Here is a 270380-nt window from a genome sequence, read left to right on the forward strand (position 1 = left end):
ATAGAAAACTGCATCCAAACGTGTAGGAATGACAGAGATGTGGTTAGGAACCAAATCCCTGGGAAGTCTAAGCACCCATGGGAGGGACATCATAAACATAGAGAATCAAAAGGAGCAGACCCTACACTACATACCCCTAGCACTGGAGATCCACACTGTGAAGACAAGTCCCTATAACAACTAACTTTGAAAACCAGCTGGGTTTAATTTTAGGAGCTTTACAAATCAGGGGGCTTAATCCTAGGAGAGCTGGAGGGCAACAGGAAACTGAGTCTCTGCCCTTAAAAAGTCAGTATAATAAATAAATTGGCTCATGACACAGCACAGAAGCAGCAGTTTGAAAAATACCAGGCATATACACACACACAAAAAAATATGGACTGATGTTAGAACATGCCCTAGAAGGTAGGGACCTTCAAGAGACCTTTACAGGCATAAAAGTGTTGGCAGATGCCATTTCTCTTTCTCTTCACTGGCCTAGCTAGCCAGATTCTTCAAGGAACCAGTTCTGGTGCTCTCCATTTACCTTGCTAAAACCACATGCCTTGGCCAGGTGTTCCCCTGTGGAACAAAGGGTAACTGTATAAAAAATCAAGACCCATCTATATGCTGCTGACAGAGACTCACTTTAGACCTAAAGACACTTAGAGACTGAAAGTGAAGAGATGGAAAAGGATATTCTATGCAAATTAAAGTGTGTATGTGTGTGTGGGGGGGAAGCCAAGTTAATACTTACATCAGACAAAATAGACTTTAAAACAAAGACTGTAGGAAAAGATAAAGAAAAGCATTACATAATAATAAAGGGATCAAAACTCCCAACAAAGTGTATTTAGAGGGAATACATCTCAATATAATAAAGGCCACATATGAAAAACCTACAGCTAGCATTATACTACGTGGTATAATGCTGAGAGCTTTTCCTTTAAAATCAGGAATAAGATAAGGATGTCCACTCTCACCACTTTCATTCAACATAGTACTGGAAGCCCTACCTGCAGCAATCAGACAAGAGAAAGAAAAAAAAGTCAATCAGGGCACCTGGGTGGCTCAGTCAGTTGAGCAGCTGACTCTTGGTTTTGGCTCAGGTCATGATCTCAGAGTCCTAGTATCTAGCCCCACATAGGCTCCAGCTCAGTGGGGAGTCTGTTTCAGGATTCTCTTTCTCTCTCTGCTCTTCCCCTTGCTTGCTGTCTCTCAAATAAATAAATAAATAAATAAATAAATAAATAAATCTTTTTAAAAAACAGAATAAAAGTCATCCAAGTTGGTAAAAATAAGAAAAACTCATAATTTGCAGGTAACATGATACTACATACAGAAAACTCTAAAGACTCAGTATGTCTATGGAATGAATATTGGAGCTAATACATGTATTCAGTAAAGTAGCAGCATACAAAAATAATGTACAGAAATCTATTGCATTTCCATACAAGAATAATGAAATAGCAGGAGGGAAAATTAACAATCCTACTTATAATTGCATCAAAAAGAATAAAATTCCTAGGAATAAATTTAACCAAGGAGGTGAAAGACCTGTATTCTGAAAACTGTAAGACACTAATGAAAGTAACTGAAAACATAAATGGAAGAATAATCATAGATTGGAAGAATAATGTTAAAATGTCCATGTTAAAGCAATCTAAAAATCTAACATCATCAACATGAAAATACCAATACCATTTTTCGCAGTAGCAGAACAAATAATCCTTAGATTTGTATGGAACCACAGAAGTCCTACGGTAACCAAAGAAATCTTGAGAAAGAAGAACAAAGCTGGAGGTATCACAATCCCAGATTTCAAGATATATTACAAAGATCTACTAAAAGATATAGTGTGGTACTGGCACAAAAATAAACACATAGATAAATCCAAGAAGATAGGGGCACAGAAATAAATCCAAGATTATATGATTAATCTACAACAAAGGAGGCAAGAATATTCTTTTTTTTAAAGATTTTATTTATTTATTCATGAGAGACACAGAGAGACAGGCAGGGAAGGGACTAGATCCTAGGACCCTGGGATCATGACCTGAGTCAAAGGCAGATACTCAACTACCAAGCTACCCCAGGAGGCAAGAGTATTCAATGTGCAATAGAGAGTCTCTTCAACAAATGGTGTTGGGAAAACCAGACAGCTATATGGAAGAGAATGAAACCAGATCACTTTCTTATACTGTGAAGAAAAATAAACTCAAAATGGATTAAAGACCTAAATGACCTGAAACCATAAAACTCCTAGGGGAAAACATAGGTAGTAATCTCTTGGATGTTGTTCTTTGCAACATATCTATGGATATATATCCTCAGTAAGGGAAACAAAAGCAAAAATAAACTTTTGGGGCTATACCAAAATAAAAAGCTATGTACTACAAAGAAAACTATGAAGAGAACACAAAGACATCCTACTTAATGGGAGAAAATGTTTTTGTAAATCACGTTTGACATGGAGTTAATATCCACCTCAACACCAATAAAATAATCCAATTAAAATTGGGGTAGAGGACCTGATTAGGTGCTTTTCCAAAGATGACATGCAGGAGGCCAACAGACATATCAAAAGATGTTCAACATCACTTATCAGGGAAATACAAATAAAAACCACAGTGAGATATCATTTCACACCAAACAGCTAGTATCAAAAAGACAATAACAAGTGTAGACTATAATGTAGAGAAAAGAGAATACTTGTACAATGTTGGTGTGAATGTAAATTGGCACAGCTACTATAGAAAACAATATGGAAGTTCCTCAAGAAATTAAAAATAGAAATATCATGTGATGCAGTAATCCCAGTGCTGGGCATTTGTCCAAGGGAAAAAAACCACAAAAATTTGAAAAGATACATGTACCCCTATGTTTGAGCATTATTTACAACAGCCAAAATATACAAAGAACCCCAGTGTCCCTCGCTAATGAATGGATAAAGATGTGGGTGTACACACAACACACACACACACACACACAGGAATATTACTCAGCCATATAAAATGAGATCTTGCCATTTGTGACAACATAGATAGGTCTAGAGACTATTATGCTACGTGAAAGAAGTCAGACAAAGGCAAATACCATATGATTCAACTTATACGTGGCATCTTAAAAACAAACAAACAAAACAAACACCAGACTCACAAATACAGAGAAGAAACATAGTTCCCAGAAGGGAGGTGGGTGGAGAAATGGGCAAAATAGACAAAGGGGATTAAGAGGCACAAATTTCCAGTTATAAAATAAATAAGTCATAGCAATGAAAAGTAGAGCTTAGAGAATATAGCCAATAATATTGTAATAATGTTGTATGGTGAAACAGTGACTACACTTATCATGGTAAGCACTGTTTAATATATGGAATTGTTGAATATGTTATACTCCTGAAATTTAAATAATATGTTAAATATACTTCAATAAAAATAAGAGAAAATAATTGTATAAATTTCCTGGTATAAATCTGGATATATATATATTTGGGTTTCCCATGTGTATGTATGTATATATCCTATATATTTGCATATACACATATGCAATACATATGTATATTTTAGATATGTATAATCTATATAAATCCTATAGTAATGTGATGTATGTTTTCAAGTATATCTATATACATATACATTTATATATATTCTATATAGTTGTTTTTATAACCATATTCTATAGTTATATCTTATATATGTGCACATATATATACACAAATATATGTGTATGTGTTTGTGTTTGCATGATTAATTCTCCAGAGCCAATACCTTTCCAATCTATTCTATTTACTTAATTTATAGGCTATTGGATCCACTCTGTAGAATCCCCTTTTTGTGATACCAATCTTTCCTGATTTTAGAAGTCAAAGAAAACTGTTTTCCTCCTATGACAAGTTCTCTCTCAAACTTATAACATTAATATATACACCAACCTCCTAATATTTTCCTCCTCTGCCTGGTGCTGATGATTATATTGGTTTGTATTTATCTGTATGGTGAAGTTATGTATCTTTCCCAAATATTGTAGCCTAGAGATAGGAAAAAACAAAAAAAAAAAAACCTTCTTTTCAGCTATCTGTGCCATGTAATAAACCATATTAAAATTTAATGGCATCAAATAAGGCTTATTTTTATTATTTATATTTCTATTGGTTGGGAATTTAGACAGAGCTACCCTCAAGGTTCTTCTCATTTGATTTTGATGGTTTTGATTGAGTGAAAACATCTAACATGGCTTTTATGTGGCTGCACTCAGTCTGTGGACGGCCTAAATGAAAGGGCTCAGAAAGCCTCTCCCATGTGTCTGAGGGTTTGGTCTGGACAACTGGGGCACCTCATTTCTCTTGCATCTGGTCTCTTTCCAGGTGTTTTTCCATCCATCAGAACTGTCTATTTCTTCTCCATAGGGAGAATTTGGATCTTTCTTTTTATATAGCATGGTTCCTGATTTTATTAGCTAGGCTTTCAAGATGAAAAAGCAAAAACTGTTGGGCCTTTTTAATGTTTAGGGCCAGAATTGAATGGCATCATTTCTTTTACATTTTATTGGTATAAGTATGTCAAAGGGCAAGTAGAAATTCAAGGTGAGGAAAATACTACAGGGCATGAATACTGGGAGGTGCAGTTCCTGTGGACTATAAATGCAACATACCACTAAATACTTAATGGCATAATACGTGTTGAGTCATGCTTTTAGACAAAGAAAACTTACATAAGGATATGTGAACTAAAATTGGAAAGGGGTAATAACAGAAAACCTGTCATTTAGTGGAAATTACCCCAACACACCTTAATGAGTTATATTGAGGGTAATATTAATCAGTACAGAGCCCTTTAGAATTACAGAATATTATAGAAAAAATAATATGGCTAGTTTACAGAAACCTAGAACTCTTCATCTCAAGTGGTCTAAGACCCACTTATGGAAAAGGTCAAGTTTTTCCTAAATGTAGTCTATATTACTTTAATCCTGCAAAAATCTTCTTTATACATACTTTAAGAAAGTATGGAGAAAATCAATGGTGAAATAAATGTATAAACAATGTGTACTGTATTTATCTCACATTAGTATATTTTAAAAAGGTAGTTATATCAATGAAGGGAACTCATTAACATGTGCTTAACCCAACAGTCCCAAGACATTTTTTTCTCCCAAAAATCAAAATTACAACCTAAAGAAAATTCTTGAGGAAATGCTAGAATAGTTTCTATACTAAAATCAACCTGAGAAATTAATTTTCACCAAGAGCTCTAGGGTTCATACAAACTCTAAAATTTCAAGAATTACATTTTTCCTTGTTACTAGCTGGAGATTTTTTGTGACATGCATTAATGTAATTCTTCCCATTTTGTGCTTTGCCTTTTCCTCTTACTCCTATGAAAATTCTCATTTTTATTTTAATTTTCCTGAGGAGATACCTAAGTAGATAAGGATAGATAACTGCAAATTATCCTTCTTTGATGTTCAAAAAATGGGCCCAATTTCTTGCTGTGCTCACCTGTTCCTCTGTACCCCACAGTGTTTCCTCAACAGGGAATTTCCTCTTGGGTCCTGCAATTGGCTATGCTCAGGAGCCAGAATGAATGTGGAGTACTAATAGGAATATTTTACACTAAAATGTGCCAAAAAGATATTGTCAGACTGCAGGCCAGATCTCAGGATATCCTCTCCTGCTGCCAGTGTTTGTTTCCCAGTGATGACTTCATGAGAGCAGAAGCAGCCAGTGAGGCAGGGCAAAAGGAGGGATCTTAGACCTAGTGCCAGCTTGCTATACTCCTTCACTGTTGGTTTCTCCTAGTGCAAAATGCTTATTTTTGCTCCTCCTTTTCTCTGTTTTCTTCCAGAGCATGTGTGGTAGCTGTAGCCAAAAGAAACTTCCTATCTTAATAAGGGAGAAGCTATAGAGAAACCCCAATAACCTGACCACACTCATCCTATTTAATATAAAGTACTAATCATATATCTCCCTCAATGGTATAGGTACCATAGAAAGTTAAGAGACACATTTTCCTACTGCCAGTTATTTTTCAATCCTATTGTCATCATAATTATCAACATTATTGTTGTTACCATAGCAACCAGCTAGGTATCTACAATGTTATAAAAATCTATGATAATATATGTATACATGTACATGTATATATGTATATACATATGTATCTATTGTGTAGCATAGATTTTTGAAACACAGGTTCATATACATAGACACATATAAAATTCTCAAAGTGTATTTAGAATAGCATATTGATTTATACCACAATATTTTAAGAAAAAGATATGTCTGAGTCAGTGTCCATTTTCTTTTTTAAATTATCTCATTGATGGTTTTGATTTCAATATGATACCTGCCTGCTCAAGTTCACATGCATTTATAAATTTAGCCAGTGTTAAATCATAATTCATAATGTCTGTGCTGAAAGAAAAATGTCTGAAAATACACAGCACTAGGCAGAAAACAAATTCAGAGACAAGAAAGAGCACCATGCACTGTACTGATTAGTAAAATCTCATGGGGACCTAAATAGACATTCAAGTCTGAAAGGATATAAAGAGGAAAAGAGAATGAGGCAACTGTCCCATGTCATGGTAACAATTTGATCAAGGGTACAGAAAATGATCTAATAAGATAGAGTTAGAAAACAATGAGTAAGGGATGCCTCAGTGGCTAAGTGGTTAAGTGCCTGCCTTCGGCACAGGACATGATCCTGGAGTCCCAGGATTGAGCCCCATGTTGGGCTCCCTGCATATAGCCTGCTTCTTCCTCAGCCTATGTCTCTGTCTCTTATGAATAAATACTAAAATCTTTTAAAAAAAGAAAACAATGAGTAAACATCGATCTAGCTAAAGCAGAGTAACCACAAAATAAAACAATGGAAAATGTAGGTCATATTAGATGTGGCAGTGCTGAATTTAAAAGGTAGTGAGGAATAAAAGGTAGTGAGGGTATAAAAGGTGGTAGTGAAGGTAGTGAGAAATAAAAGTTTTTGAGAGATAAATGAGGATTTGTCTCATGGAGAGGAAATACAGAAAACTGGTCTAATAATGCATAGGCTATAAAGAGATTTATGATTTATCAATACTGATAAATTTTCTGGTTGCCTGAGCACAAAGAATTCTAGGACTGGTCAGCCAGTAAAAATAGCAGGAACTGAGAATAGACTAGACACATGAGAATAGGAAACTAAGGTCTATGCCCACCCAGACTATGGAGATGGCATTTGTAGGGTACCGCAAGTTCAGAATGTGATGACATCGCAGATGAACTTCCTAGTCCTATTTCTTGGTTTTAGAAACATAAGTGGGCCAAGTTCTACATGTTCTGCATGTGGGGCCATTTAAAGATGAAATTGCAGGGAGCCAGAGAAGACAAGAGCCAGCTAAAAGAGGTCAGGATTGACAGAAGTATTGTGAATTAATATCACTATGACATAGCCAACAGAAGAATGGAGGAAGATTCATTTAAAGACACAAAGACTTTTATATATACCTGTAATGCAGAGGCTCCCTATGTGGATAGCATTAATAATAGCAGCTAAAATACATTAAGGTATTGCTGTTCCCAGACACTAAGTATTTTAATTCTCATAGAAAATTCCTTTCACCAGCAACATAACTATGATGGCCTAGAGAAGTTAGGTCGCCAAATGTCACAAAGTTAAGAAAGATAGAGTCAGAACAAATCATGTTGTGTCTGACCCCAAAGTCATTCTAAACAGGATACCAGATAGCCTCCCACAGTTTTGAATCTATAAGAATGTGGGGGAAATATGAGGAGTCTCTACGTAGATATGCTGACACTGAGGTGACTGCAAATCACTCAAGTAGTTAATTAGTAACAAAATTAGACGGAGGTCATGACTGCAAATGGGAAGTTAGAAATTTTATAAATAAGAGATTTTCATTGAAACCATGAGAATGATTTCAATCTCTAGTGGAAAGAATATACAGAGAAAGGACAAAGGGTCAAAAAAGAGAACACTGGCTCTATTTATATATAACTACTTAGAAGATAAGTGTAGAAATCATAAATAAGCCAAATATTTTTAAACGTACTCTTCTGTGAGAAAAACAGCAAACTTTTGTGTCATGAAATAAAGAGCATTTTGTGTATAGATTGATCTAGTGATATGAAGAGTAAAACATTTTATAATTAATATCCTGGCCAAAGGATTACATAACATAGGATGAGTATTGCATTAGGGTCAGGCTTCTGTGGTTTGAAAGTTTTCTTGCAAAATGAATGGAATATGTGTTTTTGTGTGTGTTTTTGTGGGTTTGTCTTAAATACCTATCTTCTGAAATATTTAGAAGCAAGTTTCTTTGTCCCCACAATATGATGGTTGTGGTGGTGGTCAGTGTGACTAACATTTACTAAACATATACAGTCTGCCAGAGTTCTAAATATTTTTTAAGTAATGCTCATTATGCTAATAAAAGATATATATTTTGGTCTTCATCCCAGCTCCTGGCCACTGCTCCTACAGTAGTTGTAATTTCCTAAGTGATAAAGCTAAAGGACTATCTCTTGTTATATTTGGATTTTATCCCAGGCTCCTAAACCAGCTCCAGAGAAAGAAGGAAAAGGAGCATCATTTGTTATTCAGAACAGGTGATTTCAATCACACCTCAGTTTATGTTAAATTAGAGGATTTTTTTTTTTTTTTTGGAAAGCCTCTGAGGATTGGGTAAAGGAAAGGGGCAACTGCTTGCTAAGGAAATCAGCCATGTGATTAGAGGGTTAGAATTTTTAGCTCCATTCTCTGACCTCCAGGAAGGGGAAAGGACTGGAGATTGAGTTTATTATCAATCATGTCTAAGTGGTGAAGCCTTCAATAAAAAACAAAACAAAACAAAACAAAACAAAAAAACCTTACCGAAGAGTTTAGAGAGTTTCCAGATTGGGAAACACTTAGTGTTGCTAAGAGAGTGGTGCCCCTGGAAAGGGCATAGAATCTCTGGCCCCTTCCTCATACTTTGTTCTGTGCATCTTTTCCATTTGAATCATATTTTTTGCAATCTCTAGGAAGTTAGTAATTTTCCAGAGTACTGTGAGCCCTTCTAGCAAATTATTGAACCCATGGAAGGGGGCGTGGGAACCCCCATATCATAGACAATACCACCTGAGACTCGAGATTGGCATCTAAGTCAGGACAGGTAGTCTTGTGTGACTAAACCATTAGCTAGTGGGGTTTGCATTAACTCTACATAGACAGTGTTAGGACTGAATTGTATTGTAGGACACTTAGTTGGTGTCCACTAGTTTGGAAAATTGCTGGTTGTGTAAAACCCACACATTTGGTGTCAAAGCGTTGTTGTGAGTAGAAAAAGAAAACTTTACTTTTATCATTTATTCATTTAATCTTCACAACTGTATAAGGGAGAAACAGTTACCACTTTCTAATTTTTTTTTTTTTTAAAGATTTGGGAGAGAGTGCAAGCATTCATGAGCAGGGAAAGGGATAAAGGGAGAGGGAGAAGCAGACTCCCCATTGAGCAGGGAGCCCCATATGGGGCTCAGTCCCAGGACTTGGGATCATGACCTCAGCAGAAGGCAGACACTTAACCGACTGAGCCACTCAGGCACCCCAGAGTTACCTTCCTTTTTAAGCTGAGGAAACAAAGGCATGAAGAGGTTAATTTTCCCAAAGTGTGTAACTAGTAAGAGGATTCCTTATTAGGCAGTCTGACTCAGCATTCTTCCATACTGGCTCTCTTACTGAATCAAGAAGATCATTCTCTCACTGGGAGGATGGTGTCCACAATAAGGTGTAAGCTTTCTTTACTCATGGTATTTACTTGCTTGAAATCATCATGAGAACCAGGAAAATAGTATTAAAACACTAATTCCAAAAGGCTGAGATGAGTACCTAGTAAAACCATGTTCTAAATAGAAAAATAATAGAAAATATTAGGAAGAAAATGTAGGAAATTTTTCCCTTCTTCCCCTCTAGGTTTTTATGAGACTCTCAGGCAGCCAGGTAACTGAAGCTTATATACCATCCTGAGCTAAGGAGAAGGAGATTCAGGTCTGGCGTCTCAAAAGGGAGCAAAGACTATTCTCAGGAAGCTAAGAAGAGCAGGTATTTGGTAAACCAAATGTTTACCATACCATGCAGATACATATTTTTGATATAAAAAGCTACTTTTGGTAATACCTCTTTTCCTGGCGCAGGTACCTTTACTAAATCCTTTTAGGCAGTGAAGCCCCCTTCACTCTTCCTCAGGCTTCTGGGCCCCAATTGTTTTCATCTGGAAATAACCCACATACCGAGGTGGCACATTCTGGGGTGGTGTATTCTGCTGTCAGAAACTAAACATACTGTGGAAAAAGAAATTCTATATATATGAAAACCTTTTAGATGTGGAGGCCATGAATCACAAGCAGGAACACGTAATGAGGATCCAGTATTACTATTCCAGACTAGGCTCCTGTAGGAAACCTCCTCCTCCACCTGCCCAATCACTGTTCTCCTGCCTCGATTTTTCATCGTGCAGTCTTTCCTACTCCAGCTGTCCATCCCTTCATCCACAAGGTGTCTTTCCTATGGCAAATGGACTCATACATCTCTTCTTTAAAAACTTGCCCTAAATAACGTTTTACAATTGCTCTACCATGAAAATTACACTTTCAAAAGCTGACCCCAGTTGTTCTTTTTCCTTTCCCTCTCATTTTCTATGTACATGAAGATTATACAAAGGGCTGCTATATGAATACAACTAAGACCTTGCCTTTAAAATTCGATGTCTATATCAAAAAGGCCTTTTTACTGCCTCTTAAGCTCCTACTTATCTTTCAGGACATAATACAAATTTATTGTAAACCTTAACGTAACAATACCCCTACCCCTTCTAGTTAGTCTCTTATGCTCCTAACACACTGTGTACCTAATTTCCTCATACAGTCCCTCCCACGGTATTACGTATGTGTGTGTGTGTGTGTGTGTGTGTGTTACCACCATCAGATTGTGAGTTCAAAGGAAACAGCTCTTTTTTTATTCTCCTTTGGAGTCTAAAGAAATAAGCAGAGTGCTTATAACAGAGTGGATTTTCAAGGAAAGAAAGCTTATTTATTAGAATCACTGGAACATCAATGAAATACATGAACCTCCACGGAACAAAGATTCATTTTTTAAGTTACTCTAAAGCCACTTGTGTAGTTAAACCATACTTACATATCATGTGGAGAGACCTTGGTTAGGAGAGAGGGATGACTGTGCTTTAATTTCAGCTACACAACTTTTGTTAACCTAACCAAATGGACCTTAATATTTACTTAATTTTGGGACATCTGGGTGGCTCAATGGTTGAGCTTCTGCCTTCAGCTCAGGGCATAATCCCAGAGTCCCAGGATCAAGTCCCACATTGGGTTCTTGCCTGCTTCTCCTCCCTCTGCCTGTGTCTCTGCTTCTCTGTCTATGTCTCTCATGAGTAAATAAATAAAATCTTAAAACAAATATTTACTTAATTTTGTCTATACTCAATTCCTAATATGTGAAATAGAAATAACATTCTGTGTTCTCAACTCATAGAACTATCATAAGGATGGAGTAGAATAATATAGTTGAAAGCACTTTAGTAACTATAGTGCCACACCCAGATAAACATGCAGATATATATTTTATTATTATCTAGCAAGGATCAGCTTGCAGAGGACTAAGTTGAAAGACTGATATATGGAGTGTGTGAAATCAGGTTCTGACCTGGGGAAGAGGTTTCTCTGGACTGAATAGTCAGAAAGAATGAAGAAATACTGGGGCATTGGGGTCTAGAGTAGGCCATGCAGTAGGAGAAAAGAGTAACAGTCATCTTAAAAAATAATTTCGCTGAAGGTTCAACTGAAACTTGTGTCCTCATCAAAGGTGAGTTTTTCTTACATTACATTTTGGAAGAGAAATAATTCTGCTTCTAAGGATTTAGGAAAAATAGTCTTCCAATAGGAGTTTTGTGTTCCTGATTCAGTGTGGAAAATCAAATCACTTCCCTTCTGTGTTAGACTTATAAATTTAGGGTATTTTTTTCAGTGTTCTCTATTTTAAAACTAATACGTACAGGAAATTATTTTGAAAAGTTCAGTTAAAAATGCCTTTTAGACACAATGTTATAAAATCTGAAGTTGTATAGCAAAGGTAGGCTGCAATTAGAATGAAATTTACTTTCCAAAGAAGTAATTTTTATTTTAGAAAGACATAAAAGTTTTAAACATTTTAAACATAGTTTGAATCATTTCATTAAAGAATAAATTGGCTTATCTAAAATTGTGTTCTATGGATTCCCCTCATGATATTATCTTAATGTTGCCAGAATTTATTTAATTAATTTGTAAATTATAGTGAGACCTGTGGCCCCAAATTCTAATTAAACTGCAGACTATTTTTGCATTAGTATTTCTAAAAGAGCTTCTCAATGACTCTAGGGAAAAACAATATATGAGATGCTGCCATCATGAAGGTAATACAATTTGCTTATCATAATTTCTTCTATATTTGAGTTAATTTTAATCACCAGTGTGATTGCATTTTGTATGCATGTATGACTCACTCTTGTAATATCAAGTGTAATTCCACCTCAGACCTGCTAGAATATGTTTCTTCATTGATTTTACACATGAGAGTTCTTTATAAAAGAACCATCTGGGCTCTGAATGTAAGGAATTATAATTCCCACCAGACTTTTAATTTATTGGAAATCTCTCAGGGCTGAGGAAGTTTGGGTAAGAAATGACCAGCGTGGTCTTAAAAGCCTATCTATGTCTTGGCTAACTGACAAGAAAGGGAGAATTGCTTCTGAATATTGGGATACTATATATATAATTTTGCTTGTGTCAAAAGTACAATTTTTTTGGCTTGTCCATTTCATTTGTCTCCTATCCCCTCACCTATCCGATGCAAGACACACTTTCCATAAAATGCTTTATATTCATTGTACTTTTTGTAGCTCATGAGATTCTTTTAATTATGAACCATTGGGATACCTGGCTGGCTCAGTGGTTGAGCATTTGCCTTCGGCTCGGGGCATGACCTGGGGTCCTGGGATCAAATCCACATCCGGCTCCCCACAGGGAGCCTGCTTTTCCCTCTGCCTATGCATCTGCCTCTCTGTCCCTCATGAATGAATGAATGAATAAATGAATAAATAAATAAAATCCTTAAAAATAATTATGAACCACTTTAAAACTTTTATCCATACAGAAGCTTAAAAATTCTCCATATATTTCTTTAAACAATAAAAACAAAAAACATGATTGTAACTACTTGCTACTTTTCATAATCTTAGACATTTGATATTTCCCCTGTAATTTACTAAAGAGGTGTTCTACTTTCCTGAGGCACAATTTTAATCATTTTATGTAGGTTATTAGTAAAGCTATTAGTAATGGATATTCATCATGTTTGAAAATATTTGGATGTTATTTGAATCCCCTCCAAATACTCAGTTCTTAACTCTGGATTGTACTTTTTCAGCATTCATATATGCTGCTTCACTTAATCAAGCAAAAATCCATTAAGCATTCAATGTTTAATCTTTATTAATCTTTATTACTTTAGATTTGTATTATAATTCCAGTTAAGTTACTATCAAAACCCTAAATAAGGGCAGCCCTGGTGGCTCAGGGGTTTAGTGCCACTTTCAGCCCGGGCATGATCCTGGAGTCCTGGGATCGAGTCCCACGACAGGCTCCCTGCATGGAGCCTGCTCTTCCCTCTGCCTGTGTCTCTGCCTCTCTCTCTCTGTGTCTCTCATGAATAAATAAATAAAATCTTAAAAAAAAAAAACAACCTAAATAAGACTTTTTTTCATCTCTTTTTCCTCCCTTATTCGACTAACATTAAAACAAAACAAAACAAAACAAAAAACAGTTTCTAGGAGTTTCAATCTCATGTGATGAGGTTCAAAACAAGTCTTCCCAAAATGTGCCACTTCGGCATGTGGACTATTTTGATTATCTTGAAGGTAATCAAGAGCCAGCAGATTCAAGAAAAAGATTTACCATTGAATAAATTAACTAAAATAACTTAGATAGATAGGGGGCCTAGCCCAGAAAAAGAGCTATTACCAACAGATAATTTTTATCAGAATGACCTATCTGTATGGCAGGACAAACATCTAATTACTAAACATCTGTTCTTATCACCCTGTGAATTACCCTTTGCCCCTTTGAAGCCTCAGGCCCCTATCCTATTCCCTAGGTCAGGATGACATATAAGCTTCAATTGCCCAGCTTGCCCTTGAATCTCTTTGCTTTGTGGGGGCCTTATAATATGCAGTTAAATTAGTTTTTCTCTCATTAATCTGTCTTATGTCTATGTGATTTTTAGACCAGCCAAGGAACCTAGAAGAGTAAAGAAATTTCCTCTTCTATAGATGTATTATTTCCAGTAAAATTAGTTCTTTAATTAAACATTGTAGAGTGATTTATATATACCACTTAGTAAGATTTTTTATGCCTTTATATTTACAAATATATAAAATGTTTGCCAGATTGTGTGTTCTAATTTTAGACTTAGATCATAATGCTTACATTAATACCAGATCAATCTATTTTCCTACTTATACTGAATACTTTTCTGCAGTATTATCTTGATCACTTTCTGTGTCCACAGAAAGTCTTTGACTAATAATTTCTTCAGAAGAAACCTTTTGGAATAAGGGTTGCAGAGTTTTGAAAGGAGTTTCTTTTTTATAAAGATTTTATTTATTTATTCATGAGAGACACACACACACACAGAGAGAGAGAGAGAGAGAGGCAGAGACACAGGCAGAGGGAGAAGCAGGCTCCATGCAGGGAGCCTGATGTGGGACTCAATCCTGGGTCTCCAGGATCAGGCCCTGGGGCTGAAGGCGGCATTAAACTGCTGAGCCACCAGGGCTGTCCTGAAAGAGATTCTTAAGAAGCATGGGACTTAGTGTGTGATGAGAATTAGCTATCCTTGTATTATTTAGATGAGGACAATAAACTAGTCTGGACACAGAGTCAATATAAAATCACGATAGATAAAATATATAAAACTCACAAAACAAAAGGAAATGGAATTCAGTTTAGATAAGGCATAAAAATCATTTAGGTTTGCTCTAGTAAAAGTAGTTTTTCTGTTATTGGAAAACAATGTTAAAACCTGATGCTACTCTGCTCGGCTCTAGTAAACACTAAAAACAATCTGATATGCATCTGTAGAGCTCAGAATCTGACATTTCATATCCTTCTCCACTAAATGGAATTTATTTCTTAGTAAATGGCTGATTACATATCCAAAGCCTGGGAAAATAGACCAACTCGTTGTTGTCAGAAAATAAGATTATTTAAAACAATATTTGATGGTATTGCTCAAAGAAGTACAAATATTCAAACTCAAATGAGCTTCCATTGATCATGTTGTATAAATATGAATATCCAAAAGTGAGTCACAATTACAGTTATTCGGAGCAAATTAACTATTAAAAATCCATGAGCCATAGCAGAAAAACATACTTTTAGGTATTTCATAAAAGTAGTTGTAGTAGAAAAGATGAATAACATAGGAAGCATCTTTTATACTAGTTTTAACATATAAAAAAGTATTTACAAATATGGGAATCCTTTACTGTTTCTTCTATTATTTTCAAAATAACTTAGAGGTATATTCACCAAGGTTATTAACAGTGGCCACTCTACAGGATATAAAATCAATGCCCAGAAATCAGTGGTATTTCTATACACTAACAATGAGACTGAAGAAAGAGAAATTAAGGAGTCAATCCCATTCACAATTGCACCCAAAAGTGTAAGATACCTAGGAATAAACCTAGACAAAGAGGTAAAGGATCTATACCCTAAAAACTACAGAACACTTCTGAAAGCAATGGAGGAAGACACAAAAACATGGGAAAATATACCATGCTCATGGATTGGAAGAATTCATATTGTGAAAATGTCAGTGCTACCCAGGGCAGTTTGCACATTCAATGCAATCCCTATCAAAATACCATGGACTTTCTTCAGACAGTTGGAACAAATCATCTTAAGATTTGTGTGGAATCAGAAAAGACCCCGAATAGCCAGGGGAATATTTAAAAAGAAAACCAGAGCCGGGGCATCACAAAGCCAGATTTCAGGTTGTACTACAAAGCTGTGATCATCAAAACAGTGTGGTATTAGTTAACCTCCATGGTTAACTAATATTCAACAAAGCAGAAAACATTATCCACTGGAAAAAAAGACAGTCTGTTCAATAAATGGTGCTAGGAAAATTGGACAGCCACGTGCAGAAGAATGAAACTAGACCATTCTCTTGCACTAGACACAAAGAGAAACTCAAAATGGATAGAAGGTCTAAATGTGAGACAAGAATCCATCAAAATCCTAGAGGAGAACACAGGCAACACCCTTTTTGAACTTGGCCACAGCAACATCTTGCATGATACAACTAGGAAGGCAAGAGAAACAAAGCAAAAATGAATTATTAGGACTTAATCAAGATAAAAAGCTCCTGCACAGCAAAGGAAGCAGTCAACAAAATTAAAAGACAACCTACAGAATGGGAGAAGATATTTTCAAATGACATATCAGATAAAGGGCTAGTATCCAAGATCTACAAAGAACTTATTAAACTCAACAGCAAAGAAACAATCATTCCAATCATGAAACGGGCAAAAGATGTGAACAGAAATCTCACAGAGGAAGACATAGATATGGCCAACAAGCACATGAGAAAATGTTCCACATCACTTGCCATCAGGGAAATACAAATCAAAACCACAATGAGATACCACCTCACACCAGAGAGAATGGTGAAAATTAACAAGACAGGAAACAACAAATGTTGGAGAGGATGTGGAGAAAGGGGAACCCTCTTGCATTGTTGGTGGGAATGTGAACTGGTACAGCTACTCTGGAAAACTGTGTGGAGGTTCCTCAAAGAGTTAAAAATAGAATTGCCTATGACCCAACAATTGCACTGCTGGGGATTTACCCCAAAGATACAGATGCAGTGAAAGACAGAGACACATGCACCCCAATGTTTATAGCAGCAATGTCCCCAGTAGCCAAACTGTGGAAGGAGCCTCGGTGTCCATCGAAAGATGAATGGATAAAGAAGATGTGGTCTACATTTAAAATCGAATATTACTCAGCCATTAGAAATGACGAATACCCAGCATTTGCTTTGATATGGGTGGAACTGGAGGGTATTATGCTGAGTGAAGTAAGTCAATCGGAGAAGGACAAACATTATATGGTCTCATTCATATGGGGAATATAAAAAATAGTGAAAAGGAATAAAGGGGAAAGGAGAGAAAATGAGTGGGAAATATCAGTGAGGGTGAGAGAACATGAGAGACTCCTAACTCTGGGAAACAAACAAGGTGTAGTGGAAGGGGAGGTGGGTGGGAGTTGGGGTGACTGGGTGACAGGCACTGAGGGGGGCTCTTGACGGGATGAGCACTGGGTGTTATGCTATATGTTGGCAAATTGAACTCCAATAAAAAAATAAATAAAAAATTAAAAACAAAAACAAAACAGTGGCCAGTCTAACAATCCCCATAACCCAATGGTTTAGCAAAATAAAAACTTAACACTATAACAACATTTTTCTAAATGTGTCTCTGGGGCAAGGGAAATAAAAGTAAATACTATTGGGAATACATCAAAATAAAAAAAAGCTTCTGCACAGTGAAAGAATCAACAAAATTAAAAGGCAACCTACTGAATGGGAGAAGATAACTGCAAATATCATGCCTTAAAAAGGGTTAGTATCCAAGATATATAAAGAACTTATACAACTCTACCCCTAAAAAACAATCCAATTTAAGAATGAGACATGAACAGAAATTTCTGCAAAGAAGACATACAAATGACCAACAGACGCACAAAAAGATGTTCAACATCACTTCTCAGGGAAATGCAAATCAAAACTATAATCAGATATCACCTCACACCTGTCAGAATGTCTAAAATAAGAAACACAAGAGACAATAAGTGAGGATGTAGAGAAAAAGGAATGCTAGTGCACTGTTGGTGGGAAAGCAAACTGGTGCATCCACTGTGGAAAACAGTACAGAGGTTCCTCAAAAAATTAAAAATAGAACTACTCTACCATCCAGTAATCACACTACTGGATATTGATCCTTACAATACAAAAGTGCTAAGTCACGCTCCCTCATGTTTATTGCAACATTATTTTCAATAGCCAAATTATAGAAGCAGCCCAAGTGTCCATCAATAAATGAAAACATAATTATTTGAGAGAGAGAGAGAGAGAGAGAGAGAATGCAAGTAGGGGGAAGGGGCAAAAGGAGAGGGAATGAGAACCTCACACAGACTCCCCACTGAGCAGGGAGCCCAATGTAGGGTTTGATCTCAAGACCCTGAGATCATGGCCTGAGCCAAAACCAAGAGTTGGACACTCAACTATCTAAGCCACTCAGGCACCCCCTTAGGGAATTGAATCTTAAGTATAGGGAATCCTTGATTCCCTTCCCCACTTTTTATGTTTTAAAGACAGGCAAAAAAATTTACTTGAAATGGAAACCCCTGGAAGTCTTTCATTTTTCCAAGTTTCCCTAACACTGTCCACTTTTCTAATTTTCTGTGTGTGTTTGCCTTGTATTAGTGAAACACTTTCCAGATGTATCATAGTTCTTCTCAATCATTCAGTTATAAGCATATGAACTTTTGAAGCACCTGGGATAACATTTCAACATTGGAAAAAGAGTGATGTATTCATGGCATAATAGACTTAACAAACATCTGCCATTTTTTGTTTTTGCCAAACCTAAGCACACTTACTAAGGACAAGGAAATAGACCCCTTAACATTTTAGAACATAAACTTTAAAATGTTTATAAAAATTGAGGAACAGGTTATTTTAGGACATACCAGATTAGCTTACTGATTCTTACTTCCTGAATTAAAATATTTATTTAGGAAAAAAAATTGACCAAATATAGGAAAACCAGTGACATAAATATATCTTGAAAATAACTAGGGGCACTTGGGTCACTCAGTCATTAAGCATCTGCCTTTAGCCCAGGTCATGATCCTACAGTCCTTGGATGGAGCCCATGTCTTAGGCTCCCTGCTCAGTGGGAAGTCTGTTTCTCCCTCTTCCTCTCCCCTCTCCAAGCTCATGCTCTCTCTCACTCTGATATTTCTCAAATGAATAATATCTTTTTTTTTTTTTTTTTTTTTTTTTTTAAGAAAGAGAACTAAAGGGATGCCTAGTGGCTCAGTGGTTGAGCATCTGTGTTTGGCTCAGGACATGATCCTAGGGTTTCGGGATCAATCCAGTATTGGGCTTCCTATGGGGAGCCTGTTTCTCCCTCTGCCTATGTCTCTGCCTGCCTCTCATGAACAAATAAATAAAATCTTTAAAAAAGAGAGAGAGAGAGAGAGAGAGAGAACTGAAAGTGATAAAGAAATCAGGCTTCTTAACCATTCATAGATCTCCAGATGTTTACTTTGGTGAGCAAATAAACTTTCAAACAAATTCACCTATGGCATGCACCTATATAGGTGAGACAAAAGTAAATTTCTTGAAGCATTCTGGCTACTGTCTATGGTATTTCTCTGTAGGAGAATGGATGGACTGCCAGAATAGAATGTGGGAAGACACAGGAAGGATGGTAGGAACAGGCACTTTTTGTCTGCATTTAGCAGAAAATTCTGATTTAATTCACTAGCATAGTAGACTATCATGACTGTGTGAAGAGAAGAGTTTTCACTATTCTTTATAAACCAGAAGTCCTTAGGGAATCAGAAAACTTTCCTACTGTAACTTCAAAAGCAAAATATGAAAAAAATTACATTAGACCTTATTAAATAATCTCCACAATTGTGCTCTAATAACAAATATGGGAATAGGTATATACGCATTCACACATACTTGGTGCTTAAATGTCTTGTCCTTGAAACAGTATTATAAACATTGAAGAGATTTTAAAGAATTATTTTTTTTTTTTAGTTTGAAATATCCTTTCCCAAGTGCAACCACTGGTCTGATACAGTATTGCAGATACTAGTATACTTTCTAATAAATTAATAGAGGCCCAAGTTAGGGAAATTTGAAGAAATTAATGATAACTTTTCAATTGGCACCAGTGAGGTCTTAATCAAGCTGATTATAGGGTTGAATAAGAAAAAACACATAGCATCAATCATTTATATTATTCCATAAAACTGGAAATTAAGTTACAGAATTACCATTAGATTTCCTAATGTTTTAGCAACTGATGTTTATGAACAATCATTTTTCACCCAGAGGAGAAAAATAAATAAGTTTAGGGTTGTAATATGAACAATAGGGTAAGGAAAAGGATTAATTCAAAAACTTAGGCATTCTGTTGTATGAAATTCTACTTAGTGAAAAAACAAATATGGAAAATTAATCTCTTGATTGTAGAATCAGATTGTTTTAAATCAATTTAAAATAGTCTGCTTCCAAAGTTCACTTACATTTGACTATAAATTGCTGATATCTTTCCCTTTTTATTGAGTTGTTTCAAAATATAAGGCCATAGTTCTTTTATGCTTGGTAATATAGGAGTATACCTTAACATTCCCACATTTTTATTTATCCCACTAAATTACAATGTCACTTTTGGTGTTAGTAGTGCTAGGCCATTAGTTCATCTGAATTTAGAATGAGGTGAAATATTGTTATGACCAATAGTGACAGATACTCTGATAGAGCCTAAAAACAGCAGATTAATAAAGGACTTATTTGCCCGTCTCAGGAAACAAAGCCAATTCAGAGCATCTATTTATATGTGCTCTTGGGAGTGAAGGAGCATGTAATTTGTCCTTTAAGGCTTATGTCTTTCATTTATGTAAGAAATATAATAGGGCTAAAATATCACCAATAGTTTGTCATAAAAATGGTAGTTAAGGTTGGGGTAACTATAGTGTGCATATATGCTCAACAAACAAAGACAGAAATGATCAACATAATTTAAAAATAAGCATTTAAGTTTAGAAAATGGTCTCATTATCCATGTAGCATTTTACTCTCTTGTTTTCAGTAAAAAAAAAAAAAAAAAAATATGATGACCTGTAAACTTCTTTCTCTTGCACCTACACTAGTTGGTGGGAGAAAAGAAAACTTCATTGTCATTTGGCCTTTACTCATCCTAACAGAGATGCCTTTACCATGGGAGTCCAAAAATATCTCTCAACTTTTGTCAAATACGTATTTGGAATAGAAAAAAAAATCCAGCTATTCCCAGAAATAGGTGTTGGACATTGTTGCTCCTCTCCATAGGATGTTAAGTGGCATTGAGAGCAGTCTCAGGAGGAACAGCAAAATAAAAAGACTTTTTTGCCAATCTGTGATTGTTCCCAATGGCCTCAGAAGGAAAGTCTGTGCAGAATATTATATGAGGCCCCTATACTTTGCTATGTTATACCTTGTGTGATTTTTGTCCTATTTGGCTATAGTTTGCAGCAGAATCTCTGGCATCATCACTACTGCAAGCCATCAGAGCATTGATTGTGCTTCTGCAAAAGATGATCAATTACATACAGGCCACATCAGCAACCCCGCTTAAGTTTTGTTTTAATTCTGGTATAGTTGACATACAGTGTTATTTTAGTTTCAGGTGTATAATATAGTGATTCAGCAATCCTATACTTTCTTCAGTGCTCATTATGATAAGTGTACTCTTGATCCCCATCACCTATGTCACCCATACCCACACTCACCTCCCTTCTGGTAACACCATCAGTTTGTTCTCTGTAGTTAACAGTCTGTATCTTGGTTTGTCTCTCTTTTTTATGGTTCTTGAAGTCTATGATCCCATTGATCATAAGAGGCAGGATTCTTGATTCATGTAAAATAAAAAGAGAAAGCTAGGAGAAGAAAAATGCTATCAAATTATGAAATGCAATCAATTTTAAGACATGATTTCAGATAACTAAAATGAGAACAAGCTTTAAGTTGCTAAAATATAAGAAGTTGTTCCTCTCATCCTTAATTGTTTAGCTGTATAGATGATATCACAGAATCAAACTGGCTAAAGGGAAAACAGTGTGGTAAAAGTAAATAGCTTCTCTTTTTAAGATATCCTCTATACAATGCAAGCAGAACTCACCAAAATAAGAAATTGTGAAACCACTCAAAAGACAAAACCTCTCTATCCCCTAACTACTTTATTTACTTAACATGTCACCCATTATCAGTGATAATGGCACTTTATCAAGATTCTAAGGTGATCCTTGTGCACTTTAAGATTTGGGATGTGCTAGATAGAACACACAATACACTGTCCCCAAAAGGTTAGGTTAGTAAGAGGTATGAAGATCCAAAAACAACTAGGTTGTGAAAGAATGCTGATTGGCTGTTTTGTGTATTTACATATCGGTATTTAATGATTACAAGATATTGTCTCTCAAAGAATATTTCAAGTTTCACAAAATGCTCATTTGGAGGGAGGTGAATTGTGGGAGAGGGCTTTATTTTACAAATTTTACAGTGAAGTGTTTTATTCAAATACCTATAAAAACCATAAATTCTGGAAAAAATTATGTACATATACATATCCATATAATTAATTATTCATTGTATTTTCTTTTTAAAAATTATTATTGATTTTTTTTAAGAATTTATTTATTTATTCATGAGAGACACACACACACACACAGAGAGGCAGACAGGTTCCATGCAGGGAGCCTGATGTGGGACTTGATCCTGAGACACAGGATCACTCCTTGGACCAAAGGCAGGCGCTCAACCACTGAGACACTCAGGCGTCCTTAAAATTATTATTTAAATTCAAGTTAGTTAACATATAGTGTAGTATTGGTTTCAGGATTAGAATTTAGTGATTCAGCACTTACATAAAACACCCAGTGCTCATCCCAACAGGTTCCCTCCTTAATGCCCATCACCCATTTAACCCATCCTCCCAACCCAACTCCCCTCCAGCAAGCTTCAATTTATTCTCTGTAGTTAAAAGTCTCTTATGGTTTGCCTCTCCCTCTTTTTTCGTCTTATTTTTCTCTCCCTTCCCCTATGTTCATCTGTCTTGTTTCTTAAATTCCATAAATGAGTGAAGTCATATATTTATCTCTGTCTTGTTTCACCTAGCCTAATACACTCTAGTCCCATCTACTTTGTTGCAAATGGCAAGATTTCATTTTTTTTATCCCTGAGTAATATTCCATTGTATATATACACCACATCTTCTTTATCCATTCATCAGTTGATGGACACTTATTTGGGCTCTTCCCATAAGTTGGCTATTGTTGATAAAACTGCTATAAACATTGGGATGCATGAGCTCCTTCGAATCAGCATTTTTATATCCTCTGGGTAAATATCTAGTAGTGCAATTTTTGGGCTATAGAGTAGTTCTATTTTAACTTTTTGAGGAACTGCCATACTGTTTTCCACAGTGGCTGCATCAGCTTGCATTCCTACCATCAGGATTTCTCCACATCCTCACCAACATCTGCTGTTTCCTGAGTTGTTAATTTTAGCCATTCTGGCAGATGTGAGGTGATATCTCATTGTGCTTTTGATTTGCATTTCCCTGATATGAGTGATGTTGAGCATCTTTTCATGTGTCTGTTATCCACCTGGATATCTTCTTTGGAAAAATGTCTTTCATGTCTTCCACCTATTTCTTAACTGGATTGTTTTCCGGTAGTGAGTTTGATAAGTTCTTTATAGATTTTCAATACTAACTTTTTATCTGATGTGTCATTTGCAAATATCTTCTCCCATTCCATTGGCTGCCTTTTAATTTTGTTAATTGTTTCTTCCACTGTGCAGATGCTTTTCCATCTTCATGAGGTCTCAATAGATCATTTTTGCTTTTCTTTCCTCTGCTTCAGGAGATGTGCCTAGTAAGAAGTTACTACAGCTGATGTCAAAGAGGTTGCTGCCTGCATTCTCCTCTAGGATTTTGATGGTTTCTTGTTTGAGCTTTAGGTCTCTCATCCATTTTGATTTTATTTTTGTGCATGGTGTAAGAAAGTGGTCCAGTTGCGTTCTTCTTCATGTAGTTGTCCAGTTTTCCCAACACCATTTGTTGAATAGGCTGCCTTTTTTTCCACTGAATATTCTTTCCTGCCTATTTGAAGATTCTTTGGCCACACAGTCGTGGGTCCATTTCTGGGTTCTCTATTCTGTTCCATTGATCTGTGTGTATATTTTTGTGCTAGTACCACACTGTCTTGATGATTATAGTTTTCTAATACAGTTTGAAGTCCAGAATTGAGAGGCCTCCCACTTTGCTTTTCTTTTACATTATTTTGGCTATCTAGGATCTTTTCTAGTTCCATACAAATTGTAGAATTGGTTCCAGCTCTGGGAAAAATGCTGGTGTTCTTTTGATAGGGTTTGCTTTGAATATATAGATTATTTTGAGTAGTATAGACATTTTACCAATATTTGTTCTTCCAATCTAAGAGCATGGAATGTTTTTCCATTTGTGTCCTCTTCGATTTTTTTCATAAGTGTTCTATACTTTTCAGAGTACAGATTTTTTACCTCATTGGTTAGATTGAATCCTAGATATCTTATGGTTTTTGGTGTAATTGTAAGTGGGACTGATTCCTTGATTTCTCTTTCTGCTGCTTCATTATTGGTGTATAGAAATCCAAGAGATTTCTGTACATTGATTTTATATCATGAGACTTTGCTGAATTCAAGTATCAGTTCTAGCAGTTCTGTTAGTCTTTCAGGTTTTCTACAGAGTATCATGTCATCCGAGAGGAGTGAAAGTATGACTTCTACCTTGCTGATTTGGATACTTTTTATTTCTTTTTGTTGCCTGATTGCTGAGCTAGGACTTCCAGTACTATATAGAACAGCAGTGATGAAAGCCAACATCACTAACTATTGTGTTCCTGACCTTTGGGAAAAGGCTCACCATTTTTACCCATTGAGGATATTAGCTGTGAATCTTTCATATATGGCCTTTATGATGTTATGTTCCTTCTAGCCCTACTTTCTTGAAGGTTTTTATCAAGAAAGGATGCTGTATTTTGTTACATGATTTTGCTCCATCTATTGAGAGGATCATATAGCTCTTACCCCCTTTTTTTATTATTAAAGTGGTGTAAAATAGTTGATTTGCAGATATTGAACCACCCTGTGGAAAAAACAAAAAAATATTTTATTTGAGACAGAGAGAGAAAAAGAGAGCAAGAGCCAGGAAGGAGCAGGAGAGGGACATGATGACTTCATGCTCAGCACAGAACCCAACAAGGGGCTTAGTCCTACAACCCATGAGATCATGACTTGAGCTGCAACCAACAACCATATGGTTAACCAACTAAGTCACCCAGGCACCCCATGTGAATAATCCTTTTAATGTACTATCAGATTCAATTAGCTGGTATCTTTTCTTTTTTTTTTTAAGATTTTATTTATTTATTCATGAGAGACACAGAGAGAGAGGCAGAGACACAAGCAGAGGGAGAAGCAGACACCCTGCCAGGAGCCCGATGTGGTACTTGGTCCGAGGACTCCAGGATCGTGCCCTGAGCCAAAGGCAGATGCTCAACTGCTAAGCCACCCAGGCATCCTCAATTAGCTGATATCTTGTTGAGAATTTTTACATCCATGTACATCAGAGGTATTGGTCTGTAATTATTTTTAGTGGGGTTTTTGTCTGGTTTCAGAATCAAGGTAATGCTGGCCTCATAGAATGAGTTTGGAAATTTTCTTTCCATTTCCATTTTTTTTTTGGAAAAAAAATACTTACTTCAGTAGAGTAAGTATTAATTCTTGAAATGTTTGGTAGGATTCCCCTGGGAAGCCATCCAGCTCTGGACTATTGTTTCTTGGGAGATTTTTGGTTACTGTGGACTATGGTTTTTGGGGAGATTTTTGGTTACTGATTTAATATCCTTGCTGGGTTTGGGTCTGTTCAAATTTCCTATTTCTTTTGTTTCAGTTTTGTAGTTTATATATTTCTAGGAATTTATCTATTTCTACCAGATTGCCCAGTTTGTTGGCATATAATTGCTAATAATATTCTCTTATAATTGTTTATATTTCTGAGGTGTTAGTTGTGATCTCTCTTCTTTAATTCATGATTTTATTTACTTGGGTCCTTTTTCTTCTCTTTTTGATAAGTCTGGCTAGGGGTTTATAGATTTTTTAAATCTTGAGGGAGGGCAGCCCGGGTGGCTCAGTAGTTTAGCACCGCCTTCAGCCCAGGGCATGATCCTGGAGACCTGGGATCAAGTCCCACGTTGGGCTCCATGCATGGAGCCTGCTTCTCCCTCTGCCTGTGTCTCGGTCTCTCTCTCTCTCTCTCTCTCTCATAAATAAATAAAATCTTAAAAAAAAAATCCTTTGAGGAAATCAACTCCTGGTTTCCTTAGTCTGTTCTACTCTTTTTTTTTTTTTTTAATTTCTGTATCATTGGTTTCTGATCCAATTTTTATTATTCTCCTTATTCTGCTAGTTTTGGGTTTTATTTGCTGTTCTTTTTCCAGCTCCTTTAGGTGTAAGGTTAGTTTCTGTATTTCAGACTTTTCTTACTTGAAGTAGGCCTGTATTACTATATACTTCCCTCTTATGATGACCTTTGCTGCATCCCAATGGTTTTGGTCTGTTGCATTTTCATTTGCTTCCCTGTATTTTTTTAATTTCTTTTTAAATTTCCTGGTTAACCCACTCATTATTCATTTGGATGTTCTTTAACATCTACATATTTGTAGTCTTTCCAAATTTTGTCTTGTGGTTGACTTCAAATTTCATAGTGTTGTCTGAAAATATGTGTGGTATAATATCAGTCTTTTTGTACTGTTTGAGACCTGATTTGTGACCCAGTATGTTATCTATTCTGGAGAACATCCCATGTGCACTCAAAAGGAATATATATTCTTCTGCTTTGGGATTAAATGCTCTGAATATGTATGTTAAGTCCATCTGGTCCAGTATGTCATTCAAAGCCATTGTTTATTGATCTTCTGTTTAGATGATCTTTCCGTTGCTGTGAGGTATTTAATTCCCCTATTATCAATGAGTTTCCTTAAATTTGTTATTAATTGATTTATGTTTGGCTGTTCTCAAGTTAAATAAATATCCACAATTGCTAGATCTTCTTGCTGGATAGACCCCTTTACTGGTATATAGTGGCCTTCTTCATCTCTATTATAGTCTTTGATTTAAAATCTAGTTTGTCTGATATAAGGATGGCTACTCCAGTTTTCTTTTGAGGTCTATTAGCATGAGAGATGGTTTTCCACCCCTCACTTGCAATCTGGAGGTGTCTTTGGGTCTAAAATGAGTCTCTTGTAAGCAACAGATTAATGGACTTTTTTTTAAATCTGATACCCTATGTCATTTGATTGGACCATTGAATTCAATTAAATTCAAAATAATTATTGATAGGTATGAATTTAGTGCCATTGTATGACCTATAAAGTCACTGTTTCAGTAGAATGACACTGTTCCTTTCTACTCTTTGTGGCTTTTGATCTCTTTCCCATTCAGAGAGTCTCCTGTAGTATTTCTTGCGAGGCTTTTTTAGTGCTCACAAACTCCTTTAGTTTTTGTTTATTTGGAAACTCTATCTCTCCTTCTAGTTTGAGTGACAGTCTTGCTGGATAAAGTATTCTGGACTGCATATTTTTCCCATTTAGCACATTGAATATATCATGCTATTTTTTCTTGCCTGCCATGTTTCTATGGACAGATCTGCTGCTAACCTTGTCTGTCTACCCTTGCAGATTAAGTACCTTTTGTCCTTCACTTTCAGAATTCTCTCTATATTTTACAAGTTTCACTATGATATGTCATGGTGTTGACCTATTTTTATTAATTTTGAGGTGAGTTCTCTATGCCTTGAACTTGAATGCCTTTTTCTTTCCCCAAGTTAGAGAAGTTTTCAGCTATAATTTGCTCAAATAATCTTTCTGCCACTTTTTCCCACTTTTCTTTTCTGACACTTCTATGATATGAATATTATTGTGCTTTTGTGCAATTGCTGAGTTCCCTAAATCTATACTAGTGATCTGATAGTTTTCATTCCCTCTTCTTTTCATCTTCATTATTTTCCATCATTTTATCTTCTATATCACCTATTCAATCTTCTGCTTCTTCCATCTTTGTGATTACAATCAGTTGGTTTTGCATCTCAGTTATACCTTTTTTTTTTTTTTTTAACTGACTAGTTTTTAGGTCTTTTATCTCTATAGCCATGGTTTCTCTGGTGTCTTCTACACTTCTTTCAAGCCCAGCTAGTATTATTGTGACTGTTGTTCTAAATTCCTGTTCAAATATATTGCTTATATGTTTTGATCAAATCCCTGGCTGTGATTTCTTCCTGATCTTTCTTTTGGGGAGAATTCCTCCATCTTATCATTATGTCTAAGTTTCTGTCTTTTGCCTGTTATGAAAACTTGTTATGTTTCCTGCTCCTGAGAGCAATACTATATTAAGAAGGGGTCCTGCAGTATTCAGGGCCTGGTACTTCAGTAAGTGTTTTCGGTGTATGTTATATATACTCTGCTGTTGTGTTTTGGCTTCTCTTTTCCATAGGTCAGTCCTCTACAGAGTTTCTCCTTGCTTGCAGTGAGGAGTTTTAGGACTTTTAACTAGAGATGCTCTGATTTGTTTGTTAAGGTAAGCCTGGGAGAGGGAGAGAGAGAAGAAGAGAGAGAGAGCGCAAAGAAAGCAAAGGAAAGAAAGGAAAGAAAGGAAGGAAGGAAAAAGAAAGAAAAAGAAGAAAGAAGATTGTTCTGATCCAAGAAAAAAGGAAAAAAGGAAACAGACAAAAAACTGTAAGTCTGATTCCCAAGAATATGAAAGAAGGATAAAAAGAAAAATTCACCTGATCAAAAAAAGACACAAATGAACAAAAAACTATAAGCCTGATATGAAAAAAAAAAAAGTAAAAAGAAAAGAAATATACATAAAAAAGAAAAAAGCAAAAAACAAACCTATTTCCACCAGAACTGAAGCTGATACTTTGAAGCACTCTATAATCAATAGACTTGGGATATGCAGGGGCCTTCTTTTAGTCTTCTAATGGAGAGGGCCCACCTCACTGGCTCATGGTAAGTCCTGCCCCTGTAAAGATGCTCATGCTTGACACAGTGGGGTGAGGTTTGGTGCAAGTGACTCTAACCTTCACTGGAGGAACTGAGTTTCTCTCTGAAGTCCAACTGCGCTGGTGAGTGGGGGTGAAAGGTGGGGAAGTGGAAGATGGTGACACCCTAACCTCTTGTCCTAGGAGAGGGGGAACTCATGGGCAGTATTGTTCAGGAAGCCCTCACAGAAAAGTGAACAATCTTCTCCCCTGTATCCCAGGCTTTTGTTGGATCCTGCCCTTAAGCTGTTTTCACCTGGCCATCAGCACACCTGGAGCCACAGTTCCCTTGTGTTTTACCTCTGGCTGGTGGCTAGGATTCAAAACTCCAAATCCTTAAAGAGCCTGGCATGATACAGACCAGCTTCCCTTCCCTGGAGGAGAGTCTCACTGCTCACCCAGCACTGTTGTGTCCCTGAAAAGCAGTCACAGGGTGTGTGAATTGTGGCTGGAGTCTATTGTGGTGCACAGTGAAAAGCTGTGGCCAGATTATGTCTTCTGTGTGCACTCCTCAGTCCCTTGCTGTTGAACCACTCAAGGGCTCCCAGCAGGCCTTCTGTCCTCAGAGAGGCCAAATACACTCTTCCTTTTTTTTAAGATTGATTTATTTATTCATGAGAGACAGAGAGAGAAGGAGAGGCAGAGACATAGGCAGAGGGAGAAGCAGTCTCCTCATTGGGAGCCTGATGCGGGACTCGATCCCAGATCCCAGGATCACCACCTGAGCCAAAGGCAGGCGCCCAACTGCTGAGCCACCCAGGCATCCCCACTCTTCCTAATATACTCCAGGAAGGGGAGGGATCTCTCCCAGTGATCTGGGATCTCTCTAGAGATCCAGGGGATCCCCTCACCATGGCATGTTGTGTGAACTCTATGCACTATTCTCTCTCCTGACTTTAATATGTGAAAAGGGTTCCCTCCCCTTGAGGGCACCATGGGTTTTCTCTCCCAATTCATGGCTCTGAACCTTGTGTCTGCCACACTTTCTCCCTTAAATTGTGCAGATTGTTTTCTTAACCCTCCAATCAATTTCCTAGTTGTTCAAAATGACTTGATGTTGATCCGTTTTTGAGGGATGAGGCAAACTCAGGGTCCCCTCTATTACTCCACCATTTTAACTCTTCCTCTATTCACTGTATTTTCACTTATAATTTAGACTTCCTAAAGAAAAGATATGATTTTTGCTTGTTCTGTTTTCTGAAGTGAAAGTGTATACTATTTTATGTCCTCTGTAAGAGTATTTTGAAGTACAGAGATACACACATTGCATTTTGATCTGATTAAATGTCTCAGATTATTTAAAATTTCCCCAATCTCTTACTTTTCCCTCACTTCTTAATTTTATGTCCTCTGTAAGAGTATTTTGAAGTACAGAGATACACACATTGCATTTTGATCTGATTAAATGTCTCAGATTATTTAAAATTTCCCCAATCTCTTACTTTTCCCTCACTTCTTAACCATCTCTCTTACAATAGTGGAAATAAACAGTTATAATAAAATTGAGAAATCTGCCTATGTACAGTAATTACTTTTTAAAAGCCGGCCTATGACATATTTGCAAGAGGGAAAAAATTTCAAAACTAACCAAAAACTGTGCTTTCTAAATGGATCATATCTATTATAAATCAATAGTACATGATTTAACTTTAATTCCAAAAATGACTAAAATATTCTATTTGTCACTAATATATAAAACTTAGATGCTGATAAAAAGAAAAACACTTCAAGCAACAATACTGCAGTGTGCCCCCTCTCCCCACACAATGGACCCCACAGATATTCCATTTATGTTCAGGTGGGTAACACAGCCTCCAGATACTGCAGTGTTCTCATCTGTTCTCATCCACCACATTAGTGCAAATGATACTTACCTTAGGTTTCTGTTGAGGACCTGCTTGGCAATGCTACTCCCTGAAATAATGGCAAGTTCCCTTATCCTTTTCTCCATGCACATCAGTTTTGTGTTATTCAGGCCAATTAGATTATATAACATGCATGCAAAATCTAGCTATGTTCTATTTCCACTAGAGGAGAAACATGATTTGTGTGTGTAATCAATGAAGTGACACATGTAAATCATCTGGAGTAGCACTGAGCATCTGATTTGTACTCAATAAGTATTCATTATAATTTATCCTTATAAATTTTTCCAAATGAGAAAAGGATAGAGTGTTTTTTTGTCACAGAGGACCCAGAGTAATTCCCTTCTACTTCTCATCCTCCAGCTCTAAGGAGTTGGGACTTAAAATTTACATATGAGGGGTGGGGATATCTGTGTGCTTAGGCATTTTTAATCCACATTCAGTTATGTGATATGACATAAGTCCTCTCTGCATTCCTCCAAATGCATTTAAGGTAAATAAATATGCCCTGGCTACAAAAGAAAAATGGGAATTTGGATTTTTTTTTCAGATAACAAGTCCTTTGTATCATTTATTTCTATTTTTTAAGATTTAGATTACCACAGTTTACTTTTGTGAAGATAAAATATGTTCAGTTTCTCCCAGGATAGACACAAAAAGGAACCAAAAACACTGAATGCCCCAGTTTCACAAGAAATGCTTATCATTGGAGGCTTTCAGATAGCTAACAGGGGCCAGTTACATTCAAATTCTGTGCATGACTCAAACGTGTGGACAAAAGGAGACAAAAGTCAACAGTTCACATGAGTGGGACTCGACACCTGATGAGGCAAACAAATAAGGGGTGACTTTAACCCAGCTGTCCAGGATAAAATGAGAAAAGGGTTATCAAACCCTTAGGAGCTGTGATAAAATGCTCTATCTGTGCATTTTGAAAATAAAGCCAGTTATAAATCATTCTTATAATTCTTTTGAACAGCTTCAAAATGGAATCACTATGATTCGGTTTTATGTAAATGAGAAATGACACATCAGAGCCTAGGACATAAGTTCTTCAGAGAATATTCCTAACATTTTCAAGTTTCTATATTCTTTATATGTTTAGTCATCTCTCTTGCCCCATCCTGCTTTCAGAAGGAGAAGAAAGGATAGCTGTTTTGGGAACTTTTTGCCAAATGAAATATTAGTTATTTATACCATTTTTTATCCCAGAGGAAACAAGTGATCTGATCTCAACTGATCTAAAACATGTTCATTGGAGGCAGAGAGATGTATCATTTCTCCTTAGCCTATTGTTCAAAAAGAACAAGTATATTGCTTGCATCCAAATCAAAAATGAGAAAATATCTTGAAAGCTTCTGATAGCTCTGTCCACTAATTACTGCAATAAACATACAAAAATCCTACCTACAGTAAGAATCATAACTAGTATTTACTGCATGTTTACAATGCCCTAGTTATTATAAAAAATATTTTTTTAAGTTGAAGTAATAGCCCTACCATGATGTTTACAAAAAGGTAGTACTGTTATCTTCATTTTCAGATGAGGGAACTGGTTTATATAAAAAATATTAGATTGATTACTATAGATTCCATTTATCAAACTACTGTGACTTATAGTCTCATACTCTAATGATATTCACTTGTGAGAGTCACTATCCCAGGGGGCAGTTTAGAAATAGTGGAATGCTTTTGCTTTTGTTTTTAATGTAATGTTGGGTAGGGTGCTATTGTGTTTAGCAGACAAAAAAAAAAAAAAAAAAAAAAAAAATCTTGTAATACACTGAACAGTTGTAATCAGGAAAAAGAAATGTTCCATTTGAGTATATACGTACGAATATGAAAAAAAAAACCCACTATATATGATTTGAGTATAGAACCAAACTATTGAGAATGATTTTCACATGAAATAAACTTTTCTGTTATATAATTACACGGTCTTTTTGAAACTTCACCAAGAGTTGTTCATTTTATCATACCAAAACTACCATGCTTAAAAAAATCGTGGTTGGAATTGTGTCTAATTTACATCAATTTGGGAAAAATTCATATCTGAAAAATATTCCATCTTCGAAATGGTTTAAAAAAATTCTACTTATGGTTTCTTAGTTTTCTCCTTATATCATCTGTATCTTACATATCAGTTTCTCATATCTAATGTTCTTGATGCTTTTATATTTAAAATTTTGATTATAATCATTTATTGGTAGATGGAAAGAAAACTGATTTTTATTTTTATGTCATATACTGCAATCTTACCAGACTTGCTATTTCTTGAAGCTTTTTAATAAATTCTTTGGTATTTTCTATATAAATACCCATGTTTTCTATAAATTAAGCTAGTTTTATTTCTTCCTTTCAAAACAATATTTAAATTTTTTATTTTAAAAATTTATTTTAGGGCAGCCCCGGTGGCGCAGCGGTTTAGCGCCACCTGCAGCCCGGGGTGTGATCCTCGAGATCCCGGATCGAGTCCCGCGTCGAGCTCCGTGTGTGGAGCCTGTTTCTTCCTCTGCCTGTGTCTCTGCCTCTCTCTCTCTCTCTCTCTCTCTCTCATAAGTAAAATCTTAAAAAAACAAAATAAATAAAAATTTATTTTAAATGTTTATTTTAAATTTATTAAATATTTAAATTCATCCTTTCAAACCAATATTTTTATTTGCCCTATTGACACTTGCTAAATCTCCCCTAAATCCCTGAATAGAACTTGGGAGTTGACATCCTTGCTTCATTTTTTGGGTGAAAACATTCAATTCTACACAAGTATGATATTAGCTGTTGTTTTTTTGGTAAATACTTTAAATCACATTGAAGTTTCCCTTTATTCTTGTTTATGAAAGTTTTTATCATGCATAGATGTTAATTTTGTAAAATACTTTTTTTTTCTGTATCTATTAGGCTTTTTTTTTTTCTGGTCTGTGATATGGTAAATTAATTTACTGATTGGCACATGTTGTGCTAATTTTACATTCTAAATACCCCTTGGTCATGATGTATTACCCTTTTTAAATATTGTTGAATTCAAGTTACTAATACTTAGTTGAGGGTTTTTACAACTGTGTTCATGAGGAAGGATATAGTTTTTTGGTTTTCTCTGTTGATAATAGTTTTATCTCGTTTGGGTTGCCTTGTAATATAAATTGCAAAATATTCTTCCCTGTTTCTTTTCAGTAAGTGTGCATATTGAAATGGTTTTATTCCGTTCTTGCACATTCAGCAGAATTTGTCTACAAAGCCTTCTGGGTCTGAATATTTCTTTGTGGGGAAGTGTATAACTACAAATTCTGTTCTGGAAAAGATGTACTATTTAAGCCATCTATTTGAATAACCATTTTGGTGTCTCTCAGAATTTTTTCTATTCTATATATTATTAAATTTGTTACGTATTTTTTTAAATAACTCATTTTCATTTATTTAAAGATTTATTTGAGAGAGAGAGAGAGAACATGAGCAAGTAAGAGGAGGGGTAGGGGGAGAAAGCAAATCTCAAGTAGACTCTCCACTGATTGGGGAGCCCAATGCAGGGCTCCATTTCACAACCCTGAGATCATGATCTGAGCCAAAACCAAGAGTTGGATGCTCAACCAAATGAACCACCCACACCCCTCATTTTCCTTTTAATAAGTGTCTGGAATATATAGATAGATATAGATACATAGATATAGATGACTATTTCTGAAATTGGCAATTTATAATTTCCCTTGGTTTTCTTGATCACTATAGCTAGTGGTTTATAGATTTTGATTTTTTCAAATATCTAGGTTTTGCTGTATTTTTAATTTGTGCTATTATTGTTATTTCTTGTTGCTTTGGACTTAATTTCCTCTCCTTTACCTAGATTTAAAGTTTTAATTTTAGGTAATTGATTTACAACCTTTTTTTTTCTTCAAAAATATGAGTAATATGAATAATTCCAGTTACACTATGGTAGTATAAGTTCAGAAGAGCCCACATCTTCCACCAATTACATCTAAAAGTTCTGAACTTAAATCTTTAGAACTTAGATAAGTTATAAGATTAAAGATAAGGATCAACAACATAGGTATGAACAGCCCATTTACCATCTTAGTGCTATGGTAACATTGGTTTCCTCCTTCCTATCACCCATAGAGTAAAAATACAATTCTATTCTTCCACACATTTTGTAGAACAATGGAAGTACTAATTGTTAACCTCACATTTCATAGGACTAATTAAGAAGAATCAGGAAGATTCCATGATTTGTTTCTCAGTTCTTTTCCCTAAATGAAAAATATAGTTAAGCCTAAAATGCTGAAAATTCCATCTTTCCTGTCTTTATAAAATATTCCAATACAACAATTCTCTTTTCCTGAAGAGCTTATAAAACCAGGAACTTACATGAAGTCATACACCAAGTAACAGAACTAAAACCATCAGGCTGGTCTAACCTTTCATAGTCCTTGAACAATAATAACATAAAGGAGAACATGTGAAGTTTATTATCTATAAATAACCATTGTTAATTATAATGCATATTTATAAGGCAAATGATTATTTGATTCAGAAACTGATCTAGAAAGGTCATTAATTAGAATTTTTGTGATATTTGAAAAATGATTTAAATAATAGCCCATGAACAATTGAAAAATAATTTGAAGTGATCAAGAAATTTCCAGTCAATTAATTTATCCTAATGTTAAATCAGAATCATAACAAGAATATCAGATTCAACCTGGAGTATTAGTTGACTTAGAGGAGAGAAGGAGGAAATATTTTCTCATACAAGTTCATCAAGGACTCTGATGTTCATCCGTAAAGGACATCTTAAAGGTATAATCTCCTTTCATTGGATTATTATAGAGTATCTTTTTAAATGATTTATTTATTTTAGAGAGAGAGAGAGAGAGAGAGAGCAGGGGGAGAGGGAGAGAATCTCAAGAAGACACCCTACTGCATGAGCCAAATGGGAGCTCAATCTCACAGTCCTGAGACCATGCCCTGAGCCAAAAACAAGAGTCAGACACTTAACCAACTGAGCCACCCAGGAGCCTCTAAAGAAGGTATCTTAGAAACCAGAATTACAGAGCCTGATTTTTTTCTATGATTATTTTCTATAGCTGGCATAGGAATAGCTGGGAGTCCAAGCTCCCCCCAGCCTAAGTAGTACTGAGTGACTTTGATATAGAAAGAGAAAATATTGCTCAATAAAAATGGTGAGGATGGGACACCTGGGTGGTTCAGCACTTGAGCACCTGCCTTCCATCTAGGGCGTGATCCTGGAGTCCCAGTATTAAGTCCCACATCGGGCTCCCTGCATGGACCCTCATAGAGACTGCTTCTCTCTCTGCAATGTCTCTGCCTCTCTCTGTCTCTCATGAATAAATAAAATCTTTTTTAAAAAATGGTGAGGATATTATATCAAAATATGTTAATATATGAAGGTCAATCAGAAGGTCCTTATATACTAGATGAAGTATAGAGGAAATTCCACTATTAAAGTTATCTACAGTTCATATGTCTACATTTTAATGTGTTATCTACCTAACATTATATATTTTTCTATAATTTTTTTTATAGTTTAATGAAAACATTCCTTAGTTTATATATAATGAGTTACTGATTTGTGTTTGTTCCCTGGCTTTCAAAAGACATATACTTGGGATGAGCAAAATTTTTAAAGCATGCTCCACATCACTTGAGGGCCATCCTTTTTTTCCTGAGCACAAATTAAATTTTGTTTAAAAACACTAACTGACTTGTCTTGAATAGTTATATATAGAAACTAAAGTTATTCCTGTAATAACTACCTTATTCTCCATCTCAGAACTTTATTTTAGGAAAGAACAATGCATCATTGTTTTATTTGTTAGTGAACATTAAATAGGATAAATAAAACCAGTAAGCATATTAGTAAACACAGTAACTGGGAAATGATTATTTACTGTAGTAAAAAAGCATGACTCTTCAAATAAATGACAGATTTGAAGTACAGTGGATGTAAGCATTTTTGTGCATCCAGTAAAATGTAATTTGGGAATTTGTTTCCTCAGTGATAATAAATCCTTATTTCCTTTGTGAAATAATGATATGTGCTGTTTGCTTGACATTGCATCCAACTTAATTTGACTTAGCAGAAACTCCAAAAATTTATTCGTTCATATTTGTAAACTTCATCTAAGCAATAAACCAGCCCATATGGCATCCCTAAAGAACCTTGAAGTGACAGCAAGTCTATAAACAGATTAAGTTTACATTGTATTTATTTACAGTTTTAGCTTTTGCAAAAAAAATATTTTTATAGAACATTCTTTTATCATACTTAGCAAATGAAAGATGAATTTGAAATGCTAGCACTTACATACAGCTTATTCTATGAAATGTAGTCCTATTTCATAAAGGTGGTGAAATAAGTGAAATCACAAATTACACCTATACAAGTTAACATTTACTCTCCAAATTACAGTTTCATCTAAGCATATTTTCTTTTCTTTTTTGCATATTTTTATTGAAGTTCAATTTGCCAACATATAGCATAACACCCAGGGCTCCTCCCATCAGGTGCCCCCCTCAGTGCCCGTCACCCAGTCACCCCAACCCCCCCGCCCACCTCCCTTTACACTACCCCTTGTTCGTTTCCCAGAGTTAGGAGTCTCTCATGTTCTGTCTCCCTCACTGATATTTCCCACCGATTTTCTCTCCTTTCCCCTTTATTCTCTTTCACTATTATTTATATTCCCCGTATGAATGCGACCATATAATGCTTGTCCTTCTCTGATTGACTTGCTTCACTCAGCATAATACCCTCCAGTTTCATCCACATTGAACCAAATGGTGGGTATTTGTCATTTCTGATGACTGGGTAATATTCCATTGTATATATAGACCACAGCTTCTTTTTCCATATTTCTGTGGACACCGAGGCTCCTTCCATGGTTTGGCTATTGAGGACATTGCTGCTATAAACATCGGGGTGCAGGTGTCCTGCCCTTTCACTGCATCTGTATCTTTCGATTGAATCCCCAGTAGTGCAATTGCTCAGTCATAGGGTAGCTCTATTTTTAACTCTTTGAGGAACCTCCACACAGTTTTCCAGAGTGGCTGCACCAGTTCACATTCCCAACAAGAGTGCAGGAGGTTTCCCCTTTCTCCACATCCTCTCCAAAATTTGTTGTTTCCTGTCTTGTTAATTTTCACCATTCTCTCTGGTGTGAGGTGGTATCTCATTGTGGTTTTGGTTTGTATTTCCCTGATGGCAAGTGATGCAGAGCATTTTCTCATGTGCTTGTTGGCCATGTCTATGTCTTCCTCTGTGAAATTTCTGTTCAAGTCTTTTGCCCATTTCATGATAGGATTGGTTCTTTGCTGTTGAGTTTAATAAGTTCTTTGTAGATCTTGGATACTAGCCCTTTATCTAATATGTCATTTGCAAATATCTTCTCCCATCCTGTAGGTTGTCTTTTAATTTTGTTGACTGTATCTTTTGCTGTGCAGGAGCTTTTTATCTTGATTAAGTCCCAATAATTCATTTTTGCTTTGTTTCCCTTGCCTTCATAGATGTATCTTGCAAGACGTTGCTGTGGCCAAGTTCAAAAAGGGTGTTGCCTGTGTTCTCCTCTAGGATTTTGATGGAATCTTGTCTCACTTTTAGACATTTCATCCGTTTTGAGTTTATCTTTGTGTCTGGTGTGAGAGAAAGGTCTAGTTTCATTCTTCTGCACATGGCTGTCCAATTTTCCCAGCACCATTTATTGAAGAGACTGTCCTTTATCCAATGGATAGTCTTTCCTGCTTTGTCAAATATTAGTCGGCCATAGAATTGAGGGCCCATTTCTGGATTCTCTATTCTGTTCCATTGATCTATGTGTCTGTTTTTGTGCCAGTACCACACTGTTTTGATGATCACAGCTTTGTAGTACAACCTGAAATCTGGCATTGTGATGCCCCAGCACTGGTTTTCTTTTTAAATATTCCCCTGGCTATTCGGGATCTTTTCTGATTCCACACAAATCTTAAGATGATTTGTTCCAACTGTCTGAAGAAAGTCCATGGTATTTTGATAGGGATTGCATTGAATGTGTAAACTGCCCTGGGTAGCACTGACATTTTCACAATATGAATTCTTCCAATCCAGAATCATGAAATATTTTTCCATGTTTTTGTGTCTTCCTCCATTTCTTTCAGAAGTGTTTTGTAGTTTTTAGGGTATAAATCCTTTACTTCTTTAGTTAGGTTCATTCCTAGGTATCTTATGCTTTTGGATGCAATTGTAAATGGGATTGACTCCTTAATTTCTCTTTCTTCAGTCTCATTGTTAGTGTATAGACATGCCACTGTTTTCTGGGCATTGATTTGTATCCTGCCACACTGCCAAATTGCTGTATGAGTTCTAGCAATCTGGGGTGGAGTCTTTTGGGTTTTCTATGTATAGTATCATGTCATCTATGAAGAGGGAGAGTTTGACTTCTTCTTTGCCAATTTGAATGCCTTTTATTTCTTTTTGTTGTCTGATTGCTGAGGCTAGGACTTCTAGTAGTACTAAGTTGAATGGCAGTGGTGAGAATGGCCATCCCTGTTGTGTTCCTGATCTTAGAGGAAAGGCTCCCAATGTTTCCCCATTGAGAATGATATTTGCTGTGGGCTTCTCATAGATGGCTTTTAAGATTCTGAGGAATGTTCCCTCTATCCCTACACTCTGAAGAGTTTTGATTAGGAATCGATGCTGTATTTTGTCCAATGCTTTCTCTGCATCTATTGAGAGGATCATATGGTTCTTGTTTTTTCTGTTGATATGATCTGTTGAACCAGCCTTGCATCCCAGGCATAAATCTCACTTGGTCATGGTGAATAATCTTCTTAATATACTGTTGGATCCTATTGGCTAGTATCTTGTTGAGAATTTTTGCATCCATGTTCATCAGGGATATTGGTCTATAATTCTCCTTTTTGGTGGGTTCTTTGGTTTTGGAATTAAGGTGATGCTGGCCTCATAGAACGAGTTTGGAAGTATTCCATCTCTTTCTATCTTTCCAAACAGCTTTAGTAGAATAGGTACAGTTTCTTCTTTAAACATTTGATAGAATTCCCCAGGGAAGCCATCTGGCCCTGGACTTTTTGTGTTTTGGGAGGCTTTGGGTTACTGCTTCAATTTCCTCCCTGGATTTTGGCCTGTTCAAGTTTTCTGTTTCTCCCAGTTCTAGTTTTGGTAGTTTGTGGTTTTCCAGACATGTGTCCATTTCTTCTAGATTGTCTAATTTATTGTTGTATAGCTGTTCATAATATGTTTTTAAAATCGTTTGTATTTCCTTGGTATTGGTTGTGATCTCTCCTTTTTCATTGGTGATTTTATTAACTAGATTCTTTCTCTTTTGTTTTTATTAAGGCTGACTAATGGTTTATCTATCTTATTAATTCTTTCAAAGAACCAACTCCTGGTTTTGTGGATCTGTTCTATAGTTCTTTTGTCTCTATTCCATTGAGTTCTGCTCAAATCTTTTTTTGTTGTTGTTTAATTGTATTTGTTTATTCATGAGAGGCAGAGCGAGAAGGAGAGAGAAAAAGAGGCAGAGACACAGGCAGAGGAGGAAGTAGGCTCCATGCAGGGAGCCTGACATGGGACTCAATCCCGGGTCTCCAGGATTAGGACCTGGGCTGAAGGCAGCGCTAAACCGCTGAGCCTCCCTTGCTGCCCTGCTCAAATCTTTATTAACTCTCTTCTTCTTCGGGGGTTTGGGTTTTATTTGCTGTTCTTTCTCCAGTTCCTTTAGGTGTGAGGTTAGCTTGTGTATTTTAGTTTTTTCCAATTTTTTGAGGGATGCTTGTATTGCGATGTATTTCCCTCTCCAGACTACTTTTGCTGTATCCCAAAGATTTGTAACGGTTTTATCTTCATTCTCATTAGTTTCCATGAAACTTTTTCATTCTTCTCTAATTTCCTGGTTGACCCTTTCATCTTTTAGCAGGATGGTCTTAACTTCCACGTGTTTAAATTTCTTCCAAATTTCTTCTTGTGATTGAGTTCAAGTTTCAAAGCATTGTGGTCTGAAAATATGCAGGGGAGAATTCCAATCTTTTGGTATCAGTTAAGACCTGATTTGTGACCCAGTGTGTGGTCTATTCTGGAGAAGGTTCCATGTGTACTTGAGAAGAATATGTATTCAGTTGCATTTGGATGTAAAGTTCTGTAAATATCTGTGAAATCTATCTGGTCCAGTGTATCATTTAAAGCTCTTGTTTCTTTGGAGATGTTGTGCTTAGAAAATCTGTCATTTGCAGAAAATGTTGTGTTGAAATCTCCCAGTATTAGTGTATTATTATTGAAGTACCGTTTTACTTTGGTTATTAATTGATTGATATACTTGGCAGCTCCCACATTAGGGGCATAAATATTCATGATTGTGAGGTCCTGTGGTTGGATAGATCCTTTAAGTATGATATCGTGTCCCTCTTCATCTCTTACTACAGTCTTTGGGATAAACTTTAATTTATCTGATATGAGGATGGCTACCCCTGCTTTCTTTTGAGGACCATTTCCATGGTAAATGGTTCTCCAACCTTTCATTTTCAGGCTGGAGGTGTCCTTAGGTCTAAAATGAGTCTCTTGTAGACAGCAAATAGATGGGTCTTGCTTTTTTAACCAGTCTGAAACCCTGCACCTTTTGATGGGATCACTAAGTCCATTCACATTCAGAGTTACTATTGAAAGATATGAATTTAGTGCCATCATAATACCTATTCAGGTATTTTCTTATTTATCTAATCAACATAACTATCATTTACTTTTAATTTTACAGAGATTTAATTTGTTTGAAAACTAATCATAAATTTGATTTATAGCCTACTTTTATGTAACTATATATATGTATCAATCATCCAAATCATATATAGATGGCAAAATAGATACTACTTTTCATTTTTGTTGTGAACATTCAAACTCAAATATTACTGATTTGCAGCAGGTGCAGCTAACATGCAGAGTTCAATTTCCATTCCACATTTGTCTTATGATTCTGAATCTTTTTTTCTTTCATTCTCAGTCTCCCATCTACGCCAAATACACATTCTTGTTCATCAGTCTTTCTACTTGTCTGACCATTTCTCCCTTCCATATCTAGTGCACCAAAGCTCACCTTCCTCATGCCTGCACAGATATCCTTCCTTCTCTCAACAAAGGATTCCACCATCTATTTCATGGAGAACAACAATACTAAGAACATCCATTCATCATACCAGAAGTCATCTGCACTACCGCTATGTCCTTTTGCAGTGTTAGAGAAACCTATATCTACTTCTGCTCAAGGTTGATTTTTCAACATCTGTGTCTTTAAAATGACCTCTCATTTTTCTTTGGAGCAATCTGGGAGTGCTATTCTTTCTTCTATTTCTTTTTCCGTCTGTTCTTCATTCTTTCCCATATATAAGGTGATGAGGAAACCAAGAAAAATGAAAACAAAAAAAGACCTACCATAGTTTATATTTCTCTTTGGTGTAAAATCTGAGTTTTGAGAGAAATATCACCAATTGTTCCACTTCTCCATCTTCCATTTACTCTTTAGGTGGTTATAGTTAAGTACTACGCCAATGATTCCTTAATGGCCAAAGGTTGCTTCGTCACCCTATTTTATTCAACTTTTCTGCAGCATTTGACATTTCATCAATCCCTTCCTTTTAAACTATTCTCTGTAGCTTCTAGTTCACCTCTTTTTATGACAACTGGTGCTTCCAGAATTCTGTCTTGAATTTCTTCAATATTCACATTACATATTCTTTCTAAATTATTTCTTCCATTTTTAAAAAAATTTTTTTTCCATTTATTTATGATAGTCACAGAGAGAGAGAGAGACCGCTGCGCCACCCAGGGATCCCCTCTTTCTTCCATTTGTATGACAACAGCTACCGATTATAGACTAACTTGATGACAGAATTAACTAAAATTAATGATTCCTCTAACTTACTATAGAATTGTTAATAGGATAACATGTGCAGCTGGGTTCTGTTTCTCAGCTGTGTGTAAAGCACTGCCAATATCACGTGAGCTTATATAGTGTGTCTTTGACTTTTAAGTAGGTTTCATCCCCTCACACTCTCATCTTAGAATGGCCTTTCCTCAACCTCTGACTCTCTTCTACCTCCATACACCTGGAAAATGCCTACTAGTCTTTTAAGACTCAGCTAGGAGACAACTTTTCAATAAAAACTTTCTCCCACCCCAGAATTCTTATCTATGTATCTAACTTGGTCCCTAACACATACTTGTCTTATTCTAGATAATAAGCCTTTCAAAGCTGAAGGCCACATATTAGTATTTCATCATCAATGTGTAGCATAGAACCTAGTAAACAGTAAAAATTAAATATTTGTTATGTGAATAAATGTCTTCCTACAATTTTTTTTCTGACATCATAGTGTGGACTCTCCAACAGAAACTGGGTAAAAGTATTTACATGGTTAATTTCCTCTATCAAGTCCTTTTCTTCCAGTCTCCTAACCCATGTAAAATAATAGCAAGAATTTTATCAATTCACAATACAGAAAAGAGTTCAAGAATTTGATATTTTTCAAATTGCATTTTCAAAATAATGCTAAGGTTAATCGATGTGAATGTACTTTCCACATGTTAAAAATGTAGTAAAGGACTGAAATGTCTCAAATGCTACAATTTCTCTTTTCATAAGATAATTAGAATCAGAGGTAGAACTAGGGAGCGGTTTCTTCATCACCGCTTAACACAATTCACAACCATGGTTACACACCTCTAAACCTGCCTTCTTTTCAGACTTTTGCAGGAGTTTATGGCAGAGAACAAGTAAAAATCAGTAAAAAGAATAAATTCAGCAATTCCGTATAAAGGAGACTGACAAAGGGAGTTAAAGATCTTCCTGATTTTTCCAACTTCTGATACATTGCTCATTGAGCCAATTTACATAATGAATTTTTCTTTCCTTTTTGAGAATATCGAAGATATCACCTCAACTACATATTTGTAATCATTTGCAATGATTTTTAAAATCAGTTGTGTATAATTAATTATCAAGGGAATCTTCATTCTATTTACTGCTAAATTTATTTTTTCATTTCGTGTATAAAAATATAAAGGTTGCAGTGTACATGAAAATGATCAATGATCCATTTTTGAAGAGATGACATAATTTAGTTATGATGATATAAGTTTGATATCCAACAGACACTGGGAGCTATTTGGGCTTTGTTACCAGAAATGGGTTTACATGGATGGGTAAACTTATATTTGCCTCTTCACTACTCAGGAACTCTAGTTCTTAGATGATTTATCTAGTTGCCTATTCTAACTCCAGTTGGGTGAGAATACTCTAGGTGGATCAGAAAAAGTGAACTGCAACCACAAAATCCAGAAGTTTTTTGTTCTTGTGGTTCATTTCCTAAGTGACTGTGCTGGATATTGCTGCCCTGGAAGCATAAATCTTATTTATAACAAGAACTTCATGTATCTTGTGACCTTTCTCTACTCTGTGCTGTATAGCCCCTTAGAATTTGAAGGCACTGTTTTATCTTTTGGCTTATGCCTAAAATTACTTTTATATTCACTTATTATTCTTATTTGTTACTATTGTTCAAGTGACAAGTAGAATCAGAGGTCATGAAAACTTTAAACTTTCTTGTATTAACATTCAAATTACAGCATATATTTTAAATACAAAATGAATATCTCTTAACTTTAAGAGAGCAATGACCAAAACTATGTGTCATTATTTGGTACTTTTTTGATTTGATGAATACTTGGCAATCCCAATAATCTTGCTAATTTTATGTACTATGCTCGGGGTAACCTAATAAGAATACTACCTATTTTTTGTGTGAATAATAGATTTATATTTTAACTACACAGAATTAATATTTGTTGACCCTGAAGGAAAAATTTTGGTTCTTCCATTAATTTGATTGCTTTAGATGCAAATAGTAGGTTATTGTATTCAAGTGCCTAACACAAAAGTCAAGTTTCAATTCATGTAAATATATATACCATGTAAAGCTTCAGACAAGATGCTATCTGGTTGCTTAGTGGTATTATCAAAAACCTGGTTTGTCTCTCTCTATTCTCTTCTCCCTTAGTGGTATTATCAAAAACCTGGTTTGTCTCTCTCTATTCTCTTCTCCCTTAATTTTGGCTTATCCTACTGGTGGTTTCCCTTTGAAAGCAAAGATAATGATCAGAAATCCCAAGGAATGTATGTTTCTTGATTCATAATAAGTAAGAACAATAATGATAGTCTGTTCCCCAGCATTTCCAGCTATATAACAGGAAAAGACTGAATGAGGAGTCTTATGTCCACAACTGGAACAATAGCTCCTGGGATAAGATGAGCTAATTGGTTTACTCTTCTATTGCTCTATTCCTAAATCAATAACTGGACAAAACATACAGTAGAAGATCTTAAACTTTGTCATTCAAAACACAGTATCAGGGATCCCTGGGTGGCGCAGCGGTTTGGCGCCTGCCTTTGGCCCAGGGCGCGATCCTGGAGACCTGGGATCGAATCCCACATCAGGCTCCTGGTGCATGGAGTCTGCTTCTCCCTCTCTCTCTCTGTGACTATCATAAATAAATAAAAATTAAAAAAAAATTAAAAAAAAACACAGTATCATTAGCTCTATCAAGGTCTCATGGCTGATAATAAAGCTAAAGCAATCAGATTAGATTACTGATTACCAAGAGAAAATATGTATAGAGTGATGCTAGCCTTTTTTGTCCTTGAATATGATTTAACTTCAAATAGAAATGATTTGTTATTTCTCATGACTTTTTAAATGAGTTCTATCCAAATAGAACATGTCAATCCTAAAACAACTTCTCTTCATCCTCATTCTGTTATTCATCAGAGGGCATAATTGCTATGTAGTCTGACAGGATTTCACTTAAGAAAGTAGAGGATATTTGAGAAATGATCTGCTTTCCTCTTAATTGTAGATATGTTTATATTGCAAATCACACAGAAATAACTGAAATTTAGCAATTAATGCTAATTTTGAGTTACAAATTTCTTGCTGATAGGTGGTAAACAGACATCAATCTGGAGGGAGTTTTTTACATCTAACTTGGAAATTTACCTTCTATTTGGAGCAGCATGGCAACTTAATGATATCTTTATGCCTGAAATTTTATTAAAAATGCAAACAAAGTATATATGAAATTAAAGGAATTACTGAGATATCTGTACACTTATTTCTTGAGAATGACAGTCTACTACATGTCTGCATAGCAACTTCTATTTCTCCAAATAATTATAGCATGAACAGAAAAAAAATTTCTCAACTCCTGTTATCTCCTGAGAATAAAAAATTGAAGACTTCATATTAAAAATAAGTCATAAAACTGAGCCTAATCAAGCACTGAGAACATTTCATAAACATCAGCTGAATTTATGTAAATGTGGGATTGGTCTAGCCTTTGTTTAATAATATTTTATGCATGAAGTGATGTTTTATGATTATAAACTTTAAAATATATAGGGATAGTAAAATACCAAAAATATAAAGAATAATTTTAAGTGCCTTAAATTCTGCTACAGAGGTACAATCTTTTAAATAAAGTATTCTCTCTTCTTCTCCATTTCTTCTCTGTCTCTAGCCAGATGAATAAAGTAAATATAATAAATATGAAAGTCTATTAAATCTGAATGTGTGAGCAAACAAGTTGTCTTATAGGAAAGGATATTGTAGCTGCACTTGAATTTTTTTTAGCTTCAGAACTTCACCAGTCAAAAAAAAAGAAATCTAAAAGGCTTCCAAAACTTTTTCTGGAAGCATTTTTATATGGTCCTATAGCAGCTACAGCAACTGGATCAAGGACTGTTTCCTTTCACCTCTGTATTCATTCTGCCCATTCAGGCTATTGGCCTTGAACTTTAGCTTGGTTATTTAAAGCCATAGTTTGTTCAATAAATATTTAAGTACCTACCCTGTGTTAAACACTGTTCTAAATTTGGGCAAACAATGATGAATAAAATGCACATAGTCTATACTCTTGCAGTCAGCAGTAGAGACACACTGAACTAACTGGTATAAATGAGCAGTCAGGGAGCAAGGTATATAATTCATGGCAGGAACAAGCCTTTCTGGGGTTCACAAGTTTTCCCTGAGAAGGATATTGTGTGACATTAAATAAAAGATTGTGTGTCTATAGTGTGTAAGTAGGTGGAAAGGGGATTTGTATCATATAATTTAGATAATGCAATAATGTATGCAAATACCTTGAGATTAGAAAAAACACCAAAGATAAAGAAAATGGGCCATGAAGTGGCTAGAATATATCCTAAAAGGAGATAGGTAAGAAGCAAACCTAATTTATCCCATTGGACAATATCATATGGACAGTATTTTGGATCTTTAATGAGAAAATAAAGAGCTTCAGACAGAATAATGAAATAAAATTATTTTTTAAAAGTAATTTTATCAGAGATTATCTTGAAAGAGAAAGAACAACTCTCTGGGGTTCATATAGGCTAGGAGATGGTACAATAGTCAAGGTATATAATGCTACTAGTAGGGCTTAGGATGACAGAGGAAATGAGAAAAAAAATCAATGAACTAGAGCTATTTAGACAAGGGAATTAATGTTTGGTAACTGATTGAACATGGAACTAAGATACAAAACTAGGGTCAAATACCAATTCCATTTACACTAGGAGCCAGTCATTTGTGGAGCTATTTTTTTGAGATAGGAAACACTAGAGGAAGAAAAATAATTGGGGGGGGGTGTATAGGGATTTTTTTTTTAAATTTTTAGACATATAATTTGTCCAGGCAAAGGTATGATGTAGGAAAGTAAATGTAAATGTAGGAAAGTAAAGTAAAAGTGATGTAGGAAAGTAAAACTCAAGAGAAAACTCTTCAATGGAGATGTAAATGTGATAACTACCAATATATGAATAGCATTTGAATTCAGAGGAAGAGGTGAGCCTACCCTGGGAGATGGAAAGCAGGCCTCAAATAGAACATCCAAGACTACAACACTTCATTGTTAAGGTCATATGAAAGAGATGCTAAGGAAGCCAAAAAATTTGAAAGAAAACAAGGAGAATTTAATGTCATGCATACAAAGGGAAAGGCTCTTAGGATGGAAATAAATGTTAGAATGTAGAAGACTGTTATCTGTATGCCAGTGACTTTCTAAGCAGAAATAATAATGAAATCAAAGTTTAATTTTTAAAAATAAAGTTATCTCAGAGATTAATATGAAATATAAAGTCAAATTACAGCAGAGAAAAATGAAAGAAATACCATATTCTCAGTACCTAATTGAAGAAAAATATAAATTTAGACTTCAAAGTGATTCAATTCTACCACTTTTCAGAACCTATCTGCTCAGGTCTGAATGTTTACATCCTCCCAAAATTATTGTGCTGAAATCCTAATGCCTACTATGATGATATTTAGGAGGTGGGACCTTTAGCTGCTGATTAAGTCATGAGAAGACAAAGAAAGCTCCTTTGAACCTCCTGCTATGTCAGGACAGAAAAGAAGTCTTGTGGCATCAAGTAAGTCCCTCACTGACCATGTGGGTACCCTGAGCTCTAGAACTGTGAGAAAGGTTTCTGTTTTTTTTTTTTAAGATTTTATTTATTTATTCATGAGAGACACAGAAAGAGAGAGGCAGAGACACAGGCAGAGGAAGAAGCAGGCTCCATGCAGGGAGCCTGACGTGGGACTCGATCCCGGGTCTCCAGGATCACACCCTGGACTAAAGGCAATGCTAACCGCTGAACTATGTGGGCTGCCCAGGTTTCTGTTCTTTTTAAACTATCCAGACTCTAGGATTTTGTAATCAGACTGAATGGATTAAGGCACTATCCTAAAGAAATACTCAGTTCAGTGCAAGTGATAAAGTAAAGGGCCCTAAATTTGGGGAGAGCAGAGATAAGATAGTGCTCCTATGTTAGGACATCCCCCTACAATTTAAATTGAGCCAATTTACATAATGAATTTTTCTTTCCTTTTTGAGAATATCGAAGATATCACCTCAACTACATATTTGTAATCATTTGCAATGATTTTTCTATGCAGAGGATGAAAATGCATGCATGTCTCTCATGAACCTGTTAGCCAAGAGTGGAAAGCTAGTGTAAGGTAATCTATAGGTCCCTAGAATAGTGCAGTACCCCAGCAAAAAGAAATGCAGGTGAGCCCCCAGGGCCACCAGAATATCAGGGAGCTAGTCCTAGAACCTTGCTTAACAGGGGTCGGGGGGTAAACTGCTGCAACTCTGTTTAGGTCTGAGAGGCCAATGAATGCCACAATTCATGCTCCTTCTCCACTTTGATAACACAGATGAGAGCAAGGTCCATGTACCACAGCCAGCCTGCTTCTCAGTGGGCTCTAGGTCCCTAGCCCATAAAATTAGCCCCAAATAAACAGGGGCATAGAAAAAAAAAAAGAAGGAGAACTACTAAAATACAAAGGATCCAGCCATAGAACTCTGCCAGATGGTGTATGGGGGAGCTGTTAGAACTCTCTCCAGGTCAGAGGGCCTGATGAGCACCCCAGTTTGTGTTTCCCTTCCAATTTGATAGCACAGTCAAGAACAGTGTCTAGACACCCAACCAGGCCACTTCTTCAATGATCCCTGAGCCCCTAGCCCAAACCAGACCTAACCATCCCACAATGCTGGCCCAAGAATAGCACACACTGGGATATGCCTGCTTAGGGCTTGCTATAGTCCCAAACAACTTGCCAAGGTGACACAGGTACAAAATACCCCAGACCTGCACCATTTTGGCTGTAGATGACTCATCAAGGAGCATCCTGGGACACTACAACTTGTACCTACTTCAGCTTCAGCTGTCCTGCAAGGGCACCCTCAAGGTAGAAAGCCCTAGGACCACCATGGCCCATGCCCATTCCAGCTTCAGATGTCCTGCCAGGAAGTCCTTTGCACAGAGAGCCCAAAAATTGGCCTACTCTTTACCCACATTAGCTCTGATTATCCCACTAGGGTGGTCACTGCAGAGTGTCCCAGGACCTCAATGCCACACCAGCCACAGCATCAGTCAGCTCACCAAAGTCACCAGGCACAGATATCTATACAGGAAACAACCACCCACAAGATCATTCTTAGATTAGAAGTAGATGTCCTTCCTAATTCACAAAAACAGAAAGTAAAGCAAAATGAGGAGACAGAGGAAAATGCCCTGCCCTAAATCAAAAAATAAGACAAACCTCCGAGGGAAAAAAAGAACACCTAAATGAAACAGATTAAGCAATTGCTTTATACAGAAATCAAAATAGTGGTCATAACGATGCTCACCAGACTAGAGAGAAAAATGAATGAATTCAGTGAGAACTTCAACAAAGAGATATAAACTATAAAATAGAATTAGAGTTTGAGAATACAGCAACTGAAATGAAAAATACACTAGCAGGAGTCAAAAGTAGATTCGATGAATAAATTCCTTAGAAATGTACAAACTACCAAACCGAAATAGGAATAAATAGGAAACTTGAACAGACCCATAACCAGCAAAGAAACTGAATCTGTAATAAAAAATCTCCCAACAAACAAAAGTCCAGGGCCAGATGGCTTCCCAAGGGAATTCTACCAAACATTTAAAGAAGACTTCATACCTATTCTTCTCAAACTGTTCCAAAAAATAGAAATAGAAAGAAAACTTCCAAACTCACTCTATGAGGTCAACTTTACCTTGATTCCAAAAACAAAGACCCCACCAACAAAGGAAATTACAGACTAATATCTTTAATGAACATGGATGCAAAAATTCTCAACAAGTTGCAAATCAATTTCAACAGCACATTAAAAAATCATTCACCAAAATCAAGTTGGATTCACTCCTTGCCTGCAAGTGAGATTCAACATCCGCAAATCAGTGTGATACACCACGTTAATAAAGGAAAGAAAAAGAACTATATGATTCTCTCAATAGTTGCTGAAAACGCATTTGGCAAATATAGCATCCTTTCTTGATTAAAAAAAAAATCCTTAAGAAAGTAGGAATAGAAGGAACATACCTCAACGTTATTAAGGCCATATAAGAAATACTCATCCTCCATGGGGAAAAAAATGAGAGCTTTTTCCCTAAGGCCATGAACAATATAGGAGTGTCCACTCTCACAATTATTATTTCACAAAGTACTAGAAGTCCTAGCCAGACCAATCAGACAACTGGACCATGTACTTACACCATACACAAGAAAACTAAAAGAGGATTAAAAACCTAAATATCAGACAAGAAAACATCAAAATCCTAAGGGAGAGCACAGACAGCAACCTCTTTGACATTGGCTGTAGGAACTTCTCACTAGACAGGCCTCAGGAGGTAAGGGAAACAAAAGCAAAAATGAACTACTGGGACTTGTTCTAGGTAAAAGGCTTCTGCAAAATGAAAGAAACAATCAACAAAACTAAAAGGCAGCCTAAATGGGAAAAGATATTAACAAATGACATATCTGATAAAAGGTTAATATCCAAAATCTTTAAAGAACTTAAACTAAAAAAAAAATAATGATGCAGTTAAGAAATAGGCAGAAGACATGAACAGACATTTTTCCCAAAGAAGATATCCAGATCACTAAACAGACATATGAAAAGATGCTCAAAATCACTTATCAGGGAAATATAAATCAAAACTATAATGAGATAACACTTCACACCTGTGAGAATGGCTAAAATCAACACCACAGGAAACAGCAGATGTTGGCAAGGATATGGAGAAAGGAGAGCCCTCTTATACTGATGGTGGGAATGTAAATTGGTGCAGCCACTCTGGAAAACAGTATGGAGATTCTTTAAAAAGTTAAAAATAGAACTGCCATACAACTCAGCAATTGCACTACTAGGTATTTACCCAAAGGATATAAGAATACTTACTTGAAGGAGAAATGCACCTTGATGTTTATAGCAACATTATCAACAATAGCCAAATTATGGAAAGAGCCCAAATGTCCATCAGCTGGACATTCATCAATGGATAAAGAGGAGGTATGTATATACACATGCACGTGCACACACACACAAACACACATGAATATTACTTGGCATTCAAAAAGAATGAAATCTTGTCATCTGCAATGATGTGATGGAGCTAGAGTATATTATCTTAAGCAAATTCAATGAGTCAGAGAAAGATAAATACCATAGGACTTCATATGTGGAATGTAAGAAACAAAACAAATGAACATGGTGAAGGAAAAAAAAAAGAGGGAGACAAGCTATAAGAGACCCTTAGCTATAGAGAACAAACTGAGGGTTGCTGGAGGAGAGGGGGGCAGGGGATGGGTTAAATGGGTGATGGATATTAAGCAGGGCACTTCTGTGATGAGCATTTGATGTTATATGTAAATGATGAATTACTAAATTCTATTCCTGAAAACAGTATTACAGTATATGTTAACTAAATAGAATTTATTTTTATTTATTTTTTTTTACTAAATAGAATTTAATGAAAAATAACTTGAAACAAAAAAATAACACTGCTAAATTTTATTTTTGTGTATGGTGTAAGACAGTAGTCCAGTTTCATTCTTTTGCACATTGTTGTCCATTTTTCCAAACTTTTTTGAAGAGACTATCATTTTCCTATTGGATATTTTTTCCAGCTTTGTCCATGATTAACTGATCATATAAGTGTGGATTCATTTCTAGGTTTTCTGTTCTGTTCCACTGATCTGTATGTCTGTTTTTGTTCCAGTTCATACTGTCTTGATGACTACAGCTTTGTAACATAGCTTGAAGTCCAGAACTGTGATGCCACCAGCTTTGCTTTTCTTTTTCAAGTGCTTTGGCTATTAAGGTCTTGTTTTGGTTCCATACAAATTTTAGGATTGTTTGTTATAGCTCTATAAAAAACGATGGTGATATTTTGATAGGGATTGCATTAATGTATAGATTGCTTTGGATAGTGTAGACTTTTAGCAAAATTTGTTGTCCCAATCCAGGAACTATTTCTTCTGAGTTCAGTTTTCATAGTTTACATGCTTATAGGAATTTATCCGTTTCTTCTAGGTTGTCTAGTTTGCTGGCATACAGTTTCTCATAACAATCTAATTGTTTGCATTTCTGTGATGTTGGCTGTTATTTATCCTCTCTCATTTGTGGTGTTATTGTTTGAGGCTTTTCTTTTCTTTTTGATAAAATGGATAAACCTCTAACCAGACTTATTTTTTCAAAAAACTATCTCTTGGTTTCATTGGTGTGTTCTATTATAATTTTAGTTTCTATATCTTTTATTTCTGCTATAATCTTAATCATTTCCTTCCTTTTTTTCTGGCTTTAGGCTTAGTTTGTTCTAGCTCCTTTATATATAAGGTTAGGTTATTGGAGATTTTTCTTACTTTTTGCAGTAGGCCTATTTGGCTATATAATTCTCTCTTAGAACTGCTTTGCTATATCCCAAAGTTTTTGGACCATTGTATTTTCTATTTTTTTTTTTTTATTAGAGAGAGAAGCAGAAGGAGAGGGAGATACAGAAGATTAAGCAGGCTCCATGCCCTGTGTGGAGTCCTATGTGGGGCTTGATCTAAGGATCCTAAGATCATGACCTGAGCCAAAATCAAGAGTCAATGCTTAACCTACTAAGTCACCCAAGTACCCCTGAAAATGAACACTTTGATCCTGCCCTTTTTATTTTTTTTTAAGATTTTATGTATTTATTCATGAGAGACACAGAGAGAGAGGGAGAAGCAGGCTTCCCACAGGAGCCTGATGCGGGACTCAATCCGGGATCAGGACCTGAGCCAAAGGCAGATGCTCAACTGCCATCAGATGCCATCCAGGTGCCCTAGATCCTGCCCTTTTTAAAGAGAAAAGCTTTAAAACATCAATAGAAGGAAACATCGTTTAGAAGAACTTGATGGGTACCCAATGGTTGAGAAAGCAAATACTACAGTAGGTCAGGGTAAGGTGAGCACTGGTCTGGAACTGGTAATGATTTTAAGCTGGAGTTTAAACTGAAACAGTTCACTTCTGGTTTAAAGAAAGAAAAATACGGAAGGTTCATAGAGATAATATGACCCAAAGTGGCCCAAGTAAAGAATAATGACTGCAACGAATATTTTGGTAAGTTGAGAAGTTGGCTACTATACTGAAAACATCAGGTTGAGTAAGAACTTGTAATTCCTCAGATGTTATCTCAAAGTTTTTTGAATATTTTCCTGTAAGAAATGGGAAATCAGTTTAGATTTTTGAAGAGAGGTGACCTATACTGAAAACATCAGGTTGAGTAAGAACTTGTAATTCCTCAGATGTTATCTCAAAGTTTTTGAATATTTTCCTGTAAGAAATGGGAAATCAGTTTAGATTTTTGAAGAGAGGTGACCTAAAGGCATATGAATAAAGTAAAATTTAAGGAAGATTAGCCTGTGCTATCTAGAGACCTAGAGCACACAATGACAGATAATTACAACTCTAAGCATAGTATGTGCCACTGATGTCACTATACTTTGCATCCACATCTGAAAGCATTGCTATGCTCCCTGAAAAATGTTGCGACCATTCCTATGGAAGATAGGTATTTATCCTGGATTTTTAAATGATAGAATTAGGGAGGGTTGCATGTAGTGTCAAAAAGAGTACATAGATTAAATAGTTATTTTCAACCTATTATTTTGCCACATTTGATTTAAAAAAAAGAAAAACTGGAGTCATACATGGAAAACTTACCTGACCCAGAACACTGGAGTATTTGTAGCCATCATACTCTACATTTGGCTACTCTTAAGATCTGTGAAATCCCACTGTAACTTTTTTCTCTTATATAATCAGGAGATAAAATTCTTCAGCATATTTCTTTGCTGTAAACTTCATGGCATATTGTCTTAATTCTCAGGTTCACAAGTGATACCTGGGCTGCAGCATAATCTATGCCTCACTCAGCAATGTAACTTTTATGGCAGGCCTTGCTGTAAAAATATATATACCCTGAATTGTAACAAAAATACATTTTGTTTGTTGGTCAAAATTTGGCAAAAGCTATAAAAAGTTTGGTCTATACAATGGCACTTAAATCATACTGGCTATGTCCTTATAAGATGAATATATATGTATATGTATGCATATATAAAGAAATACGCATGTATTATTCCACCATTTTATCCCTAGAAATAGAGGACATTTATCCAGAATATCTTCAGTACAACAAAAGAAAGGAATGACACTCAGAAGTAAAGAAACAATGGGTCACATCGTACAAACAGAAATTTGAGAGGATTTTCTTAAATTCATGTGGGATATTATGATTTACAAAGCATTTTTTAAAAGACGTGATTTATAGAAAGAAGTAACTTACTTTAAAGTACATGGACTTTCAAGTCAGATGGATTTCAGTTTGAATCTTAGCTAATAAAAGAGAACCAAGTGACAAATATTCTGGGACCAGTTAATAACCAGTTGCAGTCTCATCTGCATCAGTTACAAAATAAGGTAAATCATAACTACCTGTCAGAATTATGGTGAAGACTATAAATATATAAAACCTTTAGCTTATAGTTCTGACAATGTCACTCAGCCAAGACAGAGTGAGAGGTAAGCCTTAAGCATTGTAACTCATTGGGAAAATTCCAGCTAATGCTTTCATGCTTGGACCTTGGAGACCACCTCAGGCACTGCCTGAGTATCAAATAATCCAATAAATATTATGGTCAGAAGAAACTTTACTATATACATGGATGGTGGAGGACATTTAGCTAGATGCTCAAAGATAAGGGAAAATTTACTAAATTAGTTGAATCATTTTATCTGCCGAGTTTACCTTTTTCTTACTCCTTAAGAAGGAAATTCAAATATCACAGGACACAAACAGGATCTTAAGAATTATGCAAGTTCAGAAAAATGCTGGCTAATTTCTGTATTCCAACTGAATTTCAATTGAAGTATAATTAGAGATCTCTTTATAAAAGCAAAGTATTTTTACATTTAATGCATCCTCTACATAACCTTTTAAAATTACTGGGACATTAGGCAGGGCAGGAAAATGTCAACTACTTCAGCTTAACTCTCCAGTTATGATGTTATTTTTTTAGTCATAAACAGAAAAGTAGAAATGGAAGAAAATTAGATTTTTACAAGTTTAGTAGCTATTGTCTCATACAACAACAAAAAAAATGATTTCATAGGTGGTGAGCTTTTTGAGTTATTATTGGTTTGACATAAATTTCAAAGTCAAAACTATGGAATGAGGAAAATCCTGCTTCTTCAAAACCTTTAACTTATTTTAAATAACGTTTAATATTTTAATTTTGTGGCGCCAACGTTACGATTGAAGGGATGTTATTAAGTCAGTAGTTGATTTGTATACTCGTATATGTGTGCTTAGTAATTACAATAGAATATGTGTAGGTTAACTTAATTTGGAAGATACACTTTGTTTTGCCATCTTCTGTATGCTAATTTTCTTCTCAGTGTCACAAGAAATGCTGTGATCCAATGTCAAGTCAGAAAACATCGATTTAAAAGTACCCAGATGTTTATCTGAAAATAAAAACTCTTTAGTACAAGACAGAGTTCTAAATTGGATTTCACTGGTTTATGACTGTGACTTTGGGTAAAACTATTCTAAATCTTTGTAAAAAAAAAACAAAAAACCATGCAGTTTTGAGAAATAATTGACATGCCTCATTGTGTAAGCTTAAGGCATACAGCATGATGGTCTGATTTATATACACTATAAGATGATTACCATAATATGTTCAGTTAACAATCCTATAGATACAATAAAAATAGAAAAAAAATTCTTTGTGGTAACTCCTAGAATCAACTCTCTTAATTTTCCTATGGCCCTATTGCAGTGTTAGTTACAGTCACATTGTACATTAAATCCCTAGTACTCATTTATCTTAACTGGAAGTCTGTACATTCTGACCACCTTCCCTCAGTCCCCCCTACTCTATCCTCTACTTCTGATAACAAGTCTAATCTCTTTTTATGAGGTGTTTCTTTTTTGTTGTTGTTGTTAAGATACCATATACAAGTGAGAATCATACAATGTCTGTTTTATTTCATTTAGCATAATGCTTTCAAGTTCATTCATGTTATCACAAATTGTAAGATTTCCTCATTTTTAAAGGTCAAATAATATCCTGTTGAATATGTATGACCACAACTTCTTTATCCGTTTATCTGCAGATGGGTAGTTAAGTTGTTTCCATGTTTTGGTTATTATAAATAATGATGCTATGAATATGGGAATGCAAATATCAAGTTCATGGGGTTTTTTTGTTTAGGTTCAGGTAGTTTAATGAATTGTATTTATCAGATAAAAATATCAACATTTGATGGGAAAACAAATGCAGCTCCAGTCCTTGTTTCAACCTTGTCTCAGCCCAAAGGGGACTATCCACCAGGGGAGAGAATTGCTGGCCAGTCCTGTGATTGGGGCAAGTGTGAATGGGCAACAGGGCTGTCTCACTCCTTGAACTTCCACTCTTGGCAGCACATGGGGCAAAGCTGCTACATCTGCTGTACAGAGTCACTTGAGAATATAGTGCATGTAATAGCAGTGGGAACACTGACTCCATACCAGGGAGTGGGGCAGTCATTGCAGGCCACCTGGCATTCCTGGAAGCAGCCATTAAAGGTCATCTCAAAGATGTTGCAGTTCTCCTTGTCCACCCAGAGCCAAGTGGCCACAACCTTCCAACAATTAATCTTTACCTTCAAAGGTGGTGGAGCCTCCCTAACCATGCTGCCTTGTCTACCTTCTGTTTTAGTGTTATCACTTCTTAAATATATCCCCAGAAGTAGAATTGTTAGATCATATGTGAGTTCTATGTTTAATTTTTTCTTTGAGAATCTTCCATAGTGTTCTCCATTATGGGTATACCAATTTACATTCACATCCACAGTGTATAAAGGTTTCCTTAGCATTTGTTATCTTTCGTCTTTTTGGCGGCCATTCTAACAGGTATAAGGTAATACTTCATTGTGATTTTAACTTACATTTCCCTAATGACTAGTGATATTGAACGTTGGATTTTCCTATATCTTTGGAGAAATGTCAGTTTAGGTCCTTCGCTCATTTGTTAGCTGTGTTTTGTTTTGCTACTGAGTTGTATGCATTCTTTGTGTTTTGTATATATCATTTGCAAATATATTTTCCCATTCCAACAAAGTTTTTACTTTGTTGATGGTCTCTCTTATTGTACAGGAGCTTTTTAGTTGATGAGTTGATGTAGTCTCATTTTTTATTTTGTTGCTTGTTTTAGAGGTCATATCCAAGAAATTATTACCAAGACCCTGTCACAGAGATGTATTTCTAGATTTTCTTCTCCGAGTTTCAGGTCTCACATTTAAGAGTTAAGTCTAAGTCAAATTTTCAGTTAATTTTTATGACTGGTGTAACATGAGTTTAAGTTCTCTTTTTTACATGTGAAATCCAGTTATCCCAGCACCTTTTATTGAAAAGATTGTCTTTTCTCTATTGAATATTTTTGGTTCCTTTGTCAAATATTAGTTGAACTTACATGCTTAGGCTTATTTTCTCGGCTCTTTATTCTGTTTCATTGGTCTATTGGTCTCTTTTCCCACTAGTAATATATAGCTTTGATGACTACAGCATATAGTGTAGCTTAAAATCAGGAAGTGCATGATGCTGAGTCTTGTTTTGTTCCTTCTCAGGATTTCTTGGCAATTTGGGGTCTCTGTGGTTCCATGTAAATGTTAAGAATGTTTTTTCCCCCTTTAAAAAGTGCCATTAGAATCTTGATAGGGGGCACCTGGGTAGTTCAGTTAGTTAAATGTCTACCTTCAGCTCAGGTCATGATCCTAGGGTTTTGAGCTCTGCATGGGGCTCACTGCTCTGAGGAGAGCCCACTTCTCTGTCTCCAGCTCCCTCTGCTTGTGCATTCTCTCTCTCTCTCTCTCTCTCTCAAATAAAATCTTTGGAGATTGCATTGATCTATAGATGACTTTTAACAGTATTGATATTTTATATTAATTCACCCAATCCATGAACATGGGATGCCTTTCCATTTATCTGTGTCTTTTTCCATTTCTTTCACCCTTGTCTTATAGTTTTTAGAGACATTTCACTTCCTTTAATATCTAAGTATTTTATTATTTTTGATGATATTGTAAATGAGTTTAGAAAATTCATTGTGTATATAACTGCTATTGATTTTTATATATTAATTTTATATCCTTAATTCATTGGTTAGAACAGATTTTTTTCTGAGTGTTTAGAATTTTCTAATTAAAATTATGTTATCAGCAAGTATACTTTCTTTGATTTCTTCTTTTCCAATTCTGATGCCATTTCTTTTTCTTGCATGGTAGTACTAGAAGTCCTAGCTAGTGCAATGTTGAATAGGAGTGGTAAGGGTGGGCACCCTTGTTTTGCTCCTGATCTTACAGGAAAAGTTTTCAGTGTTTCACCATCAAGTATGATGTTAGCTGTGAGTTTGTCTTATATGACCTTTATTATGTTGATATATTTCCTTTTATGCCTAAATTGTTAAGAGTTTTTATCATAAAAAAGTTTTTATCATGAATACCTGTTGAATTTTGTCAAGTGCTTTTGCTGTATTAAGATAACCATAATTATTTTCTTTCATTCTATTATTGTGACAGATCACATTGATTTGCATATGGTGAACCATCCTTGCAGTGCAGTGATGAATCCCATTTGATCATGTTGGATAATCCTATAATATGCTGTTGAATTTGTTTTGCAAGTATTTTATTGAGAATTTTTGTATCTCTATTCATCAGGGATGTGAGTCTGGTTTCTGGTTTTGATATCAGGATAATGCTGGTTTTATACAATGACTTTGGAAGTATTCCCTCCTCTCTGATTTTTCTTGGAAGAGCTTGAGAAAGATTGATGTTAATTTTTATTGAAATATTTGATAACAGGCAGCCCGGTGGCTTAGCAGTTTAGTGCCGTCTTCAGCCCAGGACCTGATCCTGGAGACCTGGGATCGAGCCCCATGTCAGGCTCCCTGAATGGAGCCTGCTTCTCCCTCTGCCTGTGTCTCTGCCTCTCATGAATAAATAAATAAAATATTTAAAAATATATATTTCATAAGATTCAACAGTGAAGCCATTTGGTCCTGGATTTTTCTTCATTGTAAGGTTTTTAGCTGGTTCAATCTCCTTATAAGTAATTGGCCTGTTCAAGTTGTATCTAATCATCACTTTTGTCATCTGAATATGTGAATGATGTAATAATTATATCAAGATAAAAATATGACTTGCTTACATTTCCAGCTACAATAAGTTTATCCAATATATCTCATTCTATGCTACTTATATAAAGAATATGATTTTTTTGAGCAAATTTTCCTGTATCGAAGTATTCAAAACAGTTCTATACATTTACTATGCACTACACTCCAAGATTTTTGATGCTTTATACTTTGTAAATATGATATTTAGATTAAGGCATATTTACTATTTATTTTTATGAGTACTTTACCATCATATGTTAAGGGTCAATAATATGCCTTTACTAAAAAAAAAAATATGCTTACTTTTATTACTTTCAATATACATTTTTCTTGACCTATAAGAAGAGACAACTGATTACCCTATAAAGAGATAAATTTAGTATACTTAAGAATTCTTTCCCTTGTCAAATTTTTTATTTAACTATTAATGGTTTCCCAAGTATATTAAAACCCTTTATTAAACAAATTCACAGAATACCAAATCATTCATATTATAAAAATAAGAATATCAGGACCTATAATATTCACTTCTGGATATTTTCCCTAACTTCTCTATTTATATCAAGTATAACATGACTTGTACAAATAAAACAAAGTCATATTTTAATATTTTACATAATTAAAATAAAATCTGAAAAAAATAAAATAAAATCTGACTCATTTTACAATGCTTCCCAAAATATGTAGTCTATAATAAGATTATAATTTTGTAACCATTTCTGTAGAATGATTAACTGTATTGTAGAGATTGAGATTGGAGTTACAGATAAGCATATGCTCTTCTCTGCCTTCAAATAATCCTTTTAATTCAGAATATTTTCTGGATCCAAAACAAAATTTAAATTTCTCAGTTTATTAAATGATTAAAATCATGCTGCACATGTTTTTATTCATTTTTATTAAAATAAGATTTTAACTTGAGACAGAGATAAGAACAGAGATAGTGAGTAAGAGCAGGGAAGAGAGGGAGAAGCAGGCTCCCTGCTGAGCAGGAAGCCCCACATGGGGCTCAATCTCAGGACCCTAGATCATGATCCCAGCTGAAGGCAGACACTTAACCAATTGAGCCACCCAGGCACCCTTTTTTCCTTCATATTTAAACCACAGAAATTTTTATTCAATACTTGTTTTCCCTGGATTTTTTGTACCCTTTTAAAATTTATTTTTAATAAGAGAATATGCCTTCTCCAGTTCTTAACAATGTTAGAATCCTGAGATTTTTCTCATGTTAATCAAACTGGTGGTCTTACATATCCATCTGCCATCCTGGAACTTGTTTGGTTTATTTCACAAACGAGATCTACTATTTCTGGAGTACCATGGCATCATACTTTTCAGAGTGTTTTAATGGCTAGAATACATATTCTAGTTATTTTTTTCCAGATAATGTTCAAAAGAGTTTTTTAAACATTTGGTTAGTAGTTTCACTGGATAGAGCATCCTAGAGTTAAAGTCTCTGCTACATTGTTTTCCAACATCCAATGCTACCTTCATGGAACCTGGATACTAAAGAAGTATTTTCCATTAAATGGTCTCCCAGTCCCTGTAATGGGATCCTGTGCCTTGGGGTCCTCTCCCTCAGAAACCATGAAATCTTCATCTTCATTCTTGAATATAGAAATCTTATTACAATATTTCCAAATGTGAATCCTTTATAATCTTCTTTTTCTATTCTTTCTAAAATTCCTATTACATGGATCCTCTACTTTTTCCCCCATGTATTTTCCATTTCTTTTAGTTTTATCATTAACATGTTTTTACATTCCATATGCTCTTACTTTCCCAATCCTTCCTTTTTTCCCCCAAAGCATTTTCTTCTCACTTATGGAGTCATTCATTGTTCACTCAAATGTCTCTAAGGATTCTAACTAGATATTTTTATGTTTTTCTTCCTTCACATTATCATTTTCCTCAGTTGTTAGTTTTTATTTATTATTCTAGACCTTTCTTTTGGGGCTACTTGCCTTTCTCCAAAGTCTAGTGATCTTTGGTAGTCAATACATATTAATGAATAAAAGCCTATACTGGTAAATACAGACGTTGGACATTTTCTCTGAAAATGCATTAACTCTCTTCACTCCCAAAAGTTCTTGTTCCTAAATTGGGTGGCTGACTACAAGCACTGTATGATAATCTGGCAGACTTCGCGTTAGAATAAGCAGGCTGTGGAGTGGTTAGGAACTGGACACTTACCTTATGCAATTACTTCAACATCTTTAGCTGAAATTTTTTACTTCTATTTTTAGTATTCAAATAATAAATGCTGTCATATCCTCTTCCAGAGGAAAATTCTTTTTAAAAAAATATTTTATTTATTTATTCATGAGAGACATACAGAGAGAGGCAGAGACATAGAGAGAGAGAAGCAGGCTCCTCACAAAGAGCTTGATGTGGGACTCAATCTCAGGATCACAACCTGAGCCAAAGACAGACTCTCAACCACTGAGCCACCCAGATACCTTGAGGAAAATTTTTATACTAAGAAAATATAGCTGGGCCCACAATCTAGGCATATTTTATAAAATTTCTAAGTTTGAGTACAAACCAAGAGTATCCAAGAGTCTTATGAGAAAAAAGTGTTGGAAATATGTTTGTGATAATGCATAAATATTAAAGACCATGGACACATTGGATTTTGAATCCTCTCTACTCCACATGGATGGATGAATTATAAGGGATCACAGGCTCCGTAGTGTTCCAGATATAATTTCTTTGTAACAAACTGCCTCAAAGATTAGTGTCAGAGAAAACCATTTATCATACTCAGGGATTCTGCTGGACAGGAATTTGGACAAGGCACAACAGAGATGGTTCTCTCTATCCCACTGTGTCTGAGGCCTCAGATAAAAGATGCAAAGCCTCATGCCTAGAATTATCCAAAGACTCATTCCCTCATGTATGTATTGGTTTACTCTGACTGATGGTCAATAATCTCAGTTAAAAGAAAATAAAAACAAAACATGTGGAGAGTTAAGATTTTATTTAGTCATGAGAGATACAAAGAGAAAGGCAGAGACATAGGCAGAAGGAGAAGTAGGTTCCCTGTGGGAAGCCTGACGGGACTCGATCCCAGGACCACAACCTGAGCCAAAGGCAGATGCTCAACCACTAAGCCATCCAGGCATTCCTCCACATGATTTTTTAAATGGACTATAACAGCTGGAGTCCAAGGACAAGAAAGCAAAGAGCAGGCCGACTCCTATCGAGTGAGGGAAAGGTGGAGCTAGGTAGGGAGAGATAGGTAGGGGGCTATGTAATCAGGCTCACAGAGATCCCCAGAATGCCGAAGTGTAATTAAACCTGAGATAAGGGAGCAAGCCAGACCACCCTGCCCTAGGTGTAGGTGGGGAGAGTGTCTTTTTATGACAGTCATCTGTGACCAACAAAGAATAACCAGACCCCTTTAATAACATTAAAGATGTTATCACCAGTCCTTATTCAAATCAAGACGGCACAAGAATCTCAAGGCCATAAGTTTCCTAGTCCTCAATAAAAGACTGCCACTACAAGTCCTCAGGGGTAACCCCTCTCACTTCTGAGAGCTTTTTCTATATCTTTGCTTAAAAAACTTCTATCACTTTACTCCCCTTGTCCGTGAGATTCATTCTTCAACTCTGTGAGACAAGAGCTAAGCTCTCCTGATCACTATAACCTTTTATGACCCAACTTCAGGAATCACATAGTATCATTTCTGCCACATTCCATTGATTTAAGCCAGACGCAAAAATAAATTCCACTTCTTGGTTGGGAATGACAAAGTTCTGGCCTTGGAATATTGCTGTGATAATTTTTGCTAACATAACCTTCCACTGTCTACCATCTGTCCCAACAATCTCCATCCTTCCAACGTACAGAATATACTCACCCCTCCTCCACTTACTCTTGGCTATGCTGATTACTCTGAAATATAGTGGAACCTGGTAGGGAGTGTTTCTCTGTTTGCTGTTACCAGCTGAAAGATTTTAAGGTTGAAGGTGAGAATTCTTTGTAGCCTCATCCACTCATGTCAGGCAGTTAATGTCTTTTGATGGGGCCTCAGTTTCTCTCTGCATGGGCCATTTTGAACTTCCTCACAACTTGCTGACTGAACTGTATAGGAGTGTGTGTGCATGTATGCATGTGTAGAGGATAGGGAAGAAGTGAGGAAAGGCAGTCTAGTGGGGAGATCCTATCCCATTTTATGATCTAGCCTTATGAATTCATGTCATTTTAGTGCACTTCAGTTGTTGAAACAGTTAAAAATCCTGTCCACATTTAAGGGGGAGAGAAATAGATTTCATCTACCTCACGAGATCTGTAGATCTAAAAGAGCATTCAACCATCTTTGGAAAATAAAATCTGTCACACTTGGTCTATTCTACTTGACTCTACTTCCCTCTATGTTAAGGGGCAGTGAGAGAGTGGGCAGCAAGAAAGTATTCATTAGTAATAGAACCACTCTTGCAAAAATTCTCTTTGTATTATTCAATTATTCTGTGTTTTGCACACTCTAAAATCAGTCATCACATCTCTAGAATCTCCAGGCTTTGGAATGTGTAAGGATACCCATCTGTTTGTGTGAGTAGTGCCTATATCTCTGTGTGCAACTGTGCACATGTGCATGTCTGAGTGAGAGTGCACATATCTCTATGTGTTAACGGGTTCCTTCTGCCATTTTTTTGTTTAATCTGTCTTTTCTTGCCCTGAGCAGTAAGCAGTAAGCCTGAGGTCCAGGAAATGATCACTAGGGGATGAATATGGTTCTGTTTGTATTCAGACCAAAGTCTAATTCAAATAGAAGCTGACACTAAATCAACAAGAAAAGCAGACCTGGGACATTTCCCTCTGTGGAAGAATGCTGACTCATTTCCTCATCACATTAGAGAATGTATTAAATGAATGTTCTTATGGTGACAAAGGAGATAAAACTATATGCTAATGGGTCTTTTTGGACTCTGTTTTCTGTGATTCAGCATCATTTCATGGCTAAAACAGCAGGGACAAAAAACTTAAATATGTATATTTTTTAAACTATAAGGCCAGTGAATATAGTATTGTTTTTCCTGCTAGATCTTAAATAATCATGAAAATATAGTATAATTTGTATAATTGGGGAGAAGGAAATATTTTTTAAAAGATAATATGAATGTACCACTATCCTACACCCTAGTGAGAGAAAAATACTTAATCGGATTGATCTGGTGATTTGTATTATTATGCCAAGATAATATTAAAACTTTTTTTCCATATAGATTTTCATACTATATAAAACATGTATAAAGTAGTGGAATTTGATAGATCTATATGAAGACTCTAATGCAGCTGCCAAAATATCATGAAACTCATATTAAGCAATTAGAAAAGATATTTAATCTAATTCAAAGAATCAACATTAAGCAACCTCCATGTTGGGCACAGTCCAAAGATATTACCTTGCAAATAGGGAAAAACATACAAATAAGTGAAAAATAATCGTCTGCTTGTAACCTTCATGTACTCAACCTTAAGTGAGGCAATTAAGTATTTGGGAAGGACATACTCTGTCCTTTAGAGATTTTATATTTTGAAAATTAGTTTAAAAAAAAGTAAAATAAAAAAATGTGTAAAAATAGTAAGCAAAGAAAAAGAGCCCAAACACTAAATTTTATGAACTAGAAACAAAATTATATTTCTAAAGCAAAGAGAGAGAGAGAGACCAATGTAAGGTGAGGTGTTTGAAAATAAGGGAATTTTAAACGAAGCCTTAGAGAGAAAGTAGGTCTTCCATGGTTGGAGAGGAGGAAAAGTAAAGAGAACAGAGCCTGAGCACAATCATGGAGATGGAGTAAGAATGACATCTTCAATAGGCAGTGAAGAAAGATCCTTGATGTGAATTGCTATTATTTATGAGCAGCCTACTAAGCGATGGCAAACTATGGAAACCAGAGGCCTTAGGGCTCTAGAGTACATTCCTTCCTCTGCCACCCCCACAGTGTGCTCCACTGTGGTGATATAATTAATTCACAATGCCAAAGCCTGTGCATGTTGGTATTAAACTATAAGCCTTGTTATGAAAGGCATTGTTAAGTGCTAAAACAGTAGCTTTCTATTCAGTACTATCTCAACATAGTGTGGATAATTTAGCTGCAGTAGTGACAGGTTTACCACAAGCAACCAGTTACTACAAATGCAATTTTAACACCAGCTATTCCCTGAAGGGACCTGCCCTGATGCTTGAAATAGGAGAGACAGGTTGGCTTTGCTCAGGGCATTTCCTGACACAGTGGGTGGTATTTCCTTTGAAAGTTGGCTAAGACATTTAGCCTGATGCAATAAATATCTGTCCAAAACTCCACATCATTGAGGGTGGTGGAAGATCACAGAGGTTGGATGAGGACAAACTGGGTTCAAATATCGGTTTCATTATATAGAGCATATGCCTTAGGCAAGTCATATAGGGTCTCTGGGCCCCAGTTCCCAAAGATAATAAAACTTGTCCTTTTTACCTTATGAGTTTATTGTGAAGATTGAATAACCTGTAAGGGCAGGAACTCTGTAAACACAGAGTACTATACCAACTTTAATTATACTTATTTTCCTATGGAATAAATGAGAACCAAATTTCCTTCCCATTAAATTTCCATCTATGTTTGGTCCTCTATCATACCTGAAGATTTATACTTGTGGGAATGTCAGAGCCTAGTTCCTTACTGTATTTCTCAGATATACTTAGGTGCCAATTACTTGGGATTGTTTACTTCTAAAACTGACTAAGAACTCAGGATTAAGGTCCAAGAGCCAGGGGATAATTGAAGAAAAAAATTTTTTTGATCTGCAGTAAACCTCAAAGGACATTTTCAAGTCTAGTTTACTCTACACTGTCTGCTTTATGTAAATAAAGAACACAATTCAATAGGATTTTCAGAAATATTCAACTAATAAATTGTTCTTACCGAGTATCGCTGTTCCATAAACATTACCCTAGTTTGGGAAATGGCCAGAAAACTTAGGTTGGTACACAATTAAGGTTTCTTTCTTTTTTAGTATTCTTTACTCTGACAGATTTTTTCCTTAGCTCTCCCAGAAACAAATAGAAATCCTTCTCTCTTTGGGTCTTAATTCCATGTTGCAGCCAATTTGACTCAACCACAGTTACACTAAATACCATCTTTCAGAATAGTCAAGTCCTAATTGTCCTTAAAACAAACTGTCCTCAAAAAAGCCTATAACAAAAAGCTACTCCTGTGGCAGGGCTGCTTGTCTTAGTCACCAGCTTGCTGCTACTTGAAAAGGATGTTGGCTAAATTCATAAGTGTGTATATCAGGCGACATGGCACCTTTTGACTTATCGGTCTTTTCCTCGCAGTCTTCCCTTGCCAGCAGAAGGGCCACGCTACATTTTTTTCAGCATATATTCTGAGCACCTCTGTGGATCACAGCTGTGTATGACACTATCCTCTTTCTAGGTCAAAACATACTAGAACAAATATATCTTTAGCAGATAAGCATTTTCATTTTTACTGTCATACACAAAAGCACAAACATCTACAACACAATGTACCTACCATCCCTGAGTGACTAAAAAGTAGCTGAAAACCAAAAACTGGATAAAGAATTAAAACAGCACCATAAAAATAAAATGCAGATATTTAGAATTTCAAATAGTTGTTTTTAAAGTGCTACAGAGGCCTTTTACTGGGTGTATTTGTGTTTATATATAGCAGATGGTTAGGAACAAACAGTGCCTGTTAATTTTAAAAACATTTTGGGGATCCCTGGGTGGCGCAGTGGTTTGGCACCTGCCTTTGGCCCAGGGCACAATCCTGAAGACCCAGGATCGAATCCCATGTCTGGCTCCCGGTGCATGGAGCCTGCTTCTCCCTCTGCCTGTGTCTCTGCCTCTCTCTCTCTCTCTCTCTCTCTCTCTCTCTGTGACTATCATAAATAAATAAAAATTAAAAAAAAATAAAGAACTTGAAGGTTAAATTACGGGTGCAGAAATCTTCTGAGAACCTATCATGGCTTGGGCTGAATAGGAAGATGACAATCCAGATCCCATTCCCTACCACTCTATGGGAACTGCCCCTATCAAGATCACTCAGGAAACTCCAAAGTATCACTTCCAATATAGGCAATTCTCATTTCTCATCTTAAAAAAAAACAAAAAACAAAAAAAAAACACCATTTTGGAACTAGTAAGCAACTAGTGTGTCTCTTAACCAATACATGTCCTGTTTTGCATGACTTCCAGAATCTATTTATTTGCGGCCATTATTGGTTCTGTGCGTGTTCAACCAATTTCCTTCTTTTTTTCCAATTATGGTAATTTTACTTTATTTATTTAATGTGGTGCCAGTACCTTATGGACTGAGGGACAGAGTAGTCAAGATCTGGATATCTTAGGAAAAAAGACTTGCTAGTGTTTGCCCTTGAGGGATTTTCTAGGGAGAGGAGACTGAAGGTAATATCTCTGAAAACTCCCATTATCCAAGGGCAGAAGTTTCTCCCAGAGAGAAAAGTAGTGACATTAGCCTTGGTTCTCAATCATCTTTAGTAATAGCTCTGTGGAAAAATATTTCTGTGAAGGTCATTCTGTGGAATCTTAGACTCTATCCAAGAAGAATTTTTCAAAATCCTGGGAGAGACCTGACTGTAGCTATAGTTCATGGCACAAATGAATTGGAGGATAGAAAGTTGAACAACTAGCTAGAGATGACCAGAGACTGGGACCACCAAGACTAATCAGTCAGTAATAAACCCAAAAGCCTTCAGAAATATTTACAATACAAAGGTACTTCAATTCGACTTCATTAAACTACGGCCATGATTTTCAAGACAGTTTAGTTGCTTCCTTCTCTAAGAGAAGAAACATTAAAAAAAAAAAAAATGCTGTTAGATGAGGGCAGTTACCCAGGAAGTCTAATTCCTTCATAAAAACTGAAGTGCTCTCTGTGAATAGAGAATCCAAAAGAAATTTCCAGGTGGCCAGCTCTGCACAATATAATTTGGGGGCCTACTTCATGTATTTTTTAAAATTAAAACTTAAGGGCATCTAGTTGACTCAGTTGGTTAAGCATCTGACTTGGTTTCAACTCAGGTCATGAGCTTAAGGTCTTGAGATTGATATCTGAGTTGGGATCCATACTCAGCTGGGGGTCTGCTTCCAATTCTCTCTCCTACTTCCCCTCACCTTGCTTGTGCTTGCTCACTCTCTCCCATAAATTCAAATAAATAAAATCTTTTTAAAAATTAAAATAAAATTAAAATAATGGAAATTTAGCTGGTAATTCCTACATTTGTTTGGCAAATATTTATTGAGCACCCACTAGTCTAAAACAATCAGTGAGCATCACAAAAAGCCTCAGCCAGGGAGTTTCCAAACAAGTAAAATAATTATTCTATAGGTAAAAAGAAGTTGGGTTAAGAAGGCTAATAGCATTTAAATCTCAACATCATTTAACTGGTAAGTAGCTGAGTCTGAACCTGAACCCCAAACCAAAGCCTCAACTAAAAGTGAGTCTGCATACCTATTCTAAATATATAAAACCCACTAGCAATTTATCTACAGTTAAGAGCATCTATGCCATTTGTACTATAAGACTCTCAAGTTTTCTTTTAAAAGTTTGATTTCCAGACAATGTTGATCTACCATTATGAGAAAAAAATCTGGGATTTTAGTCCTATAGAGATTATAAAAATGTTGGTAAAGATTATACTTATAGTATTTAAGAGCTTATATATACCATACTCTTTATATTCTCTCTTATATATACCATACTCTTTATATTCTCTCTTATAGGACTCTATACTGCAAGAATCAGGCAATTCTTAAACTTTTTTTTCTTATTCATGAGAGATACACACACACAGAGATAGAGAGAGAGAGAGAGAAGCAGAGAGAGTCAGAGGGAGAAGCAGGCTCCATGCAAGGAGCCCGATGTGGGACTTGATCCTGGAACTCCAGGATCACACCCTGAGACCAAGGCTCAACCACTGAGCCACCTAAGTGTCCCAAAATGACATTTTTAAAAGAATTTCTTAAAATATAAAAGTTAGGTCTTTGTTGTATCTAGTCAAAACAAATATGCTACAAATTAGTTTTGTTTTCATTTTCTAATGCATTTCATTTTTCATTTTTGTAGAGTTTATAATCTAATACAAAATCTCTAGGCTATTTTGAATGAGACATTCATTTGACCCCTTGAGCTCTCAACCCAGAAGATGTCAATGACTGCCTGATGGCAACCTCACAAAGCATAGATCTTCCTTTGATTTGTGGTGATATTATGTCCCAATAAACCTACCATAAGTTGAAAATCTAAGTAAAAAATGCATTTGATACACCTAGTCTACTGAATAACTTAGCTTAGCCTACTTTAATCATGCTTCGAACATTTACATCAGCCTAAAGTTCAACAAAATCATGAAAACAAAGCCTATTTTATAATTGTTGACTATCTTATGTCATTTAATACTGTACTGAAAGTGAAAAACAAGATGGTTGCAAGTATATCATTTGTTTACCTTCATGATCTGATGGCTGACAAGGAGCTATGGCTCATTGCCTCTGCCCAGCATTTGAAAAGTATTGTACCATATGTTACTAGCCCAGGAAAAGATTAAAGTTCAAAACTGAAGTACAGTTTCTATTGAATGCATATCACTTTTACATCTCTGTAAAGTCAAACCATGGTAGGTTGGGGGCCATCTGTATCCTATACTCCAACATGTAGAAGATAGAGGTAAGAATTATCACTGTCATCACCATAAGGTGTCTAAAAGTGTGTTGGTGGTCTCCAAGATGTCCCACAGTTAGGAAAGTCAGGAAAATAAAAAGGATCTGGAATTCATGGACTAGACAAGCACAGTGGAGATGAAGGCCATTGACAAGATGAGACCCAACAACACAGGATATGGGCATAGAACCTTGGCAAATAGAAAAGCAGTTGTGGTATGGTGGGGGGCGGGCAGTGGGGAGAGGTGGTGGAGACTGAGGGGAGTGGAATGCAGGGGCCATATTTTAAAGGGCCTCATGTACTAAGCTAAAATGTTTTAATGTTTTATTGATACCTTAAAAATAACAAGATGGAAAATAACATGGTCTTATTTTAGTTTAAAAAAATTATGGGGGTACCTGGATGACTCAGTGAGTTAAGCATTTGCCTTCTGCTCAGGTCATGATCCCAGGGTCCTGGGATGGAGCCCTGCATCAGGCTCCCTGTTCAGTAGGGAGCCTGCTTCTCCCTCTGCCCTTCCCCCTGCTCATACTTTCTCTCTCTCTCCACCCCCCCTCTCAAATAATAAATAAAATCTTAAAAAATATTATGTTACTTGCTGTGATGAGGGTAAAGTAGAGAGAATCAAGTTTGGCGGCCATCACGATAATTATAGCCTAGCCTGAATTACAGCACTGGCAGCAAAGATGTAAAGAGATATATTCAAAATATGTTAATGAATAAATTCAGCAACACATCTTTAGTGAATTGATTGAATAGATATTGGGTACTTAGAATGAGGAGAGTAGGCCGATTCCCAAACATCTGCCTTAGATAGCTGGATAGTGTGTAGAGTCATAACTAATATAGGGAAACAATAGAAACAAGTTTGGAGAAAAAAAGAGGAGTGGATTCTGGGATTCCGGACTGGTGTTTTTGCCACAAGTAGATGCCCTATCAGCTTGTGTAGTGAGCTGTTGGATACACTATTCCATCATCCTCTGATAAATATAAACTAATGTAGAATTAAAAGAAAAAAATCCTGCAGGTCATGCCTTCACAAGAAGTCCAGTTTACAAGGTGGCATCTCTTCTGAATTCCTCATAGTCTGATGTCTGGTTCTTGGTATCAAAGACCCTGGGGAATGATTTATTCAGGATCCTAGAATTAAAGTACTAAAGAACTAAAGTATGTTGACTCACACTAATCTCTTAATAAGTTTTTTTTTTTTAAATCTGTGCTCCCTAATTCAGCTGTATGTGCATGCACACAGACATGAGTGCATGAAAGGGATAGGAAAAGAAAGAGAGTAACAGAGACTGAAAAGGAAAAAGATCTACTTTTAAAGGTATTGGGAGTATTTTTTTAAAACTTTTCCATCACTATTCTTCTTTTCTACTACACTTAATTATGTCAAGAATTAGGTAAAAAAAATCACTTGTTAAGGACACTTAAGATGTGGTAGGAATGTTACTATGCCAAGATAAATTAGATGGTGTCCATAGACATCATTAGTGATCACCAGTACCTGTTCCCCTTTCCTTTTTGGACATAAAAAAGATCATATAACTTAGGCTCTCAGATTAGGCAGGATCATGTTTCTGACCAATGCACAGCAAGAGGAAATCCCTAATGAAATGAGGCAATAAAAAACCCCCGAATACCCTGCTTCCTTCCTCTGCTGTGGTTCCCAGGAGGCCCTGTGGTGGAAATGGAGTCATGGATCAAACTAGCCTGGATCACTCACCACCATATAGAGGCCAACAGCTCTGGACAGCTAGCTAAAACCTGAGCAGATTTTGAGCATAATAATATAATATGAAGTTACTGCTATATGAGCACCACTTATTCAACTTCAGATAGGCATGCCAACCTAACACACATATTTTGCTAACCCCCTCTTATTGAAGCTTACAAAATATAAGTAACCTTATCCCATATCTAAAACAGGAAATAATCCAGATCTCTCTCTCTCATGGTAATGAGATTCCTACTGCACCATCACTATCTTTCACTGAATCCTTTACCTTTGTCCTCTGTAATGCCCCTCACACAGTTTTTTTCAGTCTCTGACTACCATATTGACAGACTGTGAAGGCTTGGGCTAAAGCAATGGTCTCCAACCTGATCCTCTAACTATATTCTTCCTCCAATCCAGTCTATATAGCACCTCCTGCCAGAATAATGTCCTAAATTATTCCTTGAAACATGGCTATTCTGAAAAGTTAATTCCCTGATGTGTATAGGTTAAAATCCATTTAAAATATAGAAATGTCATACTTAGTAGAACTGTAGGGTAATCTCTTCTAATCATAATATAAAGAAGAAATTAAAATCTATAGTTTAGGTGACTAGCAAAGTTAGGGAGGAAATCACTGAGATCTGCATTGATAGAACTACCTAAACTGGCTTTCATCTACAAGTTTGAGTTATAGAAAAATAACGCCTGGGTTGAATCCAATTTCTGTCAGTTACTTGCTATGTAAACTAGTCAAGTCAAACTCTCAGGGCCAACTCTCATTTACAAGCTGGGGATAATACTGTCTATCTCAAAGTTATTCTGAGGATTAAATGAATTCATATAAGTACTTAACGCAGTGTGTTTCCTGCAGACAGTTATGTAAATATAATTATTTACATAATTTATATAAATACATAATATGTATTATATATCTATGTAATATATATAATAAATATAATTATTCCTTCCCAAAACATTCTACTTCCTGTAGCCCAGTGTTCTCCTCTTCCTCAGGACATGCCATTTGAATTAACACAACTATACTTTTTGCCTTTGTCAGTTGCTCTGGTTGAGCACATATTTTCCTTTCTTTTTTTTTTTTTTTTATTTTTTATTTTTTTTTTCATATTTTCCTTTCTATAACTGCATGACATTTATATGTTTTCAATGTCAGTTTGAAGTCCCACCTGCTGTTTAAACCATTTTCTGAATTCAAATCTTGAGATCTCTCCAATCTTAGGACTGATAGAGTATATACAGTTGTGCCCACACATGTTAATGTGTATCTTTCACATATTTGGTAATTATCACTTCCTATCTTTTTAGACTATACTTTTCTCAGTTTGAAGACTTTGATGAAGCAAAGCGCTATATTGAAGAGGCCTATGTGGCAAGGAATGAAGATCAGACTTAGACAAAAGCTAGCTAAGTAATGAGGAGCCCTCAGTTCAACTCTCTAGGACCTGAATTCTGCCAAAAAGCATGTGAAGTTGGAAGTATATTTTTCCTTAGTTATGTCTTCAGATGAGACCTCATCTGCAGTCAACACTTTGATTGCAGCCTTGTGAGAAATCCTGAAACAGAGGACTACTCTGTCATAGCTGGATTCCTGACCCACAGAAACTAACAAATTATATATATATATATATATATATATATATATATATATATATCTTATGCTGCAAAGGCCACAATCATTTGTTCTGTAGAAGCAGATAACTAGTAGATCTGGGCTGGTTAGAGGAGAAAGGACAGATATTAGAATCTCACTCTAAAAACTGAGCAAACAACTCACAAATATGTATATGAGTAGTGACAAAAGGTCACATGAAAAAAAAAAAAAAGTCCTGTAGTAAATGTACCTCATGTACATTCACATATCTTGTAGTAAATGAAGTAAATTGGAAGAGAAATGCAAAGAGAAATTTAAGTTACTAGTAGGTTGTTCTTAGCAACTTGCTCCTAGGTGGAACATCTTGACATTGTTCAACAAATGGTCTCTACTATCTGTAAACAAAAACAAAGAGCTTAGTGAACAAGGCTTACGTTCCCTGTCACTGAACAAAGAATCAAGAGACCTTTGGAGATCATTTAATCAAGGTGATATCAAAGTGATATCTTTGTATTTCCCCTTCTGTCCATATTCTCTCAAATCTTGTCACTTATTTCTTGTTTTATTCATTTTCTTCTCACAAAATTTCCTCATTAGACAAATGTGAATATTACAATGTAGGAATAAAAAAAGGACTTCTTGCCCTCCTCTCAGTTTAATTTTCCATATACTTCCTCAGAATATAGATAGTGTCTATTAACTTAAAAAGAACTGCAGTTCAGCTAAAAATATTCACCTAATGGAAACGGTGCCATGCAGCTGAGAATATCTGTTATGTGCAAACTGATTTGCCTTAATTCAGTAGAGGTAGTGTTCCATAGAATAAGAAAGAACTTAGAATCTAGAAGATTCAAGTTTGAATCTTACTTCAATAATATGCCAACTCTGACTTTTGTTTCAAAATCTCACCTTAAAACAGCAATAAACATATCAATGTGTTTGTGTGTTTTTAAAAATTTGGGGGAGAGCATGAGCAGGGAGTGGGGCAGAGGGAGAGGGAAAAGCAGACTCCCCATGAGCAGAGAGCCCCAACTCAGAGCTCCATCCCAGAACCAAGAGATCATGACCTGGGCTGAAGTCAGATGCTCAACTGACTGGGCTACTCAGGCAGCCCCATATCACAGTATGGTTTTGATAAATATGACGACTATAATATCCTTGTGACTTTGTAATAGTTATGTAATATTTCTCTCAGCCCACTCCCTATCTCTTCCATTCACCACACACACTCACCCAGGCAAAAATACATTTCTCTACAGTTGTTTCTCAGAGAAAATCATGGGATATTTTGCTCTTGTGAGAGCAGTTATTTTTTTGTATAGCACAGTAAGGTCAACAGTTCATAACACTTCAACTTCTGGAACTGTGGACTGAGTTCCTTATTTCTCCCTGAAGTTCAGTGGAATTTTAATAGGAGTTTATGGTTTCTACAGTTCATCTTTGAGACACTTAGATGAAGCTATTTATTCAACTAAATGAAACTGTGGTTCCAGGCAAGTTATATGCTAGGGATAATTCAGAACTACCTCTGACCCTAATTCAGAACAGAATTTTTACTTTTATAGAAAACTGATATATTTAAAGTATTCCTTCACCTTTGAAAACACTTTTACTTAAGAGTATAAATAAGGAGTTTTCTGTTAGTGAGTCAGTTGAAGGCTATCCATGCACTTTACTGATAAGTTGGCATTTTTTCTATGTCAGAAAGACATATTTGCACATTTTTACTATTTTTAATTAAGTTGATGTATGTTGTAAATTTCAGAGTTTGGGTGAACTTATTTTTCTTGGGTCAGAATAATTGTTCTGCTTTCTCTTGCCATTAAGTTAGTAAAGCAACCATGAAGGAGGAAGTGGCTGAAATTTGGTCTTAGACTGGACATAAATTTATTAATCTTGTGGCTCAAATGAAATATTTAAAATTTAATTGGAGCCCAGTTTTTAGTGTGCATGTTAGCTGATATTTTTTAAATAAAAAATGAACATTACATAATTATAAGTTTAGGTAACATGAATGAGCATTACTTTCCCAAAGTCCATTCCTACTAATTAGATGGCAGTGCCATTCCAACGTGTCAAATTCAGTGGTAGCCCTAGTCAATATACTATATCTTGAACCACGCAGTATGAGGTATATATTCAGGCTTCTTGTTTCAATTACTTGTAATAAGACGTTAATGAGGTTGACATCTTAGATTTAGTCAACTGAAATCCACCTGCATATATTACTGTCAACCTCAGCCAGAAACTCAAAATGCAGATGTCTTGTCATTTGCAGTAAGAATAACTACATGAAAAATCCTTATTTGAAAATGTTTCCACTTTAAGCACTATGAATACTAGCTCAGTAGGAAAACCAGGCACAATGGAATAAAAGATCTTCTAAGCAAGATCCATGACAGGCCACTTAGTTTGAATTTCCCAAATATTGCAAAGGTAAAGACTTGGGGGTAGAAAGGTTATTTGCTATGTGATTCCAAGAAGTGTGCATCAGAGAGAAAGCATGCATGAGAGTGTGCATGCCTGCATGTGAGGGAGAGAGAAAGAGAGAGAGAGGGAAAGGGAGGGGAAGAGGCGGGTAGGAGAGAGAAAAGAGAAAATAGATGTGTTAATAATGTTTCTGCTATAAGGGGTTTTCAATTCTTCCAGGACCTCTTAAAATTGTATAGAATGTTACCAAGAATTGTTAAACTAATGGAGAGGAGGCTCTAAGATTTATCCCATTTCTGATCCTCTACTGCTCAAGAATCATGTTTGGAAGCATCAACAACTCCACACTCTGGAATTTTCTAGTATGTAGAGGCAACAATATTCCATGGTATCAGAAAAGCCCCTGAGGCAAAATGAGAAAAGATGGGTGGTACAACTTGAAGCCAGAGATATTAGCAGCACAGGTTAATTTAACCTTCTCAGAATTGAAACTGAATTGGAAGTTTGTCATGGATAGGATGTATACACCAGAACACTTTCATAATTGAGTAGATCTTTCCCTTGAATTATTTTTTCAGCCAATTCCCAAGATTTCCTTCTTGGTAAGCAATGACTTTTATCTCTAAATCAAAGATAAATTCAAAAGAGGAGTCTTTTTGGTAGAAAAAGCCCAAGTACATCATAGTAGGAAAGTATCTGATATTAGAGATTTCAATCAGGGTAAATATTATGAATATACTTGGTACCTGAAAGGTGTAGGCATCAAGAAATTAGAGAAGAGTACATACAGTTAAGTCTAACACATTATCATTTTCCCCAGAAACCCTGATCAGTAAGATCACTTTCACACATTGGCAAATTATTATAGCAGAATTCCTAGCTGTAAGCACATACAAACATTATGAGTATTATCTAAATTATCTATTGCTGTGTAACAAGCTATCCCAAAACTCAATGGCTTAAGACGACCACTGTGTTACATCTCAAGATTTTTGTGGTTAAGAATTCAGGCAGCATGTAGTTCAGGTGATTCTTCTGTACCAGTTGAAGTCACTTCTTGCTATTCAGCTGGTTGACATCCTGGCTTGAGTCCAGGATGGTTTCATACAAATGTCTACCATCTTGGTGAAGATAGCTACAAGGCTGCACTAAATGATGACTGCCAATGGAAAATCCCGTTTTTGGCTTCTTTTACATGGTGTTCACAGAGTTCTACATAGAGTAATCCTAGAACCCTGAGCAGAGACTGGAAACTTAAAATGTGACCTTGGCATTACCAGAATGTCACTTCTGTCACATAGTATTAGTCAAACATGCCAGTAAGTCAGGCTTGATACAAAGAAAGGAGAATTAGACTATTTCTTAATGGAAGAAGCAGCAACTCCTACCAGAGTTGTGATATTAGATCTTGTATTTGAATCAATGTTTCTAAAGGGTTTTAAGGGAACTGTGAAGTTTTCATTCACTGCATTAAGAACTCTTCTCTTAAAGGCAAGAAACTAAATCTCAGTTTACATGCCAGTCTCAGGAGGAAAGGGTGATCAGAGACTAAACAGAATTTTGACAATAGAAATTTAGGCAATATTTACTACACAGCTGTTGAAACTTTGAAATGTACAGATGAACAATACAGGTTTGAACTGCGTGGGTGTACTTATACATAGATTTTTGATAAATATGTAATACTGTAAATATATTTTTCTTATGATTTTAACATTTTCTCTATTTTATTATAAGAATATACTAAATAATACATGTAATATATAAATTATGGTTAACTGATTGTGTGGTATCAGTAAGGCTTCCAGGAAGTAGTAGGCTATTAGCAATGAACATCTTATGAAGTCAAAAACTCATGGATTTCAACTGTGCAGGGATATCAGTGCCCTTAACCCTCACATTGTTCAAGGGTCAATTATAGTTTAATAGTTAAGTTCATACCTTGAAATATTATCATGTAGTGAGTTGCCTTTTGACAAAATTACATGAAAACAAGTGATCTAAAGTATTTGCAAAACTTTCCAAAAAGACTTTTATCATGTCTAAAAACAAGCATAGCCTTATGTTTTAACTATATGTTATTTTAGTGTATGCTTAAAGATGTTATTTTTATTTATTTATTTAAAGATGTTATTTATTTATTCATGAGAGAGAGAGAGAGAGGCAGAGACACAGGCAGAGGGAGAAGCAGGCTCCATGCAGGGAGCCCGATGTGGAACTCGATCTGGGGTCTCCAGGATCACACCCTGGGCTGCAGGCGGCGCTAAACCGCTGCGCCACCGGGGCTACCCTAAAGATGTTATTTTTAAGAAAAAAATATCTTTTGCTGAATTAGAAGCATAGAATCATCCTATCCCTTATAATTTCCCTTTTAAAAATTAACAAAAACAACCTCTGTAGGAGTAAAGGTTCTTTTCAGCTTTACTGCTGGAGTTGATCTTATTTGTAGCTTTTAGAGTAAGTCATAGACTCGTTCTTCCATTTCTCCTGTATTATATAGGAAGGTATTCAGTATCTGTGTGCTTACTTAGATTGCAATGAATTCCAGGGGCTGGTGTGTTTGTCTTAGAACTCCCAAAAGCACACTTGAACAAGGATAACAGTCTCAGAGTCAGCAGATTGAGTGGAAAACAACTGCACTGATAGCCTTGGGACACTTCCACTGATTAGCAATTTTCTCTGACTATTCGACTTACACAGAAGAGCAGCAGTCCATCCATAGGCTCCGTTTGGAGGTCTAGATTTTTCCTCTCATTCTAGTCTCAGAAGGCTAGCACTGGGACCACCAACCAAATGGTTGAGATGGACTAACTCTGAACCAAAGGTCACAGTTTTAACTCAGAAACAATTTGATTATAGAACCTTCTTATATTTCAATCAGTGCTCCTCTTACCTATTTTAAAGTCTCACCTCACCCTAGATATCTGTCCTGTTCAGAAAAAGGCCTATATGCCAGGTAGTATTTATATAATATGAGTATGTATAAATTGTCTAAATGTCCTCTTGTCTTTAATATTCTCCACCAATCTAATCAAGAAATTATTACCATCTTAATCATTCTAAAGGAAATTTTGTAAAGTGTATGGTGGGAAACACTGTAGCCTGGAATTTTGCACCCTAATCCATAATTTCATGCTTCACATCCCTAGGTCTTTCTATCATCCATACTCACTGTTTTCACTTCCTGGCCTGCTCTTCTATCTACCATGAAGAGCCACTTAAAAAGTCATCTTCTGAAAGTCAGTTCTCATTCCTCAGCTAAGATGATGATTTCTACCTTCTTTGAAACCCCATTATGAATCAATTACACATTCCTTTTATCAAGTTTTGTTGGTTGTTTTGTAGCACAGATGTTTTTAATTACTCTCCCCTTCTTTACCACAGTATGTATTGTTGAATGCTCTTTGGAGAACATTTTGAATTTTTGTATTGTTACTTTGATTTGAAAATTAACCAATATAACTTGATAAAGAATATAAACAGAACGAAAAAATATATAGTAAAATTTAAGCATCTCTTCAAATCACCTCCGCAGAAGCAACAACTATTCATTTATACTTCTAAGAAATTCTATTACATATACAAATGTATGTTTTTTCCTTATATACATATCCTTTTAAAAAACATAGGAGAAAAAAATAAAAATATAAAAAAACCATAAGAGAATAGACACTATTCTATGCCATGGATTTTATTTTCTAACAATTTATAATGTATAGAGCTTCTTGATACTTGCACAATTGACCATTTTCAATAAGTATATAATATTTTATTGTATAAACATACTGTGAATTTAAACATTAGCTTTTAACCATACTTAGATTTCTAGTTTTTGCCATTAATCATGATGCAAGGAAAAATATTGTATACATATTTATACACATATGTGAGTACATCTATGAGAAAATTTTGTAAAAGAGATAGGTACAAAGAAGGTAAATCAATTCATGTTAAAGGTTCTTAAGTCCTTATACATATGTTAAAGACAACATGTTTGATCCAAAACCATTTGGAGGAAAGCCTAATCAAAATGAATATTTATGGTCCTTATATTATACTTTTTTGGCTATACACTTGTTTTACTATTTGATAACTAGACCATGCCATATAGTTTGACTATGAGCATACCACATGGGTAATAGCTGAGGAAGGGCTGAAGTTACTGAGCTGATAGCCAGCAAGAAAATGTTGACTTCTGTCATATTCATTTGAAGGACCTGAATTCTTTTAATAACCTGAATAAGAGGGACACCTCGGTGGCTCAACAGTTGAGCATCTGCCTTTGGCTCAGGGTGTGATCCCAGTCCCGGGATCGAGTTCCGCATCAGGCTCCCTGTGAGGAGCTTGCTTCTCCCTCTGCCTATGTCTCTGCCTCTCATTTTGTGTCTCTTATGAATAAATAAATCTTTTTTTAAAAAAATAACCTGAATAAGCTTGAAAGACGACCCTGAAGTGAAAATGAGATGGCCTTTATCAATATGTTAATATGGTCTTCTGAGACCATAAGCAGAGAACTAAGCTACCCAGTCTTCTAATGCAGGAAAAACAGTTCATGGTAACTTGTTATATAACAGAAAATTAATATGGCCTAAGGGACAAGAAAAGGTAATATAACCTAGTGGTTATGAGCATAGGCTCTAGAATAAGGTCTAGGATCTATCCTCAGCATTCCTAATCTGGTATTTAGAGGACTTTTACATAATGTCTCTTATCCTCAGTTTCTTCATTTGTAAAACAAGCATACAATAATTATACTCAATAATTGTTATAGACATCAATGAACTAATGCAAGTGGTATACTTAGCACAATGGTTGTCATACTATGAATGTTCAAATAATTGTAGCAATGCATATTATAAATTATATGTAATTATGTAAAAAAGGGCATTTTCTTATTTGTAAAAAAGGGCATTTTCTTATTTGACTTTGGATTATAAATATCCATAGTCCATGTTAGGCCAACTCCACATGATAAGTAGACACATTTAAGAGCAATCACATATATGCAGAAATGATTTGCTTCTAAAATTAAAAGAAAACATTTTCTTATATACCCCCATTTAAAGTATCCCAATGTTGAGATCTGGTGAATACTGCTAAATGGACCATCATAAATTAGATTCCACATGTCTTGATAAAGATGGCTAGATGAATTAGGATATTTTTCACCCCAAGGATGTATAGTCTCTAAGAAAATGGGTAGTTCTACAATGGCACTGGTTTATCTGATAAAATAATGAACCAGAGTCTGGTCCATAGGAGAGAGATTAGGGATCAGTGTCAAGGACCTAGATCTTGAATGTCATGCTAAAGTTAGTCTTGACCTGGGAGGTTATTATAAGTCACTAAGGATTTTAAAGAGGAAAATAATAGAATGACCCATGTAATAGATTGCAAAAAAGAATATAAGACTTTGAAGCTTCTTCTAAGGTTGTGTAGTATATTTGCTTCCTAATAGAATGTAAGAAAAACTGATACAAGCAAAGGACTGAAATGAGTTTGTACATGGAGTTTGCTATTTTTGGAACAAGTTTCTCCATGTAAACAATCCCAAACCAGCTAAGATGAAAACCTTTGTGGAAGAGAGACCAGCTTTCTATCCATAGCCTTTTCTTAACGAAGCATGCCTGAGCAACTTCACATATCATGTGAGTATGAGCCTAGCAGAGTCTAGCCCATGTTACTCAGACACAGACAGTATCTTTCCTTAAGAAACTCTCCAGTTATTTTACTAATTGATATCTAGGCTTCTCTAGAGTATTTTTCTAAATACAAATTATTTTGGAAAGTAGAATTTTGACACATATGGAATATAAAATATCTTATTTAACTTAAGAAAAACAATAAAGTATGTTTATCTTCTGGGTTTCAATTATCACAAATTTTGAAATTCCATAGTGTGACAAATGCTCTTACTTTTAATTTACTGTATCATGAAAATTTCATTCTCCAAAGCTATCTAGAGTTTATTTTTCCAAATTTGGAAGATATCACTGAGTTCTTTGAGTGAGACCAAAAAACAGCACCCATATTTCTCACTTCTGAAAATTTTTTGAGACATTAGGCAAAATGATCAGGAAAATGGTGCTAACAACATCATCTTTGAATGCCGCTGCTTCTGTCCCAAATGAAGTAACAAGGACTGGGTTTTCCCTCCTCTCCTAAATAACTAAAAAACTTGGATAACATATGAAACCACATAGTTCACTCATTGGGATGTGATTCCTGAGAGCAGGAAAATAAGGTGGATCCTACAAACTCACCAACATCATTCACTGAAGGAGTTTAAGGTTGTAGCACAGGCAGGGGAAATACAGTGCCTTGCAGTCTCATTAAATTGAGAAGGAGATCAGAATTCAAAGAGGCTGGTAATTGCATACCATCAAAGATCTAAATGCACACCAAGTTCCAGAGATCCGCATAGAATTTTCTTGGGTTTCTGATTAAGTGCTGGTCTGAGCATATATAATTATGCAACCAAAGTCAGGGAAAGCACCATGAGAAAATAGTAGACAATATAGCTCATGGACTTCAAGGGCTTTGGGGAATTTATCTCACCACCATATGGTATGGAAAGATATTTAAGATACATGGTATCAAGTAAGATCTCCAGAAGTGTGTTGCCCTAATAGCATAACTAAATGAACCCTAGATAAAGTCCCTTCTGGACTAATCATAACAAAACTTAAAAGTAATTCTATAGGTACAAAACTTAGTCCAACTAACTTCATTCCAACACAACAGCTAATAGACAAAAGTGCAAATTCACAATTCAGCATCCAATCACAAATTACTGGGCATTCAATGATGTCAGAAAATATCACCTACAGGTAGGAAAAAAAATAATAGAAACCTTCCAGAACAGACAAGGACAATTACAGAACCTTTATAAATATGTTCTATATGCTCAAGCAGGTGTAAGGAAGCACAAGCATACAGACAGAAGAAACAGAAGACAGATTTCTAGAGATTAAAAAGTTTAACATCTAAAATTAAAAGTACACTGAATTGGATTAACAGTTTCAAGAAATTTCTAGCATTGAATATTTATATTAGATATAGTGAAAGGGCTTAAGTCAAAGATTTATGCTTTTACTTTAAGAAACTAGAAAAAAACAAATTAACTATAACCTCAAATATATGAAGAAAAAAAAGCAGACGCCTAATTGAAATATAAAACCTATACAATGGTAAAAATTAAAAGTTGGCTCTCAAAAGATCAAAACAGGAAACAGGAAAGAAACATGAAAGAGGGAATATAACTACCATTCCTACAAATCTTAGGAAGCCAAGTAAATACAATAGCAACTTGATGCTAAGTAATTGAATAACTTAGAAGAAATGGACACATTTATAAACATAGGCCCATATACATTAAGGTTTTAGCAAAATTAATTCAGCCATATGTAAAATGGAAACACGAACAAGTGGAGTTTATGCAAGAATGCGAGGTTGGTTTAACATTCCCAAAAAAGAAAATCAAGTTAATGTAGTTTACAATGTTAACAAAAATTTTAAAAAGGAATCTTATGATCATTCAATAGATGCAGAACAAGATGCAATTGACTCGTCAATGTTCATGATAAACCGTTATAAATTACTAATTGCAGGGAACTTTTCAACATGGTAGGAAAATTCTATCTTATTCTCTTTATTCAATAGTTTCCTTGATGTCCTAGCTAGTGCAATAATATAATACAATAATATAAATATAATATTGTAATATAATTACACAAAATAATATAATTTAAAAATGTAATTCCCAACTTATGTCTATGAAATTAAAAACTATTATTCATGGCTAACAGGACTATCTAGAGAAACTATAGGGAATTTACAAAAAAGTAAATAATACTATTAAGTACAACTGAAAAGGTCAAAAATTAATTCAACATATAAAATATCAATTAATTTTCTATATATTAGTCAAACATTTGAAACTCAAAACATAAAATAATACTATTAACCACATCAGAAAATAAAACATTTAGAGATAAAGTTAGCAAAATATATTCAAGACCTATAAATTAAATATTATAAAGCACTGTGAAGAGAATGGAAAGTTACCATGTTAAAGAATCATAAATAAAGAGATACTATATTCTACTATTGGAAAAGTCAATATTATGGTTATAGGTAATTCTATTCAAATTGATCTATAGATTTAATACAATCCCAATTAAAATTTTAGTTTATTTTAGAAATTGATAAGCTGATTTTAAAATTTGCAGAGTAATATACAAAACAGCTAAAATAATTTTCTAAAAGAAAGAGGACCCAAGTTATCTAATTTCAAGACTTACAATAAGGTTATAATAAGGCATATGATATCTTCCTCTTTAAAAGCCTTAGTGACTTATAATAATCTCCCAGGTCAAGACTAACTTTAGCATGACATTCAAGACAATCAAAAATAAACAAACAAATGAAGACTCAATCAGAAATGAAAGAAATACTGGATACCACAGAAACACAAAGAATTATAAGACATTATAAAAATTATATGCCAATAAATCAGACATCCTTGAAGAAATGAATAAATTCCTACAAGTGTTCCAAAACTAAATCTGGAAGAAATAGAAAATTTGAACAGGTCAATTAACCGGTAATGAAATTCAATCAGTAATTAAAAAAAAAAAATCCCCAATAAAAGTCCAGGACCAGCTTCACAGGTAAATTCTACCAAATATTCAAAGAAAAATACCAATTTTGCTCAAACTATTAAAAAAAATAGAGGAAGGAATGTTTCCAAATTCATTCTGTAAGGACAGTATCACCCTGATACCAAAACCTGATTAAGATACTACTACTACTAATAAAAAAAAAAAATAATAAAAAATTTTAAAAAGATACTACTAATAAAAGAAGAACTACAGGCTAGTATCTTTGATAAGCATAGTGGCAAAAATTCCCCAACAAAATATTATCAGACTAAATTAGCAATACATTGAGAAGTCATTCACCACAATCAAGTGGGTCTTATTCCTGGGATAAAAAGTTAGTTTATTATTTACAAATCAATGTGATATATCACCTCTACAAGAGAAAGGTTGAAAACTATATGATCCAGATACAGAACAGGTGCTTGACAAAGTATAGCATCCATTCATGATAAAAACTCTCAACAAAGTAGGTTTAGAGGGAACATACCTGAACATAATAAAGGCCATATATGAAAAAAAATCACTGCTAACATCATATACAATAGTAAAAAACCACCTAAGAGCTTACCACCTAAGCTCAGTAATAAGACAAGGATATCACTCTCGCTTTTATTCAACATATTACTGGCAGTCCTAGACACGGAAATCAGGCAAGAAAAGGTGTCCAAATTGGTAAATTTCTATTTGCACATGACAGGATACTATATATATATATTTATATAAAACTCTAAAGGCTCCACCAAATAACTACTCGAATTGATAAATGAATTCATTAAGATTGCAGAATACAAGATTAATATACAGGAATAGGTTGCATTTCTATATACTAAATCAGCAGAAAGAGAAATTAAGAAAATAATTCCATTTATAATTGCACCAAAAATAAAATACCTAGGAATAAACTTGACCAAGGATATGAAAGCCCTATACTATGAAAACTATTTTAAATATTGTTGAATGAAATTGAAGATGACATAACTGTAAAGACATCCCACACTCATTACTGGAAGAACAGATATTGTTAAAATGTCCATACTACCCAAGAAAATCTACAGATTTTATGCAATTACTGTCAAAATACCAACAGCATTTTTCATACAAACAGAACAGAAATCTTAAAACATGTATGGAACCACAAAAAATCCTGAATAGCCAAAGCAATCTTGAAAGAGAAGAAAAAACTGAAGGTATCATAAACCCAGATATAAAGATATACTACAAAGCTGTAGCAATCACAATGGTATAATATTAGTACAAAAATATACACATATATCAATGGAACAGAATAGAGAGCCCAGAAATAAGTTCATATTGATATGCTCAATTAACCTTCAACAAAGAAGGAAAGACTATGCAATGGGGAAGCGTCTCAACAAACGGTGCTGGGAAAACTGAGCAGCAACATGAAAAGAGTGAAACTGGATCACTTTCTCACACTATACACAAAAAGAAACTAAAAATGAATTAAAGACCTAAACATAATACATGAAATCCTAAAAGAGAGCATGGACATTAATTTCTCTGACATTGGTCATAGTAACATTTTTCTAGATCTATCTTCCGAGGCAAGGGAAACAAGCAGAAATAAACTATTGGAACTATCACAAATAAAAAGCTTCTGCTCAGCAAACAACCAACAGAAAGACAACCTACTGAATGGGAGAAGATATTTGTAAATGACATATCCAATAAAAGGTTAGTATCTAAAATATATAAAGAAACTTTGAAAGCTCAACACCCCAAAACAAATATTCCAGAAGACATGAACAAACATGAACAAACATTTCTCCCAAGACCACCTACAAATGGTCAAGAGACATGAAAAGAAGCTCAACATCACTCATCAGGAAAATGCAAATCAAAACTACAATGAGACATTACCTCACACTTGTCAGAATGGCTAAAGGCAACAACAGAAGAAACAAATGTTGCTGAGGATGTGGATAAAAGAACCCGTGAGCACTATTGGTGGCAATGAAAACAGTATGGAGGTTCCTTAAAAAGTTAAAAATATAATTACCATATGATGCAGTTAGTTAACTCCATTACTGGATATTTACCTAAAGAATACAAAAATACCAAATCTAAAATGTATATGCACCCCTAAGTTTATTGCAGCATTATTTACAATAGCCAATATATGAGAGCAACCCAAGAGTCCACTGATAGTTGAATGGATAAAGATATATACACATGCATACATATATACACAATGGAATATTATTCAGCCATACAAAAGAATGAAATCTTGCCATTTGCAACAAACAGATGGAGCTAGAGGCTACAGTGCTAAATGAAATAAGTCAGAGAAAGACAAATACCATAGGATTTCATTCATGTATGTGCAATTTAAGAAATAAAAGAGAAACCAAAAAACAGACTCTTAGCTATAGAGAACAAACTGATGGATATCAGAGGAAGGGAAGTGGTGGGGGTGGGGGATGAAATAGGTGAAGGAGATTAAGAGTACATTCATCTTGATGAGAACTGAGTAATGCATAAAGTTGCTAAATCACTATATTGTAAACCTGAAACTAACATAACACTATATGTTAACCATACTGGAATCAAAATTTAAACAAATAAGAATAACCAGTCATAAATAGCCAACTAGTCTTTCCCAATAAGGCAACTGCTTAAGCCATAGCAAATCAAAATGTTCTTTGCTTTGCTTCCCCATCTTCTCTATAAAAACTTTTATCCTAGTTCCTATCAAGTGGAACACTTCTAACCAGCTTTGGTTTAGCCATAATTAATTCAATTGATATATGTTCAAATAAACTTGTAAATTTTAATATGTCTCTTTATCTCTTAACACTCATGACTACCATTTATATCAGTATTTTCAAAGTCATTGAACAAAAGAATAAGGCTATTCTGAGGTCAGAGGACCTTTTCTTTTACATATGGCTGAAGCATGTGTTATACTGAGAAATCCAAAGCTAGATAGACACTTTAGGAAAAAATAATCTAGCATAAATTTTTTTGTCATCTTAGATGGGGTATCTTGCAAAAGGAGGAAAGCATTTCCACTAGAAGACTTTATTTGCTTAGATTTGAGTATGGTTTGTTTAGAAGTTAAGAGGTATATCAACATATAATGAATAAGGAAATACATACAAAGTTTTTATTATACTTCAGTTTGTCTCATCTTTTTTTAAGTGTCCTTTTCCACTCCATTGCCTACCCATATCTGTCTCTGACACGTACACAGGTACACATTCCACAAACACAATGCTGATTTGGACTAGTGGACTAGATGGACCTAGTTCATTTATATAGAAAAAAAAACTGAATTATGAGCATTGATCACTAAGATTGTCTGTTAACCCTAATTAGCCAAATTTCTCCCTTTCCCTTCCTTGGCCATATTCCCTTAGGTTCAATATTACCACATCATACTATTTCTTAGAATTCTTCACTCATTCACAAAAAGGAATAATTGATTTTTAAAAATTAAATGCAGTACCTATGTCATCAGTTATGAAATTCTGGTGGAATGTATTTTAAGGTAAATGTATCAGGTATTAATGGTGTTTTTTAATTACCTTTTCTCTATTATCACTTTATCTAGGCAGGTGCCTTCTCAAGAAGGGACCCTGACTGATAAATATATAGACTGTATATAGAAAATATATAGACTAAAACATATTGGTCTTGATTTCTCCCTGTAAAGAGAACATCTGTTTAAAAATCAATATCAAATCTTATAATTGTTTTATATAAACTTACCAAAGACCCTAAAGTATTTCTCAGGTGATTCTAAAAATTAACAACCCAAACTCTCAGGATGGGATACTATCTTAAGAAATAAGATTATTTTATCTTGTATTAGAATGACCTTTTAAAATTATGTAGTTTTAACCTCAAGAATATTTGTAAAATAGAGTTCCAAGAGCACTAATTACATAAATAAAATTGCCAGAGGAAATTTTTTGGAAAAATATTTTAGACTATAAGGGCAAACTCTTTGGTCCTAAAATTCTGGGTAATTTGCTTTTTCAAATGCAATTTCTAAACTTTTTATTAAATATCATGGCTGATACATACTACCCACAGACCTGAAACATCTATCTGAACCTCATATAATAAAAGGAGTATTTAACAGAGGGGGAAGAAAGAAGTGAATTCTGAACACTTGAATTAATAATGGAAATGCACATGTGTCTTATGAGTTAACCTCACAAAATGTCACAAAAGTAGGTTCATCCACCAATGGAAAACATAATACCTTATGCTGTTTTATGTGTCTCTACCTTGGTTAATGCTCTCCCACATGCCTAAACTGTTCTGTCCCTCCTTTCGATTAAACTAACTTAAAAGACTTAGGTAACATTTTTTTTACCCCTCTCATAGCAGTAACTTCTGCATCCGTCCTTTCCAGTATTGCTACTTTAGAATGTCACAAACTGGATTGTACTAATTATTTCTCTTTAACTTGTTGTTGCTTAATTTATCCATTTAACTAAGAAATGAAGACTAAGTTTGGTGAACATTAAATATTCAATAACAGTGTTTTCAAAGAAAAAATGTATGTCACTATTCCTCAACATTTTCCAAAGAACTGTGGAAGAAATGTAAGTTAAATGAAGCAGAAACTTTAGAGGCATACGTAAATTATTCACCTAAAACACATCAAGCAGAATCAGAAAGACACCTAGTTTCTATTTGAATCAAACTCAGAGTTTATCCAAGCAAAATCAGATTCTCTGAAATAGCTCTGAATCAACAATAAGCCCAAAATAGGGACACTTTTTAAGGTAGCCTAAACATAATAGAGAATTGAAAGTACTTAACTATGTATGGAATTCAAAGTAGTACATTTTTTGGATGGTTTGTTCCAATAAGCTGGCAAAAGCTCTTAGAAATTCATTTTGTAGATACTCAATGCTATGACATTTTTTTATTTTGCTTTAGAAAAACACTGAAGGTTTTTTTTCCCCCTTTTTCCTCTTCAGAACTAAAGAAGTGTGAAGTGCAAGTTTGGAGAATTGCTGAGAACAGCCCAATAGCCCTGCCAAATGAGCATCTTGGGGAATATAACTTCTGTTCATTAGAGCAAGGCTTGCTGTTTAGGAAGCTGGCTCACCTGCTGGACTTGGGGGAGGGTATTAGGCAGGCAGATGTTCATGATTTTTAAAGTGGCAAATTGAGCAGCCAATTTTAAAGGCTAGAGTATTAGCTAAAGAATGGTCTTGAAGGACAATGAACTTGTTGACCTATTTGAGTTTTTTTTTTTTAATATTCAAGGCACTAGAATCTTTATGAGGTAAAAGAGAAAAATTGGTCATGTCTTGTATTTTTCCACAAATTTAAGCCAGGAAATATGATTATTTCATATTTTCAGCTTTATGTCTATTTAAACTACTTTAACATATTTAGTAGAGGATCATTCTTGGATCTTCACCCTCATAGGGAACTGGTATTTTTAGGAATGTCAAACATTTGAGAATAGTTTTAATGAGAAGTTAGAGGTATTGATCCCTGTGTTTTCTGGACAGTCTTTTCTTAAAAAAAGAATATTTTAAGTCATTATACCTCAAGTTTTCATGTAATAGGCCCCAATCAGTAACTGTATTAAAAATCTGGAGTCCCAGGGATGTCTGGGCGGGGTACAGTCAGTTAAGCGTCCAGCTCTTGGTTTTGGCTCACGTCATGATATCAGGGTCATGAAATTAAGCCTGACATTAGACTCTGTGTTCAGCTCGCAGTCTACTTAAGTTTCAGTCTCCTTCTCCCTCTTCCTCCTCTCTCCCATGCTCTAAAATAAATGAATCCTTTAAAAAAAAATTTGGAGTCTCATCATTATGCTCATTGATTCACTCAACACTCTTTAATTGATTCTACTATACAACTGAAAATATTGTAAAAACTGAAACTATGTCTATTGGGTGAAATGGGGAAGAGGTTAGAGAAGCAAGAAACAAAAAAAAAGTCATTATATAGTACATTGGGAAATGATAAATACTAAAGAAAAAATAAGAGGAGTTGGGAACACTGTGAGAAAGGCTGCAGTTATAAATAGAATGCCCTGGTTAGGACTCATGAGAAAAGTGAAAGGTGAACAAAAACTTAAAGAAGCAGAGGCAATAAGTCCTGCCAACATCTGGAAAGACATACCAAGTGAAGAGAATACAAGTGTGAAGTTTCAAAATTAGTGTGCTCCTGGTAAGCTCAAGCAGCAGCAAAGTAAAGCAGAGAGCAGGGAAAGGATTGCAGTGAATTATGTCAATACCGTTATCAGGATTTCGCACTTACTCTGAAACAAATGGGGCACCATTGGAGGTTTCTAAAGATTTTTATGAACTAATCTGCCCCACACCTAATGAGATGTTTTGAGAATAAACTATGGAGAGAAAGGTGGGATTAGGAAGACCAATTGAGAGTCTATTGCATTTGTCAATGCCAGAGAGGAAGACTTTTGCTTGAGCTACTGGGGGGATGTTGCTGCCATTAATTGATATGAGAAATTACAAGTAAAACAGTGTCAGAATATTATAAGGTTACATTTTAAACATATTAAGTTTGAGATGTAAAGAGGTCTCCAGAATTTGTATTAGAAATAAGTTGAGATGTTATACAGTAGGCAGTTGGATAGAGAAGTATGGATTTCAGGGGAGAAGTCAAGCTGGTGAAATAAATTTTTAAATTATAAGAAATAAAATATGTATTGAAATTAAATGAGCCCCCTTAAAGGGATTATAACTGAAGACAAGAGTTTTCTGAATACTGAATTCTAAGGGCCTCTAATCATAATCAAGACTGAAAATGTATCATTAAGGAAGAAAACGAGAATGCGCCCAAATGAACCCAAATAACAAAGGTATTTCTTGATGGAAAGAATAATCAGATGTGTCACATGGTTTACTTAGGACAAAAATATAAAGTCTAGAAATTGACTCAGATTTAGTAATGGAAACTCATTGGTGATCTGGAATAAACAAAAAGACATTATTTACATCATTGTGAAAGTTTTTCATATGTTTACAGGTATTTCTTATGATAAGTCAAAAAAGAAATGCAGTAGTATTTTGGGAAGCTTTTATTGTTATGGCTAACTAATTGCTAAAATGATCTTGCAGTTCAATTTAGCTACTAATGTATCTTCTGTTTGAGAGAATAGAAATAGCATGGACATTGCATGATTAAAGACTTCGGCTAGAATCTTCATTCTTGAATTTATTAGCTCACTTAAATAATCAAATTATTTAGCCACCTAGAAACTCAGTTCTAACTATAAGAATAACAATGATCAATTTATGGAGCTATTAAAAATATTACACATATACCATTCATAGATTTAGCAAAAGTTAAAGTAATCCATGTGTAACGTTAAACTATACTGAGTAGCTTAACTAGAATGACAGATTAAACACACATTTATCATTTCTTCCTCCTGAGACACCATTATAATGACATACAAAAGGTGATAAATATTTGACAAGAATAACTAAATGAGTATCAGAAGATAAAAGATTTCAGTACCTTTTTTGGAGGGTGCACGAATACCTGAGAAGTGGACACTAAACCAGGGCAGAAGGAGCCTCAGCCTAGGATATGTATGGTACAGGCCACGATGCCAAGAAATTAAAGTGCTTATTTCATTAATTCTAGGAACAGTCGAAGAAGTCATGGTAGTACCTCCATTACATTGATGAGGAAACTGAAGATCAGGCAAATTAAGATGTGTAATACAATCCTAAAGGTATTATGTAGTAGAGCCAAGATTTGGTTCACTTTCTCCTCTAATTCTACTGGTTGATAATGTCAAAAGTTCCAACAAATGTAACATATCCATGAACAGCAATGTGCCTACCAGTCTATGAGATCTTTAGCTATTTATGTATTCCAAGATACAGAAGTTTTGGTATCCTAAAAATCCTGTCTTTGAATATCCTACCAGTCTGCATTTCTTTTTAATCTGAGTTAAAATCCAAACAGGATAAAACACTTTCCCTTATTTTTTTTTTAAAGAGTGGTGATATAAATATACCTAGAAAAGAACAAATGAACTAATAAATTTTGACTAACTATAAACAATAATAATTGAACAATAAGGTATAAAGCCAAAGAAGGACAAGTTAGTGTCAGCAAGATCATTGAAGAGATTAAGAAATGACAGAGGAATGCTGAGTAGGGGATATGGTATTTAGGGATCAAGATGCAACTCACTAAGGTAAATTGGTCTTGAATAACGTGAGTGATGGTAAGTTTATTATCTTAGAGGAAAACACTGTAGATGTGAGATTGGTTGCTCTCTAAAACCAATTCCTGTCTGGGTGACGGGAACTGAGGGGGGCACTTGACAGAATGAGCACTGAGTGTTATGCTATATGTTGGCAAATCAAACTCCAATAAAAAAAATATACAAAAACAACCCCAAAACAATTCCTAGGGATGCCTGGGTGGCTCAGTGGTTGAGCATCTGCCTTTGGCTCAGGGCATGATCCTGGAGTCCCAGGATCTAGTTCCACATAGGGCTCCCTGCATGGAGCCTGCTTCTCCCTCTGCCTCTCCTTCTCTGTATCTCTTATGAATAAATAAATAAAATCTTAAAAAAATAAAACCAATTCCTAGATTGTAAAGAATACAAATCTTTTTGCGGGCACCTGAGTGGCTCAGTTAGTTGAGCGTCTGAATCTTGGTTTCAGTTCAGGTCATGATCTCAGGGATGTGAGATTGAGCTCCATATTAGTGCAGACTCTGCTTGAGATTCTTTCCTTCTCCCTCCTCCTCTGCCCTACTCCCTGTTCACACTCTAAAATATTAAAAAAAAAAAATCTCTTGATTTCAAGATTCTAGAAATCTTCTAGGTCCTGAAACAGATTATCTCCCCATGTCCAAGCAGCTATTCTTATTTGATGTCTATTATCATGGTAGTGATCCTAAAGATACTCAATATTTTTGGACAGTTAAAGTTATAAAATCACAAATTATATTGAAACTCTAATCCAAGTATTCAATTTAAATAAAAGGTGTGCACACCTTTTATGCATACATCTATTCACCAAGACAAGGGCAGAGTAAAAGTGAAACTTGTTATACTATTGAGTTCAAGCCTTAAGGATTCAGAATGCAGGATTCTGAAGTTCAATGTTTACAGAATATCCAAAAATGACCAGTTTTGTGGCACATAGTTATAGATTTAGGTGCCAGCAAGGCATTGAGTTAAAATAAATGGGTTATATGTTTAATAATTTCTTATGCCTTCCAATTGTTTTTTCTACTTACAAGATGTAATTTCCTAGATCCATTCTTTACTATGAAGAAATTTTAGAAAATTTGAAAGTTGAATGTTTTAAGGGATATACTATTCACTATGCTAGTTTCTGAGTGTTTCTTCTGTATATTAAGGTACTCAAACTTGATTAAAGTTGGGAATCACTGGTTTAGTGATACTAGCAGTGATGGTGGTAGTGGAAATGGCAAAACAAACAAACGCTAATATATGTTGGGTATGAGCCTGGCACTATTTTAGAAACTTTAAATATATTTAATAGTATAAATGACTCTTGTAAATGATCTAATGAGATGGTAACTGTATTAGTTTTTTTATATGGAGAAACTGAAACAGGTTGAATAATTTGTCCAGGTTCACACAGCTTGTTAATGAAGGAACTGGATTTCAAATCCTGGCACTCATGCTTCTAGTTTCTTCTGCTTTTTTATTTATTTAGAAGGGGCGGGGGGGGGGGGGCGGGGAGAGAAAGGAGGAGGAGGAGGTGGCGGTGGCAGGAGGGGGGGGGGATTTATCTTAAACAGGCTCCATACCCAGCACAAATCCAGATGTGAGGCTCAATTCTACAACCCCAAGATCATGGCCTGAGCCTAAATCAAGAGTCCAAGTCCCAAATGACTGAGCCACCCAGGGGCCCCTTTCTGCTGCTTTAAATGAAAATATATTCTGCTTTTTGAATTGTTATAATTGTTCTTGAAGACTTATTGTGTACCTTCAAAGGGCTCAAGTTTATTAATTACTTATTTTAGGGACAATTGAAAGAAATATTTGCACTCATCCACAAATTACCACATTTTTTTTCTGACTATTGGCATATCTTTACAAGACAGTTGGTCTAATGAAGAGGTAAGTCTATAGTAATATTACTCACTAAGATTCATGGGTATTTACTAACATAAATCTACACACAAATCACAGATATTTATTAACAAGAATCTACATGTGATTCTTTAATTTGTATTTATGAATTATGCTAGTATTCTGGAGACTGAATTCTTTTCTTCCTAGAAAAATTCTTCTATGTTAGTAGACTACATTTTGCTATACTGATTCTATTTGTTAGGAATTTAGATTTTTCTGCTTTTATGGCAATATTTGATTATTAAATTATTGTACAATCTTAATAGATTCTGGTATTAAACATATTCTGGCTTTATAAAATGATTAAAAAGCATTCCATTTTTTCCCATGGTGAAAATATATGTTCTTTAAAATGAGACAGAACTCATTATCTTCCTGATTTTAGAATTTTGTTTTATTTATTTATTTTGGTACAATGGAGATCTTCAATTATTTTTATATTCTCCAAAAGATCATGGAATTTTTAAATTTGGTATTTGTTCTAGGGTAAACATTATGGTAATTCACATTTTTACTAGAAAATCATGCCTTTTAGTTATTTCAAATTTATTGACATATAGTTACAAGTAGTATTAACTTCTGTAATGTCTCTCATATTTTGCATGCATGTCATTGTACTTTTATAACAGTGAAAAAATGAGGAATACTTATGCACTCTTATCAGATTTAAAAATGATTTGACAAAATTCAGTCTGTTATTCTAAGAATATAAGTATAGCTTAGATAATGATGTACTTAAAAACAACTAATAGAAATTATTCTAAAAATCTAAAGTTAACTTCTTTCAAAATTAGGAGCTAAAAAAATATGGCAATACACATCAATGTTATTCAACATTGTATTGGAATATCCAGTGAAAACACTAAGGTAAAAATCTCTCACATATTGGAAATAGTTAGATATCTTTGGATTGACCATATGATAGTGTATGTAGAAAATTCAATAGAGTTTGTCAAACACATTTTAATATATCAATATATTCACCAATGGAGTGAACATTTTAAAATAGAAATTGGAAAAATTCTAGTTAGAAAATGAACTATATAATACTGAATTTGACAAGGATGGCATCAAATTTATATCAAAGAACAAGAAGAAAAAAGTTAACTAGAAAGACAGCATTCTTGGGTTCTAAGACTCACTATCCACCTTGTAAAAGGCAATTTTAATATCAAAATTATAAATACCAGGGCTTCCAAACTTGACATTTTTTTAATGTAATTCCAAACTGATGTATAACCAAATGGGTTATTTTTATTGTTGTAAGATGATTTATAATTCATATGGAAAAAAATGTCCAAAGGAGCCTAGATAGGTTTCTAAAAGGTATGTGTAGGGCAGCCCCAGTGGTGCAGCGGTTTAGCGCCGCCTGAAGCCCGAGGTGTGATCCTGGAGACCCAGGATCAAGTCCCACATCGGGCTTCCTGCATGGAGCCTGCTTCTCCCTCTGCCTGTGTCTCTGCCTCTCTCTTTGCTCTCTCTGAATGAATAAATAAATAAATCTTTAAAAAAAAAAAAAGTATGTGTAAACTTGCATACCTGGCATAAAAACTATAGAGATATGAAAATCAAATTGATATGGTATTAGCCTAGAAATAGAAAAGAAAAATTTAGAAACAGATTTCTGGAATAAATTACAATGTGTTTGAGAGACTAATCTATGATAAGGGTGGAGTTTTAATTTATCCACTTAGGAAAGAAAAGAGTAATTAACATACTATTACAACAACAGGTTAATATGTATGGAAGAAAATAGAGTCGCACCCTGTATCAGAGTGTTTTGGGGACACAAGCAATAGAAAACGACTCATATGTATGTGTTTAAACTTTTTCTGGAAAATGGTAGAGTGGTAGGATCCTGAGCTACCCTGGTCCCATAGACATACGAAGTCAACAAACACAGGTATGCAATGAACTCAAAATAATCCGAAGTCTAACAGAATAAATTTCCACTGCTAGTTGTGGAGACAAGTCTATAGCTATAAGAGTAGGAGAAGTAGAGACATCATCAGAAACCAAATCCCCAGAGTGACTAACCACGAACAGGAAAGACATCAGAAACACAGATGAGAGTATCAAATCTGGGTACCACTAGCTCTAGGGACCCACACTGGAAAGATGAATCCCCATAATGCCTGGCTTTGAAATTGGTGCAGCTTAACTCCTGGAGAGGCAGAGGACGATAGAAAACTAAATCCCCACCCTCAAAAAGCCAGGACACTAAATAGCTTGGCCCAAGACAACAGAGAAGCAACAGAGCAACAGAGAAGCTTGAAAAGCATCTGGGTGAAGGAGATTTACTGACTAATCTTTAGAACATGTGTTGTAGGGGCAGAGGCCTGAAGAAAGTTCTTCAAGAACAAAAGTACTGGTGGGTATCTTTTTTCTTGCCATCCCTCAAGCGTAAATAGCCAGATACTTGCAGGAGCCAATTCTAATACTTTCAATCTATATTGCTAGTACTCTATGCCCCACTTAAGCATTCTACTGCAGACCCACTTCACCCAACCCACAAGCCTTGGCACAAATTCCTCAAGAATGTCCCTAATACACTGAGCAGACAGTCTGAAATGACCAACACCACTCCAAAGTGATTCCTGCCCTGAGGAAGAAGAGAGATATCCCTACATACCAGTGTGTCTGCAGTTCCTTCAGCCAGGCCTCTTAGCTGTCTATACCGGGAATAAACTCTTCAGTGTATGTATAGCTGTGGCAGAAGCTTATTGCAGACAGCTAGGCTAAGTGCCAACTAAATTCACCAGGGATGCCATGGTGATTGCAGCAGGCCTTTCAATAATGGGTGTGTGTGTTGGGAAAGGTGGTGGTGCTGACTGCAAACAAACAGGACTTTTAAATCCTGCTCAGTGTACCAACAGCAGGCAAAACGGTCATTACAGACTCACCGACCAGCATTCCCACAGTGAACATGGCTCAGCCACAATAGGAGGTGCAAGCAGCCCACATAGAGAACACCCTTGGAGCAGGTGGTTCTGATGAGGGGCAGGATTGTACTACAGGGCACCATGGTACCTCTTCCATGGGAGACCACTACTTCCAAGAGAAGAAGGCATAGCTAACCTAATAGATAAAGATAAACAAAATGAATAGACAAGGATATGTTCAAAATAAAAGACAAAAATCACAGCAGAAGAACTAAGAGAAATGAAGATAAGCAATATGATGGAGAGAAATCTAAGTAATTGTCAAAAAGAGTGAATGAACTCAGTGGGAACTTCAACAACAAAAAAAGAACCAGTCATAGATGAAGGACAACAAATGAAAAATAGGCTAGAGGGAATTGACAGCAGATGAGAGGTTGCAGAACAATCAGCACTTTGGAAGACAGGGTAATGGAAAGTAACCAAGCTGAACAGCAAAAAGAAAAAAAAAAAAAGGTTAAGGGAATTCTGACAACATCAAGTATAATAACATTCACATTGTAGGGGTCTCAGAAGGAGAAAGGGGAGAAGAGGTACACAAGATGTATTTGAAGAAATAATAGCTGAAATATTCCCCAATCTGGGAAAGGAAACAAATATCCAGGTTCAGGAAGCACATAGGGCCCCTAATAAGATGAATTGTGGGAGGTTCCATGCCAAGACACAATTTAAAAATGGTAAAAATAACAAGAAAATCTAACATAACAGGCAGAAAAATCTCAAAGGATGTGGCTGAACTGTATAGCACCAAAGAAATGGACCTAGATGGCATTTATAAAATTCTTCACCAAACAGCAAATACATATACATTTTTCTCAAGGTCACATGGATTATTTAGCAAGATTATTTAGCAAGTCACATTACAGGCCACAAAACACAGCTAAAATCATCTTAAACTGGAAATCATACAAAATATGTTATCAGTACATGAAGTAATTTTTAGATAAGAATTCATTTTGAAAGCTAAAAAAAAACAAACTATTTGGAGATTAAACACATTTTTAAACAATGCATGCATGGGTCAAAAAGAAGTCTTAATCAGTTTTTAAATATTTTGAAATAAAATGAAAATATTTCACAAGATATGTAGGATACAGCAAAAGCAGTACTTGGAGGAAAATTTATAGCATTGGATGTGTATCTATTAGACAAGTATAAAAGCAATACTCTAGGCTTCCATCTTGGGAAACTACACAAGGAGCATCAATCTAAACCTAAAGCAAGCAGAAAAAATAAAAGTTAGATGAACCAAAACTTAAAGTAGATGTCAAGAAAATTGGAAATGTGAAATCAATAGAGAAAAATAAAATTCAAAGCTGATTCTTTAAAAAAAAAAGTCAATAAAGTGGATAAGCCTCTATCTAGGCTAATAAAAAATATAGAAAATACAAATTAATATCAGAAATTCATGTCCATGAATTATTTCTTTTTAAAAAATAAATTCAAGTCTGATAACTTGGGTGAAATGGACCAATTCTTGAAATTCACAAACTGCAAAAATGCACACAAATGTATTAGTTCTACACCTATTAAATAAATTGAATCAATACTTAATCTTCCTGATCATCATGCCCAGATGGGTTCACTGGTGAATAGTACCAAACATTTAAGGAAGAAATTATGCCAGTTCTGTACACTATCTTGTAGAAAATGGAGCCATACTTAATCTAAGACTAAAACCAGAAAAAGAATTACAAAAAAAAACAGATTATGATTACAGATGTAAAAATCTTCAATAAAGTGTTAGAAAAGAGAGTCCAAAAAGAAAAAAAGAAAAAAGAAAAAAGAAAGAAAGAAAAAAGAGTCCATAATATAGCATTATACATCATGACTAAGTACGATTTATTTCAGGTATTCAAGGTTGGTCCAACATTCAAAAATCCTTTAATGTAATTCACTATATCTACTGGCAAACAAAGAAAATCACAGGATTTTATTAATGCAGGGAAATCATTTATTCAGCACTCTTTCATGATAAAAATTATCAAACTAAGCATAGGGGAGGGCTTCCTCAATGTAATAGCAAGTACTTACAAAAATTTATTGTTAGTAAAAAGAAATTGATTGTGTTTCTCCTAACATTTAGAATGAGGCAAAAGCCTACCATCTTGCTACACTTAGTCAACATCATCCTGGAAGACCTAGCTAGTGCAAGAAGACAATAAATAAAGTGTACACAGATTGGGAAGGAAGTAAAAACACTGTCTTTGTTTACATGTAGCATTATTACCTATGTAGAAACCCCAAAGAGTTGACAAGATCAAGGTCACAGGATACAAGGTTAATATACAAAAGTTAATCACTTTCATGTATACTAACAATGAGTAATTTTGAAATTAAAAACAGAAACAATACTATATACATTAACTCCAACTATATGAAACAGTTAAGGAATAAATCTGTTATCTATATGTGGCTAACTAAACAATGATGAAATAAAGATTAAAATAAAGGGACATTTCATGTCCATGGATTGGAAAACTCAAGATTTTTGTACAATTCTTCAGAAATTTATTAGTTTAATACAATCCCAATCGAGTTCTCAACAAGCTATCTTGTGTATATTGACAAAGGAATCATAAAATTTACTTGGAAAAGCAAAAGACAAGAATAGCCAAAACAATGCTGAAGAAAACTAAGTTTGAGAACTGACACTATTTGATCTGAAGACTTATTATAAAGCTACTGTATTGAAGACATACTATTGTCAAAACAATAAGCACACACACAAAAAAAGAAAATACAGTAGGCACATTAAGTCATTGGAACAATATAAAGCACTCAAAAATACACTCACACAAATATAGTCTAACTGATATTTGCCAAGACAATCCAGTGAAGATAAGCTTTTCTACAAATGATTCTAGAAATATTGGATACCCTTATGCAAGGGGGAAAAATGTCAACCCAGACCCAAATTTTACCTATCTCACTAAAATTAACTCAAAATTAATCATAGATGAATGGTTGTCAGAGAATCAGGTTAAGTGGGAAGTAGATAAAGCAAAGGGGATTTATACAGCAAAGTAAGTATTCTCTATGGAATTATACAGTAAATATGTGATATTATTCATTTCCCAAAACCCATAAAACTTTCTAACCCAAAAAAATGAACCTTAGAATATGTAAATATTTAAATAATTTGAAGATAGAATGATTGCCCCCCCCCCCACCAAAAAAAGGCAGACTGATCAGAGAATATAAATATATCAAAATTAGATGAAAAAACCTCACCTGAATGTGGTGGGGAAACAGTACTAACTTACGTAACTTGGGAAAAAAAAATGAAGACCACAGTGAAAAATAATTACACATAAGTACTACACTCTCATTGATAACATTACTTCCCCCTGGGATAACAGATTAACAATTCTGATACTGCTATTCATATGTAGTAGAATTGAACAATTAAGTAGTTAGTGAACTGTGAGAACAAGGTTTCTCACTGTTGGAGTGGGAATCTACAGATAACCAGGAGCAGGAGACCAGAACGATCCATGTGGTAATGAGTAAGAGTTGGAAACAAAGAATTCATATTCAAGTCACTGTACATACAAATAGTTAAAATAATAAATATTTATAGTTGTGCATACATATGAGTAATATACATACATATATTTCTTTGCTCTAAGAAATGGCAGACCTAAAAGAAATGAGACACCAATGGCTATTAACATATCTGAAATCCAAAACTTGATTTCTAGTACCATTAAAAGGAACCAAGGGTCCTCAGAAAAATGCTGATTGTAGAACGAAGGTGGGAAATTAGGAAATATACAAGAGGAGACTGGAGCATCTTACAGTGACAGAAAGGAAGGAATTCTAAAAACAAAAACACAACAAAAAGCCCACAACACAAAATAGCGAGGTATTTCAAAGGGATATAGGAAACAACCAAAAGAGCTGCCAATGGCCAAACCTAGAGCCATTTGATTGAGAATAAAAGTACAGGAGTATTGGATTAGGACTCTCAAGTCTAGCTGATATTAATAAACGGCTAAATAAACTAATAAGCAGAGACAAATAACCAATGGAGAATTCCAAAGAAAGTATATAGATCTATCTTAAAGAGGCAGAGCATAAATTCCCACTCCTTAAGTGTGAGTGGTACATGGTTACTTCTATACAAAGAGTATAGTATGGAAAGGGAAAAAAAAAGATCAACTTGACAGTGGGCAAGATTTTATAAGCACTACGTCAACCAGGTGATTAAGGTCAACAATGGCTATAAGTCTTGTTAGTAGCGTACTCTTGAAATGATGTGATGAGATTGGAAGTTTACCTGTGATCTTTCTCAAAGTTCAAGACTCTAGTATAATTATGAGAAAGACAAATTTCAATAGGGATCCTACAATAATGGTTTATCCCAAACAAGGAAAGTCTGCAAAATTGTCACAGAGGAGCCTAAGGAAACATGCCTACTAAATAATGTATCCTGGATGAATTCCTGGAACACAATAGGTCATTAGACTAAAAACTAAGATCTGAATAATGCATGAACATTGGTTAATTGTGACAGAAGTACCATACTAAACATCATAAAAGATACTACTTGAGGAAACTGTATAAGAGTATATTTGGGAACTCTGTACTATCTGTTCAACATTTCTGTAAATCTAAAATTCTTCTAAAAATACAGCATTAATAAAACATTTTCTGAATTAAAAAAAAATGACTTCTGTAGAACATTCTGGCTATTGAAATGGCCCTAATAATTGCAAAGCATCCAGTTTTAGGTGACCTACTCCACTCTAAAATCTCAGTTTGTTCAGAAAATTATTATTTTTAAAGATTTTATTTATTCATGAGAGAAACAGATTGAGGCAGAGACACAGGCAGAGAGAGGCCGGGTCCCTGCAGGGAGCCTGATGGACTCGATTCCAGGACCCGGGATCATGACCTGAGCCAAAGGCAGATGCTCAACCACTGAGCCACCCAGGTGCCCCTGTTCAGAAAACGATGAATGTTCACACCTCTTTGAAGCAATAGCCCATGGTCCAGTAACTGGACATGAAAATAAAATGTGATAGTGAGTGATTTGAAGGAGATCATTTTGCTTTGACAAGAGCTGGGTGGGGAAGGTGTTATACCCTCCATCACTAACATTAGACATTCCTGGAATAACTGATAAAGTTAATTTTAAACAGGATTCTTTCGAGGTATAACTATAGCCCACCATTTCTCATGGCAATAATGCACTAATGATAAAGTATCCTCTGAATTTTTCAGGTTTTACTAACAATTTTATAACCAGTAACTTCCAATAACAATAGTTGTTATTAAATAACAACAATATTTACTTCTTGCTCATGTTACATATTAACATCTGTGGAACAGTTGCTGGCTCTGCTCTAGACTTGGGTTGAACTATTACAAGGCTCCAAGGCAGGAATACTCCTCCTCTGAAGTAATGCTATTATGACAGAAAACCAGACCGAGAGAACTGTAGAAACATTCAGTTTCTAAAGCATCTGGTCTGCTTGAGAATTATCTATTTGCCTTTTGTTTAAGGAAGTTACATGGCAAAGCTCAACCTCAGTAACGGAGAAAGGCCAATTTGAATATTTTCTTAAAAATACAAAACTTTCAGTTATAAAACAGATAAATCATGAGGATGAAAAGTACAGCATATGGCATATAGTCAATATTTTAATAACTTTGTATGCTGACAGATGGTAACTACACTCATAGTGAGCATTGTGTAATGCATAGAATTGTCAAATCACTGTTGTTGTATATGTGAAACTAATGTAACATTGTATGTCAACTATACTTTAAAAAAAATTAGTCTAGCAACCATTACCACTACAAGTCAATGATCAGAATCACCAATTTCTTTGAATGAAGTCAATAAAATAGGATCCATATTTACCTGAAACAATTATAATGTGATTAAGTTTGTTGATGTAAGGGAGGATATATTAATCTCCTAAAAATTGAGGGCTTAGCAGAGAGACTCACATACAGTAGGCATCCAAATATTTGCTAATTTGAGCTGATTATTTGAGAAAGGGTCAAAATGGAGAATAGAGCAGTAATGGCAAAAGAACAACCACAACAACAGGGATTTATTTTGGAGGACATCTAGAAAAGTGATAGAGACTTTAAAAATCTTCCATGTATCTGGATGATTTTGCAGATAGGAGGGACTCAAGGATATATACTCTTATTGGGAGGCTCTACATGATAGATGTTGATAGGACATCCTTTCTAGAGATCAGTCCCTAATAGTATAAAAATCCATGCTCAGCCCTTGGACTTTATACTTATTGATACAGCTTCCCAAGCTTCCCAACCATGTTGAAACTCGAAAAGGCTCATTGTGGTAACTGAACATTGTGAATAAAGACATTAGTTTGTTCATTTATAAGACTATATCTTCTTAGTCCTAGTAAATCAATCAAAGCTAAAAATATCTAAATGTAATAAATACTTGGATTATATCTAGTACTGTGTAACTTTTGGGCTAAAAAAGTTTGTAAGACCAATTCAGTACTTCATCAACTTTCTGATTGTATTATTCAGAAACCTTGGGGATACCAGAAAGTTCATTGACGCAGGAGAGAGAATAATGGTAGAATTCCTGAATTTTAATTGGGTCAATTGTTTACTTGTTTTATATATTGAATTTGATATTTCAAATATAAAAATAAAATTGTTTAAATAGTTTTAGTAATAAATATGTAAGTACTCATGATACATTAGTTTTACTTATTTTATTCCCTGGAAGTGATGAAGTCATGAAATCAAACCAAGCTAGAGGCCAAGAAGAAACCAGGACAAGGTCTTAGTAACTTCTACTAATGCAATGTTACCAAGCAGTCTTTACTAAAAATGACCTAAGAATTCAGCTGAAATTTGACTTTGTATAAGAAAATACTATTTAAAACATATTTTTCATTTTTCCTAAGAAAAATTTCATCCTAAGATTGTGTTAAGAGGCCCTTTTCAAATTTGATATAAAATACAAGGAAGAATATTTTGAAGGACAAGTGAAATGTATTCCTTGGTCTTTAGTTCTGATGTAGACATGAAATTCAACTGAGTCCTTCAGAAATTAATGAATTAAAAAAGAGGCAGAACAGACATCTTGGGCAGCCCAGGTGGCTCAGTGATTTAGTGCTGCCTTCAGCTCAAGGCCTGATCCTGGAGACCCAGGATCAAGTCCCATGTCAGGCTCCCTGCATGGAACCTGCTTCTCCCTCTGACTGTGTCTCTGCCTCTGTGTGTGTGTGTATGTGTGTGTGTGTCTCATGAATAAATAAATAAAATATAAATACATACATACAAGAAACAAGTGTTCACAGGTATGTGGGGAGAAAAGAGGAACCCTGGTGTACCATTGCTGGGAATGTAAACTGGTGCAGCCACTGTGAAAAACAGTATTGAGCTTTCCTCAAAAAAATAAAAGTAGAACTACCCTACAATCTCGGTATCATTTATAACAGCCAAAAACCCAAGTGTCAACTGATGGGTGAATGAATAAAGATGTGGTATATATAAACAATGAAATATTATTCAACCATAAGAAATGAAATCTTTCCATTTTCAAAAACATGGATAGAGGTAGAAAGTACAATGTTAAGCTAAATAAGTCAGTCACGTAAAGACACATACATACGATCTCCCTCATATGTGAAATTTAAGAAAAAAAAAAAAAGAGGAAGGAGGGAAAAAAAAAAAAAAAGCAAGAGATAAACCAAGACACAGATTCTTAACTATAGAGAACAAACTAATGGTTACCAGGGGGAAGGTAGGCTGGGGAGATGGGGGAAATAGGGGATTGGGATTAGAGTGTAATTATGAAAAATAATTTTTATCATTTGATTCTTACTTTTGGATTCTCTGATTATAGATTAGATTCATATTAATTACAATTTTAATCGTTTTTAGAAAATTTAAATCTGTTGTTATTTAGATGACACTAAGTTTTCTATGCAGAATTTTAAGGTCTTCAATGAAATTTTCAAAGTAACATGAGGTAAGATTTTTTTTTCAAAGGAGTTGGTGCTTTATTTTTAAATAAAAGTCATTTTAATGTGCACAACATAATTTGACATAGACATGGTGAAAATATTACAAATATTAATCCCCTCACACTTAATGTGTGTACATATGTATGTATATGGCATAGGAGCACCAAAAAAAATCTATATTCTTAGCAAATTTCTAAGTTTCCAATAAAGTATTAACTACAGTCATGTTGTACAGTAGGTCTCTAGATTATGTAACTTTGTACTCTTTGGCCAATATCTCAGTTTCCCCCACCTGCCTATCCCAGGAAACCACCATTGTATTTTACGCATTTGCCTTTTTTTGGTTCCACATAGGTGAAATCATGAAGTTTTCTTTCTGTGTATGGTTTTTAGTTAACATAATGTCTTCCACTAACTTTTGTGGTGTCATTATCAATGTCCAGCACTTATATTTTTGTTTTCTAATTTATTTAAAAAGCAGATCAAATTCAGATGAATAAATTAAGTCTAATAGTGGACTCCCTTGATCTATTAAGCTTGTGCACATGAAGAGGAGGATGGGAATGACTAATTCTAGTTAGGTAAGTCCATTGACTGTTGATAGGTAAAAACTGAACCAAACAAATTCATTTTGAGTTACTGGGCAGGCTTTAAAACAACATACAGTAATCCTGAGTGTTCTTTATCTGAGCAAATAATTACATAAACAAAAATGTTCTCAATGCTATAATTCAATTGGGTTTCTCTCCAGATGAAGCTGGTAAAAATTACCATAAAATGTCAAAGAACTGCATCACTTACACATCCCATATGCACCAAATACAGAAGGATCCTTCATGCCTAAAGGAGGAACAAATGGCTAATTCTTGCCACTCCAAGTGTTTGAGTATATTCATTCTCCTTGCAAGAACAGTTTAGGCCAATGAAGATGTGTTTTAAACATTTCTGTGCCTGTCTATCTCATGTTATTTTATAAAAACACTTAGGTTTCTCACAGTCTTCACAAGTCTTTCCTTCTCCAACCCAAATTCTTTATAGAGGGGCCCCATCATGATCATAAGCAGTCTTCCTCTTCATTATGTATGAAATGTTTCCTTGTTGAACATGCTGCACATTCCAAACTATTCTATGGAGTTCAAGAAGAAAGTTGATGTATGGCAAATGAATGTTTTCAATATCCCTATTCAAAGAAACCACTTAGCAGGATTTTCAAGAAATGTGGAAAGGTTTTGAAAGTGAGAATGCGGGGCGGGGGAGGGGGAATCTTTCCTAGCAACTCTGCTTTATAACAATTTCTTACAAAGACCTAATATCTCTCTTCCTCCCCTTTCTCCCTCTCCATTTTGATTTTTGACCAGCTGTTTTCCTGTTTTTTTTTTTCATAAAACGTAGGATTCTAAAATTCAATACTTTAAAAGTCAACTGTGAGATTAAGCAAACCTGAATTTTTATTTATTACTACTGATTGCAACCTCCTAGAGCTTCTGGTGAGTGTGGGAATACAAAGAAAAGTTATAGTAAGAAAGAAAAATGAAAAAGAAGCTAGCAGTAAAGAACGAAATGAAATCAAAGACTGAGTCGATCCTATAGCAAGTAAAAGATAACTAAACACACATCTTATAAGAAGTCTCCAACACTCAAATGAGTTAATGCATAGCAATATTTGGAAATGCATTTAATAAATGCAGTATTCCATTTATATGAAATATTTAAAACAATTTTAAATGGCACCATAAATTTGGTTTATAGATCACTTAAATTGCTACTAATGTTGAAACAGATAAAAGCTTTGAGAGCTTTTATTTTTTATGATACAGCTGCAAAACACGGAATCCTAGAACACCTTAGTGTCCCCTTTGCATGCTAGATTGATGACAATGATATTACTTCAGTAGTTTTTTTTTTTTTTTTGGTGTTCAATTTACTAACATACAGAATAACCCCCAGTGCCCGTCGCCCATTCACTCCCACCCCCCGCCCTCCTCCCCTTCCAACACCCCTAGTTCGTTTCCCAGAGTTAGCAGGAATATAAGGGAAGGGGGAAGAAATGTGTGGGAAATATCAGAAACGTAAAGACTACTTCAATAGTTTTGAAACTTCATACATCACACCCTATATCAATGTCCTGCACTTATATATTTCAGAATTTTATATACTATACCCTCTATTAATCTTATCCTTTATATTTTTAATATGTATCCAGTTTGCTCATAGGAACCTACTTTAGACATAAATACTAACAAATTTGAGTCCTTACAAATACCAAGTCTATTCCGATAGAATTAAGTTTTACTCTCACTTATGACATTTATAACAAGCTTGCTGATATTCAGAGAAAAACCATACATATATCTGGTTTATAGCAAAGACAACATTGCAATTCAGATAAAGTGTAAATATGTCAATAATGATTCTAGATATCCATATTGAAAAAATATATATGGGCCTCTATATCATTTTATGCATCAAATTTATTCCACATGAATCAAAGATTGAAAGATCAACAAAAGTAGATTTATAGGAAGAAAAGATAGAAAAACATTCTGTAACTTTTGAATAGGCCAAAACCTCTGACGTCAGACCTGGAAAGACTAATGATAGGAGAAAAATAAATGATAAATAAGACTATATTAAATATTATTAAAGAACTAAAAAGGCAACTTATACAGCTAGAGAGGACATTTCTTTTTCTCACTACGTATTTCTGACAAAGCACTCCAAGTATTCAGAACACACATGTATGCATGCTCATACACAATAAACTCAAAAATCCAAACTAACGCAATGAAAAATGAAGAAAAAGCAGAGGGGATGGGAGGAGAGATATCCAAATTGCCAATAACCATAAAATTTCCACTGTGAAATGGAAATTATAGCCTCAGTGAGATTACTATACACCTATCAGAATACTTGAAAAAAAAAAAAGAATATACCAAATTAGAAATATTATGGAACCTGACCATACTATACTGCTGGTAGGCAGGTAATTGGTCCAATTTTAGCAAACTCTTTGACAACATCTATCAAAGTGTATACAATGTGACCCAAAAATTCTATTTCTAGACACTAGATTATATTCTATCAAATTTAACATTCAATTATTTGTGAATTACAAAAGTAGCAATTTCACGATTCATATACTCAAAAATAATGTTTCCATATATTCACCAAATGTGACTTTTGGATTGTTTTAAGTAGAACAATTCAGAGTAGAACCTGATTAGTGATCTATTCATACAGCTATTATAAAACAGTGAGAATATGATTTGCAACTATGCACAACTATGTGGATGAATCAAGTGAAGATACTTTTGATGAAAGAACTCAGTGAGAAGTTCATATTGCAGGATTTTAGTTGTCTAAAACATAAAAACAGTCAAAAGTAATCTAGACATCCAGAGTCTATAGACTGATTACCTTTGCTTGGGTTATATAGTAATGGGAGGACGTCAGGAGAGCTGCTGGTGTGCGGGTGATGACTGGTTTTTTGATCTGGTGCTCAGTTCACCATTTGTGAAAATTCCATGAGCTATATACATTTTTAGAAATTTTTAGAAATACTTAAAGTTCTCCTGCATTTGTGAAGTAGGGCACAGTTTTACACAAAGCAGTGTTAGATGCTGCAGAAGTTATGGAAATGTTTCTAGAAGTAATAAGTCATCAATGCGAGATGGGCAAAAAAAAAAAAAAAAAAAAGACTTTCCTGTACTGTTTGCTATGGCTGTGACATAAATTAATATACGTGAAGATGGTTGCATTATATACCTGCAAATGGAAAGTACAGGAACAATTACATAGAGCAGCAGTAATTCAAAGGTACTCATAAACTTCAGCATTACAATTTCCTTCATCCAATAAAATGGAATTAAAAAAAATCACTTTATATCTGTACAAAGTGCTTTTATGGTATCAGTCACTAGCCAATAATGGCCCTTATTACTTCTATGTAATTTGGGAACAATATTTTTTACATTCCTGCTCACCATCAGTTTTTACCTATTGGCTTTGATAACTTTGATGACATTTAAGAACATTTAATAGCTCAATTGTATAAGAGTCCATTTTTATTTCTTTACATGCATGCAGATAAAAGTCATTTCGATTTATTTATCCAAACTTCTTTGATAGTTCTGAACCATTTTTGGGAGAGATGGATATCTTTAGGTTAACAGATTAGTTTTATTTAGATATAGCTGTGCTGTTGGGTAACTGTTTTCTTCCTCAATGAAATTTGGGGCTACTTTTTCCATAAATATCAGTAAAACACTGCTTGAAGATAAGGAAACACTGCTGCAACGTATAAGACCAGGTGGACCTCAGAACACTACCAGAAATTTTAAGACTGAAAATTGCTTTGAAGTAATTATTAAGCTTTACAAAGGAATTAAGTTTTCTCTTCATTATGATGCAATGCCAAGCCTATGTTTATACATTAGATTCAGCACTCAAGAATCTATGATTGGAATTAGTTTATATTTGAAAATGGATGGCAATACAAGGTAATGATGATAATAATTCACCTTCGTACAGCAGTTTATTGATTTGGAAGCTGAGTCTCAGAAAGCTAAGTAGTTTATCCAAGATCATAAATTTAGCATATAGCAGAGCTGGGGCTAAAGAACAAATTTCAGAACTGTTTGCTTAGTATACCTTCTGCTATACGAGGGCTCCATTTTCAAGACAAATTGGCTAAAATATTTGTTCTAATTTAACTTGGATGAAAGAGAAAAGAAGAAGCAAGCCAGGGATAGTTTGTTTAAAGAGGAAAAACTGTACACCTAACAAGAGTCAGTTAAGGGGAACTCTGTATAACAATAAGAGGCCAGTAAAACTGGGGAAGGTAACTTGAGAACTTGCATCATTGAGTCATGGGAGTTCTACCTAGACTTGTTCCAGGCCCAAGTCCTTTGGACCTCGTATCCCACATAAAACAGGAACACAGGCTATTCTTAGGGAAACTTGGCACATTAGTCGTACTCTTAGCCAGCTGGAATGAGAGGGAAACAGCAGGACAAAATTAAGTGGGAAGCCTTATGGGGCAATCACAACCACTTAAATTTTATGATTTCAGGGCCTCTAGAGCAGTCTATTAAATGCACATTAATAGGTAATGTTAAGACTTGTATTGCCTCTATGCTGTTCCTTTCATTTAAAGGCTGACCTTTAGTGTCACTAAGCATAGGACATTAGCAAAGATATCTAGATCTAATTTATATCCAAGTTGACAGATACCTACAATCCTCCATATTATCTTTCTATATCTCAATAAACTTATAGACATTTAAATAAGGTTTTGAACATTATTCAAAATGCTCACATATACATAAAGTATTCTAATAGTTTTATTTAGTCAAACTCCATCTGATTCTAAGGCCCCAGCCCTCTGAGATGGTGGAAAATTCAGTCTTAGACACTCAGGATCCTTTGGTTCTTACCCAGAAGCACATTCTTCTATGCCACTCTCACCCCAACTGGGTCTCCAGTCTATGATAATTCTCTGAAATTCCTTTTACCCTAGTCAAATTGAGCATTGCTGAGTGTGTTTGAAGTCTATTTTCCCTTACAGTACCAAAAGGCCATTAACTTTTGTAGTCTCCTCATTGTACAATATGTGGTTGTACATAGCTCTGGTTGATCAAGAGCTAGAGAGGGCATGAGAGAAACAATAGTAACCATGTGTTTTGTGCCTGAGACCTCCTGACCCTCCTAGTTTAAGGCACATATTCTATTCCTTTTTAAACCAAGTAACTCCGATAAATGCAGGCACCATTCTGAAAAACAAAGCTAGAAACTTAGGTCTTCTGACATTGAATGCATCTGATCTAAAGATTCTGCTGAGGCAAGAGGCTTCTATGAATCACCTATCTTCAAGTGAAGAGTATACATGTAAGAATATAGAAATGAAGAAACCCTAATGAGGTTCCTTTTTTTTTTTAATTTATTTTTTGTTGGTGTTCAATTTGCCAACATATAGAATAACACCCAGTGCTCATCCCATCAAGTGCCCCCCTCAGGGCCGTCACCCAGTCACCCCCACCCCCCAACCACCTCCCTTTCTACTACCCCTGTTCGTTTCCCAGAGTTAGGAGTCTCTCATGTTCTGTCTCCCTTTCTGATATTTCCCACTCATTTTCTCAATGAAATGAGAAATGGTGGGTATTGGTCGTTTCTAATGGCTGAGTAATATTCCATTGTATACACAACCACATCTTCTTTATCCACTCATCTTTTGATCGACACCAAGGCTCCTTCCACAGTTTGGCTATTGTGGACATTGCTGCTAGAAACATCGGGGTGCAGGTGTCCCGGCTTTTCACTGCATCTGTATCTTTGGGGTAAATCCCCAGCAGTGCAATTGCTGGGTCATAGGGCAGTTCTATTTTTAACTCATTGAGGAACCTTTACACAGGTTTCCAGAGTGGCTACACCAGTTCACATCCCCACCAACAGTGCAAGAGGGTTCCCCTTTCTCCACATCCTCTCCAACATTTGTTGTTTCCTGCCTTGTAAATTTTCCCCATTCTCACTGGTGTGAGGTGGTATCTCATTGTGGTTTTGATTTGTATTTCCCTGATGGCAAGTGATGCAGAGCATTTTCTCATGTGCGTGTTGGCCATGTCTATGTCTTCCTCTGTGAGATTTCTCTTCATGTCTTTTGCCCATTTCATGATTGGATAGTTTCTTTGCTGTTGAGTTTAATAAGTTCTTTATAGATCTTGGATACTAGCCCTTTATCTGATAGGTCATTTGCAAATATCTTCTCCCATTCTGTAGGTTGTCTTTTAGTTTCATTGACTATTTCTTTTGCTGTGCAGAAGCTTTTTATCTTGATGAAGTCCCAATAGTTCATTTTTGCTTTTGTTTCTCTTGCCTTCGTGGATGAATCTTGCAAGAAATTACTGTGGCCAAGTTCAAAAAGGGTGTTGCCTGTGTTCTCCTCTAGGATTTTGATGGAATCTTGTCTCACATTAAGATCTTTCATCCATTTTCAGTTTATTTTTGTGTATGGTGTAAGAGAGTGGTCTAGTTTCATTCTTCTGCACATGGCTGTTTAATTTTCCCAGCACCATTTATTGAAGAGACTGTCTTTTTTTCCAGTGGATTGTTTTTCCTCCTTTGTCGAATATTAGTTGACCATAAAGTTAAGAGTCCACTTCTGGATTCTCTATGGTGTTCCATTGATCTATGTGTCTGTTTTTGTGCCAGTACCACACTGTCTTGATGACCACAGCTTTGTAGTACAACCTGAAATCTGGCATTGTGATGCCCCCAGATATGGTTTTCTTTTTTAATATTCCCCTGGCTATTCGGAGTCTTTTTTGATTCCCCACAAATCTTAAGATGATTTGTTCCAACTCTCTGAAGATAGTCCATGGTATTTTGATAGGGATTGCATTAAATGTGTAAATTGCCTTGAGTAACATTGACATTTTCACAATATTAAGTCTTCTAATCTATGAGCATGGAATATTTTTCCATCTCTTAGTGTCTTCCTCAATTCCTTTCAGAAGTGCTCTGTAGTTTTAAGGGTATAAATCCTTTACCTCTTTGGTTAGGTGTATTCCTAGGTATCTTATGCTTTTGGGTGCAATTGTAAATGGGATTTACTCCTTAATTCCTCTTTCTTCAGTCTCATTGTTAGTGTATAGAAATGCCACTGACTTCTGGGCATTGATTTCGTACCCTGCCACACTGCCAAATTGCTATATGAGTTCTAGCAATCTTGGTATGGATTCTTTTGGGTTTTCCATGTAGAGTATCATGTCATTGGCGAAGAGGGAGAGTTTGACTTCTTGTCAATTTGAATGCCTTTTATTTCTTTTTGTTGTCTGATTGCTAAGGCTAGGACTTCTAGTACTATGTTGAATAGCAGTGGTGAGAGTGGACATCGCTGTCTTGTTCCTGATCTCAGGGGAAAGGCTCCCAGTGCTTCCCCATTGAGAATGATATTTGCTGTGGGCTTTTTGTAGATGGCTTTTAAGATGCTGAGGAATGTTCCCTCTATCCCTACACTCTGAAGAGTTTTGATCAGGAATCAATGCTGTATTTTGTCAAATGGTTTCTCTGCATCTATTGAGAGGATCATATGATTCTTGTTTTTTCTCTTGCTGATATGATGAATCACATTGATTGTTTTATGAGTGTTGAACCAGCCTTGCATCCCGGGGATAAATCCCACTAGGTAATGATGAATAATCTTCTTAATGTATTGTTGGGTCCTATTGGCTAGTATCTTGTTGAGAATTTTTGCATCCATGTTCATCAGGGATACTGGTCTTTAATTCTCCTTTTTGGTGGGGTCTTTGTCTGTTTTCGGAATTAAGGTGATGCTGGCCTCATAGAATGAGTTTGGAAGTACTCCATCTCTTTCTGTCTTTCTGAATAGGTTTAGGAGAATAGGTATGATTTCTTCTTTAAACATTTGATAGAATTCCCCTGGGAAGCCATCTGGCCCTGGACTTTTGTGTCTTGGGAGGTTTTTGATGACTGCTTCAATTTCCGCCCTGGTTATTGGCCTGTTCAGGTTTTCTATTTCTTCCAGTTCTAGCTTTGGTAGTTTGTGGTTTTCCAGAAATGCGTCCATTTCTTCTAGATTACCTAATTTATTGGTTATAGTTGCTCATAATATGTTTTTAAAATCGTTTGTATTTCCTTGGTGTTGGTAGTGATCTCTCCTTTCGCATTCATGATTTTATTGAGTCTTTTCTCTCTTCTTTTTAATAAGGCTGGCTAATGGTTTATCTATCTCATTAATTCTTGCAAAGAACCAACTCCTGGTTCTGTTGATCTGTTCCACAGTTCTTCTGGTCTCGATTTCATTGAGTTCTGCTCGAATCTTTATTAACTCTCTTCTTCTGCTGAGTGAGGATCTATTTGGTGTTTATTCTCCAGCTCTATTAGGTGCAAGGTTAGCTTTTGTATTTGAGTTCTTTCCAGTTTTTGGGTGGATGCTTGTATTGCAATATATTTCCCCCTCAAGACTGCTTTTGCTGCATCCCAAAGACTTTGAATGGTTATATTTTCATTCTCATTAATTTCCATGAATCTTTTAAATTCTTCTCTAATTTCCTGGTTGACCCTTTCATCTTTTAGCAGGATGGTCCTTAAGCTCCACGTGTTTGAAATCCTTCCAAACTTCTTCTTGTGATTTAGTTCAAATTTCAAAGCATTATGGTCTGAAAATATGCAGGGGACGATCCCAATCTTTTGGTATCGGTTAAGACCTGATTTGTGACCCAGTATGTGGTCTATTCTGGAGAAAGTTCCATGTGTACTTGAGAAGAATGTGTATTCAGTTGAGTTTGGATGTAAAGTTCTGTAGATATCTGTGAAATCCATCTGGTCCAGTGTATCATTTAAAGCTCTTGTTTCTTTGGAGATGCTGTGCTTAGAAGACCTATTGATTGTAGAAAGTACTACATTGAAGTCACCAAGTATAAGTGCATTATTATTTTTTAATAATAAATTTTTTATTGGTGTTCAATTTGCCAACATACAGAATAACACCCAGTGCTCATCCCGTCAAGTGCCCCCCTCAGTGCCCACCACCCAGTCACCCCCACCCCCGCCAACCTTCCCTTCCACCACCCCAGTTCATTTCCCAGAGTTAGAAGTCTTTCATGTTCTGTCTCCCTTTCTGATATTTCCTACCCATTTCTTCTCCCTTCCCTTCTATTCCCTTTCACTATTATTTATATTCCCCAAGTGAATGAGAACATATGTTTGTCCTTCTCCAATTGACTTATTTCACTCAGCATAATACCCTCCAGTTCCATCCACGTTGAAGCAAATGGTGGGTATTTGTCATTTCTAATGGCTGAGTAATATTTTTCCATTGTATACATAGACCACATCTTATTTATCCATTCATCTTTCGATGGACACCAAGGCTCCTTCCACAGTTTGGCTTGTGGACATTGCTGCTAGAAATATTGGGGTGCAGGTGTCCCGGCGTTTCATTGCATCTGCATCTTGGGGTAAATCCCCAGAAGTGCAATTGCTGGGTCATAGGGATGGTCTATTTTTAACTCTCTGAGGAACCTCCACAGAGTTTTCCAGTGTATTATTATCTAAGTATGTCTTAACTTTGGTTATTAATTGATATACCTGGCAGCTCCCACATTCAGGGTATATATATTGATGATTGTTAAGTCCTCTTGTGGGATAGATCCTTTAAGTATGATATAGTGTCCCTCTTCATCTCTCACTACAGTCTTCGGGGTAAATTCTAGTTTATCTGATATAAGGATGGCTACCCCTGCTTTCTTTTGAGGACCATTTGAATGGTAAATGGTTCTCCAACCTTTCATTTTCAGGCTGTAGGTGTCCTTCTGTCTAAAATGAGTCTCTTGTAGACAGCAAATAGATGGGTCCTGCTTTTTTATACAGTCTGAAACCCTGCACCTTTTGATGGGGTCATTAAGCCCATTCAGATTCAGAGCTACTATTGACAGATACGAGTTTAGTGTCATCATGATATCTATTCAGTCCTAGTTTTTGTGGATTGTTCCACTGGACTTCTTCTTAAAGGGGAATTTTAAGAGTCCCCCTTAAATTTCTTGCAGAGCTGGTTTGGAGGTCACATATTCTTTCAGTTCCTGCCTATCTTGGAAGCTCTTTATCTCTCCTTCTATTCTGAATGAGAGCCTTGCTGGATAAAGTATTCTTGGCTGCATGTTCTTCTCATTTAGGACCCTGAATATATCCTGCCAGCCCTTTCTGGCCTGCCAGGTGTCTGTGGAGAAGTCTGGTGTTAATCTAATATTTCTCCCCATAAAAGTTAGAGATTTCTTGTCTCTTGCTGCTTTAAGGATCTTCTCTTTATCTTTGGAATTTGCAAGGTGTTGAGCAGTTTTTATTGATTTTAGGGGGTATCTATTTCCTGGATCTGAATGCCTGTTTCCCTTCCCAGATTAGGAAAGTTTTCAGCTATGATTCGTTCAAATACATATTCTGGCCCTCTGTCCCTTTCGGCGCCCTCAGGAACCCCAATTAAACGTAATTTTTCTTCCTGAGGCTGTCACTTATTTCCCTTAATCTATCCTCATGATCTTTTAATTGTCTTTTTTCCTCATTTTCCCCCTTTGCCATCAACTTGTCTTCTATGTCACTCACTCGTTCTTCTAACTCGTTAACCCTCGTCGTTAGGACTTCTAGTTTGGATTGCATCTCATTCAATTGATTTTTAATTTCTGCCTGATTAGATCTAAATTCTGCAGTCATGAAGTCTCTTGAGTCGTTTATGCTTTTTTTCTAGAGCCACCAGTAGCTTTATAATTGTGTTTCTGAATTGTCTTTCTGACATTGAATTGTAATCCAAATTTTGTGACTCTGTGGGAGAGAGGACTGTTTCTGATTCTTTCTTTTGAGGTGAGGTTTTCCTTCTAGTCATTTTGCTCAGTGCAGAGTGGCCAAAAACAAATTGGATTGGGAAAAGGAGAAAAAGAGATAAGAGAAAGAAAAAAGGATAAGAAAAGAAAAGAATGAAGAAGGAAAAAAAGAGAAGAAAAAAAGAGGAGGAAGCAAACAGAAAACAAAAAACAAGGGGGAGTATCCTCTGATTCTATACACTGTAAATCCCTCGACCTCCCCTGGAACTTTCCAGTGCTGCTTGGTCAATAATTTGTTTTTCCCCTGTCAGTCTAGCTGGTCTTCTGTGGGAGGGGCCTGCTGTGCCGATTCCCAGATGTGAGCACTTAGGGGAGCTGCTCGGCCCCCTGCCTGGTGCAGGCGCATTGGGGGGTAGTTTATCCTGTGAGGCCCCAGGAGGAACAACAACAGTGGTGGCGGCCAGCTCTCCAGCCCAGGAGTGAGCTCCCGCAGGAACTCCCGCAGCTCCTGGTCTGCAGGCCTGGAGGCTCCGGGGCGGGGCCGCTGATCTGCTCAGCTGGGGCAGGAGCGTCCTCGCTGTCCTGGGCCCTCCCGGCCTCTGCCTGTCCCGGGGGAGGCGGGATCCTGGGCTGTGTCCCTGGTGCCCTGTGCTCCGGGGCCTGTGCTGTTGGATTCGCGCTCCCGGTGGCGCAGCCCCCTCCGCGGAGCCGCCGCCCGAGCCCCTCCGAGCTGCTCCGGGTCCCGCCGTGGGCGCTGCAGCCCTTAGGGAGCTCGGCGCACTCTCCCGGGGCGCAGGTGTCTGTTAGTGTCCCCGGGAGCCCGAGGGCATCCCCGCCCTCCTGGGTCCTGCTCCAACCCCCTGCGAGCCCCTTTCCCCCGGGAAGGTCGGTGCAGCTCCTGCGTCTCCGGGACGGGGCTCTCCTGTCCTGGGGACACTCGCCCCGGCCTCAGCCCGGCTCCTCGGGGGCCCCTCCCCCTTGGAGGCCTTTTATTTCCTTATTTCTTTTTTTCCCATCTTCCTACCTTGATAGAAGCACGAACTCTTCTCACTGTAGCATTTCAGCTGTTCTCTCTTTATATCTTAAGTGGAATTCGTGGTTTTCAGGATGATTTGAAAGTTATCTAGGTAATTTGGTGTAGACAGGTGACTTGGGGACCCTCCTCTTCCACCATCTTGTCCCGCCTCCCTAATGAGGTTATGAATGTATATTTTTTACATATAAAGCCTCAAATGCAAAGACTTTTGATTTGTATTAGCATAATCAATATCTAATTGTGATTTTTTAAAAAGCTTTATATGTATCAACTTAACATATTCCTGTACTTCCATGATTATATTGTATTTATTCTTTATTGTTGTGTTTCATTTTGTTTGATTTGGTCTGTTTGAAATCACATGCTTTTCTTTTCTCATGCAGCTCTGCATTGGCACTTAAGTCATTTAGGGATTTTTTGGAGGGGGAGGAGAATAGAGGAGAAGAAAATGCTAATTTATATGCACTACTAAGTTTTCTTTCTCAGAAGAGTTTGTATTTTAATTTGCTAGCTCTAGCACTGCACAGATTTGTGAAAACCCTGAATCAATAAGATCTGATGGCTTTAGCAGTAGCACTACGGCTCTGGTTGCTGGTTCTATTCTCTGGGCAGCCTGAAGTTTGAAGATGGTGGAGCTTTCAGCCTAGGCTGGCTTCTAAAGGAGAACAATCTCAAGGTTAAGTAGGCCCTAAGGGTTTCTTTTTTGTTTTTGTTTTTGTTTTGTTTTGTTTTAACAATGTTAGTCACCTAGCCTCTTGGCTAGAGCCATAAGTTATTTTACAGCATAACTAGTACGTGCCCATAATTGTATATAGTTTTTAAAAGCAGGCATAATTCTTAAGTTTTCCCATTTATATGTAAATGTAACTTTTAAAGATTTAAAATTGACAGTGTTCACGTAGCAACCAGGTATCAGACTTACAACCTTGAAACTTCTTAATTTATATAGTTCAAAAGGACTCGTGTTTTCATATAATACCCCTTCTTTCTAAATGGAAAATTATATTTTATATTCCCCCCCCCCCAAAAAAATAGTGGAAGGGAATAAAAGGGAAAGGAGAGAAAATGAGTGAAAATATCAGTGAGGATGACAGAACATGAGAGACTCCTAACTCTGGGAAATGAACAAGGGGTAGTGGAAGGGGAGGTGGGTGGGGGTGGGGGTGACTGGCTGATGGGCACTGAGGGGGGCACTTGGTGGGATGAGCACTGGGTAATATGCTATATGTTGGCAAATTGAACTCCAATAATAAATAAATAAATAAATAAATAAATAAATAAATAAATAAATAAATAAATAATGGAAGTTTACAGAAAAAGAGAGACTGAGGTTAAAGTAACAGGAGTAGGCAAAGTGTTCTCTAAGTTTTGCTTAAATTTACCAACCCCCCTTTTAATATTAAATTTAACAATTTAGTTAACAATTATGTTTCAATATATATGATGTTTTTGAACAAATGCCTAGGTTTAGGGAATTCTATGGGTTTCTCCCTAATCAAAAATGAAAACAAGATTAAAATGATAGTATATAGTTAATCAGTAAACTTCAAAATTAAATTTAAGATATTTCTTCATGAGGAAATTAATTGAGCTCAATGTTTTGGATGGATTTTTTTTTTTTTTTATTGAGTTCAGTGAATTTTTGGGTGCAGTTTTCAGTTCTACTCAAAAGAAATCTGCCAGCCTAATGCAAGGTGTCCTCCATATCAAAACAAAAAAGACATGAGGTGTGTATATAGTTTTATAATTCATAATTGGTATTTGGTTTATTCATGGCCTCCAAGCAAAGAAATCCCATTACTGCAATTCTTGATAAACAGACAATGAAGCTATACAATGCCATTGATTTCTTAAGGTAAGAATTTAAAATTAATGAATCTTTTGGAATTCAAGTTTTATTATTTTAATATTGTAAAATGGTAAAAGGAGTTTAATGAAGAAGTGTTCCACCATAAAACAAAGGTAATTTAAAAAACGTTTTCCTTTTTAAAGCTTTCTACCTAAAAAATTGCAATCTTTCCTAGTTTTTCACTGCTATATGTAGTAGTATCATCTACGGATCTGTACTGTGTGAAGATAATAGTTACTACTTCTAGGCCATTAAATATTACTTAATGTGAGAACTATCAGTTAATGTGTTTAATTCCAACTGTATAAGTGGCTATAACTTTGTGGGTTCAAGTATACATTAACACCTAAGTATATTTAAAATTTGAGGTTCTTCATTTAGATTAACTTATGGCCAAAATCCATCTTCACTGTCAAGTGAGTGCTAATAAACTAGCATGTGTTATCATTTTCATCTCAAATAGCTGTAGTTGAAAATTTTTAATTATGTAGGAAAAAGAGTAAACAGTTATCATCCTTACCTAGTATTATAAGAGTTTTAAAATCAGCTGTTCTTAAGAGTTTAACAATTTCCCATCACAGAATTTGTGTTGAGCAATTTTATGCAGGCTAAATATCTCTCACATCTCTCTTTTATTTTGTGATTTCATCGAATCTCAAAATTGTGTCAAACACCTCATAAAAGTATTAATACCTGAGAGTGGTAGCATTTGAAAACTTCATTAGAACACTTGAGTGAGACCAGAGACAGAATATAAATAGAGTATCAGACACAGGGTAAGTACTCAGAGTGACAGGACAGTGTGACCCAGGAATGAAGATGGAGAGGCCTTTCTGAAGGAAAGAGCAATAATAGTAAAGATCAAATTTTGATTACCTCCAAATTTTGCCTCAGGTAATTACTTTGAAATTTTGCAGTGCTTCTAGAATGATAGATTTCAAACAATGAGATGATTACCAATTTTTTCAAATGTAGAATCTTCATTTTCTAAGAATGTATTCTGACAATATTTTAATTCTCAGTACTAGTATCAATGACAGAAAGTTGTTCCCATATTTCCCAACAATATTTACATAATTGGTGTTTTCCTTGTTACAGTGATGTACTTGAGAGTTTTAAAGCCCTTTATAATTTAAGTTAAAAGTTGATATGAATTTTTTTTATATGAAATATTAACTGGTTTTGGTGTGTGCTTTTCCATGAGACTTTTCCTTATCAATAAAAAGGTCAGACCTATCATAGCATAGGCAGGGATATAAATGTACTTTGGAAACATAAAATATTGTCTCCTTTGGAAAGGTAGGCATGAAGTGGGTACCTTGATTCTCAGGAAAAAGATATAAGGCAGAATTGTGTTTTGATAGTTTCTTTCCTAAAACAAATACCCTACCATCTTCTAATGGGAAGAAAGGAGCTCTAGAAAGTAGAAATGGAAAATGAAGTAAAGCCAGGTTTCTGGAAATGATTTGTCTCTAGAAGCCAAATGAACTATAAATCTAGATACTAAGAAGGGTGGCACGATGTGAAAGTACAGAAGCCTGGATATAGAATCAGTAGAGAAGGGCAGCCCCATTGGCACAGCAGTTTAGTGCCGCCTGCAGCCTAGGGCATAATCCTGGAGACTCTGGATCAAGTCCCACGTCAGGCTCTATGCATGGTGCCTGCTTCTCCCTCTGCCTGTGTCTCTGCCTCTCTCTCTGTGTGTGTGTCTCTATGAATTAATAAATTAAAAAAATCTTAAAAAAAAAAGAGGGATCCCTGGGTGGCGCAGCGGTTTGGCGCCTGCCTTTGGCCCAGGGCGCGATCCTGGATACCCAGGATCGAATCCCACGTCGCACTCCCGGTGCATGGAGCCTGCTTCTCCCTCTGCCTGTGTCTCTGCCTCTCTCTCTCTCTCTCTCTCTCTGTGACTATCATAAATAAATAAATAAATAAATAAATAAATAAATAAATAAATAGTTAAAAAAAAAAAAAAAAGAATCAGTAGAGAAGATACCAGGCATCCATCCATCTGACTGTACAGAACATGTCAATAATAAAAACAATAACTGATTTTTTTTCTTGTCATTTTACTTGTGGCTTTGGGAGAGTTATGTCTGGACAGGAAGTAATTCCCATCTCAAAACATATAAGAAGGGAGGGTTATTATTTGAATATCACAACCTCTGGTAATTATCTTCCTCTCCATCTGTTGATTCACATCATTCTTATTTCAGATAAAAGATCGTACTTTTTTTTACTTCATCTCTGAACCATTTGTTTTCCTTTATAATAAAGATCTATAAATAAGCTGTTTTTGTTTATTGGATATTTCAGATACTGAGAAGTAAAATACTTACAAAATCATTCTCTTACAAGTATGTTGAAAATCACTAATCCAAAAATTAACAACCTAGTACTTTGTGTTTAACAGACTTATCAAATGCTTTCTTCCATTTATCTTCTTTCTCATGTGACTAATCTTCATCCCCTACCTAGATATATTTTAGGGTAGTCTCACTCAGTAGGTATTATTTCTAGACAAAATTATAAAGGATGTTTTAGAGACTCATGAACTCAAAACTATCCTTACAGAGACCTCATGAAAGTCCAATACATGGAGCATGCTATCTCTCTCAAAGGAAATTTCAAAACTTTCCACCATCTAATCCTCAGTATTTCCTACATTTACCATAAATTGCTGCAGTCTCAACTCTATTGATGGATGCAATCCAAGTAAGAGGTGTCTATACCCATTGTCTGAACAGCAGAAATGGAAAGGGCTAGACCTCATCAAGACAGAAATCACTAGCTGCTCTAATAGTCTACTCCAGGCCAATGAAAACAAAAAAAGTCATATTTGGCATAGAAATAGCAAGTTCACCACCAATTTCTACTTCCATCTTAGTATCATCAGCACCAGTCTTGGATTCAGAAGCTACGTGTCAATAGAACAATCCAGGTAGTAACTAGAAACTGATGAGAGCAGACAAACAAGTTAAAATTGATTTGTCCTCTTGGAAGAGCTTGTCTGTAGAAACGGTGATTCATCCCTAATTATACAGGATACTCAGAGATGTTGGCTCACCAGAACCCTAAGCCATTCCTGAATTTCAGATTGAGCTTTTTAATCTGACCTTTTCTTTCTTGGCACCAGTTCTGCTTTGTCCACTCTTACTCTGGGCCTATGTCTATTTCCATATCCCTTCAGAAATTGTGTATTCCACTCTAGAAGGAAACTACGTGTATATTCAAAATATACAATATTTAATATAAAATATTAAAAGGAAAATAACTATTAAAGGAAATTTTTAAAAATTTAAAAATTTAAAAATTTGCTAATCCATAATTTTATAGCATATCGAATTCCCTAGAGCAGAGAGTTATCACTAAAATACCATTAGGATTTTTAGACTTCTTTTTAATAGTCTAAATTCATTGAGTCTAAAATGAGAATTCTAAGATACCTTATTTTTTCAACTTTGTGTCTCTGGACAGCTACAGAAACCAAGTTTAGAGAAAAATCTTGTTTTTAATAGTATCTCAAATAAACCTAAGACATATTCCTTATACATGTTGACATTCTTGAAATCCCAGGAGATTTTGAGATAACAGACTCTTAAAAGCCACAATTTCAGTCGCATCGGCTTCATGACTACCCCATCATGTAAATCCAGTAAATTTAGCTCATAAACACTTTCATAAACACCCTCTAGGTTCTATTCCACTCTACAGATCCCAACAATTTTCAGTCCCATTATTTTCCCATAATCCCACTTATCCATTTACATCTTCAAAAATAAATTTATGTCTATAAAAGGAGTATTTCCCAACTTCAAGACTTAATATAAATCTATGGTAATCAAGACTAGCAAAATATGGTGGCTGAGCGGCTCAGTCGGTTAAGCTTTTGCCTTAGGCTCAGGTCATGATCCCAGAGTCCTAGGATTGAGCCCTACATCAGGCTCTCTGCTCCATGGGGAGTCTGCTTCTCCCCCTCCCTCTGCCTGCCACTTCCCCTGCTTGTGCTGTCAAATAAAGACCAAAAAAAAAAAAAAAAAAAAAAAAAACAGTGGCAAAATAAACAAATGGATAAATGGAATAGAGATCCCAGAAATAGACCCCATATGATCTTTGACAAAGAAGCAAAGACAATACAACAGAGCAAGAATAGACTCTTCGACAAATGCAACATCCCATATGCAAAAGATAAATCTAGATATAGACCTCATAACCCTCAAAAAAATAGCTGAAAGTAGATCTATGATACAAACTTAAAATTAGAAAACTAGAAAAAAATAGACAAAAAAGTAGATGATCTTGGGTAGGGTGATTTCTTTATATATACAGTGTCAGGGACATGATCCATGAAAGAACTGATAAACTGGACTTTACTAAAAATAGAAACATTTGTTAAGTGAAAGACAATATAAGAATTAGAGGACAAGCAATAGACTGGGAGAAAATATTTCCAGGAGACATCTGATTAAGGATTGTTATTCAAAATACATGAAGAATTCTTAAAACTCAGTAAGAAAATGAACACTGAAATTGCTTGTCTTCACTCCTATGATTCAGAATTCTTAAGACAGCTAAAAAAAAGTATTTTGACATTGTCAGGCAAATGATGGATGATTCCAAGACCCTTGAACCACATATTTTTTTAAAAAAAATTTTTATTTGACAAAGAGAGAGAAAGCGTATTTGAGCTCAAGCAGGGGCAGCAGCAAGTAGGGGAGAGGGAGAAGCAGGCTTCCTGCTGAGTAGGGAGCCCAATATGGGGGCTCGATACCAGGACCCTGGGATCATGACCTAAGCTGAAGGCAGACACTTAACCAATTGAGCCACTTGGGCACCCCAACCCATGGATATTTTAAAATAATAATTATCTTGATCTTTTAACATTCTAATTTGATTATGTGGATGGAAATGAAAGGCTTGAAGGACCATTTTGCAGATGTATAAAAATTCCTATGCATTCGGCCTAAAAAGACTGAATGCAGTCTATAAAAGGACAATAGACTTTTTTTCTACCTGAGGTCTCTGTGTGATTGTGTATATTATTTTGCAACTTGTAAGTAGAAACAGGTTGTTAAGTTTGATAGAAACAATACAAAGTCACAACAGGAAAGGTATCAGCTGTACAGCCCTAGGATTAGAGAGAGCCTCAAATTAGGGAGCACTAATCTGGGATCACAAGCATAAATATTATTAAAGTGAGTGTTTTGATACATGTGGAGCTGGGAAGTAGTTTTATGCCCAGAGAAAATGAATCCTGTATTCATTACTTACTAATTTCTGGTCTCAAATTGCTCTGATTTAGGTATCTAAGGATCCTACTGATCCTGACTACTGGTCAAGTCAGTAGTAAATTGATTATTCAATTAGGTAGCTTTTAGATACTTGGGAGGGGGAAAAAAATCCTTAATGAGAAACCTTCACCTATCATCAACACTACATTATTCAAAATAGATTTTTCTGTTTGGATTTCTTAAACAATATATGCATAAATCTTTTAATGAATTCCACAAAGTATTTGTGAATTGGCATATTGAGGGGTTTTTTTTTGGGGGGGGGTTGTTTTAATAATGATGAATTAAGTATTATATTCTATTGAAGCCCAGTATTTAACCATTTTAACTGGGCTTGCAGTTTTCTTGTGTTATACCTTTAGAAGAGATTGAAAGAGACCAGTGAGTTGTTAGCCCAGGTCTTGGCACTGGGCATTGCTGCAGTGATCTCTATGTCCTTCAGCTTTTACTGCCAAAGAATGATGTAAGCAGTTTTGTTTTTTTTTTTAAGATTTTATTTATTTATTCATGAGAATACACAGAGAGGAGAGAGAGAGAGAGAGCAGAGACACAGGCAGAGGGAGAAGCAGGCTCCATGCAGGGAGCCTGATGTGGGACTCGATCCTGGGTCTCCAGGATCACGCCGTGGGCTGTAGGCAGCGCTAAACCGCTGTGCCACCGGGGCTGTCCCAATGTAAGCAGTTTTTACCAACCTTTGACCCTAGGGGCATCCATGATGTATTTTAGGTACATTGTGGTATCTTGGATATACTATTGCTAGGGACATACATTTAAAGTTGGTCTAGATAAGGACTGTTAGCATTCCCAGTCCTGTATGAATTGACTCTGATTTATTTATTTATTTATTTTTTTATTTATTTATGATAGTCACAGAGAGAGAGAGAGGCAGAGACATAGGCAGAGGGAAAAGCAGGCTCAATGCACCAGGAGCCTGATGTGGGACTCGATCCCAGGTCTCCAGGATCGCACCCTGTGCCAAAGGCAGGCGCCAAACCGCTGCGCCACCCAGAGATCCCTGACTCTGATTTAAATAGTAGTACTAATAAAGAGAAGATTGAAATTAAAATTAGATTCCCACAATGTTGTGAGGAATCTGCCAACAGCGTTCCCCCCCAAACGTTTTTTGTTGTAGTAGGGGTTCATTTGCTGATCATTTGTTCTTTTGTCAAAAGCTGGAACACATCCAGGCAGGAATCATTAATGTCTTAGGCACATCTATGTTTCTAGAGAGTGATTTGACCACTACTTTTGAAGAAAGTTTTAAAATGGCAGTCAGGTTCTAGACTTCATCCTGGTCATATTGTAAATAAATTCTAAAGTCTGACTTCATCCCTGGATCTTTTCCTGCTTTCATATCTTCATTTTTTTGTTTAAATTTGACATAACTGTTCATGTCAATTTCAAGAAGGCTGAAGACAAAGACGATGCATTTTTATGATTATCTCAAAGTCTTATCTCCATATCAACTCAACTTTCAAATTTTCATTAAAGTTCTTTGGTCTCAAGTAACAGCAGCAACTCCCAAAACACAATGGCAGAAAATGCAACTGGACCCTGTAAAGGAGCCAAACCAGAGCCCAGAGAGCCATCAGGAGACCTGTGGCAATCAGAGTTCACATTCTTCTCTAAGCGGTTCCATTAGCTTAAAGCATAACTTTTCAGGAGAGTTCTGTCTCTCACTGTGAGCTTAAGCTCTCAGAAGACATGGGTCTTAAACTGTTAGGTTTGTTAACGTTTCCCAAGGAGCTAGTGCAATGCCGACATAAAGTAGGTTCTGTTGGATGAATAGGGCCGTATGGTTCCTCTCCTCTTTACTCTTCTCTGCAGGGTCAGCTTCATTTTATTTTTTCTATATATTGGCCTCCTTTACTGTTTCCTTGTACACATTCATGTCGTTCTGACCACTGATCATTTACCTATCAATCTTAACTCGAAATGCCACCCCTGAGATCATTATATAATAGAAGGGTTGGAAGTGTCCCATCTGGCTTCCTTTAAGTCACTAATTAAAAATAAAGTTCTCAGAGCACAGTAAGGAAGAGATGCCAAGATTAGGCTAGAAGCTTTCCTTCCACACCAATAAAAGTATAGTCTTTAAGCAGGGAGAAGAAAATCTCCAGGATCTTTCAAACATAACCAAGAAAACTGACATATCAAACAAACATTTAGTTCCTACTATGTGTTTAGATCTTTTAAAATATCAGAACAAAAAAGGGCATGAAATTTCCTACCCTGCCAGAAACTTAGATTCTTTTAAGTCAAGCTCTGTATAAATTAGACAGCTGTAGATCAAAAAAAAAAAAAAAAAAAAAAAAAAGGTCTTCTAGTATCTAAATTATGATTTTTTTCCTTTGGAAGATTTTTTTGATTTCTAAAGACTGAATTCCTTGGTAAGTTATACCAGTTGTATACAAATACTTATGAAAAGTATATATACACATGCACTCTACAAAAATATGTTAATGAAAAATTATATGAAGTGTTTGATATCTAAGAAAATTGGTCATTGACATTTCTATAGTAGTTTCTTGGGTACCATGTATGTAATAAAGAAACATTAGAAGATAAAAACAAACTAATATGATGGTTATCTAGGTGGTAAGAAGGCCAAGAATAGAAGCTACTTTTTTTTTTTTTTTTTAAGAGTATAGCTTTTTGTATAATTAAGTAGGAATTACTTGACAAAGAGTTGACTCTTAACTAATTTTTCATTTGAAGAGATGCCCATTACATTGAGTAAGGTTAGGAACAGTATTTGTAAGGTTAGGAACAGTATTCCTATTAGGAATAATTCTTGTTTGCTAGATCAATCAAACATTATTTCTATGGATTATGTAATCATCTAAGGAAACAGTTTAGTTGAGAGCAAGTTCTAATTATATTTGCTGCAAGAATAGGAGGTAATAGAGACCATTAATAAGACATATGCATTGACTTAGCATTTCATCCTGTGTTATCATGTTATTCATGGTCTTTAAATGCTTTTCCTCATCCATATTTAGCCACATTCCATAAGTCAGTCTTCCTTTTACTTTTTTTAAGAGCAAATTAGCATAAGAAAGTTAGCCTTGTTTCAGCCTCTGCTTTTCTCTCTCATGGAACATTTCCCCACGACCTACCTCTTGACATAAGAACCAGGAGACATATTAATAACATCTTAGTAACAAAAACTAAAGGAAGTTAGACATTTTGAAAGAAAAATAAATATATGTAGGCAACTTGGGGCAAAGTAGAGCATGAACAACAAATCTGAAAATTTTGACATCTTTACATATTTGCTGCAGATGGGCAAATTTGCAACAACATGAATGAACCTGGATGGCATTATTCTAAGTGAAATAAAACAGACACAGAAATGAAAAACTGCACAATTGCACTTATGTGTGGGATCTAAAAGAGTCAAATACATAGAAACAGAAGAGTGAGTAACCAGGGTGGGGAGGTGGAGGAATGAAAAGATATTGGCCAAAGGGTTCAAAGTGGCAGTTATGTAGAATAACTAAGTCTAGAGATTTAATGTCCAGCTTGATGACTAAAGTTAGAAGTACTATATTAAATACTGGAAATTTGTTAAGAGTAGATTTCAGGTGCTCTCATCACAGACAAATACAAAAAAAAAAAAAGGTAATTATATGATGGGTATGTTAATTAGCTTATCTAGCTAATTAGTAGTTATTTTACTATGTATATCAAATCATGTTGTATGCTTTAAATACATACACATTTAAGAAATAAGAATGCAGCAGGTGAATTTAAGAGATAAGACTGGCCCTCTCTATGCTATAAAAGAAAGGTCAAGAAGGGGCACCTGGGTGGCTCAGTCTTTTGAGCATTGGACTCTTGATTTCCACTCAGGTCATGATCTCAGGGTCATGAGATGAGCCCTCTGTTGGGCTAAGTGTGGAGTCTACTTGAGATTTTCTCCTCTGCCTCTATCTGTACTCCCACTTGCACTTGTTCTAATTAAATAAAATCTGAAAACAAGAAAGGTCAAGGAATTTAATAGATTTTTGTAAGTATCTGACTCAGGTTTATTTTGTGTCCATTTATCTTTAATTCTAGGCTGCTATGTCAATACAGTGAGGTGACCATATTTGCTGGCCAAAATATAAGTATGCCTGGCAATTTTCCAAAGTTTGTGAATATGAAGATATTTAAAAACTAAGTCAGTTTATCATGTTTTTTTATTTTTTTTTAATTTATGATAGTCACAGAGAGAGAGAGAGAGAGAGAGAGAGAGAGAGAGGCAGAGACATAGGCAGAGGGAGAAGCAGGCTCCAAGCACCGGGAGCCCGACGTGGGATTCGATCCCGGGTCTCCAGGATCACGCCCTGGGCCAAAGGCAGGCGCTAAACCGCTGCGCCACCCAGGGATCCCCAGTTTATCATGTTTAATCACACTTATTGATAACAAAGTTGCGTAACAGTGGGCTTTGCCTAGAAACATACATACTTGTCACAAATATTTTCTTTGTGATTTTTCCCAATTTACAATCGCCAAAATAAGCTGGTGCAGTGTCTCTTAAGGAATACAGGTTGGGAAATTCGAAGAAATTGATAATCAGAACTTTATAGTTACAGAAAGTAAACAGAAACTCTACTAATATAGGAATCTCGTAATGGTAACATAACTGAAATATTCTTACAAAAAATGGTAATTTGATAAGAGTCACAACATTGGAAGACATCCAGTGGGTGGTGGTGCAAAATTATGTTCTAAAAAAGAGTTTAGTCACTGGAAGTTAGAAAACCTGATGTTAACACCTGTTCTACCATATACTAGCTATGTGATACTGTGCACATAGGGCATCATAATGTATACAAAAATTCAGAAAACATCCTCTAAGTATTAAGATAAGCTCAACCAGGTTGTACAACTACTGCCATTAACCTTTTCCAAAAAGACATTAAGTGAAGATATTTGCCACAAGGATCTAAAATAAAAAGGATTCACTCCTGTATTGTGAAGGTTTCTATAGCTTGGACTGCTGAGACTGTATAGTTGTAATAATCATGTGTTGTTGGAAAAGCTCCCCTCCACACACACACACCCCAACAAGTATCTTTAGGACAGAGCCTAGAAAAACTTTCAAAATGTTTAGCATTTTTGTTGCTTCTGTTTTATTTATTCCGATTTGTCTTTATTGCATTGCTGCTCCTTTGTTCAATAAGTTAAATCATGAAGTACTTAAAAATTATGAAAAATATAGGCACACATGCAACTACCACCTAAATTATACAAATTAACATCAAATGTGTGTTAACATCACACATTTGCTTCACAGCTTAGGATTTCTAGAGAAATATGAAGTCAATGTCTTCCTCTCTTCTCATGGATAACTATTCTCTTGAAATTGCTGTGTATCTTTGTATTTCATGATGAGTCTTCCTAAAAATGGACATAGCATTCCATGTGATTTTCTAAAACTGAAAGTTTCTGTAGCGATTTTCCATTGGCAACTGATTTTCAACTATCTATGCTTTCTCCATTTCATAAGTGCTTGGGGGTCTGGGAAATATTTCCCAAAATCCCTACCAGACATGCTGTGTGTTAGATTCTTTCTTTTTTTTTTTTTGTTTTTTGTTTTTTTTGTTGTTGTTGTTATTTTTTTTGTTGTTATTTTTTTTGTTATTTTTTTGTTATTTTTTTTGTTATTTTTTTTTGTTAGATTCTTTCTGCAAAAGGACTTGTAGTATATTACAATATATTAAAATTTTTAATTCCTTGTAAGATTAATTTGGAGATATTAGGTTTAGAGAGAATGGATCATGTGTGATCATAACATGTATGATCAGGTTATAAATAGTCTTGGTGTTTCTCAAATCCTGACCATTGTGTTTATTTATAGGGCTTAAACTGTGCATCATATGGCAATTGAAGAGACTCATCTGAAATTAGATACCATTGTTTTCCCATTTCTGCCATTTGCTGTCAACTCTAAGTTCCCTTCTAGAGGTGTGTGTGTTTTGTTACTTTGCTACTAAAATGAAGCAGATTTTTTTACATGTCAAACTGTATGGGAGCATCTGTGAAAGGGATGCAGATAGTTTAGTGTGTAAAAAGTATGTCCCATGTTGTCAAAGAACCAGTGTTTGAGTCCTCTCCAACTCTAGTTATCTACCCATTTATAAGAACAGAAAGTCTTAGCACTGGCTAGTCTTAGCCCTAGCCAGTCATGTCTAGGTTTAGAGATACAAACATATGTATCATCCATTCCTGTTTCAATTTAAAAGAAAACATCAAGTAGGTTGTGGCTTTTTTGTTTTTTTAACAGATTTTTTCTTTAATTTTTTTATTTATGCATGGTAGTCACACAGAGAGAGAGAGGGGCAGAGACATAGGCAGAGGGAGAAGCAGGCTCTATGCACCGGGAGCCCGACGTGGGATTCGATCCCGGGTCTCCAGGATCGCGCCCTGGGCCAAAGGCAGGCGCTAAGCCGCTGCGCCACCCAGGGTTTTTTTGTTTTGGTTTGGTTTTAGGTGTAATTGACACACAGTCTCAGGTGTATAACAATGAATTGCCATTTATATATATTTCAAAGTGTTACCACAATAAGTCTAGTTACAATATGCCATCTTACAAAATTATTAACGATATTCCCCATGCTGTAGATTACATCCCCATGACTTGTTTTATAATTGGAAGTTTGTACTTAATCCCCTTCATCAGGTTTACCACCCAACTCTATTCCCCTTTAGCAGCCGCTAATCTGTTCTGAGTCTAGCTGCTCTTTTTCTGCTTTTTAGATACCACATATAAATGAAATCATGCTATATGTCTTTCATCCAACTTAGCACAGTACTCAAGTGTCATCCAGGTTGTCACAGATGGCAAGATTTCATTTTTTATGACAATATTTTATTGTGTGTGTACATACACATATATACACACATATATACACATATTTAGATGTAATACTTCTATGTTCTCAGTTGTGTTGCATTAGGGTAATATAGATGTACCCAGTTAAAAATAATTAAATTCAACAATTCAAGGTGCTTCAAAGTATATTACCAAAACTAAGCCTAGTGTAGTATTTGAGCTTTCACTGTTGGTTCAATTTAACCTTGCTTTTCTGGATTAAATTTGTATGCCTTCCTGCTTACAAGCATTGTTTTTAATCAATTTGCTATAAGTTTCATAGGATTTTTTTTTCTGACCCTATTAATTGAATATTTTGATTAAAGTTTTATTACTGATTTTAAACAAAATACAATAAAATAGTAGACTCAAATTTAAAATATTTGTTGTACACCTACGTTGATTTTAAAAGTAACAGTCCAAAGGCTCATGCATCTCTAAAATCCACTTGATGGTGTGTGGGGTAGGGGAGACCTTAGGCAAATTTTGTTTTCAACATTAGCCTTCACAAAAAAGCTTTATAGTTATGTTTTTATCTAACATTTTTAAATTTTGAGAACTGTATTTCCATGAGTAGGATATTACAATCTGTTTAAATTATGAATTATATATGAACAAAAAAGGAAGTATATCTCTGCTCCCTAGTTTTTAATTAGAACACAATTTTGACCACATAATTATGCCACAACAAAATTTGTATTCATATTACTGCTTAAAAAATTACCAATTTTGAACTTCTACTTTATTTATGATGGCATTTAGGATGAAGTCTCTAATTGCTAATTGAAATATCTAAAGTGAAATAGCTGCCAGTTTTGGAATTAACTGATGGAGCATCTGAGGACTGATTTAGAACTGACAATATTTCCCTATTTGTGAAGTTATTTTTCAGCTAATTGAGTAATATGTTAATAAATATTGTTTTTACTTTTTCTACAAAGCAGGTTTATATTAAAACTCAGCAAACTTAAATCATTCATTTGATTAAATGAAAACCAATGTTCAATAGTAGTAATAAAAGGCATGTTTTGCTGCTATACATGTAATATTGGCTTTGAACACAATGTTCCTAACATACACATAACTTTTGAGGTGGATTCTGATTTTTTTTTTATCAGGTTAGTATCTTCATGCTTTCATAAGATAATATTCTGGTACACATAGCCAATAGTGAATGTGGATTATCTTTTGTGCAAGGTAAACAATGATTTTCTTTAAAACAAATTCAGTACTTCTCATTATGTATTCACTCCTATTTTTAAATCATTGCTGTCAGGTATTAACTGCAAAACAAACTACAGTTCTTGAACAAACTATAGATTTACACTATACCAAAAGTGGTAATACCATCTTAATAAGAAAGTTTGGGTTATAGGATATACACTGATGGTAGAACTACTCAGCTTCTATTTCCTACACAAGCACACGCATAATTTTCACCCACCCCCACCAACTGGTTTCTACTACCTTTGTGTATCTTTCAATAGCAAGGGCAATAACCCAACTGGCTGGAATGCCTAGCGAGCAGCAAAGGACAGCAGTTTGAATATTTACTTTAAAAAACCTAAGAGCAGGATGAACCAGTCGTCTTCAGTTGCTAATTTCCAAAAGCAGTTAATTTTGTCAGCAGACACTTTGCATGCTGTCTTTAAAAGAAGTACTGAATGTGTCCTAACTGGTATGCAAAGAATCAGTAAAGAGATGGGTTACTGCTATTTTCAGATCTAATGCAGTATCAAGCCACTAGCTTTGCTGCCTGTGTTACTAGCTGTGACCATGGCAGAAATGACAGGTTTGAAGGGAGGGAGGTCTACAAAACCCACCCCGATGCATTTTAATGAGTAATACTATAGTAAATGAAAACAGAAATCATTCTGAAAGACAAATACTGAAGGACCTCACATATATATGAAATCTAAAAAACAATAAAGGAAAACAAAACCAAGCCCATAGATTTTAGAGAACAGACTGGGGGTTGCCACAGGGGAGGGGTGGTAGATAAAATGGGTGAAGAGTTGGAACTGAAGGTACAAATTTCTTTTTTTTTTTTCTTTTTTAAAGATTTTATTTATTTATTCATGAGAGACGGGGGGTGGGGCGGGGGGAGGTAAAGGGAAGCAGGCTCCATGCAGGGAGGCTGTCGTGGGACTTGATCCCAGGTCTCCAGGATCACGCCCTGGGCTGAAGGCGGCGCTAAACTGCTGAGCCACCAGGGCTGCCCAAGGTACAAATTTCTAATTATAAAATAAGTCACGGGGCTGTAATATATAGCATGGTGACTATAGTTGATACTGCATTGCATATTTTTTTTTTCTGCATTGCATATTTGTAAGTTGCAAAAGGTAACTCTTAAAAGACCTCATCAGAACAAATTTTTTGTAACTGTGATGATGCCTAGATTTATTCCCATCACTTCACAATGTGCACAGACATCCAATTATGTTCTATACCTAAAACTTATTTTCATTTTTTTAAAAATTGAGATACATTTCTCATAAGTGTAGGCCAATTGCTAAATTGGGCAGGGTGTGGAGAAGGAGCTCTGGTATAAACCATAACTGGCCAAGGAAAATGGTCACCTTAGTGATAGCCTGAGGATGAATACTGGCATGGAATAGAGGCTGGTCTTCCTAAATAATGTCCAGTATATAGAAGTTGGTAGGACTTGTCCTACATAATAAGCAAAGGTTTTAGGGCACATGGAGAAGCACTGGGAAGAGGTTCTAGTTTAGTTCATTCAAGACGCTATTAATTCTGTAGACAAAATGTCCTTTCTCATAGACCTGGAGGCTGGGGAGTGCTAGCAGATTTCAGTGTTTGGTGAGGTTCTGCTTCCTGCTTTATAAACTGCTGTCCTCTCTCTATACCCTCACATGGCAGAAAGACATGAGGGAGCTTGCTGGGGTCTTTTTCATAAGGAACTAATTCCATTCATGAGGGTTCCACCCTCATAACCTAATCACCTCCCCAATGCCTTTCTAATACCATCACATTGGGGATTAGGTTTCAACATATGAATCTCAGTGTGGGGGGAGGGGGTACAAACATTTAGTCTGTAGCAGCCACTAGTGCAATCGAAGGTGTCAGTATTTACAGAAATATACCTTTATCCAACCATTCTCAATTTGTATGCAGATCCATCTCCCGGAATTATGCATTAGTCCCAGGATATCCTTTCAGATTTGGTTCAGATACTTATTCTTGTGAAATAAAACAATCCTCTTCCTTCTTATTCCTCTGGGAGTACTTTAGGGGTTAAGAAGCATTTCCAACAACAGCCTCAGAATAGAAAGCTTCCTAATATTATCCACTTTTCCTAGAGCACTCATCACTCTATACTTCTAAATATAGCTACAGTAGATCCAGATGACCTTCTACTTCTCACTCACTTTCTAATAGTCTGACTCGTTGAAAATAGTCTGTTTTCAGGCACTCAGATACGCTTTGCCCTAAATAAGAATAACAAAAACAATTTAACTATTCATATGATCTCTAAAAAAAACAAAAAACAAAAACAAAAAACAAACAAACAAAAAAAAACAGATGCCAGAACTGGCATCTCAAAATGCAGTTCAGTATATAAAACCATTTCTACTTTCTTCTGTTTCCTTATTCATTTTTTAATAATTCAAGTCCATTCTAGCACGTTGATCCATTTTCCTCTTTGTTTATTGCTGATGTTAAATACGAGCCCTTTTAAAAATATTTACTGAATATAAAAGAAACATACTTTGTGCTGATATAAGCACACACAGATATCTTTCCACTTGCCAAGAGTAACTTTTGCTTTCTGGCACACATCATTTTACTTTAAATAAAGGAGTTCTCATTTGACAAAAGTAAAACAAATGCTCATCATAAATCAAATCAATGTAGAAAAAAAGTCATACTTCAGCTGAACTGTTAATACTTTCTGGGGTCAAACCTAAGGTGCCAGAACCACTAGTGCTTGCCAACACCTAGGAGGTGTCACTTAAAAAACGAGGGTTTGGGACCCTAGCAAGGAATAAAGTAACCCATCAAATTTAAGAACCTCAGAAGGATGAAGAAGCATCACCCAGGGCAGTTCCATTAGGAAAATTTAACAAAGATATGTTAATAGGATAAAAAAAAGAATCATTGAGTAGGTTGAGGCTATAATTAGGTCTCTCAACCAGATATATACACATATCTAAATTAGAAGTCCTTACTGAAAGGGAAGCTTATAATACGGGAATCTGGGCTATGGATGTATGAGAAAATAATCCTAAAAAGGGAGGATAAGTAATCACTAGAAAAAGAGAATAGATGGAGAGTGCTGCTTCATGGAAACCAAAGGATGATAGTGTTTTAAGAAGATGAAATGGTCAATAATGCTGAGTGCTTCTATGATGTAAAAGATGAGAGCAAAGCAATGTCTATTAGATCTAGCAAAGTAGAAATCGAAATTGAATTAGAGAGACCAAATAAAGCTTATGTGTGTTTTTTGTTTGTTTGTTTGATATGATCTAGGAAGCTATAAACTGTGTAAGTCATACAGGACAACAAGGGATAGTTAAAAGCATTGATTTTGGTACCTTAAAGCTATCTTTGAATTCTGCTTCTACCTCTTGTTATGTCTGATTTGGAGTAAATTTATAGTTTCTCTAAGCCTCCATTTTCTTATCTTTAGAACGATGATAATCCAAGTCTTGTCTGCAACATTCATTGTGAATATTAATTTAGAGGACACATGTAATAGATTAAACATAGTACCACAAAAAGGAAAAAAAAACAATAAGAGCAGAAAAATATATTAACTATGAACAAATAATGGCAAGTGAAGTTAAAAATTGTCAAAAGAATTGATTATTCATTGGCAACTTTGATGCTAACAAGATAGCTACTTTAAACAGAGTAACTTGGGCAGCCTAGGTGGCTCAGCGGTTTAGCGCCACCTTCGGCCCAGGGAGTGACCCTGGAGACCTGGGATCGAATCCCCTGTTAGGCTCTCTGCGTGGAGCCTGCTTCTCCCTCTGCCTGTGTGTCCCTCTCTCTCTTTCTGTGTCTCTCATGAATAAATAAATAAAATCTTTAAATAAATAAAGTAACTCCATCGCATTATATGGATGGAAAAGAAAATGTAATGTAGTTTTAGAATTCTTAGCTAAATTAGAGAGAAAACTTCACAGGACTTTTCTGAATATTTAAAATCAATATTGAGAGAAATTTCAACAGAATAATTTTTTCTTGAATCAGGACTTTGAAATAAGAATGTTTTCTTCAGAACACCAAGAAAAAAGAATTCTGTATCAGATGATATACCCTTTAAGGTAATGGGAGGGATGTGTGAACTTAAAGGACCTGTGAGCTTCCATTTGAAAATGGAAACTGACTTTAAACTTTATAGCTTCTCCCAGATTTAGTATTATAAAAACACTGTCACTCTAACAAAAGACTTTGAATTGACACTTCAAAGATGACCAAAGAATCAATAAACAAAGATGTATTCATCAGGGAAATGTAACTTAAAGCCATAAGGTACAACCACATACTCATGAGAATGGCTAAAATTTAAACCATGGAAAATACTGTTGGTGAGAATGTGGAACAACCAGAGCTCTCATGCATTCCTGGTACAACTAAATTGGTACAACTTCCTTGAAATATTGACTCAAGCAACTCATGATGACCCAGAATTTCTCTATGTAATTCCAAACAAAAATTCATACATATGCTTACCAAAATACACATACTATGATGTTCATGGTAAAACTATTTCTAGTAGTCTTAATGGTATTAGAAAAAGGTCCAGCATTATAGATGGACCTCACAATCAAGGCTAGCAAAAGCATCCAGACACAAAAGAATATCTATGATAGAACTCTACTTAGATAAAAATATAGAAATAGTCTAAACTCATCTGCATTTTAGAAGTCCATGAGTGTAATGGAAAATAAGAGGAGAGATTAAGAAATGGATTATGGCCCAAACCCCATAATTAGAGAGTGAACTGCAGGAATGTGTTCAGTTGTAAAAATTCAGCAATACATTTAGGTGTATTTCTCGTTGCGTACTATGCTTCAACTGTAAATTTTTAAAAGTTGTCAGTATAGCTATTTGATAATTATTTTTTTGAAAATGTGTTAAGCTTTTTAAAAGTTAATTTAGTAAAAAGATTGAGTTTTGAATCAGATTATTCTATCCCCAAATTCTTTCCCTACTCAAAATTTTATAATCAAGTAGTTAAGAAAATAGATTAAAAAAAACCTGATCAATATTTGCTTTTATCTCATTTTATCTAAGGGTAATAATCTTGTTTCCTATTCATAAGATTTTGAATTGGCACTTTTTTCAATCCATGGTTTTGATCCCCTCCCCCAAATAAATAAATAAATAAATAAATAAATAAATAAAGCAAGCAAGCAAGCAAGCAAGCAAGCACCTATTTTTTTAAAAAGCCTATTCCTACCTTGGATACTAGTACCTTATTAGAGAAGTGTCTCTACTTATGAATAGCTGAGGTTCTATAAGGCTACATCTAGGTCCACTATTCAAGATGACACTATGTACAAGTATCTGCTAGAACCATCTATAGATGTTAGATAGAAATGATTATATTTTGCTCTGTAAACTTTTTTTGTATGTGATATTCCATCATTTGAAAGTTCATAAACAAAACCTATGTAATGAAAAAATCTATATAATAAACATTCTTTTGCCTAATTCACTGTTCCAATCACTTATTAAAACAAACCAAGCAACCAAAAGCAGAAATAGACCCATAAATGCAGAAGTAGTTGCCAGAGAGTAGAAGAGTAGAGGGATGGCAAATGGGTGAAGGGGAGTGAGAGATAATAGATTTCCTGTTATGGAATGAATAAGTTATGGGAATAAAAGGTCCAGTATAGGGAATATAGTCAATGGTATTGGAATAGTATTGTATGGCAATAGATGACAAGTCACTACACTTGTGAGCATAGCACAACATGAATTTGTACAGTTACTGGGTCATATGCTCAAAACTAATATATTGTGTGCCTAATACTCCAATTAAAGAAAAATAAACACATTCTCTCATTTTAAAACACTGGACAAATCCATGATCTTACATGTGAAATCTTAATATTCATGATTATGGAGAACAGACTGGTGGTTGCTGGAGCAGAGGACAGGATAAAGAGGTAAAAGGAGTCAAAATATATAAACTTCCAGTTATAAGTCAGAGATATTTTTTTAAATCAAAAAATAAAATCATTGAAGAGAAGCTAGGCTAACTACCAGGAGAATCCTCCAAGGTATAACTTTTATGTTACCACTTGCAAAGTGGTAACATGTCATTTTTGCTTATCCTGAGTTCAGGAAGTCTGTCCCTTGGTTCCTTCATCTATTTCTTTTGTTCCAGACAACATTTTTAAGGCATGATTTGATCAGTGGTTCAAATAATGATCATAAGGACCCAGTGTCTTTAATTCCAGGCTCCATTCTTTTCCATGCTGACTTTATCTCAAGCAGAAAATCTCTGGTGGATATGAAATAACTACAATACTTCCTCACCTTGTCTTTCTAGTTTCAAGTTCTGTAGAGAAAAGCAAATTTTTTCCTCCATAAATTCCAGCAAACGCTTAATTTCATCTCATTGGCTCAGATTGGTCTAAATACCCAGCCTAACAGTCACTGTAGCTAAGGAAGATGTGATATGCTAAAAGGACCAGGTATGGGTCATTCCATGTCCCTAGAATGGCAGTAGGAAATGTATCCAAACCTCATGGATTGAGCATATGGAGAGAGAAGATGTATCGCCATGTTATTGTTGAAAGTTGAATCCATGAGTCTTGGTAAGCCAAAAGTCAAGGTCTTCAATGGGTTCTTTGGGATAGCACACATACTTCTGTTTCTTTTTAATGGTCACTCAAATACTCCCCCCCAAAGGGGCATATTGGATTCAGGGTAACAATCTGGTTCTCTGAATATAAATACTACTGTGGTAAAATCATAAACATTTATCAAGCAACTACTATTTACCAATTGATATCCTAAGTCTTCTGCATTAATATTATTCAGTCTCATATATAGAAGATAAAAATATTCTATGATGAGACAAAGATTTAGAGACCCTGAAGACATGTCCAGAATTTCATGGCTTAATAGAAAATTTATGTTTTACATCTAGACCTGCTGGACTCTGCATTCTAGGTGACCATACACAATGGCCACTAAATGTTTATACTTTAAAAATCACCTTTAGAAGCAACATCAAATATATTTACAGTTATCAGGATAGTTTCCAAAATAAGATAATCCAGACATCATTCACATGCTTCATTTCCTACTTTTAATATAGATTTTTTTTTTCTTCTTGGGAAGCGAAAAGTCAGATCATATACTGAAAGTAGAGGTATTCTTTTAAAATCTCAAAATCTCAATAAGATTTAGATCTAGAGGAATGTTCTTTTTAAAACAAGTCTGCATATAAGTAATTGCCTCTGAATTTTTGCCAACAATGGAATCACATGTCCTTCTTAAGCATCCTCAGTGTGTCCTTCTTGATTCGCAATTTATTCATAGTCCACTGGTTTCAGAATGTAAAGTTTCCAGTTTATAAAGTTATGTTTGCTAACACAGGAAATAACATCTAGTACAAACTATTCTTGGTTTTTCATTGTACTAGTAACTTTACATGAGATTTCTTTGAACATAAGCCTAGCATCAAAGCCATGATCAATTAACTTGTAACTCAAGCTTCAATGCCAACTTATACAGGACATAATCTTTAAAGACCCTTCGTTTTTATTCCTATCACAGAATTTCTAGCAAAAATATCTTCCTCCAAGAGCTATCCAGGGAAATTCATACACTCTCTCCTTTTATCTTTAGTTTTCTGTAATATCTTTGGTATCAACAACCATGGTTTTTGCTCATGGCCTGAGATGATACCATGTTACTCCCTAGTGACTCATTCAGTCTTTAGGCAGGGACTGCCCTTAGCAGCATATATTGATCTCTGTAGATATTGTTCCTTTAGACAAATACAACTGAGAACTTTTTTTTTTTTTAAAGAACTATTCTTTTTTTTTTTTTTTTTTTTAAGATTTATTTATTTATTTATTCAGAGAGAGCGAAAGAGAGGCAGAGACACAGGCAGAGAGAGAAGCAGGCTGTACGCAGGGAGCCTGACGTGGGACTCGATCCCGGGTCTCCAGGATCACACCCCGGGCTGCAGGCGGCGCTAAGCCTGCTGCGCCACCGGGGCTGCCCAACTACAGATGAATTTTAATTGCCTAGAAAGTGTTCAAAATATTAGGGGAAAAATGGATTCATATTTGACGGACTTTCAAGAAATATTCCATCCAGATTGGCTCAACCATCCTCTGCCAAAGTTGTATTTTCATACTTACCTACCTAAAATTTCTGCCCTGAATAGAATGGCCTAGGTACTGCTCCCACACATAGTTGCTCATTTTTGCTTTTGGGTCTCCTCTCAAGCTATTCTCTCCCTTTTCCTGGTCTCTGATCTTTATTATTGATCAAAATATTACTTATTTAAACCAGGTAGCAATCAATCAATGATAAATAAACCAGGTAGCATTCAGATACTCTCAACTATTAATGTAATCATTTGATTAGAGCTCAGTAAACAGTTATTAATTCTAATAAGAACTACATTTGTAGCTATGAAAATAAATAGTTGATTAGTACAGGTTAGAGTAATCTAAAAATTAGAGTTAGGGCAAATAAGAATGTAGCAGATAATACAGTCCAATTTTTTTTTACTGAGTTCTAAGTGTCAGACACTCTAGTGGACTTTGGTTAAGAAAACAGTGGAAGAAACATGGTCATAATCCTCAGAAACACAGGTTTTACTTTTCAACCTTAGATTCTATCAGATGAGCAATAAGATTATTATAAACTAACACACTGCATGCCTTTCTATACAGTAAACAGGAAAGTAGAGTTTTATTCAGACTTTGCATGTATGTATTTGTAGGTTTTCAGTCATGGGGGAGGCTTCCCTGGAGGATAGACAGTAGAGATATTACGTGAAGATGAGAAAAAAATTAAATAAGAAAAATGAGGGAATCAGGCAGACAGAATGGCCTGAGCAAAGCCCCTAGGAAGGAATAAGCAGGATGCTGTATGAACTATAATAAACCAAAGCTGACTCCATAGAATTTGGTGTGTGTGGGGGGGTGTTTTGAAGATGATCCTGTTAAAATGACAGCGACCATTCATATGGGGCCTCTTCGGCATGACATGAAGAAATTCATTCTCATCCAAAGAGCTATGGGAAACAATTGAAGAATTATAATCAAGGACATGACAAAATATGATCTACTTTTTAAATGATTAGATACCTTCTAGGGAATGAACTAGAACAGCCAAGATAGTTTTCTGGTGTTCTAGAAGGATATTGCAGTTTTCAGGTCAAAAATTATAGCTTGAATTACAGGAGTAGTGATGAAGCTACTGAGGAGTGGAAAATGTGAGGAAGATCTAGAGATAACAGTTAACAGGACTTGGTGATGATTGGATATAAAGATAAGGCAGAGGTAATATTAAAGATAACCTTACCTTTCAGAATTAAAAGTGATGACAATTACTGAGAAAGAATACAGATATAGAAACTTTCAGTTTTGTTTTCTTTCATTTTAGTATGAAAAAAGTTGAGGTAATTTGTTTAGTGTTTCAGAGGTTGTGTCAAAGAGGTTTTGAGACAGCTAAGAGCAGATTTTGAGGGCAGTCTGGGTGGCTCAGCAGTTTAGTGCCTGCCTTTGGCCCCAGGGGTGATCCTGGAGACCCAGGATCAAGTCCCGTGTCAGGCTTCCAGCGTGGAGCCTGCTTCTCCCTCTGCCTGTGTCTCTGACTCTCTCTCTCCTTCTATCTCTCAAGAATAAATAAATAAAATCTTAAAAAAAAAGAGTATATTTTGAATGGACAATTGGGTATATATGCCTGTAGCAACAAGAGGAGATGGAATTTGGGAGAGACTGAGCTAGATGGAGCAGTAGGTAGGGATCCAGCCATCTGGATAGAGCACAACTTCATATTTCCTCCACATTCCTGGTTCTTCTGTAAATTGTCCTACTTTGGAGCTTTTTACATTAGTTACATTTGATATGGGGCAATATAGATAGAATAGTTAAAATATGTGGAGGTGACTCTTGGAAGAATAGAGGACATCTATAAGATGATAATTAAGATTCTCTTATTCATTTTATAGACTTACAGTTTAGGTATTTAGAATTTTAGAATTTACTGTATTTGCAAAGCATCTTTAAATAATCATACTAAATGTTGAAAGTTATTGAGCAAGACTAAATTTCTGGAATTACTAAAAGCTAGACTGGAATTAGTGGTAGAGATGAAACTGTAGGGTTTAAGAGCAGTGACTCTGTGACACATGACTAATTCTTTTTCTTCTAATTGTTATCCACCCCTCACAAAGGTCTCTGCAAGCAATATAGAAAGAAATTTGAAACAACAGCAACAAGAACACCTAGGACAGCTTTTAGCTTGGAGAGAGAAAGCAAACACAACCATCATCATCACCATCACATCATCTTATTACTTAGTTGAAATGCTAGTGCCTTGCATATGCCAGACTGGAGCCAAGGGACTTGAAAGCCAGCCTGTCTGTCAACATGTTATGTTTTCATGGCAATTTCAATACTTTAATGGCTATGTGTTTGCCAATTATTTTATCGATCTCTAAGGAAAATGTTCAGTGAGAAGTTGATGTATTTTCTTCTAATATGAAAACTAACCAAAGACTCTAGTTGAAGAAATAAGGTCCCAACCTCCCCAAATATTCTACTTCAGGTTGCAAATACTGATACCTTAACGACAAACAGCAGTCACTATTATATGGTGCTATAAAAGATTAAAATTGTGGAGTTTTTAAAATTAGTCCACCAAGGGGAAAAAAAATCTGGTAGAAAATAGTGGGGAAGGAAAAGCTATCAATATTTTTTTTCCCCACTGTGGGTAGGACAGTATTATAGCAGACTTCTGGGTGTGCAGTCTCAATATAAAAACTGAGCAGTCACTAAAAAATACATCAGTAAGAGGCACACCTTTTTCTCCCCTTACTTCATGGTGCCTGAACTCGAAGGTCTTCCTGTATTCACCCGAGAAACATTTTCCATTTTCTTCCCGTAAATCACAAAATCCCACACAATAGAACAAATTCGTACTGTTTCCGTATCTTACTAGGATTTTTAATACATCCAATAACTTGGCCTTTGAGTTTTTGTTCTCCTCACCTTCTTAGGACTTTTCTTTCATCTTAGTTCAGCCATATACTACTATAACTGTATCTTATTAACACCAAATCTACTTCTGACATTTCAAGAATCTAGCTTCTACAAAGCCACTTCTATCCTTTTGAGTTCAGGTGAACACTCCTACTTGAGCAGTTCTTCATCTTCAAATATCTCACATTTACTGACCCTACCTCCACATGGCCTTGCCCTCACCCTTACACAGTTTAGGTACATTATACTTCTCCCTTCAAAATAACTTTAATTTCATTGTTCCCTTCTCTCTATATTTTACTCATCTGGAGGGGAAAAAAAAAAAAAAAAAAACACCTCATCTTGTTAAACATACTAGTCACCTACTCTGCACTGCCATTGAGGCAGTTAAAATTGTTAAAATGTGCACACATTTTAACAAACTTACTCATGCTTCTTACTTTTGTTTCCCAGTTTCCAAATGGTCATTTCATGTTTTTTTTCCTACAAAACTCCTCTAGTCATGTTCCCCCAAACCTCTTGCCTTCTACAATAGAAACCATCACATGGCAGTTCTTTCATATTCCTACTAAGCTTTTAAACTCTACCTTCCCTTATGTTAGAATAAAGGGTCCCAGATCCTCTCAGACAGCCTTCCCCCTTTTTCCCTCAGGTTTCTTCTCTTCTCCAGTAATTTCCTTCATCAATTCTGCCCTCTTCTGTACCACAATATCCTCCCAACTTTTCTAAATTATTCCCAACTTTACACAAATGTCCTAGTATTTTCCATTTAAACTCCCTTTGCTTTTACCTTCCTCTTTGGCAGCCATCTTATTTCTGTGATAAAATGTCAACAAAATGTTCCCAACTCTGACCATACATTGTTCTCTAAGCTGTAGAAGCATTGTTGATTTCTTCCTTCTGAAAGTTTTCCTTCTGGTGATGATGTTTCCCTCTGGATTTCCTCCTTTCTTACATCCATGCTTTCACTGCCTCTTCTTCCTTGCTGGTTCTAACTTCTATGTTTGACGTCTAAGTATAAGAGCTTCCCACAGCTCTGTTCCATGCTCCTATTTTTTTATATATGTGGACCCTCTCCCTAAGTAATAGCAATCAATTACATGACTTTGGACTGTCTCTATACAATGACCCCTAAATCAAAATCTTCACTCATGACATTTCTGTTGAATTCCTTTATTGAATATCTATTGCCTGTATAAAATTTCCTCTTATAGGTCTGCTAAGCATATCTAAATCAACATTGCCCAAGTTACAAGAAATCAAAGAACCCCTGAGTTATCTAGAACCCCTGAATTAGCTTCATATTCTGTCATCCTGATTGCATTCCTACTACACTGAAATAAATTCTCAGCTTCGGAGACCAGGCATTACCCAGCTTTTTAACTTAATGGAAATAGGTATATTACTTCTTATTTGAGCTATACTATACATCAACTTGTCTATTAACTTTTCATACTATCTATTTAAACAATCTCTACTATGCTTTTTCCATTATATGATAGTCTCCACTCACGAAAATCACTAAAAGATAAAAACAGATATAAGAGATCTAGTTTTTATACATTTACCCTCCATCAGAATTTAGTTTCTTATATAGAATGGATTCTGCTGAAATTTTAGGAAGCAGCAAAATCTCATAACTTTTCTAAAGAAAAACAAGTCAAATTTAAGGTCATTCATATTTCTATAGTAACATGGGATAAAAGATGAGAACTATGGGAAATTATGGAATTGTTATAATTTGTTAGCCCACATTATCTGCTTCCTGTTTGCCACCTGTATCAATCTACACACAAAAGACAGAAACCACATGGCAATCTAAACAGGAAGTATTTAGGGGTATCTGTGTGGCTCAGTTGGTAAGCAAGAATTCTTAATTTCTGCTCAAGTCATGATCTCAGGGTCATAGGATCAAGCCCCACATCAGGCTCCCTGCTCAGCAGGAAGTCTGTGATTCTCACTCTCCTTCTGCCTCTGTTACCTAGCTCCTCCCACATCACATGCTCTCTTTAAAAATAAACAGGAAGTGTTTAGTATAAAATACAAGTTTCAATACTAAAGCACTCTATAAGATGTAAAGACAACTTTAACAAATACTCTGCTGCTGAGAAAGAGTAACCAAGGAAGAAGAAACTTGAATGATAGTCCCTATTTAACAAAGTAAAGTTCCAACGTCTCTGGAGATAGTATACTAACCATCCTTCATATGGAGATAACTTCACTGGTTAGTCCAGGATACAGGTGGTGCAGTTACTTGACAAACAGATCCTCCAGGCACAAGTGAGCCAGAGCCTAAGAGCAGGCAAGCCAGCATGGGAGAGGGGATCAGAGCATTGCCGTGGGCCCCAGAATTGGAGCAGGTCAGGAGGGCTATAGGAGATATCACTAGCCAGGTCAGATCTTGCCTTCAGCCTGAAAGCTGTCAGCTGATTTACTGTAAATAGAAGTATCAATGCCCCTGAATTTATCACTGTAAGGTTGACTATACCAGGGTGAAGGCTGGGCCTTGTCTTGCCTATCTGCCCACCTTGCAAGTACTTAGTGCAGCATCTGACACATTGTAAGAGCTCAAGAAGTGAGGTGCTAGCAGTTTCATTAGCAAGATGTCCTACATTATAAGACCTCAATAAATAACTTCAAATATGACTCACATACTGTTTCAAATGTTGTCTTCCATCAAATGGGAACCATTAACCTTTCATAATGAAACAAGGAAATTTATAGGCCTTTATTTCATTTTGTCTTAACTATAAAGCCATTGCCATTTGAATAAAATCTTGTTTCCCTTTCTTCCAATGAAATTCCATTTCCCACTTTCTTAAACCTCAAAAGTATAAGATTATAAGACATCATTTCACTTTAGGTCAGAAGTAAAATCTACAAGGTCTTGGATTATTTACAATAGTCCTTAATGACACTACTGAAATCCAATGGCATCGATAAAAATGAGCGTATGAGCACTCAGGAGTGCATGCATTTTTAATGTACTGCATGAATCACTAACTATAAATTTTACTGAAAATGGCAAGCTTTGAGTGTAGATATATTACCAGTTACATTTCTCGTTTTCATAGAAATGGGTAGCTAAATTTTGGTGAGGAATTCCATGATCTAAGGAACTTGTCCAGGGATGCCTGCATGGCTCAGCAGTTGAGCTTCTGCTCTTGGCCCAGGGCCTGATCACGGATTCCCGGGACCGAGTCCCACATCAGGCTCCTTGCGTGGAGTCGGCTTCTCCTCCCTTTGCCTGTTTCTCTGCTTCTCTTTCTAGGTCTCTCATGAATAAGTAAATAAAATCTTTAAAAAGGGGGGGGAGGGGGAGTTGTCCAGAGGAAAAAGTAGCTAACAGGAGGAAAACAAATAGGAATCCCATTAGTTCCCCATTGTTGTCCACAGATGGCTACAATAGAAAAAGTAAATAATCATCCTGACATAAAGACTAACTTTAAAGGTCTCCAATATATATTAAAATATAGATATATAGATATATTTTAATTTCCATTCGAGTGAGGTTCCTCTCCAATACGAGAGGTCCTTTTAATTCAATTCCCACTGTTATCTGATATTAAGTTCCTAAGGTTTACAGTTACTTCAAGCAAACATTACTGGCCTCTCCCCCACACCATGCCATTACTACTGCCAAAATCTTATACCACAAGTAGAGACTAACTTTGCAGTTGTTGGTCCTTGATTGTTTTTATTTTTTAAATACATGTTGTAGAGGTTTTGTTTTAAGTTGCAAAGATAATAACTCGAGTACCTGTGTACTGACTCTTTGTGCCTGACATTTCCCTGGAGCATTAAGGTTGAATAGGTCACTTTAGCCTTGAGTAATATGGTACTCTACTTCAAATGACCTTTAAAGGTAATAACCAACCCAGCATTTTGTTGGTTTGTCTGTGGCATTTGTTCTTTGTGAAAGGAAGCCATAAAAAAAAAAAAAAAAAAAAGTGAAAGGGGCCTTTTCAAGATCCAGTCAGTTTAATAAGCCTTATTCATGGAAAAGGTTATGTGAGGAAGTTGAATAGCCACAGCTCCTCTTTCCCATATGCTTCCTGAAGTTTCAAACACTCCCCCACCCCTACCTTTTCTAGAGGCTCTTTCCCTGCCCAAGAGACTTTTCCCTGGAAACTGAAACCTCAGAACGTGACTACGTATAGTTCCAATTGTCCTTGATTCCAGAAAAACAGCTTAAACTGATGAATTGTTTCAGGATGCGTGAGGGGTAGCAATAAATAAGGAGATCGGGAATAAAACCAAGTGTTGAAAAGATTTTCTGTAAGAAAAGCCAAGCCAGGTCTATTCCACCTGACCCAGCTGCTGCTAAGTCGCATCTTTTCACTGAAATGCCGTATTAGTTGTACTGTGACTTCAGTGTAGATAAGACAAGAACAGCAGCTGCTTCAAGATTATCACAGGTGGTAGCTCTGGCAAACTTCAGGGAAAGCAGCCAAAGCTTGTGATGTCTCTGCACTTTTGACTTATCTAGAATCCTCCAGAGATGAAATCATTGGTGCGCTGCACTTCTATCCAGTCTTTAGAATCATGTGGGAAACAAATGGTGGTTAAGGAGCTCAAGTGTGTGTTTTCAACTTGAGAAAGTCCAAGTAGGTGCCTAATGAAGTTTTATACCTCTTATCATCCTGGCAATCAGTACCTTTCTGTACTTAATAACCGGGAAGTCAACAGCCTAATAGAAAACCATGCTAGAACAGAACAAAGGAAACCAAGGACTATTCTAACCCACCACTCAATTATTTTGATTTTGAATCTTCGAACAGGCGGGAAGTCCAAGTGACTCAGTTGTCAAAAGGCTCCGGTACGGTGCCAGACTCAATACTTGCTGATTCCATCTCATTATTGAGATGTTAGCATAGTCCTCTCTTAAGGATAAGAAAAACCTCTGGATATATTGGACCACTGGACATCAAGCCTTACTGTAAATAACTGCGACGACATCATTTTGTTCATATACACTATTGTGGAATCAGATGCTCATTTAAATTAATTTCAATTGTCAGTTCACTGCATGCCTCTCATGGTGTGATCATTTTGACATACGGATTGCATCGCCATTGGTTAAGATAAGTATTTTTAAATGTTGCAAAGTTTCTAACCGTATGCCTCATGCCTAATCCTTTTACTGACACTTAGCTGAGGAAACAGTAATGCTGGTCATCAGAAAGAAACCAACCAATGACTATATTGGAGATCTGTTAATTCATCTCTATGGAGGCCACTTCCTAAAGAATTTTCCAGGACCATTTTGAACACAGGTGATTTCACTTCCTATAGTGACTTTTGACAAAACCAACCTCCCTCAAAGTCAGAGCACCCCTTCATTAGTTCTTATGAGAAGAGCAAAGAGTCCAGCTGAATCTTCTGATGAGGGTCACCTGAGGTGCTAAAGAGACTGCCTCGAATGGCTCTGGCATTGTAAGGAGCAAGCAACAGAGGGGGAAATGAGACACCTAGAAAAAAGGAGGACTGTTCACAGAAGGAAAGAAGGAGACAGCAGGGTATTATCTGGGGTTGGGGATCATGGGATAGGAGTTACCCCTGTGAATACTGCCAACTGCCTACTTAGTCCTACTTCATACTTAGTACAATTGTATAAAAAAGAAAAAAGAACGAACAAAAACACCTATTGACTGTGTCCCACCTCTGGAATTCAGAGGGAAAAAATAAGATAGAAACAAGACAAATACAGGAAAAAAGATAAGAGAAAAAGTACACCAAAATTTAAATGGCAGGAGTATAGTTTTTGAAGACAGTAAGCAAAACTTAAAGATTTATGCTTTTTCAAAGGTAAAATTTAGGAAATCATTTTTTAAAGGGCTAAGACAGCATGAAAATATTTGTTATAAGAATGGACAGTTATAGTTTTGAAACATTGTTAACTAAAATTTCCATAAGAAAGCACAGAATCTGGAGACAACCAAAGGTTCACAAAATAAGAACATTTGTCCACAAAAGGCTCAGTCCAGTATCTTTTGTGGGGAAGATCTTACTCTGGATTCAGAATAGTTATGGCAGCAAGTACTCTAGAAATCTAACTAAAACAGGAAAAAAAAAATCAATAAGTTATTATACTTATTTTCTCCCACTTAAAAATAAAAAAAGTACTACTGAACCTTCAAAGAAAAAAAAAAAGAGAAAAGGGATGAAATTTAAAACCAACAGTGGGGAAATTTTTTTACCCCCCAACAAAAACACGGAACCTACGCTGCCTCAGAATATTTATGATAATGGTAAACACAGACTTTACAAGGGCACATCTGTGGTGAGCACTCCATCCCTGCTCAAACAGTCTGTTAGAGGACAGGAGTGTACTTGTTGTAGCAGAGGGAGTCCTAGGCTCCCTAATAAAACTGTCATATTTATAATGAGAGGATATGTAGAATCTTATCTCATCCATTCTTTGATTTACTTTTACCTAGAAATTCTTGTGCTGCTTATGAAGCCAATGTCAGATCCAGGCTTGTATAAGATCTGTGATGTTGGGGTTAGCTGCATAGCAGGATTTTGCCATAACAGAGTCTCTCTGCCAGGCTCTGACAAGATGAATAGCTGGAGGGTGGCACACAGATGGGGAGGGACTGGCTCTTTCCTGTTTCCATCCCCAGAAACCCTTCCATACCCAGGCAACAATAGCTTGTCCAGTAGCAGCAGCAGCAGCCTTCCTAGTCTTACCATTTTCCAACACTCCCAGAACCAGTATGTTTGTGCCCCCTAAGAGATCACCATCAGCCATTCAGCAACCCTGCCTCAGGGGTCTGGGTCTGACTCCACAGTTCCTTCTCCAACCACAGAGACCCCACACCAGCCAAGGCACTCAGCATGGGTCAGAATTCAATTCCATGAGTCTTTTCCTCCAAGTTTCTTAAATTATAATCTCAGCCACTTCTATTTGTTGTGCCAGTCCCAGATGTCGCAGCTGCTACCTGCTGTTATGAACTCAGGGACGTCAGCGTTTTTCCTTTTAGACTTCTCAGTTCTCCAACATCTGGCTTAACAGTTCTTTATTCAGAAGTTCTGTTAAAATAATACAAACCAAGGTTTCCTTAACATTTTCCTACCTTGAAAGCCCATCTACGAAAGATGGGGTTTCTCAAATCAATTTTCAAATAATTTAAAGCTAATTTTTACAGAGAACAAAATAAGTGCTCCAAACAATAGCAATAGAGAGCTAGAACATGGTTTTCTATTTTGTTTTTTTCCATAAGTCAATGAAATAGAAGAGACAGAAATTTACATGATATGAGTTAGTGGCAAAAATGAAATCCTAAACCAAATTATTTCATTTGTTTCATCATTCTATAAATATTCATCAAGTGCACAAACATTTGAGAAATAGCAGTGAACAAGAAAGGGTTTTCACTAGTACACATTCTAGCAAAAGAGTCATTGAATATGTAACTAAAAGTATAAAGAGATTATGAAGAAAAACTATGACAAATAGGTTGCATTTGTTTCCTATTAGTTTTGTAACAAATCATGACAAACTTCGTGATTAAGAAAATAAGAATTTGTTATCTTACAGTTTTGTATGTCAGACATCTCCCATGGATCTCAAGAAACATTAAGATGTCAGTAGGTCTCCAATTCTTCTGGAGGCTCTAGAGATAACTCCTTTTCTTGCCTTCTCCATCTTCCAAGGGCTGCCTACATTCTTTAGTTTACAGGTCCCTTAATTTTGCAAGCCCAGCAATGGCAGCCTGAGTTCTTCTCACACTGAATCTGAGCCTCTCTTCTTCCTTCCACTTTTATAGGATCATGATTATATCAGGTTCATCTGGATACTCCAAGATACTCTCCTTATCTAGGGTCACCTGATTAGCAACCTTAAATCCCTGTTGCCATAATGCTGGCATAGTCAGAGGTTTTGCTAATTAGGACGTGGTCATTATGGGAGACTAGTCTGCCAACCACACAGCTGAACTAAGTAGTTACCTGAGACCATTAGGTGAATCAAGGTTGGGAGTAGAATGACTTGAAAGTATTCCTGAACCATGAAAGAACACCACACATTCAATAAAGTGATGGACAATAAAGCCGAAGCAGACAGTAAGTGGGAAAATTGAGAAAAATGAAGTTCAGAAGTTAGTAGGGCCCAGATCCTACAGGCTTAGAAATAGTTCATGTTTTTTTACTGTAAAGGTAATACGATAACTAAGAATAAATTTAAGCAAAACAATGACATGATTCTATTTGTTTCTAGAAGACTGTTTTGACTTCAATGGGGAGAATGGCTTTTATAGGCAGAGGAATGTCTTAAGGAGACTGCTGTAGTGTCTGAAGCTTGGTAACATGGTGGCCTGGATAAGAGAAGTGTCAATAGAAAGAGAGAACTAGTTGGATTTGAGAAAGATTTTAGAGTTACAATCAATAGGAAATAGTATTTTTTTTAATTTAGAAAACCTTTTTACTGAGGTATAATCAATATACAGTGTTATATTTGTTTCAGGTATACAACCCATTGATTGAATAATTCTATACATTACTCAATGCTCACCACAATAGTGTGGTCATCATCTGTCATCAAACAATGTTATTACAATGTTATTGATTATATTCAGTATATTGTACATTTCATCTTCATAACTTATTTATTTTATAACTGGAAGTTTGTACTTCTTAATTCCCCTTATCTATTTCACCCAACCCTCTATCCACCTCCACTCTGGCAACCATCAGTTTGTTCTCCATAAGAGTCTGGTTTGTCTGTTTGTTTGTTCTTTCTTTCTCTCTTTCATCTTTCTTTTTTGGTTTTTCATTTGTTTTATTTTTTAGATTCCACATATAAGTGAAATCATACAATGTTTGGCTTTCTTATTCTGACTCATTTCACTTAGCATACTCACCAGATCCATCCAGGTTGTGATTACTTTTTGATTAGGCGTTGAACCAATGTTTCTGGCACAAGTACCTGTATGGGCCCATTTGGTGAGGCTCACACAAATAAAGAGGAGCAAATATGATGGTGAGGATTAATTAACTTAATTTCAAACCTTTTGAATAATTGGATATGATGCCTGCCAATAAAGTGGTTGAGATGATGGTTGACTAAATATCTTGAGAATTGAATATAGTGGCCAAGGATGGACCTACATCAAGAGAAACCATGGAAATACTGAGATCACCTAGAACAGTGGTTCTTCACTGGGGGTAATTTTGCCTCTGAAAACACATTTGACAAAGTAGATGTTTTTACTTATCATGACTGGGGGAAAGTCATGGCTGCTAAACATCCTCTAATACACAGAAGAGCCCCCCAAAAAATAATGATTTAGTTCAAAATGTCAATATTTCCAAGATTGATAAATCCTCACCTACAGGAACAGCAGAGTCTAAGAGGAAAGATAACCAAGAATAGAGCCCTAAGGCTTTCCAATATCTAACTTTTTAAAAAGATTTTACTTGTTTGTTAATTTAGAACATGTGCTTGAAATCATGAGAGGGTGAGAGAGAAAGAATCTTAAGCAGACTCTGGGCTGAGTACAAAGCCCTACATGGGGTTCCATTGCATGACCCTGAGATCATGATCTGAACCAAAACAAAGAGTTGGACACAACTAGCTGAGCCACCCAGGCACCCCCTTACTGGTTTTGATTAAGTAAAAGTTGTGGTAAAGGAACAATAAAAGAGATGAAGAATTGAATACAATGTAGTATAATGGACAAGAGTATGTATCTCTTATTAAATCGTCAATGTCAAATATTTGCAGAGTGATAAAGTATAATGAAAAGGAGCATTTAATTAGGCTATATGGAAATTATGGTCTACCTTTGGAAAAATGTTTCGAGAAGTGAGAAAAGTAACCATACTGGTATAGTCTGGGAAATGAATCAAATGTAGGAACATGGAAAACACTTGAGAATTTTTATTTTGATGCAGAAGAAAGAGAGCTATTAATAGAGGTGTACATAGACAAAAGTTTGTTTTGTTTTGGTGTGTTCTTGATTTTCCTTTCCTCTTAGAATCTTAAAGATGTAACAAATGCTAATAAAAGGAAGCAAAGAGAAACAGAAATATGAACTTATAAGAAAGTTAAGAGATAGTTGATAATGTAAAAATAAAGGAGAGATTCATTTACTAACTCATTCATTTACCTAATAATTTATTTATCCAACTAATGTTTGCTGAATGCCTCTTGAGCACCTTTTTGGAAAAGTTGAACTTAAATGAGAGAGGTACTTCCTCTGCTGTAACAGGAGGAAAGATATTAATGTAGAGTTTGGATGGCATGTATATTTTAATAGGGCTTAGAAATCTTTTCATTCCAGTTTTGGTGCTTTTGCTCATCATTGTCTATAAAGTTAAAATGTTTCATTATGATGTCTTGGCAGAGAAACACTAGGATACATGATATAGAAGGGACTATCTTTTTTTTTTTAAGATTTATTGATTTGTTCATGAGAGACACAGAGAAAGGCAGAGACACAGGCAGAGGGAGAAGCAGGATCCCCATGGGGAGCCCCATGCAGGACTCTATCCCGGGATGCTAGGGATAATATTGTATGGATCACAACATAAGCCAAAGGCAGATGCTCAACCACTGAGCCACCCAGGCATCCCTAGAAGGGACTATCATAATAGCTTTTGATATAAATAGGAATGATTTTATTCTAACATTGTATGAAATCAAGTATACACGTAGAGCTTATAAAGCATTAAACTTTGTCCTAGATTGCATAACCTATGTAAATAACACAATTGGTAATATTGTTTTCAATATTATAATATAGAAACCTAAGGTGACATAATTTGCATTTTTGCTGAATAATCCTGTAGGAGCTTTCCAAATAGACAGTAGAGAGTTATAGATATGTAGATATATAGATGCAGATATCTAGCCAAAACTAAAGAGTTTGCAGATTCAAAATAAAGCTTGTTTTATAATATGTTTCGATTTACGTTAAAAATTCCTGAGAGAAACAATTAAGAGAAAACACTTGTTTTGCATAATTGATGCTTTATAGGTATCTAGGAAAGTTGTACAATTAGACCCTAGGGGCACCATCAGTGATTCATCACCATCTGGAATATAAAATTCTACCTACTGCTATAGTTTGTGTTTCTTTGACTAAAGTGACAAACATAGCATTTTTTTTTTTATGTTCCGTAGAAGGTAACTATTTAACATTTTTTAAAAAATTTTTTTTTCATTTATTTATGATAGTCACAGAGAGAGAGAGAGAGGCAGAGACACAGGCAGAGGGAGAAGCAGGCTCCATGCACCTGGAGCCTGACGTGGGATTCGATCCCGGGTCTCCAGGATCGCGCCCTGGGCCAAAGGCAGGCGCTAAACCGCTGCACCACCCAGGGATCCCCTATTTAACATTCTTAAAGCACATGCATGAGATGCAATGCAGGGTCAGGACCGACCCCAGTCTCTTCTATGGATATGATAAAGGGAATATAGAGTTTTCCTCCAGGAGGAGACATCACAGAATTACAAAACAAAATTATAAATTTTAGGTGACCATCAAAAATATTTCCCCAAGGAAATACCACGTTACTATAACATGGATGGACTTTGAAGGCATTATGTTAAGTGAAATAATTCAGACAAAGAAAAGACAAAGACCATGTGATCTCACTTATATATAGAATACAAAAACAAAAAAACAAAAAACAAAAAAATAAAAAACAAACCTCATAGAAAGAGAGATCCAACTTGTGGTTACTTAAGGCAGAGGATGGGGGGACAAGAAATTGGAAGAAGGTGATCAAATGTCCATTGATACAAATGTCCATTTATAAGATACATAAGTACAGTTGATCCTTGAACACGAGAGTTAGGAATGTCAGCCCCACACACAGTCAAACATTTGCATATAACTGCATAAAATTTAACTATTAGTAGCCTACTATTCACCAGAAGCTTTACTGATAATATAGATAATTAACACATATTTTGTATGTTATATGTATTATTTCTGTATTCTTACAATAAAATAAGCTAGAGAAAAGAAAATGTCATTAAGAAAATCATAAAGAAGAGAATATATTTACAGTGCTGTACTATTAAAAAAATCCTTGGGCAGCCCAGGTGGCCCAGCAGTTTAGCGCCGCCTTCAGCCCAGGGTGTGATCCTGGAGATCCAGGATCGAGTCCCACGTCGGGCTCTCTGCATGGAGCCTGCTTCTCCCTCTGCCTGTGTCTCTGCATCTCACTCTCTCTGTGTCTGTCATGAATGAATAAATAAAAATTTTTTAAAAATAAAAAATAAAAAAATTCTTGTGTAAGTGAACTTTCACAGGTCACACCCAGGTTGTTCAGGGTCAATTGTACTAGGGAGGTGATGTACAGCATGACTGTAGCCATAACTGCTCGAAGGTACAGAAAAGTTGTCAAGAGAGTAAATCCTAAGAGTTCTCATCATAAGGAGATTTTTTTTCTTTTTTCTTTCTTTTTATTCTATCTATATGAGAAGATTGATGTTAGCTAAAGCTATTGTGGTAATCATTTTACAACATATGTAATCAAAGTATCATTGCATCATTTACCTCATAGAATGATGGATATCAATTATTATTCCATAAGACAAAAAAAGAAAAAGAAAGAAAGAAGAAAGAAAGAAAGAAAGAAAGAAAGAAAGAAAGAAAGAAAGAAAGAGAGAGAGAAAGGAAAGAAAGAAGAAAGAAAGAAAGAAAGAAAGAAAGAAAGAAAGAAAGAAAGAAAGAAGAGAGAAAGAAAGAAAGAAAGAAAGAAAGAAAGAGAAAGGAAAGAAAGAAGAAAGAAAGAAAGAAGAAAGAAAGAAAGAAAGAAAGAAAGAAAGAAAGAAAGAAAGAAAGAAAAGAAAGGAAAGAAGAAAGAAAGAAGAAAGAAAGAAAGAAAGAAAGAAAGAAAGAAAGAAAGAAAGAAAGAAAGAAAGAAAGAAAGAAAGAAAGTTTCCTATTAAGAATAAGTTTTGGCCTCCCCTGAGTTTGGCATGAAGAAATTGCCTTGTAGATACTCAGGTCTCAGGGCCAATTTAAAACTCAACTCTGACCTCTGACCATTCTACTATTCGGCTATGATTTCCCCTGCCCTATATGTCTGTATCTCTTATTTGTACTCTATGATTCTTTGCCATAAGTTATCTTTTTATTATTCAAACTTTGATATTAAATAATTTCTTAAATATTAATAACCTCTGGTGCCTAGTATAGGGGCAGAAAATAATTTATGGTTAATATAATATTGTCAAATAAAGGCATTCAGGCTTTAAAATGTTTCTATGTTTTACACAAAAGTGAAAGAAAATGTTTTGAGCAAAATATCAGGTTCTCTAGAAAACAGCTATAAAAAAAGTCAAAGGAAACATCTGGTTCTAAATAATATAGAACTAAACTTCAAAGTTCAGCAGGTAGAAAAAAATGTGGAGATTTTATGCAGACCTGTGTCATCAGACTGCAGTACTTTTCTTTATCTTTATGGTTGATAATAAAGATCCAAAAGAAGCAGAAGAAGAGAAGGGAAGCTTGAAACAGCAAATCTGACCTTTTCTCTTATTAATTCAAAGCAGGAAATATTCAGTCTCCTCTGTTGAAAGAACAATCAAAGGCCACTTGTAAATTACGTTTAAGAACCATCTGACACGAGTCGCCCCAAATCCCTATAATAAATATGGTTATGGACCAGCTATAAGACGTAATCTTTCCAAACCACAAGAATTATAAATTAGGATTATCAGAGGTCTAATTCTATATAGAAGGAGACTGGAGAGTTAATTAGTCTAGAAAGCTGGGAGAAAGGACTTGTTTTGAAGTTATATTTGCACGGAGGACAAGCTGTTTATACTAAGCTTATAGATTACATTTTATTAATTTAATGATGTGCAAAAGGAAGTATTCCCTCACAACCCACTCCTTGGTTTTGACACCACTGGGACCTTATGGAAAGTCATAGACACAGTTGTTCAATATAAAGATTTATATTGGTCCAGATGAACTCATCAAACATTGAATTTTTTCCTACATTACAATAACTTTTTTAAATATCAAGTTAATTTGTGACCATAGCAAGATTAATTTAGAAAAAAAAAATGTTTACTTTAAAATGACAAAATAGGGCAGCCCCAGTGGCTCAGCGGTTCAGTGCTGCCTTCAGCCCAGAGCATGATCTTGGAGACCCGGGATCGAGTCCCACATGGAGCTCCCTGGATGGAGCCTGCTTCTCTCTCTGCCTGTGTCTCTGCCTCTCTCTCTCTCCCTCTCTCTCTCTCTCTGTATCTCTCATGAATAAATAAAATCTTTAAAAAATAAAATGATAAAATAGAGCTAAACATTTCATTTTCTTACCCAATTTTCCATGATTATGGAAAACTAGGAATGTACTACAAAAAGCCATAGTTAAGGCATAACTCGGTTTCAATGTATAAAATAGGTGCTTTGGAAAATAGAGAAGTACAGAGTGTTGATTTTCAGCCCAGGTTTTACATTCATTAAATACACTTGGGGAAATTTTTAGAAGATTAAATGTTTAGGTCCATACCTAAAGATTCTGACTGAGTTGGTTTGTGGTGGAGACCAGCATATTATCAAAAGCTTCTAGGTGGCTCTAATCTAGCCTCAGGATTGTGACAGCTGCCAGAGAAAATTAGCCTCAAAACCCTAATTGTGAAAGTGAATTTTAGGTTACATTTTGAAATACAAAGTGGATTATGTAGTCATATCCTGGCAGTTAAGTAAAAGCTGTTCAAGAATTTATTTTAACAATTAAGAATTCAGGAAAATGGAAGCATAGGTCAATATAACTCACGTAGAACACTGAAGACAATTTAATCTGCTAATAGCCAATTCATCCGTCAAATAGTTTTGCTACAAAGCCATTATAAAAAAAAAAAAAATACCTGGTTGTCTAAATGAAAAAAATAGTAATTTCTTAAAACATCAAAGTAAGTTACTAACATGTGAACTTCATTCTTGACTAAAGAAAATGTAGCCACATGATCTTCACTTAATATAGCATGTAAGTGCAGGGGTCAGGATTTGAACCTAGGTTCATCTGGTTCCAAAATTATATTATAACATGTTACTTACAAGCTTCTATAGTTCTCTCATTCTTTTGTCAGATAATTCTCTATATAGATGCCAGAGTTATCTTTTGTTAAAAAGACAAGAGGAGAGAGAGTCAGAATCTGGTATTCTTTTATTTTAAACTCTTCCCTTCCATGGGCTACTCTAATGCCTAAAAAGTAGAATTTCGGTTTTGCAGGATAGAAGAGTTTCAAAGATCTGTTTCACAACAATGTGCATATACTTCACATACTGAGCTTTACACTTAGAAAATGGCTAATATGGTAAATCTCACATTATGTGTTTTTGACACAATAAAAAAATAAACTAAGTAAATAAGATTTTTAAGATTAAATCTATATACTTTATTATGACACAAAAAGTTTTTTCAATATAACCTCAGCATGGCTCTTTCATTTGGTGATGTTCTATGTATAATGTCCCTGTAACACAATAAATGTTCACTCTTTTGTTTAAAAAAAAATCACACATTTTCCTGTTTCATTCTTGTGTATATATTTTTGCCTTTGCTTGAAACTCATTCTCCTCTGTGACCACCTGGACAATTCTTACCTATCAAGCTAAACTATCATGTTTTTTTTTTTTTTTCCTTTAAGGGGCCAAGTGGGGAGTCTATGTAAACTGTTGAAGAATAAATATTTTCTTGGTGCATTATATAATACTTTTTTATGATAATGTCACGTTTAATCTGCCAAATATACAACTTAGACTTGTAGAGTAGGTTTTACTTGGGTGCTGCACAGTAAACAGAGGTTTCTTGAAATGATCAATGGGTAAGGCTAAGAATGGGCTCTAGCTCTGGCCAGAAGGGTGGTGACGGGGCAGAGGAGGGCAGAGGGACTGGCTGGAGATGAGCCATGACCTTCAGGGACCAGGGGGAACGGGGTCCCAGATGACAGTCCCTCTGAGTGAGCACCCAGGCAACACAGACTGGGGCTGCTTATTGCAAACTCCTCAGCAGCTGTCCCCCACACAATCAGCCCCTACCATGCAACCTATGGGACAAATGGAAGCTCCACTCACCCCACTTCCCAGGCACTCCCAACCAGTGTTCTGAATGCTAAAAACAGCAAAAACATTTGAATGTACATAATTCACCAAGATAATATTCGGTGATTTTTTTTTAATATTCAGTGATTTACATGTTTATTAGTTATTAAGAAAGTATGTGTCTATTAAGTGTGATCTCTACCATCTGAAACATAATAACTGTCCCCTGAAAGCGTGATTTAGATGAGTAATTGAGACAGAGAAACGTGCTAATATCCATTATATAATATTAAGTCCTTAAACATGTATTAGCAGATATAAGTGAAAGCAGAGTCAGAACGGGTTATACCAGTGTGGTCTAAGGTAGTTTGAGGAAGAATAAAAGGTAAGGACAATGCTTGCTCTGTTCATCATGCTATCCCCAGTTGTTGGTACAGTATCTTCCATATAGATTAGGAGCTCAATAAATATTTCTTGAGTGCATGAATGAAAAGTAGCTGTTAAAGGCATGGAAATTAGTTGGACATGATAGAATAAAAATATAGACATGGTAATGATTAAGCACAAAATGGCATTAATTCAAAATAACCTGTATCCTAGCTGAGCCAATACAATGACAGAGTTCATCCTAATACTATAATGAAAATGAGAATAGGGGATCCCTGGGTGGCGCAGCGGTTTGGCGCCTGCCTTTGGCCCAGGGCGCGATCCTGGAGACCCGGGATCGAATCCCACGTTGGGCTCCCGGTGCATGGAGCCTGCTTCTGTCTCTGCCTCTCTCTCTCTCTCTCTCTCTCTCTATGTGTGTGTGTGACTATCATAAATAAATAAAAATTAAAAAAAAAAGAAAAAAAAGAAAATAAGAATAGTTTTCTTGGGCAGCCCTGGTGGCCCAGGGGTTTAACACCGCCTTCAGCCCAGGGTGTGATCCTGAGGACCCGGGGTCCAGTCCCACGTCGGGCTCCCTGCATGGAGCCTGCTTCTCCCTCTCCCTGTCTCTCTCTCTCTCTCTCTCTCTCTCTCTCTGTGTGTGTGTGTCTGTCATGAATAAATTAAAAAAAAATTTAAAAAAAGAATAGTTTTCTTTCTGTGCAAACAAATCAAAAGAAAATTCAGGGAGAAAGAAAAAAAATAAGTATCTAAATAACAGTAACAGTCTGCTGACCATCCAGAAACTGTTACCCTATTTTTAATTTTTTTTTAAGATTTATTTATTTATTAGAGACACAGAGAGAGAGGAGCAGGCTCCACGCAGGGAGCCCGACGGGACTCGATCCTGGGTCTCCAGGATCGCGCCACGGACCGAAGGCGGCACTAAACCACTGGCCACCAGGGCTGTCCTGTTACCCTATTTTTAACTTACTGATTAAAGAAAAGAGCTTTTTCTGCTGTTACTTTTTAAAATTCTTTAGCTTCATTTTTTTTTCCCTTGCCTGTGCTACTGCTCACTTGCAAAAAGGCAAGGATTCCCAACACATTCTTGAGAAAAAAAATAGCTCAAGGAAATAAAATCTGTAAAAGAGCACCTAAGAATAGGTCAATTCTAAATCCAGCAATATACAGCATTAGACATAATTTTGACTGATATTTCTTATAGAATTATCATTTCAATTTTCTATTGCTGCTATAACAAATTACTACGAACTTAATGGCTTAAAATAATACAAATTTATTATCTTATAGTTCTGGAGGTTGAAAGTCCAAAATCAGTTTCCTTGAGCCAAAGTAAGGTTGTCAGCAGGGCCTTGATCCCAATGGAGACTTTAGAGGAAAAGCCTCTAAAGGAAATAAGGAAATAGATTTTCTTATCTATTACAGCCTCTAAAAGGCACCTGTATTCCTCGGTTACTGACCATTTCTTCCATCTTTGAGGTGCATCAGTCCCACTTCTGTTCTGCCATCATCTCTCTTTCCTGAATGTAACTCTACTGCCTCCCTCGTGATTATGTTGGACCCACTGAGATAATCCAGAGTTATCTCCCCAGCTCAGGGGCCTTAATTTAATCACATATCCAAAGCTGCTTTTGGAATTTATTATATTTCCTGGTGCCAAGGAGTAGGACATGGACATCTTTAGGGGATCATCATTCAGGGTACAATACTTCTGATCAGTTTTATTTAAAGATTTTATTTATATAACCTTCGGTTCATTTATTACTTTTACCCACCAGCTGAGAAATCTCTCTATTGCATTTCTATCCACTTTACATTTTCAGCTGTTCTAGTCATGAGGGATGTATAAGTCCCCCACACCCCACAGCACCCAGGTATTTGTACTCTAGCCCAGATATCAGCTCCAGATTCAGTTCTTCTCAGACAACTGTTCATAGGCCAATACTGGCATATGCTTTCCTTGAAATCCGCTCTGATCTTAGCAACTTAACCTCCAAGTCATTCCCATGTCTTGTCTTCCTTATGTATTTCTGAGGTTCATTATTGTGGATTGACCTGAGTTCAAGTATTTGCTTTACCACTAGTACTATGTGTCTTACCTGGATTTCATCTGGAAAATGCAGATAATATTACCTACTTTATCAGACAATTGTATGGATTAAGCAGATCAGAAGCATTTACAGAGTGGATGCTCCATAAATATTAGTGGCCTTGTCTCTCATTTATTTTCATCAGCTTTTAGACAGGAGTCAGGTTAACTTATACTTTATTTTAATGTTTTCTTTCTCACCATTCATTCAGTTGCATATTTAATTCTTAGATAATATACCTATAGTCATTTTCAGCAAATAAGCAATCTGTAATGTGTAGTGTGAAGTATATTCAGTAATCTATACAGCCTGTCTGTTGATAGGAAGACCTTGTCCTCATGGAAGAAAATATATAATTCAGGTTATAATCCTTCTTGTAATAAACAAGCATTAGCTTGTTAGAGAGTGATCAGGGCACTTTTCTAGAGAGTCAGGCAGAGGGAATCAATTATTAGACGAAACAGGGTTAGCCCAAAGCACTAGGAAAAGAAGGCAAGAGACAGGGTGGGATGCCTGAAGGACACAGCCTCTTCCCTCTCACAAGAGCATATTTCTCCTTATTACTGGACAGCACTCACAACTGAGTGTGTTGTATACACACAAGGCCAGTGGTGCATATGTAATGTCCAATAGAAGAAATTTTTACTAAACCTACGATGTTTTTGCAAATAAATGTTTTTGCAAATAAAACTGTCATTAAGAGAGAATGTGGTGCTAATATTGCCTGAGAGGCAAAGGAATTGATACAATACATGGACTAAATTAATACTAATATCTTAAGGTTTGAATTCTCTTTCTCATCTCTGTTGTTTTGGGAAACTGGTGCTTGGATCTTAGTACTGCCCTGATCTTTGTATGTAACTGCAGCTGCAAAGTTATAAATTTAAATCATCAACTTTGGAAACATGTTTCTTCGAATGAGATTTCCCTTCTTTAGGTTCCAAATAGCATTAACAAGTATCAGTGAGTGAAGCTACTTAGTCACAGAAAGCAACAGATTTTACTTAGACTTATTTAATGATTTATTATTTGTTCCCATAGTTGTATGCATACGGTATGTTTCTGTAATACAGAAAATACAAGAAACCCATGTCTTTTCAGTGCCAACCGGAGAAATCAATTGAAGCAAGACCTCATCTCACCCTGGATAAATTCTCCCATTCTCCTATAGGGCCTCAGGATGGCTCACCCAATCTTCTTGGAGTCATTCTGTTTCTGTCCTGCAGCTATAGACACTTACGTCAAGTGGCCTTTCCAATGCCTTAGATCTGCTGCCCCTTGGTGGTTGACAGGTGATAAGGGGAGACCTCACTGGTCTTGGCTGAGTCTCACAAATGTAAGTCATATCATTTCTTCATGGTCTTTCCTTTGCTATATGCCTCTGTTTCTTTTACAATCCACTCTTTCTTAACTGAGGAACATCAAATGTATGATGGTTTACAAAACAATGAAATTGGGCATTAGGTTTTCTGAGTCTAATTTCTTTGTTTTTCACACAGCATTTTCATACAGCTTCTCTTTCCAAATTCTTTAAAACACACACACACACACACACACACACACACACACACACACCACATCATTTTTTTTCTACCTCAACATGCAAAATTAAGCCAGAATTCTAATTTTGTTCACAGAATTAGGCTCCCTTGGAAACACTTGCTATGCACATATGATGGGAGTAGATTACACATACAGATATACACACACACAAACACACACACATATGTATTTTTCAGGTCAATGGTAAAATATGCGCTTTCCATGCTAGGACCAGAGGTCTCTATATTAGTCAGAATTCTCCAGAATTCTTCAGTACACTATAGGAAATATGTGTACATACATATTTTGAAAGACAGGCAGATGGCTAGGACTAGGATTACCTGTATCTGTATTACCTATCTCTCGAGAGAAAGATATTTTGAGGAATTAATTTATGCAGTTCCTTCAAATGAATGGATAAGGCCCACCTACATTAGGGTGTGCAATCTGCTTTACTCAGTCTACCAATTCAAGTTAATCTCATCCAGAAACACCCTCTCAGACCCATTCAGAGTACTGTTTGATCAAATATTTGGGTACTTTGTAGCCCAGACACGTTGACAAATGAAATTAACCACCATAGCCTCCTATTACAATAGACTGATCTGAAAGCCAAAAAGAAAAAAAAAATCAGTCCTGGTCCTCGCTGTGAAATATTCACACCTCTTCCTTTCTCACCCTCCAGCTTCTACCTGGTAGGCAGTAATGTAAGACAGTTATGTGCATACTGAGTATGTACAATGAATGCCTCCTGGGATCCCTGGGTGGCGCAGTGGTTTGGCGCCTGCCTTTGGCCCAGGGCGCGATCCTGGAGACCCGGGATCGAATCCCACGTCGGGCTCCCGGTGCATGGAGCCTGCTTCTCCCTCTGCCTGTGTCTCTGCCTCTCTCTCTCTCTCTGTGACTATCATAAATAAACAAAAATTAAAAAAAAATGAATGCCTCCTATTCTCACTGCAGACGAAAATCACATTTCATTGTGACTCTGAACCATGAATTGTTTTTTTTAATATATTGAAGAGAAAGACTTAGAATCAGAGAGGTTAAGTAATTTAGATACTTTTTCTAAGAATGACTTAAATTTTAAATTTTAGAATTCTCTCTTCCCAAATTGGCAGCTAAGAGAAAGGAAAACTGATTTGGAGTCTGACACGTGCAAGAGGGACCACAAGAACACACTGGCATCTCCAGCCTCACTGTCATGATGATCTGGAAGAAGAGTGAGTGAAGGTTTTTGCGAATACTCACTTGTTAGACTTTTTCCCCCCAATATGCAAAATGGAGGGAAAGCTCCCTTAGAAAAAGAGCAAGTTTATGCCATTTCTATTATTATTCCTTATTAGTTTCATAGTACTGATGCTTCTGAAGTGTAATGCAATTTATCTTTTTCAGTAGCTGTGCTCATAGTCATACTGAGCATTATAATGTAATCATACTCAAGAATTATGAAACTGACATAATAGTAATAGTTCTCAGGTAGGCATAGAGGTTTTGGCCTCATAATCTATAATCCATTTTATCTACTGATGATTCTCATGTGCTTCCCTTCTTAGCTTTTATAAACACACTACCCATAATCAGCAAAATAATAGAATTATCACACACTGATGATTTTATGCCTTTATTCATATCATAGTGGGTCCTCAACAATCTCTCTTAAAAGCCTAACATTTACTTTTCAATAACCATGAAAGTGTATCTCACAAGTCTTCACAGATTGCCTACAATATTACCATTTGACACAGAAATTAAAATAGAATATGTAACCATCCTTAACAAATATGTATACAAGTGATTTAATGAAAAATAGAATGTCAATGTTTTGAGAAATAATAGTGCAAAAGTCCGTTTCATTGGTCTATTATCATAAACATATCTAGACTATGAACACTTATAAATATTATTGCGATTATCCTCATCTGAGCCACAGGTATCTGTTGTGCAGATTTTTGCCAAAGCCCTCTAACCGGTTTCCCCTTTTCTGTCCTTACTTTCCTTTCTGTTAAACCTCTCTAATTGTCCTTACTTTCTCAAAACAGCAGCTAATACAACACTGTTATCAGTGAAATTATGCTACTCAGCTTCTCAAAAGCTGCCGCAGATTCACCCCTTCATTCAGGAAATGGCAAAGGTCAACAGGCTTGGCTGCCCAGTGACATCTTTGAGCTCTGGTGCTATCTTTCCCCCTCCTCTCTCTCAAGCCCCTTTGACATTCCTGCTCTCCCTTCAACACAATAAGCAGAATTCCACCACATGGTTTGGCACTCAGCCCGAAATGCTCTTCTCCAGGGATCCAGACAATGCCTCTCCTTCAGAGTAAACCCTCTCAGTGCAGGCTAGTGTAACTGTTTAAAGCTGTGTCACCCAGTCACACATCCCTCAGGCCCTTTTCCCTCTTCTACTTTTGCCTCCACTGTACATACTAACTTTTTACAGACTATATGATTTAATTGTTCTGTTTATTATCTGTCTTCTTTTAGGATGTATGCTCCACAAAGGCAGGGATTGTTCTCGTTTTGTTCATTGCAACATCTCCATCATTTAGAGTAGTGCCTAATACAACATAGGCTTTCAACAAATATGTGTTGAATGGATGAAACAAACAAACAAATGTAGGGACTGTTATCTACTTACTAAAATATTATCTAGCGATTAAGGATTCTGAGTTTTACTGATTAGACTTACACAGGAATGGAAGCCATGGAAAGGCCTTAGCAGCCAGATGGGCTCTGTTCTATTGCTCAGGCTCCAAATGTCTTTTTGGCTTATCTGACTCACTTGTTACAAGAATGCAATCATTTCAAGGTTCTCTCATTGTTACCTTACCTGATTCTCCACAATAATTTTTCTGACCTTTATATGTTGCCCTGGATATGAATTAACATTTTGTATTTTTACTGGCTAAGTCTAATAAGTTTTATAGCACACTCTTTACATTCTGTTCTGTATTATCAAAAAGTGCTTGAATCTCTATCCCAAAACACAAATTGTAAAATCTTGGACAGTACATTAAACCTCTCTAATTCAATTTCTTAACTTTTAAACTGAAATAATAATAGCTATGTTTCAGAATTTTCTTGAGATGTAAATAATGTATACAGAGAAACATTTTGTAAAGTGTTATAAAAGGCATTGTTATTTATTTTATTGAAATTGGCTCTTTTCCTAGGATATGGCATAGGCCAGAAGGAAAAATCAATGAGGACTGTAGTTAGCACATACTGTTAATATTTTAACTATGTTCTCTTTTTTATCCAAAGAAAGAACAAGGCTCATATTAACCAAATATGTTAAACTCACAGGAAGAATTCAAAAGACCTGGTGCTTCTTAAACCTTTAAACAGCATGTAATATTTCTTATATTATCTATGATGACTTTGAATATAATAAAGTTAATTTATGTAGTCATGAACCACCACAACATAGAATTCACTAGGCATTTTGCCTGAATGAAAAATGAGATTTGATCATGGTAAAACTAATGTGCGTAAATTACAGAATTATATCACTAGTTTGGTTGTGTTCTTGTGTGTAACATTTTTTTTTAATTTTTTGAAATATCTCCAAGGCAAATGTGATTTATAAAAAACTTGAAAACATATCACTTTGCAAGGTCTAAATGTATAAAGAAGTAAGAATACTAAATTTACAATAGCATCTGAACTACCATTTAAAAGGAAAGATGGAGTTATTTTGGATCATTTTTTTCAACAAGTACATTTTTTGAAAATATTGCCATCAAGATTATTTCCTTTAGTTCCTAGATTACATAAATTAATTTTACAGATACTCTGAAGCATTATTTTAATAATTAAATCTACCAGGAAAAAAAATATTCTTAAAAATTTATTTAAAAAGCTTTCTAAAATATATTACATATTTTCATGCATATGTCTGAATAAAATGAACATATGATGGTAAATTAGAATATATAAATGTATAAAATCATCAAAGAGTAGATTCAGTCTGTAACACATTACTTATTGTGCCTGAATTTCAGTTTCCTTATCTGTACAAGAGAGAGAACAATTCTTACAAGACTCACATTGACTCAAATATGATGTTTATGTGTGTGAGTGTGTAGACTTTTTGCTACCATGCTAAATGTTGATTAAATTCCTCAACCGTGATCTTGTCAGCACTTTTTAGTTCCTTTCACCAATATTCCAAACTTCAAACCAACAACTAACTCATTTTCCATTTTCATATGCAACATTTTGAAAATGGAACTTAACATTTTATATCTTAGCTTAATGACAATTCTAAATCAGAAATATCTAGAGTATTTGGCTAAAAACACAGGTGTTGGAAACTAGCTTCCTGGAATGACTGACTTGTTTTATGATTACTCTGAACAACTAGAAAATCTGAATAATATGTAAATAAATAATGGGAGAAAAATTACTTGGATTTAGGTATTAGAGACCGAGTAAGACTGTAAGAATTTTGGGGTCAATATTTTGAAGAAGGAAGCTACATGGGAAAGCTGAGCATGTACAATAATGTTTTCTCCTTAAGGTGACTGCCAATTTCAAAAGTGAAAGACGAAGAACTGGGAAATGAAGCATAACTCTTGGCAACCTTAAGGACAAGAAAAAACAAAAATTAAAGTTTAGGGCTCACCAAGAGGACAGAACAAATCATTCCTCAAAAGAAATTTATCTTTGAATGTCCTAGCCCCTGACTGAAATAAGGCGATTGTCCCTAAACAGACTTCTTTCTAAAATCAAATGTAAATTTTTATGTGGAAAAATTCTATGATTTAAAGCCTTGAATTCTTTCTAAAATTTTTCATTACAATATCCACAACACAATCAAAGTTAATCAGGCCTACAGAAAGAAAACAACTTACAAAAAACCCCAAACAAAACAAAACAGCAAAAGGAAAAACAGAACAAAAACATAGAATGTAAAGGACACTGTTATCATCAGACATGGGCTTCAAAGTAAGTTGATTAATAGGTTCAGAAACTTAAATGACCAGATAAAGAAATTTGGCACATAATTTAAAACTTTAAAAAAGAGTGAAATGGAAATTCTAGAAATTAAAATTAAAATGATGATAATTTGAAAATTCTCCAAATAGATTTAAGAGTAGATTAGAGAAACTGAAGAAAAAAATTTAGGAACTTCAGACAGGTCTGAAGAAAATGTTCAAACTGAAGGATGAAAAGACTAAGGAATTAAAAACATTGAAAAGCTCATTAAAGACATACCAAAAATCGCAAAAAGGCCTAACTCACATTTATTTTGAGTGTCAGAAATAAAAGAGTGAGAGAATAAGGCACAAGTAATGTTAGTTTTCATCAATCCAGTTTTAATGCCTAGGTGTGTTTTATTTATGTTTATTATACTCAGATTTTTAATGTTTCTTATATCTGTAGCTGAAGTGCTTTAGTCTATTTTGGAAATTTCTTGGTTATTGTCACTTTAAAAATTAAGGTGAATGAAAGACATTTTTGAGACAAAATCTTAGAGAATTTGGCAGTAGTAAACTAGTACTAAAGGAAATAAGGGAGGCAGATGAAAAATCATTCCACTTAGTAAAACAATATGTAGAAAAACAAGAAGCAACATCTAGGAAAAAACATTTGGCCAACTCTAAATGAATACTGATTATATAAAACAATAATATAATATCTTAAAGAGCTTAAACTTATATGGAACTAAAATACTTGACAAAAATAGGACAAAAATCTGGAGGGATAAATTGAATTAGTGTTTTAAGATTTTAGATTTGCTTGGAGATTGACAGATATCAATTACCTTAATTCAATCCTTAAAGAAAGGGATTACAATGATCATCTTCAGGCTAATTATTGTAAAATAGTAAAATAACATATAACAATCTGATAATAGAGCAAAATAATAATAAAAATAACAAAAAAAAATGGGACACCTGGGTGGCTCAGTAGTTGAGCATCTGCCTATGGCTCAGGGTGTGATCCTGGAGTCCTGGGATCGAGTCCTACATTGGCTGCCTGCACGGAGCCTGCTTCTCCCTCTGCTTGTGTCTCTGCCTCCTCTGTGTGTGTCTCTCATGAATAAATAAATAAAATCTTTAAAAAAACAAACAAACAAAAACAACAACAAAAAACAACAAAGAAATGTGATTTATCCAGGATGCCTGGATGACTCAGTGGTTTGAACATCTGACTCTTGGTTTTGGCTCAGGTCATAATCTTGCAGTTGTAGGATCAAGAACCTATATCAGGCTCTATGCTCAGTGCAGAGTCTGCTTCAGATTCTTTCTCGCTCTCCCTTTGCCCCTCCCCATTCATTCTCTCTCTGTCTAAAATGAAAAAATAAATCTTTATAAACAAACAAAAAAAAACATGTGAGTTAACCAAAAAAGGGCAAAGAAAGGGGGAATAATACATAGAACAGTTAGGACAAATGAAAACTGAAGGTGGTAAAAAAGTAAAATGTCATATAATCACATGTCAAGGAGTGCCTAGGTAGTTCAGTCAGTTAAGCATCTGCTTTCAGCTCAGGTGATGATCCCAGGGTCCTGGGATAGAGTCCTGCCTTGGGAATTCCTGCTCAGCAGGGAGTCTGCTTCTACTTCTGCCCTTACCCCTGCTTATGCTCACACACACTCTCTCTGTAATAAGTAAATAAAATCTTTAAAAATAAATTACATGTTAATAAAGTAAATATGCTAACTAGAAGACAAAGATTCCAAGATGAGATTTAAAAAAATAATTGCTGTCATCTAAAATATGTGGAATGTTTAAAAATATATAGATAGAAAAACAAACAAAATTAGCCTGATGTAGCAATATTAGTAGTAGACCTTAAGACAAGTATTACGAATGATAATATCAGATATGCTGAAAGTAACAATGCACTGGAAAAATACGCCAATTCTAAATGTGTAAGTACTTAACTAACACAGCTTCAAAATAAAAAGAAATACAGAACTAAAAAGAGAAATAGACACAAAGCCATAATTATATCAGGAGATTTAAATAGCCTAAAAACTTATTAGAGAAGCCTCCAAAATATCAAGAAAATTTGAATATTTCAGCACAACTTAACTTTAGTCATATGAAGAACTCTCTGAAAAGTACAAAATGCACTTTTTTCCCCCAAGTGTACATGGAATAGTTAACAAAATTGACCACTGTTGTGCTATAAAGTGAGTCTCAACAAATTTCAATAGATTCAACTTATTGGATATAGCATATTCTTTTGTACACTGAAAACTTAAGCTAGAAATCAATTATAAGAGAATAATAAGAAAGTTTGCAAATGTCTCACATTTAAGAAACAATTCTTTAAAAGCAAATAGACAAACTAAATATGAAATCACTATGTAAATCAAAACTGAAAGACAAAGGAAAGATGATGTCAAAACCTGTAATCAGCTATTCTCTACAAGAATAGGAATTTGAAACCTTTAATTTATATTTCAGAAATGAAAGCTAAAACTCCATGACTAAAACAGGTAAAGGATTGACACAAGTACAGGGGTCTTTTGCATTTAATTAAACACAAAGAAAGTAGAAAGAGGAGGATTAAAATAAAAGCATATATTTACTTATTAGGCTTCTCAGGCTTGCATAAAATAATACCACAGACTGAGTGGTTTAAACAACAGAAGTTTATTTTCTTACAGTTTTGGAGAATAGAAATCCAAGATTAAGGTAACAGATTGGTTTCTGGTGAAACATCTTTTTCTGGCTTGTAGACAGCTAGCTCCCTTCTTAATGTGTCCTTACATGACCTTTCTTCTGTGCTCATGCAAAGAGAATAGGGGGCTGGGAGAAAGAGTAAAAGAGATTGGGGAGGAAGAAAGATTGAGAGGTATCTCGTTGGAACCCCTTTTTCTTCTTATAGGGACACCAGTCCTATGTGATTGGAGCCCTACCCTTATGACTTCATTTAACTAATTACCTTTTGAGGTCCTGTCTCTAAAACAGTCATATTTGGGGGTAAAACTTCAACACCTGAATTTGGGGGGACACAATTCAGTCATACAGTTGGTTTTTTAATAGAACTAGTAAAACTGATCAACACAGCAAGCCTGACCACACTAAAAACAGAGAAGAAACATATATCCAATTTCAGGAATGATAAAAGATCACAATGACCAATATTACAAAAAAGTTTTTTAAAGAAGGATATTTTGAAATAATTTTAATCCAATATATTTAAATTTTTTGATAAAATTGACAAATTGTTCAGAAAAATAAAATATTTCAAAATTGATCCAGAGATATAAAATCTGTTAAATATAATAACCATTAAAAATAATAATAATTTACAGAACTCAAATAAAAGGCATCCAATTGGCAAGGAAGAATTCAAACTTTCGCTATTTAGAGAGGACATGATACTCTATGTAGAAAGCCCAAAGACTCCATCAAAAAATTGCTAGAAGTCATACATGAACTCAGCAAAGTTGTAGGATATAACATCAATGTGTCAAAATCTGTTGCATTTCTATACACCAGTAACAAAGCAGAAAAAGAAATCAAGGAATCAATCCCATTTGCAACTGCACCAAAAACAATAAGATACCTAGAGACAAATCTAACTATAGAAATAAAACGTCTATATTCAGGAGAGGCAGGATGGCGGAAGAGGAGGGTCCCCAAGTCACCTGTCCCCACCAAATTACCTCGATAACCTTCAAATCACCCTGAAAATCTACGAATTCGGCCTGAGATTTAAAGAGAGACCAGCTGGAACGCTACAGTGAGAAGAGTTCGCGCTTCTATCAAGGTAGGAAGACGGGGAAAAAGAAGTAAAGAAACAAAGGCCTCCAAGGGGGAGGGGCCCCTCGAGGAGCCGGGCTGAGGCCGGGGCGAGTGTCCCCAGGACAGGAGAGCCCCGTCCCGGAGGAGCAGGAGCTGCACCAGCCTTCCCGGGCGGAAAGGGGCTCGCAGGGAGGTGGAGCAGGACCCAGGAGGGCGGGGATGCCCTCGGGCTCCCGGGGACAGTAACAGCAACTGCGCCCCGGGGAGTGCGCCGAGCTCCCTAAGGGCTGCAGCGCGCACGGCGGGACCCGGAGCAGCTCGGGGGGCTCGGGGGCGGCTCCGCGGAGGGGGCTGCGGGGCGGGAGCAGCTCGGGGGGGCTCGGGGGCGGCTCCGCGGAGGGGGCTGCGGGGGCGGGAGCGCGAATCCAACAGCGCAGGCTCCGGAGCACAGGGCGCCGGGACACAGCCCAGGATCCGGCCTCCCCCGGGACAGGCAGAGGCCGGGAGGGCCCAGGACAGCAAGGACGCTCCTGCCCCAGCTGAGCAGATCAGCGGCCCCGCCCCGGAGCCTCCAGGCCCTGCAGACGGAGAGCTCCGGAGTTCCTGCGGGGGCTGACTCCAGGGCTCCAGAGCTGGCCCCGCCACTGCGGTTGTTCCTCCTGCGGCCTCACGGGGTAAACAACCCCCACTGAGTCCTGCACCAGGCAGGGGGCAGAGCAGCTCCCCCAAGTGCTAACACCTGAAAATCAGCACAACAGGCCCCTCCCCCAGAAGACCAGCTAGACGGACAAGTTCCAGGGGAAGCCAAGGGACTTAAAGTACAAAGAATCAGAAGATACTCCCCCGTGTGTTTGATTTTTTTTGTTGTTGTTTTGTTTTGTTTGTTTGTTTGTTTTTTGTTTTTGTTTTTTGTTTTTGATTTGTTTGCTTCCCCCACCCCTTTTTTTCCTTTCTTTCTTTTTCTTTCTCTTTTTCTTCTTTTTTTCCTTTTTTTCTTCCTTTTTTCTTTTTTCTTTTTCTCTTTTCTTTCCTTTTTTCTCTCTCTCTTTTTCTCCTTTTCCCAATACAACTTGTTTTTGGCCACTCTGCACTGAGCAAAATGACTAGAAGGAAAACCTCACCTCAAAAGAAAGAATCAGAAACAGTCTTCTCTCCCACAGAGTTACAAAATCTGGATTACAATTCAATGTCAGAAAGCCAATTCAGAAGGACTATTATACAGCTACTGGTGGCTCTAGAAAAAAAGCATAAAGGACTCAAGAGACTTCATGACTGCAGAATTTAGATCCAATCAGGCAGAAATTAAAAATCAATTGAATGAGATGCAATCCAAACTAGAAGTCCTAACGACGAGGGTTAACGAGGTGGAAGAACGAGTGAGTGACATAGAAGACAAGTTGATGGCAAAGAGGGAAACAGGAAAAAAGAGACAAACAATTAAAAGACCATGAAGATAGATTAAGGGAAATAAATGACAGCCTGAGTAAGAAAAACCTATGTTTAATTGGGGTTCCCAAGGGCGCCAAAAGGGCCAGAGGGCCAGAATATGTATTTGAACAAATCCTAGCTGAAAACTTTCCTAATCTGGAAGGGAAACAGGCATTCAGATCCAGGAAATAGAGAGATCCCCCCTAAAATCAATAAAAACCGTTCAACACCTCGACATTTAATAGTGAAGCTTGCAAATTCCAAAGATAAAGAGAAGATCCTTAAAGCAGCAAGAGACAAGAAATCCCTGACTTTTATGGGGAGGAGTATTAGGGTAACAGCAGACCTCTCCACAGAGACCTGGCAGGCCAGAAAGGGCTGGCAGGATATATTCAGGGTCCTAAATGAGAAGAACATGCAACCAAGAATACTTTATCCAGCAAGGCTCTCATTCAAAATGGAAGGAGAGATAAAGAGCTTCCAAGACAGGCAGGAACTGAAAGAATATGTGACCTCCAAACCAGCTCTGCAAGAAATTTTAAGGGGGACTCTTAAAATTCCTCTTTAAGAAGAAGTTCAGTGGAACAGTCCACAAAAACAAGGACTGAATAGATATCATGATGACACTAAACTCGTATCTGTCAATAGTAGCTCTGAATCTGAACGGGCTTAATGACCCCATCAAAAGGCGCAGGGTTTCAGACTGGATAAAAAAGCAGGACCCATCTATCTGCTGTCTACAAGAGACTCATTTTAGACAGAAGGACACCTACAGCCTGAAAATAAAAGGTTGGAGAACCATTTACCATTCAAATGGTCCTCAAAAGAAAGCAGGGGTATCCATCCTTATATCAGATAAACTAAAATTTACCCCGAAGACTGTAGTGAGAGATGAAGAGGGACACTATATCATACTTAAAGGATCTATTCAACAAGAGGACTTAACAATCCTCAATATATATGCCCCGAATGTGGGAGCTGCCAAATATATCAATCAATTAATAACCAAAGTGAAGAAATACTTAGATAATAATACACTTATACTTGGTGACTTCAATCTAGCTCTTTCTATACTCGATAGGTCTTCTAAGCACAACATCTCCAAAGAAATGAGAGCTTTAAATGATACACTGGACCAGATGGATTTCACAGATATCTACAGAACTTTACATCCAAACTCGACTGAATACACATTCTTCTCAAGTGCACATGGAACTTTCTCCAGAATAGACCACATACTGGGTCACAAATCGGGTCTGAACCGATACCAAAAGATTGGGATCGTCCCCTGCATATTCTCAGACCATAATGCCTTGAAATTAGAACTAAATCATAACAAGAAGTTTGGAAGGACTTCAAACACATGGAGGTTAAGGACCATCCTGCTAAAAAATGAAAGGGTCAACCAGGAAATTAAGGAAGAATTAAAAGGATTCATGGAAACTAATGAGAATGAAGATACAACCGTTCAAGTCCTAAGGGGGAAATACATCGCAATACAAGCATCCATTCAAAAACTGGAAAGAACTCAAATACAAAAGCTAACCTTACACCTAAAGGAGCTAGAGAAAAAACAGCAAATAGATCCTACGCCCAGCAGAAGAAGAGAGTTAATAAAGATTCGAGCAGAACTCAACGAAATCGAGACCAGAAGAACTGTGGAACAGATCAACAGAACCAGGAGTTGGTTCTTTGAAATAATTAATAAGATAGATAAACCATTAGCCAACCTTATTAAAAAGAAGAGAGAGAAGACTCAAATTAATAAAATCATGAATGAGAAAGGAGAGATCACTACCAACACCAAGGAAATACAAACGATTTTAAAAACATATTATGAACAGCTATACGCCAATAAATTAGGCAATCTGGAAGAAATGGACGCATTCCTGGAAAGCCACAAACTACCAAAACTGGAACAGGAAGAAATAGAAAACCTGAACAGGCCAATAGCCAGGGAGGAAATTGAAGCAGTCATCAAAAACCTCCCAAGACACAAAAGTCCAGGGCCAGATGGCTTCCCAGGGGGAATTCTATCAAACGTTTAAAGAAGAAACCATACCTATTCTCCTAAAGCTGTTTGGAAAGATAGAAAGAGATGGAGTACTTCCAAATTCGTTCTATGAGGCCAGCATCACCTTAATTCCAAAACCAGACAAAGACCCCACCAAAAAGGAGAATTACAGACCAATATCCCTGATGAACATGGATGCAAAAATTCTCAACAAGATACTGGCCAATAGGATCCAACAGTACATTAAGAAAATTATTCACCATGACCAAGTAGGATTTATCCCTGGGACACAAGGCTGGTTCAACACCCATAAAACAATCAATGTGATTCATCATATCAGCAAGAGAAAAACCAAGAACCATATGATCCTCTCATTGGATGCAGAGAAAGCATTTGACAAAATACAGCATCCATTCCTGATCAAAACTCTTCAGAGTGTAGGGATAGAGGGAACATTCCTCAACATTTTAAAAGCCATCTGCAAAAAGCCCACAGCAAATGTAATTCTCAATGGGGAAGCACTGGGAGCCATTCCCCTAAGATCAGGAACAAGACAGGGATGTCCTCTCTCACCACTGCTATTCAACATAGCAGGACTCCTAGCCTCAGCAATCAGACAACAAAAAGACATTAAAGGCATTCAAATTGGCAAAGAAAAAGTCAAACTCTCCCTCTTTGCCGATGACATGATACTCTACATAGAAAACCCAAAAGCCTCCACCTCAAGATTGCTAGAACTCATACAGCAATTCGGCAGTGTGGCAGGATACAAAATCAATGCCCAGAAATCAGTGGCATTTCTATACACTAACAATGAGACTGAAGAAAGAGAAATTAAGGAGTCAATCCCATTTACAATTGCACCCAAAAGCATAAGATACCTAGGAATAAACCTAACCAAAGAGTTAAAGGATCTATACCCTCAAAACTATAGAACACTTCTGAAAGAAATTGAGGAAGACACAAAGAGATGGAAAAATATTCCATGCTCATGGATTGGCAGAATTAATATTGTGAAAATGTCAATGTTACCCAGGGCAATTTACACGTTTAATGCAATCCCTATCAAAATACCATGGACTTTCTTCAGAGAGAACAAATTATTTTAAAATTTGTGTGGAATCAGAAAAGACCCCGAATAGCCAGGGGAATTTTAAAAAAGAAAACCATAGCTGGGGGCATCACAATGCCAGATTTCAGGTTGTACTACAAAGCTGTGGTCATAAAGACAGTGTGGTACTGGCACAAAAACAGACACATAGATCAATGGAACAGAATAGAGAACCCAGAAGTGGACCCTGAACTTTATGGGCAACTAATATTCGATAAAGGAGGAAAGACTATCCATTGGAAGAAAGACAGTCTCTTCAATAAATGGTGCTGGGAAAATTGGACATCCACATGCAGAAGAATGAAACTAGACCACTCTCTTTCACCATACACAAAGATAAACTCAAAATAGATGAAAGATTTAAATGTGAGACAAGATTCCATCAAAATCCTAGAGGAGAACACAGGCAACACCCTTTTTGAACTCGGCCACAGTAAATTCTTGCAAGATACATCCATGAAGGCAAAAGAAACAAAAGCAAAAATGAACTATTGGGACTTCATCAAGATAAGAAGCTTTTGCACAGCAAAGGATACAGTCAACAAAACTCAAAGACAACCTACAGAATGGGCGAAGATATTTGCAAATGACCTATCAGATAAAGGGCTAGTTTTCAAGATCTATAAAGAACTTATTAAACTCAACACCAAAGAAACAAACAATCCAATCATGAAATGGGCAAAGACATGAACAGAAATCTCACAGAGGAAGACATAGACATGGCCAACACGCACATGAGAAAATGCTCTGCATCACTTGCCATCAGGGAAATACAAATCAAAACCACAATGAGATACCACCTCACACCAGTAAGAATGGGGCAAATTAACAAGGCAGGAAACCACAAATGTTGGAGAGGATGCGGAGAAAAGGGAACCCTCTTACGCTGTTGGTGGGAATGTGAACTGGTGCAGCCACTCTGGAAAACTGTGTGGAGGTTCCTCAAACAGTTAAAAATAGACCTGCCCTATGACCCAGCAATTGCACTGCTGGGGATTTACCCCAAAGATACAGATGCAATGAAACGCCGGGACACCTGCACCCCTATGTTTATAGCAGCAATGGCCACGATAGCCAAACTGTGGAAGGAGCCTCGGTGTCTATCGAAAGATGAATGGATATAGAAGATGTGGTTTATGTATACAATGGGATATTGCTCAGCCATTAGAAATGACAAATACCCGCCATTTGCTTCGTCGTGGATGGAACTGGTGGGTATTATGCTGAGTGAAGTAAGTCAATCGGAGAAGGACAAACATTGTATGTTCTCATTCATTTGGGAAAAATAAATAATAGTGAAAGGGAATATAAGGGAAGGGAGAAGAAATGTGTGGGAAATATCAGAAAGGGAGACAGAACATAAAGACTCCTAACTCTGGGAAACGAACTAGGGGTGGTGGAAGGGGAGGAGGGTGGGGGGGTGGGAGTGAATGGGTGACGGCACTGGGGGTTATTCTGTATGTTAGTAAATTGAACACCAATAAAAAATAAATTAAAAAAAATTTGGTTCTATAAAATTGAGTATATCTGTTGCTGTAAAAGACATTTTAGATATAGTGAAAAAACAACCAAAATTTTAATTTTGTGATGATGAAAATAAAGACCTTTGAAATATTAATAAGAAATGACTGGTGATTTAATTAAGAGATTGGAACACCTTCCCTAAAAAAGACATTAAAACCATTAGTAATATATATGAAGAGGCGCTGAACCTCTTCATGGAAATGAGAAACAGAGCCACAATGAAAAATTATACAAAAAGAAATAAAAGTCATCCAAATTGGCAAGGAAGAAGTCGAACTTTCACTATTTGCAGATGACATGATACTCCATAGAGAAAATCTAAAAGACTCCACCAAAAAAATTTCTAGAATAGATGAATTCAATAAGGCTGTAGGATATAAAATCAGTGCACAGAATGTTACAGTCACTAAAATGGCTAATATGAGTAAGGCCATGAATATAAAGTTCTGGAGAAGATCTACCATAGGCTGGTGGTGTTATTATTACTGATAAAACTAATTGGGAAATCTATTTTGCCTAGCCTACTTCCACTTATTTTTATCTAGCCTGTCAGAGAGAAGTGCATACACATGTGCACCAAAAGATGTATAAGAATGTTTATTAATTTATCATTTTAATAAATAAGAATGGAAACAATCCAATTATTTGTCAACAGTGGGATGGATAAGAAATTGTAGAGTATGTATGGAATAGAGTATAACACATCTTGAAAATGAACTAATGTCACATGAAATATAGATGAAACCTACAAAAATGTTGAATGAAAGAAGATAGAAACAAAAACATATTTACTATGTGAATTCGATTTTTTACACAGCTCAAAAATAGGCAAAGCTAGTGTTATAAGTCAAGATACCGGTTATCTTTGGAGTGGAGAGTAGGGGTTGGGATTGAGATGAGATATGAAAGAGTTCATAGATGTTGATAATTATCTAGTTTTTTCCCTGACTGGTAGTTATGCTATATAGGTGTTAAGTTTGTGACAACTCATTAACATAAATTTTCATGATGTATAGTTTTTCTCCCTGTAAGTTATAATTAAATAAAACAGTTTATTAACAAAAGAGCATAGATTCACACAGCTTGGATTAGAATTCCAGCTCCACTAGTTTTTTAATTTGATTTTGGGTAAGATATTAGCCACCAACTTTTCTGTTTCTTCACTATTTGTTGAGAATTATAATAGTACCCGCTTTGTTTTATCTGTTTTTGGAGAAGCATGGAGGAAAAAGTGAAGTAGTGCAAATAATATGCTTAAAAGATAATCCAACACACATTAAGTTATCAAGAAAAGTTAGCTGGGATCATCATCATTATCACCATTATTAGATATGTGTAATGGACAGACTCTAAGATGACTCTAAATTATCCCTTCCTCCCATTATTCACATCCTTGGATGAACTCCTGTCCTTGAGTGTAGATAAGGCTGACATGCCTCTAACCTATAGAGCAAAAAAGTAATTGGATGTCATTCCTATGATTATGTTACATAAAACTATAACTCCCATAGTGCTTGCAGAATCTCTTTATTGGTTTCCTTGCTGACTTTAAGAGGTACGACAGCAAGGAACTGAGAGCAGCCTCCAGACAACAATTAGCAAGATACCAAAGTACTCAAAAAAGCACAAAAAAATTGAATCCTGCAAGAGTCTTATAACCTTAGAAGTAGATCCTTCCCCAGTCTGCCCTCAGATAGGACCCCGCCCATGGCCTTGTAAGAAAATGGAAGCAGAGAACCAAGTCAGCCATACCTACATTCCTGGACTATAGTAATTGTCATATGGTCAGTGCATGTTGTAAGTCACCAGGTGTGTAATGATATTTCTATATAGTAATAGATAACTAATTCCACACATGACGAAGTCTGACTTCAAACTTCTCTGGGGAATTACAGTGCATAAAATTTGTAGCAGGTATTGTCACTAAAGCTTAAGAGAGTTTTTTCGTAATTCTGAATTTGTGACTGTACTCTGAATGGTTTATTTTGTATTTTGCCTGGTATTTTTCACCAATATAGAATGACACAACATTGTTCCAAAGATATAATTACAAAGAACCATAAGTAAAAAATACTTTGATTAGAAATATGTTGCACCCACTTACATTCTATCAATATAGTTGTTAAATGAGTTACTTTCCATTAATTGCCAATCAAATACCAGATAGAAAGCAACAGCTTGAATGGGATCACCAAAAAAAAAAAAACCAAATTAGTAATTATAACATTTTTTCCTTTTCTTTTGTTTACCTGTGCTCCCTGATTGATAAATAGGACTGGCTTTTTAATAATTTATTTTGAAGATCATAAATTAATAAAAATGGGTATACAAATATACCAAATGAAGAAAACTTCTAGAGTGAGCAGTGACATAAAGTGAATATTGGTGAACTAGAAATGCAAGCAGTATAAAAAAAAATGGTATTTTAAGTACCATAAGAGCAAACTAAATATGTAGGGGCCATATGCAGCACATATACAGGCTACCAGTTTGTGGTCTGAGCTTCAGTGTAATAAAATATTAACCTTTCTAGACATTATGCTTCTGTAAGATGCAAAGAAGTATCTGAATCAGGAAGGGTTTCTGATTTATGCCTCCTAACATAGAAAGATCCCTTTAAAATACTCATGTATATACAGAAGTTTGGCAGCTGTGAGAGTCTGAGGTCAAATAGAGGGAACAATGGGAAATTCTACAAATTTATTATTTATATTACTAAAGTATAAGGAGGAAGGGTGGTAGGTTGGCATCATGCTTCAAATTATCATCACTCTATATGTGATACTTTCTCTGAATCTTCCACTAGTTCTAACATATTCCAAGATTATTTTAGACACACTTCTATTTTTATGTGCAGGTTGCCCTATGTTTGATTAACTTTGTGTTTTCCACTCCAGGCTCCTTAAGGGCAGAACCCTCATTTCACTGCTTCTGGAAGATTTTGCACAGGTCCCATCACAGCAGAGACATATGTCAGTATAATAAATAAATAAATAATGAACAAATGCATCGTTCCAGGACTAGGAACACTGTGTGTAAAATTAGGATTCTGTATGTACAATCACCTCTAAGTTTAACACTAATTATAACATATGAAACTTCCAAATTATAAATCTATTGAGATTATGCTTCAATTGAACTCAATTCATGATTTATCCAAATTTAATTGATATAAACCTAAATGACAATTATGTTTTTAATACAAAGTAGAATTTTAACTTAAGAACAGACAAGATGTTTTGTAAAGTTGTAAATTGAATAAGTATCAGTATTAAAATTTTAAAAGAAATGTTTTTACCTCCTGTATTAATTAATTAGAAACTTTTGATCTCAAATTACTTTGGAAATATCAAAAGCTTGATTTCTTTTTATTCAAAAGCTTGATTTCTGTATGGATTTGGATTTTCACTAGGCCATTTCATTTGCTAATTTTTTTCTTTGATTTTTTTGTTTTGTTTTGAATTTACTACACATCTTCCACTATAGAGTGCTTTTAACCTTACATAGAAATTTCAGCAGATCAACCTTAGGTGGAGAAAGTAAATAGCCAGTAACACTTGAGAAAAAAATCAAACATGCTATTAAAAAGGGCCTTTCCTTTCTATATCTCTGGATCCTTTTACATAGCACAGAAACCTTGGCTCCCAGGCTAAGATAAATGCTTACATTTTAATGCACAACCTTCAGAGTAATTCAGGTTTATTAGCCTAAGCTTGCAGATGGCCTAAATGCTGGCAGAGTCCAGCAAGGAAGGTGAGGGAAGGACACATGCAGAGTGGTTAACCAACTTGTGGCTCTGTGCAGCTGTGCACCGTACTTGCAATCCCAATTATCTCCTGGGGGGTAGTATTTTTTGATCAGCAGAAGACAATCTCAAGGCCAAAGAAAGTAGGAAAACATTCTGAAATCTCCTGCTTCTAAGTTAGAATGCGGGGCTCAGAGTTCATAAATTCAACATTTTTGGTTATTTAATATTATTACAGTTGATAGAAGTAAGAAAAAATTTTTATTTAAATTTTTAAATTTTAAATTTTAATTTTAATTTTAATTTTAATTTTAATTTTAAATTTTATTTAAAATGGGAAAAGAGGTAGATACCAGTGTGTTTCTGATACTTTCTTGTGGCATTGTAGGAGACTTGAGAAAGAATATCTTAGCATGATTTAGAATTCAGGAAGATTTAGCTCTTTTATTTCCACGCACTAATGATAGCTATATATTCATGTGCAAAATATCCATTGAATACCTACTTTGGGCCAGGAACTATACTAGCTAAGGGTTATGGGAAGAACAAGGCATAATGTTTCCTGCTATCAGGAGCTTACTATATACTTGAGATATAAACAAATAAATAGTTAATTTTAAAGAAGTAAGTTCTAGATTTTAGCCAAATGAAACTTTCAACAACTTTAGCAAGAGTTTCAGTGGAATAATGATTTAAAAGTCAGATGGCAATGGGACAAAAACTGAATGGTAGTGCAATAGGAGATACTAGAAGTGTATAACATATCTTTTTTGAGAGGTTTGACTATAAGGGGAAACACAATATGAGGCAACACCTAAGAAATCCTTCAGATGGGGATAGGGAAAAAATTAGGTTATTGCTGTCAATATTAATGAAAAAGAACTAAGAATGAGGAACAGATGGAAGGGATAGGATGGGATGGGCATGAAAATCCAGAGTGACATCCTAAGAAGTATCTTCAAGAGGTTTAGAAAAAGATGGGCTACATGTTTGGGATGTTTGGGTTTAAAGCAAAAAGGGAGCTTCTCTTCCAATATAACTAGATAAAAAGGTAAAAAAAAAAAAAGATGGATGTATATGCCTGTTATTTTAAAAACTTAAGGACAGGAAGTATATGACTTAATTTCTATTTTCTTTGTGATGGATGATATAAACATGTCTCTGATAATGCAGGATGGAAAATTATGTTGACCTGATTGAAGGTTTGGAGAAAGCATGAAAGGTTCAAAAGGGCCATATTGCAAAGATAGATAACAAGAACCAAAGGGACAGGTGTACTGGACAAGACTGAGGAACCAGATGACATTGTGTCTCTAGATTATATTGAAACCAGTCAATGAAGCTGTATGTTTTTTCTTTAGCAGACGTCAACATTTGACATTTCATAGGAGACATATAGTTGGATTTGTTCATAGTTGGGACTTTTCTATTTGAATAGAAAGGAAAGAAGATGAAGAGAACATGTTGAAGGTACTTAGAAGAGTAAATGAATTACAAAATCTAAGCTACAGACAGAAAGATGTATGGTCAAGATGAAGCAGAACGCTAGACAGGTGAGAGTTTAGGGACTGGATATTTAGAGTTAACAAGAAGAAGGTACTGTAGGCATAAAACTTAGAAGGTTGTGATGAAAAAATCATGTGCCTCAATTTAATATATAGGATTAAATATCTTTGATGTAGCCATGTGGTCAGAAAAATTAAGACAGAAGTCACTGCAGATGACAGGCCAATTAAATATTAAGTTGAAAGTTGGATGGAACACTTGCAAAATTAAATCAGAGTGATAAAGTATGTGTGAAAGAGAGAAGGCTATAAGCAGACGCTGTAGTCTTTAGAGAATGAGTCAGCAGGAGGCTCAAAGAGTGCCATGACCAGGACAACAAAATAGTACAGCCTAGACTACCAAGGGTTTTAACACCAGGTAGGAGAGTGATGTTCTGATTATCAAAGAGAATGAAAAGGTTTCCAGCCCTATTTCCTTAACAAGGTATAAGCAGATCTTAGAGAATAAGCAACTTCCACTTCACCTGCTGTCTCCTCTATAATAAAGATCTACAAACTCTAATCTCAAGTGAGATAACACAAGTGAACTAGTTTTGAAAGCATAAGGTAATAAGACAAATGAGATATTTGATGAAACTTCTGCTTACACAGTTCAAGACAGAATATAATGAGCATCTTCTACAGTGCCCTGAATTCACCGGAAAGAAAGAGAGCTCCCCAAGAGTCATAATAAAGAGGAAACAAGAAATCAGGGTTACATTTTAAAGCCACAGCAACACTTGCTCAGACATATCCAATCCTGGCAAAAACATAGCCTTCAGTTTTAAATTCCTTGTAGAAGACAAAATTTGGGGCTTGTACAATATAAAGATTTGGAGCTGTAGCACTGCAATATACTTGAAACTCATGAAATTCTGTAACCTTAATTCTGTAACCTTAATAGACTAGGATGCTGATGGATTAACTTCACTTATTATGGTAATCATTTTGCAATGTATAGAGATATCAAATATTATGTTGTACCTGGAATATTATATGTCAATTACATCTCAATAAAAAATAAGTACAATTAGAGAATAAAATAAAAGTAAGAATAAAATAGAAAAAAATCACTTATCACCAGAAGCAAATGAAGAAAAGTATTGATTTCAGCCTGAACTGTTAGAGAAACCAAATTGGGGAGGAAATCCCCTAAGAAATTATTACCATAGGTTTGGCCTCATATGTTTGGAATTGGGTATTATCTGAGATCCATACTGCCACAGGGCTTTGGTCAGAAGCAAAAGGCAAATTCTCTCAGGAAGATGCATCCTCAACCCAAAATAATAGGATTCCCACAGAAAACTAGCCAAAAGCATGACAGTTAAATTTAGGACTTGCTTTTAACTGATTTTTCATCAAAATTTCTCTCTCTTATTGGATATTAACTTAAAAGGATGTAGTAGATCTCCCTCTATCTCTCTCTTATCAATTACCAATTTCTCCAGAAGAAAGAGCCTTGAGAAATACAAAGCTGCTTTTTATCTCATGTGGATGATAAGTTCAGCTGCTGTCCCAGGTCTCTCTCTAAAAAAATTTTACCTCTCAAATATTTTCTGCTGAGGTATGGAGAGCACTCTAGAATCCTGCTAATTCTCCAGATTCTCCAAGACACAAGGCACAGGTGTCTTCTCCTCTCAATTCCCTAACCTACTTGGGAGGTGGACATTTCAATATTTTCTGCTGAAATTTCCTGCTGAACTTCAGCAAAAGGAAGCCCACAGCAGTGTCTCCAAAGTCGAACTCTTATTCCTTTAACACCTCTCCTGTTTGCTCAATCATAATTTTTTGCATGTCTTTTTTATGGAGAGAGTAAGACCTTGAACTTTCATACACATTAAAGACAAGCTTTTAAAATTCAAATGTCTTTCTCTAAAAATCATTGTGTCTGTCATGGGTTTCAAATGTCTATCTAAAAAAATAAATCCAAGTGTCACTTCTTTTTCTCTGAATTCATGCAATAAAACACTATTCTTAGGACCACGGAAATGAAAAATGATAGCTGCTTGGATTGGGGGCAGGTCATACGCAAGGTAGCCAAAGATTGAAAAAATAATTATCCATATTGGGTAATGTTTCCTCAAACCATTTTGTGACATAAACATAAACTAAATAGTTATGAAGATGTTAATTCTTATGTGCCTTTTACAGCCTAAGGCAAAGCTTTTGACTTGCTAAGATAAATAAGATATGAATGTGTATAAGTTTACTGTGAAGTAGAATTAGTAAGAAAGTAAGGCTGAATGGAAAAAGGGCCACCTGATAAGCTCAATTCACTCGAATTATCTGTGTTTTAGCCATATACAAACTTGAATAGCTCTGCAAAATTTTTTGAAAAATAACATAAATCTAAGGTGGTATAACGAATGATAAAGAAAAATAAGGAGAACACCTGAGTAACTCAGCAGTTGAGCATCTGCCTTTGGCTCACAGTGTAATCCCAAGATCCAGGATTGAGTCCCACATCGGGCTCCCTGTATGGAGTCTGCTTCTCCCTCTGCCTATGTCTCTGCTTCTCTCTCTCTCTGTGTCTCACATAAATAAATAAATATATTTTTTAAAAGATTTCATTTATTTCATTTATTTTTTATTTTTTCATAAATTTATTTTTTATTGGTGTTCAAATATTTTTAAATGAAAAAAGAAAAATAAGGAAATGTATAACATCGCAAGAAATTGCTTCTTTTTGAAAAATGTCTGGATAATAACAATAGAGTATTTCTTTGAGTGATTGGAGGATATTTTTCTTGACCATATTTATGGTGCTTAAAGACACATACCTCTCTTCACACTCCCCAGGGATACACAAACACACAAATACAGTCACAGTTGTGACTGGGCCTGAATTCTTTCTTTTTTGAACAGCAATCTTTAACTCATAAACCTGGACCTAACTATTTGAAAGCCATGAGGACAAGGTATAACTTTCTCTAAACCTCAGTTTCCTCACTTGTTAAAATTATAATATTTACATCCTTCTTGGATTTCAAGTACTATTTAAAGAAGATATGCCAACATGAAATGTATAGTGGCTAAGATATGATAATTAGCCTTTTTTTTTTCTGTGAAAGCAAAAACTTCTTACTGTATGAGACAAAATATTGACACAAATTTACTTAAGTAAAATAATTTCTTTGGGATTTATATAGAGCCCCCAACGATCTGGTTTTACTTTGTCTTCTCCTAGTAAAATAACAGTCTATAAGTTGACTTCATTCTCAAACATTCTCTCCCTTGTGGTTTTAGGATTGCTCCTAACAGCATCATGGCTGCAATCTTCCAGGTTCATTTCTGATAAGAAGAGAAACTAAGAAAGAGTTGTTCAAAATCTGTGGTGGTCTACTCTCTTTGGGCAGAATTGGGCTGTGTGCCCATCCATGAAGGAATCACTGCAGCTAGTATATGAAATCTGATGATTAGCTTAAGGCAACCATGGTTTCTCCTGTAGGAAAAGAAGAGTTACAACCAACCAAATCAAGGAGGCTGTAGGTAAAAGAAGGATAGTTTCCCCCAGAATATTCAGACACATGTTTCCAATGAAAAGAGGAAAGGCTACAAAATCCACTGTGGGTCACTCATGTTCTGCTCTTCTTTTTGCATAAACTCTGAATGAACTGAATCTGGGTGATAATAATTATTCTCTAAACTATGTATCCTAAAGAGATAGTGAAAGTTTCCTTTTCTGGAAATCTTTATTTGAAATAATAGAAAATGCTATTTGCTTTTCACTATTTTCTTCTTTCAGCTAAAAGAATTAAGTTCTCATCATCCCTTGTAGCCACGTGGTCAGTAAAATCTGGCTAATGACATTTAAGTGGAGCATTTTATAGAACTTTAATAAAGACTTTTTAGAAGAAACTGATATGAAGAGAGCAAAATTTTATGCTCCCCATACCTAGCCCTAAGTCCTTTCTGTTGACTTAAATGCAGCCATGACTCCAGAGCTCCAAACACTTCCCTAAACCCTGAGGTGATATTTAAGATGAAAGCTATTGAGTAGGGTAATAGATCCAGAAGAGGGAAGTAACTTGAGTGAATATCTGATTATCACAAGGCCACCAGACCAGTCCTAATTTGTCTACATCCTAATCTGAACTCTTTTACACAAGGAAGAATTTTTTTTTAAGATTTATTTATCTACTTGAGAGAAAGACAGAGACAGAGACAGAGAGCAGAGGGAGGGTCAAAGGGAGAGAGAGAGAGAATCTCAAGTAGACTCCCTGCTGAGCATGAAGCCCAACACAGTACTTGATCTCAGGATCCTGAGATTGTGACCTGAGTCAAAACCAAGAGTCAGATGCTAAACCAACTGAACTGTCCAGGTGCCCAACATGGATTTATGTATAGGATTTATTAATGCTATTTGGAGTTTTCTGGTATATGTGACCAAACCTAATCCAAAGTCATTCAACTTTATAAAGTAGTATTTATGTCCATGGATGCCAGAAAATTATTTAGGTGATTCCTGGAGGTCACTTACAATATGAAATTGTCATCATTTTTTGGTCAAGATCCTCAAATATGTAATTTCTCATTTTCTTTGGATTCTAAATTCACTGGTGTTCAAATATGCAGATAAACGAAGACTGTCATTTGTCAGGAAATACTTATGATGCTTCCAAGGCTAAAAACTCACCTGCTCCAGAAATCTTCCCTGAAGATGCTACAAACTCCGAAAAATGTCATTCTTTTTACTATCTTTAAATCTGGAACATTATTTCCAAAAGTCTCCAATTACAAAAAATATGTATAAAGATGAAATATAAAATAAAACAGAAGAGTATTTAGATATCTTCCAGTTCTCGTTTTTCTTCCCTTGTTTCTATATGACCACCTTGAATGCCCTTTTACAGGAATACTCACTTAGAACTATGGCCCTAACTGGGGTGGCTGGTTGTAAAACTAAATATGCCATAGTCTGACCCCACAAAAAGCATATGATAAATAATTGGGTGTAGAATTGGGGAAGGGGAAGTCCTGGGCACCTGCCTCACAGAGGTGGTGATTGATTTGTGGTAGGAAGGACAGGCTTTTGAGAATAGAAAAAGAATTCTTGTGAATGAAAAGAAAAATTAGTGGATTTTGGGTCATGATCTGAGTATAAATGTATTGTGATCCTCATATGTGGAACAAAGAAGGAACCATAAGAAATATCCAGAGCTGGGGGATCCCTGGGTGGGTCAGTGGTTTGGCACCGCCTTTGGACCCAGGGCATGGTCCTAGAGTCCCAGGATCGAGTCCCACATCGGGCTCCCTGCATGGAGTCCACTTCTCCCTCTGCCTGTGTCTCTGCCTCTAGCTCTTTCTGTGTCTCTCATGAATGAATAAATAAAATCTTAAAAAAAAAAAAAAGAAATATCCAGAGCTAAAGGTAGATGTGAGAAATAATGAAACTGTAAGAAAAGAGACCTCAATTCCAAAAGGAGGAGGCTAAGGATGAAAAATAATGTTTGAGCTGAGCATCTTCAACACAATCCACCGAGACAGAATTGTCTCAAAAAAGAAATAGAAAAGAAGCCCATAAAATATTCTTAGAGGTAGTTAATTAGTTTTCCACTGCCGTATTAATAAATTGCCATAAACTTAGCAACTTGAATCAATACTCATTTATTATGTCACCATCCCATGGATATTAGAAATCCAACATGGGTCTCACTAAGCTGAAGTCAAAGTTAGCAGAATTGTATTCTTAACTGGAGGCACTGGGGAAGAATCTATATCCAAATGCATTCAGAGTTTGGTCAGGATGCTTTTCCTGTGGCTAAGGACTGAGGGACACATGACCTTGCTGTCTGTGGGAGGCCACCCTTATTTCCTAGAGACTTGCCCCAGTCCTTGCATATGCGCCCCTAAATCTTTGAACCAATGGCACTTCAGACTTTCCTATGCTAGTAATCTCTCCAATTTCCCTTTTATCACTTTTCTTGCCTCTTCTGTTTCATTCCTCTGATCACAGAGAAAATTTTCTGCTTTTAGGGATTCATATGACTAGAGTAGGCCCAACCTGATAATCTAGATCCATAACCATAATTAAATGTATGAAGTGACTTTTTCCATGTAATACATCATGTTCACAGGTTTAGAAACTAGGGTATGAACAAACATCTTTGGGAAACCATTCTTCTTAACACTGGTAAAAGCCTGTGGATTTTCCTGTAAATAAAGAGGGGATAAATGAAGAATTCAGAAAATCTCCGTTATTTTTCTGGTACATCCTGACTACATCCACTGTGTAATGGAATTCAAGGGAGTGAATGGCTATTTATTCTGTCGCTTACTCTCTGTTCTCTTGAATTGTGATCATGATCCATCTTGGGGTTAGTATAAAGAAAATGACTTCATATAAAGGTTCTCAAGTTAAAGGGGGTTTATCCCTGATAGCTAGCTAGAAACCCTAGCTCCACCCAAAATGATACAGGTTTAGGGAAATCATATGATAATCCAAAAGAGACTGATTCTCAAGGATTAGAGTTTGCTATATAACAGCCTAATATATCAGCCTATTAAAGTAGAAATGCTTTGACTCTTAAGTGCCCAAGTCGCCCATTAACTCTTTCAGCAAGTATCTGTTGACATCTTAGAACCTTTTTTCATTAGTTACCATTTGTGAAATAAAGCCAAGTTTATACCTCTAGCTTCCTTTTTCATAGGAAACATCTAAGAAGTGAGTCAAGAGTTTAAGATAAAGGGAAAGAATTTGAACTCTCAGTCAAACAAATTCAGTGTTGAATTCTAGCTAAGCCACTTCCTAGCTGTGTTATTTTGTATAGGCCTTATTGGCCTCTTCTCTCATGATAATAGAATGCAAGCTATATCAAAGCAAAGAATTTTATTTGTTTGTCCATTGCTATATCCTTAGCATCTCAAATATATTTTGCGCATAGTAGATACACAAAATAAACTGTTTGAATAAATTTAAAACTACTTAGAAAAGTTTTCTGAGATACATAAATAAGTATTATCATAAATAGATACATGGGAAGTACTTTTATAACTGTAATTATTAGCATTATTTTATTCAATATTTGCATAGAAAAATGAAGAAAGACAAGTAATGAACAGAGAATATATAATTCTTTTTCTTATTTAATGAATTTTCATGGAAACTTAAGGGCAATTTATTATTTTGGTAGTGGCATCTCAAGCAATAATTACCCTAGAGAAGTTAATAACTATCCTCTAGATAGTTGCTAGTTGCTACTATGGATAAGAAGGAACACAGATTGGATAGAGAACCTCTGTTAAATCCAACCGCCATCATAAGGTTGGTGGGTAAGCCACTTAACTATTCAACTAAAAAGAGGGGATGATAATTTCTGCCTACCTTCGGTGATAAACCACTGTGGGGAAATTCATGAGACATAGACACTAATTATTCCAGTAGCAAGATGACAAGTCCTAAACAAAAAGAATGTTCTATTAGTGAGGAGAAACTATGAATCAAAGAAAATGCATTTATATATATTTGCATGTAACAAGCCCTTAACTATTTATTGGCAGACTAACAAATAGACAAATTAATACTTTTAATTTTCCCAAAAGATCAATATCTATAATTTTTTATACTTTGTTGTGCTATGCTATTATGTGGGCATGTAGTTATATATCTTGACTAAGGAATTTAGAATACAGAGAGGGCAACATGCAATATGTGTCTAATCAGAAATTCCAAAGATATAATATGTTGATTATGATAATATACCTCAAGAGTTGAGAAGGGGGAAATTGGAACAATAGGATCATTCTAGAACTCTAGAATTGGAGACTGCAAATTAAGAAGTCATCAAGAGTCATATTTAGAGAAGGAATTAGCAGAATAGTAGGGGGGCTTTAAGCTTTTCTCCTCTCATAAACAGACTTAGATCAACACCAAATCATTTTGAACAACTAGGAAATCAATCTGAGGGTTAAGAAAACAATCTGCACAATTGGTAGGAGAGAACCTAGCAGATTTGAGATTTGGAGCTATGAATTGGGGGAGAGAAAAGCCATGGTGCTATGAAGGGGAGGGAACCCTTTTTGTGGAGCAAAGTTAGGGAGGGAGAAGAGAGGAAGCAGCATGTAGCATTCACACAACAGTGTGAAGTCTCAGTGAAGATCCCCTGGGTTGCCCTGGGAGAGATCAATCCCCTTCCTGGAGTACATTTGGAAAAGGGTATTTTGCCTCTCCAAGGACAAAAAGCTAGGTGGGAGCCATTGAGTATCCTTTGAACAGCAGGAGACAGAGATACACATAAAGGGCAGATAACCTGGTCATCGCTTTTCAGCACTGAGTGCCACAACAAACTCCAACCACCTTTTGACTGCTTTTCTGGGACAGAATGGTGCCAAGCATAATGCAAGTCTTTCCTCTGGGGGAGGGGAGTGTGTTGTGCCTTGCTGGGTCCTTTAAGATTTGTAGTTTTGAATCTCAGCAACCAGCAAGAGATAAAACACAAGAGGACTGTGGCATTGGATGTAGCTGATTGCCTGGCACAGACAGGCTATGGGGTAGGGAACTGATGAAAGCCTGGGACATAACAGAGGAGATTGTTTGCTTTTCTGTGAGGGCCTCCTGAATAGTGATGGCCAAGAGTTCTCCCTCCCTTGGGATGCCATCTTCCACCCCCACCCCATACCCACCAACATAGTGGGACTTCAGAGGGAAACACAGCAACTCCAGTGCAGTCTGGAGTGGCTTACACCAAACACTGCCCCCCTGTGCCCCACAGGGGGCACCTTTACAAGGGAAGGTCTGACTATGTAGGCTAGTGAAGTGAGCCTCTCCCTCAGGTGAACAACACAAGCCCCCACCATATACCAAGTTTATTGATTATAAAGAGCTCCAAAGCATCAGCTTCAGTTCTGATAGAAATAGGACTAAGCTTGCTTGCTTGCATTCCTTCTTTCTTTCTTTTTTCTTTCATTCATTCTTTCTTCTTTTAAATTGTTTTTTACATTTTTGAATGTTTTATATTTATTTTATTTTATTCTTTTTTTCCTTTGGTAACAGGCTTATAATTTTTTGTTCATTTGTTGGTTTGTTAGTATATTCCCTTGTCTCATTTTTTGGATCAAGCTCCTTTTTTTTTTCTTTAAGACTTCTCTTAACAAACAAATCAAAGCACATTCAGTCAAAAGTCCAAACATTCCCCACTGTAAGCAAGGAGGAACTCTGTAGAGAACTAACCTGTGGGAAAGAGCAGTCAAAACACAATAGCAGGGTATACACAACATACCAAAAACAGTTCCTGAGGCACTAGACCCTAGACAACATGTGACCCCTTCTTAAAATAGTATTAAGGAAAGATAACAAGCTTTCATAATACACAAATGACAAACTTAGACATAATGACAAAACAGAGGAATTCTCCCCCAAAAGAAAGATCAAGAAGAAATCACAGATGGGAATTTGCTCAAAACAGATATAAGCGATATATCTAAAAAAAATTTAGAACAGCAGTCAAAACAATGGACTTGAAAGAAGCATAGAAGACACCAGAGAAACCATGGCTACAGAGATAAAAGACCTAAAAATTAGTCAGGCCAAAATAAAAAATGCTATAACTAAGATGCAAAACTGACTGGATGTAATCACCATAAGGATGAACGAATCAGAAGATTGAATAGGTGATGTAGAAGATAAAATTATGGAAAATAATAAAGATGAGAAGAGGGAAAGAAAAATATGAGAAAATCAATATAGACTTAGGGGAAATTTCACAAAGCCCATTGATATCTGTATCATAGGAGTCCCAAAAAACAAATAATGGGAAAAGGGAGCAGAAGGCTTATTTCAACAAATTATAGCTGAGAACTTCCCTAAACTGAGGAAGGAACAGGCATCCAAGTCCAAGAGGCACAGAGAACTCTTTTCATAATCAATGAAAACAGGTCAACACCAAGATATATCTTAGCAAAACTTGCAAAAACAAAGATAAAGAGAGAATTCTGAACACTTCTAAGGATAAAGGTCTGTAACCTACAAGGGTAGACAGATAGGCAGCCCTATAAGCAGCTACTCTTTCTGGAAGGTCAGAAAAAAAGTGGCATGATATACTCAATGTGCTAAATGGGAAAAACATGCAGCCAAGAATACTTTATCCAACAAGACTTCATTCAGAATAAAAAGAGAATAAAGAATTTCCAAGACAAGCAAAAACTAAAAGACCTCATGAACACTAAACCAGCTCTGCAAGAAATACTAAAGGGGAGTCTTTGAGTGGGCAAGAGATCAAAAGCAACAAAGACTGAGAAATGAACAGAGGCAATCTACAGGAACAGCAAGTTTATATGTAATACAATGGCACTAAATTCATGCCTATCAACAATTATTGTGAATGTAATGGACTCAATATTCCAATCAAAAGACATAGGCTACAAGAATCAATTAAAAAAATAGACCCATTAATATATTGCTTACAAGAGACTTATTTTAGACCCAAAGACACCTCCAGATTAAAAAATGAGGGGGTGGAGAACCACTTATGATGCTAATGGATATAAAAACAAAACTGCAATAGCGATACTTATATCAGACAAACTAGATTTTAAACAGACTACAGTTAGAAATGCTATATTATAATAAAGGGGTCTATCCCACAAGAAGATCTAGCAATTGTAAATACTTATGCCCTCAACTTGGGAGCACCTGACTATATAAATCAATTAATAACAAACTTAAAGAAACTCATTGATAATAATTCAATAAGGGGACCTACACACTCCACTCACAGCAATGGACAGATCTAAGCAGAAGATCAAGAAGGAAACGGGGCTTTGAATGACACACCGGACCACATGGACTTAATAGATATATTCAGAACATTTCATCCTAAAGCATTTCATCCTGGGATCCCTGGGTGGCGCAGCGGTTTGGCGCCTGCCTTTGGCCCAGGGCGCGATCCTGGAGACCCAGGATCGAATCCCACATCGGGCTCCCGGTGCATGGAGCCTGCTTCTCCCTCTGCCTGTGTCTCTGCCTCTCTCTCTCTCTCTCTGTGACTATCATAAATAAAAAAAAAAAAAAAAAAAAAAACTAAAGCATTTCATCCTAAGCACATTCCTCTTGAGTGCTTATGGAACATTTTCTAGATCACATACTGGGTCACAAATCAGGCCCCGACCGGTACAAAAAAAAAAAAAAAATAAGATCACACCATGCATATTTTCAGACCACAACACTATAAAATTTGAAGTCAAACACAAGAAAAAAATTGGAAATCCACAAAAATACGGAAGTTAAAGAACATCCTACTAAAGAATGAATGAGTTAGCTAGGAAATTAAAGAAGAAATTTAAAAATACATAGAAGCAAATGAAAATGAAAACACAATAGTCCAAAATTTTGGGACATAGCAAATGTGGTGACAAGAGGGAAATATGTAACAATACCAACATTTCTCAAGAAACTAGAAAAATCTCAAATACACAACCTAACCTTACACCTCAAGGACCTGGAAAACGAACAGCAAATAAAGCCTAAACCCAGTAGAAGAAGGAAATCAATTAAGATTAGAGCACAAAAATAAATGATATAGAAAATTTTTTTAAAAAAACAGTAGAATAGATCAGTGAAACTAAAGAGCTGGTTCTATGAAAGAAATAACAAAATTGACAAACCTATAGCCAGACTTATCAACAAGAAAAAAGAAAGGACCCAAGTAAATAAAATCATGAATGAAAGAAGAGAGATCATAACCAAAACCTCAGAAACACAGTTATAAGAGAATATTATGAGCAATTATATGCCAACAAATTGGGCAATCTGAAACAATTAGATAAATTCCTAGAAACATAAAAACTACCCAAGCTGAAACAGGAAGAAATAGAAAATCTGAATAGACCTACAATCAGCAAAGAAATTGAATCAGTAATCAAATATCTTCCAACAAGATCATCCAGAGCTGGATGACTTCCCAGGGGAATTCTATCAAGCATTTAAAGAAAAATTAATATCTATTCTTCAGAAACTGTTCCATAAAATAGAAATGAAAGGAAAACTTCCAAACTCATGCTATAGCATTACCTTGATTCCAAAAGCAGATAAAGACCCCATTAAAAAGGAGAATTACAGACCAATATCCCTGATGAAAATGGATGCAAATTTCTCAAGATACTATCTAATTGAATCCAACAGTACTTTAAAAGGATTATTCACCATGATCAAGCAGGATTTATCCCTGCAGGGGTGATTCAACATCCTCAAATCAATCAACATGATACACTACTTTAACAAAAGAAAGGATAAGAACCATACGATCCTCTCAAGAAACACAGAAAAAGCATCTGACAAAATACAGCATCCCTTTTTTTTATAAAAACCCTTAAGAAAGTAGGGATAGAAGGAACATACCTCACCATCATAAAGGCCATATATGAAAGACTCACAGCTAATACCATCCACAATGGGGAAAAAAGTGAGCTTTCCCCCTAAGGTCAGGAACATGACAGGATGTCCACTCTCACACCTGTTGTTAAACATAGTACTTACTGGAAGTCCTAGCCTCAGCAATCAGACAACAAAAAGAAATAAAAGGCATCCAAATCAGCAAGAAAGAAGTCAAACTTTCATTGAAGACAACATGATATTCTAAGTAGAAAACCTGAAAGACTCCACCAAAAATTTGCTAGAACTAATACATGCATTCAGCAAAGTCGTAGGATATAAAATCAAGGTACAGAAAACTGTTGCATTTCTATATACCATTAATGAAGCAGCAGGAAGAGAAATTAAGGAATCGATCCCATTTACAATTGCACCAAATATCATAAGATACCTAGGAATTAACCTAGCCAAAGAGGTAAAAATAGGAATGCTAAAAACTGTAGAACACTTATGAAAGAAACTGAAGAAGGCACTAAGAAATGGAAAACATTTCATGCTCTTGAATTGGAAGTACAAATATTGTTAAAACCTATACTACCCAAAGCAATCTACACAGTCAATGCATTCCCTATCAAAATGACACTAGAACTTTTCACAGAACTAGAAGAAACTATCCTAAAATTTGTATGAAACCACAAAAGCCCTCAAATAGCCAAAGTAATGTTGAAAAAGCAAAGCAAAGTGGGAGGAGGCATCACAATTCTGGACTTCAAGCTGTATCACAAAGCTGTAATCATCAAGACAGTATAGCACTGGCACAAGAACAGATGCATAGATCAATGGAACAGAAAACAAAACACAGAAATGGACCCACAACTGTGTGGTCAATGAACCTTGACAAAGCAGGAAAACATATTCAAAGGGAAAAAGATATTCTCTTCAACCAATGGTGTTGGGAAAACTGGACAGCAGCATACAGAAGAATGAAACTGGACTACTTTCTTATACCATACACAAAAATAAATCCAAAATAGATGAAAGACCTAAATATAAAGACAGGAAACAAAAAAATCCTAGAGGGGAAAGCAGCAGCTCTTTGTCCTGGGCCACAGCAAATTCTTACTAGACACATCTCAGGAGGCAAGGGAAACAAATGCAAAAATGAACTGCTGGGACCTTATTGAGACAAAACCTCCTGGATAGCAAAAGAAACAATCAACAAAACTGAAAGGCAGCCTAGGGAATGGGAGAAGATATTTGCAAATGATGTATCTGATAAAAGGTTAGTATCCAAAATCTACAAAGAACTTAACATCCAAAAACAAACAATCCAGTTAAGAAATGGTCAGAATACATGAATAGATACTTTTATAAAGAAAACATCCAGATGGCTAACAGACACATGAAAAGATCCTCAATATTACTCATCATCATGGAATAATATAAACCAAAACCAGGATGAAATGCCACCTCATACCTGCCAGAATGGCTAAAATCAATAACTCAGGAAAAAAACAGATGTTGGCAAAGATGCGGAGAAAATGGAACCCTTTCACACTGTGGATGGGAATGCAACCTGGTATAGCCTCTCTGGAAAGCAATATGGAGATTCCTCAAAAAGTTAAAAATAGAACCATCCTATGACCCAGCAATTGCACTACTCAGTATTTATCCAAAGGATACAAATATGCTGATTCAAAGGGGCATATGCACCTCAATGTTCGTAGCAGAATTATCAACAACAGTCAAATTATGGAAAGAGCCCAAACGTCCATGGACTGATGAATGGATAAAGAAGATGTGGTATGCACACATGCACACACGCACACATGTACACACACATTAGAATATTACTTAGCAACCAAACAGAATGAAATCTTGCCATTTGCAACAACATGGATGGAACTAGAGTGTATTATGCTAAGTGAAATAAGTCAGAGAAAGATATCATATGACTTCACTCATATATGGAATTTAAGGAACGAAACATGAACATAGGGAAAAGGAGGGAAAAAATAAAATAAGATAAAAACAGGGAGGCAACCCGTAAGAGACTCTTGACTATAGAGAACAAACTGAGGGTTGCTGGAGGGAAGGTAGGTGGGGGGATGGGATAAATGGTTGAGGGGCCTTAAGGAGGCCACATGATATAATTAGCACTGGGTGTTATATGTAACTAAAGCATCACTAAATTCTACTCTTGAAACCAATGCTACTTGAATTAATTTTTTTAAAGTTATATTTAGAAACCCAAGAGGATACTGGTGTAGCACAAGAACCATTCAATATAGAAAAGTCAACCAGGGACCATAGTGAAATGAAGCACAAGAACTGTGAGAAAGACCATATACTCTTTGGTCAGAAGAAAATGAACTCTTAGTAGGTACACACTGTGACTACTTATGGAGTATTCCCTGTGGTATTCAGACGGCAACAGGCCAAATAAATCTGTAGAACCCAGATCCTTCCAGAAATGAACACTTGTTATCCTACCTTTCTCTCCTTAGAGCACAGCTATTCACACAAGCTATGACACTAAGGTGCTTGGCCTCAGAGAACTCAAGTGATTATTATTTGCCAGGGTACACTTGGGGTACATCCTTATTCTGGCCCCCACTTTCATCTTATTTTTCTCTCCTTTACATGAATGTAAGCTTCATGAGTGCCATTTTTTTTTTCTTTTCATGGACTATCTTTTCAGGGATATTGATATGGTTAACAGCCCTGTAAAATGAAGATTATTTCTTTCTCTGGAACAAGGAGCAGCCACACTTATTGCCTACTGGCAAATACTTGGGATTTCCAAACCCTGTCCTATAACATAATCCACTGTATGTGTAGGTATCATCAGAACCTCTTTTATACTGTGGAACTGAGGATCCAGAAATTGATGCAAAAATGCTGGTTCTCTGGTGTCTGCTAGTGCTGTGACTAGGAAACTATCCTTGGACTTTGACCTGGAATCTCATATCTTCTGTCAGAAGCCATGAAACTGTAATAAGCTAACTTGTTAGCCAACAAGCTCTACAAAATCCCAGACCCTTCACAGTTTTTATATTTATTTTATATACTTTGCAACATAATACCATATTTAGCATCCACTATGCTCTCAATACATATTTGCTGAATAAAACAAATGTACACAATCCTTTTTTTTCCCTGAAGTTGTGCAAGATAATTGTGCAAACTTCTAGATCCTATACTTAAGGTTCTCTCCAAGAACAAAGTGTCTTGGAATAACAGTCAACATTTTATTGCATGCTCATCGTATACAATGCATCACTTTAAGTGCTTTACAAGTATTGATTGATTTGTTCTTTACCGCAACAGTACAAAATAGGTAATACCATTATTGCTATTTTACAAACAAGGAAGTTGAGTGGTTAAGTGATCTGCTCAAAGCTCACAATTACTGACAGAAGCAACTAACATTTGAACCTGGGCAGTATATGCTCTCAAGTACTATGCTATGACATCTCCAATTGGCAGTATTAAAATAATTTTTAAAACATTAATTAGTATTAGTATTTCTGGAATAAGCTAGGACTTAAGTGACTTTATTTTACATTGTTTCAGTGTAAATATGCTTTTCCTGTGCCTCAGCTCACAGTCAATCAAAATTGTCATACAGATCAAGCCAGAACCTGTAAGATATCACAGCTGCTCCAAACACCACTGGTACCTGTTGGTTCATAATTGACTTTTGAGATAGTTGTTAACCATTTGCCCAGCACCAACACTGTAAGGAATCCCAATATATCTATTAAGTATCTTGACCTTCACATCCTGCAGTACTTAGACTGCTGATTTTTGACAAAAATTAATCACCAGGAGATCCCATTGTCCTCTCTGAATTATTCAAGTATACTGCACCTTCAGCCTCATGGGTATAAAATGAGAAAGAGCCCCCATTGGAGACAAATGAGATTACAAACATGAATAATAGAAAGTGAAAAGAGAAATTTTGGAAATACTGGTTTTGGGGTCCAAAATTAAACTTACAACACTAACCTCAAGAAGCACTTACTGTTCTTCTAGTTTATTCTCTGTTTCTTGACTCAGCCTTTCTCTATTATACTCTTCTTTAATTACTTTTGCACTTCCTCTAACCCTTTACAGAAAATGTTTGCAGGTCCCTGCTTTAGTCCGTCCCAGATTATGTATGTTATCACAGTATAATTTTAATAGTGCTCCTTTTCACTCTTAAATATAGCCCAAAATGGGTAATAAATTGCCCTAATCCTAACTCAGCAGAATCTATTTATTCTATGCACATTGTTTTCTTAAGGCTTCTGGTTGTCATATGGAGGGCCAAACATCCTAATATGCCTGTGATTGAAGTTGCTCTTGGATGAGGGACTTTCAGGACTAAAACATGGACAGTCTCAGGCCAGCAGGGACAGCTCATCTCCCTGCTGCAGTGGGCATCAGTGTTGGAGTAATGCTGACTTCCCTTAGGCACTGAGTATTAGGTTGGTTTTTTTTTATAAATATTTCCCTTATAACTCCAAGTGTTAAAAATAATGCTACTATCACCCCAGTAGCCGCAGTGTTTTATATCTCCCCACTTATATTCAGGTATAAAATACCTTGGTCATCTCAGACAACATCTAAGCTGATATAACCAACATCAATAAAATTAAGTTAAATTGTTGTAAGTCCTCAGCTAAATAATCAGTCTCCTATCCTTTCCTTAGGTTGCATGAGAACTCTATCAGCTTTATTTCTTTTAATGGTTAATTTACATTAATTTCAGTGCTTCCATGGTGTGTTTCTGGGCCCATCTGCATGGGAAACTTCTGATTCACTGTTAAAATACAGACCTCTAGACCTCAATTCACACTTACTGTGTAAATCTCTGAGTGTAGATCCAGGAATCACTATATTTTAGCTAAGTTCTGTAGATTTCTTTCCATGCTAAAATTTTGGTTCTGCATGTACATGGATTATTTTTTGTCACAAGGAATCATTGTTTTTGAAGTCTTATCACCTTGAGAAAGCTTCAGTGGATACATGTTTAGGAAGAAGATAATAACTTACTCTAGAACAAAATGTAGAAGATTATAGTCTCATGTCTCAAAAGTCGTAACAAGAGCGTTCCTTAAAAATTTGAACCTTTTAAGTTTGGTTGGAAAAAGATTTTTTTCATGGCCATAAATCGCACTGAAAAACTCACTCATGATAGTGATGGTCAATAATAAAAACTGATTTGAAGTTTGTTGCTATGTCAGGGTCCTGGCTGGGAGTGAGGATTCATGGCTTCTGGCCCCAGCTTTCTCACTTAACCCTCCTGGATCCCAGATTCAAGTTTCCTGCCCCGTAAAAGCTCAGTTTAACTAAAATATTTTTGTTTTTACTCTTTATTTTCCTCATTCCGTTTCTCCCTGAAAAATCATTTGAGAAACATTAGATGAGTTAGAGGAAGGTAAGCATCCGTGAAGATACAAATAAACACATTAATAAAGTGCTCTTGATTACAGAAGCAAAATGAGTAAATTTACATGAAGAAGTCTGAAAGGCACCTCTTTAATGAAATGATCAAAGCAAACATCAGCAATAATGGGACAAACTGAAATATGAGGCCGAGAAAGGCAAGGAAGGAAGCACAGCATCAACCCTCTAACAGGCCTGCCAAAGATGTATATTTTCAATCTAATTATGAGGAAACATCAGACAAACAAAATCCAGGGGCATTCTACAAAATTATGGGCCTGCAATTTTCAAAAGTATCAAGATTGATAAGAGCACAGAAAGGCTAAAGTGTTGCATCAGACTAAAAAACACTAAATGCAAGTGTGATCTTAGGCTTGAGCCTTTTCCATAAAAGATATGGTTGAGACTACATGAAACTTCAGTGGATCTGAAAAGTAGGTGGTAGTAATGTATTATATATTAAAAAAAAAAAAAAGCAGCTGACACTGGTGAAACAAAATCAAATCTTCTCTGAATAAATATTAAAGTCTGATTCATTATACTTTTCTGGCTTTGCATGTTTCTTAAAAACAATTATTCCATTAATATCATTTATTTTAGCATTACTTAATCCTGATTTATATCAATGCTACCATGTCTTGGCACAGTGTCTGGAGTACCGGTTGGGTATAAATATTTTTTGCATTAGTAAATGTAAAAAGATGTTAAAAGGGATTCTGCCTGAGTTAGAATAATAACTAAAGACAATCAATGCCAGGTAATCGCCTATCCTAAAGACCACCCATGCAGGACTTATTAAAGGTGGCCTAAAGTCATTTCATGGTAATGTAGTCAATATATCCAAGGTAGTCAGTGTTGGAAATGTGAAGGCCTTGAAGAAACATTTAGAGAGAAGAAAATTCCTGCCAAAGGTTGTTCTGAGTGTTGAGGATCCACTTCCTTAATGTGGTTCACGTAGGGAGCTTCAGTGAAAAGGATAAGCTTTAAACTGAATTTTCTTCAGTAAAATTTTATTTATATGGGGTTAGATTGTTAATCAATTTAAATGGCACAGTATTTAAATAATAATGGTGGGAAAACCTATGATTCCCACTTGAGATAGCCAGGGACAATGAAGACAGATCCTTTCATTTTTGAAAAATAGTGATATAAAGTAGATAATTGAGTGAGAATCTTTCATCTCACTCAATTAACCTAGAAACAATGAACTGGTTATAGTAACTAATCAGTTAAAGCACCTGATATTTGGATGGCATTGTTGCATCAGGCATCTGATGCTGAGCACAGAGAAATAATGTTAACATGTCAATTTCTGATTTTAGAAGAACCTGCTGTTTGGCTAGGTCGGTTTGGCTAATTTGTACATACTTACATGATTTATTGAATATCTCTCTACTATGTTTGTAGCTTTTTACTTCATGAAGTATTACCTATAAAGACAGAGATATAAGCAGAACGATGGTAACTTTGGAATCTTAAAGTTGTTGTAGGGATGCAAATTAAAACCTCATCTTACTGAAATAGAATTCAGAGACAATGTTCTTTACCTAAAAGCAAAGTCTTCCTGAGATTCACCTTGCTGAGAAAATGTGTGCGTGAATAATTTTAACCTTTATGAGAAAAAGAAACCGGAGGACCATGTCTGTGTGTAAACCTAAGAAAGACTGTTATTCACATGCATGAAAATAAAAATAAAGAGACTATCAATCATAACTCAAAACTTACATTAGCAGTAATAATTATAATTAACTTTTAGCAAATACAATTAATGTTCTTGGTTCACAGGAAATTTTAGGCTTTTGTCTAGGCATTTTTTTTAAAGATTTTATTTATTTATTCATGAGAGACACATGAGAGAAGCAGACATACGCAGAGGGAGATGCAGGCTCCCTGTGGGGAGCCAGATGTGGGACTCCATCCCCGGACCCCGGGATCACAACCTGAGCCAAAGGCAGACACTCAACAACTGAGCCACCCAGGTGCTCTGTTTGGTCATTTTTAATGAAAATGTCGTTTTGAAAATTTTTTAAAAGATTTATTTATTTATTTGAGAAAGAAAGAGAGAGAGAGGGAGAGAGAGATCAGGGGGAGGAGCAGGAAGAGGGGGTAGAGGGAGAGGGAGAGAAATTTTCAAGCAGACTCCCTGCTGAGCACAGAGCTTGATCTGGTTCTCAATCTGGACCCTGAGATCATGACCTAAGCTGAAATCAAGACTTAGATGCTTGAACGACTGAGCCACCTCAGTGCCCCATCTTTTTAAAAATTTTTGACACCACCTTTAGGTTCCCATTGTGACCCCCGATTTGTAAGTAATCTATGAAGTACTCGGTCAACTTGATTTTTCCTACTGAGTTTGCTATAGTTGTGTTTTTCAAAATGTTTTTGATATTAAAAATTGCAGAGTCTGTGCTTCAATTGTGAGAATTTCTCTTAAGCAGTCATCAAGATATAGCAAATCATTTTCATCCGATATTAATAGTTCCTCAATACTTACAACAAACGCCGATTTTGAAATTGTAGGAGAATAAAAATAATTTTTCCTCTACACTTTTAGGCTCTTACTTGAGATGTCCCTATAATAAAAGACAGATTAACATGAGAAAAACAAACAGAAATTCAATACTATATGTACCTCATATATATAAGCAAAAAAGCAAAACCAAACAATTTGGACTAAATCGAACTAAAAAGCTGCATAGCAAGGAAAACCAACAACAAAATGAAAAGTCATTTTACTGAATGAAAAAAAAATTGTAAATCATATATCTGATAAAGGGTTAATGTTCAAAATATATAAAGAACATATATAACTCAATAGCAAATAAAATGCAAGAAGGAAGGAAAGAAAAGAAAAGAAAAGAAAAGAAAAGAAAAGAAAAGAAGAAAAGAAAGAAAAGAAAAGAAAAAAAGAAAAGAAAAGAAAAGAAAAGAAAAGAAAAGAAGAAAAGAAAAGAAAAGAAAAGAAAAGAAAAGAAAAGAAGAATCCAATTACAAAATGGGTAGAGGATCTGTATAGACATTTTCCAAAGAAGACGTACAGATGACCAACAGACATATAAAAAAGTTCATTATCACTAATCAGAGAAATGTAAATCAAAACCACAGCAAGGTATCACCTGACATTTGATGGGATTGTAAATTTGTGCAGCCACTGTAGAAACCAGAATGAGATTCCTCAAAAACTTAAAACTAGAACTAGGATATGATCCAGCAATTCCACTTCTGGGTATTTTTGCAAAGGAGATTAAAATTATTTTAAAAGGATAAATATGCCCCTGTGTTCATTGCAGCATCACTTACAATAACCAAGATATGGAAAAAAACAAAGTGTGCATTGATGGATAAATGATAAAGAAGATATGATATATATATATATATCTACATTAGAATACTACTCAGCCATAAAAAATAATGAAATCTTGGCATTCACAACAATGTGGATGGATCTTTGAAAGTATTATGCTAAGTGAAATAGAGAAATATAAATACCATATGATTTTATTTATACACGGAAGCTAAAAAACAAAACAAATGGACAGAACAAAGCTCATAGATATAGAAAATAGAATTGTGGTTGCTAGAAGAGAGGGAGAGTTAGGGAATAGGCGAAATGGGTGAGAAGGGGTCAAAGGTACAAATGAACCGAGTAACTAAAATGGCCCAAGCCACCACCCTAGATACCATCTTCAGCTAAGGCAAAAGAAAGATGTTGGGGAAAGGATGCAGTTATGGAAGGTTACTAGGAAAAGCGCAGTGAATAAAAGTATGGCTGTTATGCAGATGTAAGTCCTGCCTTCTCCAGTGATAAGAGTTTCTAGAGATTTGTTCATTCTCCTCTTCTTAGTACTGAGAGGGAGACAATCTTACAAATAGAGATTTTTCCTTATAAACGTCTTTACAAATTGATAATTTTTACTAGGCTTTCAGAGCTTTTTCTATATCTGCTATATCTTTAAAATAATCCTTATGCCAAAAAGGCATATTTTGGGGTGGCAAATTCTGCAGCACTCCAGAATTATAAAGCTAGCTTTATTTTGTTACAATTTCTTTTTACCTCAAAATAACACGCTGGGAAAATGTACTCCTATCTCTCATTTTCTTTACTTTTACTTTTAATTCCTCAACACTCAATTCCATCTTTTTCATAACTATGTCTAACATGAGGGATTCAAGATTGATATAGCCCTAAAACAAACTATCAGTCTTGATGAATAGGCATATAAAAAAGTAAATTCTTGTATCCCACGTTAGAGAGGGCTTACTTTATTTCCAGAGAACGCCATCACCAAACAAAATGCCTAACCTAAATATTTCTTCTATGAAGTTTCAAGCATGAATGTCCTAAGGTGCACTGAATAACAAATGATGCATTACATATTCCTCCAGAGGGGAAGAATTTAAATTATTTTTCAGCAAACCTACAGTGCATATTTTTATATGGAGTAATATTAATTCAGGCTGTTTCTCTTCAGCAGGTTGGAAAAAGAGATTAAATATAATTTTAACAACATACTTATAGCTGAAAACCCCTACTTTTGAAATACTGGAGATAAGAAGTGCTCTTTGCCTGTAAAATATTAATATTTTTAAATAAGATAAATAAATATTAATAGAAAATGCATTCTAATATCAGAAACCATTTGTTACAAACTTGAGTTTTCCAAAATGATGATCAAACTTATGTCAAAGCCACTTTTGAATATCAAACCTAAATTAAGGCAACACCATTTATAGTCAGGTTAATATATTCAGGATGTCATTTAACTAAAATATACGTTAAGTATATATGCTTTTTAAGGTCAATTTCTCCTATATTTGCTTGGAGGTGTATTTAAAATGTACACTCTAACTCAAGCCTTATTTTTAAAAACTATTAAATCTATCTTTTGTTCATTTATTGAAAGCTTTGCTACTCAGGTCATTTTAAAGGAAGCATGAAATATATAGGCCCAAATATTAAATGATGTAGCCTATCATTCCTTTTTTTTATGCTGTTGATTACATGATTAATTTGTATTGGAGAAGAAAAAAATTCCTTCTACCTTTCTAGATTCTTGGCTGATCTAATGATTAAATTAGCATAAGATGGATTAACAAGAGAAAAGTCAATTTAATTACACACATATAGGAGCCCCAGAAGAATAGGAGACCCCAAAGCAAGCTGGGCAAGTGAGACTTATATGCCGTACTGAACTAAGGAATTGGGTAAGGACCTGGGGCTTCAAAAGAGAAGATGGTGATTCACAGGATGATTAGAAGAGTAGATGTTGGTAATTAAATGTTTGTCAGGTCACTCAGATTAAAAAAAAAAGTAGTTATCTCTTGGTCGTAGCTCTCTTTCTGGGCTAGGCCCCCTCTCTAAATTATTTTCTGGTAGTTTAAGGGAGAGGTAAAAGTTTTTCTTAGGTCTGCATGTCTTGACTGGCTAGAGTACACATGCCAAAGCAACACATTTTGGGATGACCTATTCTAAACTACTTCATTTTAAATCTGCTAATTTTTATCACCAATACCTATTAAGGTAATGACAATCACATTTTTTTTTTAGTCTTATCATGTACTAGGCATTTCTCTAAGTATTTTACATGAACCAATATATTCATTCTACAGAGAAATCTTAAGAGATTGTTGTTATTCCTACCATCCTTCCTTTAAGGAGAAAAATGAGGCTCAAAGACACTAATAAATCTGCCAAAGTTTACATAGCTACTAAGTGAAAGAGTGAGGCAGCCTGGTTTCAGATGGGTTTTTATCACAATCATGTTGATAACACTTAATCATACCTAAAATCATTGTCTGACTCATTTAATATAAGCATCTTGAAAATCATGGAATTTTATTTGAGCCTGGTGGTATTTTAAATTCTTTTTAAAATGTATTCCTACTGAAAATAGAACAATTTTCTATGGCTTAATATGAGTCTTCTGTTTCCAAAATTATAATGGCCTAGAAATTGCAAAATTCTCCTGCTCTGGAACATCTAAAAAAATAATTCAAAATACTCTTTCAAACTACTAGATGAGCTTGCAGAAAATCAAGGAAATAACTCAAGTTAGGTATAATCAGGAAGTTAGGACCACAGATTTATGCTAGCAGGAATTGAAAGTTAATGTAGGAGTATATCTAGATCTCACATTACCTACAGCTTCAAAAGCAAAGAGCTGAATAAATCACATACAATAATAGCTATAGCAGAAAAAGAGACTCTATACAGGTAAATTGTAACATTAATGAAGTATCGTGTTTAACTTGGCTTTAGCACTAAGTGGAGTCTTTTTTGTAAATAAGAACTTCATTGAGACTGTGTGGTCAAATCTGGCCTTCAAATATTTTGCAGTCTAAATCTACTATATTTGTTCAGTTCGCAATACCTAAGCCAAGAATTACAAATTATATTGGACCTAAATCTTTTTCAACCAGGTACTTTGAAAAAGCAAGCCAAAAACCTACCTGGAAAAATACATACCCAACACAGGATGTCAACAAATATGGCCTCTCAATTAAACATATGCTAAAAACAAAGGAAAACAAACTACCACGAATGAGAAGAAACAGAAACAACATTACCAGAATTACAAAAGTTCCGATATTAAAAATGTTCAGAAAAGAACACTGAAGAGATATGCTTAACAAATTTAGGAAAATGAGACCAAATTGAAAATATATTAGGATAAAAAGATTACCCAAAAATAGAAAAGAAAATTAGATATATTTATTTTTTTAATTAGATATATTTAATTAAGAACTAGGGAGATGTTATTTAAAAAGTAAATATAATTAAAATTAACAATTTACTGGGGCATTAAATAGCAGTTTGACAGGGCTGAAGAGAATCAGTGAATGGGAGAAAGATCAGAAGAAATTGCACAAAATGCAGCACAGAAATAGAGAAATAAAACATATGAAGGAAAATGTTAAAAACATGGAAAATAAAGTGAGAAGATGCAAAAATATTTTTAAAATAGATACCAGGAAGAAATAATAAAACAATTATATAGAAGTAATAGTGAGAAAGATAACACCTGATAGTTTCCTAGTATTAAGTGATGAATAATGGCATTTGAAAGCCAAAGAATTCCAAACAACATAAATTAAAACAATTCTTATCTAAACAAATCATAGTGAAATTGCAAAGTACAAAAGATCTTAAAACAGCTGCAAAAAATATTAACAAAAGCATGATTAGAATGACAAATTCTCAAGAGAATAAAGGCAGCAAGTAACGAGCAAAATATATGTGCAAAATTCAGAGAGGAAGTAAGCGTCCAATTATACTTTGGTCACTCAGAATACCTATTTCCAAGAATGAAAACAAAGACATTTTCAGACAAAAACTTTAATTTAAGAACTTTTAAATGATCTAATAGAAGAAGAAGAAGAAGAAATATATTCCAGAAAGAATACCTGAAATGAAAGTGAGACTGGTAAGTAAAAAGAATAATCATGCTGCACATCTAAAGATAAATCAGTGGTGTAAAAAATAATAATTGTTTTTTTTTATTTTAAAGATTTTATTTATTTATTCATGATAGTCACAGAGAGAGAGAGAGAGAGAGAGAGAGAAGAAGAAGAGACACAGGCAGAGGGAGAAGCAGGCTCCATGCAGGAAGCCCGATGTGGGATTCGATCCCGGGTCTCCAGGATCGCGCCCTGGGCCAAAGGCAGGCGCCAAACTGCTGCACCACCCAGGGATCCCCTAATAATTGGTTTTTATTTGTAACAAAGCTGAGTTAAAATAGCAGACAACAGGTGCCCCTAGTGCCCCAAGTACCCAGGCTCCTGAACATCATTCCCTCCATTACGTAAGACATTTCCCTCCTCTTTCAGTGATTCTAGATCTAGCTTTTCTGCCTGTCAATTTGTTTCAGCCTCAGAGAAGAAAGGAAATACTGACAAGGTATTTCACCATCCCATCATCCCATCCCAAGGTATTTAAGGTCATCCCATCTTTTTATATTACTCCAGTGCTATGAAAAGAGGCTTACTTTATTAAATATTCATTTGAATGTTGATAGTAACCGCTAAAAGAATAGAAATCCTGAGTGAAGAAAACATGCAATAATAACCTCAAGTGATTTAGAGAAGTCATGCGATAAAAAAAAAAGGTGGTGGAATCATTCTGAGTAGAGAGAGGAATAAAACATGACAAATAGTACACAATGAAAATATCAAATTTAAATAAATTTATGTCATTTCAATAAATGTGCCAGGTAACACAAAATAACAATGCCTTTAACGAGACCTCTTCTACCTCCTTCAGTCTCTCTCTCTCTCTCTCTCTCTCTGTCTATCTCTCTCTTTCTCTTTCACAAATACACACACACACAGACAACCACACAAATTACGGCTAATGAGATGTAAGGAGAGCTTTGTAAGTGTCCTTGAAGGAAGAAGATGGACTTTTTCATCCATTTCTTCTTCTCCCTGGCTGAAATGAGAATAGGATAGTCAGAGCTTAAGTAGTTTTCTTGAGGTATGAGATAGAAATAATACTGAGGCTGATGGATCAACAAGATAGAAGGCAAATGGTTTCCTCACAACATGGGACTCCATACCAGCTCTGGGTTGCCTCCCTTCAGGTTTTGTTTTTACAGTTGTGACTTATCCTTGGGCATGAGGATTGCATTGTCCTGGGAAGTGGACTCAAAGCCATTTGGACAAGGAATATCTCAGTCCCAAAGACCTGGAACATTACTCTAGAAAGGGAAAGGGCCTCAGATAAACAAATCCCCTTGACTAGAAGAAAATTACTGCTAAAGAGAAGCCAGAGGTGACCACCTAAAGAAGTCCCAAGGTAAAGACTATGGTACTTGGGCCTAAAGGAACACAGAAAGCCCCAGATATTTGTGATGAGGAATAAATAAAATCAAGTAGGGAAAGTACCCAATATATAAAAACACTCCAGGCTGATGAAAACTGGGTGCCAGACAATTGTACTGAGTACAGAGTAGATACTGACCTGAGAATGACTCCTGACATCATTCCCATTACCTAAGTCCTTTCTCCTCCTCCTCTAGTGCTTCTTGCTCTAGCTTTCCTCATGTCAACATTTTTTGTTCTTTGAACCTAGGAGAGAATTGTCTTAGCTTCTGCTAAGAACACAGTCTCTTATAGGACAACACTGTAACAGAACTGTAGGGAATGTTCACCTGTGAGAAACATTTATCCTACTCCAAACTGGAGTTACTCTAAGCTAGGCCTTACAAGGCAGAGAACCACAGCTCTTCAAAACAAAAGATACACATAAATTAAGCCCTAGGCTTCTAAGAATGATTAACTGCAGTAACTAGTCCTACAAATTCAATCAGGGACAAAGCCACAGAATAAACTCTGAGATCAAACTGAATATTTTTAAAATTATACTTTGTGAAGGATTGTACTTGCCAGTCACCTTTAAATCCAGTCAGCCAGCTAATTAAATTTCCAGTTCCCAAAATATTCCCAATAAACAGAATCCAAAATAATAATACACTTCTATATTTCCTCAGCAATTTACACAAAAACATATTTATAACAATCTCTCATGGCCAACAATAGCTTTATAAGTTCCAACTAATATCTTCGTGTGACAATAACCCACTTGAATTATTTTACCATTTGTAGTGTTTTTGCAAGGATTTATAGGCGCCATAAAAGAATTTTCTTTATAGAGTTGTCTACCAACAAATATTTCTGTTTTTCACAGAAGGAATAAGATAGGAGCTAATTTCATCCAACTTTTGAGAAATAATCAGTTCTTATCTGTATAATCTTTTAGATTATGTAATATTAGCTAAAATTGGAAGAAATACTCAGGGATTCATGTTCATGGTGAAATTTGATATCACCAAAGAGCATGATTTCTTCTTTTGGGAGACTGATTGGATTTACTGGAAATGTCATTAAGTTTCCCATAGCTAGAGTATGAGACAGTGAATTCTTGCATTATACGACACGTAGGAACCTCTTCCTCTCGAGTAACAATAGATGATTAAAGCTATAGTGCCTTAAACCTGGGAATTTACCAGACCTGTTGTTTTCCAGATTCTTGGAATGTTAGAACTGGAGACCACCTCAGGATCTCACAATTCCAATGGCATATTAGAACAATCTGAAGATCTTTTAAACTTACAGATACCCAGGAGCATCTCAGACCAGTTAAATTAAAGTATTTCAGGATAATCACTAAACCTTGGTAAATGCTTAAAGTCCCCATGTGATTCTAAGGTGCAGTCTGGTTAACATTCAGTTGTCTTTTAACCAAATTCCTCAATTTACACAAAAAGGGATCTAGTAATTCTAGGGATCAGTTGGTGGAAACAGGTTTATTTCTTATTTCTCCTCTCATTTCCTTATTGGCTCTGCAAATAGAAATCAAAACTCTTCATCAGCTTCATACATCTGTATCCTGAAGGGGCAACTTTTAGAAGCTTCTCAGATCCCACTACACAAAGGACTTTGTATTTTAACCAAATATGAAGTCAGACTTGTGAGAATCACATTACAAGTCAGAATGCATACATGTAGAACAATAAGAGATCCAGGCACTAAAAAGAAAGTTATTCTAGAGAGCCTCTAAGATTCCTTTTCAGTATACCAATCTTTGTTCAATTTTCATCTTAAGATTCAGTTTCTGTCACATTGAGCTGATGAAAAACACAATTCAGCAGTGAGAGAAACTCTACTCTCATTATCCATGGAAGTATAGATTCAGCTCTTGCTTATCTTATAAATTAACATGTATTTATTGTGTGTTTCTGATGGACAAATCATAGTATCAGTATCATTGGATTAAGCTCTACACTAAAAGAACACGTAAGATCACTGAGTGTATGAAACAAATGAAAGAAAGTTAACTGGATTATTTTGAACTCATTCTAGGTGCTCAAAATAGTTTATGGTGATTGAGTGGTTGATTCATTACAATTCTTGCTTTTCCAACAGTCCAATATTTAATGATTCAGGTAATTTAATAAATATAAGTTAGGTTATAAAATTAGACTTTTCACTCCCCTACCCAACAGGTTTTATTTTCTATATCTTCTTGATCACTAGCCTGCCTCTGTTTAGTCCTAATTGGACGTGATGCAATGGGATATTAAAGCAATCTTCTTCATTCTACACTATCATCTCTTCTCCTATTAGTTTACCATAATCTCAAATTGTGGAAATGAAGAAAAACTTGGATTACATGGATCAAGTCGGCTCTTCCCTCTGACAAGAAGCTTCCCCAAAGGAGAGGAACCTCTTTATTCACTCTACAGTTCTATCAAAGGGACCTATCATGGCCAGTAGTAGTCCAAATCACCTTCCTACTCTTTTCAGTGGGAAATACACATCTGTCAAGTAGAGTTCCCCTAAGAACATTAATGCTGTTCCAGGAAGTGTCTGTATCATCATAACTATTCTATAGATGAATGTTTCATATAGAGGTTTTGACATGGTGATTCTGTAGTAGTTCTGCCAATATCTGCAGAGAAACTATCATAGTGACTGGAAAATGTCTCAGGTCGTCTTAAAACTTAGGTTTTCTGACATAGTGAAGAGAAGAGGGATAATAATACTATGAGAAACTGATCCTGGAAAACTTATCTTTGATTCACTCTGGTGGTTATTTCTCAAGAATGTAACAGAGTCCCAATTACAGTCATGTTGAGACAAGTGTTTATATCCTGCATTTATATTTGTTTTCTCTGTTGTCTCTGTTTATGACTTTGTATCAATCACTACCACCCTTTTAAAAATTGTGAAACAAATAAACATATTGCAGAGTTCATTGGCTTAAGAACCTAATTTCTTTTCCTGAAAATTACATGAAACACAGTATATCCATTAATTGCTATTCAGCAATCATTTATAAGACTCAGTGCTACAATACCAACACGAGGACTAAACTTGCATGCCGCAAATGGTTCTTGATTAAGAATTTTCCTAACACACTTCTTTTTTTCCATTTTGTTACTTACTCAAAATGTATTTACCACAGATAATATTCTAATTCAAGTTGGAATTAATGGCAATCTGTCTTGGTCAACATTTCTAATTGAGAGTCTCATCATCACACATCATGGACATGTTACCTCGCTAATTGAATTTGCTATTCATTATTTCTTCATATCTTTGTCATTGTCCTTACTTTTTCATGTCCTTTTCGGTCCACTATCTTCATCCTTCTGTACCAAATTTGATACCAATCTCTTCTACTTAGTTTATTTGACTACCCCAGCAATCCAAATTTCTTCATTAAATTTCCACAGCACCTGTTCTCTATATTCTTGTTTTGACATTGTTACAATTTAATTGTGAGACATACTACAGTGCAAAGCATTCTAGCACATGATGTTAATTTTGTGACCTAGACTCTAAGTGCTATAGAAGAGATGCGAAGAGAAAGATTAATAAAAGATGTTTATGTTCTCATTTATTTCAAGCACAGATTAAAGCAGATGTTTCTAGATGTAAAATCCAGTGCTTCTTTCAACTTGGAAGTTGTGCCAACTCCTGGATAAGGATATTTTTTGCCAAGAAGCAGAGAAATGATGAGTTTCCGGTGAGTATTTCTAAGTCCCCTTTAATGGAAGCAGAAATGAAAGGCAGCAGCTGTTGATCATGCTTTATTGAGGCTGCAAATTTCATCATTTAAGCACTGAATTGATTAATTCAAAACACTACATTGAGTGTGTTTTCTGGAAATTGATGAATATGCAAATAAGAATTTGGAAGAAGTTTTACTCCTCAGAGTAATTGAAGAGGAATTTTACTGTCTGCCAATATATAGCTATCTAAAAGGTCTTGTACGGATGCAGATATTTAAGACATTACTGATGTCTGAGGTAACATAGTTGTTGAGCTACTTCTCCTAAATCCTTGCTTTTCAAATTTAAATGTGCATGCAAATCATTTGAGGATTTTGATGAAAACACAGATTCTAACTGAAAAGTCCTGGGATGGGGCCAGATTCTGAATCCCAAATAAGCTTCCAGGTGATGCAGACTGTATTTTGAGTAACAAGGCCCTAAGCCACCTTTCCCCTGCTACACAGAGGTACATTCCTCCTCCCACTTTCACTAACCTGAGAGTGCCCACTACTGTAGCTAGGAAGGTGCTGCTACATGTTCAAGGTCAAGGAAGTATATATCTACAGTACAAAGTCATTTTCAATGCATTTCCTTAAGAATTGGTGTTATAGATGGTGGCTAGGTGTAGTAGAATCATTTAGCCCATTTTCTTTATTCTTTAAACATTTATTGAGTGTTGTCTATGTGTAAGGCACAAAAATAAAGATAAATAAAATCAAGTTCATGGTTACGATGTTAGCTAGTTTCCCCTGCTCAATTTGAACTCAAGAATTTATAGCATTGTAGAGGTGTATAACATTAAGATACCAATAATTTCTTGGAATAATTTAAGGACTAACATATTTCATCTACATTATTTATGGAGTAATAAGAATTGAGTTGCTGATGCCAGGAACAATACCTGCCCCTCCCCATCTAAGGGAGGACAAAAAAAGTCTGGAAAAGAAAATCAAAGAATGTTGGTAAAAATTGCAATTGTAGTGAAAAAAATCATAATAAATGAATGATGATAATAATAATAATAATCAGAAAAATCCTGGGAATACTAGGCCCCCAAGTTATTCCTTTTCCTTGCAAAATTTCAGTGTGTCTCATTCACATACTCATTAATTCCCTGGTTCAACCAAAATTTACAACGTGCCAAATATTTTTCTGGGTCCTGGTAAGATTATGGTGAATGAAACAAGATTCCTGACTATATGGAGCTTATGGAACACAGAATGACAATATATAGTAAGTGAATTAAGAAATAGACAATAAAATATCTGAGAAGAATGAGTACTTCAAATAAGTACACAGTGTTAATAGCTGGGAAGGAGATTTTGTCAGAGGACATCTGCATGGCATTACCCACTGTCTCTGGAACAGACTTTCAATAGGATACCTCACATTCTAACCAGGAATTCCCTGCTCATGGAGGTCATCTCCCTAAAGTTTGAGGGGTAATTCTTACACACCCCTTTTTTTAAAGAATCTTAATCCTAGTCTCTGAACAATTAAATATTTTATAACCATTTCTTCCATGACATCATCAAATAAACAGATGCATAGCAACATCCCCTGATAGCCTTAAAAATAGTTATGCAGTTAGTATTTTCTCCTTCCCCTAATATTTCACTCTATCTATAGTATAAGATGAGTGGTTTTGCATGATAAGAGAAATACAAAGTCTTATGGAAAGAAACATAAATGAGGTCAATACTAGAATTCCCTAATGGAATGAAAGAGAGATTGTGAAGACAAGACATTGACCTCGGAACAGAACAAATGAACAAGCTTTTCACAGGCAAGATGATAGAAGCATTTGGATGTCAAGATGTTGTGGACAAAGGCTTTGAAGGGAAGGGAAGTTAGCATTTGATGGATATTGTACTATGTTGGTGATATTACCAGGTACTTAGATATGCCCAATCCAAGAACGTCTTTCATATGTAATAATGCTGTTCACTAAGAGAATGAGATCCAAGACTCAAATAACTTGGAACGTATCATGCTGATAAATTTCCAGATAATAGGAAAACATTATGGAAGGTAAGAAGAATCACAACCAAGAGGGCAGGTCCTTGGATCCTCAGAGATTTATGGCCAGTACTAAGTGCTATCTATGCAAATGTGCTCAACTCTATCAGATAGGTTCCTACTGCTTTCCTTTTGGGAAGTCAATTTCAGACTTCCTCTCACTCTGGTCCCTCCTCTGCCGTGATATGTTATCTAAGTGGTTTTGTACCTAATCTTAGTAATTCAACTCACTCTGAGTACACACACTATCTTTTTTAAATATCCGAATATTTCACTCCCAGTCTGTCCCATTGACATGTCTACTCACTCATGTCTGTCCTCTGACCATTAAAAGTGAATCTCCAGCAAAACTGGAGATACAATGTTAAGCTGCAGACTGGCTACATGTGAATTGATGTAGCTCCTAGGTAGATGTTTAGAGCGTTAAGTCTCTATATAGGTTATTATTCTCTTGAGCATAATGATTCAGAAAATCAAAAAGCATGTATATTGGAACTTTCTATTCAAGAATGGCATTTGAATGTATTTCTAAAATTTGTTTTAAATTTATGGATTCATTATAAATGGAATGGCTGGATAGAATACAGAGGTCCACTCTATCAAGGGAACTGCTCACATGTTTCAAATTCACACATAAATATTTAGAAGCTAAATCTTTGTAATTAAATAAGAGTTCCCACAGAAAGCATTCAGTAGTTTTCTTTAGATTTTTATTATTATTATTATTCAACAATAATGGTCCATACCATAGGCCAAAAGCTGTTTTTCTTTTTTCCATTTAAGGTTTCCATTTATTTGATTACTATATGTGTACAAATGGAAAATACCCAAAATACATAAATGATATAAATAATTCAGAGATGAAGCTCTTTTTCTGTTCAAAATGTCATTATTTTTCCTAATTTAAATGAATTGATATGTAAATGTAGTTTCTATTATCTAAAGTAAACATGATTCTAGCATAAACAATATTAGCATTTAAGATAATAATACCTGCCTTACCTGCCTCAAACTTAGACTCAAACATATTCATCTTTTCACCATTGAACATATCTGAGTGCTGATTATGTGTCAAGCACTGCAGTAGACTAATTTTGTCACAAGACTGTAAACATGAATGTTTCCTTTGTGAAGTAATTAAAATTCTATACTACTTGCTTAGCCAGTATTCTCCCTAACTCACAATGCAGCCTTTCAAGGTAGGTATTATTATTGTTTTGCCAATCAGGAGACAGACTCAGACAAGTTAGGATGTTTGCCCAAATCCATTCAGATCATGAATATCAGGAGTTCCATTCAGTTGGTTTGAACTCTAGATTTTATCTTTTCAAGACCCTTGCTCTATCTACTTCATTCAGCACATGGCCCCACACACTTTCATCTGTATGACCATTTCTTGCATCAGTAGTGGCAGCCCTGTGATTATAATCCTAACTACTTTCTGCAGTGGTTCTTGCAGTTTCAAATTGGTCTTCATGAGAACACTGAAAAACCTGGGAGAGTATAATTACACATCTGACATTAAGCCTCTTCATCATACATACTTTTTTGAATTTCAATAACTACTACTATCTCCTTGAAGCAAAGACTATCTCTTATTTATTTTTATATCCTTCTATCTAACATAATGCTGGGTGCACAGCAGGTGCTCTGTAAGTTGACTTGGAACTAGTGTTTCTAAAATTATTCTCTCATCTACATTCACAGTAATAATGCAAAGCTATAGTAAAATTTTACCTTATATACAATATTTCCCTGTTTAAGAAATTTGTATCTAGTTAGAAATAGATTTCCACCAAAATGATTAAAATAAAATTAAGAGCTTTGTATTTGACGGAATGGGCCTTGGATACGATAATATATTGGCAGAGCCTTGAAAACTGTTGAGTATTTGCAAATGTAAAGTACTATTATTATCTCTGAAAGATCTAGCATAATCCTGTCAAAGATCATTTCATTTTGTTTTCAGACATTGCAACATTATTGTCTGTCACATGTTTCCTGCACCAGGCTAACTTCTGTTGTATGTTGAAGATAGCTCTTAAACTATTAACCTCAGAACAATCTGGTATGATGGCAAATCTTTTATGAGGCAATTAAATTCAGGCAAATAAAAAGGCAGAAATGACAGTAACCAAATGAAGAAAAGGCAAGATTAAATTATGCCATAAATTATAAACAGAAGGGTATATTGTTTTTCTGTTCTAAAGAAATGCCCTGCCTCATTACTAAATCCCAGCACACTACTGCTCATTCTGACCCTCCCTGTAAGTCACCTCCTTCTTGCTTCTGAAAATTATCTCCTCTATAAAATTCCGTAGCATTTTTCCCAACAACCAATGATCTCAGGAACATAGAAGAATTATAGCTCTTTCACACCACTAACATTTCATTTTTTCCTCATTAGTAAGATTAAGCCCACAGTATCAGTCAGGATTTTTAGTCACAAGCAAGAGAAACCAATTATAGCTGATTTAAGCAGAAGAAAAATTTATTTAAAGGATATTAGGTAGTTCATGAATCACCCAGAAGAATGGGCCACATCTGGGGATATTCAGACAGTAATAAATTCTCAAAATTATTCTGTGGAACTTGCCTTGGGAAGAGGACACTGATGTCTGTACTTGCACAACTAAAGACAGCAAATGGAATATAGAATACAAATACTGTTACCACCACTGGCTGCACAATTCACTATTCGTCTCAGTCAGAATCATCTTTTTTTTGGATCTGCCTCCTTGAGACTATACTGCAGAGCAAAGCCTGATGGGTTCATCTGATTGGCAGTCTTAAGTCACGCATCCAAATTATGGCTGAAAAGAAAGCCAAGAAAGTAAGCATCAGGCAGGAAAGCAAGCATCTATCTTATAGATGAGATAGCATCTCTGATTCTTACCGAGACCCACTGGGGTTCAGATGGTGGGCTGTCACAAAGAAAGACAAATATGCACTACAACTTTATGAACAGCTTCCTTTGCTACAAAGCAACTAAATTTGAATTCACAAGTAGGTAATTCTTTTAAAGATTTTATTTATTTATTCATGAGACACATAGAGAGGCAGAGATATAGGCAGAGAGAGAAGCAGGCTCCTTGGAGGAAGCCTGATGTGGGACTCGATCCCAAGACTCCAGGATCACACCCTGAGCCAGGGGCAGATGCTCAACCGCTGAGCCATCCAGGCATCCCACAGGTAGGTAATCATTATTAATGAGATCATAACCTAATATTCTAAACATTTATCACAACAAATATGAATTAATGTACAATACTTTTTATAAAATGCTATTTTGGTGTCATATCAGAAATTTCCTTTTTGAAAGACACTTTTTTGTCAGAATGTTAACAATTGTTACATGTTAAAAGGATTTGTGGGTCAAACCTAGATTAAATAATGTAGGAAAAGCTGGGTTAAAGAGATTTCTTTCCTAAAAATCATCGTAGATCTTTAATGTATCTATGTATGATATAACAGAAAGCTATAGTGTGTAGCATTTTTCCATTGATTGACTCCAAATCTCATTCCTTCTTTCTTCTCTCTCACTTTGTCTTCTTTCTTTCCTTCCATTTTTATTTCTTTCCACATCATTTGCTTTCTTTTCTTCTTTCTTTCCTCTGTCTCTTCCTATAATTTCTTCCTGGATTGGTGATTTGCAGAATACCTTTGATAAATATTCTTACTCTTTTAGATAATTGCAAAGCAGCTGTTGCTTTCAGCAAGAATAAATGACCCTATATAAACAAATCTGTCTCAATGCTGTCTGTTTTACAATCAACTTCTATTTTTAATTATGTTGTCACAGAAACTATGGAGAGATAGGAGGTCAGTCTTCATCACAATGTCCTTCTCAAAGGACTGTGTGTAATTCACATAAAGCCCCCATTCTGTAGATCAAAAATTGTCAGTGATTAGTAAATATATATTCATCCCAATTGTTTATCTGTCATAAACAAGAGTAATGACTCATACTTATATAACACTTTATACTTTTCAAAGCATTAACATAACTGAGAACTACTGATTTAATTCTAAAGTATTTTACCCATTTTGAAAGGAGCAGTCTGGAGGAGAGATAAAATTGGTACGGGTAAACGCACATGTTTAAAAATCCGAAGACCAGCTCCACTGCTTACCCTTCTCAAATATTTTGGCAGAGGATATGTTCTAATTCTGCAAAAAAACATTTGACCTGCCAGAATTTCTGCTTATCTGGATGCTTCTACCTATTCATTAATTTATTCTCCAATAACTATTTTCGTATCTACTTTATGGCAGCTTGAATAACAGTTGCTCAAAATGTAAAAGAAAAAAGAAGATCATATTATAATTATTGTCAGGAGTTTATCTGCTGTGAGACAGGAATTTCTATTCTGAAATTCTTGTGAAAGAGAGACAGAATGGTAATTCTTAGAGTAGTTTTCATTTATCATCTAAACCATTTGAGGATTTTTTCTAGTTATTTTAATTATTACTTATTCTTTAAAATTTCAATAAATAGTGCCTCTCCCAGAGAGTCTTATTCAGTTGATCAGAAGAAGCATTCTGTTTTGTTTTCTCTTAAAATTTCACTAGAGGATTTTAATATACCACCAACATTGATAACTGTCTTAAAAAATCTGGGGGACCCACTTCTTTCTCCCTATGGCAAATCCCTCTCCATGGTCTATATCAAAGTGCCCATATAAACTTAAATTACTATTTACAGCTTAATACAAAATTATGATATAAATAGCACTAAAAGTTTAAATGTAACTCTTGAGGATTATATTTTGGAAAGTGTAATACATATCAAATGATTGCTAAAGGCTCTTATTAACAATTTATAAACATCCTAGTAAGGTATCTGGATATAGCACATACATCACCAAATAGCTAATACTTGGAAACATTACTAATATTCAAAATATATAGAAAAATCAAGTAATTTGAAAGGAAAGAAAATAATGGAAAATATGAATTGGATATAGTTGAACATGGCTATGATACTACCATGAGAAAAAAAAGCCCCAAAATAAATTTAATCTAAATAATTGAATATTTGGTTACATAAAATCATCAAATTAAGTACATGGTTATCATAGGAGAATCCTCTGTAAAAAAAAAAAAAAAAAAAAAAAAAAAGTAGTCTAATACAGAGTGCCCAAGATGATGAACTAGAAAGACCCTGAACTCACATCTCCTCCATGGACACACCAAATATACACCCATTTATAGTGCAATTCTTCCTGAAGATCTGAGGGCTGACTGAACAGTTTCTGCACAACAAAATATAGACTACACAGAAGAGAACATTAAGAGAGATGCAAACATGCTAACAAAGGGAATCCCAACCCTCGGCACTGTAAATTGTAGTGGGAGTATAGTGCTGAGGTACTGTGAGCAGATTCATCTGCCCTGGGGCACATAAAAAAAGACAGAGTTTAAAAGAGCAACTAGAATATAAAAAAACAGTACTAGAACCCTGCCAAATGGCAAGAAAGCTGCTAGAACTCTCTCCAGGTAGGGAGGCTGGCAAGTGCCACAATTAACATTCTCCCTCCACCTTGATAGTGCAGACAGGATTCAGGGTCTAAGTGCCATTGCTGGCCTGCTGCCTCAACAAGCCCCAGGCTCCTAGTCCTTACCAGTCCTGGATGCCCTGGGACACAGAGGGGAAAAAAATGTGGTTTAAAGAGCAAATAAAACATAAAGATTCTTGCCTTAGAACTCTGCTAAATGTCAGGGGAGCTGCTGGAATTCTCTCCAGATCAGAAGCCCTGGCAAGTGCCAGGGCTTGTTTCCTCTCCATTTTGATAGTGAGGACGGAAGCAGAATCCAGGTGTCTAGTTGACCTAGCACCTCAGGGAGCCCCAAGCCCCTAGCCCATAACAGCCCCAGCCATCCTATCAGGGTGGCCCTAGAACAAGATACCAAGTCATACCTGATCAGTGCTCACTGGAGTTCCAGCCATCTCAGAAGATGACACAGACACAAGGCAGGCACCCTGGAAAACTTTAGGCTCATACCACTTCAGCTCCAGATAACTTATCTAGGCACCACCAGTGCAAAATGACATGCGACCTCCTAGCCCATGTGTGCTTCTGCTCTGGGTGACTCCTCAGAGTACCCCCTCTGTGGAGCACCCTCGGACAACTTGGCCTATGCTCAACTCAACTCCAGCCACCCTGCCAGGGAAATCCCTGTGTAGAGCACACTGGAACCCCCAGCCTGCTCCTATTTCAGCTTCGGCTATCCTTCCAGATGCCCTCTGTGTAGAGAGCCCCAAGATCCCCCAGATTGTACCCACTTCAGGTTTAGCTATCCTGCCAAGGTGCCATCTGAATGGAGAGCCTCAAAATCCTCCAGATTGTACGCACTTCAGGTTCAGCTATCTTGCCAGGGTACCATCTATATGGAAAGACCCAGAACTGCTCTGAAACATTCCCACTTCAGCTTAGCCATCTAATCAGGAGGTCCCAAAACTGAATTCACATGAACCCCTAGCCCGTGCCAGCCACAACTCCAGCCTGTCAAAGTCACCAGGTACACAGAGTCAATACAACCATAAAAAATATATGGAAAACCATAAATCATTCCTTTAGTTTAGGAAAAGTGTCTCTTTCACCAAATTCATAAAAACAAACACAGGAAGTCAAGCAAAATGAAGAGATGAGCTTCATTTCATATGATTATGAAATGCATAGGCTTTTCATATGCATTGCATATGCTTCAAATGAAAGAATAAGATGAAACCTCAGAAAAAGAACTAAATAAATGGAAATAAGCAATTTATCTGATTAAAAGTTCAATGTAATAATTCGAAGATGATAGCCAGACTGTAGAGAGGAGGATGAATAAAGTGAGGATCAACAAAGATACAGGGAATATAAAAAAGAATCAATCAAAATTGGAAAATATATAGTTGAAATGAAAATTACATTAAAGGAAACCAACAGTAGATCAGAGAATGCCATAGAATAGATCAGCAATCTGTAGGACAGGGTAATAGAAAGTACCTATGCTGAACAGTAAAAAGAAAAAAGAATTTTAAAAAAATGAGGCTAGATTAAGGGATCATTTAGACGATATCAAGTGAACAAACATTTGCATAATAAGAATCCAAGAAGGAGAAGAGAGAATGGGGTAGAACCTAGGTGAAGAAATAATAGCTGAAAATTTTTTTGTCCTGGGGAAAACAAAACAAAACAAAACAAAACAAAACAAAACAGACATCCAGCTTCAGGAAGCACAGAGTTCCAAATAATATGAACCAAAAAAGGTAATGATAAAAAGGGAATTTTAAAAGCAGCAAAAGAGAAGCAACTAGTTATGTATAAGGGATACTCCATAAGGATAGCAGCTGATTTTTCAGCAGAACTTTGCAGGCCAGAAGAGAGAGGCATGACATATTTAAAATGTTAAAAGGAAAAAAAAAAAAAAAAAAAAAAAAACATACAGCCAAGAATACTCTTACCAGCAGGCCATCATTCAAAATTGAAGGAGAGATAGTTTCCTAGACAAACATAAGTTAAAGGAGTTTATTGTCACTAAACAGGCTTTATAAAAATGTTAAAGAGACTTCTTTAAGGGGAAAAGGAAAAGCCATAATGAGAAATACTAAAATTATGAGAGGAAAAATGTCATGATTAAAAGCAAACATATAGTAAAAGTACTAGAGTAATAAATTATAAAGTAATAAAGGCTAAAATCAATAGCAAAATAAAAACAATTAGGTAAGGGAATTCACAAAATGAAAAGATGTAAAATATGATAACATATACACAAAACATGAAAGAGTAAAAATAAAGTTCTTCTAGAATGTAAAGCACTTAAGTAACCATGAACTTAATATAGACTACTATATATTTAGGATGTTATATATGAACCTCTTGGGAACCACAGACCAAAACTACACTAGATACACAAAAAATAGAGAAAGAAAGCCAATGATACATTAGAGAAAGTCATCAATCATGAACAAAAGAGAAAGAGATAAAGGAACAGAGAAGAAATACAAAAGCAACCATAAAACAGTTAACAAAATGGCAATAGTACATAACTACTAATAATTAATTTAAATGTAAAGAGTCTAAATGCTCTAATAAAAAGATATTAGGCAGACAGAATGAATGAAAAAGCAAAACCCATCCATATGAGGCCTATAAGAGACACAATTTAGACTAAAGGTACAAAGAGAGTGAAAGTAAAGGGATGGAAAAATATATTGCATGCAACTGAAAGTGGGGGAAAAAAGCTGGGGTAGCCATACTTCTATCAGACAAAATAGACCTTAAAACAAAGACTGTAACAAGAAACAAAGAATGGCATTGCAGAATATTAAAGAGATCAATCCCACAAGAGGAAAAAACAATTGTAAATATCTATGCACCCAACATTGAAGCATCTAAATACATAAAGCAAATATTGACAAAAATAAAGAGAGAAATTGACTATCATGTAATAATAGTAGGGCGCTTTAACATCCTGCTCTACATCAATGGGTAGAGCATCCAGACTGAAAATCAATAAAGAAACAGTATATTTGAGTGACACATTAGACAAGATGGACTTAACAGATATATACAGAACATTCTATCCAAAAAACAAACAAAACTAAACAAAACAAAAAACCTCAAAAACCAGAATACATATATTTTCAAGTGCAGAAGGAACATTCTCCAGAATAGATTACAAAACAAATATCAATAAATTTAAGAAGATTGAAATCATATCAAACATCTTTTCCAAAAACAGTATGAGACTAGAAATTAGTTATAAGGAAAAAACTGGAAAAAAACACCAATATGTGCAGGCTAAGCAACATGTTACTAAATAGTCAATGGGTCAATAAAAGAATCAAAGAGGAAGTCAAAATATATCTGGATACAAATAAAATGGAAATACATTAGTTTAAAATATTGGGAACACAGTAAAAGCAGTTCTTTTTTTTTTTTTTTTTTTTTTTTAATTTATGATAGTCACACAGAGAGAGAGAGGCAGAGACACAGGCAGAGGGAGAAGCAGGATCCATGCACCAGGAGCCCGACGTGGGACTCTATCCCGGGTCTCCAGGATCACGCCCTGGGCCAAAGGCAGGCGCCAAACTGCTACGCCACCCAGGGATCCCAGTAAAAGCAGTTCTAAAAGGGAAATATTATACTAATACAGATAAACCTACTTCAAAAAATAGGAATAATTTCACATAAACAATACAACTTTGCATCTAAAAGGACTAGAAAAACAATAAACGAAGCCCAAAGTTAGTAGAAGGAAAGACATAATAAAGAAAAATTAATGACATAGAGACCAAAAAATAGAAAAGATCAATGAAGCCAAGATCAGTTCCTTTGAAAATAAAATTAATAAAACTTTAGTCAAGATCAGCAAGAAAAAAAGAGGACCTGAATAAATACAACCAAAAAATGAAAGAGGAGAAGAACCAACACAACAGAAATACAAAGGATTATAAGAGACTACAATGAAAAATTATATGCCAATTAATTGGACAACGTAGAAGAAATAGACAAATTGCTAGAAACAAACAACCTTCTAAAACTGAACCCAAAGAATCAGACCAATTTCTACAAACAAAATCAATTTGGTCATCAAAAATGCCAAACTGGGGCTCCTGGGTGGCTCAGTTGGTTAAGCGTTGGGACTCTTGATTGAGGCTCAGGTAATGATCTCAGGGCTGTGAGATTAAATCCCCATGTCCGACTCCATGGTAGGCATGGATTCTTTTTCTCCCCCTCCTTTTGCCTCTCCCCTGGCTCATGCTCTCTCTCTCTAAATTAAAAAAAAAAAAAAAAAATTCCAAACAAACAAAAATCTAGGCCCCGATGAATTCACAGGTGAATTTCGCTAAACATTTAAAGAAGAGTTAATATCTACTCTCCTCAAACTATTCCAAAAACTAGAAGTGGAAATAACACTTCCAAACACATTCTACATGGCCATCATACACTGATACTGAAACCAGACAAATACACTCCAAAAAGGGTAAACAAACAAAAGAATGAATAAAAGAAGAAAGAAAGAAAGAAAAAGAAAGAAAGAAAGAAAGAAAGAAAGAAAGAAAGAGAAAGAAAGAAAAGAAAGAAAAAGAAAGAAGAAAGAAAGAAAGAAAGAAAGAAAGAAAGAAAGAAAGAAAGAAAGAAAAGAAAGAAAGAAAGAAAGAAAGAAAGAAAGAAAGAAAGAAAGAAAGAAAGAAAGAAAGAAAGAAAGAAAGAAAAAAGAAAGAGAAAAAAAGAGAAAACTACAGGTGAATATCCCACATGAACATGGATCCAAAACTCCTTAAAAAAATATTAGCAAGCACATTCAACAATACATTAAATGGATCATTCACCACAATCAGGTAGGATTTATTCCAAGGATGCAAAGATGGTTCAATATTTTCAAATCAATCAATGTGATACACCACATTTAAAAAGTAAACGACAAAAAATCATATAATCATCTCAATAGATACATAAAAGGCATTTGGCAAAATTCAACATCCATTTATGATAAAAAATAAAACCTCTCAGCAAAGTGGGCTTTGAGGAGACGTAGCTCAATACAATAAAGGCCGTGTATAAAAAAGCCAACATCATACTCAATGGTGAAACTAAGAACTTCCTCTGAGATTGGCACAAGAGAAGGATTCTATTCTCACTACTCTTATTCCACATAGTACATCCTAGCCACACAATCAGACAAGAGAAAGAAATAAAAGGCATCCAAGTTGGTAAGAAACAAGAAAAATTGTTACTATTTTCACATGACAGGATATTATACATAGAAAATTCTAAAGACTCAACCAAAAAGCTATTAGAACCAATAAATGAACTCAGTATAGATGCAGGATAAGAAATTAATACACAGAAATCTCTTGCATTTCTATATGCCAATAATAAAGTAGCACAAAAAGAAATTATGAAAACAATTCCACTTGCAATAACACTGAAAGAACAAAATACCTCCAAATAAACTTAACCAAGAAGGTGAAAAAAAACCTATTCTGAAAACCATAAAACATTGGTGAAAGAAATTGAAGACAACACACACAAATGGAAAGATATACCATGTCTATGGATTGGAAGAATTAATATTGTTAAAATGTTCATATTATCCAAAGTGATCTACAGATTCAATGTAATACATATCAAAATATCAATAGCATTTTCACGGAATTAGAACAAATAATCTTAAAATTTGTGTGGAATCACGAAAAGATGCCAAATAGCCAAAGTAATCTTCAGAAAGAACAAAACTGGAGGTATCATAAAATCAGATTTCCTGATATACTATAGGGACACCTGGGTGGCTCAGTGGTTGAGTGTGTCTGCCTTTAGTTCAGGTTGTGATCCTGGGGTCCTGGGATTGAGTCCCATATTGGGCTCCCCGCAGGGAGTCTGCTTCTCCCTCTGCCTATGTTATTGCCTATCTCTGTGTCATTCATAAATAAATACATAAAATTTATTTTATTTATTTAAATAAGAACTATAATAAAACAGTATTTAGTGGCACAAAAATAGACACATAGATCAATAGAACAGATAGAGAGCCCAGAAACAAATCCATGCTTAGATGGTCAATTAATCTACAGCAAAGGAAACAAGACTATACAATAGAGAAAGAAAGTCTCTCAAATAACTGATGCAGGAAAAACTGGACAGCTACTTGCAAAAGAATAAAACTGGACCACTTTTTTGCCATTTACAAAAATAAACTCAAAATGGATTAAAGATCTAAATGTGAGATCTAAAATCATAAAATCCCTAGAAGAAAACATAGGCAGTAACCTCTTTGATATCACCTTAGCAACATTTTTCTAGATGTGCATCCTTAAATAAGAGATACAAAGGAAAAAAAATAAACTATTGGGGCTACAACAAAATTAAAAGCTTTTTCTCAATGAAGAAAACCATCAAAACCATCAAAGGGAAAAGTATTCTACTGAATGGGAGAAGATATTTGCAAATGATATGTCCAATTAATAGCCAAAATATATAAAGGACTTATAGAACTCAACACCAAAAGAATAATCCAAATTCAAAACAGGCAGGGATTCTCCACAGACATTTAAAAAGCAAAGACACATAATAATTAACAAATGAAAAGATGTTGAACATCATTAGTCTCAAAGAAATACAGAGCAAAACCACAATGAGAGCTTATTTCACACAAGTCAGAATAGCTAGTATCAAAAAGATAATAAATAGCAAATGTTGGTGAAGAAAAAGATGTAGAACATGTATATATGGAGTCTGAGAAGGAGGAGAGAAAGAAAGTAGAAGAATATATTTGAAGAAATCAAGGCCAGAAATTTCTCCTGTTTGATGATAAACATATGGGATCTAGAATATTAATAAATCCCCAAAAAGATAAATATAAAGAAAATATGTCATATTCAAATTGCCAAAAACTAAAAATAATGAGAAAATCTTGACAACAGACAGAAAAAAATGACATTTTATACAAGGGAATAACAATTTCAATGAAGGCAGACTTTTTATTTATAGATATGGAGGCTGGAAGATAATGGAAAACACTTCTTAAGTACTAAAATAAAACATTCTCAACTCAAAATATTATATTTAGTGGGAAAAGAATCCTTGAAAAAGGAAAGCAAAACAAAGCACATTAAAAAAAAAAAAGAAGCTAAAATAATAAGTTCAAATCATTTCCAGGAGACATTCACTATCTGAAATAGGTGTTCATGTTACATGAATTCTCACCTTTGCTCTCTTGCTTTTCAGAGTTTTTTTTTTTGTTTGTTTGTTTGTTTGTTTGTTTGTTTTAACCTGGTATCTAATCTGCAGTCATTTGGTTTGAGAAAGAAAACCTATGACACTCAGAAACCAGCAGCATCTCTCAGGTGTCCCAAAAGCTGCCTGTCATGTTACTAATTGTAGTTTCTTATTTGAAGGACACTGTACTTGAAAGATAATACCAAAGATAAAGGAAGTGGTATATAACTGAATTAAGGCTAAATGGTTTTCTTAATAAAATTTCCCTCTGGGAATGAGCAAAGCTCTAGTAACCTTAAAAGTCCCTCTGACATTTCAAACCTAATGACACTAATACTTTCTTCCTACCTGGTAGTAGTCTCCAGTATTCACTTCCTTTCTTTATATCTCCCCTTAAAATAAAAGTCAGTAGCTCTCTCATTACCTGATTTTAATACTTTGGACTCTTTGCATTCTTTTGGTGTGTTTTTGTAATTGGAAAATAAATATATATTGGAAAGTAGGAACTTTCACAACTTTTAATTAAATACTGTCAGTGGCAACATAAATCTACTCTTAAAGATGCATGTCATTGAAAAGTTTAAATTTTGTTTAAAACTTATTCACATTCTTTGAGTAGGATAATCACTCTGAATATGCAAACAAAAACAAGTACTACTCATAGTAATAGTAAAATTATGTTAGTAGTATTTAAAGGTTCATCTTCCAAAAAAAAAAAGATTTGTACAATTTAGGGGTTTTAAATTAAAAATATAGAGATTCTAATTAAGATGAAACAGACAAATAACTTTCCATATGGATAAGATATAAAGAATTGTTTGTGGATAATATAAGCTAACAAGTGTAAAGTATTTCTAAATCTTTGTAAATACTTTGATCAGTTAACAGTTTTTCCTACTTTCCTGATGCTTTCTTTATTAACATCTAAATTTCTAATATTGATAAAGAATATTGCATGGAAAAAAATCTAAGAACTGTTTGAGAGATTTGTTCAATTAGCTTGGAGCAATCTTAAATAAAGATTAGTAATAATTTCAACCAATACAACCAGTTAGCTGGCTATGCTGCTAAGATAATTACAGTATTCTTTATTTGGAAATAAGTCTTAATTTTCCTCTATTTAAGAATGAACTTCACAGAAAGAAATTAAAAGATTAGATGTTTTTATACAATACTCCCTGTAGACATCTCTTGTATAAGTTTTGCTTTCTGGAAAAGCCCCAGATGATATTTTATCAGTGGAGAAGAGAGAGTGATTAAGATGTAACTGTAGGTATAATCTAAATTATCAGGATACAAGATAGCTCTAGGTTCCCAAATTTTCTAATTATCAAAATGATGCAGCTTTTTATTTATTTATTTTTTTAAGTATATACCCAAGATTTCCTTCACAAGAAAATCAATGTGATTCAGCAGGTTTGGGATGGGTCCCAGGAATCCTTGAAATCAGCCCAGATAAGAAGATCCATTAAATTTGGTTATCTATGGTAGAAAAGAGAAGTAATTTAGGAAGATTAAACTATTTAATAAAGGAAGCTCCAAGCAATATTCCTAGCAGTCATAATTCAAAAGAGCCAAAAGATGGAAGCAACCCCACTGTCCACTGACAGATGAACAAATAAACGAGATGTGGTATATACCTACAATGGAATTTTCTGACACATGCTAAAACATGAATAAAACTTGAGGACATTTAGAAATAAGCAGTCACAAAAAGACAAATTCTGTTAAGATTCCATTTATATGAGATATCTAGAGTAGTCAAATACATAGAAACAAAAAGTAAAATGGTGTTTGCGGGGGCTGATGAGGAGAGGAAATGGGGACTTGTTTTATGGGTATAGAATTTGAGGGGTTTTTTTAAGATTTATTTATTTAAGAGAGAAAGAGAAAGAGCAGGGGAAGTGGCAAGGGAAGAGGGAGAGTGAGAGAGAGAATCACAAGCAGACTCCCCGCTGAGCAGGGAGCCAACTTGGAGCTTCATCCCACATTCCACCACCTTGAGATCATGACCTGAACTGAAATCTAGAGTAGGGCACTTAACTGACTAAGCTATCTAGGTGCCCCTGGAATTTGAGTTTTGCAAAATGAAGAAGTTCTGGAGGTTGACTGCACAACAATTTGAATATACTTAACACCACTGACTTGTATACTAAAAATTGGTTAAGATGGTACATTTTATGTTATGCGTATTTTACTAGGATAAGAATGTTTTAAAAGAACTTCAGTAGCAAAAACATAATTTTCTTATTCACACTTTCGCTGTGAAACAGAACTGTGAAAATATGATATACTCCATATATAATACTCATTGCTAACCTGCCATCTTGAAAGGAAAAAAAAAAATTAATTGTAGAAATAGCCCATCCCTCTCCCAGCAGCAGAGATGCCAGGGGAGTTTTCCTGTCTATAAGGGTTTATACATCAAAGGGAGGTGTGAGTACAGAGCCCTTGAATAAGATTCTGGATCAAACATGACATAATTAGAGGAAAATTATCTGGTCTAAATGATTGAAAAGATCCTCAGAGTGAACACAACACTGGAGTATAAAGGTGCACAAATAATTTTGTATTTATTATTAATTTCATTCAAGATTATATTTCACAGATTGCTTTTCTCAGATTAAAACGCAGATAAAGCTCTGAACCTAGATAGTGACTCACCTTCAAGAATCAGCAGCATTTTACAGAAAAAGCACTGTCCTGTAATTTATCAGCACCTCTCTGGGAGCTCCCAGAGTATTTATAGCTTGGTGATTCATAGTTCCCAGGCTTAAAGTCTGTGCTGGGTAGTCGGTTTATTCATTAGGCCGTGCCACATTATCCCAAATAAACTAAACCGATTTATTAGCAAAATGAGAGAAAGTAATCCCTGGAAACTCATCAAACATAATCCTGGGCACTACGTGGTCATGGAAATTGCCACCTTGACAATTGAAAAATTCATGTCTCAAATGAAAATATTAAATTATTTCAACTATAAGAACAAATAGAGAAGTCACATGGATGTGAATGTTGGTTGTGTATGCATGGATGTGCTGTGCAATTAATATACCATAAAAGTTCATGATGTTTTTGAAAATATCACATGGATCATAGAATTTTGTTTAGTTTACTTATACAAAAAATTGAGATTACTATATTTCAAGAACTTTTAATTTTTTTAATTCCAAAAGTCCAGGATATATAATAAAAATAGACAATTACCCTTAATTTCTAAATGCTGAACTTTTCAGAGCACTGATAATTCAATTTAATAAACCTTTATTTGCCTATGTGTAAAGCACTGTCTGCATAAATAAGTAATGTTAAGTTTCTATCCCTAAGGATTTTGTACTTTATTAGAAAAAGAGATATACCAGAATCTGTCCCTTGGCTGTACTCTACATTAAAACTGCCTGAGAGAAAAAAAAAAAAAAAGTGAATGGCCAGCTCTAACCCTAGAGGTTTTGATTTAATTTACCTGACTCTGGGCCTGCAACTATTTGTTGTGGTGGTGGTGGTGGTATTTAATTCCCCAAAAGATGCTAATATGCAGAATAAAATGAGCAGTTCTCAACAAATCTTAATTCAAAATAAGATGTTTCCAGGTCCATGTGGTTGATTAAATACACTAAACTTCTCCCCTTCCTTTCTAATATTTTTATGAAATGAGAGAAAATATGTATTTAAAAAATAGCAAAGCTGAAAAAAATGTTTTTAAGGATGTCATGAGAAGATGAGACTTCTAGAGGAATTTCTAGAAAGCAGATAGAATAATTTTGCTGGAGATAATAGTATGGAAGAGTCACAGCCCAAACCAAGCAGAGACAACCAGATTCAGAGCAGTTTTCCCCTGGGTTGTTTCAGAGATGCTTCCACGTGGGAATCAAGAAATAAGATTATGATATTTAAAAAAAAGATAATAGCCTTTTTTAAAAATGCATCTACATCATGGCAGTTGTGCCCCTGCTTCCCTGTGTATAGAGAGGGGATGAAGTCTCCCAGATAAAGCACAGTAACTGCTCTCTGAGAAAGGATTTAGGAGTGCTCCTACTGAGGGTATTAGCAACTGATTAGCAAGAAGAACTGTTGACTCTGCACCTCCTCATCCCACGCAAAGGGGGTAAGGTGAACAGACACATAAAAGACAGGTAGCTCTATATGAATAAAATAAACTAAAATATTCCTCATATGAATTAAACCCCCTCTTTATTTTGGCAAATATAGGAATCTCTGGACTGCCTGCTCACATGCCCTGTGTGGAAGCAAGGCTGTTGGTATGAACAATCCTCACATCATAATGGCCACAATTAGTTATTGCAGAGGAGAGAGACCTGCAGAGGAAACTGACCCAAAAAATCACAGGAAAGAAAACTCAAGATTGATTCCCAAGTATTCATCAGCATGACCCTTAATTCCTAACTATGAGTGGATATCTAATGATCATCAGACATAGAGGGAAAATCAGGAGCATAAAAAAGAAGGATCAAATGCATAAACCGAAAACATGATCTTGAAAGAAACAATTTGTTTAGGTATTAAGAGAATTTTCAAAAAGACTACTTGATATATTTGGGATTATCTGAAAAGAACAGGAGCAAATTGCTATGAATAAAAATGTCCCATGATAAAAGAGCATTGGCCACTTTGAGATGGCACCAACACCAGGCCACAAGTGGACCGGAGTCCCTGACCTGATGCTGGAGATGCCACAATGCCACACCATGAGACGGGGAGGACGAGAAGAGAAAAATGAAAGAATCCTACTGGATATTTTATATATGAAAAGTAGGAGTTTTGATTGAGACCAAAAAAGAGCTGTAATCAAAATAATTGGCTAGAATTTAGAAATATTACTGAAAAACTCTTCTACAAAAAAAAAAAACAACGTACATTTATGGATCTCTAATCAGCATCATCTTTATACCACAGCAAATTCTAAGAATTATCTTAGACCCTCTCTTTGAGGACCTGAATTCCTACAAAGATGGTATAGCTAACTATTCCCATTTTTCTTGAGAAACTTTCTATTCTTACTTTCTTTTGTACCACCTCCTTGATTTTCCTTCTGACTTACAACTAGCAACTCTTTCCCATCGTCTTTTATGATGAAATAGTCTGTGTCACCAAAACATTGAAATGTGACTAGGATTTGTTTACTTTATTGAACTATTCTTCAGTGAACTCATCCTGTCCCCTGGCTTTGTGTAACATTTTAATGTGGATGATTACCAAGCCGTTATTTCCTGTCCTAAGTTTCAGAACTCCAGATACTAACAGACAACTTGTGTATTTTGCTGTTCCACACACTGGCCTATAAATATCCCAAACATACAAGAGCTTAAAGGAACTCTGAATTCCTCTCACTCAAATCCTGTTTCTCCTCAGTCTGCCCTATCTCTACAAAAGATATTACAATCCCCTACTAGCCTGATCTAAATCTCAAATTCTTCTCTTTTAATCACCAGTACCTAATCAATTCGCAAGTTATAACTCTGTACTCATACCATTACCTTTATCTACCCTATTCCCCATCTCTACACTGCCATCCTATACCAGACTACCAACATTATTTGCCAGATTCTCCTGAAAGCTTTTTATCTGGTCTCCTTTCCTTCATTTTTGTGCCTCTCAAATCATTCTCCATGGAGTGACCAGACCAATTCTGTAAAGTTTAATTAGATCCTGTAGACCTCATGTCTATATAATGCCCAGGCATTATTTTCCACTGCATTTAATGTATATAAAATAAGATATATTGGGTTCTAAATTTGGCTACTGAATTTCTCCATATGTCTGATGAGCTTTAGCTTTCCATTTATAGTTATGAATTAAAAACCAGATTGATAAATGTTCATAGGAGGCATGAGTTTTCTTAGTGATTTTGTAGGTCAGGTTTAACTACTGGCCTTTTCCACTGCATTTAAATAAAGCCATTTCACAATGTATAGATATATCAAATCATCACATTGCGCATCTTACATATGTACAATTTTTGTTTGTCAATTATATCTCTATAAAGCTGAAAAGATAAATAAAACATAAAATAGAAACCTTTGGATTATACTCTCTATATGGGTGGATTGTATCTCAATAGTTACATGTAAATTATATCTCAATAAATCTTTTACTAATAAATAAATAGTGAGGAGAGAGGCACCTAGGTGACTCAGTTGGTTAAACCTTTGTCTTTGGCTCGGGTCATAATCGCAGGGTCCTAGGATAGAGCCCAGCATCAACCTCCATGCTCAACACAAAGACTGCTAGAGATTCCCTCTCCCTCTGTCTCTCCTCCCATCTCTCTCTCTCTAAAATAAATAAATAAACTTTTAAAAAATAAACAGTGAGGAGAAAAAACAAATATATATCATACATACATATAATCAAACTATTTACTTTGGTTTACAATGCCTTGGATTACCTAACCATTGCCTGTAGGTCTGACCTCATTTCATGCCGCTCAACTTCTTTCTCATGCTGCAGATGCAGTAGCATTCTGTTTAGAATTCGTCAAGCTCTTTCCAATCCTAAAATGTTTGTAATAGCTATTTTTTTTAATGCTTGAAATATTATTTCCCTATCTTTTCATGACTATGATCATTTACATCACAACTTAAATGTTTACATTCTTCTAACAAAGGTGTTTTCTGACAAATCCATTGAAAAATGTCACCCAGGTATTATGTACTCCACCATCTGAGTTTAATTCTTATCTCAAAACATGGAATCTTCTATTTTTTCTTCTTTTTGTATGTTTGTTTTTCTAATGTATTCCCTCCTCTAACCATGATTATTACATTCCAGAATGAGTGGAAGTTCGGAGGGAAGGATACAATAAACTAACAAAAATAGTAATAAAATTAAGCCAGGTGGATTGGTGTTTTTCATCAATTCTGAATATTGTCAGCCATTGTCCCATCAAATGTTCTACATCCCATCTCCTGCCCCATTCTTCTACTAGAATTATACTTTTTTTTTCAAAGATTTTATTTATTTATTCATGAGAGACACAGAGAGAGAGAGAGAGACAGAGACATAGGCAGAGGGAGAAACAGGCTCCATGCAGGGAGCCAGGCATGGAACCCAAACCTGTAGGCCCTGGGCCAAAAGCAACGCTAAACCGCTGAGCCATCTGGGCTGCCCTAGCTTCTGGTTTTTAAAAACTATCTTCTATTTACTATCTTTTCAGCTCTGTGTAGTGCGCTGCTAACCATTTATGTTTTTATCATTACCTAATGTATATTCATTCTGGAATAACTTCACTAGTTCATACTTTTTAAAAACATGCTTTTTTGCATATTTATAGCTGCTGTATCTGGAGATATTTTTAATATGTTCTTTATTTATTTAAATGTAGTAAGGAAGGTTATTTTATAATAAAAGTCTACGAATTCCAATATTTGAAGATTTTATAAGTCTGTTTCTACTGTCATTTGTATTATTTTTTGCTTATACTTTTTAAAAAAGATTTTATTTATTTATTTGAGAGAGAGGGAGAGAAAGAGAGAGAGAGAGAGATAAATAGAGCACAAGAAGGAGGAGATGGAGAAGCAGCACCCCCTTAATGCAGGGCTCAATTCCAGGGTCTTAAGATCATGACCTGAGCAGAAGGCAGATGCTTAACCTGCTGAGCCACCCAGGCACCCCATGATGCTTTTTTTTTTTCCTTATCTGTTTACTGGGTACTTGTTGCTTATAAAAAAATAAAAAAATAAATAAAAAAAAAAAAAACTTGTGTTAATTCCCTGAGGCCTGGGATAAAATGCCTTCTTTTAGAGATACTATGTATTTGTTTTTCTTGGGTACTTAAGACCACTACCAGTGTGGGATCACTTGAAACTGAGTCCTAAATCCCAGGAATGTGAATTGGACAAATCCAAGTAGCATCAATCAACAGATAAATTCTTTTGGGGAAAATTATCCACCTGGCTTTTGTCCATCATCTTCTTAGAGCCAGAGAAACTCTCCATGAATTTCCTTGTAATTTGGGGAGAGATAGGATTTTATTTTTGGTTGATCTGTACCAAGAAGTATCTTAGTTCGGATTGATACAACAAAAATACCATGGGCTGCATGGCTTAAGTGACAAACATTTTTTTCATATGGTTCTAGAGGCTGGGAAGTCCAAAATCAAGGTGCAGGCACATTCAATGTCTGGTGACAAACATTTTTTTCATATGGTTCTAGAGGCTGGGAAGTCCAAAATCAAGGTGCAGGCACATTCAATGTCTGGACCTTCCTGGTTCATAAATGGCCTTCTTTTTTGTGGTGTCTTCACATGGTAGAAAAAGTGAAGGAGCTCTCTGGGGCTTCTTTTATAAGAGCGCTAATCCCCTTTATAACATCTCCACCCGCATGACCTAATCACTTCCTAAAAGCCCTACCTTCTAATCCTATCACATTGGGGATTATGTTTCAACACAGGAATTTTGGAGGCCATATTGTTCAGTCTTTAGCAATAAGTAAATTCTCAAAGACCAAGTTCAGTGATGTAATGAAAAGAATCTAATAACTTAAAGCAGGGCTTGGTCTTGATATCTGTCCCCATTTTCCAGATCAAGTTCAGTGCTGGAATGAAGAGAGTCTAGTAACTCAAAGCAGGGCCTGGTCTTTGACATCCATCTCCATTTTCCAGACATGTAACTGGTACCATGAATTAGATTCCTCTCTGGCAACATTGACATAAGATGCTCAACTTATACCTTTGAGTTTTGACTATCTCTTAAAATTTTGCCTGGTAATTTCTCCTGACTTATCAGTTTTTATAGCATAAATTTTAAGGTTTTTTTTTTTTTTTTTTCCAGCATTTTCTCTCTCAATGGGATAGTTTCTCTGAGAAATATATGTTACTACTAGAAATAGAAATATTGATGAGAACATAGCTTGGTACACACTGGGTCCTCAATTAATATTTGTTTCATGATAAAGAAGGAAAAGAAAAGAAAAAAGAGAGAATAGGAGAGAAGAGAAGAAAGAAAAGAGAAAGAGAAAGAGGTGGGGAGGAAATGGTGAAGCCTCTCTAGGTGATGTGAAAAAGTTTGGACTTTGTGTTAAAAATGAAGAGCAGTCATATAAATTGGTTTGTTTGTTTTGTTTTGTTTTTAACACAGGGCATGATGTTCACATTTTGGATATGGAATGAGGAAAACGGATTGCAGCAAAGCTAGTGTTAATGTAAGAAAACAGTAAATTGGACTAGGATTGGATGTATGAAAGAATACAAGTAGATAGAACTCAGAGCTAGTTCACATATGAAATTCAAGAACTTGATGACATTGATGTAGAACATGAGTGAGAGGTGAGAGCATGAGTCAAGCACTGAACCGCTGAGCCACCCACGGATCCCAGATGTATATTTTAATGTATATTTTAAATAAAGAATATATTCACAATATTTGGTTTACCATAGTTTTCTACCTTTGTTAACTTTCTTTTTAGTACAAACCAATATAGGAAGAAAACAAATACTCTCAAGTTTATGGCACTAAAGATGTAGTAAAGAAACAAACCAAATGTGAAGTTTAATTAAATCCTATTTACTTTCTTTAAAATACAATTGCATTTTTAATTACAGTTTTATTTCATGCTTTATTCTGATTTTCCACTTAGAATATGAGCATAAATAATGCACTTACTTATTTGGAGGGTGTGTGTGTGTGTACACACACATGCATGTGTGAGTGTGGATTAGGAATATATCATTACACAAAAGCTAAATTTCTTGCACTTGTAGACTACATTGGTGACACAGTGTCACCAATTACTTGATGATTTACTTTACAAAATTTTAGTTTCTCTTAGTCACACATTTTAACATCATTACCTTCTTAAAATAGCTTTTTTTATATATACAGTGATTTTTTTTTTAAGATTTTATTTATTTATCCATGACACAGAGAGAGAGAGAGAGGCAGAGACAGAGGCAGAGGCAGAGGGAGAAGCAGGCTCCATGCAAGGAGCCTGATGTGGGACTCGATCCGGGTCTCCAGGATCACACCCTGGGCTGAAGCGGCGCTAAACCACTGAGCCACCCGGGCTGCCCCTTAAAATAGCTTTTTATTAGAATGTTTGTGGTGCAGAGGACATATGTGTGTATACTTGCATTATGTTGAGACCTTAACTATAAAAGACAACTCTGTGCCTCAGCAAGCCTCTGATTCCTTTGGACCTAAATTTTCTTATTTGTAAACTGAAGCAGTAGAATTAAGTAATTTCTAATGTTTATTCTAGTTTTAAGATCTTTATTTATATGATATAATGGCTATAATTTGAAGGTGTGCCTGGACTTTTATCCTTTCTGTATCTTTTTATTTTTTCTCACTCACGCCAGACATTATTTTTATTACCAAAACAAGATATTTCCTACAAAGTCCTGGGAAACATAATCTCAAAGACATATGTAAGTGCTTCTTTGTTGTTACAAAATAAAGTGCAGTTTCTTTCCTTTGAATATGAATGGGACTTCAGATGCTCTGAGCAATAACTCCTCAGCCTTGCACAGCTTCCTTGACACACACTTTCTGCTCTAGAAATACTGATCAGCACACAGATTCATCCTTCCTTCCCTCTGTCCATGCTACTTTTTGCTTTCCTTTGCCAACCTAACCCCTCCTGATCCTTTCAAACAAAGGGAAGCATCCTCTCGTTCAAGCAAGCCTTTATCAAACTCTAAACCAGCTTTGGTGCTCCCTCTCTGGGCTTCTGCTATCATAGCACTTCGTTAACAGGCTAAAACCACATCTTTCCATAACCACTCTCAGCACAGGCCTGTAAACTCCCTGAAGACAGAGATTTCTGTCATTTCTTTTGGTATCCTCTAAATAAATATTTGTTGAATTGTTAAAAGGAAGTTAAATTTGATTTCCTTTTAAATAATTGGTATTTCTATTTTTTGCTTTCAATATATCTACATTAACATGAGGATTATTGTTTCATCCATGTTTTTGGATCATTTTAATAATGAATTATCAGATTTCTTCTAACATAGGGACTTTAGCAGTTGAAAAAAATTTAAGTAGACTTTAGTGATATTTTACTATAAAAAATTGGATTGATAATTAAAAGAACAGTTACAATTACAATTTTTATTTTATTCCAGATGTTGTTCTAAGTGCTTTAAACATATCTCAATTGATACCCATCCTATTAGTGGGTTCTATCATTGTCCCTATTTTACAAATGGGCTCATAGAGGAAATTAATTTAAGCATAAAATATCAATTCATTGCTTACTTCACTAGATGTTTTTCATTTGGGCTGGCATGCCTATTAAGTGGATTAAATTAACTGTTAATCAATAGAATAATAATAATGATATTAGGTGATACAGTAAAGGAGCATCATGCTAGGTGCAGTGGGGGAAACATAGGTGATTAAAAAATAAATCATAACCTTGATATATTTGCTGTCTTATAAAGGAAAAACGATATAAAAATATTCTATTTAATGAATTCTTCTAATTTTTTCATCTCTGAGATTTGTTATACCTAATTCATTGTTCTTTTTGATACATCTTCAAGAATAAGCATGGGAAAAATAAAAGTATAATTAATCCATATAGCAATACTTGCTTATGAAAAAAAATATTTTTGATATCTTTAAAAATGGTGGGAATAAATACTTATTAAGATAAATACTAAATAACAATATTATTTGACTCTCCTACCATTTCATATATAACAGGAATTCTAGGATTAATTATTTTGATAAAATTGAAAGTGGACCTAGGCTGAACTTTTCAAAGACTGTCAAAATTACAAGGATTGTTTTTAAACACACACTTTGATAGTCTGTTATTCATAGCACATACCATTCAATTTAATTGATTTGCACTCAACCATCTGCTGTCTAATTGCCTCGTAGCCAGTGGGATTTATATAAGTAAATGAATATTAGAGATTGAAAGAATACTAATGTGAAGTTTATGTTTTATTAAAAATGTCTTCTTGTTCATCCACAAAAATTAGATATATTAAAATTTAGGTGAATTTTTTAAAAGCCTACTTTTAAGATTTTCATTCATTACCAAGATGGAATAACATGAATAAGATTTATCCTCCTGCCCCGAACATCAAAACGTGGATAAAATACATGAAACAAAGGTTTTTGAAACTTTGGACATCATACAGTGAGAGCAGTAACTGAGAGAGATAGGAAGTCAACAAGGTGAACACTCTGATTTCCTCCTTTTACTGCCTGGAGGGGTTTTGTATGTGATGGCACAAGAGAAGATAATCAGGCAGAGCCCTTGTCTTGAGGAGGTATAGTGGGGAGAGTAAGGAGGTCCAATTGATTGAGTTTACAGTATAGAATGCTGGACAGAAGAGTTGCACAGATGGAAAACTCCAGAAACCTGTAAGAGTTTCTCTTAAATCATCAGCTGAATACTAACCAGCAGATGCACATGGGAAAACAACTTGAAACTGGTTAAATAAATGTCCAGAAAGATTAAAAGCAATAATTCTTTGAGTTCATGCAGGGCTGAAAAACTGATTGCCTATTCTCACCAACCAGAGTGGAAATTCTAATAATTCACAGCATATCAGACAGAGTACTCAGAAAATTTTGCCTCAGTTGTGAGGTAAAATCAAACACAGGCTAAATTCTGCCCTGGTCCTGTCTAGTAAGATTTAAAGGCAATAGGCAGACCTGCACTGTAAGAAATAGTAAAGGAATTCCTTCTGGCCAAAGGAAAATAATATCAGAGGGAAATGGGGAACTCAGAAAGGGATGGTTTTGTTCTTCATTATAGGTCACAGTTTTCTGCTTTGCATACTTTGGGACTTTACATATGATAAACATTGTGAACTCTCATGGGGCACTTTGATTTTTTTTTTTTGTCTTCCTATAAATGTCCTTGTACTTTGTTTTGGAATGATTAAATTTATTGAAAATAGTTTGATTCTTTCAAGTCTTTCCTTTAGCATACACTAACCATCCATAAAACGAGGCAATAGCATAAAATTCATCCTAATAAAATTTCTCTATTGGTTTTTCAAATCATGATCAATTTGTCCCTGTTGTGATGGCTCATGGACTATGTTATCAAATATCTATTTGAAATTATCTGATGTCATCAGAGAGCCATCATGGCTTTATGAGATCATACCTTCATGGTTCTTGCAACTTGTCAATTCCTATCTGTTCTTTTCAGAATTGGAAAGCAAATTTTTGCACTATGATGTAATCCTTGAACTCTTTCATGGTCTCTGTTCAATGAGAAGTCCTTGAATAAAAATGTTATAAATAATGAAGATAAGATCCAAAAATGTTAAATAAAAATTTTGTATTGAAGTATTCAAAATATTTGTTTTAGATATGGATACTCTCCAAAGTATAGAAGCACAATCATCCAATCTCCTTCACCAGTTAAGGGTATTGGAATATGATGAACAAGAAGGTTAATATATTTCAATACTTCTTAAACTACATGTGAGTTGGCTTATTGGATTATTGGAATATGACTTTGATGAATGTATCCAAGGTTACAATGGTTCTGAGGTAAGAAGAATAATTCTTTGGCTACTGGTCCAAGGGGAATGGGTCTAAAATAAGAAATGGGTCTTTCAGGTATGTCATGTTGCTGAATTTGTCTCTCTAGAGCATGACCTAATATTTTCATATACATAAAAAGAGAGGTTTATGAAAGTCTGAGAATCAGTCTGGATTCTATTGTGTGACATGTTGCTGATTTCACATTCCTAAAAAATGAACTAATCCTTGCAGATAGATAGATAGATAGATAGATAGATAGATAGATAGATGATAGATGATATAGATAGATAGATAGATAGATAGATAGATAGATAGATAGATATAGATGATATTTTAAGAAAAAAATCTATATTTTATGGCTCTTCTCTAATTATTCTGTTCTCTAATTGTAAGTGTGGATTTTTCTCATTAGGATTCTTTAATAATATCTAATTCTTAAATAGCACCTGGTATAAGTGGTATTTCTATATTGATTGTAAATGTATCATTTATAGAAATTTGAGGGACCATTAAAAATCCTTCCAACATCCATTTTATCTGGAAGTTCAACATGCAAAGTAGGTCACCACATATAAAGATTATAAGATTTATATCACAGAAAACAAAGGAGTTTCCACTGATAACATTCACAAATGAACAGTTACAGTATGATATGTTAGAAGTGACTAAGGATTATTATAAATTTTCAGTATTTTGGGTGATTTCTATAAATCAATGCAAATAAAGTTCACTTCCCCTTAAGCATTTACTATTTATTTTAAATCTCAAATTTCACATCTTTTAATATTTTTACTTCTGGCATAATCAGGTATTTTTATTTTATCTGTAAGGCCATAATTTAGTTTTCATTTTTAGATGACTTATATTTTAAGTCAGTTTGAAATGTTCAGCCACATTTGGAGATTTTATAAGTTGCAATTTCTCTTGTAATTTATTCATTTATTTAATTATTTATTTTGTTTCTCTCCTTTTAGTTCTGTGAACATTTACAAATAAAGGACAAGAATCTCTTTATACTGCTCTTGACTACTTCAGGATCCTGTTTGAAAATGTTCTAAAGTCTATTTTTTTTTCTTTTTACACATTTGAAAAAGTCTTCTGAAATATTTCTGAAAATGGCATTATATTTAGGATTTTTCTTTTATTTTTGTATCACAGGCCATCTTTGATTAGGCACAGCTAGGTTATTTGAATCATTTCCTGGTCTTTCCCCTCCTGCTGCTTATAACTTTTTTTTTTTTTTTTTTGTATCAAAGGGATCAACAATTAAGTGAACTCATTGGTACAGATCTGATTGTCCAGAAAAGTAAGTATTTAATAGAATCCTGAATTTGGAAGTGAATTTCTATTTCTCTTTCAGCAGGTTAAAAAAAAATCTATAAATATATCTCTAAACGTGACTTTAGCCTGGGCTATAAAAATGCCCGAAAAGAATAATAAGTAATAAAAATAAACTAATTAGTTTCAAAATATCTGTAATTCCAGCTTCTAGTCATAATATAAGGACTAGATTTACCTTTCTCTATAAATATGCAAAGAAAAATCAAAACCTGAAAACAGACACTGGCTAACAGCATTTCAGGACTGTGATCCCTACGAGAAGACAAACAGATGATGTCAGCCTTATAATTGTTCTGGCTTGCTATCTAGACACAATTTTTAAAAAGCCAGCAACCACACAGAGGAGAGGAATGTGAATGGTGGATAGGAAAGGCTGAGGCAGGTGGTAGTGGTGGGGGCAGAGTTCTGAAAAGAGGGAGATTTGCAAAAAAGAGCTCCAGAAATCTAAATAAAGAGTTCTTTTACATCTTTGCTAAGTATTCAGATATGTAAGCACAGAGTGAAGCTCCAGGAGGCCTGATAGAGAAGAACCAGGTATAAGGTCAAAATTCCCAGCACCTGCACAGGTAAGTTCTAGAAAATATATTAAACTCTAACCAGCAAAGTAGACTGTCCCTAATGAACCTTTAGCATATTTAGGAGAGTGAATTGTTATCAGAAGGGATCATATGTAAGTAATTGGGGGTAAACTATCAATTGAACAAAGGCTACCCCAGACCTTCCCCCAGCAAAGCTTTAAAAATGCCTCAGATGGGGGTACCCAGTTGGCTCAGTCACTTAGGCATCTACCTTCGGCTCAGGTCATGATCCAGGAGTCTTCGGATCTTGGAATTGAGCCCTGTGTCAGGCTCCCTGCTTAGCAGAGGGGTCTGCTCCTCCTTTTCCCCCTTCCCCTCCCCATTTGCTGTCTGTCTGTCTGTCTGTCTCTCTCTCAGATAAATAAATTCTTAAAAAAAAAAAAAAACCTCAGAGGAAGAAACTGACTTACAAGTAATTTAATTGTGTGATAATACAAAGCCTAACACTTTTTAAAGGAAGAAAAATCTCCAGGATTCTTACAAATTCATATCTGTAATGTTTAGCATAAAATCAAAATAACTGATTATGCTATGTAGAAATATATAGCCCAAAACAGGAGAAAAACAATCAATAGAAATATGACTATAGGGGATCCCTGGGTGGCGCAGCGGTTTGGCGCCTGCCTTTGGCCCAGGGCGCGATCCTGGAGACCCGGGATCGAATCCCACGTCAGGCTCCTGGTGCATGGAGCCTGCTTCTCCCTCCTCCTGTATCTCTGCCTCTTTCTCTCTCTCTATGTCTATCATGAATAAATAAATAAATCTTTAAAAAAAAAAAAGAAATACGACTATAAATGACATAAATGACAAAGCTAACAAATGCATTAAAGTTATTACAAATATGTAAACATAATATAAACAAAATAAAAAGGAGAATGGAAATTTAAAAGAGAACTAAATAGAAATTATAGAGGTAAAACATAAAGTGTCTAAGTGAAAATTTTAATCACAGATTAGACACTACACAAGAAAATATTGGTAAATTTACAGATTTAGCAATGAATCTATTGAAAACTTCAAAAAAGGGAGATAAAATTAAGACGTATTATTAACCTACAGAATAAAATGAATTAATCTAATATACATGGAATAGGAATTCCAAAAATGGTAGGAACGGGATAAACAAACAGAAAAGAAGAGAAGAAACAGAGGCTAACACGTTCTCAAACCTGAATAAAACTATAGTGCTAGCTCAATCACCAATGGGATGAACAAAGCACAAAATAAAGCACAAACACAATCAAAATAAAATTGCTCAAAAAAAAAAAACAGTGATAAGAAGAAAACAATATCCAGAGAAAAGAGACAAAGTATACGAAACAAAACAAAAGATAAAAATGACTGCATATCACTCACCAGAAACTAAGTAAGCCAAAAGCTAATAAAATAACATCTTGAAAGTGCTGAAAAATTATAGTTTAAATTCTATGCCCAGGCGCCCCTATAGTTTAATGATACTATTCCTACACAACTTTTTCAGAAAACAGAGATCAACATTACCCTGATTACCAAAAGCCAAAAAATAAATTTTAAAGACTTAAAACTTGGAATTAATATCCTCATGAACATATAAGTTTCTTAACAAAATACTAGCAAATATGATGCATCAAAATTAAGTTAGTTTTATTCTACGAAAACAAGGTTGATTTAATATTTGAACATCAACCTGCATATTTACCACATTAGTAGGCTTTTACAAGACTATAATTATCATGAAATATGCAATTGAAAGGCCTTTGAGAAAAGTCAATACTTACTCATGATTTAAAAAAAGACAAAACAAAACTCTCAGCAAATTCATAATATAAGGGAATTTTCTCAACTTGATAAAGGGGTCCTATGAGAAATTTTCAGCTAAAATAACAATGGTGAAAGAGTAAATCCTTTTTCTTTAATATCAGCAAGAAGAAAATGAATCCCACTCATCATTACCAGCCCATTCAGTAAGCCAAAAATAAAAATGTGTGGGGATACGACAGAATTAAAACTGTCTTTATTCACATGTGACACATGAAGAATTATGTATCTGCATCTACACTAAGGATCTATTAAAAAAACTACCAGAACTTGTAAGCTAATAACTACCATACAATACCAGATATAGTTATATAGAGATATTTACATCAGTAATGAATAGGAATGCAAAATAAAACTATAATGAGATACCACTACAAACCTCATAGAACAGCTATAATTCAAGACTTGACAACGCCAATGTTGATAGTTGGTTACTTATATACATTGCTTATAAGAATGGAAAATGACCACCATTTAAAAAAGCAATTTAGCTGTTTCTTACAAATTTAAAATCATCTGCCATATAGCTTAACAATTTCATTCCTAGATATCTGACCAAGAAAATGAAAACACATGCCCACACAGAGATATGTACACACATGTATTGTTAGCTTCCTTATTCCCCATAGCCACAATTTGGGAATAATCCAAAGGTCCATAAATAAGCAAATGAATAAACATGCTGGTATATCATATGACTGAAGGCTAGTCAGCAATAAAAAGGAATGAACTACAGATACAACTGCACAATATGGATTGTCCCACAAATATTATGTTAAGAGGAAGAAATCAGACACAGAAGAGCAGATACTCTTGAGTCATTTATATGAAACTCTAGAAAAATAATTACAAACTACATTAGGATAAAGCAGAACAGTGATGTCTGGGACTGAGGATGAGGAGATGAGATTTACTGTGAAGGAAGGTTTTGGGTAATAAAAATGCTGTGTCTTAATAGTGGTGGGAGTTGCCTGGCTGTATACAGTTCTTGAAACTCATCAAAATATACATTAACTAGGGACAGATTTTATGAAAATTATGCCTTGATAAAGTTTTCTTGAACAATAAAACTTCTCAGTTTTATATCTGTTATAAAAAATTGACAATTCCCAAAAGAAATGTGTGTATACTTCAGTTCTGTATCTCAGTTCACACATCAAGCAATATATTAAAATATTATGCTAATTGACATTTTAGTAATTCAATTTAATATATTATGATGACATCATATAATTGACAAATCCCTAGGATCCCTAAGATTGAGGATCTCTGAGTTAGGTTCCAGTTCAGCCTAGTACTAGATATATGATCTTCACCATAGTCAGTGAGCTTGTCCATGTCTCAGTATTCATATTTAATAAAAGAAAATATAATACAAACCCAGAATAGCATAGTAATATTCAAATGGCCTAACAATATTAAAATCTCTTTATTAGAATTTTAAAGGACTATACAAAGATGGACTTACTTCTATATTATCAATAATAATTATAAAAGTAGATATTGGATTTGCTACAACTTGTGCAGGGAGTCTGCAGTTGTCTGAAATAAGAGTTGATTTATGCTATAAGGTCAACCAAAATTTAGAGAATGTTTAACCTTTATATTTAGCTTATGTGCGTTTTGTTGAAAGAGATGAGAGACTACAGGAAAAAAATAAATGATGGCAATTTTATCACTCAAAAATATAATATAATATGTATCATCATCATATAGAAAGAAAACACATACTCCTCTTTTGATTCTAGACAAGGTTTTTTCCCTTCTAATATATCTTAGTTTAACATTTTTCATAGAAGCCAGATAGGTTGATTTTTATTTATTCCAAAACTACTACAAATAAATTTATTTAAAACTAGCAGCTAACTGCTTCAATAAGGATCCATTTTCCATTTTCTTTAATTTTTTGCTCATGGACCCTTAAGTATACATTGATTTGCTGTATGTTATTTTTTTCATTTCCTCCTGTATATGAATGTATTTTGCATTAAAATGAATAACCAACCATAGTAAACCTACTGGAAAGAACAAAGCAACTACCTAAATAATAAACTGTGATTACAAATAATTTTATGACAAAATATCTATTGTCTTGCTGCTAGATAATTTGGGTCACTTCTTGAGAACTATCTAATAAGAGAAAATAAAAAGAAAACAATTTATGGAAACAATGTATAAAATAGAGGGAAATGGAAAGCAACTTAGTTTTATAGATTTATTCAGTTGTAAAAAAGATGGGGCATATTAACACTGTAACAAGCTGAAAAGCCAAGGAGAAAAATAATTATTTAGATAAGTAAAATGGAATGTAAAAAAGAAAATAGCAGATAGAAGAATTCTACAAAAAATTCTAACAGCTTCCTGACAATATGATTAACTAAATAATGGAGTCATGCCCATACAGAAATTCTAAGCACAGTATTACTTAGGAAATGTAAAACCTAGTTTGGACAAATAATTAGATGCAGATGGACTGGACAAATTCCATGGTCATTGGCAAGAACTTGGCTTTCTGAAGGCTCTGGGATGGCAACTGTTTTGCAGTGAACGAATCTAAGCTGCAAGCTTGCTTGGCCAACAAATAGATCAACATTTGCTCTTGGGATGGATGTTAATATAAATCTATTATTTTCTTTCTAAAAGGGTTTATCTTTCTCCTATGTTGTGTCTTTCCTAAAGAAAAGCGATTCTCTAATCTCCCTCAGCATAAGTGAATGTTTAATTTTCTGTTTAACATTGGGAAATAACTATTTTTTTCATGGCTAAATGAGTTTCTTGATTTCAAGTTGTTCTTATTTGTTTGAATCCTAAAATAGTTTAAAAGATGGACTATGACTATAAACAAGTCCACTTAAAGAGGAATCACTTTTTAGCTAGTTTTCCAAGACTGATCTCCTATTAAAATACCCCAGCCATACTTTAGTCATGATGCAATAAAATTATTATTTTAATTTGCAATGGATGAAGCTGAACCATTCCAAACTAAGGACATCTAATATTTCCTATTATTAGGACTGCAATTTGCCAATATATAAGGAGAGAGACACAATTATTTTAACCCATGAAAGCTGAATGTATATGACCTTTCATTTTCCTTTAAATCCTTCCTCTTTTAATCCACTCAAAATATATGGGCATGGCACTCATTTAAAGTGAAGCTTAGACTTGTGAAATTGCATACCTAACCATTTCATAGAAAGATTTTACGACTTATTTTACCAGATTTTATAAAAGAAAACTCAAATTACACATGGTAAACCAATATTTAAAAAAACACAAAAATAATCTAATTTGATTGACAAAAGGATGAAACAGATGGTAAATTTGCTGTTTTATTAAGTTTTAGAAAAAATAGAGAGCAGTAATAATTAAGTCTTTTGATGGAAGGCAATTCAGGAAAGGCAAAACTTCATAGTTTTATTCAACAAATATTTTTTAAGTATCATTTATATGTCAAGGTATGGGCTATCTAGATATGCAAAAATAAATAGGCTTGGATCCTGTAGTTTACAGTCTAAGGGCTAAAACCTATCTACAAATTGATCACGACAGTGTTACTTTAACTGAAAAAGAAGAGAGATGAATAGCTGGAGCAAGAGAACAAAATGAGGAGAGGAGAATGCCATTTGTTGAACGTCATTTGTGTGCTCGATACATCATTCCACATATCATGTATTAAAATACTCCAAAGCATTATTATTTTCATTTTAAAGATGAAGACATGATTTTTTAAGTAATTTTAAGTAATTTTCTGTAGATAAATGGGAGGGTTAAGATTTGAATTCAAACCTGGCAGCTCTACAACTCTTCTTCCCCAAAATAAAAATTTTTAGAGGATTGCAATCCTGAATAAATTCTACACATGTAAGTTTGCACTAATTTCTCATGGGCAATGACCTAATACTATGAAATGCTGGAATGAAGATCTAACTTCCCTGAATGTGTTGAGGCTCTCTATATATACATACCTGCCAAGTTCCCTTTCAAATGAGATACAGAAAGAGAGGAATTAACTTTATTAAAATATTTCCACCAAACCTTTGCTGCCCATCTCCCTTTTTGAAATCTCAGGTAGGGGATCCCTGGGTGGCGCAGTGGTTTGGCGCCTGCGTTTGGCCCAGGGCGCGATCCTGGAGACCCGGGATCGAATCCCACATCGGGCTCCCGGTGCATGGAGCCTGCTTCTCCCTCTGCCTGTGTCTCTGCCTCTCTCTCTCTCTCTCTCTCTCTCTGTGACTATCATAAATAAATAAATATTAAAAAAAAAAAAAAGAAATCTCAGGTAGATTTGATTTGGCAAAGATGAACTTTGAATAAGGAGAGATGGAGGTGACTCTAGTGTTCTAAAATTTAAAACTTAAACTTGGATATTGTTCCAGTTACCTATTGTTACATAATAAACTAGTTCAAAACTTAGATATTTTTCTAAAGATTTTGAGGGTTATAAATGTGGGAAAAGCATACCTAAAAGAGTTTATCTCTAGCTCACTTTGTCTCACATGCAGATATTGGGGCAGGGGATCCATTTATAAGTGGTCTCTTCACTCACATATTTGGCATCTAATTGCTCCTTTGTCTCTTTTTTTCCCTCTGTATATGGTATTTCAATACACTGGCCTCGGATGCCTGGGTGGCTCAGTAGTTGAGCATCTGTCTTTGGCTCTGGGCATGATCCCCAGTCTGGGACCGAGTCCCACATTGGGCTTCCTACAGGAAGCCTGCTTCTCCCTTTGTCTATGTCTCTGCCTCTCTCTCTCTGTCTCTCATGAAAAATAAGTAAATCTTTAAAAAAATACACCTGGCCTTTCCATGTAATTTGGAAATCTCACAGCATGGACAAACTCTTACACATCATTGATTACTACTACTTCCAGAGTAAGCATTCTGAGAGCAAACAGTCCAAGGAGACCCCAAGTAATTTGCAAAGATTTTTATGACCTAACCGTAGGAGTTGAAGGATGTCATTTTCTCATATTCTATTGACTAAATAAGTCACTTCATCCAATAGGGAAAAAGAGCAATTGATTCTACCTCTTCATGTGTATCTAGAAAGGGAAGGGATTGGTGGTGACCATCTTGAAGACAGACTTTCACAAATGTAGAGAAGTCCTAATATAAATAATTGTTAAACTCACTAATCAACTATCTTCTAATCTACTCAAATTTAAAAAGAATTTCATCACAATTTCATATTCTACCCAAATTTCAAAAGAATTTCATCACTTATAAACCAAATAAGTGGGAAGTACCACAAACTCCCTAAGTTTACTGTAACTAATGTGAGCTAATGTCAGCAAAATTTCTCTAAGCAGGTGGAGAGACCCCTTTGGCTAAAAGATATAGAAGAGAAATTTGTAAATGTAGATTGGTTTGGATGAAAAATGCTTGTAAGAGTAAAATATGATGCTGGATGCTTTGTCCAACCTTTAAATCTACACTTTCACAAGTGAGAAACTAGATGAGATTTTTCTACTATTCACTGGCTGAAAAAGCTTATGAACATCTAGGGTGCAGTTTGAATTAAATCTAATAATCAATAAGATACGCTACTACCCTCAAAGACATATAAACACAATCTGGCAACAAGTCACTTGAGTCAATTTGCACTGCAGAACAAAAATCCACTCAAGCCCACGCCCTGGATCCTTTCCCAACAAAAGTAAGCTGATACATACCAGAAAGGATAACTGTGGAACAAATTTAAAAACTGATGACTATCTACCCAGAACTAAAGGGATCTACACACACATACACACATATCTTTATTCTAAGAAAAATCTCTGTGACTATGCAAAAAAAAGGGGCTGGGGATCTTCTATTTCAGCTCCTCAGAAGATGTTCATTCACATAAAATGGTATTTTGTATATGTAGTATATATGTAGTAGTATATGTCAAAGAAAAATTGTAACAGTAAAGTTAAACAGGCAAGAGAGACTTTTATAAAAGATTATTTGCAATAGGGAAGAGAGATTGAATTTAATTCCTTCAAAGAAAAAGTGAGAATGTTTTTAAGCATTAGGGTAAACTAGTGGAAAACTACTAGAACATGTTAGTAGGGAGATTGATCAATGTGATTAGGCCATCTGTGTTTGCTAATTGCTTATCTAAGTTAGGCTCCTACTATCTCACAGAGACTGGGAGTTGGGAGCAATATCTTCCTTGATGATTATATCTCCAATGGTTGGCTCCCCCGTCCTTAAGAAAAGTATTCCTGGATTGTAAAACCATAAAAAAGACTGAGAGAAGATTTACATCTCAAGGGGCAGAGAGCAAATTTATAATTGAAAGTTTTCTGAAGTAAATGTTTTAAGAAAAGGAAGGTCAAACCCCACAAGTTTATGGTCAATTTATCCTCAACAAAGCAGGAAAGAATATCCAGTGAGAAAAAAGTATCTTCAACAAATACTGCTGTCAAACAGGCAGAAACATGCAAAAGAATAAAACTAGACCAGTTTTGTACACCAAGCACAAAAACAAATTCAAAATGGTTAAAGACCTAAATGTAAGACCTGAAACCATAAAAATCCTAGAGGAGAACACAGGCAATAACCTCTTTGACATCAGTCATGGCAACTTCCTTCTAGATATGGCTCCTGAGGTAAGGGAAATAAAATAAAAAATAAACCATTGGGACTTCATCAAAATAAAAGGTTCTGCACAGTGAAAAAAAACCAACAAAACTAAAGGCAACTTATAGAATGGGAGAAGATATTTGCAAATGACATATCTGATAAAGGGTTGGTATCCAAAATATATAAAGAACTAATAAAACTGAATACCCGAAAAACAAATATTCCAATTAAAAATAGGCAGAAACATGAATATTTTTTTCCAAGAAGACATACAGATGAGCAACAGACACATGAGAAGATGCTCAGCGTCACTTATCATTGGGGCAATTCAAATCAAAACTATAATGAGATATCACCTCACACCTGTCAAAATGGCTAAAATCAACAAGACATGACAGGTGTTGGTGAGGATTCAGAGTAAAGGGAACCCTCTTATAATGTTGGTGGGAATGCAGACTGATGCAATCACTGTGAAAGAGAGTATGGAGGTACTTCAAAAAGTGACAAATGATATTACCCTATGATCCAACAATTGTACCACTAAAGAATTCTTTAGGTAAATACTAGTGGTACAACTAGGTAAATACTAGTGGTACAATTAGTTTAATACTAGTGGTACAATTAGGTAAATACTAGTGGTACAATTGTTGGATCATAGGGTAATATCATTTGTCACTTTTTGAAGTACCTCCATACTCTCTTTCACAGAAGAAGAAGAAGAAGAAGAAGGAGGAGGAGGAGGAGGAGGAGGAGGAGGAGGAGGAGGAGGAGGAGGAAAGAAAAGGAGAAGAAGAAGAAGAAGAAGAAGAAGAAGAAGAAGGAGGAGGAGGAGGAGGAGGGGCAAAGAAAAGGAGAAGAAGAAGAAGAAGAAGAAGAAGAAGAAGAAGAAGAAGAAGAAGAAGAAGAAGAAGAAGAAGAAGAAGAAGAAGAATTATTCAAAGAGATATATGCGCCCTGATGTTTATAGCAGCATTATTAACAATAGCCAAACTATGGGAAGAGCCCATTGTCCACCAACTTATGAATGGATAAAAGAAGATGTGGTATATATGTACAAGGGAATGTTATTCAGCCATAAAAAAGAATGAAATCTTTTCATTTTCAATAAAACAGATGGAGCTAGAGAGTATTATGCTAAGCATTAAAATAAGTCAGTCAGAGAAAGACAAATACCACATGATTTAACTTATATGTGGAATTTAAGAAACAAAACAAATTACCAAAAGAAAAAAAGAGAGAGGCAAACCAAGAAACAGACTCTTAACTACAGAAACCAGATTGTTACCAGAGAGAAGGGGAGAGGGGTGGGAGAAGCAGGTGATCAGGATGAAGGAGCGCACTTGCTGTGATGATAACCAGGTGATGTACGGAAGTGCTGGATCACTATATTGTACACCTGAAACTAACATTACACTGTATGTTAACTAACTGGAATTTAAATAAAAACATTCAAAAAAAGCAAAGGGAGGTCAGTGGTTTATAGTCAAGAAGAAAAGTATCTGAAGTTTAGTAAACCTGAGAGGCATATTAAGACCATCTTAGAGTCATATATACGTATCAAGTCTTGGATAGTTTATCTAGGCAGCCTTACCTAAGAAAAGACTCTAAGCAAGTAACTCATATAAAGTGTACGAGCTCAGAGATGAATCTTGTGCCCCAGCAAGGACTTTAAACCGCCTAATAAACTGAGACACACCCCTCAGCTTCAATTCCTCCCTCCAGACAAGTTGGAACAAAAAGTAATTGCTATGATGATGTCCTGCATGGAAGAAAACCCAATCTCTACCCAGCTTTATCCAAGCTTAAAAGAAAGCCCCAAAGCATTAATTTTGCAACATGTGGAGAATACTGCATTCAGCAATCCTATATGCTTTGTTAAAACTAATTTACAACCTTCAAATTACATCTTATATAGGCCATGCCCCTTTAGGCATTTTGGTCGTCCTAAGATTCTGTAAAATAGAATCCCCTCATAGAGGAGTTGTCAGGCTCACAAGCCTCTGCAAATTTGCCTTAGGGAGTCACACAATGGTTATGAAAAATGCTGTCTATGTGTTTTACCATTCCCGAAATCCTTCCTTGTAAATTACACAGAGCATAGCTGGCATTTTCTAGGGAGCAGAAATGTACTGCTAGGCCTCTGGTATAATACATAGGAAAAAAAAAAAAGAACACAAAAATCTAGGCAGTTGCCATCTAAAATTCTCCTTAAAACTAATGAACAAAATGAAAAAACTCGTATAAGCTATATGTAGCATGCTCTAATCATAAGACAAGTATTTTGAGTATTTAAGGAAATTTCTGAGCTCTTTACCCTGAATCCTTCCTGATATTTGACTTTACAATTACACATTCATAGATTTTGGTTGAGGCTCTGATCTCAGTAAAAATTTAAATAACTCAAAGAAAAGTTAGAATTTACAATTATGATATGCTGACCCTTCAGTACACTGAAGTCACGGGGTGTGAATAATGATTTTTGAAGAAGAAAACCCCCAAAAATCCATAATGTGCACAAAGTAATAATGAGAAATACAACTCTTTTGTTTTAAGCAAGTCACACTTGGAGGCTATTCATTACAATAGTATAACATCACATATGCTGATTAGTATAAACATTAAATAGAAAAATATTAGCAAATTAAACCTAAAGGAAGTAGAGAAAGTTAAAAAAAAGTATAAAAATATAATAGAAAGCAATCTATAGATTCATACCTAATTATTAAAAGTTGGTTCTTGGGACGCCTGGGTGGCTTAGCCTGGGATGATCCCGGAGCCCTGGGATGAAGTCCCACATCAGGCTTCCTGCATGGAGCCTGTGTCTCCCACTGCCTATGTCTCTGCCTCTCTCTCTCTCCGTGTCTCTCATGAATAAATAAATAAAAATTTTTTAAAAGTTTAAAAATAATAAAAATAAATAAAAGTAAAAGTTGGTTCTCAGAAAAGACTAATAAAATTTATAAGACGGGTAACACACTAAGAGAGGCAAGTGAAATAATCAATATAGTGAATGAAAAATGGAACATCACAACAACCTACAAATATATTAAAAATAAAGTTAATATGATAACCATTCATACAAGATGTTTGCTTTGGTAATAACCCTGAAGAATGGTAAAGAAAGGAAAGTCTCTTCAATAAATTGCTCTAGGTGAAATAGAAACCACTACAAATTCTTTCCTTCCACCAAGAAGTGGAATCTATCCCACCCTTCCTCCCTCCATCTGGCTTTGACTTATTTGGCCAGTGAAACGGAAGGAAATAGAATGTAACACAGATTGAAACAGTGTTTGGTGCCTTGGAACTTGTCTTCTTTTGTTGACCTTGGAACTTCTGTGACCACCATGATGTGAATAAGCCCAGACGAGCCTGCTGGATAATGAAAATGAGGTGACCCAGCCAGTCAACCACCATAACCCAATCATACACATGTTAACAGGGGGCCAGTCAATATGCCTACAGAGACTGGAAGTTGGGAGCAATATCTTCCTTGATGATTATATCTCCAATGGCTGGCTCCCACATCCTTAAGAAAAGTATTCCTGGATTGTAAAACCATAAAAAAGACTGAGAGAAGATTTATATCTCAAGGGGCAGAGAGCAAATTTGTAATTGAAAGTTTTCTGAAAGTGATTCCCCTCATGAGAGGAAGTAAGATTTCGTAAGAGAAACTAACTTTATTTCATAGCTGCTATTGACAAATTCGGGAAATTTTCTCTTTTTATGGTGACCATACATTTTATGTCATGCTTTCAGATAAAAAAAATGGCTTAATTCTTCGATGAGTGAACAGAGATTTAAATAATCTTAAATGTGTTACCTGCTCACATTTTTCTATTTAAATATTTGCATATTCTCTCTCCCTTCCCACTCTCCTCAATGTTCCTGGATTTCCACTTTAACTTCTCACTCTAAGAGACTGGTATTCCACCCATACACAAATTCATTTTTCTTAGGGGTTTCTTCTTTTGAATACCATGTAGACCAGGCCTAAAGAATGTCTCTTTCCTTGCTAATAATAGATAGAGTATTAAAACAATCATAAAATATCAATCAGAAGAAATATTTATATATTGTGGTTTTCTGAGTAGTTGGAGAGGGGCAAATTACTTGATATCAATGATTACTAGACACCACAATGAACTTTGGTGAAAATCTGTTAGTCATTCATCGAACTGAGCTATATTCCAAGTTGTCATGGACTCCAGAAATATGACCTGGGGCTACCTATGGGTATGTGTGTAGCTTCTCCTCATGTAGCAAAACCAGCTGGGTTGCATAGGTACATCATCAAATGACAAAATTTTAGGAAGCATTGAAAGGTTTTAGCAATTTTAACACTCAGTAGGCATTAAATTTAGACATTTGTAGATAAATAAAAATAGAGAAGGAAGTTGTAAGGAAAGTTGATTATGAGTATAATCTACAGAATTACCTAAAAGCAAGGGATAGAAAGTTTTTAAAAATCTTAATGATTTTTTAAAAATCATCTGTAAATATTGCAATAAAAAAGTAAAGTCTCAAAAAGAAAAAAAAAAAAAAGTAAAGTCTCCTGTAAAGGCAATTCAAAAATTCATCATACAGAAAAATCTACCTCAAATAATATTTTAATTATCTCCTTCTTGCCTTAACATTGTACTAAGTATTGTGAAAGATCAAAACAACTTTCAGATATGATTCTGGATACTGTGGTCTAAAAAGGAAATAAACTTCAAAATTCAAAGAAATGGACATTGAAAAGACTTATGTCTGTGTTTTCTGAGAATCAGTTTAAGGAACTGAAAGTGAACCTGGAGAGAAATGAACTCAGCATTAGTGTAGAATACATTTTAGAGACTTTCTTGGACAAAAATCTATGTTATTCTAGGAGGGCCTTACAGGATGGCATTGACATTGTTGAGTACTCTTAATAGATAGTTGGATGCCATATTAAGAAAAAGTTTATTAAAGAGTTCTCTAAATGCTAAACAAGGTGGCTCAATAAGCAATAACGCCCTCACTAGCAAAAATATTTATAAGCTTGACAAGCATTTGGCAAGGTTGATTTTAAGTCTTTACAAAACTAAGAATGTGTAGTAAATGAATCAACTTTGGTAGGTATCTTTTACTCTTGAAGCCAACAAGTCAGTTGAGTAGAACAAATTATTAAAGGCAAAACAACTAAAGAAAAATGTACTCCTAAACCAGGTCATGGAAAAAAGCCCATCAACCAAAAAACATTGGGGAGAAGGTTTTCACAAGTGCTCCTACAGGTGGGTAAGCCTTCTGTGGTGACCTCTACAAAGAACGGAGACAAAGGTAATTTTGTAGAGAGGCCAGGGCTGTGAAACAATGTGAAAACTGAAGAAGTGAACTGGAATCTGGTGGATAAGGTAGGATATGTGCAAAGAATAAGGGTGGGATTAGCATAGCAAGAATTATTGGAGGAAGCAGGACAATGAGTCTTGAGAGATGGGTAAAATTAGGTCAAGGTAAAGGAAAAGCATTTTATTTTATTTTATTTTTAGATTTTTAAAAATTTATCGATTCATGAGAGACACACAGAGAGAGGCAGGGACATAGACAGAGGGAGAAGCAGGCTCCCTGTGGATAGCCTCATGCAGGACTGGATCCCAGGACCCCGGGATCACAAACTGAGCTGAAGGCAGATGCTCAACTACTGAGCTTCCCAGATGCCCCAGAAAAGCATTTTATATAAAAGTTTACTTCTAAAGGGACTCCTCCTTTGAATGAATTTTCTTCATTTTGCTTTAATACTGAAAGTATGTCTCTGCCTCTTGATGTTTCAATATTGTCATCTTGGCACGCAGCCACAGAAATCACAATGTTGATGAAATATGCTGAGCTTCGGCCAGAATTCAGACCCACATGGTACACTGAGGCCGTATTAGGAAAAACCCTTGCCTAGCAAAGGCAGTATAATTATATAGGTCGGGTGAATTGCTTAGATCAAGATAGCAGTGCCTCATATACTTAAGGAGATCACCCATCATTCCCTGTGGCACGGTCTCATATTCTTTCTTCACTGTTTTGAGAACATCAGAAGCCACATGAGTAGAAACAGAAAGAAAATAGTGGAGTCCTGAGCAGATACACACACTGATAGCAGAACTTCTGAAATATACATTCAGGAGATGAAAGGATGGACCTAAAACAAGATTCATCTGCTCCACTTAGTACTGGCGAATATTTCTGGGGGAATCTAGAAGTTCAGCCTGAACAAAAATTTAATCATACTGCAGTCCCAGAATACTGCACAGTCAATTCTGTTATAAAACTTGTGGTGCAAACCTGATTTTTTTCCAATGTGATTGATACACTGATATATTAAATTTGATGACAAAGCAGATTTGCATTTGTTTATATGTGATTCTATCCACAGGAAACACTAGATGAATGCAGACAACAGCCCCCAGCTGAATGAGCCATGCAAGAGTACACACAACACAAGCACACCTCAAACCTCTACTGGCCACCTCAACTCATTGCCTGGTTGTGTGTTGAGAGTCACAACCACGCACATGTGATATTACACCATTCCCTCTGATTTCTTTTTTTTTTTTTTTTTTTTTATTCATTCCCTCTGATTTCAAGGAACCTTCCATCCACCACTTGACAGCAACAAAAGCTGCAACCTTGTGATGCCCACTTCCAGAAGAGAATTTAAGGCTTTTGTTCCGGGAAAACTGCTATCTTTATTATACTACTTACAGATTTCTTAACCATTTAATGTCTGTAAAACTGTGCTACTGTTGTAATTAGGCTCCTATCTTTTCTGTCTAGTGTGTCTGACTAAAGTTTTGAGTGTTATAAGCCAGTCTCATTTTTCTCATAAGCCCTGCATTTTTTATTGCATTAATTTGCATACCATGATGATTTTTTAGCAACACATATGTATACCTTAGGGCAGAACTGACTGTACTATGAAAATTCTTTGTCCCGCAGTGCAACAGTGAAGGTAAGATTATGTAGATGACCAACAACCAAGGGTCTCAGTAGATGTTGGTCCCAGCTCCCTACAGATACCTGATTGCCGCCTTGTAATGGACAAACAAAAACTGGTCAGGAAACAAAAGAAATCCATGAAAAGAGAAGGAGGGAGGATGAAGGAAAAGAAGGAAGGAAAGTGGGGAGGGAGGAAGGACAAGTACATTGATCATAATTGCTCTATGACAATCCACTTAATGCTGTTAGGTAACCATCCTCTTTGGATGAGTTATTCTCTTCCACTACTCCATCCTCACCATCCCCCATCAGAATATTTAAGGTTGCTCTTGAATGCTTAGAAGGAGTACATGAAAAGCAACTAAGATAGTTCCAGTCTTTTTTAACATCTGGACTTGGAAAAACTCTGGGAGACTAAACCAAATATTAACTGTACCTGAAAAAAAAAAAATAACTGTACCTGAGCTTCCAGATTCACTCAGAAAAACTCAGCATACCGGGTAAAGCATCCAGATAAAATTGAATCTCATTTCTTGCAGATTCTATATTTGCAAATTCACTGGGAAGCTAGTATTTATCTGTAATCCCCAAATCAATACTTGCAGTGATTTTAGAGTCATTCACAGACACGCAAGGGGCTGGGAAGATTCCGAGTCACCCAATAGGTATGTCTCCAGCTGAATTCCAATGGGGTGGTGCTCTGCCTTCTTGTTTTAGCTCTCATACTATAACCAGATATCCGTTTTGTGCTCTATTTAGTGTAGTCTTTTTAATATTTTTGTGCTTTTCTTTTGGCAGCCTAAAATGGCCCAAATGTATAGAGCTGAAGGGCTGTCTAGTGTTTCTAGTCTCAAGAAGGTTGGGATGAACCTTGTAGCCTAATGTGTATTAGAGAAGCTTCAGCCTAATATGTGTTAAATAAGCTGTAGTTAGGGATGGTGCTATTGGCTGTGTGTTTAACATTAATGAATCAACAACTATTAAATAAGTATTTAAACAGAAACACGGTTATGTATTGATTAGTTGACAAAAATATTACAACCGGCTCACAGAAACCTAACCCTATATTTCTTCTAGGAGCAATGGTTTGGTATTCCCTAATTCAATGTTCACAGAAAATTATAGACCATAACTACCAGAAATAAGGAGAATTAACTATACTCTAAATATATTGTTGTAGTTGCCTTTTGTGTGTCAGTATTTGTGCATTTCCTTATCTCTTTTAGAGCCTAAGCCAGAATCTGCATTGAAGCAACTAGGATTTATTAACCCAGGTACTGCAAAAAAAAAAAAAAAAAAAAGAAAAGAAAAAGAAAAAAAAAAAAAGGAGCCATGTTGGGTGTGTTTTAATGTTGATAGAAATTGACAACAGAATGGAGGCATATTCAATGATTGAGCTATAAAGGGGCACCTGCACTGACTCTCCTACTGTAAGATCTGGGTGTTGACTTAGCTCCCCGGATTTTTTTTTCTTCTTCTCATAGTAGTAGATAGATTTGTGGAAATTATGGAAGTTTGGATTACTTGAACTTCATAATAAATAGAGTGTTTTTGGAACGCAAATGAAGAAGGAATGAAGAAGGAATATGATTAATAGAGATATTTTTAACATATAGTGTAACCTATTCATAACAAAAGATAAGAATGCTAATCTTGCCATATAAATATATTATAAGAATGTGACAGGGTAAGTAATTGAAAGATAGATTATCGGTTGCTTCTTCTGTATTCTTTCCTTTCCCTAAGTTCCTTCTTCATTTTCGAGGAGGTATCAAGGTATTGAAGATTCCTTACCAAGGAGGAGCACTGTGTTTCAGGATCATACAAATTGTTACTGAATCAATACTATGGACATACCTACCAATACATATCATGACTTGAATGTTGTTGTCTGGAAGAAACACAATTATAAGTAATATCTGTATAACTACATGTTTACAGTTTCAACATCACTTACCTTAAGTAACTAATTGTGTTCTTAGTGGTTTACCTTGCTACCTTATCACACATGCACACACACATGGACTCATAAAGAATATATTTCATTATTATATCTATTATATTAAACTTTAACTGTAAAAACTAAAATACATCAGGATAGATCTGAATTATTATCTGTATTTTACCAATAAGAAAATTAATGTTTCAGAGGTGCCTGGGTGGGTGGCTCAGTTGTTCAGTGTTCAACTCTTGATTTCAGCTGAGGTCATGATCTCATGTCAGGCTCCGGGCTAAGTGTAGAGCCTCCTTAAGTCTCTCTCTCTCTCTCCTTCTCCCTTTGTCCCTTCCCCCTTCCTTCTAAAAAAATTAAAAAATTAAAATTAGAAAATTAATGTTCAATTACAGAATCACTGGCCAAAAATTATGAGATGAGGTTACAATTGAACTGAATTTTAACCTAGTTTTTCCTCCAAATATCTATTTCATCTCCTATGTACAGTATCTGTAAACTAATGTTAATTAGTATAAATTAATTTAAAGCAATAATAATGACAACACAATATTTTTCATCCATTATAAATTAAAAAATCTTCCCCAAACTTCAATGACATGCTACAGTTTGCATTTTCAAAGTATTTTGTTTGTTAAGAAGTGATTTTCAGGGATGCGTGGGTGGCTCAGTTGATTAAGTGTCTGCCTTTAGCTCAGGTAATGATGCCGGGGGTCCTGAGATGTGGAGCTCCATGTCTTGGGCTCCCTACTCATGATGGAGTCTGCTTCTTCCTCTTTCTCTACTTCTCCCCCAACTCATGCTCTCTCATTTTCTCTCTCTCTCTCTCAAATAGTCTTTAAAAAAAAGAAGAAGTGATTTTCAAAGGGTGTAGTCTTTCACATAGAGCAAGGAATTATATCACTAAATATGACTTCCTGGAACTCATTTTCCTTGTGGAATTATAATCAAAGCATTTGGTATTTGTTTATTTTTCAAGAGTTAAGAAAATTAAACTTTGTTTTGATAGAATAACATTTTCAAAAACAATAATTTACAGAAGAAAATTAATTCCTGTTCATAACATTTAGAAATGTTTGCTTATCTTGATAATCTTATCTCTGAAAATCTCTGCAATGAGTTAGTTTACAAAGTGGCTGCTCTAGGACAAAGCAAAGAAATTATTTCTTGACCTATTATGAGTGTTCACTCAACTCTTATTTAAGTGTGGTTCCCTGGGTTTCAAGAGGCACAAATAAATACAATGCTGACTCTGCAATGAGCTAAAATATAGGAAATTTACATGAGAATCCTGAAACACATTAGAAAGTGCTTTATTTTTTAAATTCTAGTTTTAATGAAACTGCATCATTTCTGCCAATATCTGGACTGGACAGAAGACAGTAAGAGAACTAGGTTACTACCCTGTGGTGCTAAAATGCAGGGTGTAAATGGCACCTCAATACCAATAATAATATTTCCATTTACCTTGATTTCATAATTCCAAATGTTTATTTCTTCCTTTATAATAGGACAGAAATGGATCATGAAAACAACTGATAATGAGTATAAGAAAAGTTGAGCTGTTAACCCTAAAAATCGCCTTTAACTTATACAATTGCTACAAGGTTTACATGAATTAATTATAAACTATTAGAAGAGCTTTTGGAACATAGGAAGTACAATATACATATTTAATGGATTAATTAATATGTTGTTATTATATATATTCATAATATGTATCTAAATATTTAAAAACAACAGTAATATGGGAAAATATATATGAACAAATAATTATAAGTTTTGGTATTGCCTATTAAAAATTTATCTAGCTGAAAAAATAAGCCAATCACACAATATTTGAGTAACAGATAATAAGTTTTATATACAGAGAAATATTAACCTCCCTCTAAAGATTCTTCTAATTGTTTCTAAGGACACAGGGACTATCTCAAAATTAACTGTTTAGAAGGCCACAAACCAAATCCTCAGGAATTTCAAAGAAAATAGTGTGTTACATATGTTCTCAATGAATGTTGAAATCAGTAATAAAATAGCCCAAAAATGAGATGCTTCTAAACATTTAGAAAAAAACCAACTCATTTTTTAGTCCCTCTTCCTGTAAACTCTAAATAGAACAAGCTTTGGAGGATTATAGTTATTTGCAGTCCTCACTTTGGGGACTTGAATCCTAGTACAGTGGGCCCTCCATACCTCCCTTCTGAGGCCTACACTAGCTACCCTCATGCCACAGACCTCTGTGTGGGTTCTGAGGGTGGGAGGCCGGGGCTTTCTTAGGCCTGCCAGGGGAGGCCTGATGCTGGGGCTGTCAGAACAGTCTCCTGTGCAGGCACAGACCTGGAGCCTAGGCCTGTCCTAGCACTGCCCCTCAGACTCCCAGGTACTCAAGTCCCCCACCCACCACCACAGTGCCTTTCAGTTGCCTTACAAATTGTTATTTTTTGTTTCATCCTGTGAGACAATAAGTATTTTCCTATGTTTACTGGCCATTTACATTTCATATTTTATTATGGGCGATGGTTTGGGCCCACATCTTCATATTAATGCTATGACAATTATTCCCTTATTGGCTGCAAAATGTTTTTATGTTTCATAATGTTTCTTAAGAAAATGTATAAATAAATACTTTTAATGCCTTTTAATTTTGCTTTCCTATATGGATACAACAATTTTTAATTTTTATTTTTATACTGTAAATTGAATATCCCACATTATCTTCATTTCAACCTTATCTCTTCTCAAATTTAATTTTATATAGAGTGAAAATGATGGATCTCTCCAAGAGCTGAGCTGAGAGCTGAACCACCCCAGTGTGGGAGTGGTCCTTTAAGACAACAAGCTTGGGCAGCCTGGGTGGCTCAGTGGTTTAATGCCTGCCTTCAGCCCAGGGTGTGATCCTGGAGACCTGGGATCAAGTCCCACATCGGGCTCCCTACATGGAGCCTGCTTCTCCATCTGCCTATGTCTCTGCCTCTTTCTCTGTGTCTCTCATGAATAAATAAATAAAAAAATAAAAAAAAAAAAGACAACAAGTTTAACCAAGAGTGAGTCAAACCTGTAACCACTTACTGTGATAGTATGAGGAAGAAGTCACATAACAGAAAGCAGGTCCCTCACTGTTCCATTTCTCCCCGTAGAAAATAAAGGCCTCTCCCAGAAGAGGCCTCCAAATGGAAGCACCTGGGCTGTAAAAGCCCCTACACCCAAGAGCATGGCAGCAAGGAGCCTCTGAGTCGAGGTAAACCCTTTATCTTGCAGGCCAGATATAAGGCAGGTTTCTGGCTAGGAGGTAAACTCCTCAGATCTAACTTATTTTTCCAAATAATTAACAAATTGTATCTGAAATTTTTATTTAATAGTATAGCCTTTTAAAAAATATATATTTTATTTATTTATCCATGAGAGACACAGAGAGGCAGAGACATAAGCAGAGAGAGAAGCAGGCTCCCTATGGGGAGCCCGATGTAGGACTCAATTCCAGGACCCCAGAATCACCACCTGAGCCAGAGGCAGATGCTCATTCACTGAGCCAACCGGGTGCCCCAATGGTATAGCCTTTAATCCTTGTTTCAATGTCATATCTATTTTTATGTTAAATATTTATTTGTTTCTGGCCTTGGTATTTTTTCCAAAACCTATTTTATTTCCGAACAGTGCCATGTTGCTTTAATTAGGAGAGACTATCATTTGTATGGTTGAATGGTGTGATTTCCAGTTCAGTTTTTTTTTTTTTTTACAAAGCTTTCCAATGTTTTTCTGCTTATTCTTTTTTTAAAAAAATATATTTTATTTTTTTATTTATTTAGAGAAAGTGCAAGCTGGGGCGGGGGCCAGTGGAGGAGTGGAGGGAGAGAGAGAAAGAGAATCCCAAGCAAATTCCAGGCTAGTGTGGAGCCCAACTTCTGGCTTAGATCTCATGACCCTGAGATAATGAGCTGAGCAGAAATCAAGAGTTGGACACTTAACTGACTGAGCCACCCAGGTGCCCCTTCTCAGTTCTTACAATTAAACTTCAGTTTCATAATGCTAGCTAAAATTTGTATTTGGCATTGATCTGAATCACACTAAAACAAAATTAGTTGGAAAGAATAGTTATTTTACTCAATTTAGTCTTCATTTCCAGTAGTATGGTATCTATCTTCATTTATTCATGTGTTTTATTTCTATTAATAAGTTTTTAAATACCCAACGTGCATAACCTGCATACTTATTATTGTTCCTTCCTAAGTATTTCTTTTTTTTTTTTTAAAGATTTTATTTATTTATTTATTTGAGAGGGAGAAGGAGAGAGAAAGAAAGCATAGGAGAAGGGGGAGGGACAGAGGGAGAAACAGACTTCCCGCTGAGCAGGGAGCCTAATGCCAGGGCTCAGTCCCAGGAACCACAGATCATAACCTGAGCCAAAGGTAAATGCTTAACTGACTGAGCCACTCAGGCAACTCTCCTAAGTGTTTTTAATGTTTTAAAACTGGAAAAGGTATTATTTTTTCCGTTCTATTCCTTTGATTTTTTTTTTCATTTTAAGTTTGCTTATCACCACATGTCCCTTTTTTTGCTCTCTTCCAAGATAACTCAACCTTTTCTTGTCTTTGCTCTATTTCACTACTTTATTGTTTGTAGAAAACTGTTAAGAATGCAAATACACACACACACACACACACACACACACACACACACAGAGGAATTGCAACACATAGAATTCAGTTGATATTGCCCTGTGGGCAGCCTAGCTTTGTACTCCTTTGTAAATTTGCTTCAGCATCACTATTATTTAGATTGTGTATTTTTCTTATAATGCTCCATTTATAACTAACTTCATTATTAATAAGTTAAATAAAATATTTGATACAGGGATCCCTGGGTGGCGCAGCGGTTTGGCGCCTGCCTTTGGCCCAGGGCGCGATCCTGGAGACCCGGAATCGAATCCCACATCAGGCTCCGGGTGCATGGAGCCTGCTTCTCCCTCTGCCTGTGTCTCTGCCTCTCTCTCTCTCTCTCTGTGACTATCATAAATAAATAAATAAAATTAAAAAAAAATTTGATACATGTTTATTGTATATTCATATTTTTACTTCAAAGGATTCTTAACAAAAGTAACATATACTAATTCAATTAAATATTATTAAAGGCTGAGTAACAAAAAATAGCAAACACCTCAACCAGCTCTCCCCATGCACAGTTCCATTCCCTGAAAAATCAACAATCCTTCCTTACAAAACTAAACATACCCTTAACATATGATCTAGCAATTGTGCTTCTTGGTATTTACCCAAAGGAGGTAAAATCTTAGTCCACACAAAAACCTGCACATGGATATTTATAGAAGCTTTATTCATAATTGTCAAAACTGGGAAGCAACCAATATGTCCTTCAGTAAGTGAATGATAAATAAATGCTGGTACATCCAGATAATGGAATATTATTTCATGTTAAAAATAAGTGAACTATCATGTCATGAAAACACATAAAGGAAACTTATGGGCATATTAATAAATGAAAGAAACCAATTTGAAAATGCTATATACTAATGCAATGCCAACTATGTGACATTCACAAAAAGACAAAACTATATATAAAGACAGTAGAAAAGACCAGTGATTGCCAGGTGTTGGGGAGAAGAGAGAGATGAATAAGTGGAACACAGAGGATTTTTAGGGTACTGAAAATACTCCATATGATATTGTAACGGTAGGTACATATCATCACACATTGGGTATGGTATCTTAGTAGGCAACTGAGATCCAAAATTCCTAGTGATGTGTTAAAATCATGTGAAGGAATTCTAAGGAACATACATAACACATTCAAAATCTTTTTAAAAAAAGAGTAACGCCAAAGCAGAACAACACTTGCCAAAAACTAAATGAGAGAGGCAAATGATAAATGTGCTTTGAGTCAAGGGCAGAGACACAGGGATCTGAGAGAGAGAAAAAGGGGTGTGTTTCACAGAGTAAACTGTGCTTAAGTTGGAGCCTTTATATGATTTAGGTAAGTGAGGAGTGAGGAAAGGATATCTTGGAATGTTCATGGCATGTTTATATACAATGAATGAATGGTTTGTCTACAGCTAGAGCAGACACATAAAAGAGCCTCCTTCTGGAGACTCCCTCCAGGCTTACTGAATCACAAGGCTTTAGTCTACCTGTGTGACTGTCCTTCCTGCTAAGTCCTCTGCCTCCCAGAGCCTGTGAAGATCATAAAACTGCTACTCTGCTTAAGTTATAACAGATAGTCTGCATCAGAAAATAGCTCATGCTTAATGTGAGCATTCCCAATGGGGCTATTTCAATCTCAAATTATATTTGCTCCAAGGAAAGCACACAATGAATCACAATGAAGAGGGGGAAAGAAATGCATCAATGGGTAAAAATAGCATTGACTGTCTTCCAAGTATACACAATTAGGGAGAATTCTGGGGTTATGGATGACTGTTTTATAGAACATATGGGGACAATTTAGTCCATCTTTATTAGCTCTACATTGCAAATCAACTTTTCTACAAAGAACTTTTAAATCATTTCCCTATTGCCGCAGTGTGAGGGTCACTGAGGCCAGGGTTCCCTCACTTTAATTATGGACAATCCTCTGTCTCTTGGTTTTCAGTTTTGGGCACAGAAAACTGCTGAAGTCAGAAGGCAGGTTTTGTTGTTTCCTCTTGCTTCAAAGGCCAAGAATGGTAATTTGATTCAATTAAAAAGTGTACTCATCCATAATATATGGTACAGATTTCTGACTTGCAACAAAAAGTTCAATCAAGTCGATTTAAAACTCCTTTGGATGTCTCAAATGTCCTCTGAGGCTATAAGTCTGGTTTTCCAATCTTCTTCACGGTCTGTCCAGTTGCCCAGGTAGAGCACTGAGAATCATGTCTTATTCCTCCATCTTTTTCCCACCCCCAATTCCCCAAATAAAAATAGTTACCAAGTGCCAATAATTGTATCTCCTCAGTATCTCTGGCTTCTGTCTCTTTCTCTCAAATCATGCTTAGATTATTATAATAATTGTAATAAATGTCTTCTAGTCAGTTTCCTTGCTTAGTCATGTCTCCCAAAATGTTCACTCTATTAAATTGCTGGATGGAGATTCCAACATTCACTTGTCCCTCTTTCTTCTCCACTATACTACAAAGTCCTGATGAGAGTCCTGTGTATTATTTCTCAATGCCCCCATACATGTATATTAAATTATATGAACAAACAGAAAACAGTTTAATCACTACTGTTGTTATCTCATTTTTATCTGAAACTCCTCCTTTTGAATCCCATCCAAATTAAACACCTAAACAAAAAACAAAACAAAACAAAAAAAACATCAATACTTTCAATAGCTTACTTCTTAATGTCTATAAAAAGAGAGGAAAAGATCAAAATAATGAATCAAATCCTAATGAACTTATGAATTTTCAAACTGCAGACTGTAACTCCAAATAAAAGGAGCCAGAAAAATCATAATTTTAGGAAACTTATTTCAATCAAAGTGAAAGTTGATAACAGAAGTAAAATACTTTTGAGATCTTGGGCCCAATCAAGGGTTTTCAGAATTAAATAGAGGGAAACCATTCATGTCCCAATAATATTAAATAAAAGCATAGCTGGAGATGTGGGTAAATTGTGTGGATGACAAGGGTCAAACCTGCTCTCATGCTGAAAACTGGCAAAGGCTACCACTCATAGAGAATAAAGTATGTTGTGTGGCCAATGGCAGTTTTTCTGGTGTCCAAAAAATGGCTGAGATCAAACCCTTTGCCCATTTTTAAATAGAATTATTTTTTTGTTTAATTGTCAAATTATAAGATTGTTTATATGCTATGAATACAAGTCCCTTACCAAATATATAATTTGCAATTTTTTTTAAGTGGAGATCAACATGGGGCTTGAACTCACAACACTGAGAT

The 270380-nt window shown here is 35.5% G+C and overlaps 2 long non-coding RNA genes and 1 pseudogene across 2 annotated transcripts; 1 reads left to right on the forward strand and 2 right to left on the reverse strand.

The window, feature by feature from the left end:
• Positions 1-21652: 21652 nt before the first annotated feature.
• On the reverse strand, positions 21653-218184 carry LOC140636323 (uncharacterized). The gene is made up of 4 exons (XR_012033598.1): positions 218116-218184; positions 205032-205110; positions 192122-192195; positions 21653-21770 (listed from the first exon to the last, which is right to left on the reverse strand). It is a non-coding gene; the product is annotated as an uncharacterized lncRNA (long non-coding RNA).
• Positions 57211-57489, reverse strand: LOC140637391 (anaphase-promoting complex subunit 11 pseudogene; annotated as a pseudogene).
• A 26370-nt stretch (positions 218185-244554) lies between the features above and the next one.
• On the forward strand, positions 244555-260485 carry LOC140636324 (uncharacterized). Its single transcript, XR_012033599.1, has 3 exons — positions 244555-244607; positions 258778-258842; positions 259973-260485. It is a non-coding gene; the product is annotated as an uncharacterized lncRNA (long non-coding RNA).
• The last annotated feature ends 9895 nt before the right edge of the window (positions 260486-270380 follow it).

Source organism: Canis lupus, chromosome 7 (genome assembly GCF_048164855.1).
Source record: "Canis lupus baileyi chromosome 7, mCanLup2.hap1, whole genome shotgun sequence".
NCBI lineage: Eukaryota > Metazoa > Chordata > Mammalia > Carnivora > Canidae > Canis > Canis lupus.